General features: G+C 42.2%; 9 protein-coding genes across 21 annotated transcripts; 4 read left to right on the top strand and 5 right to left on the bottom strand.

Moving 5' to 3' along the window:
* Window positions 1-3370: 3370 nt before the first annotated feature.
* Window positions 3371-6304, bottom strand: KCNRG (potassium channel regulator). The gene is made up of 2 exons (XM_010126335.2): window positions 5726-6304; window positions 3371-3794 (listed from the first exon to the last, which is right to left on the bottom strand). Exons 1-2 carry the CDS (start codon window positions 6301-6303, stop codon window positions 3542-3544), a joined length of 831 nt encoding a protein of 276 aa, XP_010124637.2. The 5' UTR covers window position 6304; the 3' UTR covers window positions 3371-3541.
* Window positions 6305-7956: 1652 nt separating this feature from the next.
* TRIM13 (tripartite motif containing 13) lies at window positions 7957-13543 on the bottom strand. Of its 2 annotated transcripts, none has more exons than XM_086771884.1 (2): window positions 13448-13543; window positions 7957-9189 (listed from the first exon to the last, which is right to left on the bottom strand). In XM_086771884.1, the coding sequence occupies exon 2, from the start codon at window positions 9184-9186 to the stop codon at window positions 7957-7959; it is 1230 nt and encodes a 409-aa protein (XP_086628010.1). In that variant the 5' UTR covers window positions 9187-9189; window positions 13448-13543. The 2 variants fall into 2 exon arrangements, with proteins under 2 accessions (XP_086628010.1, XP_086628009.1); XM_086771883.1 differs by lacking the exon at window positions 13448-13543 and adding an exon at window positions 13253-13413.
* An 8378-nt stretch (window positions 13544-21921) lies between these two features.
* SPRYD7 (SPRY domain containing 7) lies at window positions 21922-33033 on the top strand. The gene is made up of 5 exons (XM_086741891.1): window positions 21922-22036; window positions 23302-23418; window positions 27660-27826; window positions 29456-29558; window positions 31805-33033. Exons 1-5 carry the CDS (start codon window positions 21931-21933, stop codon window positions 31900-31902), a joined length of 591 nt encoding a protein of 196 aa, XP_086598017.1. The 5' UTR covers window positions 21922-21930; the 3' UTR covers window positions 31903-33033.
* Window positions 33034-67138: 34105 nt separating this feature from the next.
* KPNA3 (karyopherin subunit alpha 3) lies at window positions 67139-121641 on the top strand. 2 transcript variants are annotated; one of them, XM_086771875.1, is made up of 17 exons: window positions 67139-67309; window positions 86719-86763; window positions 100557-100646; window positions 101909-101938; window positions 102032-102084; window positions 102174-102269; window positions 104451-104536; window positions 109141-109227; window positions 109624-109793; window positions 110945-110989; window positions 113522-113653; window positions 114817-114945; window positions 116665-116769; window positions 116903-116974; window positions 117075-117237; window positions 118198-118292; window positions 119914-120049. In XM_086771875.1, exons 1-17 carry the CDS (start codon window positions 67226-67228, stop codon window positions 119953-119955), a joined length of 1524 nt encoding a protein of 507 aa, XP_086628001.1. In that variant the 5' UTR covers window positions 67139-67225; the 3' UTR covers window positions 119956-120049. The 2 variants fall into 2 exon arrangements, with proteins under 2 accessions (XP_086628001.1, XP_086627999.1); XM_086771873.1 differs by lacking the exon at window positions 119914-120049 and adding an exon at window positions 120988-121641 and having other exon boundaries at window positions 67140-67309.
* A 13070-nt stretch (window positions 121642-134711) lies between these two features.
* Window positions 134712-136292, bottom strand: ARL11 (ARF like GTPase 11). The gene has a single exon (XM_010125652.2). It carries the CDS (start codon window positions 136068-136070, stop codon window positions 135483-135485), a length of 588 nt encoding a protein of 195 aa, XP_010123954.2. The 5' UTR covers window positions 136071-136292; the 3' UTR covers window positions 134712-135482.
* Window positions 136293-145346: 9054 nt separating this feature from the next.
* RCBTB1 (RCC1 and BTB domain containing protein 1) lies at window positions 145347-171025 on the top strand. Of its 3 annotated transcripts, none has more exons than XM_086771870.1 (12): window positions 145347-145557; window positions 152679-152849; window positions 153790-153940; window positions 154428-154594; window positions 156753-156911; window positions 158002-158109; window positions 159034-159176; window positions 162241-162431; window positions 165876-166002; window positions 166517-166668; window positions 167356-167486; window positions 170068-171025. In XM_086771870.1, exons 2-12 carry the CDS (start codon window positions 152706-152708, stop codon window positions 170206-170208), a joined length of 1614 nt encoding a protein of 537 aa, XP_086627996.1. In that variant the 5' UTR covers window positions 145347-145557; window positions 152679-152705; the 3' UTR covers window positions 170209-171025. The 3 variants fall into 3 exon arrangements, with proteins under 3 accessions (XP_086627996.1, XP_086627997.1, XP_086627998.1); XM_086771871.1 differs by lacking the exon at window positions 145347-145557 and adding an exon at window positions 145600-145715; XM_086771872.1 differs by lacking the exon at window positions 145347-145557 and adding an exon at window positions 148010-148037.
* Window positions 171026-171536: 511 nt separating this feature from the next.
* On the bottom strand, window positions 171537-194312 carry PHF11 (PHD finger protein 11). Of its 5 annotated transcripts, none has more exons than XM_086771887.1 (13): window positions 194248-194312; window positions 191399-191533; window positions 190963-191172; window positions 190701-190819; window positions 189678-189813; window positions 188018-188125; window positions 187125-187258; window positions 183864-183910; window positions 180576-180634; window positions 179017-179083; window positions 177876-177998; window positions 176470-176541; window positions 171537-172457 (listed from the first exon to the last, which is right to left on the bottom strand). In XM_086771887.1, exons 5-13 carry the CDS (start codon window positions 189783-189785, stop codon window positions 172318-172320), a joined length of 858 nt encoding a protein of 285 aa, XP_086628013.1. In that variant the 5' UTR covers window positions 189786-189813; window positions 190701-190819; window positions 190963-191172; window positions 191399-191533; window positions 194248-194312; the 3' UTR covers window positions 171537-172317. The 5 variants fall into 5 exon arrangements, with proteins under 5 accessions (XP_086628013.1, XP_086628012.1, XP_086628011.1 ...); XM_086771886.1 differs by having other exon boundaries at window positions 190988-191172; XM_086771885.1 differs by lacking the exon at window positions 190963-191172.
* Window positions 194313-198751: 4439 nt separating this feature from the next.
* On the bottom strand, window positions 198752-219541 carry SETDB2 (SET domain bifurcated histone lysine methyltransferase 2). Of its 2 annotated transcripts, XM_086771876.1 has the most exons (15): window positions 219487-219541; window positions 218833-219175; window positions 217760-217819; window positions 215137-215259; window positions 213636-213701; window positions 211725-211827; window positions 210430-210996; window positions 208806-208925; window positions 207414-207583; window positions 206756-206984; window positions 204658-204742; window positions 203576-203684; window positions 202468-202799; window positions 201205-201293; window positions 198752-199338 (listed from the first exon to the last, which is right to left on the bottom strand). In XM_086771876.1, exons 2-15 carry the CDS (start codon window positions 218864-218866, stop codon window positions 199221-199223), a joined length of 2205 nt encoding a protein of 734 aa, XP_086628002.1. In that variant the 5' UTR covers window positions 218867-219175; window positions 219487-219541; the 3' UTR covers window positions 198752-199220. The 2 variants fall into 2 exon arrangements, with proteins under 2 accessions (XP_086628002.1, XP_086628003.1); XM_086771877.1 differs by lacking the exons at window positions 211725-211827; window positions 217760-217819; window positions 218833-219175; window positions 219487-219541 and having other exon boundaries at window positions 215137-215212.
* A 308-nt stretch (window positions 219542-219849) lies between these two features.
* On the top strand, window positions 219850-285615 carry CAB39L (calcium binding protein 39 like). 4 transcript variants are annotated; one of them, XM_086771867.1, is made up of 10 exons: window positions 219850-219897; window positions 238236-238471; window positions 247191-247339; window positions 260161-260325; window positions 264856-264974; window positions 270549-270717; window positions 274217-274276; window positions 275638-275703; window positions 276379-276522; window positions 283771-285615. In XM_086771867.1, exons 3-10 carry the CDS (start codon window positions 247238-247240, stop codon window positions 283948-283950), a joined length of 1005 nt encoding a protein of 334 aa, XP_086627993.1. In that variant the 5' UTR covers window positions 219850-219897; window positions 238236-238471; window positions 247191-247237; the 3' UTR covers window positions 283951-285615. The 4 variants fall into 4 exon arrangements, with proteins under 4 accessions (XP_086627993.1, XP_086627992.1, XP_086627994.1 ...); XM_086771866.1 differs by lacking the exon at window positions 219850-219897 and having other exon boundaries at window positions 238102-238471; XM_086771868.1 differs by lacking the exon at window positions 219850-219897 and having other exon boundaries at window positions 238102-238516; window positions 247195-247339.
* The last annotated feature ends 206 nt before the right edge of the window (window positions 285616-285821 follow it).

Genomic DNA, 285821 nt, shown 5'->3' with positions numbered 1-285821 from the left:
CAGCAGATTCCTGAACAATTCAGACGGTAAATAAATGATGTGTCCCCAGAAGAGATAAGGACATATAAAAATTTCCTAGTATGTGATGAAGCAGACAAAAAGTTACTTAAAAGCACAAAGATGTAAAGAATTACTGTCAAAGGAAGTTAACACGGTGCAAGAATGGGGGGAAGGAAAAAGTGTGGTGCCTCTGTCCTCTTGGGATATCCAACAGACACCACAAGACTGTATTGATAAAGCCCTTGATAGTCTTGAATACTGAAATACAGGATACAATCCATCTATAAAGGAGGGAAAAGAGACTAAAATAAGAGAAAAAATATAAGACAAATAAGGTGTTGTCTTTCCAAATCATCTGCCTTTTGCAAATCTAACAGCAAGCTATGAAGACTATCAAGATATTTAGATGACCTACTTCTGTCATGTAAACTGCAGTCTGTGTAGGACAGAATGATGGCATTACCTTACCTTTTAGTTTCCTTTCCCTCTACTGATTTTACTGTTCTAAGAGTCCGTTTCTGTGTTAATAAGCAGAAGAGAGCTCACTGCTCACCATAAGTGAACAAAAGGGCTGCCTCCCAGCACTATGGCAGTCAATTTCTAGCATCTCAGGCAGTGGAAGGGTTTGCACATTTCTGCTGAATCCAAGGAAGAATAAAAAAGCAAATGATTAGTAAGTTTACCAAAATCAGCAAATTTTGCACCTCTTGAGAATGTTGGCAATGACCAGAAGAAGCGAATCATGTCAGTGATCACAAATTCCAACTTCACTGGAAAAAAAAAAAGTCTAAACGTTTCAAAATCCCATTCCTATTTAATCAAAAACAGCTAGATGGGAGCAATCAGAGCTCCTGGTTGTGTCATATGCAAAAGCAGGAACAAGTCACCAACAGGCTCCAGTTCAGCAGAGATCATATTGTGAGGTACTTGAGTTGACTCGCCTGCCAAGATTTGGGTGAAAGTACTCAGTTTAACACATAATCTGGTTTTGACTGGAAGGCTTTTAAAATCACACAGACTCATAGCTAATTTGGGCTCCCATCAGCCAAGTTCACTTCTTGTACAGCCATTATCTTCTGTGGAGATGCACCAGTGTGAACCACGCTGCTGCAGACCACAGTCTGCCCTCTGCCACATCCCTGCCTGTTCGAGACCTCGGAAGAGAAGGTGCAGTAAAAACATGGGCCCCTACTACTTCTAAATAACTGCCTCAGTGCCTGCGGGATACGCTGCGTACCACTCCAAAGAGGGGACAGAAAAGTTGTTATCCTGGTACAGCAACACTTTACAGCAACATAAATAAATTTGCAAGGTGGAGGGAGGAAGCTACCCAGGCTAGCTGAAGATCCTCCTAGTAAATTGATGCTATATTTATATTAATTTGTTTGCAAAGGAACATACTTTCACCCCCCCTCCTCCGTGACTACTGCCATTTAGTTGTAGCTTGAAGCTACAACGCCTGTAGCTCTAACATCACTGCTTCCACTTTCTGTACAAATAAATCCAGGAAGGTGCTTTCCTTTGAAGAAGGAAATTATCTTCAATTAAAAGTACTGGTTATCCTACTGGTCTCAGTCAGACACTCTCACCAAATTTCTGTCAGATTACTGACACACACACATGTTCTCTCAGTTTTATCCCCATTTGAGGAACGTTTTGGAAAGTACGTGGACCTCAAAATAAACTTAGAAAACAACACTGACAGCCATCCCACACAGCTCTGCTGTGCCATCCAAACGCTGCCATCAGCAGTCTGACCTCAAAGTCCACCATTATATGCCTTCTGACACAGGTCTTCACAGAATCACAGAATGACCCAGGCTGGAAGAAACTTCAAAAGACCATCTGGTCCAACCTTTCGTGGGAAAGGGAGCCGAGGTAAGATTATCTAGCACCCTGTCCAATCGGATCTTGAAAACCTCCAGCGAAGGAGACTCCACCACATCCCTGGGGAGGCTGTTCCACTGAACAACTGTAAATGGTTGTCACCTTAAAAAATGTCTCATATCAAGACAAATCTGAGCATATTGACATTATTGACCAAAAAATCCTGTTTGAACTGAGAGCATCCAGGCTTACCTTCCTCAACATTTACCATATTATATAACCTGTAAGCAGCTTACGAGATGTAGTCCCATAATTAAGTTATTCTCAACCCAGAAAGCTCTGCAGTAAGCGAAGATGACCTCATTGTTGCCACTGAACTTCTGAACTTGTGTCAAGCTAAAATGCACTGCAGTGGTAGCAAAACAAAAGGGATGTCCAATAGTGGCACCACCAGTCTGGAAAAAGATCCATTTAATTGAAACGTCTCAGGGCAAGAAACAGATGGATGATTCCCACCACCCACTCCCATTTTTAAGTGCTGCAAGTAAACTAATAAATTCATATTTTAAAGCTAACAAAAAGCCAGATCTAATTAGTCAGTCAAGAAAAGCCCAAACAAGCTTTACTTGGCTGTTTGTAACTTTGGAAAGACAGTATTTTATCAACAACAAAAGTCAGATTCAAATAATGAATCCTTAAAGTTACTGCCATCTTCTTTCTCTGCCTTGAAGAGAGAGGACAAAAGATTATTAATTTGCAAGACCTCATTAACTTGCCTCTCCTGGCACCTGAGCTAATTTTGGCATCTTTACAAAGCATTGTACAGGGTTAACATTGCAAGGCTTTTAAAGCCACTTCTGCCAAGCCTTCCTCCTACATCTGTTTTGTACTTAAGCATTACAAAATCTATGTACTATTTTGTTTAAAAGTGTACTAACGCTTTCATCTAAAGGACTGTTAATCACATTTTCATTCTTTTTATAGTTAAAGCTCTAAAAATTAACTGACCCTCTGTTCACAAAGACCTTTGTCATTTAATTCTCAGCACTGAAGAGCAGCTTAATGCCTTCAGAGTGGGAGGAGAGGACAGAAGAGGCTTCTGTAAGAGACAGTAACACATTATTTCATGGACACTACTGGTGGCTTCACAAAGCCACTTTCTCATGTCTGGAGCCACACAGCAATACAATTTGGGATGTCTCCATTAGATTGCTTTCAGCTAACAGCAGGAGAATCAGTGTATGCATATCTTTTGAAGGTAGAAGCAATATTCAGTTGTTGAGGTTTGCATTCCTCCTCCAGCCACTTCTCCAAATTGTTGGGACAACAGTTGTGTCAAGCTGTTATTTCTCCATGGAATCATCATGTATTTTAAAATCTACTTACAGATAAGCACAGAACATAGCAATGATTTTCTAGAAGGAATGGCTGATCTTAATATAAATTTTAGCCATAGAGAAAAATGAAAACAACCCTTGAAAATGCTGGAACCTATTGCACAAAACCAGTACTGAATCTGTGGCTCTTTTATTTAGAATTGAAGAGGGTGGAGCAGTAAGAGACAGGAAAGCAATTTTTTTTTCCTGAAGACTTGAAAAAAAAAATTGTTTGTTTGTTACTTCCCTCAATAGTTGCAGTTTCAAACAAACAACAAAAAAGGCCACTAGTGCTGACACACTCCTGTTCCACCTTTGAAAGATGAAAGGAAAAGGCATTATTTCCCTTTCTGCACTTGGCTTCTCTTTGCTTGTGCTACTCCAGAGCTCCGCGGGGCTTCGTTCACCGTGACAGTAAGGCCTGCTGGCCTCTTCATCCTTTCAAAACTGTAGCATTCGACTTTTTCTTCACTGGAGACTGTCCTGGTGCTTATGAGGCGAAATCCATCTTTGAGTAAAGTGTCAAGCAGCAGGCCTAGCACATTAGTACCATTAATCAGCTTTCTATTATCAGGCTTTATGGAAACATACCTAAAATAAGAAAAAAGCAGTTACAGCACACTTTATTTACTTCTTGAAAGATGGAATAAACTCTTTTTTTTTTAAAACAAACCAGGTCCTCAGATGGTGCAAGTCAGCACAACTGTGCAGGCTTAACAGCAACCAAGGTTCTGGGTATTTTTTTCCTCCTTTGAGGACAATTTCTTTCCCTCGTTTTAAGAATAATAATTCTCAGCTTGTCCAGTTACATGTTAGAGAGGAAGCATTTCTCTTTCAGCCCCACACCAAAATTTTCTTAAGAAACAGCTGTAATAACCTCCATTTCATTTCATTTCATGGAGGAGAGGTGAATGTCATATTCTATATAGTGCTGCAACAGTATTCCAGGTAAGAGTGAATGATGGAAGGGACTGAAGCCACGTTCACCCCAACAACACCACTTTTCATTACACGGAATCTCTCTCTACAAACAGTGACATTTATTGCAAAGTTACCTTGTACAGCAGGTCTCGTGGTAACAAGTATGAAAACCATTTTCACACCGCCCCAAATGATTTTACTTGATATAAAGTACAGTTTAAGAATCTATACAGACATTTTGAGCAACAGAAGTCAGGTAAAAATACCGTTAAAAAATACATAAGCTTACAGGGGTGAAACTGTTCCACAGTTCACAGAAAACACACCAAACATTAATGGAAAGCACAAAAAAGGTGAAAGAGCCATGTCACCACAAAGACTAAGATGATTGATAGAAATTCAGCAGGGAACATAATCAAACTTTACTTGTTTCACTGATCAAGATAAGCTTTTCTATTGATCTACAAAGGAAAATTTTTACCAAGTCTGAAGAAATAAAGGAAAGAATTTGGAATATTTTTCCCACTATTCAAGTTGCCATAATCTACTCAACCAATTGTTAGCCCATTAAAACTAGTAATGTGTTATAAAATTAAGGTTTGGTACATAAATGTATGGTGTTTCGCAAATACAAAGTAGTTTTTCTTCTACTTGCTTATCTAAAGAAAGCTAGAAGAAAGATGTTATTTTTTAAAAAATAATCAAAGGATTGCTGGATTGCAAATCCAAAGGATTGGATTCATATATTCAGAGAGAAAAACCCTTTTGGAAATACTTCAATGAAATTTTCATAAAATTCTAGATGTTCTAACAGCCACAGAGTAGAAATTAGATTACATTTTCTTATAGAATAAGAATGTGTCTCCATACAATAGAGACAGCAACAGCAAAAGCTTGTTTAAAAAATGTAAGTTGTCATTAGAATACAATACTGCTGTCACAAAAATCACTGATATACAGTAATTTTAATAAAAACAGAACCTGGCTCCGAATTCAAAGAAAACCCACAGTGTAGCATATAGTCAATAATGTACCCCTCCTCCCTCCCCCAGTAAAAGGCTCTACAAAGCTTTCCAGTCCCTGAATTGCAATCTTAGTTCTACTAGTGTTTTCAACTCAGTTTAGCCATTCTCTTTTTTCCTCTTTTTCCTCTTTTCCATATGAAAGTCTTTTGGACAGTGAGCTAGTGGAGATTTTAGGTTTCTCCAACAGTTCACTCCTCATCTATTTTCTTTCTTTTGCTTCATTTTACTCTTTTTCCAATCTTCTAGATGGTCACTGATGCCATGAAATTCTAAAGCCTGGGAAAACAAACGAGCAGGAAAGGGCAGAGAAAGACTCAACAGAACTCAAAAACAAGCATCAAGAACAGTATTTTAGAAAGTTGAAGAACAGGCAAATCAGTGTAACAGAAATTAAATGGTATTTCAGAACTAGGAAAACATAACACTAAACTAGCAGAAAGAAGGAAATGTGTTTCTTTTTTCTCAGCCAGCTGTCCGACAGTTTATTTAAAATGAGCTTTGCTACCAACGTAGCATGTACTTCATGAACTAGAAGTCACAAAGACCATAATGAGAAGTCACACTAGGGAAGTGTACCTGGCCACAAACTGGTCACCAGCAGAGTAGTCAGTACCACACTGAAAAACCAGGTCATGATGAGAAGGTCTTTCCAAAGGAAGTGGAACCAGTAGTTTCTGAGAAGGAAAAGGGCTGTTCCAGCTCTGTCCTGACTGCTGCCCTGTAAACACAGTGATCTGTTCAGCTAGTGTCTCAACAGTGGTACTGCAGGAACCAAAGATCCGGAAAAAAGCCTGCATCTCTTGGAGAGCAACACGCACTTCCAAGATCTCCAGCCTTGGCTTCAGCAAGTGTTCCTGGCTCAGGAGGTCGGCCAGAAGGTGGAACCCATAGAATTCTGCTTCTCTCTGCAACCTCTGGTAGTCTGAGAAATCAGGAGGTAAGGAGACCTGGAGAGTCCTCAAGAAGTCCATGATGTAACTAAATAAAGTTCCATCTCTGTCCACAAAAAACTCTCCATTCACCAGTTTAAATTCCCGGTCATCGTCGTTCAACATCCGTGCTAGCCTGGATTCAGGGAACTGCTGCAAGGTAGAAGCCCGGGTTACAAACCTCACACCTCCCACACTCAGAGTGACCACCTCTCGATTACTCATTGCTATCTCAGCCACTCAAGACTTGTAACTCTCTGATCTACGTGTTTGTGACTTGATCTTTCCTGAACTGCAAGGCATCTGCAGCTGCAAGAACCATTCAGTGCTTTCAGCAAGTGTTTGGAGTGAGGTGTGGAGCAGCGAAAGGACTCCCAGGCAACAAAGATGTAAATATCATGTACAATAGTTTTGTTTGCAGGGTTTGGTTGCTTGGAAACTTTGATTCTTGGAATCTAATGTTTTATTTCTGAAATGAACAGCTTGCAAGGACTACTGGAAGACAGTGAATTGACTGTCACAACTTACTAAACCTTGAGAGAGGCCAAGGAATATCCCCTAAGTATGGCACGCATTACATTTGTTTCCCAGAAATGTCGACTAAATGTTTTCATTCTATATATTCCTGTTCACAGGACCACTGCAAGAAGAGGTATGAGGTGCTTCAAGCAATATATGTCAGTATCGTATGCTCTTAAAGAAGGGCACTTCAGAGAACTCAAGCTTACAGTTCACTTAAAATTACTGTTATCCTATGGCCAAGGCAATACCCTCAGAAAATTCAGTTCACTCCTGAAACAAGGTACACGAAAATACAGTAATAGTAGCACAACCTATATATATATATGTTGCAGTGCTAAAGCACTTCCAAACCACCACAACATCCATACTCCTGTCAGAGTATGCGCTCTGTTCCAAGGAATCATCCCATCATTTTTCCTAGCTTTTGGAATTACAATCTGGAGAGACAGAGAGGGACAGGAGAGAAACTGCTCTACCTGCCACCTTTGCAGGGCTAGAGCGCAAGCTGCCTTCCAGTGCCTGACTCATCTGTGCCTTTTGCCGCACTAAACTGTATACATTAAGGCCACCTTTTTAAAAAGTGTGGCTTCAGAGAAACCGGGATCTAACAAGACAGCTCAGGTACCCCAACACTTTGATGTTGGCAAAGTATGTACTATCTGCAAAGTACATAATCTCTTGCAGCTTTTTCTTTCCTTATCAACTTCAACAGATTTCTTTTTACCCCTAGAATTTATGCTTGCCCTGAAGATAGATTTTTTTTAGAACATGTAAACAATAACCAGTATCTACAGTAATCTGAATGCACAGGATAATTACAACATTTGATTATACAAAAAAAAAAATACATATATCTAATTCAGTGAGAAGTAATATCCTCAGACAGAAAGTGGTTCCAGAACGCGAATGATTGCAGTGGAAGTGCAGTCCTCAACAAGCCTCTCAGTACAGCGCTCTTCTCAATCTCAAATGTTCTTCCTCTTTCCAAACCACCTCCCAGTTAGAAATTAACTACGATCTTTTAAGAAGTGACACTTTTTATCTTATTCTACAATTACATTAACATTAAACTAATTACACAGTTTGGCACTATATTTTGGTAAGGAAAATGACTTATAGTGAATAATATTCTGATAATCATCACTGAAAGAAGAATCCAGAAACAATGTGTTTTTCAAAGCTCCATTTCATCTTCCAGTTTATCAGTGCTCAAACTATGTTAACAGTATGAATGTTTTGGAAATATTTTGAATCTTTCAATGTTTTCACTGGAAGTCTTAAAAAACCAATTACTTTTAAGAAGTTCTATGTTTTCTTCACCAGATCTCTCTTAGTTCTTATATTTCAGCAGGGACTTCATAAAAGTTTATATTTGCACACAAACTGTGCTACATTATCCAGTACAACCAACGTATAGTTTTTACACTTCTCTCTTAGAAGTGAAGCTCCATCTGTCATCTGTTCCCAGTAGAAGACGGCATGATCTGCTATCTCCACTGTATCTGCCAAATAGGACAAGCTAACTGTAAAGAACTGAGATTTCCAGCACTGGAGATTGTCAACCACTGACTCCACGAAGGACATTCTGGTGACAGCAAGAATAAGCAAGCAAATAAGAGAGGTCACTACAAATCTGCGCGAAAAGACTGAGGGAATCCTAAATTTAAGAGTGTTGTTTTCCTGAGGCAAAGACAGTTTGTCCACATCAACTAGTTTTATTCCATTCCACTGGCTGGTATCAAAGCTCTTCATTGTAGGGCTGATGTCCACGCTGGAACAAGGTAAAGGGGTTTCTTTGAGCACCTTGATTTTTTCCCTGAACTCCTGCATCTGTTGCAGAAATATAATGGGTTCAGACACATCTTTGAAGGCCTCTGCGATGTTAAAAGCCATTCGTTGCTCCTGCAAAATTGTGTTCAGTTTATTGATTTCTGGATCATAGGCCTGCATCACTGCAAGCTTCATGGTCTCAAAGTCAGAGAGAATCTCATTTCGTTTCTGCTCCAGCGTGTGCTGCAGCTTCTCAAAGAACTCCTTCACTTTGTCAGAATCTTTGGTCAGCATCTGTAGAGCTTTCCTCTTACTGGTTTCTAAGGTATCCAGACGCGAGAGGGCATCTCCACAACGCCAAGTTTCGAAGCCCTGAAACAGGGTTTCAAAAGCCCGCTTCTCCTGGGAGTAAGCTTCTTCAATAGAACAGAACACGTGCTTTGTATGGTCACCGCGGGTGGCACAAACCCCACAGATCAGCTGCATGTCTGTCCGGCAAAAGATGTTAAGGGGTTGCCCGCTGTGCACTTTGCACACAGGCATTTTCGGAGTCACTTTGATTTTGTTATACTTCTCCACGATACCTTTCAGGGAGTAGTTGACTTGCAAGCTGTTGACTCCAGTAACGGGAGCTTCCTTTCTGCATGTGGGGCATTTAAAAGGCGACGGCCTCCAAAGCACATTCCGCACGTTTCCCTCAAGAATTCCTTCCAGACACTTTCTGCAGAAATTGTGTGAACAAGGCAGGACACGAGGGTCATCAAACAGGCTACAGCAAATGGGACAGGTGAGATCTTCCTCTAGGAGCTCCATCATATCCTAGGAAAGAGAAGAAAGACGGTAACAACTTATAAAATTTGTGTCTCCTCCAGGGAAACAATGCAAAAATTGATCACCAACGAGACATGGCTCATTGAGAAAAGGATCTACTGTTTTCTCCAGTATCCTTAAGACAGAGCCTCAGCTGGGTTCTTGCAACCAGCCCAGTTAGCTGTGGTATCTGGCCACCAGGTGGCAGGCACAAGAACGATTTGGTGTCCAGGCAGAACCATGTTTGGATTCTCAGCTAGAAATGCAGGAAAAGAAAGGCTTGCCAAACCCAGCAAGGACTCTGAATTAAAATAACTCATGCACTTGTAATAACAGTTCAAGACTTACAACCTTCTTCACTGATGCAATACCCAGAAACTGGATTTTCACAAAAGATACCCAGCTGATAAGACCTGCTAAGATTTGATTACTCTCTGCTTGCTCAACTCATCCAAAGCTTACAGTTTCAAACCTCATGCACCGCTACTGTGTAAGCAGGCCATATTAAAGGTGACTGAAAAAGCCCAGCCTCAGAATTTCTTCAGCTACAGAATATGTGATGTGGCTCTTTGCTCTACCTGCAAAGACAAAGGGGAATCACCACTCACTTAAAAGATCAGTTTTTCTCTTCCTCCTGCACTATTTTTAAATAACCAAGTGAATGTGTTATCGTTGAGCTACTCAACACAAAGTTAAAATACTTCAAAGAATAACTGCCTATAATCCTCAATAATTCATCATGAAACAAAACTGTTAGCTATTTTTACTCATCTGCAATCTCTATTCACAATGCCATTCTCACAGCATACATGCCTCAGCAATTTCTTTTTGTGGACAGGACCTGCAGGAAGAGGATTTACCATGTAGTCCGTTGTATGGGAAAGTCTCAGCGAAGGGACCCAGCACACTACCCTCCCAGAGCCTCTAACCAAAGCCAAATTCTCGGATGCAGACACCTTACCATTTACAGCATCCTCTAAGAAAACAAATAGCTAATAATGACCAAAATGGGTGATGGTTTTGTTAGCTAAAACTCTCAAACACTTAGTTTTGAGCTATAATTAGGAAGACGCTTCCCTTGTATAAATTCCTTCCATATTATACAGTATGTATACATACATATATGTAATAAAATTCCTTTTATAAATCAAAAGATGTATCACAAAACAAGAGCATCAAAGTAGTCCTGTGACAGTAAAGCTCTTAGGAGTAAGGCTCTTAAGACAGTAAGGATCTTAAGACAGTAAGAATAAGCTCTTTTAATTAGTTTTCCTGTTATTACTAAGGCTTGTGTCCCCTCAAAGAGATATAAAGAGGCAAACATGGAAGCCAAGGGGAGAGCTGCAAGGGAAGATCCATGCTGCACAGGACAAGAAGAGCAATAAAATCAACACCAAAGCAAAGATAACTACAGGGAAGAAAGGCAATGTCAGCTCTGAGTTTCTTTCACAAGAGGACAGACACAGTCCCAGCAAGACTTCACAGTAAAAGAGCCATCCTTGAGAGGTATAAGCAAACCTCCCATGCTTCGCCAGTGACGAGGAGGAAGGGTATTCCCTGTCCTTGTTTGGATAAGGAGAGTTTGAAAAAGTTGCCATCTTTTCTACCCATCTTCAGGACTAAGGTCATCAGGCAGAAGGTGGCCACCATTACAGCGAGGGACCCCAGACAAAAGGTCTAATGACTCCATTTGCCACCTAAGGTTTCCTGTAAGACTGCAGATCCTGTTCAGAAACTTCATTTTCTGTGACAAGAAAGTCATTTTGAAGCGCCTTTCACTGCTAGAACAATCAAGGTTTCTCTTCCGTTCTCTTCCTACTGCTAAAAAGAATGGGATGACAGGAAGAGGATGATTTTGCCCCCATACCCTTGAGTCTTCCTCTTTATTAATAGTTCCCCCTTTCCAACCTGTACTCACGGCTTTTCACCACGATAGCAGCACAAAGATCAGTTTTGCTCATGTGTTAAGAGGATAATAACTACAAAACTAAAATGACAATTCTCCATCTTTTAGTAAATGGAAATTCACAGTGCAGAAAATATTTGCTCTGGTCCGTCTCCTTTACCAGGGAGGATTTTACTTCTTAGTAAGCGAACTGGAAAAGCAGCTTTGCATGCCTGACAGCGAGGACTGCAAACCACTGCCGAAAATGCTTACTACAACACGTTCCACCAAAATTGCAGGACAAACATTGAAGGCTTTCATCCTCCTAAAAATACAAAAAACATACACAAAAAGGTTTCATGATCCAAATAAAACTGTCCTGGTGCATTCCAACCCCACTTACTCAATTAAATAATTATGCTTTATAAATATAACTGAATTTCAAAATCATTATATGACATCATTAAAAACCTAGGATTTTAAAAAAAGAAATGGGCGAGTCTATGAACTTTTTCCTCCCCCTCTTACAACACCAGTAACATCAAACCAAAAATGCTGAAAACTTGTGTGACTGGTTGGGACAGCTGAACTCCTGCCTCCTTTAGGACGTTCATTTCAGAGAGTAAGTTGCCTGTGGACTGAAACATTCCTTTGTATTAGGAACGTGGCATTTGTGTGAGGAACTACAGCAACATTTCAACTTCTCCATTGGGAATTTCTCTGTGTAACTTCTGATGCAGGTTTGGATGGCCCCAGAATTCCCCACTCGTGGCACACAGACCAAAAGGCACAGTGGTTTCTTCCTTCATCTGAGCTACATAAACTCTCTGGGTACAAACCCAGCAGATGTCACCCATCAGGAAGAGCAACTTGCACAGTTTGATCATTAGGAAGAAGAATAGCAAAACAAATCAAACCATAAACGCACAAACAACCACAGTAGCTTTTTCCCACGCTCCAGAAAGAAATTCATCTAGCATGCTTCTCAGCACAGAAGTTGGGTTTATCAGCCAGCAGCAGGCTGAAAGCAAAACCAACATTTCACCAAGCTTCAAACAAAACAAAAAGATAGCTCTTGAATTAGAAGTTTCCTGCAATGGCGTGTAAGCATTCTAAATAAAACTTGACCAAGTCAGGCCACATTTCCACAAGCAGTTGAGCTAGTCAGGAGAGGTCTCGTCTCCCTTCGCAAGGACCCCAGTCCTTGTCAGGACCTCCTATGAGCAAGTTCACCAGGCTTCTGTCAGACTGGTGTGTTGAATCACCCTAAAAAAAGGCTCCTGTACAGCTAAGGCAGGAGAAAGGGAGATGGGAGCTCCTTCCAGCAGCAACGATCTTAACTCTGCTCACCCCACTGAGAAGAACTGCAACCTAACGGAGGGTCAATATAGACATTTTAACACAGAACGATTGACCTCCAGATATCCAGGCAGCCGAAAGAGGGAAGTGGCCATGCTTTAAACCTGCTGTTTCATGGCCAAAGTTTTTTCGAGGAGTACCAGGTGGATCCAATACGTTCAGCCTCCAGAAAGCTCAAAAGGCCTGGAGAAACAAGCAATTCTGGTTCAGTGCAGTTACAGCCCCGTGAACACCGTTTCACCAACACGGTTTGCCAACCTGCTGAGCGCAGGAGGCAGGGGCAGTGCGCTCGCCTCCCCGTCCCTCTGCCCAAGCAGGGTTCACCTCACCGCTGCCGGTGACAACCCCGCTCCTGCGGGGGGGATCCCCGACACCCGCGTTCCCTGCCAGGCCCGGCCCCGCTCCCCAGCCGCCGGCCCTGCCCTCTCCGGGGGTCACAGCCGCTCTGCCGGCCACCGCTGCTCGGGGAAGGGCGGCCCCCGGGGTCCGCCTGCGCCTCGCAAAGAACAAACCGGTTGCGGGGCTTACGCGGGAGGAGGGCTGCGAGCGAAACCAACGGCGGCGGCCCCCCCGCGCCGCCGCCTCACAATGCCGCGGCCTGCACTCGCCCAGCCGGGCCTGCCCCTCCGCCGCCCGGCCCCCGCTACTCACCATCCCGGCCCGGGGCTCGCCGAGAGGCCGGGGGGAGGCGGAGGGAGCGGGCGGCCTAGGCTGCCCACACCGCCCGGTTGCCGCGGCCGGTCCGAGCCCCCGTCCCGCTCCCGGCCCGAGGCTGGCGGCCGCCGTCCCGCGCCCCCCCCCCCCCCCCCCCCGCCACCGCGGTCTCACCTCGGCCAGCCGCGGAGGCGCGGTCAGCGGCAGCGGGCGATGCCGAAGGCCGCCATCCGCCGGCCACCCCGCCGCACGCCTCTCCTCGCCGCCGCCGCCGCCGCTCGGCCCGGGAGCGGTGGGCAGGCCCCGGCCCACCGGAGCGATCGTCCGGGAGCTGCTGCCCGGCGGCCTGGCCGGGGTACGCCCACCCACCTTGGCCAGCGGCCGCCGATCCGGCCCCGGGGTAGAAGCTGCTGCGGCTCTTCCTCCTCCGCTCGCCCGTCAGCGGCAAGGAGAGGCCCTTCCGAGGTTGCCAGGCGGTTGGGTGACGCTTGTCCAAGCCGGTGGCCGAGGTCTGCAGCCCAACGCGGGCTGCCGGCTCCTCCACCGAGATATTTACGGGTTTCTGCTGTTTATGAACTCTGCGGCTCGCAGGCGTGTGTTGCGCAGCGTAAACAAGGAGTGCTGCTGGGTGGCAATCCCACTGAGCATCTTACTGAAAAAAAACCCATCATTTTAGCCAGATACCCTTATGTGCTTCGTAAATGGATGGAGACACATTCCTTTTTGCTTTAACGCACTGGCCGTACCATTTCCTACTGGTCAGTCTGTTGGAGAGTAAGGTGGCCTGTCAAACCTATGCAGGTCTCCCGCAATAACACCAGCTAGTCCCAGCGAGATGGAGCAGGAGGGATCCCGCATCTGCCTGGGAGGACCCTCTAGTTACAGGGCTGTGAAATTGGGGCTGGAAGTGCTGAGACTGTGGAGAACCTTTGTGATTTATATCTTTTTTTTTTGCAGTCCATCTGTTAGTTCTCAGCCAACGTTAACAAAGACAAACTGAACTTACTTTCAAGTTAGACTTTGTGCAATGCTACATCAAAAGCCATTCCAAAACGCACGTACTCTGCCTCCTGCATCCCTGCCGCTCCTCTACTCTTCACTCACCCACTGCAGTCACGTCACTCATCGGCACAGGGGAGACTGTTCACGTTCAGGACGTAACGTATTTCTTTCAAATGAAGCTCCCTCACACACCTGACATCTTTCTTCCAGTTGTTTAGGAATCTGAATTTTAAAAGCCATTCAATAACACGCCGAGGCTGTGGTTCCCCAATTTACCGCAGCCAGAAAAGGAAGAGCTCTCTCCTTCCTCGTCTTCCTTCCTTCAGCCTTCATTTGAGCTGGCCTGCCCTTTCAGCAGGACGCAACGGGAATAGCTTGATCAAGGACAAGTATTTTCAAAAATCCCCTTCAGAGTGCTCACACACTGGGGCGTTTCATCCACTGTCTCCTGGAGAACGGCCCCAGAAGGTAGAGTTGCTGCATAAAAGCAACCAAGACCTTCAGGTGCGCTTCAGCATCCTGCTTGTTTCTTAACTGTCCAACATATTATTTGTCATTTATTAATTCCAGGGTAGTTTTTGAAAAGTGATGGCTTAATCCATTCCTCAGCCACCCAAACTGCGTTCAAGTAATATCCCAATGCTTGCGCATTTATGTTTTCCAAGTACCCCTTGTCTAAGCTTTCCCAACAGCCATTTTTATATCAAGAATTTCCTGATTCTACTCATTTTCTCTTTAATTTTATGGTCAAAGATATTAACAACAACATGGCATTTTAGATTCCTCACTCATTATTAAGTTCATATCTTTCTCATCTAGCTTCTTTCCTGACATATTTTTAGAGTATATTTTATTCTCCATTAATTCTTTGGGCTGACCCTACTTTGTCTCTTTATAAATGAAGAAGGAGCTGTGCAGGCATAGGAGTGGATGCCTGCCTGCCCAGGATATCGCCTCTTCATTAGGACCATCTCAGAATGTTCTTGTCCCTCCTTACTTGGGCTTTCTTCTGTCAAAGATGAAAGCTTAATCTTCTCAGCAAACACAGCACAGGATTTCTGTGCTTGGTGCACAGAGACAATGCCCAGTCAGCACTGGTACTTAAGTGTACCATGGCTGTCCTAAGCATGATCGAACACAATTTGGGCATTCTACCTGACTGATACAATTGCTCACAACTGTTTTGCACACATATAAGTCCATCTTTCTACACTAGCTATCTATTTAAATGACCTCAGGTTGTGCCAGGGGAGGTTTACATTGGATATTAGGAATTTTTTTTTCACCAAAAGGGTTATCAGGCATTGGCACAGGCTGCCCAGGGAAGTGGTGGAGTCATCATCCCTGGAGGTATTTAGAAGACGTGTAGATGTGGCACTTAGGGACATGGTTTAGTGGTGGACTTGGTAGTGATAGGTTAATGGTTGGACGCGATGATCTTAAGGTCTTTTCCAACCTAAATGATTCTATATGAGTTTTGTAAGCACTTTGTTGTTTATAGAGGTTTTTCAATAGTGGTTTGCTGATGAGCTTGCATTCCTGCATCTGAGAGCACAGAGTGTCTTCCCAAAGCAGCATCAAGGGCCATTTGTTGTCCTTTGAAGCTTCAGAGAAAAATTCCGGCTGATGGAAAAGAGCGTTAGTAGATCTGTGGCAATATTTCCCTATCTAATAAGGAAATGAACCCAAGGGAAATCTGGGCTCAAAGGAGAGCCCCAGCTTGAAGGGAAGCTGGGAAGGGAACCCACGGGAGGGTTCGAAGTACAGGGGTAGGAGTTTGGAAGGAATTACAAAACAGTGACAACTTCCAGCTTTATGAGACAAACACCACGTTTTTTCTAAGACAATGAGATAGCACCTATTGTCATCTTTAAACTAGAGAGAACCCAGATCGTGGCTCTTCTACTAAGCTTTATGACAGGAGATTTTTGAGACTGAAGCTGTATGCTGCAGTTCAGTCAGCGACCTCAGACCTGACTGCTGCTGCCCTCTCCGCCTGTACCTGCTCTGCGACCCTCAGCAGATGCTTCACCGAGCTGATTCAACCCGCTAAGCCAGCAGAACGCTATTCCCTTTTCTTTGCCTGGGTTAGTTTTCTGCTGATTCAACAAGCTAAACCAGTTCAGTGCAAGATTAGACAGTCATCAGGTCTAACATCTGAGGAGTGAGGGAAAGAGGATCAAGATTTTCCCCTTTCTGTGGAAGTGAGCCATTAAAGTGACTCAAGCTGTAACAGGTAATTTTACCCTGAGAGGCAGATTCATGGGGGGTTAAGCCAAGCCAAGAGAGTGCTACTGGCAAAAGAGATAATTCCATCCTTTTCCCTTCCCTTAGTCATGCTTTCCTGAGGCCTCCTCTCCGCTGGCTCTGACATTCATGTGGCCACATGTTAGCCTAGATCTGCTTGCCAACAGAGCCGAAAGCTAATCCAGTTAAAAAAAAAAAAAAAAAAACCACAACTTTTCAGCAGGATCAATTCTGGCAGCCAGCTGATCCCATAGCCGAAAAAACACCAATGCCAGGATGAGCCAGCGAGAGGGCCTGTTTTGGTGGCAGTCTGCACGCACGTCAGCATAAACCAGAAGTGCCTCCACAGCCCGTAATTTCACAAATGCTTCCAGCCAGCTATTGCCAGCGCTGCTGCCAAAAGTAACACAGCCTTGCCCTTCGGCCACACCAACTGCTCATTCCGGGCCCCAGGCACCCCCTGTGCTGTGCTGGAGAAGATGTCTAACACAAAACTGATTGATAAATGTAGCTGGAGTTAAAAGCAGCTTTTTTTGTTGTTTTTCCACTCCCAGATTTGTATTCTGCATCAGTAAGGCTCCTCTGAAGCCACGCTACCAAACACCTGTCAGATTATTACTGTCTCCTAGGGTGAAACACCAAGGAAAAGAGGTGAATTGAGGGCATTTTACAGTTTTGTCCTTGGCTGCACGCCTGTCTTTTACTTCCCACTGAAGGAGGTTAAGGCTTCACGTCCTGTTGCAGAGGTGTCAGAGCACACACAGAATACAGTCCAGCATTGGGACAGTGACTTCCTGGAGCATGCCGCTTTATTCAGCTGTGCTGGTGTGAGCACACCCTCAAATGGAGAGCGACAATCTGAGATGTACAATGCAGTTGCCGTGGGGACCTAAATACGGAAATAAATCTGCAAGACCTTTGATGCTGATAGCCATTCAGTAAGAAGACTCTGTAAGATAATACTAATAGAGGAACTATTCAAAACAGCTCTGTGTATCAAACACCTTCCTCACGTATAAACATTTCACAACTATATCATATCTGACTACATTTCTTTTCAACAGATACATCTGGACTATATTAAACACTCCAGGGATCAGAGAAAGTAGTTTCTTGTTTTAGTTCCATGAAAGCTACTTTTAATATGCATTGTAGAAATTCCAGCCATTAAAAATCCATGAAGGATCATCAGCGATTGAAATGATCAACTGCTGTTTTGAGGTCTGAATTTCAGAGATTCCCTTGATATCCAGGGTCTTTGATGGCTATTTTAGCAGTACTGAAAAACTCTGTAGTTTTACATCCAGAACGTTGACCCATACAGTTAACTAATATTTAGCACTTTGCTAGATTTTACTGTGGTGGAGGCGGGGTGGGAATCAATGATGAATTCAGTTATCTCCTTTGTGTAATCCTATTTATTTACAAAGAACATACAGCCACGTCCCATTTCCTTGCATGCAGAGGAAGCAAATGGGAGGGAGCACTGTGTGGCAGTCCAAGTTTGCTGCTCTAGCCAGGATGCCTGCCCAGAAGAAGCTGTCCCTTGGCTTTTTCTCAGGGCCATGCACCACTGCTTCTCCCACTGTCTGCTGGCTCTCGCGTGGTGTTTCCGGTCCCGGACATGCACACAGGCAAACACAGCTGCAACCAATCTGTGCTCTTGCCGCCGCGTTCGCAAGCAGTCCCTAGAGAAATCTCTCTGACTTTCCCCAAATTAGTGCTTGCTCATACGAGTTAGCTCATCTTAGCGCTTGGCCATGTAGCCCTGTGCCGTGGGTAGCGGTTTCTAGTTTTTCGCTATCTTACGCTGTAGAAGAACTTAATTGCTCCTTCCTGAACAAAGCATGGCCAGCACGCCTGTCAGTTTTAATGAGGTTTGTGATTGCCTATAGATCAAAGCTCTGCTCCGGTGGGTTTTGCTTATAATGCATAAAGAGAAAAGGAGAAGTGACCTCCAAAGTAAATAGAACACTGAGGAACAAAATTGATTTTCATACACAATTTCTTCTATAACTTGGCAAGTGTCAGATTAACTGTATAAAACAGAAGACTTCCTACAGAATGTTAATCCTCACAAGAACACATTATAATGAAGATTTCAAAAGTACAAGCACAACCTGTTTTTCATCTGAGACCTTGTCTGTATCATCTTCCAAACCACAGGCCTGACCCTGGGAGTGGAAGGACTGCTTTCAATAAACAAACCTTGATTTTCCAGTCCTGCACCATCATTTACTTCTGTGCAAGTTGCATGGAGACGTTACTAAATAAATTCCAGCATATTTAATAACTACTTTTTTTCATTGGTTTTCACAGGTGCAAATGCCTCCATAAAGCTTGTGGCAGTGGAGAAGCAAGCCCCAGTGGTTTTTACTAGCAGGAGGAAGAGGAATTATTTTTCTGAGAACCGATTAGTCATGTTGTATTGCATGCTGTAACAACGGGAGAGAGTTCCCATCTCTCTCATTAATTTGACACTATCGGGGAGCCCTTCTGAAACACACTTGTCTGCAGGTAGCAGATCTACTTTGCAGGGCTAATGAGAGACAGTTGTATTTTGTGAATGAAGCTCTGAGCTAGAGAGCAGAACAAGTCAATGACCATCATTTTCCTTCAGCAGGACCTTCAAATACACCTGCATTTGTGAAATGGATGGGACTGGTCGTTTTCCTATTCTTCTAACATCATTCCCAGGCAAAATGTTTCTGCTGCTACTGTTCAAGGAAATAGAGTTAAAACCCTGGGAGCAACAAACATGTTTAAGCATGCTGAGCATAATTTTGCTTCCAGTGTGGGAGGGTCCTAAATATTTGGCCTCCCCAGTGAAAGAAATGCACATTCAAGAAAGACAGAAGCTGAATTAACCCTTCACTACCAAGCACAATTATACTCCTAAATACTGGAGCCCAGATCTTCACCTCTTTGAGGCAGTTCTTTGTGCACTGTAAAAATGTTGGTGCTCAAATATGCTCTGAACAGGCTGACAAGCACATTTACAAATATGGTACTATCCTGCTAGAATTGCTCACCTTGCTCTCCAAGAAAGGCATATGAATAAGCCATGTTTCTTACCAGCTGAACAGCTGACTTTTGCCTTACTTCCATGGGACCGGTGTTGTTATCTGCTTGATTTTTTCCAGCACCGGAGCGTTCTCTCAGGGCACATCTTTGCTGCTGTTCCTGCACGACCCACTGTGACACTGAGCTGTCACCAGCCGCTGTCAGGGTGCTCAGCAGCCGAGCTCTGCACCTGGAGGGAGACAGGATGGGCGCAGGAATGAGAGCTGCACTGACCTTGGTCCCCCGAGGCTTCCTGCCCACCGAACACATAGGGAGTCAATGCGCTCCAAAGCAGCACCGGCAACTTCACCGAGCTGCAACATGCACTTTACCCCACAAGTGCTGTAGTCTGCTGGCCTGTAAAACCAGCCTCTCAAGTTAAGCAAGCAGTGGAGTAAGAAACTGGCAGCAAGGCACAGCCATCCACTGCTCCCCGAAGCCCCATCCCCTTGACTCCGACTGACTTGGCAATGCTGACTTCGTGTGGCGAGATGCGTTTGCTTTCCCAGTGTTCATTTTGGGGAAGAAAGGACTTATTGGGGCACAGAGAAAAAAATGGGATGGGGAGTCACTTGGAGGTTGAGTATCTCCAAGTTTTTTTTTATTTTTAAAATATATTAACATTTGTCATTTAGTGTTTACTGTAACAAACCCGCACTGTGTGAGAGACAATAAAAATCCCGCAGTGACTTAAATGGGATTAATTATGTGAACAACAAGCTACCAATGAGAATCATGATGCCCTCCATACGAAATAAATAAACATCAGTTTCCACCTAATATTTACTTCTTAGAAGTTCAAGACTAATCCCATTTGGCATATTTTAAGGAAGTGAGCTCTTGACCTCAAATGTTTATGGGCTGTAACAGTAAGTCCAATAAAAGAAAGGAAGCGTATTTTAAAGCTGCTCTTAAAATCAGATTGGTTTTAGGCACAGTTTTGAGAAAGGCAGCGTTTCACCTCATGTTTCACGTAAAGGAGTGTGACTGATACAGCCCATCCAGACCAATAAGATATTTCTTGCTATGAAGATTTCTTTTAACAAGAGGTTTTGAATATCCACTTAAGCCCCTACGCCTCCCCCCCCCAAGACAGAAAGTGTTGTACCACATGGGTTACATTAGTTGCATCATATTATATACTGTAATAAAATGTTAAGGGAGCTTTCTAAATGAAATGCTACAAAATAAGACAGCAGCTGAAAATAATGAGAAATAAATATTTCATCCCAAATTGGTTCAGAGATTAAAAAAGCCTTTAAATATAAATATTTAAACTATCTGCTGCGTGCAAAACATTCTAGATCAGCAATTCCTGGCACAATGTTTATTGGATATTTTTCTGTGGATAAATAAAAATGTGAAGTAGGTACAGGTGGGCTTCTATAGCCATGTTATCACTATTTACTGTATTTGTTGGAGCCCAGTTGTGGCCCCTGTTCTGGATGCTGCGTGCTGTAGGGGCAGCTCCAGGACTTTTGCCAAAGAAACCCTTGTGCAACCTGAAGGCCACAAGTCAAGCTACAGCTTTTTAAATTATGTGGCATTCTGCTTCTATGAGAGGGACACAAAGCTGGTCCCAGAGTATGCTTTTCACCGTAGCGGTCTTTACAGCTGAGTTCAACTGGTCCTGAATAAATCAATAGAATCACAGAATCATAGAATGGTTTGGGTTGGAAGGGACCTTAAATCAGGAAAAACACCCTACCGAAGCTTTTGAACAGAGGAGAAAGTACTCTAGAGGCAAATGGCACCCAAAATGTTCAGAGTTAAGACTCAGTAGCTAGATAGGTCTGAAGATGAGGAGAAAGGGCAGCCTGCAGGCAGCAAACGCCATGGAGGCAGGCGGAGAACCTGGGCGGGAGAGGCCGCCAGGCCCGGCTGCACAAACCCTTCGCTTCAAGGAGTCCTGTCTCTTTTGAATTTTCCATGGAAGAATTTTTTTTAAAAAAAGAAGAGGAAGGGAAAAAAAAAATGGAAAGAAGATAAATGGGGTTGTTGTTACTTGGAGCCAGGAGTAACTGACCAGTAAATTTCCATGGAGTTCCTTCCCACTGTGAAGTTTGTTGACGTGATACCTACATTCTGCCCATCATGATCAGTGTCCTCTTTTATATATATATACACACACATTTTTTAAATTGCCCATTATATCTATATATTTGTATGAATTGCCCTTTAGGCAGCTGTGGCCACCCAGCTGAGCCCACCACCGCGCTCAGAGACAGTTCCTCAGCTGGGGAGAAGGAGCCAGGTTTCCGCCTGCGCTCGTTGTAATTTAAATTTTCACTTCCTGAGGAAAGTTGTGGTTTTAATTGGATTTTTTTTTTTTTAGGCCGTACTTGATTTCACGACACCCCCGGGCCGGGCTGCTCCCCACTGCCCGCCATCTCCCGCCGCCTCCCGCCATGTCGCGCCGGGGCGGGCGGCGGGAATGGCGCTCCTCCCCCGCTCCGCACCTCCCGCCCGCCAGAGGGCGCTGCGCCCGCCCCGCAGTCCACCGTCGCGTCTGCGCGGTTGCGGGGGGGGTGCGGCCAGTCATGGCCGCCTCCATCTTCTGCTGCTTCGCCTGGTGCAGGGATGGCGGCGCCGGGCACATCCCGCTGAAGGAGATGCCGGCGGTGCATCTGGACACGCAGCGCATGGGTATGCGGGGCGGGCCCGGGTCTCCCTTCTCCTCCCCGCCAATCGCCCGTGGTGGGCCGGGGCCGGGCCGGGGGGCCGGCGGGCGGGCGGAGGCTGCCGGGGAGGGGGGGCCGGTGTGGGCACCTCCCCGACGGGGAGGCCGCAGGGCCGGCGCACACCCCTCCCTGGGGCGAGATTGTTCTTTCTCCTCTCCGTGGGAAAGTCGCTTTTGGGCTACTTCGTTAGGAAGATTTGGCAGTTTTCAGGAAAAAAAAAAAAAAAAAAAAGTAAAAATCTCACTTTGGCTTAAATTCAGTTGAAGCTGATCAGCAGAATGAGTACATGGGGGTGTGCCTCGGTCTCAGAGGGGGTGTCTGAGAGGAGAAGGCTGAAGGTCTTGGTTAGGTTAGGCAAGGAACGGTGGCTCAGAGCAGAGGGGGCAAGTTACGGCGATGAAGACACAGAAGGAGCCAAGCCATATGGTGTTGTGTCCTTACCACTTTTTGAGTGTCATCCTTAGGATGAGCTATCCACAAGACCGTGCCTGGGCTTTGTGGAGGAGAGAAATCATCTGGATCAGCTGCAATGGAACTGGAGAAAGAGCTAGGAGGAAAGTGGTGTGGCTGATCCAGGGTCCAGTGCTCAAGCACAAATATTTGTCTGCTTTTATTCAGTTGTATCAGTGGACCTTGACTGCCTGCCATGTTCTTGATGGTGACAGCAGTGCCTAAAGATAAAGTCTTCTGCTGGAGAAGGAAAACTTAGCAGAAGACTTCTCAACTCTGTATTGGCAGACATGTTTCTTATCAAAGGGTTTTTTTTTTTTCAGAGAATAATTAAACACCTTGCAGTTCCATCAAACATTTCTACCCAATGTGCCTTTTCTTCTCTTTGCAGAATTTTTTTCTTCAATGTATAGAGACAGGGTACAGGGCTTTGGTCTCACAGTGAACCCTTTCTGACTGAATTGTAAGTTATGCTTCTGATGTGGCTGAGCAAAGGTTGTAATCAGCATGGTGCAATAAAACCCAAGAGGTGAAATGACAGCTGTGTATAGATTTTAAATAAATAAACCCTACTTGAAAGATGAACTAGCCTGTAAACAGCCTTCCTTTTCTTACTTCAAAGCATGACCCATTATCATAATTCTCATAGACTAATGAAGATCTTACTTGGGGCAGAAAGAACAAAAAAGATTCTTAATGTTTAGGGCTTTTAAGGGCTCCTTACAGACTTCTAAATATGACTTGAACTTTGCGGGTTTTTTGTGTTTTTTTTTCTTGCAGGAACAGACGTTGTCATTGTTAAAAATGGCAGAAGAATATGTGGCACAGGAGGCTGCTTAGCCAATGCACCTTTGCATCAGAACAAGAGCTATTTTGAGTTCAAAATCCAGTCCACAGGTTAGTCAGCAAAAATGTACAACTTTAAACTTGAAAGCTATGTCTGATTGCCTGCTGGTGGTCAAGTAGTGCAGTTTATCCAGCAATATTTGTAGCTATGTGTCTGCTGGTGGTCATGTCTCAAATACCAAGCACATGTATTTTTCTGATTGTGTCCTTGAGCTTGTGACCATTGGAGAGTTTTATAAGTTGTCATTGTGTAAACGGAAATTTCTTTTTTAAATTGTGACTCTGAAATATTAAAAACAATGGTAAGTATATTACTAAAGGAGTGCAAATACTAAAAGACCATGTTGTTTTCTATGCTGTTATATGCATATTTTTCAGTTAGCATATTTTAGCTTTTTTATTATAAATAAATGCTTATGATCACGTAAAACACTGTAGCTATGAAGTATTTTTTAAATAGTGCAGTTTATCCAGCAATATTTGTAGCTATTTGTCTGTCTTCATTTGCTTTTAACGTGCTCTCTGTTTACTCAAGCAAGGGTAATAACACTCCTTGTACTACATTTTGCTCTTCAAATCAAATGTCCAGCACTTATTCCAACACTGCCTTATCAAGAGGAGGCCTTCAGCACTCTATTTTTTTTAACTTGTTTTGCACAGATCTAATACAAGGCAGCTGAAAGTGAATGAAATTTGGAAGCACTATGCTTTTGCTAATATGATCAGCTTCACTAGTACAGAGTGTGCTCCAGGCTTGCCTGTAGTCTAACATTAAAAATCAGCGTGTAGTTTTAAAAACAGCAGATCTTGTGAAAATGAAGCTGTTCTTTCCCTAAGTGTGTGGGGGGAGGCAGGAAGAAGGGAAGGGTTAGTCCAGAGACAGGCCTTACAATACCAGTTGGAGCTTGAACCTGGTGCTTTTTGGGTAAGGGTTGTTTGTGTTCAGTTTGATTGGAGTACAGACAGCACGAACACAAATCTCTCCAAAACACCTTGCAGTCAAATCAGTTGTTTAGTTTTAAACTACATGTAAACCCCAACTCAGTCTTAACATGGCAATTTTAGTATCCTTTCTGTTGGGGAAGAATCCACTGCAGTTGTTGTTCGTATATGGTCATTATTCACACAGCCACATGTCCCTGTTCTTATACACAGGAAATAAACCCCTGGTCCCTCTGAGCTGTCTCATGTGTTCCTGTGCTCCAAGACAGGAGAATTGTAGGTCACCTAGCTTAAAACTTTGATTCCCAGAAGTGTCCCTGTGCAGTCTGTTAGGGGTCATCTATGGGATCACTTTAACTATTGGAAAGTTTTCTGAAGTCTAATCTGAATCTTGTTCACACTCTTGTTCTTTTCATTGTGGGCATGTAACTATTACAATAAATAAATTTTGTCTTTTGAAACTAATTTTCTTAGATTTTTGCCTCATTTTAGTGTTGTGTAGATTAAACAGTCCTTTTTTTTTCATTGTCTCCTTGTAGATGATGCTTTTACACTTCTTTTTGGTTTTGTAGTTTCTTCTAGAATATCTTAATTGACCTAATTTGTCTTGAGATACGATGCTTAAAATGGACACTGTTCTAGCTGCAGCAGCAGTAGACATCCTTCATCTGCTGTACATATAATATGTCTGCTTTATACATGCCATACATCCAGAAGTTTTTTACAACAGTAGAGCACAGACTCAAGCTCAGCATCTGGTCTGTGATAACCTCCAAATTATATTCTGTGAACTGGTTGCCAAGCCACTATTGTATTTGTGCCACTTACTATTCCTGCTTACTTGCTGTTCTTTGTAATTCAGAAAAAGCAAATGCGTTCTCCTTATTTCAGACCTCTTAACCAATTTGTCAGGATCATTTAAAACTTAGAATCATAGAATGGTTAGGGTTGGAAGGGACCTTCAAAGGTCATCTAGTCCAACCCCTCTGCAAGGAGCAGGGACATCCCTGACTAGATCAGGTTGCTCAGAGCCTCATCCAGCCTGGCCTTGAACGTTTCCAGAGATGGGGCCTCCGCCACCTTTCTGGGCAACCTGTTCCAGTGTTCTATAACTCGCATCGTAAAAAATTTTTTCCTAATTTCTAATCTAAATCTACCCCCCTCTATTTTAAAACCATTACCTCTCGTCCTATCGCAACAGGCCCTACTAAACAGCCTTTCCCCATCTTTCTTGTAGGCCCCCTTGAGGTACTGGAAGACCGCTATCAGGTCTCCCCGGAGCCTCCTCTTCTGCAGGCTGAACAGCCCCAACTCTCTCAGCCTGTCCTCATAAGAGAGGTGCTCCAGCCCTTTTATCATCTTCGTGGCCCTCCTCTGGACCTTCTCCAGCTGGTCCATGTCCTTCTTGTTTTGGGGGCTCCAGAACTGGACACAGTACTCCAGGTGGGGTCTCACCAGGGCAGAGTAGAGGGGGAGAATCACCTCCCTCGACCTGCTGGCCATGCTCCTCTTGATGCAGCCCAGGATGCGGTTAGCCTTCTGGGCCGCAAGGGCGCATTGCCTGCTCATGTTAAGCTTCTCATCCACCAGCACTCCCAAGTCCTTCTCCTCAGGGCTGCTCTCAATCCATTCCCCGCCCAGCCTGTATTTGTGCCTGGGATTGCCATGACCCAGGTGCAGGACCTTGCACTTGGCCTGGTTGAACTTCATGAGGTTGGCACGGGCCCACCTCTCCAGCCTGTCAAGGTCCCTCTGGATGGCATCCCTCCCTTCCAGCATGTCGACGGCACCACACAACTTGGTGTCGTCGGCGAACTTGCTGAGGGTGCACTCTATCCCACTGTCCATGTTGCCGACAAAGATGTTGAACAGGGCCGGGCCCAGCACAGACCCCTGAGGGACGCCACTCGTGACCGGTCTCCACATGGACATTGAGCCGTTGACCACCACTCTCTGAGTGCGGCCATCCAGCCAACTCCTTATCCACCGAGTGGTCTGTCCATCAAACCCATGTCTCTCTAGTTTAGAGAGAAGGATGTCATGCGGGACAGTGTCAAAAGCTTTGCACAAGTCCAGGTAGATGATGTCAGTTGCTTGTCCCTTGTCGAGCTTGAGGGGCCTCTGAAGAGCTTGCAGTCCTGTCAGGTTGGTATTGGCAGCACATTTAATAAGCACATTGTCATGTTACCCAAGTCATTGATGTGAATATGGAACAGTATCTGACCTTGGGCATTCAATGCAAAACCTCAGACCTCACTTGAGTCATCTTTTTGGGTTTGATAGGGTGCTACTGATGAGTAGTCCTGGGATACAGTTTTCTACCCTGTTGTGCATTCATATTGCTGTAACTGTCTAGACCACGTTTTCGTAATTTGACTATTGCAGTGTTGTATGAGGTTCAAAAACATTACCAAATCAAAATCTGTCATATTTACGGTTTCTTTTTTTTTCCCCTAAGACTAGTCTAACCAGATGAAAAAGGAAATCTGTGCTAGTTTGATTTGTTTTTTATGTCCTCCTATAGTCTTAGAGTTTGTGTTCAATATTTTTCTGGGAATAAAAGTTAAGCTAAGTGGTTACAATTCTCTAGATCCTTTTTTCTCCAGGATAGATGCTGTTTATCTTCAGTCTCTTGTGACTACTTGTACTGGCTCTGGCCAGGGTGGAGTTAATTTTTTTTCATAGCAGCTCCTATGGTGCTGTGTTTTAGATTTGTGACCAAAACAATACTGATAACACGCTAATGTTTTAGCTATGGCTGAGCAGTGTTTGCACAGCATCAAGGCCTTCTCTGTGTTTCATTCTGCCCCCTCAGTGAATAAGATTGAGGGTGCACAAGAGGTTGGCAGCGGACACAACCAGGCGGAAGACCAAAACTAACGAAAGAGATGTTCCGTGCCACATAATATCAGGCCCAGCAACAAAATGGAGAGGAGGGGATTTAGGGAGGTTAGCTGTCTTTTGCTTGGGAATTGGCTGGGCATCAGTCTACCTGTGGAAGGTGGTGAGTGATCACCATTGCATCAGTTTGTTTTTTCTTTCTTTCTTCCACTTCTCCTTTGCTTATTAAACAATTTTTCTCTTTACCTGCAAATTTTCTTGGTTTTACTCTTTCTTTTCTCTTTCTCCATCCCATTGGCGGCTTTGAGGGGAAGTGAGTGAGTGGCTAGGTGGTGCTTGGCTGCCTACCAGGGCTACTCCACAATAGTCCTAGTGTTTCTAAGAGATATTTACTGGTAGTATCACCATGGCACAAGGTAAAAACACATTCTCTGTGCTGTCCTGCTTCTGTCAGTCTTCAAAATAATGTTGGTGGTTTTTTTTTTTACCATGCTAATGTCACATTTTAGGGATTTGGGGTATTGGAGTTGCAACCCAGAAAGCAAACTTGAATCAAATTCCACTTGGTCAAGATGTCCATAGCCTGGTGATGAGGAATGATGGAGCTCTCTACTATAACAATGAGGAGAAAAATAGACTACCAGCAAACAGCCTTCCTCAGGAGGGCGATGTGGTGGTGAGTTTCTTAAGGCTTCTTTATCTTCCCCAGCTCTTCCCAGATTCCTGTTATTTACAGCTCTGTGGTCAGACTGACCATTTCAGTCAAATTGTTCGGTTTGCATCTCCCAGCATGGAAAGTGCTGATAAAAACTCCTGTTGTATTTGAATGGATCAGCAGCCTGGATACCAGTGAACTTCATTCTCAGCATTCATTTCAGTTTCTGAATGAGGGACAGACTTTACCAGTGTTTGAAAAGTCACCTCTAATGGTCTGTTGCAGTATCTACCTGACAGATAACTCTCATGACAATGATCCTACGTTGTTGGAGATGGGACCTTCCTAAACAAATAATGTTCTGGAATGTATTACATGCCCAGCTGAACTCAAGATCCCATAGCTAACTGGTTAATGAATAGAAAGGCAGAGCTGAGCAGAGATAGGTCCTGGATGATAAATGAATCGTAAATTTGGCCAAACTTTCGTAGATAAGGAGAGATACTAAGTGGGGAGATGATAATGCTCACAGGGAAAATGGTTAAGAATGAGAGCAAATGGAAAATCTTAAGATTTTTTGTACCTTACTGTTCCAGGTTTCTCAAAACATCTTTAAGTGTTTTATTGCCATTGTTTTCTCGATGTCCTGTTAGAGATATATTTTCAAAAATGCATGGGAGCAATGCAATGAAATTTAGATAATTTGTCACTACTACTTTTTCTTGCTGGGTAACCTTGCTTCTATATAGCAATGGTTAGACATTTCATCTTTAGAAGCCCCAGACAGCTAAGGTTGATGCCTCCATCCTTTACACTCAGATACCATATTATTCTTTCAATCCCCTTCTGAAATTGTTTTGGGTTGGTTTATTTTTTTTTTTTTGAGGGTTGCAGACTGTTTCAGGGTTTGGTCAACCCTGAAGAGATTCAATTAATCACAAAAAAGTACCTGATGTGTTGCTGTTAACTCCCTAGATTGCATAAATTTCAATTTATTTTGTCCTGTCACGAAAATAGATTTCTGAAGTACTGAATGGCAACACAAATTGTCACATTCAGCCATACCAAAACAGTGAGAAAAATAATTTAGCTAACAAATAAGTAATTTATTACCTTTTTAGTGCTTGCTCTCTGCTCTGTAGTCAGCATATTTATAGCGTGTATGAAACCATGGTCTGCTGCTGCTGGCAGAGTGAGCGAGCTGAGAGAGGTTTCTGTATGGAATTATGGACAGAAAAACTTAATTCATAGCATCGTTATTGATTGAAGTTATTTCCATGAGGTGATACAAACAAGAAGACTGCAAACTGTTTAATATTCAAAATCACTGAAAATTTTGTATTTCTTTAACATGGTGAAGAATAGTTCGGAAATTTGTTTTGTAAACTTAGTAAGATGCAGCATGCAGTACTGTGTTGCATCCAAATGGAATGACTGTGAAGGAATCCTGAGTATTTGAAAATACAAATCTTACTAGTAATTTATTAACTTCTAGTCCTTTGCAGGAATATTTCAAGTGAGGTTTTCTAGGATGCTGTGGTTTGCATAATAGTGTTAAAATTTGCCTGTGGCTAAGAAAGCTAAATTAAGTAGCAATCTTATGTGTATAAACTTGTGGATGCTTTTTTGTTAATTTTCTGTACTTTGCAGGGCATTACATATGACCATGTAGAATTAAATGTATATTTAAATGGGAAGAACATGCATTGTCCAGCTTCAGGAATCCGAGGGACTGTCTATCCAGTGGTCTATGGTAAGTCAGAGATATTTTCAAACTCTTTCACAGTATGGACAATATTTTTGTACCAATTCTGTCTTGTGAGCTATGTATTCTTCGTCTCACTTAAATGGAACACACAGCAATCATTTATTTTTGGCAACTACAGCAATAAATTGCATGAAAATACAAACCTAGGAAAATACAAAAGTGTATTTTCACTTCATTTTTAATGCTGCTTAATAGCTAGGGAAAAAAGCACCGCTTACTGACGACTTACAGTGACCACATCCAACAAGCTGGGGAGTTACTCCGCTTGGTGTAAAAATTGCGAGGTAAAACAACTGTAAAGCATATGAAAAAAAGAAAAACAACAAATTCAAACTAATGTAGACTAGTGGGGTAGTCTGATTTATCTCTGAAGCTTGGTATTTATGTCTATTAATTTCACGTACTTCATAAGTGCATTCAGTGTTAACGAATAGATACTGAATTGCTGTTTGTTTTCTTATGGAAGTAATAACTTTAATGTACTGGTACAGCTGCTTGCTGTGTAGTGGTACAAGTCTCTGCTGCTATACCAAATTGATGCTCGGTTTTGAAATCCAACAATTGGTGAGCAAATTGTGGTAGCTGTTTTGCCAGCAACCATCAATACAACACAGCAGTTTTGAACAAGAAACAAATAGCATAGCCAATTAATCCCCGCATAGGCAGTTTAAGAAAGAATTTATGAATTATGGAAGCTGGAATTTGGCCAAGACATGTGTTAACAATTTACTCTTCCAGAACTTGGCGGTGGTTTTGTAGTTCCCAAGTAGTCAGATTTCTGTTTAACATCTCATCTGAAAGGCAGCACTTCCCCTAGCTCAGTGCGTAATCAGCGCTACGCTTTGGGTTGGCTTGTAACTTGCAGCAAATTATAAACTGCTCACCAGATTCCCTGTATTACACCTACATTATCATCTCCAGTTTATCTCTATTCCTGTGAGAGCTTCATCTAAGTAGTACCCTCTTCCAAAATAATTTTGCTCTTGAGATACCATTAGCTATGTGATGTGGATTTTTTTTTAATTTCATGGTTGGTTCCTAATGAACTGTTGGCATGTTCCCGTGTATATCTTGATACATTTGTAATTTTGAATTTTATGAACAGGAAGAAAATACTCTAGATGTAGAGTATTTTGTAGAGCCTTTGGAGGCTATAAATGGAGCTGACAAATTATGTCTTTCCAAGCTGTTAGAGTGGAAATTGGTGTTTTATGGTCATTTTGTGATGTGTTCTTAAGCCACATGATGGCGCTGCTAAAATGCTGTGGCAGACAGCAGCTGCTCTGCAGCACGGCGGGATCTCTTTGTGCAAAAAGCTTGACAGGCGGCGGGAAGAGAGTTGCTGTGTGATAATTGATTGTTACATCTTCCCTGTATTTTGGAAGTGGTGTTAAATAGCATGGAGAATGCAGGTAGCTTTCAGAAAACATTCAGTGGCATGTTAGCCTGCTGTAAATCATCTTTTTCTCTAGCTAATGAAGTTCTGTGCCTGGTGAACGCAATGACCTTTTATTGCCGGGCTCTTATTATCATCTTCTACAAGTGGGCATAATTTCATTCTAATTACCATGTTTTATACATATACATATACAACTGAAGCCTGCAAACCGCTTTTGAATGGCACTTACTTGGTGTAAACTTTAAATATAAATGTCCTTAATTTAATGTGAACTTCTAGTTGCCTGAAAGGACTTGACCATAGAGAAAAGAGTTTCTTAAGCATTTACGCTATCTGTAATTCAGACTAGAACTGTAGATATCTTTTAAAAAGAAACATGATAGAGGAGGCAAACATGATGTCAAGTCTGAGAACGTAAAACAAAAAAGTGAACCTCAGGCACTTTTGCATAAGTGCTACAGAACTGTGCAGGTACACTAATAGGAGTTTTAACTGAGCCTAGGAGGGAGACATTCCTACCTTGGCTCCGAGTTAGCCTTGCTAACACCCCCAGTGAAGTCAGAGGTAGCATTCTCATTGACTTCACCAAGGACCGTTACTCACTAAAGTGAACCGCAGAAAATAAAGATGATTTGTTCTCCTTGGGTATGTGTGTAGGGCTTTAGCAAATTTTTTAAAATTTCTTTTAATTGTATCATATATATGTAATGAATGTATTGGAGAATATTCTTCAAGCTTTGAGCGCAGTATGTAATCTAGTAAGGTGGTGTAATAGGGGATCAAACTCTAAGTGTTCTTTCTCTAATTCTTTCTGCTTGGTTCTCTTCTACAGTTGATGACAGTGCCATTCTGGATTGCCAGTTCAGTGAATTTTATCATACACCTCCACCAGGGTTTGAAAAGATCCTCTTTGAGCAGCAAATCTTCTGAATGTCTTCATACTGAAAATCTGCACCCTGCACTGTTACAAAAGCTTTGTCATCTTAAATAAAGCTTCACGTTACTTTTAGGAAACGTATTTTAGTAAGCATTTGTGACTGTGACTGTTTTCTGCAGAGTTAATGTTAACTGCAGTGCCAGGTGACTGTGTTGCAAATATGAGATTTCTGGCAATGTTTTGTGGTTGGAAATTAGTGTTTTAGGGCAGGGTTTTTCTGATTTGTACTTGATACATAATGACACTAAGGGATATTATTGACATCAGTATTACGTTCAGTGTTTTGAATAAACTGGAGCTCTGTAAAGCCAATAGTTCTTAATATGATCGCTATGGAGATGGATAGGTCTCATGATTTTTTCACAACTTTTTTTCACACAGAAGTTATGTACTTTGTATAAAGGAAGCACTGTGTTTCTAGTCTGTGATTTGGAGTTGCAGTGTCCCAGTTGTGCACAATGACTAATAATATGATGGCATAACTAGATACTTTTTTTTTTTTTTTTGGAAGTGTGATTTAATCCATTCCTTCAACCTTAGACCGGCAAATACAACTTATCTATTTCTCCTAGCTTTTCATTTGTTTTTATTATGACAAATGATAGAACACTTTCTAGTAATACTTTTTTGTTGAACCTCAAAGAGTAAACGTGAACACTTTCTGTGTTTTTGAGGACCACCATGCTGTGTTACTCTGGCAGGAGACTAAGTAGAGATACTCAACTTGGGTATGCAAAGGCTCAGGTGAAGTGTAGGAGATGTTATGGTGAAGCCTTACATCTAAACTGTAAATTAGATTATTCTTTTATGGAATATCATATTTAATTTCTTTGTGAATCATTTATATATGATTAATGGCTAAGACATTGTTCTAAAATGTGATACCCTTGAATATAAATTGTGAAATGCTTTTTTCCCCTCTTGTTATATATTTAATATACTTACTAGAAGAATTTTTAGTGTAAAGAAAATCTTCATACTGGATGTGTTTGGTTTTTTTTTATTTTGGCTCTTTCTGGGTTAATGCATTTGCATAAATGAATTATTTTATTTAAATATTTTTAGAAATTATCTGATTCTGAAATTTTCAAATACAAACAGCTTTCTCAAACCCTTTCACCTTATGATTGCCTGCATCTGTCTTTTCATTCTAAGTGGCCCCTATTTTCTTTCCTTTTAGCCTTGCTGTTGCATGACAGCATTGGGTAGAACTTTTCAACCTGAAAGCAATGATGCCCTTGTCAGCATTATGGTATGAAGCTCGGGAGATTAGAATGCAGTTCTGTAGTTCCCCCTTAAAATCTGCTCTGCTTTGCTGTGGTCAGATACGAAACAATCATATGTTTTGTTTCAGTTCCCCCAGCAGATATTTCAAGCAGTGTCACTAGTAGACGTGGGAGCAGCTGTCCCTGCTAGGGCAGGGGCTTCCACACAGATTGAGCTTCAGATGGCTGACACAGCCCTCCACATCCCAGATTGCAGGGAGTGCCTGGGACCTCTCTGGAGGCTAAGAGAGATGGCCCTCTGTCCTTCAGGAGGTGTGCTGTCTTGGAAAAGCTGTGCTGCCGAATGGAGGTGTTACAGGAGGAAGCGAGCAGGCTGCACCACATCAGAGAAGATGAAAGGGAGATAGACAGGATCTTCTGTGAGACTTAACAGCTTGGAGAGCCTCAGACCCCATCTGCAGCAGGAACACAGGCAGTGTCTACCTCGCACCATCAAGAAAAACCTCTGGAGAAGGGGAAGGATGGAAGCTGATGACTTCTAGCACGAAGAGAAAGGTTCCTGCCCCACCTAAGGCCTTACAACAGCAAAATAAAACAACTTAAAACTGCACTATCCTTAAAGCTGAAGAGGAGCTAGATGTGCTTTCAAGCAAAGAGCCTGGTCCACCTAATCCTAAACCATGCAAGACTCCCAGGAATAAGTGGTGAGTCATTGCAATGAGTGACTCCCTGCTGCGGGAGATAGAGGCACCCATCTGTCAACCCAACCAATCATCTGAAGATATTTGCTGCCTTCTGAGGGCCACAATCTGAGACGTTGTGGAGGAACTACTGAAGCTTGTGCAGCCCTCTGACTACAACCCCCTGCTGTTATTCCATGTGAGTGCTACTGATCATGCCAGGGGAAACCTGGACAGCATCAACAATGACTACAGATCTCTGAGAGCAGTAGTATGGGCATGGTGGCCCAGGTGGTTTCAGTCGTGCTGGTGAGGGGAAAGGGAGTGAGAAGGAGGGGACTAATAGGACACGTCAGTAATCGGTTGCCGAACTGGTGCTGGCAACAGGATTTTGGATTCTGTGACTGTGGGACCCTGTTTGTATTTCAGCATCTGCTTGGGAGAGGTGGGATCCACCTCACTAAGTGCAGCAAATCTATTGTCACCAGTAGGATGGCTGACCTTATCAGGAGGGCTTTAAACCAAGAATGACAGAGGAGGGAGAGAGTGAGGGATTGTCAGACACGTTCACTGAGCAAAAGGCATGGGGTTGTGTGACGAGAAGTGATCGCAAAATCAACAAACTGGAGCTTAAGTAGGGTCACCTCCAGCACTTGCATGTAAGCAAGGAAGTGCTTACAAGACACCATTATGTAGAAATCCCCAAACTCTTCACAGGAAGTAAAAATGCTGGGGTGCCTCTCTGAAGTATCTGTACACTAACATACAGAAGGGGGAATAAACATGATGAGTTAGAGATCTGTGTGCACTTGCAGGGCTGCAATCTTACTGGGATCACGGAGACTGGGCAGGATGCTTCCCATGACTGGAGTGCTGTGATGGATACAGGATCTTTAGGAAGGATGGAATGGGAAGAGAAGGAGGGCGAGTTGCCCTTTACAGGACAGAGCAGCTGGGCATGGATGAAGAGTCAACTGAGAACAGTTTATGGGTTAGGAGTAAAGTAAGGATGGGTAAAGGTGCCCTTAAAGTGGATGGCTGCTGTAGGCCACCTGACCAGGAAGAACAAGTGGATCAGGCTCTCTGTAGACATACAGGAGCAGCCTCAAGTTTGTAGGCCATGGCCCTCATGGGGGACTTCAGCCTCTCCAGTACCTGATGGAGGGACAACACAGCAGGACAGAAGTAATCCAGGAGGTTCCTGGAGTGTATTGATGAGAACTTCTTTCTCCAAGTGATAGAAGAGCCAATGAGAAGAGGTGTTCTGCTGGAGCTTGTACTTAGCAGCAAGGAGGAGCTTGTTGGGGATATGAAGGTCAAAGGCAGCCATAGCTGCAGTGACCATGGGATGGTGGAGTTCAGGATCCTGAGAGCAGGGAAGAGGGTGAAAAGTAAGCTCACAAACCTGGACTTCAGGAGAGCTGACTTTGGCCTCTTCAAAGATCTGCTTGGAAGAGTTCCATGGGCTAAGGCCCTGAAAGGAAGAGTGGCCCAGGAAAGCTGGTTAGTATTCAAAGATCACCTCCTCCAAGCTCAAGAGAGTTTCATCCCAACACAGAGGAAGTCAGGCAAAAATGCCAGGAGGCCTGGGTGGATGAACAAAAGAGCTCCCAAGGAAGCATGCAGAGGGTAGAAGCAAAGACAGGTAGGCTGGGAGGAATACTGAAATGTTGTCTGAGCATTCAGGGACAAAGTTAGGGAAGTTGAAGCTCAAATGGAATCGAATCTGACTAGGCATGTCAAAGAATTCAAGAAGGAATTCTAAGAGTATATAGAAGACAAAATGAAGACTAGGGAAAATGTACGCCCATTGATCAATGAGATGGGAGACCAGTGACACAGGCCATGGAAGAGGCTGAGGTGCTGAATACCTTCTTTGCCTCAGTCTTTGCTAGCAAGATGAGCCTTCAGCAATCCCACAGACCATGGGGAAAGGTTAGAGCAAGGAAGATTCACCCTTGGTGGAAGAAGATCGCATCAGGGAAGACTTAAGCAAACTGAGCATGCATCAGTACAGACTGGGGGATGAAGGGATTGAGAGCAGCCCTGCCAAAATGTACTTGGGCATACTGGTGGTTGAAAAGCTCAACGTGAGCTGGCAATGTGCGCTTGCAGCCCAGAAAGCCAACGGCGTCCTGGGCTGCATCAAAAGAAGTGTGGCCAGCAGGTCAAGGGAGGCGATTCTGCCCCTCTGTTCTGCTCCGGTGAGACCCCACCTGGAGTACCGTGTCCAGTTCTGGAGCCCCCAACATAGGAAGGTCATGGAGCAGTTGGAGAGGGTCCAAAAGAGGGAATGAGGAAAGGCTTGCTTGAGAGAGTTGGGGTTGTTCAGCCTGAGAAGGCGCCAGGGAGACCTTATAGTGGCCTTCTAGTACCTAAAGGGAGCCTACAGGAAAGATGGGAAGAAACTCTTCAGTAGGGCCTGTTTCAATACGACAAGGGGCAATGGTTTTAAACTGAAAAAGGGTAGATTTAGATTGGAGATAAGGAGATCTTTTACAATGAGGGTGGTGGAGCACTGGAACAGGTTGCCCAGAAAGGTGGTGGATGCCCCATCCCTGGAAACATTCAAGGCCAGGTTGGACGGGGCTCTGAGCAACCTGATCTGGTTGGAGATGTCCCTGCTTCTTGCAGGGGGGTTGGACTAGATGACCTTTAAAGGTCCCTTCCAACTCAAACTATTATATGATTCTATGATATATACATACATAATTTTTTTATTTTTATAGATACAAAAGGAAAAGGAAGACGTGTGTCCTTTCTCCTTTCAATATCTTTCAACAGTGTTTTCAACAGTGGTTCTTTGCCATGACAGACTACTGAGATGAAAGTGCTTCTTGTGGAATTATATTTGTCATGTTCCTAGGGAAAGGAGGAAGTATTAAAATTCTTATCACTTCATCTAACTGCATCCAGCAAACAACTTTTTTGAAGACTGCTCTGTTTAAGTATATTTAACAGTAAAAGCTGCTACCTTGAGCTTAATGTAGACTTGCTTTAAAATACAGAAAATCTGTCTTCTTCAAAGCTGGTGTTTGAAATGGAAAACATTTTTGGTAAATACAAAATATTCAAAATAGCTGCTAAATTCACCAAAAGTATGAAAAGAGCCTACTTTTATAGCTCAGAGTTGCTCGTTTCTCATCTTAAACAGAGTAAGATGCATTTGTAATACCACACAATGTAACTACACCTCTTGTGTATGAAATCAGAAAACTTCTTGTTCTGTCACTGGTGACACAGGGAAACTGTATAAAATAAGGAAGGAGGGGGTGAATAAAAGATTATTACCGTCTATTTATCAAAATGTAAAGAGAGGAAAATTCTCATCTGAAAATAAGTTTTGTGGTGATAGTTCATAAGAGAAGCAAGTATGCAGTTAGCAGTTAGCTCCATTGCACAGGTAAGAAGATGGGCCACAGAAATAGAATGTGAGTTAACCTGTGTCTCAGCATGTCATTTCAGCATCTGGCAATAAACCCAGATGTTTTCCCAGATGTGTTCCCAGTCCCAACTTTCTCTGAGAAATAAGATGCAATACCTGCTCTTAAAAGTTGCACTAGAAAGTAATTCTCAGTTCAGACTTAGCAATATATTTACTCATAGCAAATTCATTTTAATAAGAATGAATCATGCTTCCCAGTGAAATGGTTGAGGTGTTTCCACTAATTGTTTGTATCCAAATGTTTTCTTAATCTTTGAATGTTGCAATTTGGACACCCTATCTCTTTGAGTGCAAAACTTCGTATTATCTAATCCTTTTCCGAGCCCATTTGAGATTATACTGTGGCAATAAGATAGGAAGTCTGAACCAGACTTTAATTGCGCATCCACAAATGAATAGAACTGACAGGGCACAGGTTGCATATAGATCAGTCGAGCTGTTATTTTTGTGATACTGGAACGGTTCATGGTGCTTCAGGGGTAAATGAAGTCAGGTAGTACTATTCTAGGAGCTTAAAATCCAAATTAGATACTATAAAGCTAGAAATATCTGTCAGTAATTGCCTGAAAAGGTCCTCTTCCACAAAAGAATCATGGCAGGATACGGTAATGTAGATGCTCTGCGAAGAGAAATTTTGTGAGGAGTATTGGTTCCCTTAAATGCCACTGACAGCAGTTCTACTCCCAGGCCTACAAAGAGCACTCAGAGATGGCAGGACGTGCTATTCAGGTGCAAATGTTCATGAGAATACAGACTTGCATGTGTATTCACGCTTTTTTTTCCTTTCTGCAGGCTTTCTTTGAAGTACACTGCTGTGCATAGAGCTATGTGCAAAAAAAAAATAGAAGAAACAGGGTCCTAGTAATTGATGTGAATTTCTTGGCCTTGTCTGAGTGAGTTCTTAGATTGTTTTTGCAGTACTTGCTCACATTTGTTATCAGTTTGTGTTGATGTTGCTGTGTATACTGACAACCAATCAAGCTCATGTCTGAGATAAGGTTTCGCAAGAGTCCACAAGCAAATCAGAGAAACAGATTCTTACGTGTCTCTCTGAAACCAGGCTGTAAGGCCCAAGGATTCAGCTCCCCCAGCATTCCTGGTGTGTGAAGAGCCAATGTTGCTTTTGGAAGTGGGGTTAACTATTACCTCTGGCTGTAGTGAGGGAACCTGGTTGCATAAATGTGTCCAAAACTATGCTGCCTAGGTATTTGCAGGAATCCTGTGACAGAAGATTTGGAAGGAAGCTAAGTGCCAAATGATTCTCTTCACAGTTCCTTCCCCTACCTAGTTCCACAACAAAGTACTTTTTATTGACGTCTTGGATACGGATTTCTAGACAAAAGCTCAAGGGGTTAGGGAGAGCTCTCATATGTGCAGTCGTAGATCTGTTCCTGAGTGCTTGATATAAGCTCTGTGTTGGGGCAAATCTTGGTGGCTTGAATGCTGAATTTTTGCAGGTAGAATATTTGCAACAACAAACAGTTAGTAGGACCAATTCCTTCCTAGCTTGTTTGAGAGCCCTTTAATTTTTTTTTCCCTCCTATCCAGACATTTTAGATTTTAGCTTTTTCCTAGCCCCTTTTCTAGCCCTGTGTGGGACCTAAGGAAGCCCACCTGATCTGACTGCCAAGATGAGTCAGCAGAAGAGCTCTTTATCTCCCAACGTGGTCCAAACGTCTGACACTTCCAGGGAAGAGAAATAGTTGCTTAGACACTGGAATTTCCTTTGCTGCAGTCAAGAGAGGTGGGCTGGGGATTAAATGAGATTGAAAGAACATTCTTGTAAGGAGTCATCTGCTAAAATGTCAGAAATTCAGTGTAAAGAGAAGTGCGTAAATTAAACTAATGTCACATTTCCCTAAATCCAGAAAATGTCAAGAAAACAAAATATATCTTCATGTATATGTATTTAAGTTGCATTGTGCCTGCAACCTAATTCAAGATAATACAGGGAGAGCAAAAATAGAAGCCAAGTCACATCCACGGAAAACTCTGGCACGTTTAGCAGACAAGACAGTTCCTAGCTTCAAGAAACTTGAAGACTTGAGTCATATTTCTTGGATGCGCTCATTATATTGGCAAGCAGTGCATGTTAAAGTCCCCATTGTTGAGAAATTTAAATTCCCTTTTGCCTTAAAATATCTGTACTCCGTATAAGACGGCTTATGACCTTTTCATAAGTGAAAAAGTATTAAACTGAATAATGATTGCAGTAGTTCGGTGAGGATTTTGTGTGGAAAAAGTGCAGCTGTTGGCCAAAGTAAACTCTGGTAAAATCGAGATAAGCTGGTGGAAGCGGCTTGTTTCATGCAAGTTGGTAGCATGCTCCAGACAAAGTCATCTTTTCCTGTGTGTAGCGTGGAAATGGTGCTTCCTGCTCCAGGGGGATGTTGGTAGAACACATCTAGGGAGCATGAGGCAGCCGGGGCCACGTTGAGACTGCTTGTACCCTAATGCCTGTCATAACTCCATCTCTCCATTGTCTGAGGAATCAAGTCTGGGTAGTCTGAATCACTGATGACTAATTTGAATGTAGTAGTTTATAACTTCTAAATTAAGCTCCTTGAGTAGGGGGTGTGAACACACCTTCAGACGTTACAGTAAAGGAAGGGCCATCTAATTATCTTAAGAGTCTGTATTTTGCCAGAGATTTCTTTAGGAGAGGATTGGGCTGCTTATAGCCCATTTCCTCATTTCTTGTATAATTCATCATCTTCTCTTCATCTGCTCTAAAGTCCCATTTTCCCACTAGTGTTAAAACAACTGATATGCCAGCCATTTATTTGCCACAGGCTGACAATTCCCAAATTCTGGGAAACTTTGTTGCTACTTAAAAAGCGATGGGCAAGATAATCCTGTCGGCTAGACCCCCTGTGGGAGACGCATGTCACGCAGCAAAAGAGCTCTGCTGATGCTGTTTGAATGATTTCCTCAAACAGAGTGAGCGGTAGTGACAGATGGCCTTTTTTTCCTTTTCTCCATGTATTGCTGGAGCTTTTCCTTGCAGAGCCATGCTGGTTAGGATAAGGAAGGAAACAGAGCTGCCTGGAGGCTTCTCAGCCACACTGGCATACTGAAAGTTCTGACTCCAGGGAAAGGAGCCAGAGCCGGACCGAATGGTGAGGGCAAAACCAAAATCCTCTGCATTTGCTGTGTTTGCTGCTGCTGCTGTCCTGGTGGGGTGGGAAGGGAAGAATCAGTGACTGTAACTGGTGGGAAAGCACACCTCTCCGAATCTAGCAGGGCTCTGGTAGAGCTCTACCCTAAATATTTTGTCCCAGGTCAGACAGAAAGTCTGAATCGGGTGAACCAAGCCAGCTCTATCAGTGAAGAGAGGCAAGGGCTGATCTCTCCAGCTAACACAGCTGCGCGAGTGGGAAGGAGCTTCTGGGCTAGTGAGTGTTAAACTGTCAAGAACATTGCTTGTAGCTGCATCACTTCTCACTGCATTCAGGAGGGTGTTACTCTGCTAAAAAAAAAAAAAAAAAAATTCCAGTTTCACTGAAATAGCTCTGTCCTCGCTAGACGAGCTTTGCAGGATAGCACGCTTCTATTCCAGTACCGATAAAGCTGTCCTGTTGTGCAGGTAGCCTTAATGGAGCTGCTATTTGTTCTCCTCTGTAGAAAGGCAATCATAATATTTCTGTTCCCTCACCCTTTGTCTTCACACTATGAGCCAGGGATGTCAGATCCATCCTGGGGAAATGGCCAGATCCCCCAGGTTCAGCTGTCATTTCGGCTCTGCATCCGTCGCTCCACAATGAGCCTCCCACTGAGGGCGGTTGTGGGGGAAGGTAGACTGTGACCTTGTGTAGCAATGAACTGCTTAGCCGTGCTGTATTGTTTAGTACCTTATTGTTGCTTTCAAGATTGCTCTGTAAGAAAGTTCGTTCCCTTTTAGGGCCATCTCTGTTTCTGTCCTTTGTTTCTCTTCCTTCCTTATTTTCCTGTCTGTGAATGTAGCGATGTGCATGATTTCTACCAGTGCAAACGCTGTTGCATTGACGTAGAAGGATCTGCAGCTGCTGGTGTTAGCCTGACTGATGAATTGCTCGGTGGCTTGGACTCCTCCTAGAGCCTGGAGTCATTTTGCACTACAGTAGTCACGCTGCAGTGGTGGCTGCCCTCTTCCTCTCTTGGTCTGTGTGATTTTGTCTGGAATTGTGCTGGCCTGCAGCCAGACTCCACTTCTTTGTGTCCATCTGCTCCAGAAAATACATCAAACACATTCTCCTAGTTAGCTCGATGCCCTACCTAGTCACAGTGCTTTCACTTGGTCCTGGTTTCCTTATCCTCTGAGGTGAGGAGTAAGCACAAGTCCTGATTTCTCAGCAAAACTGCTTTCACCATATACAAAGATGCTACCACTGCAATGACTGAGCAGAGCTACAAGCAGGGTAGCATCTAGGGGAGAACAAGCAGGAGGAGTCAAAACTTGCCTGCAAGAAGGTTGAAAACAAAGCCCTGATCCAGGTACAGCTGGCCTCCCAGCCAGTTAGCCTCTTGCCCAGTGTGAGCTTCCCTTCCCTGTGCCATTCACATGTTCCCAGTCAGGTTAAAACAAGGACAGCTTGCTCCAGAAACATGGTTACACAAATCCAGGCATGCCATGGCTGCGTTACAAAGCACGTGATGTATTCTTATCCCATGAAGAGCGCATTTAGACAGGAGTGTAAATCAGCAGTCCATAAAAATTCTAGACACAGTTTCTGTTCAGTATGTCTCATCAAGGCCTTTTGTTGTTGTTTTAATCAGGAGAACCTTAGCAAGACTTTTTATTTTCAGTCTGTATGAGCTTGAAAAAGGTGCCTTCTTTCAGCAACCTTTATCTGTGCTCTCTCCCAACCTGTTACCAAAACCCATACTGCGGCAATATACAACATCCTGAAAGCAACGCCCTGCACAGCACAATGTTCAGGCATTAAATATTAGCTTGAAAATTGCCTACAATACATTGCAAACCAGCATTAATGGCATAATGAACCATAATGAATGGTGCCATGAGGCAATGGTTGGTTGATGCCAGTTGGAGTCAGTAGCAAGCAACTCACAGCAAGACTGCCTTTTCCCTTTTCCCAAGGGGGAAAGGGACCTGGAGTGTCAGGGGCTGCTGCTCCCCCTGTAACATGTATTTGTTGTGTCGCTCTTAGCCTGCAGTGTTAAATTGCCTGCAAAAATTAAAGCACACTCATTGGCATATTGACATTGATGGTAGCCTGTGAATCATGCAAAGCTCTCCTACCAGGCCTCCAGCGGGGCAGGATTTGGCACACACTTGTCCACTCTTTATACCTTTTGCCCAGAGCGTTGGTGGTTCTCGCTTAGGACATGATGCCTGAAGGTGGCTCAGGGCATCCTGAATTGCTCCGACTTTCCTTTTAACTATGAGTACTCACCCTATGTTCTTTTAAGTGCCATGGAGAAGATATTTTTGAAAAAAATTAATTGTCCACATTGTGTGAAGCTGAAAGTCTACTCAGCCCAGCATACAGCCTCCAACACACTGTCCAACGGGAGCCATAAACACGACAGCCAAAAGTGGATTTGTAGGCAAGACCACAGAAGATGGCAGGCGTGTGACGATGCTGTCCTGAATACTCTGTAATTATCCAGCACTTGCGTAGTGCAAATCACGAAACAATTCTCAGCCCCTTACCCAGAGAAGGAGCCGTGTGGTTAATGGATTGTCCTGGAGGTAGGTGGTTTGGATCTCCGCAAGCAGAGGAAGAGCCTGGATACCCATGTCCTGGCCAAAAACTGTGAGTGCAAAGCCAAAGTATAAGTAAATAAATAGTGCAGGCAATGTAAAAGAGGCATCGCCACAGCATTTCCACCCCAAAGCAGGAGTGGTCAGCTATGACCCATGCAGTTTCCCAGAAAGTATCACTCACTCTGCAGCCCGTTCCCAAGGGAGTCTTTGGAAAAAGGTATTCAATAGCAGAGGGAACAAATATTTCAATCCCCATTCCTGGAAAGCAGGCAAAGGCGTATAGCACCTGTGCAGTAATTTCATGATCTTTGGAAAGACTCGAGAAATATTTGCATAATTGACTTAAAAGTCCACACTGGCACCAATAAGGGTGTCCATGCTCATCCTCTTCCTTGTGCTAGCACTGAACTTTGTAAAGTCTCATGTGCTATCCAGACCAGGAACAGATCCAGTCACAAAACACTGGGTAAAAAATCTGATCCAGTCACAAAATCTGGTAAAAAAAAAACGTTGGCTCTGAGGGGAATGAGGAAAGAAAAAAAAAAAAAAGTTTTGTTTTTTTTTTCTGGATAGAAACCTAAAGCTCAGTCTGTACACCATTTTTCTGTTTCTCAAGAAAAAGGCTACAGGGTTTGGGAGAGGGGTGGAATTTTCCTTCAAAACACTTACAGAGGTATAATTCAGGGTAGCACACACAGGTGCCTTGACATAATAATATATTTACCTCTTTTTGCTGTACGTAAGTTACACTGCTAATACTTTTTGGCCGGAATATCTGCTTCCATGCTTAGCGAGGAGAGAAAGAGGCGTCGGGATTATACAGTACCAGAAGAATGAAAGTGAAACAACTTTTGTGTTTGGACGGGGCCTGAGCATCTGTCGGGAGCAGCAGTACAATCTGTGAAGTGTTTTGCAGAGCCACAGGTTTCAGACTAATTCTAGGCTGTCAGTCCATCGCAGAGACAGCTTTTGTTACTTTTAGTAATTCCTTTTCTAGTGTGTTTTGATGGAGCAAGGTCCTACAATTGAAGGCATTTTCCTTTTCAGTCTATTGAGAAAGTAAAACGTTCCTAATTCCAGTTCCAGGAAGCCTGGCCATCCAACCACATCTTTCATCTCGAAAAGGAGCAGGGGCAAGCTGCCCGCCTTGCAGATTTGCAGAGCGACTGTGGTAGGACATGTAACGCATCCATCTGTCTTGTAATCCACATAAAACCATCTCTCCTTAACTGACAAGTACCTGGTTTTTTCAATGCATATGTGAAAACAAACAAAAAACCATGCAAAAAAGAGGGACTTAGATGTATCTTTTTAAAGACTTTCTTTATTTGTAGCTAAAAGCTTCTTAAAACTTGGAACCAAAACTGATAATCATTTTTTTTCAGTACAGTCTGAACACCGGGGCTGTGCAGGATTAGGGAGGATCCAGCTCTGTGGAGAACCCTCAGTCCTTTGACTAGGAGGGAGCTAATCTTGGTAATGAGTTTCTAGACCCAGCATAGAGAATGGTTCTTCTTCCCTCCTCAGGAATCTCCTGTACAACAACTCCAAGCCTTTGTCCTGCCATGCAAGCAGAGGCCAGCCTGGGAGTTAGCTGGAAGTACGAGTCCTCCTGCCAGCTTCACAAGAGGATGGCAAGTGACAGCAGCGAGCAGGGACTTGCTCTTTCTCCAACACTTTGCTCCTACATGAGGCTGCAGTGGCCAAATTGCATGAGGCCCTAGCTCCATCCGTTCCCTTGCTCCTCCCACACACCTCCCTCTGCTGTGTCTCCTTTTGGGGCCACAACAACATGCCCTACCGTGCATAAAGGCATCATTCTAAATAATATTTAATAGTCATAAAAGGTATTGTGTATAAATCCATGGTGCCACTTGATTACATTGCTGTTGAAATCTGATTTCTAATGCTGTTTGTGGTGTTAATGAAGAAGAAAAACTATTTTTTTTTAATTGCAGGAAACAAATAGCAGCCCTTTCTGCTTTCAGATAAGTTGTAAGATCTGGGAAAACAGCTACTAGCAACACTTTTTGCATTTGCCAGAAGCATTCCTGTTTTTTTCCAGTACATTCTAATGATTTTTTCGAATCATGGTAACCTCTTTGTAGATATCCCACAGTGTGGCAGCAGCATTTTAATCAGCAAGCTTTAGTGGAAGGTGAAATATTCAAATTAAGTGATAAGTTTGAGTACCAAGTGTTCTGGGGAATAGGCTGTTTTGGGACAGGGTGACCTTCACAACCACTTTTTGAGATGAGCCCCATAAAAGCCTTTTTTTAAAACCTCTGCAGATGAAATGAGCTAAGGTAGCAGTCTGCAGGAGGGACAGACTCGCAGTCAGATGGGAGCAAAGGTCACATGAGAGGAAATACAATTTAGCAGATGCTAATTCACACCTATAAACCACTGTGTGCAAAAGCAGCTGGGATTGAATTCCCCATTCCTTTTTGGCCATTAAAGACATGACAAAAAATTTGCAGCAATAATGGCTTAATCACCCTTCGAGAAAGGCTCTCAGGGGAAGAGAACAGGGGCAGGGAGAGACGAGGCGACCCAGGATTTAAGTCCAGCAGCAGCACCAAGAAGTCTGGCTACAGATGCCCAGAAAGGTGCTACTGCCTCTGCTTCTGCTCCCACCAATGTTATGGTAGAGCAGCTGCGTGGCAGAGCACGCTTCTGCTTCAGCAACGAAATGGCACGTCATCAGCGAGGAATCTTGCTAAAACCTCAGATGATGATGATTATGATTATTATTATTATTATAATTACTATTATTATTACTATTGTGATTGCTCTCTGATAAACCCATTTTAAGCACGCCAGCCTCTCCAGTGTGCGTGTCCAGTGAGTACACACGATGTTAATCTTAACCCACATTCCTGGGTTTGCTTCGAGTCCTCACATCACTTTTTTGCTTGGAAAGGAGCGAGACACTTGAGAGAGTCAAGCTGCAGCCTGCCCCAACCCTTCACAAAGTTCAGGAGGACTTGAGGTGACAAGTTTCTTACCTCTGACATGTAGGTTGGCTCACCGACACCTCTTTCCTCCTGAAATCTGGCTTATCTTGAGCAGCAATCAGTCTTTTCCATTTTTCCTTGCAAAATTCCCTGTAGCGGCTTCCGAGCTTGGATGCAAACACCTTTGTTCGAAATGCAAAACGACAGCAGCAGATGCCTTTATAGGCAGCGCAAGGCTTGAAGAAGGGCAGAGTAAATAAACAGCAAAAATTAAATATATAATATTGCCACACAGAGAGGAGCTTTCTCTCCAAAATGAAGCAATTAACATGTACGGACTCATTCTGCCGGGCTGGGAGGAAGCAGGAGGCACGTTATTTAAACAAATTGCCATGTAGCCCGTGATTATCATTAGGATTCATTCAAACCCAGGCATTCAGTAAAGCTTCTGCTCTGCGGCTGGCTCTGTGCTGCCTCTCTATCAGTACCTATTGTTTCATAATCTCGCCATACTCGACGCTTTTTTTATCCCAACCAAGTCTGCCTTGTTTATTACCCTCCCCAGTGACTAAGCCGAAGCGCGTTAACAATGCACGGTTTCATTCAGCCCTTTTTCTCGTGGTAGCTGAAAGAGAGATGTCCTCTCCCCTAATTGCAGAGGATCTCTTCAGCTTTGCCATTTGTGTATTGAAAGCTTGTTTAGGGGAAGGCACGGGGATATACATAAATCTGAGGACTCACTGACAGGGGAGATAATTGCTCTCTCTCCCTCCAAACATGGCAGAGCCCTCCTAAACAGCTCTGCACAGGCAAGTTTCCACACAGCGGCCAGGAACCTCACACGTGGCTCAGCAGCCGTGGGCTCTCTTCCTCCGTCCCAGCCAGATGGCTTCCCTCTGCCAACAGCAGCCCAGCTCAGGCGGTGTCTCCGGGGCCAGACCTGGCCATTCCCAGCCACGCTCTGCCCAGACAGCTCCCACGGACGGTCTGCAGTCAAGTGGGACAGGGATGTGCTGCCAAGGGCAGCACTTGCACCTTGCACAGGCACCACCACCGCGCACTTCCCGCAGGGAAGGAATCACTTTGGGATGATTCCTCCTGTCCCTTGCAAGAAGATGGATCTTGTCACAAATATTTCCAGATTTTTCATTTTTTTCTACCTCTGTTCTGATTTGGAACAAAACTGACATCTTTTTGTTGCTTTGGGAGCATTGGCCTGACTGAGGGACAATCTATCTTCCCAAATGTCAGGGGCAGCAGCCTGCTCATCTCCAAACAGCCCCAAAACCTTGCAAGGCCGCCTTCCCTGTGGCACCTCAGTGATGCCCTCTGTGCTTGCAGTGTCCTGTGAAAGGTGGGTTGCAGCACCAGGAATCTCATCCCTGCCCAAGCCCCAGCATGCTTAAAGCTCTCTCGATGTCTTCTCTTGCCTTTTCTGCTCTTCCATGAACGTCTGTGTCTCCCAGCATGGACCGAGCACATCCAGTGCCCGGGCCGCCCCACCGCATGGATACAGACTCGCCATCGCTCACCTCTCTCCTTCTGCCAGGAACACGCTGCAAAATCACCGTCCCTCTTGCAGAAAGCTGGCCTTGTCGTCTTCCAGGAAACCTCTGCATCTCTCCTATTGATACCTCAAAACGACGTTTTCAGGAGGAATTTGGAGCATCCCTCGGGGTGGATTAAACCAACTGGAGCTGGGTTGTGTTTTGCCTTTCTGCACACTGTGCTTCCAAGATGCACCGGGATGCACTCTTCACACTGTCAAAGCCTCTACACCCACGACTGAAAGGAAAGTGCAGCAGTAGGTATTTAAAATACAAAATGTAACATAAACAAATACATATTTCGTATGTCATCGGTCTATATAAACAAAAATTATAGATTATATAAATCTATATATACACATGTATTTATATATGAAACATATATTGATACCACATATTAACAAACACAAATCTATACTTCTACACTATGTTCATATATTTACATTTACAAAAATGTATTATGGCTATGCAATATACCTAAGTCACTCTTTTTCGTACAAATAAGACATTTTTCAGCCTAACCTTTTCCCACATGTTGGAGAAGAGAAGCCTGCACCCAGAGGCGGATGCCTGTGGTTCATGTACCACAGATGGGGATGGAGAGGGCGTCTTGGAAGAGCTTTGATGTGACGAGTGGGGAGACCTTTAGCAATTGCAGGCCCGGGGCTTTGCGATCGCGTCCCTTGCGTGAGGGGAGAAGGTGCTTCCTCAGTTCACCCCACTTGCTGGTGCCTGCAGGCTGCCCCAGGATGGGGACCAGGCAGGCTGCATCCTACCTGTGCCTGAGGGATCCCAAAGGGCTTCCTCCACCCATATCCAAGCACCATCTTGAGAACGGGAGACACGCTGAGGCTGTCTCCCAGCAGATTAGGGCAACCTTGTGGTAGCCCAGATCTGACCAAGGTAGGAGGATGATGATGTTCAGTGGGAGATGGAGCTGCGCTTGGCACAATGAACCATCACCCAAAGCAGATCTCAGTGCCCCAGCTCCTCCAGGGTGGGCTTGGTGGGGTTGCAGGTCTCTGTGTCTTGCTGTTTCTGCTTTCTGAGCATGAGGTGCATCAGTGCCATGTCCCCAAGTCTGAACCCTCTCCAAACTTCAGCAGCAGGTTAGGGAGGATTTTGAGGTTCACAACTCTGGATTTAGGCTCAGGAGCTGTGGGCTGAGCTAGCCACAGATACTAAATCCTCCTCTGGAGCAGGACCTCGGTGTGGTGCACCTCAAAAGGTACCTTCCACTGGAAAACAACCACTGGGTCCCCCAAAGGGCCCTGGGATTACGTGCGGCATGGCAGCTGGCCAGATGTGCTCACATGTGTTAAATCAGAAAAAATGCTGAGTCATGAAAATAAAAAATAAACCGAAGTATCTAAGAAGGGGTTTTACCTTCAGTTTGAGCCTTGAGAGCATGGCCAGCTGTGCTAACCCAGCCTTCCCATCCTAAGACTGCTTTAACAGTTAGCAGTTAATAGAAGCAGACAAAACCACCTAATAGAGAGTGAGAGAGGAAAACGTAAGGACCAAAATAGCAGCGTTTTGCAATTTCTTTTTTCTGAAGCATGCAGACATACTAACAAGGATGTCTTAAGTCTGTACTCCCTCCAGAAGGGGAAAGCCACAATAAAATACTAGCAAAAGTGTCTTATCTTCACTGATGTTGTTTTGCCCACTCCTCATTTTCTCATCTGTATCTCTTGTGAATTTTTAAGTTCATTTCCATATTTTCCAACGTTTCTATGCATCATCTGTAACTGAATTTCATAGCAATTAACTCCCCAGCAGATATCAATTGTGGAAGGGAAGCCCAAGAAATAAGCTCAGGGCATTCCTGAAGATGGACATTGTGCAGCTAATGATTAATCATCATATGCACAATAATAAGGATGGTGATGGCTATGTGAAGAGTAACACATGGCAAACGATAGTGTAAATATTCTTCACTCAGCCTTTTTGCTTTTTGTCTTGATACTCATTTGCTTTTTGAAACGTCAATATTGAGAAAGAATTAGCTAACAGATTCAATTACAAGTCCATCAGCATTAAAGTACTGTGTTCTGCAATTAGGATGTAAAAAAAAAAAAAACAACTTTCTAGGTAGTTATTTCAAAATATTTAAAGTAACATAGCAAATAGGCATTAGATCACACACTCCAGTGCTGGTTAATTGGTGTTAGCTTATCCAGGCTCGAAGAGATTTTTCTTCCTCGGATGAAATGAGCACTGTGATGTGGTGTTGCTGAAGTGGGGGCTGACTATGGTTTATTTCGCACAACTGTTGCCACCTGAGTTCAGCTTTCAGCTTCCCGAATTACTTGCAGAATCCCAGCTCCCATAAAGGATTAACCTGCCGCTCCACATCCCAATGTCTCGCTCAGGGCTGACTGGCTCTTGGTGCAAAATCCACAGCCCTACACACTGTGGCGATGCTCCTCGTACCTGCCCAAACCCATCGGAGCTCACCCGATCCAGCATCTTGCAACCTGGTGTGACCCAGCACATCAGCTCAGGGTATCCACATTTTCCCCTAAGATGTGAGCTCTCCCCGTTGTCTCCCTCTGCAATGGGCCACAGCAGCACCCTTTGGGGACGGGCATGTGGCACCTTGCAGCCAACAAGATGCATCCCAGGCCACCATGTTGGCCCAAAACTGGCCACCCTAGATGGTTGGTCCTCATCCCCGGCACACTGGAGAGGACAGACAGTACTGTAAATCCTTGGGGTGGAGGTGCCCAGCTCTGGGGCAATGCTCTATGGCATCCAAATAACTGTGAATGGGAGGGGACGGGGAAATCGGTCACAGGAACAAGCTGGGCAGCACAGAGCGGTAGCTGGCACCCCACTGAGCACTGGGAGGCCACCGTAAGCATCAGCTGGGCAGGGCTCCCTGTGATGGCAGAGGCTACGGAGACCCTCCTCCAGCTTAAATCAGACTCACCTTCTTCAGCACAAGCCTAATGGGGATGTAAAGAGTTGAATATCTGGGACTTTCTCAGACAGAGTGGGATTTTACACAGCCCTGCCCTCTCCTCCTGTTTTCTACCCTACAGCCTTAAGATCGTACAATTTTCTTTCATTTCAGATTGTGTTTATTCAAAAGAAAAACAATTACTCTCTAGCCAGTTTAAACAATTGTCAAATAACCTGCTCTGACCAGGCAGAGAGGAACAAGGTGGGGGAAAAAACCACCCTGCCCTCCCCTGCCAGCCTTCCAAAGCAATATCTGCTCCTCCAGCTGATTACAGGTGTCAGGTTGCCTCAGGATCCCTCGGTGATTTTATAGATGATCCATCCAGGAACCACATTACACAACTCTGAGCTCATAGGTTTGCCTGGGCTGCTGCCAGATACACACGTGCAGAGATCCAGCCAGGGGACACGGCCCCCATATCTCACGGTGGGGTGACATTGCTGGAGACCTGGGATGGGCTTCATGGTCCACATCCTGCCTGGAGACCCGTGTGGCCGCAGCATCTGCCCGGGCAGACATCCTGGCACTCACAAGGATAAAACCCCAGGGGTCACTTCAGTGGAGGAGGTGATGCTTTTCAGAGCAGCATCTAAGGGAAGATGTTAATGCACAGCAGTGTGGAAGTTCTGGAGGAACCTGGAGAAGTTCTTAGCATATAAGAGATAGCATATAGTTATGAGATTTCATTCTTTTGTGAGGGGGGGGATAAAACTCAAAATACTGTAAAACCATGTGATTTTTGTCTAACTTCCTTTTTTGTCACCCAGAAGAGGCACAAAAATGCAATAACTTTTCCCTACTTTCTTTCCTGGGCACACTGATGTTTGCCACGCACCAGAAACAACCCTGCTTCAGTTTCTTCCTTGTAAGCTCACCTCAAATCCGACAATGTCAGCAGTTTACCATGTCCATCACCAGGAGACAGACACCGAAACAGTCATGCTGTTGCAAAACCGCTTTGGCCCATAATTCAACAAGTGCTGCTGCTCGTTTGACCTTTTAATCCTGCATTGTTCCAAGAGCCATGAATGGCTTTAAGAGGGCGACTTGCATCCCTCAGCAATTTCCAAGGGCACCGTCTTCTCTTTAAAATAATGAATATGTGATTCATGGCCAATCATTTCATCATTTATATGTGCTTCTCTGCTGGGTTGAGGATATTTTAACAGCCTTTGGCCTTGAAGTGTGCACGTCTGTGTTAAGAGGCTGACGGTGATAGGCAGAGCCTGTACCACCCATGCTCCTTGCTCAGGCAGGCTGGTGTGTGGTGGCTAAAGGAGACAATCTAATCTTTAATCTTCTTGGTTTCTCCCCTGTTTAAATCAATACCAAAAGCAGAGGGGATTCTCTTGTGATTTGGCTTAAATCCACTTCTGATCTAGGTAAACTGAGTCAAGATCAGGTATTTTTACGCCATAGTGTGTGGTTTCTTACATGTGACCCCATCGTTTCAAGGACAAATTGGAGAAAGGAAGGTAAGGCAAGGGAAAAGCAACAGCCCTGCGGTGACAAAGCCATTCCCATGGGAATTTCCTAAGGAAACCTGCTAGGGAGGCCCATCAGAGTGGTCTAAAAAAAACCCACACCAGCCAAACTCGCCATGAAGAAACCCAAGTGCAACAAAACCGTCCACCAGTGCCCTTTACAGGACTTGTGCCTGCTAAATCTAGAGACAAAAGATGACGCTTGGAAAACAAATTACTTGAGCATTAATTGTGTTCTTCACTCTCCCTTATGTCGGCTCCTTTGCTGCTCAAGAAGAGATTTGTAGGACCAGGGCATGAGCTTTGCTAAATACTGTAGATGAGAACAGTGAGCGTGCGGGGCCTGCCAAGGTGACAAAGAAGGGTCCCTGGTGCCACCAAGTGCAGGGCAGGTCATGGAGCAGATCAGACATTATGTCTTCAGAGCCGAACTGTAGTTACAATTCAAGGGGCAGCGTTCAGAAAGGGACTACATGGCGTTACCCATTATTTTGAAGCGTACGTAGGAAGGGAAAGGTGGTGGCCAGTCTAGATGTGAAGTGGTCTGGCTTGTGGCCCCTGCTTCATTAGCAGCAGGCATCTGCTGTGGGTTTCTTCCCCATTTTTTGGCTTCTCAGAAGTGGGTTGAAAAGCTAGTTGCTGCTGGTGTTTCACATGTCCATCACCACGGCATCTTTCATCACCATGACTGGCCTTTGCACAGGTCTCCTGCCGATCTGCCAGAAATGCAACCTGGGCAGCAATTAAGGAGAACTGATGAAAGGCATCTGCCCTGTAATTCATTGTTTCCATTCTCGGCATCCTTTTGGGGGATGAACTGAAATGCAGATGCTAAATAATACTCACTATGAGGGATTTACTGCTATTTTAATGATATAAGTAACTTCCAAAAATTACAGCTCCAAATAACCCAGGTATATTGGTCAAATATATCTAAGAGGTGAAGTTTTAATAGCTGCATTCCCCTTCCTGAACTGCATTTCTACTAGATCTACAAAATGTAATCGTATTTCACTCTCTCCCTACCCATATGGTTTTCTAACTATCTGCACAAAAATCCTATCATTTCCGCCTTAACTGTTAAACACAGAAGTTAAATGTAAAGGGAAGGTGAAGAGTGAGTGGCCTTCTTCCCTCATAACCTACAAGGATTTCTCCTCTAGCTTTCAGGACCCCAATGTATATTCCCAGTGTTTGATACCACTCAAAAATGTAACTGTCATTATTAGCAAACCACCACCAGCACCCAGCGAGACTCTGAACGAAATGCCAAACGTATTAGCTATCAAACCAGGTATTTACATCTAACTGCATCTCAGTCTTTTGAGCCTCTGTAGTAAGCAGAGATGTTTATTCTGGCACTTTCCCTGTAGCAACCTACGAGGTTTCAGACAAAACATCCATCAGTCAATGCAGGTTGAGCATATTTGGAGCAGAGAGACCCCCTGCACTGCTGTCACGGCTGTAAGCTTAAATTAAAAAGCACAGTTATCTTTTGTAGCCTGGAGCACCATTATCTCTTCAAATACAAGGAAGCCCTATTCCTTTTACAATGATGGAGCAATGCCAGGGATTCACTGAGCATGCCTTATACAACATATTAAAAAAAATTTAAAATCTAAGGCACTGACATAATTATCTGAACTCTCACTTATTACCTGGAACGACAGATATCTGGCGGGAATTTTGGCAGAGTCAGTGCTGATTTTCTGCCAGGGAAGGAATTCCCCATAGCCAGGATGGTGGCTTTTGGTTTCTCCTCCACTTGGCCTCCCTCTTGTTTTAATACCAGCTTGCTGAGTGCTGACAAGGGACGTGGCTCTGGCGATGCGCAGAGCAGAGGGGGACGGCAGCGCAGCGTTTCACAAAGCCAGCAGCGCTCCCGCCGAGGGGCAAGAGGGAGCGCCTAGGTCTGCCGAGGGGCTCTCTGAAGGGGACCCACCCAGGAGTCCCTACAAATGGGGGCCACTGTCGCCATCATTTTTGAAAGTGGATGAAGAAGTCCCACAGGGTCTGGAGAGGGTTTTCGGCTGCTGTTTTTCCTCCCTGCTTGTATTTACTTTGGCAGCAGGGGAAATACTGAGTTGCATTGCTGCAGGTTTGCTGGAAGACTTTCCTGGCCAAGGGCAGGAAAAACAGCCTGGGAGAAGAAAAAAAAAAACAAAAAAACAAAAACAACCAACCAACAACCCATCCCTCCTTTTTCCTCTTTTCCCCCTGGATTAGCTCTCTGACCTGACTCACCACCAGCCTGCCAACCGCCCGTACTGGCTGGTGGTGGGAGCCCTCGGGGAGCAGAACCAGCCCTTGCAGCAGGGGAGATGCCACTCCAAGAGGCAGCACCCCTCTCCCCACCTAAATAAATTGGTATAAAATACCAATTTCAGCTAAACTTGAGTAGCCACATCAGGCTGGCTGACACCCAGTTCAACTCAGCCAGATTTTACAGGAACCATGTTGAATCATCATAAAACTATCTGCAAACAAACGCTTACAAAAAGCTTCCTCCCCTCTCAGTTACTCCACACTCATATTTTTTATTCATGTTATGTTGTCATCATCATGCTTTGGCTTAGATAGAGCATTGCCAGCATTTATGCTGTTTGGGGTTGCACTTTAAATCCACTGTAGCTTGAGACAAGCAGTGAAGTATGAATTACAGTGCTCCTTATTAGTTTTCTTTTGTCCTCTCCTCTCTGAACCTCTCCGAACGTCTCCTCTCCAAACCTCTCCTCTGTTGCCTATTTTCCTGCCTTTTCTTGCCTCTGCCTGCTTTTTGCTCTTTATCCCTTGCCTTGCCTTATTCTTGCCTTGCCTTGCCTTGACCCTTGCCTTGCCCATTTTCTCACACTGATGAAGAAAAGCTGAAAAAGCCCTCCTGGGCTCACCGTGAAGATAAAGCCAGACTCAGGACTGGCTTCATTCTACATGTGCTGCTGGGAACTAGCAGTTGGTGAGTCTATTTCACAAGCAGTTTAGATGTCCCTGCCCTGGGATGACAGCATCCATCAGTGGGTGCCAGGGACAGGAACAGCAGTCAGCTGCGGTGGTGCCGCTGGGATGCAGCTGGATACCCCACGCCAAGTTGATGGACCCCAATCTCCTCCAGCAAGGCCCCAGCAAGTCCAGCACGGTGTGTGGCATTGCTCCATCCTTGCTGGTGAGCCGTGGGGCCTTGGTCACCTCGGCTGAGTCCCACAGGGATGCACTGGGGTGCCCTTGTGCCAGCCAGCCTGCCAGAGCAGGGCAAGGAGCTGAAGATACTCACATTTAAGCAAGCTTGCTCACAGCTGGTGAGATGCCATTGTAGAAAGGGGTTGTCGTCACCCACTCTGCTGGTTGCAATAATAAAAAGAGACAATTTAGAGCTGCACAGCTCCGACTGGGAGCATTTCCCGGCTCCTGGCTCTGCGTGTGCTTCTCAGCCATGTCCTGGCTTTGCTCTGTGTCGTGCAGAGCCTTAAGTGCCTCAACCTGTGTGACATTAAGGGCACCTGTCTGCAGCTCCGCAGCCTCCTCACTGCTCCGTGTCTCCCCCACCATGCTTGTGGATTCTCTCCAGCCACTGGGTGGTGGTTTTCCCTTGTCAACTCATGTTGTTCTTGTCTTATTCTCAAGGCCCTGCACCTGCAAGTTCTGTTACGATGGGCTCCTGTGAAAAGTGATGGCCATCAGTGTGGGAATCACCTTCCTTTCCCACCTCTCTTCCTGTTCCTGGGCTCTTGGTTTATATTAGGGGACTCAACAAAATGCACGCACAAAGTTTCACAAGCAACCAGTGTGCCCCATCAGTGTGTGCTCCCATCAGCACTAACAGCTTTGTAAGCAGGAACAACCAACAGAAAGTTTGAAAAGGTAAAAAAAAAAAAAAAAAGGAAAAATTATATAGTTACTATGGGAAATCCATATGCAGGGAGGGCACCCACACCATCAGAGACAATGCGCAGGGGAGGACATTCTCCTGGGGATCTCCTGTTCCTTCTCCTCCCAGCTATCCACAGGGCGAGTTTTCCTTTCCCTTCTATTTCTCTCTTTTCATTTTTTCATCTTTCCTGAAAAGCGGCTATTACCTCTGCAGTCAATGCATGCCACCAGCTACAGACCCCATGAATGAATCTTTGCACAGGTCCAGCTGTCTTAACATCCTCTGCATGATGACCTGGGGGAGGCTGTGGGCAGCTGAGCGTCAGTCAGCAGGCAAGCAACGACAGCAAATGGTGCCCATCTTCCCATGGGACTTGGTGCCTGCCAGTCCCCAACAGTCCTGCATTGGGATCACACGGGGGGCAGGCTCCAGGAGTGATGCAAAGCTGGGCATCCAGGAGATTAGGTCCATGTGATACCTGGTGGCCTGCAGGAAGAGGTCCATCCAGTCACAGACCTGCTGGAGCACCCTCACAGGACCAAATCAAGGTCCACCAGAAAGGCAGCAAGCTGTGAGCAAAAAAACCTGTCTGTGTAGTTGATGGTTCCTTCATCATACATGATCTTCAAACACTTAAGGCAGCATCAAAGACGAAAACAATTTCCTACTCTTAACTGAAACAACTCACAAGGCTTCCTATTTCGACTAACAGCTCCAGTCCAAAGGAGGAATGCATGAATGTACAAACAGGGTCCAGAGGAGGGCCATGAAGATGATCAGAGGGCTGGAGCACCTCTCCTATGAGGACAGGCTGAGAGAGTTGGGGCTGTTCAGCCTGGAGAAGAGGAGGCTCCGGGGAGACCTTGTAGTGGCCTTGCAGTACCTAAAGGGGGCCTAGAGGAAAGATGAGGAGAAACTCTTTAGTAGGGCTTGTTGTGATAGGACAAGGGGCAATGGTTTCAAAATAGAGGGAGGTAGATTTAGCTTAGATATTAGGAAAAAAGGTCTTTTAAAGGTCCCTTTCAACTCCAATGATTCTATGGTGAAAACAAGGTTAGGATCCATTTTCCTGCCTCCCCTCTTTCATGGCACCATTTCAGCAATATTTCACTGGAAAGACCAATTCCTAACGGGCTCCCCGTGCACGTGAACCAGCCACACCAGGTATCATTAGAAAGCCATTCAAGAGGATGAATGCAGGCCTGATTTTAAAAGTAATAATGTAAAAATAGCACTCCCTCACTTGACACATCTGACCAAGTACAGCAGATCTCTCTGCAGGCTTGGAAAATAGGTATTTACTTTCGTAACCAAAATGAAACCCTCTCTCTGCAAGCATGCACCCATATGCTTAGCCTTATGCATGTGTGGCGTCTGGTTTATTCAGTCAAAATAGCTGCACACATTGTTATTTTCAGGGTTTGAGAAGCTATTGCCATGGGGACTGAAGATCCAAATAGATCCTGAGATCAGATCACAGGAGATTTTAAAATAAAATTGCCTTTTCTGCCAATAATCATGTGAAACCGGCTTCAATGTGCAAATGTGGGGACTCGTCGCTTTGGTGACTTCACACAAATTGAAGTTACTGAAACAAGAAGAATATTATATGTTGTTCATAACAGCCTGGTACCAAATGTGTAATTATTTGCAGGCTTTAAATATACAGAACATCTCAAATGAGCAGGAGATGGTGGTGGTAGCCAGCTGTAGTGGGTCTGTGTTGGTACCAGAAGCATAACTACCCTTGAATTCCATCAAGCACACAAAGGGAAATTGCTCCTGTTCCAGATTCACACAGCACCGCATCCGTGACTTTCTTATCTCTGCAGCAAGACAAGCTATTACACAGAGAGAGATATAAATAAAATAAATAAATAAATATATGTATCTATAAAAACTTACACCGGAGTAGGAACCAAAACTTGTTTTGCAGAACATAAGTTATTGGAATCTGCCTCTCCTTCTGCGTAATCTCTGCTGCGAAGTGATCTCAGGCTGTGCTATCAGCTCTGGCAAACGGAGTGATGTCAGGGCAGGTTAATACTCGGATATGGGAACACAAATGAAAAGCTGCCTTTCTGAGGACACTGTAATCAGAGCTGCATTAGCCAGGGATGGAGAAAGCCCGCTCTGGGTGGGTGCGGGGAAGCGCTGGTTGCACAACATGCACACAGCGTGGAAACGCACGTTGCGTTGCTGGGACCGAGAGGAGCGGGGGGACCCAGAAGCCCCCTAGATTCACCTCCGTGAATCTTTGCCTTGTCTGTCATAATCGGTTGCATTAAATGTCTTTGCTTATACAAAAAGTTCTTAATCTGAGTTAGTGGAATCAGATCAAACACAAATGAAGGCTGCTGATAACCTTTAACAACGCGAGCACTGAAGATACTTTGTCACTGCAATCCCTCTGTGAGATACCTCCCTAAAAAAAAATGCCTATTTTCTGCAGTGCTGGTGTAGGTCCTGCAGCTCTCAGTGACTGTGTTTAGGAGGAGAAGTGTACTGCTAACATGTGCCAAAATCTGAAACAAGTCATCGTGCTTTGCAATGGTGTGGTGGGTTGACCCTGGCTGGACACCAGGTGTTCACCAAGCCACGCTATCGCTCCCCCTCCTCAGTAGGACAGGAGAAGAAAAACACGATAAAAGGCTCATGGGTTGAGATAAGGACAGGGAGATCACTCACCGTTTACCATCAGACTCGACTCAGGGAAATTAATTTAATTTATTGCAAATCAAATCAGAGTAGGATAATGAGAAATAAAACCAAATCCTCAAACACCTTCCCCCCACCTCTCCCTTCTTCCTTGGCTTAAATTCACTCCTGATTTTCTCTACCTCCTCTGCCCAAGTGGCACAGGGGGATGGGGAATGGGGGTTGTGGTCAGTTCATCACACATTGTCTCTGCCACTCCTTCCTCCTTGGGGGAACCACTCCTCATGCTCTTCCCCTGCTCCAGTGTGGTGTCCCTCCCACAGGAGAAAGTCCTCCACAAACTTCTCCAATGTGAGTCCTTCCCATGGGCTGCAGTTCTTCATGAACTGCTCCAGCGTGGGTCCCTTCCATGGGATGCAGTCCCTCAGGAACAGACTGCTCCACCCTGGGTCTCCCAAGGGGTCACAGGTCTTGCCAGCAAATCTGCTCCAGTGTGAGCTCCTCTCTCTCCACAGGGCCACAGCCTCCTTCAGGCATCCACCTGCCCCGATGTGGGTCCTTCACGGGCTGCAGGTGGATCTCTGCTCTTCTGTGGGCCTCCATGGGCTGCAGGGGGACAGCCTAGCTCCACCATGGGCTGCACTGCGGGCTGCAGGGGAATCTCTGCTCTGGTGCCTGGAGCACCTCCTCCCCCTCCTTCTTCACTGACCTTGGTGTCTGCAGAGTTGTTTCTCTCTACATTTTTCTCACTCCTCTCTTCTGGCTGCTCTTGGCCAGCAGTTTTTTCTGCTTCTTAACTATGTTGTCCCAGAGGCACTACACTGCCACTGATGGGCTTGGCCTTGGCCAGCTGCAGATCCGTCTTGGAGCCAGCTGGCATTGGCTCTGTTGGACATGGGGGAAGTTTGTAGCAGCTTCTCACAGAAGCCACCCCTGTAGCCCTGCCTGCTATCAAAACCTTGCCAGGCAAACCCAATACATGTTGGCTATTGACATCTGTGCTAGCTAGACATCTGGCTATGGTAGATCAAACCACCATTTCTCCTTGCCTCCATGGACATTAACATGTGTCAGTTAATGTATATCACTCCATACCTGTTCAAAATAGCAGTGTCACAGCACCATGATGTTTAGGAAGCTGGCAATACGTGGGGCTTTCAGCCTGGCTTCGCATTATGCTTTGGAGGTGATGAAGGTCACTGCAACCACAGAGCTCCAAACCTGCAGTTTGGCTCTTCAGAGGTGATCCTCCAGTGCCACCAAATCAGAGTCTACAGGAGAAAAGCCATCTTCTTCCCTTGTGCTGCTGAAATACAAAGAATTGTCTGATGTGCATCAAAACTGCCATTGCTTGGGGCTGTCAGCACAAGGGAGTGTGAGATAAGGCCTGGGCTGGCAGACTACCAGTGCTCCAGAGACATTGTAAGTGTTCACTAAAATGAGGTTGTCCTGTCTGGATTGCCTTTTGGAGACCAACTAGAGCCAACCAGGTCTCTCCTGTGTTTCATAGCCCAACCATAGCCCCGAGCCAGGCATGTGGACTGATTTGCAGGAGCTTCAATACCTCCGGGGAGGACAGCCTGTGGACACGTGCCCTGCCAGCTGGCAGGAGTGGGTTGTGACAGCAGAGCTGCCCGTCCACTGCTGCTGAACCCCACCAACACCAGGCCTGGCCGGCACACTCAGCTCCTTGTTGTCCACCACACGCACACACTGTGACCACATGGAAACGTGCAGTACCATCACCCTGCTGCAAGCAATGCTGATGAGGTCTGACCACAGAGGATTGCCCCAAGCTCACACACAGTCTTCAAGGCGAGGCCAGATGGTTCGTAGCACATGGATCCTCCTCATGCTAGAGCTCAGAGGCTGAAATAGGCCCTGTGGCTAATGACAGTTGTCCCCATGGGCCCAGTGGCCATCTCCTCATAGATGGAGAGAAGCAACCTCCAACTGGGCCCATGACTCTTGCAGGATGGAGTACAGGGGGTTTTGGGGGGCTGACCCTGCATCCCAGGGCTCCAAAGACAGGCTTTCCCTTGCCCACTGTGACACTCTCTACCTCCCTGCAGTCTCCACAGCTTGCATGAGGGCTTCGAGGACTCCTTTTGCCTAGAGGATGCCCCAAGATGTTCCCCCAGTGGCAACAGCACAGCCTGGCACTGCCTTGGCTGATGGACCTGGTTCCTTGACCAAAACAGATATGTGAGAAGCCACCTGTGATCATACAGCTGGCACAGGGCTACGTGCACCGTGCCCCCGGAGATGTAACATGTGGGCTTGCAGCACTAAGGGTATCACCCAGGAGCATTGACTCTCCCCTCCTCTTTGCTATGACACAGAAGTAAACCTCTCCTGCTCCAGAGGGTGAGAAGCGTGGTACCCCATACCCTGTGGCTAGCACGTTTAAAGGAGATCTTTATTACCCCTGCAGTTTTCCAAGCAGGATGACATGACTCCCCTGGTTGCAGACTACTTCTGCTGTTAACTCCCTCCCAGATGTGGTTTCCTCTCGCTGTGTCTACTACCATATTCTGTGTATCCGTAATGAAGAGAAGAAAGAAAAATCCCAGTTATGCAAATTAAATTATCCACTTGGAAATATAAATTAAGAGAGCCGTCCTGCGGACAGTAACTCCCAAGTCCTCAGGGACCTTTCCTGTAAACTGCATCCCTTTGCTGTCTCCTTCAGGCACAGTGCAGTCTGTGTCAGGGCTTTCCTGGCCCTTTTTGGGTCTGGGTTTGGTCTTCAACTGGTGCATCTCTGGGCTGTCTGTGCCGCAGGCTTTGGGCCATAAAACAGACCACCTGGAGCTGCTCCTACCAGAAAAACCAGCAAGCCCATCATGTTTTGCTGTTTGTGGCACAGCCCAGCCTCCTGAGCACCTGCATCCCAAGGCCAAAGCGTAGGAGGACCGGTGGACCTATAGCTCTGCAATCTCAGGAGCTTTGCTTGGATCAAAGCTCTGGGCAGGATGGCATTCTGGCTTCTGATCATCATCTGCCTTAAATTTGGGAAAGCTGTCCAGGCCCTGGTGTAAAGTCTCCGTGACCTCTCTGGTTCTGCAGCAGCCTGGAGCTCAGACATCAGGAGAAAGGCATGTCTCCAGCTCCAGGTGGGTGCCCGGGCCCCGAGCACGTCCCCCTCCTCCTGGGACTTGGGCTGCCTGGGCCCAGGGCCAGCTTTGACAGTGCAGCTGCCTGGCCTTGAATCAAAGAACTGTTTGAGAACAAGCTGTGAGGAGCCTCGGTGGGGGCTTGCTTCCCTTATCTCGGGAACCGCTTTTAAGCAGGGCTCTTGCCCTTGGTCTCTGCCTAAGCTACACTGCAGCTATTGCGGTACTGGGCCATATAACTCACTGGTCTGGACCCTGACGTGATCTGAGACCTGCCTCATCATTATAGTCTTGTCTGGTGATTAGGCTTTTAACTGACCTCAGCTATCATCACCCTAACAAGCTCTTCTTGCTTAGGTACCGTGGCAGCAGGCCCTTGTCCATGAAGCCCCTACCCCATGTCCGCCTTGCTGTCACCCTCAACCCCAGGTCACCTTCTTGTGTGAACTCGCCTGACAGTCAGAAACAGCAGAATATGAGGAACCAGTGTGTACTTTGGGGTTTCTTGTGAGAATAATGCAGGAGGAGAGTGATGCTCGGTCCCAGGAGGAGCTTCCCTTAATTCTCCTCTCGGTCAAAGTGTGGACAAAGATGCTGAGACAGCAACTTCACTCAGACTGAACACAGAGGGCCTATGAATAACCAGAGGTTTTACAGTTCCTCCTTCACTAACAACATCCCCCAGATTCTCGAAACGCTAGCCAGCTGCTCCCTCAATGCTTCTGTTCCTAGTCTGCAGATAATGAGGCATTTTATAAATCCTGACCCTGGGCTGTTTGCTGGTTCTTCCAAAGCCAGCTCCTTCACCAGCTCTTTGTGTTGCCTCCAGAAGCAACTTCACCCAGCAGAGTGGGTGACTGGAGAACCAGGACCCTGCCACAAGAGGGGCAAAGCAGCAACAAGACAGCATGGTGACAGCCATAACCTAATGCTTTGAAACTGGAGGACCACACTGTACACTGAGAGTATTTGGGTGCCAAATTCACCGTGATATGGCTCACTGGGCACTAAATTTCTAATGTAAATATAAGGACTGTTCTGGGTTAAACCAGAAGACTCTTAGTCAATACTGCATGTCCAACAGTCTACTAGTAAATGGATGTCTTAAGAAAAGCGTAAGAACAGGAAAATATGTGATACTGTCCCCAACACTTCCCCAGCTTTCAACTATTTTCAAATTAGAGGGTTCCTGACCCAGGTGTGGATCTTTGTACACAACAACTTTCCACAGGCTTCTCTTTGGTGGACCTATGTTGTCCCTCCTTGAGTGCGTGTCACCTCTTAGCATCCACAGTATTTGACGGCAGCCTTTGACAAAGCTGGAGTCTTTAGCAGGATTTACCTCATATTCATTACTAAGCCTTAGTTACCATGAGGTGAGAACATAACTTTTTTCCTATGAAGACAAATCTTTACTTCAGTGACGGAGAGAACTGTAAACGTGCGTTAATAGTCTCACCAAAATGATACATGTGTCTTAAGGCAAAATGAGTGTCAGAGGCATTGTTTGGAGGGCACTTTGCCTTGGTTTACCTTATGCATTACTCATTCCTTTTTGTCAGAGAGCAACACTTGATGAGACGCTGCTCAGCCGGTTGCTGGAGAGCTGTACATATGGGGGGACAGCTGCAGATGACGCGTCTGGACCCCAGCTGTGCACGTGTCTGAACCTGCACCAGTCACGCTGCCTCTAACAGGCATGAGAAAGCAAGGCACGACAGTTAACGTCTGCTGCAAGTTAGAGAGCACACGAACAGCAGCAAATTTTTAGCGAAGAGCTTTCTCTTGCCCTGCCATGCCAATGGTAATACACAGTTACAGCTATCGTGCAACCCAGGTTAGAGATGTTTAGGTGTCCCATTTTGAGATGGGCAAGCAAGACGCGAGACTCATTAATGGTTTACAGCAACTTAAGGGCTTAAGTAACAGCCCTTGTACCTTTCTGTGACTACAAGTTGCAAGATTTTAGACTGTTCTTGGTGGTTGGTCTGCAGCCAAATCAGTGGCCGTGGTTTACGACTATACAACCTCTCCAGCTGCCTCACTCCTCTGCTGGGGTGGCATCCACACCTCCTTCACCCTACAGGCTGCTCATGGGCACGAACAGAGAGACTGAGGAGCTGACGCATGTTTTATTTGCCTCTCCTACCTCGCCTTCCAACATCCACTGGCAGGGTGGGACTGACAACAGGTAGCTCCTTAAAGCACTGCACCTAAATCTCCCTGATCCCTCTTCGAGGGACTGCCAGCAAGAGCATGACTCAGGTTCATTACATTTATTTTACATGCTGGTTTTCTTGCTGCTGTATTGTCTGGTGGATATAGACAAAATCACTGACAGCAAAAGAGCAAGTGACTGGCTACCACGAGGTCAGGGGCCTCTGACTCTGGAGCTGCAGGTGAGTTCCTGAGCTGATCACGCACACTTCCCAAAATATGGCAATATCACCTGCTGGGTTAATTTTGTGTTGCTCAAGCCAACAGGTCATCCCAGAAACAAGCACAGATCAACTCTGTTCAGTAATGGGTCACTCAAAGAGCTGTTATTGTCACACATCTTTGAATTACGAAAGATCTTTCCTCCCCAGAGCTCTTTAAGCTATGATGTTTATGTTGTCAGGCCACTAAAGGCACCCACAGACCTCACTGGCCCTAACCAGCCTCTTTTATTCCCTTTTACCCCTTCCTGTCACCCAGGAGCTCCATTTCAGCCCAGCCAGGACATCAGCCTGTGCATCAGGGCCAGGGCTGTGGTGGAGCCGGAGAGCAGCACCACTGCAGCATCATTGAGGCAGGGACTGACAGCCCTAGGGGGCTGAAACGGACTGTGGGGAGGCTGCCTGTGGCCAGGAAATTCTATTAGTCTGCTCATGGCCCTGACATATAGAATCATAGAATAGTTTGGGTTGGAAGGGACCTTTAAAGGCCATCTAGTCCAACCCCCCTGCAAGGAGCAGGGACATCTCCAACCAGGTCAGGTTGCTCAGAGCCCCGTCCAACCTGGCCTTGAATGTTTCCAGGGATGGGGCATCCACCACCTCTCTGGGCAACCCTATATCTTGGAAGTCTTGGTGACAATAACACGTTGATATGAAGTTCATATGGTGAGGAAGAATGACCACCTGAACCACATGGCTTGTTCAGTTTTCAAAGTAGGAAAGTACTCATTCCTTATATTTTAGTAGTGTCTATTAATTAGTATGGCAAAACGTAGTATTTGCTTAAATACATCAAAATGTTTTCTGAGTACATGCAAATTTAATTATCTAGTCAAGAGTTCCACCAAGAAGCTTTATTCAGGCAGTAAAACTAATCAAACTTCCATGTAGCTCTGTCTAAGAGGCATTCAATTCCTGAGTGTCTACTAAGACTAATGAAATGCATTATAGAAACTCTGGAAGGCTTCTATCATGGAGAGGAAAAAGATGGGAAATAAAAGATATTGTCACCATTGTATCTATAAATCCTGTCTAGTGGAATGGGTATAGATTTATGGATTGGTAAATTGAGTTGTCCCAGGCTGGAGACACTCCATTTTTTATTTGCAAGTTTTCCATTTTACTTCACAGATTGTGCTGGATGGAGCTGAAAAAAAGCTCTTTTGTTTGTGGTAATGATGAGCAACTCCTCCAGAGGATAACTGCAACGCCTCGCAGGGATGGGATCGGCATTGCTCTGGTGTCCTGCTGGGCCTCAGTAAGCCACAGATGGCAACTATGGCCACTTTTCTTCATGGGCAAAATAAACTTCTCAGCTATTGAATCTGCTTTAGAAGCTCTCTTGAAGACATGTGGACAGCTGGATCCAATTCCCCTTCAAAAGAGCAAGTGTCAAGCCACCTTGGACATTAGCAATCTTGACAGACCGTCACATTGGTCACACCATTTGGGCGTTGCCTGCTCCTGGCTCCTTCTTCTCTTCCATTGCTGGCAATAATGGTGCAGCACACCCAGACAAAGCCATTGGGAAAAGGCCCTGAGGAATGAGCATCGGGAGCCAAAACTACCTGGGTACGAGAGGGATGGAGATGCTACACTGATCTCTCAGATAGGAACATTTGGCATGCAGCTGAACAGCAGTGAAGAAGAGCATTAGTCTTCCAGATTTTTATTCATCTCCATCAGGCTGCAAGCCTTATTTTGCCAGAACTGTGAGATACAAGTTACAGTCATTTGAATGATACAAAGAGGGGCTGGGGGAAGGCAATTAAAAAGCTGAGCTGTCAATTAGAGGGAGAGATTCTGAAAGAGGTCTGTGAAAAGCTTATATATAGCTTTAAAGGTCTGTTGCAGAACCTGATGTGGTATAAGATGAGCTAGATATGAATGTTACATGTTTTTGTTATTTTGGGGTTTTGGTTTTCTCGGATACTTTTCTCCTAAAGAAATAATGCTCTGCTTTATGGAAGGCGTTAGATCACTGCTCACCACCATCTACAATTACCGTACATCACCCCCACACATCCTCTTTTCTAGCCTGGGAATACGAGGTGCAGCTTTGCGGCGCTGTATTCAACCCAACCTGCTGTGCCCAGGCTGCTGTCGCCCCGAACGTCCTGGGTCTGTTTGCAGCGTACACAACTACCGCCACGGCTACACTAACGGCTTGGGAAGGGGTTGCAGTAATTGTGACAATTTGGGGACAATTAGTTGGACTGGCAGAGGCTGTTTGTGCTCGGCGTTAGGTGTGACACCCTGAGGACGCCCGCAGCTGCTGAGTGCACGCGTGGTGATGAAGGGCGCGCTCGCAAAGGGCTGGATGTGCTTTCCAGGTAGGGCTCGCTTGCACGGCGTGGGAGCTGAAGGAGACTCAAGGCTTCCCAAAACATCTGGATTTGCCAGATGCTCGCTGCGCAGCATTCCCCAGGCCACCTACAGCGAGGTGCGTGCAGTTCCTGGGAGCAGGAGGTGCAGAGCGGACCGCTGGCACACCCCAGCCTGGCAGAGCCGCCCAAGGCTGGGTTTGCGGGTGAGCCATGCCAGGGAGGTCACCACAGGGTGCACTTTAGGGGACAAAACCGCACCTAACAAGGGCGCGGGGGCTCAGGGACTTGCTCGGAAACCCGGCCGGCCCTGAGTCCACCGCAGCCCCCCTGTCAGGGCTGTTTCCGACGGGGCAGGCGGGGCCCTGGGCCTCCTCAGCAGCACGATGCCACGGAGGAACGTTGTGCGCACCACCGCCAGGCCCTGCCTGCCGCCCTCCGCCTTTCCCGCGGCCCGGCAACGTTCAGCGTTGAGCTGAAAACCCGTCAGCCGGGCCCGCGCACACCCCGCGCCGAGGGGCGCGTCCCCGCCCGCCCTGCAGGGCGCGCTCCCGCCCGCTCCACGTGCGAGGCCGCCACCCGCCGGGACTACAACCCCCAGAACGCAGCGCGGGGGCGGCAGACGGGTGGAGCGCGCAGCCGCCGGCCCCGCCCCCGCCTCCCTCCTGTCGTTACGATTGGCGGAACCGGCGCGCCGCGTCACGTGCTCTTCCCGTCACTCAGCAACGGCGCGCGCGCTCCCTCCCCCCGCCTGGCGCTCGTCACGGAGCGTCCCGCTTCCCCCCGCCCCCCTCTCCTCCCCCCCCCGCCCTCCCCTCGCGCGAGCCGCCGGGAGCCGCCGCCGCCGGAGCCGCCTCGCAGGAGCTGGAAGCCGCCGCCGGGAGCAGCCGCCGCCGCCATGGCCGAGAACGCCGCCGCTGCCGCCGCCGGCCTGGAGAACCACCGCATCAAGAGCTTCAAGAACAAGGGCCGCGACGTGGAGGTAGGTGCGGGGCCGGCGGGGCCCCAGCCGGGCCCGGCCTCCGCCTCCGGCGGCCGAGAGAGGAGGGGCCGGGGCTGGGGCCGGGGCCTGGCCGCGCTTGCGGCGCCGCCGGCGGGCGGCGGGAAGGAGGCGGGGGAGCGGCCGCCTGGGGCTGGCGGCGGGGAAAACGCCCGCGGGGGTTTTTTCTTCTCCGTCATGCGGGCGCGGCCGGCGGGGGGCGGAGGAGGCGGCAGCGGCGGGGGGAAGGGTTGGCGCGGCCGGGCCGAGCGCGGCCCCGGCGTGCGGGCCCCACCGCTGCCTCCCCGGCGTGCCGGCGTGCGGGAGGGCCTGGCGGGCCCGGCGGCGGTGCGCGGGCAGGGCCGGCAGGCAGCGGGATACAGCATCACCCCCCCACCTCCCCGCCCCGCGTCCCCTCCGTCCGCAGCGCCCCTTTCCCCTGCCCCCCTCCCCGCGCTCCTTCCCCCGTGCTCGGCGGGATCGGGGCTCGGATGGGGCGGACAATGGTGCCGGCTGCCTTTTGTGCCGGCGCCTCTGGGCGGTGATAGCCCTTCCGCCGGGGCCAGGGGCTGCCCTGCCCGGCCTCCCCTGCCCCGCTCTGCCGCTGCCGCGCACGGAGGCCGGTGCTGGTGGCCGGAGCCGCTCCCACGCTCTGTTCCGCCTTTTTACGGTGATTTTGCTCCCTGTACTGCCTTAAATCAATCTTTTTCTTTTATTTTCTTTTTTTTTTTTTTTTTTTAAATCCTGCTAGGCACATAAGTAATCGTCTGCTGGGCGTCTCCATCTAAATCGGGAAGGAGTGTGTGGAGCTTACTAAGGCTCATGGGGCAGTAATTTATTCCCCCGAATTTGAGAGACGCTGGGTGATTAGAAGCTTATTCCCTGGAGGTATTCCGAAGGTCTTCTCAATCTGTGTGTCAGTACCGGGGACGTCTTCAATTCTAATGGCGATTGAAAAGGGAGGAAATCCCAAATTTTGTGTTTAAGTTTCTGTGATAGGAAAAGGAGGAGGAGGGAGTTGTTCTGAAATTAGGCTGAGATTGAAATCGGATTAGGATTGGCTAGAGTGAAAACCTAAATATGTGTCAGATTACTTTGACTTCACCTGAGGGTGTTTTCCATGTTTCTGTTGATTTTATCACTTAAATTCACTTCTGTAATCAATAGGGCTGGAATTTTAGTCCTTTGAAAGCACGTTTTATATTTTATCACAATTCACAGCTCTACTGCTATTGTTTGGGTGGAGACAATTTTATGCAGGTCAGGCTTAGCAGCAGCAGTGTCTTTAAGATGACATTCACGGTGTAAACTAATCTTTATCTTATTTTTTGTTTAACTGGGTGACAGTGAATCTTTCTCACAGAAAATATTGTATGTAAAGAGTATGATAACTTCAACACTTGTGGCTAACATTAGTAAATGTTAGAAAGTAACTAAAAATTGCCCATCCTTCTGTTTAGCAGTTGCTTTTCAGGGTAAGGAGGGGGCGTGGTGGGTTTCTTTTTTCCCCTTCTCATCCAGTGAGACTCTTCCTGCTGCTTCTCATTCATTTTGTCCTTGTCTCATCTCCCTGTATTGGTTACTGGCTTTGTTGCTGCTTTCCCAGTCACTGGCCTGAATCCATCAGAGCTCTAAACAGGGAAAGGTTAGGTATGTTGGTGCCTAGCGTGAACTGATCTGTCATCCATACTTGCTTACATTATAGCATGCCCGAGACTAGGGGAATTAAATATCTGCTGCTGTGGGGGAGAGAAGGGACTTGACTGCCTAAGCTTTACTGAAATTAGTTATACCAGACCAGCTAAGGTAGCTTAGCTCTCATTTCTTCCTGAAGGGGAGTAATTATTTTGGAATAGGGTATTTGCTGTTATGGAGGAATATATCCTCTAGGGTTATCTTCCACTGTGCTGACTGACTTCCTTTTGAGGCTGAGCCTAACTGTTTGGCAGATAGCTCCAACAATGTTAATGTGGTTAAAGCTTTTTGAAAACGGTTAAAATCTAAGAAGCATATTTCTTTTGGTGGCAAGAAACAGATGAAATGCAGAAGTATATAGAAGTTGTATACCCATGGAGATAGGCTAAAATGAAATTTAGATTCATTTAAAGGACTGCAAAAGATTGGAAATGTGTCAGCGTTTTTCAAAACAACTTAGTTTTTGTTAAATGTCTTAAATTTTCTACTACACCTCCTTTATGACTCTTTTCTGATCGTGGTACTTAATTAAAAGTTCATGTTGGAAGTATCCTTCCAAGTAAACTTTATCTAACTTAAGTCTCTAGAAGTGAAACAGTGTGAGTTAAGTTTATAGTGGAAAATGAAGGAGCACAGCAGTGCTATATAATTGCAGTTATGTATTGTACTTCTCTTGAGATACTGCTGCACAGACTGACCTGCTGATTGGACAGTTTGTCTGTATTTGATAAAAGTTATCAGTTCTTCACAAAATGTTTCTTTTCTAAATAAAAAATTACATGTAATTCCCAACTGTCAGCAATTAAATACACTTGTTTTAGTCCCTGTGCTGCAATAAGGAGTTTTACATAGAGATCCTGTACTTAACTTTGGAAACCAGGAGGCATCAGTGCTATTATTGGCATTGATCTACATCTGCACATTTTGTCAGATCCACCAGTGAGAAAAGAAGTGGTTAAGGTGGTGGAGTAATAAATCATTGGTCTGATATCTAGATGATATCTGCTGGAAAATCTAAAATACTCAAAGCTGAACACTCTCAAGTTCAATTTGAAAACAGTGGTGTTTGAGTCACCTTCTGCCTGGAGACAGTCACTGCCTTTGAACTCATCAGGCTTGAATACATTCTTTAGTCTTCCTTTGGCCTCTAATAAATACTGATGAGTTATTATTGATCCCCTCTGGGTCCAGACTCTTCTGGCAGACCAGAATACTTACTCCTTTAATTTGTAGTTAACTCATATTTTATTACTGCGTTTGCTAGGCCATATAGTTTGCTTTTTGTTAATTCAGCTTTAAGGGGAACAAAAGATGAGTAAGTACTTTTGGTTTATGTTAAGATAGACCTCAGTACCCCATGAACTTCTCGCTATGCCGTTGAGCAGAAGTCAAAGCTTCTGAATCCTTCACCTGCACAGGTTCAATCTACTTTTCCTAGTTTCAGGTTTGGGTGGAGTTTTCTTACCTTTTTGTTGTCTTCCTCTGTTAAGGAGGTAGAGTTGTATATATACAGGATTTTGAGGTATTAATACTTCTAAAAGTATTTAGCCGCCCAAAGGGTTAATAGCAAAATCAAATGCCAGAAACGAAGCATTACTCACTTAATATGAGTTTGTGTTCTTGCTTTTATTAGTGAGACTCTTCTATTTTTATAGGTACTGACATGTGATTAGCAGTGGACAGAGCTAACTTGAACCGGCAGAGCTAAGTGATAAGGAGCCAAGACACAGTGACTTCGTCTGGACAAATAGCTGCCAGAACAGTTTCTCCTCACAACCTTCTCAATATTATATTCTCCAGATATGTGAAAAGGCTTTTTAAATTGTCCCATATACTAGGAGAAAGCTTTCCTGTGTTGATCATAGGCATGCTGTCTTAAGTCTCAGTGGGTTTGTTCTAAATGTATGACATTGATTATTCCAATACAACTGAGGCTTTACAGGACAAGATTAAACAGTTGTAATCACTTAATTTGTAATACCCCTGGTAATGGCTGCGTTTATTTGTTTATATTGAGATCTAAGCTAACCTAGCTTTTAGAAAACCTAATTTGAACCTTCTGATTTTTCTGTTTGCAGTTCTTCAGCTTCATTCTTTGCCTAGTGACATCCTTCTTAGACTTTTTTTTTTTTTTAGTTTTGCACCTTACTAGACCAGAAGTGTTTCTTATTCTTTATTACAATAGCAGGCACCAATATGTTGGCTCACTCTTCTGATATTTAAGATGACAGATCAAACAATTCAGCCAATTTCTTTTTGTTGGGGTTAGTCAGCATCCCTGACTAAAACTGAGGAAAAATTCTTGATGACCGGAGATGTTATAATTTTTAGGGCCGTCTGCATGACTTTCTGTTACTTTTGTGTGTGGTGCAATGAGACTATATGGTCATGTAATTAGCAAAATGCATACAGCATCAAAAGTGAAGCTCCATGTGCACTCATTTAAAAAAAGAAAGCGAAAAAAAACCCCCACAACTAGTGAGGAGTTAGTGCGTTATAATCTAAGTAACTTTCTATAAAAACACTTTAATGACTGGGATTAAAATTTTTTTTGTGCATACTTGTCATATCCCTAATCACAAGTCAAAAGAACACAAGTCCTTGAACTTCTTTTGCTTAGGCCATAGGATTAACCTCCTGAAATTTGTTGAAGGTTATTTATCAAAAGGAGACATAGCCACTCTGTTATCTTTCACCTACTCCTGCTTTATTTGATTTTAAGCTTCAAAGGCCCTAGCCACTGATGTCTCTTTCCCAGGCACAGTTTTTTGGGACTAATTCTATCACCTTTTGGTCTGTGTCATCTTTGAGTCTAGGGACTTTGAAGGATCCATTTTTATTCTGTACCTTCAGCATCCCGACCCCAGATGAGGCAGAGGACAAAACTGGGCTTAGCCTGGATATCCATCGTCAACTCTGACAGTTTCAGTGTATTTACTGTTGCTGCTTTGCTAATAGTGTGGATCTGGTTCTTGAGGATGCTTGAATTTATTCACATTTTTCTGTTGTGTTGCCATGATTATTTTTTTTTTGCAAGCAGAGGAATATTGTTCTGGCGAGGCCAAATCTGTACAGTCTCTGGGCATCTAAAAAAGGTACAGATTGACTTAAAGCCGTGTTCCTGTCAAATGTCAAGGGCTTATTGCAGTGGAGGTACCATAGCTGTGCAGTGTTAACGAATGAGCCAACATGCTGCTACCAGCTCATTCTTGATGCTGTTCTGTGCACTGACTAGTGTTTTTGCTGTCTCCCTGTACTCCCCTCAAATACTATACGTGAAGCAAATAAGGCTTGTAGCAATCCCAGAAAGCCTGTTAGTCCCAGCTACTTTACAACAACCCAGTTTCTTTCTGGAGCTCACTTTTACAGGTTGATCAGCTTTCTGCCTTTCACTTTGCTGGCACAGGAACTGATGCTAGCAAAAGAAGAGATGGGAGGGAATAGAGATGTGACAGGTGATTTAGGTTGGTTTGAGGTACTGTGGACCTACTGTCATAATAGCCTCACTGACTCAGTAGTTTAAGTGAAAACACAGGTGTCAGGTAGCGTACTGTTGGGAGGTGGATTTGATATAAGATCCAGTACTCTCACACAGAGTTTCTAAGCTCTGACTCCTGCAGCTTCTTTATTACCCTTTCAGGCCAGTATACTCTTGGGAGAATAGAGGTGTGCATGTTTGTGCCTTGGAAAGAATTATGTGGGTAGGAAGTAAGAGGTAGATGTGGGAAGCCTCCTCGGTTGCTATTGCTACAGAATTCTCCAAACTTTAGTCTGCAAGTAAATAGTACAGTGCTGGGTAATTTTTATAACTCTTGGCAGAAAACAAACACCTAATAAGTCCACTCAGGTATACTGTCTTATATTTTCCTTGTGAGGTTCAAAATCAATTGGATGCATTGCGTTTTAAAATGTTTGAAGACACAGATAACTTAAGAAGTAATTGTTTATTTCAGAAATACCTGTGAAGAAAACAATCCGGAGATGGCATCTCATGATGACCATAATCTTCATAAGCTGACTGGGATCTGTGCTTGCTGTATTGAGGCCCAATTATTGCTGTTTGTTGTTGTGATATACGAAGGCTTCACTAATCTTCCTGTAATTACGGATTTTTTTTTTTCTTCATTCTTGTGTATTTCTAACCCTATAGTGGTTGCTCTGGTATCTCTAAAGCTTCTTCTCTTAAAGGATTGATTTTTAACTTGTAAACTGTCAAAGTTGGTAGCAGTGTAACTGTCATACTAGTTTTAAGAGCTCTTTAACTATTTTTACAGAAGTTCTTTGAGGCTTTCGTAATATTTGTGCAGTTCCAGCACAAATCCAAGCAGGATGTTTTGTCCTTTAAAACTGTGTTATCTGAAAAGACAATGACTGGGGGGATGTACCAGCTACAAGCGAGTGATCAGATTTGTATTTATTGTGGGGTTGGAAGTGGAGTGAGGCATCTCATTTATAAGATTAGGCTAGAAGAAGCAATGAACTGGTTGAAGCCAATGGGACGTGTCATCAAGTAGTACAGACAAATTGCCAAGTGAACTGACTTGAAATGAAAAAGAAGTGTAAAACCTATATATTTTCCAAGGATGCGGTCTGTCAGTTGTTTCCAAAATATCCAGCTCTGTGAAACTCTGATACTGAATCGGTATTCCTGGTTACTTCTGTAACAGCAGAAGCTGTGGGTTTTACATTGCATTTCACAAAATTTGACACGGGTAGTCAAAAGAGTAGTTTCTAGTTAGTCCTACATCAGAACTGGGTGTGAACTAGTTGCAAAGCTCTTCATGTTTCTTTAGTTTTCTGCTCCCTTAGCTTCCTGAGCCAGCCCTTCACATCTGGAGAAGACCACTGCTGGCTCAGAGGTCAGTGTGAAGTGGAGGAGGTCTACCTTGTCTAGTGATATTTAACTGTTCGATTGTTACCTCTTCACAGTCAGATTGACACCACTACATCTGCTGGGGAGGCTCCATATTGTTTCTTCTGGGTCAGCTGACAGTTGTCTTGTTTCTCAGGTTAAGCAAATGTTACAGTCCGTCTCAAACTTGATTTGGTGTGTATGTTTAATAAATACAGCAAGTACCAAATAGGAATATATACTATAGGAATGGCTGCAGAACAGGAAACAAAATTAAATATCTTCCACATTCAAACACCTGTTACTGAATTAGTCTCCCTCATATTCTGTCATGTCTGGCCAGCTGAGGATCTCTTCTTGTGCATTTTTAACCTTGCTTATTGTCAGATTCAGTAACAGGTGGACTTTGGAGGTAGTGATGGAATAGGTGAATTGCAAAATCAACTTGGAGAGATGGCTTCATCATAGTTTGACTTGTTAGCCTTAATGGACATGTATTTTAATGAGTGCTCAAGCCTCATGGCAAACTTGATAATATGGAACATAGTCAAAGCTTTCTTGCATGAGGAGAAGGTGATTAGAAGGTGGTCAGACAGGGTGCTAGGATGACTTGTGGCCAGGTTTTCAGAGATGCGGTAGGGGATTTCTGGCCAGGTGCGGTATGAGATTTCAGGTTTGCAGTTCTCAGAATGTCTTAGTCCTTGCCTTAGTCAACTACGGTGTAAATCAGCAAGTTGATGGAGTTATGCAGAGAGACATTGTGGAGATATCCCTTCCAAGTAGGCTAAGGTCACCCTAACCAGCAGATACTGGCTTTGCATGCAGCTTTTTGACATCATGATTTCTTGCTTGTTTTCTTGCACATGAATGTTAGATGCAAAGTCAGGGTTGTGATTACTCTGCACCAAAAATCTGACTTGCAGCCAGATATAGAAGGCTTTCCACATCAAGAGAGAATCCTGAAATGAGAGCACCCTGCTAAGAGACAGCAGGATCCTGTTAACCACTGTTTGTCAGGCATGCAAGAAGAACGTAGGCTGGTAATGGGCAGTGTTCATAACGTTGAACAAACAGTAATGAAAAGCAACCTTCCAAACAAGAAGAGACGTTTAAGGAGCTCTAACAGAGGCAATCAATATGGCAGCGGCTTTGGGCATGATGAGCTTCAGTAGCAGTTCAGAATCTGCCAGTACCCTCTTCCCATACTCCTTCTTGCCAGTAGGAGTATGACTCCGTATGCCTTTGTGCTCAGTGTAACTTGTGTTTTACTGGGCCCTACAGCTGTGAGATTTGAAAGAGTTTTGTGTTGGTTCTTGTCTATCAAAACCAGGCCTCTTCTGGTGGTCTAAGTGACTTCTTAGGGCTAGCTGATACCCCTTTTGTTGGAGGATGTTTAAATTGGAATTTCAAGAAACTGAAGGCATCCTCAAGGAGAGAAATACAGTGCCCAAAATGTTCAAATGGCAGAAACATGGAATCAAGGCTTATGCCGTGTTAAAAAGTGAGGTAGAAGCATCTGGAATTTGTGATGCTGAAATGATTACATCAGAAGGATTGCTGACAGGATTCGTAAAAGATTGTGGGATATTGCTGGAGTGTATTTTGTAATTCGTAACGCTCCATCTTTTTCCTGGTTTGTCAGCTGGGTTTGTTGTTTTCTCTTACATCTTGAGCAGAATGATCTCTTCATAGATTTAATTAGGCAGCTAGCACATGTTTAATCTTTTTTTTTGGCTTTTGATTGTGCCTCTCAAAAAATAGAGAAAAAAATCTGATTTCATTTGAGCCATGTAATATTATACCAGTAAAGCTTGCTGTGGTTGAATATAGACTAGCTCTCTAGGGACTTGATTTGTTGGTTGTTTTTTTTTTTTTGTGGCACTCTGTGAATGTATGCAAATTGCAATTATTTTTTCCCATTTTATAGATTGAATAATACGACTTTTTTTTTCCCCACTTCACAGGGTGGTGCTTATAAATACATCATAGAATCATAGAATGATTGTCTGAGGTACTTTGCTGTTACAGTTGAATACTGTTCAAGTGTCTGGAGAGGGAGTGTCTTTGTTCAAACAGATTGCACAAGAAGGTATCTGGCTAGTATTTAACCTAGTAGGTTTTCTTTTTTCTTTTCTCTTTTTTTTTTTTTTTTTTTTTTTTTTTTCCCTAGGGGAAACTAGTATAAATATTTGGCAAGCTTAAGAATGTCTGGTCTTCTGGGGCAAATGCCGCAGAAGTCTGTGAGGTCTTTCTAACCAAACACTTCATTTTATAATTAGATTTTTTGGAAGTGGTTATCTACAATTTTATAATACAAAGCTTGTACATTTAAAAGAATTTCAGTCTTTATGCTGATCTAAAGATCAAAATTGTAGTCTGATGTTTGCACCTAGTTACCATGAACAATCATTTTAATTTTGCTCTGTCGTTTTCATGTCCTGTACACAAGCAAAGATGGTATTTTGGCTGTGAAATATGGCTTTAAAAGTGGTGGATTTGGTTTCTAGTAACATCTGTTAGGAAAAAAAAGTGAACCTATACCTCTGAGTTGGGATCTTCTAGTCTATAAAAGAGCAAAGGGACTCCTGCTCTTTTGCAATGGCAATCAACTGTTCTGCTTAAATAGACAGGCTGGTGTACTTTCCCTCCTCGGCAAGAGAACGGAAGGGATGCTTGCTTAGAAATCCTAGGAGAGGACAGGGGTAGTGTCATGTCTTGGGAGAGACCAAGGAGTCATGTAGGTGCTTTGCTTATTCTCCCTCAAGGACTGGATAAACTTTTGTTTCTAGGAGATCCTAAAGCATCTGCTACACTGTTCATGCAATACAGGAAAATAACAAATGTGTTTTTAACGTTCACACATCTGAATACAAATTTTTGTACTGGCAAAAGCAGATTCCTGTAACATAAAACTATACCAAATTTCAAATCCTTGTACATACTTAGAGTGTGCCAAGAAACCTTAATCTTCTAACTTTTTTAAAAAGTGTGAATAAGAACCACTTGTAATTAGGCTATCTTGGTTATCCACTGTTCTTGGTGCTTATTTGGCATATCACTGTATTCAAATAAAGCAAAGCTCGTATCATTATAAAATTCAGTATGCCCTTCTGTTTCCAAAAAGTACAGAAAAAATAAGACAGACTTGATACCTATATCCTTCAGACCAGTAGTTTCTTTTGGGCTGTAGCATAAATGATAAAACTCCACAGTTAAGTTCGTCAAGGTGGGCCTTTGTCGAAGTGGAGATAGTAGCGGCTGCATTGCCACTGCTCTTTGGAACACTATGTGGACAGTTTCCTTGCCCTGTTAGGACCACAGGACAAAACAAATATTTGGAATTAGTTGGTGATCCTTGCTGCCTGCCTGTTGATCTGCGCAGGCCAACTGTTGCAGGGTGATGAGTTAGCTTAGGGTGCTGTGGGATTACCTGGAAACTTCAGTCTGGCTTAAGGTGGAGGCCATATGGCTGTGTTATGGTCTTTGATCTGATGTCAGGAAAGGTGTCATTAACAGCGTTAGGGTCTACATCTGAATGGAAATGCTGTAAAACTTTTTACTAGATGTGATGTCCTTGATTCTCACAGCAGCAGTATCTGGGAATCTACAAGATTCTGCCTTCCTTCAGTTGAGTTTTGATGTTGAATAGAGAGCTCCAGCTGCTCTTTTATTCTATATTGAAGCAGCAGGTAATGTGTTGGTTGTGTTCTGGACTATTTTAGGTCCTTCAGTATTGGTGCAATTTGTGTTGAATGCAGCCAACTAAATTGCTTCAGGTCCAGACTCCTAAGGATTATTTGATATGTCTGTACTTGTAAACTGGGTAGTTGGTATATGGAAATTAAAACATGAGTGCTCACATCTCACTTCTTTACTGGTAGTAGCTCACTATGCAAGTGAAACAAATGCAGAGAGGATGTCTGTACCTCGAAGAACAGAAGAGCCAGTAAGAAATAAACTTAGCAGTTGCTTTTTTTGCCAAGATCTGTTGGAGCAGTAGGAATGGATAATGTGGATAGGCAGCTTTTTCTGCTTCCATAGGGCTTTCAGGTGAGTCAGCACCATGAGCAACAATAATTGGAGGCTTGTGGCTTTCCATATTGACATGCATGTCTGACTTCAGTGAGTCATGACCAATAACTAAGTAAGAGTCACAGTGGATATCTGATGCATCCAATTTGCTGAGACTAGCCAGGTTCAAATACTTGAATTATCTTGCCACAGACTGGGTAACAAAAAGCAGCTGGTATTCATTTTAGGGGCCCCAAACTGGGGATTAAAAAAAAAAAAGTATGTCAGCTCCAACTGCAAAAGAACTAGTTTTCCTTCAGTGACCTTTATTAACCCTGAGGAACACAAGTCTCGGACAGATTATGGCATAAAATACAGTAATGTAAATACTGCACTCTGCTCCTAATGTATCTTGTACCGCATTAAAGGTTACAACCCAAAAGGAACTATACTATTAAGGTTATTATACTATTAAGTTTGTGCGGTGCCCAGAGAATCTGAATCAAGTTCTAATACTCTTTGCAAAATAATAGAATGTTTCCCTAAAAGAGGAGCAGATACCTTTTGGGTCAAACAGTTATCAAATGAAATAAAACTCTCTTGGAATCTCAGATCAGGGTACAGGCACACTGTAAACGTATTTGGCTGCTTTGGTAGATCTGTTGCTTGTACTGTGGAATCCATGCCCCCTGCCTGCATTTCTAACTGGGTCAGCATAATTTAATACGGAGCTATGATAACAAAGCCAGAGGTAAAGTTGTTCTAACTTCGTCGTCTATACGACTAAGAAAAACAATGATGTTTTTTCAGAAGGACAATTTGGAACTTTATGGGAGTACTTGGTAATGAGGTAAATCTCAAAATTGGGTGTGGAGAAGAAGAATCTGCCTAGAACATAAACTGGTGGAGGGGGAAAGGCTGAATAATAATCCATGATGCTTGTAACTAAAGGAATAAACCTAGCAGGAAGGGTTAATTTTGACTACATTTTTGGTTTAGTTTGGCATGGATGTAAAATCTTTTTTGCATGCCCAAAAGAATTAGAGGGGACAGTGTGCACAGCATCATTGGTTTTAGTTTTTTCAGCTGTGATTAAGTAGCTGTATTCAGACCATCATGATTCTGTCCCAGAATTTCTATTTAGTAGTCCCAGAGCTTTTCCTTCACGTGTTGTGATGTGCTTGCAATTCTTGGAGTAAGCTGTATGCACTTTGAAAGTGTGAACAGGTAGAACAGCAGTATCACCTTCTATCGGGTGTCACTTTGTCTCTTTGGCTGAAGCCAGCTGTACCAGAACAAGTAGAACAGTATCTAAGTCTCAACTTTGCACAAATTATATTCCTATGCAAATATGGAATATTTAACTTCTAATGTTAACCAAAGATAGGCAGCTGACAACCTTAATCATCTCAACTATTGTATACAGACAAGCAGTTGATTTTTTTTTTTTCTGCCCAAACCAGCCCAGCTCCCGAAGCTTCTGCATTTTCATGTGCATTGCAGTATTTCATGCTTGTTAAAAAGTGTCAGAGAAGGAATAAGGAAAAAAGGCTAGTAAAGCGATTTCTGGGGAAGAACAATGTTTACTTCGTCAATGCAAACACCTTCTCCTTTCACTGCATTGCACCCACACCTACATCGTGAAGTATTTAAACTGTACTCTAGGGTATGCTCATATGCAAGAGGGGAGGTATTAGTTAAATCCAATCCAGCTGTTGGAACTAGGCCAGTTTTTTGTGGGTTGGTTTTTTTTTTTTTCTTTCAGTTAGGCAGGTGGAAGTAGTCTGGAATTGACTTGCAAATGCTAAGCTCTCTGGCTACCCTGTATGTTTAATCAAGCTGTTCTACTGTCCCAGCTATGTATTCAGGGTAGCTCTTTCCTGTAAGCGTGTGTCTTCTGTTTTTCTGAGACTGGTTCCTGTAATGTTGAGAGGCAAGAGCAGAAATAAAGAATTTAAATGAGCAGTTATCTTTTAATTAAGTTTGTAGATGCAGATAAATTAGTCAGTGAGTTTGTTCTCTATTTTCCACTTAATAGCTGAGCTTTCAAAAGCAACTAAATGGACATCTTACAAAACAAGTTTTCAGAAACTTTGATATCCACAGAATAGCGAAAAGTGACATTAGTGTGTATTGTTCATCTCATCAAGGTGAACCTGGTTTTCCCACTTCTGTGGACTAGCTGGAGGCTGATGCACGCTGGTTGGCTTGCAGGAGAGCAGGGGTGGCCAGCTAACTACTTGTGGGGCAGCTGGCAGGCCAGCTGCAGTGGCCATACTGATGTGCTGGCTGGCATAAAAACATCTGTTTCCTGCCTCTCCATCTCATGTTTTCTGGACTTGCTCCTGTTGCAATGGAAGTGGTGTAAATGTGTTGATTAAAAGATGACGCTGCTCAGGTATCCCGCTTAATGAAATGGCTAGTCTGGGTGAGCACCACACTGAGCTCTGGTTCTCCTTGTTACAATGATAGGTAGATTTTTAGTCATTAAATGATTGTTATGCTTTAATTTTCCCTCTGGCACAATTCATATAGCTAAAAATAGTTAAGATGTTTAAAATTCATACTACTTACTGTTGCAACGTTTGATTTTTTTTTCTGTAGAGAGAATATGTGTTATTAAATAAACATCTTGTACGTTAAACTTAATTCATAATTTCGTTTAAGAAATCTTTATCCTAGCATAACAAAGGGAATGTAGTGACTTGAGCTTCTCACGAGTTGTATCATTCACACATTTAAATAGTTCTGATTTTCTAATTTGTACTGTAACAGAGGATGCAGTAATCTTATCAGGTATCCAGAATTTCTTATCTCTGAAAGTTTATATATGTAAGGGATTTTAAAGTGCTTATAATCAATTAAGATTGATTTTTAGATACAAAGTAGAAATTTCAAATTAACAGAAACCCTAAGACTAGTTCCAGTATTTCATTGTGAATGAGATATAACTAGCATAAAATAGTACTAATGTTTTAAATTTTTATTTCATAAATAGAAGGACTGTTCTGGCTGCTATGTCTCAGGTGTAGTTTTCTTATTTTGAATTAGCCTGAATTTTCTTCTGTAACTTTGGTAGAGTTTTCTTTTGTTTTTTCCAAGAAAAGCGCACTGCATTAGGTATTTGCTACAGGGGGATTTGGAAAATGTGTTACCTTTTTCTGATGTAACTTAGACCGGTACAGCTGATTGGTTTGGGGATTCCTTGATTTTTATCTTTAGATTACAGAAGCTGTATGAGTTGCCTTTTCAGGTAGTTTAATGTATTACACAGTTAAACATATTCTGTGTTAAACAGAGACTCAAGAAGCCAGAGAAGCTTGCTAGACTTAATTCTCTCCTCTACAATCTCAATACTATTCAAAACTTCAAAGTAATTTTTTTTTGTTTGCCAGGAAGATGTGGATGAGCCATCTTAAGACATCAAGTGGTAGCGTTACAGCAATGATACTTGCTATTTTATACGTAGTGGGCATCTTGCGCACCTTTGTACTTGTGAAGTAAGTGTGGTTGAGCCAGAGGGTATCAAATGTTTAGTCACTTAAAAATAGTTCTTTGAATGTGCTGATGGTAAGAGTTACTGTATTGCTGATAATTCAAAGTTTCACAGGGTTATCTTTAGACATTGCTTATTGATATCAAGAGTTTTGTGTACAGCTTTATCTTCTGTTGTAAACCAAATACCAGCTTAAAAATCAGGAAGACGTTTCCAGTCTCCACGTGTTGCTCTGAAATTGAGCTTTGAGTTTTTTGTCATCTTCTTGTTGGAAGAGAGATACCAGAGCTGAAATGTAGATCTGATGAGGATGGCTGTGTTCTGTGTTGCTTCTGCCCATTGAGTGTGTCAAAGGCAGTTTTACAGGGACTGAGGCATTCTTTGAAGCCTTACTTTGGGCATTGACTTGGGGCTTGCTTTATTTTCAAGGTCTAGTGTCTCTTAAATCTCTTGTCTTTTGTCAGCTTAGCATTTTTATGTTTTGTATCAGCCTGAAACAAGGTTCCCTTGCAGCCCTTAACACAACAACTCTAATGTGTGTAGTGATTTTTCTTTATCACATATAAAATCAATTTTCATATTTTGATGGAATTAAAGATGATTTTTATTCTAAGTGGAAGGTGTTAGGGGGAGATTCTTGGTATGTAACACTTTATATCTGGCTTTGGAAGAGTTCAGAAATTCAGGGCAGAAGTGAGAACACTGATTTATCTAACAATATCTAGTAGATGGGGTTTTTTTTCTGGTTTATTTTATAAAATAACAAAATGCTGAGGAACATAATGCTAGAAATACTGCTGAACATCTACTTTTAACTTGTAACAAGACTTACAGTACTTGGTGCATTAGTGTGGTTATGTCAGCCTGTGAAGTACACTAAGTAATTCTTCTTCACAGATGGTGGACCGGGGAGAAGAAATCTCCTGCTACAAAAGCCTTATGAACTTGTCTGACTTGAGTAATGTGTAATGATTGATATGTAATGTTGTAGCATGCCTTGGTAAGTGTTGTATGTTCTTATTTCTTAATGGTACGTGCTGACTGATAGTTATTTTTACTTTCTGCACCTTGCATATGGTCCATTAATACCCCTATGTTTAGGAGCGGTCTCACAGTTTAGATTCTGCAGGAATAAACTGTCATCATTTTTTTTGCCTATACAGAGTTTTCCCTTTCTGAGATTTGGAATCTGATTTTATTCAGTAAAACAGTTCAGATTTATCTTGGGGGTAGTTTTGAGATGTACTGTTTCAATGTGACATGAAGTTACTTGTTTGAGTACTTTAAGCTGAGAAGTGACTGTAGTCAGATTCTGTGGATGTCACTGTGTTAGATCCATTGGTAACATCTCGCTCAGCTTCCGACTGGTGTTGCATATAGAGACTTTAGTAGATGGTTGTCCTCCCAGTCTGAAAGCTGGTAATGAATCTGTGGGGTTAAGTTGCAGAATAATTTTGTCTTTTCCCTGTTTTAGCAGGGGAAAATGTTTAACCTTTCTACTACTGTATAAATCTCTTGTAAATGCTTATCAGTTCCCTATGTGTTTGGACTTGCAGGTAGTTTAAAAGTGATATTCTGCTTACAGTGGTAATGCTTCCTTAAAGGGAGGCTTGCAGTGGTACTTAAGACTGCCGTTGGATTATAGTATGTGTACTTCTTCTGAGGCTGTAGGAAGGTGCTGATAACCTGCTGCATTTCTAAAATGCTTCATCTGAAACACAAGTTTTAAATACCTACCTTTTAAGAAATGCCAAATCCAGACAACAAATGAAGTGAATCGCTTAAGTCTGTTTTTTAGGGAATAAAGTTTGAGCTTTGCCAACCCTTCACCAACAGCTAAGATTAGAAGTTGTGCCTGTCAGTCTGCAAGTTTTAAAATAAAACTTTCAAAAGCCCAGCAGGAGAGTCCAGCATCCAGCATGGTGCTGTATGCATACCTGCATTTCCTGTAATCAGCTGAGGTTGAAGCATGTTTTCGGTCTTAAGACGATGGTCTCTCAAGGCAAGGAGAACCAACTGGCAGACATTCAGTGGTCTACCATGGAGTGGTCCATCACTAGTGTGTCAGCTCCTGTGGTAAAAAGGAGAAAATCAAGATGTGTAACAGTCTGAACAAATCCCAGTTAAGCAACAATCATAAAACTAAGAAACTGGGCCAATGTCAAGTGCATACATGTGTTTCTCATGTACAGTCTAGAATTCCAGTATTTGCCATGTATGAAGTGGAATCCATGGTCTTAAATATATTGGTATACAATGATCATCTCTTATGTTGGGGACATTAAGTGGAACACTAGTATGACCAAGTTAGAAATAATGTTGACATGCATCAAAGTGAGAGCACTGACCATGGTCCAACCATGGCAGCCAAGTTTAACTGCCAGAATGCACCGTAGACTCTTTGGGAACTTCGGTCCCATATACTTGTAGGAAGACTCTAGCCCTAACACTGTGCTACTGATTCTTGGATGATCCTAGTGACCTTGACGTGCTGAATTTTTGAAGATGCCATGCTAGCAGGAGACTAGCAGCCTGGGACCCCTTAGTTCAGTGGGAGCCAGATAGCCTTAACTTCACAGAACTGATGAAGGTTAAGTGATATATCCAATTATCAACCTGTTTGCTCTGTGAATGGAGAAGAAGCTCTTAACTTAGTGGTGAGTACTGCCTGTTCTGCCTTTTGAAGGAGGAAGGGAAAAAAAAAAATGTACCAGAGCTGCTTAGAAAGAGAAACTAGATATAGTAAGTTTTAAAGGAAATACAGAAGAACAGCTGAAAGGGTAAAACCCAGGTAATACGGAGATTGCCTTAAGAAGAGTATTAAAAGCTCAGAAAATGTATGCTACTGGTCAGCAAAGATGTCTGTGGTTGATAACCTTTTTTTGAAGAATCTTTCTAAAGAGTGGTAGCTCTCTAAATGAGGAAAAAATGGGCAATTCTTGCACGTTAAATGTAAAACCATAATGCAGTAGTCAAATATTTTGACGATCAGTTTGATATAAGAAAAAAACTAGTAACAAAAAATTGAGGCAGAATTGCAATAGGGTAGGATCAGTGGGGCTGAAATAATGGAAGTATGAAACAAAGGTAAAAACCTAAATGAAAAGCTGAGTGATTTATTTGCCTTTAGAAAGAAGCTTAGAGTCTTCCCAGTAGAGCCTTTATGGATGGATGACTCTGAGTAACTGTTTTTAGTCAGAGCATTGTTAGAGGAAGCTTTAGAGTAAATTGATGAAATGAATAGTAATGCCTTGCCTGGGACTGTGTTGTTGGTTTGTTTTGTTGGCTTTTTTTTTTCCCTAAACCAAAAATATTAAGCTGATGACTTGTTGAACACAGCATATAGTCTTTCTTAGATCTGCCTTTCTTCCAGAAGAATGGTAGGTGGCAAATGTTATGGTTGTCTCCTTAAGAGCTTCAGATTTGTTCTGATGTTTCTGCTCAACAGGAAATGTTCTAGAGTATTATCACATAGATAAATGAAAAAGTGTGGGAGTAAATTGTAATTAGGGAGCAAATTTAAAAGTGAATTGTGCCTTGCATCAATTAAATTGCTGAGATTTCAAATCTGGCACATAGAATACTGGATTTGGGGGAGAAAACGCTAGTGGACACTCAACTGATTTGTCATGTGATGGGGTATCCCTTAAAATTTAAGTTAAGTAGGAATAAAAGATTAGATTTTAGGGGGAATTGGGGTGATGTTACTAGTAGGAAGTTCTGTAAGGGACTTTGTGTCTAGCATGTCCAGAATGATCAAGGAAAGGAGATTTTGTAGCAAAAATATGATAGCCTTGTTTATTTAGTGCCCTTACATTTCACAGTTTTAAAGACAATTCAAATATAAAATTCTAATCCAAATGAGAAACTTGAGTGACTGATCCAACTAGGTACATCCAGTGAGTTTTCAGGTTCTTCATTTGTCCATTCGCTGCCTACCCAATGTTCTCCCATTCCTCAGCAATCCAGTCCTATCATACTGAGCTTTCACAGCAGGGTTAGATGGTCAAAAGAATCAAACGGTTTAGCAAAATAATGAGGGAAGAGGAAAAGTGTCATTCTGGTAGGTGCTCTAGTACTAGTGTCCTCTTACTGTAATGAAGGCTTGCTTTGTTTAAAGTGGTATAGTAGTATAGCTTGTTGATGTAAAAGAATTGTGTCTGTGCTTACTTGAGCGAGTTGATTAATGAAGTGATGGACAGGAAGACAAGCCTTTCTTGCTCTGAAATCAACCTAAAATAATTAAATGAACACTGCTATGCAAACTGATTGAGAACATTGAAGCTAAGATAATGTTCTAAGCACTGAAACTATGTCCTATAACTATGTATAGATTCAAGGTGTGAAGTCTGCTCATTTCATTTACCTGTGTTTGAGCTTTAGCATGTCCCGTGTTTCCTTAGATGTGTGATGGGGAGTGCTGGTATTTTCTCTGTACTGCTGATCTTAACTTCCCTGAGCTAAAAGATATCAGTGATTTGCCCGAACTCAGAAGGAACATGATAGTGACAGTGAAGGTCAGTAGCAAGGACAGGACACAAAGTATTTTAAAAGGCTAATTTTAGTTAGTGTGGGTGATCTTTCTAGGCTGCCAGCAGTCATCCAGTCCTGACTTTCTCTGAATTGCATTTTGATGGTACATGTCTTTTCCGCTGATTGTAAAATGAACCTAGGGAGATTGCCTTTACTAGGCTAAAATTGCTCTTTCTCAATCTTGTGATCTCTTTTAGCCAGGAGGTATAACTGCATCATAGGGAATGTGTCCTGAGTGCCCAGTATCATTAAGGAGCTGAGATCTTTATGGGATGATTTTTCTTTACAGTGTTTAGGCTATAGATCCTAAGTAGACTCAGTGTCACTGTACTACTTTGTTTCCTTTTGCCACAAGCTTAACCTCTCTTGTTTGCATTGAGCTCAGGCATCTTCTTGTCACTCATGGTTGATTTTGCCTAGGTGACTGGCATAGGTTATGTGTGTAGGTTGTGAATGTGACCATATGTGAAATTGAGACTGTCTGACTTATATTTACTGCTTCTTTTTCGTGTGCAAATGCAAACACCTGGAGAGTCATTCCAGTGAAATTCCGTAGAGAAGTCAATGTTTTCTGCCTTTGGGATACATATTGTGGTTTATGACAGAGCTTTCTGTAAGGTGTATAATCTTTAAAAAACAAAACGAAACAAAAAACAACACCCACAAAAAGCAACCTATGCATCTTGCTAGAAAAAATTGAATTATAAATTATGCACACCGTTTTCCTTATCTTTTAATGAATAACTGCACTTTTGACCTAGAAACAACTGACTCCAAAACAAAGTACTACTTTTTTACATACAAATAATTTTTATTTATTTACAGACTATGAGAAGACACAGAAATGAAGTTACAATTGAATTGCGGAAGGTAAGTCTGCTTTTATTTATCAACTGTGTTACTCTGCTAATAATGCTCTGATGTCTTAGCTAAATATTTTGCCATAAGCTTTGCTTTATGGCCCCAAACTTACATAGAAAAGTTGTAAATTTGTAGATTATTAACTGTGCGTTCTAATACTCTCCGACTCCTTAAGCTCAGTACAGCAGAACAGTACTGCTTTACTCCAGTGTATCACTTGGAAATAATTCATATTTCGTTTCTGTACTCATATTCTCATATTATTACAGTGAAGCTGTCAGCTGTTCAGATGTTTAAAGTCTCCGAATGGGAAAAGGGAGAGTTTTAGTGTTTAGAAAGGCTGGATGTTCTTTTACTTTGTTTTCTGGAAATTACTGCTTCTGTGCTGTAGAGGGGGTTAATTTTAGGGTCAGATTTTGGTTGTATTGGGTAAATGCCAATGTATCTGGTAAGGTCATTACCATGAGGGGTGATCTAGTTCAGTGCTCTGCCTAAATACAGGATTTGTTACATACTTGTCATTCATAACACTTCCAACAGCCTTTCTAGGCGCTTTGAAGGCTTGCTTGCTTTCACAAGCTAAACTACTCTTGGTCTATGTCTGTAAAGAGAAGGAGTAAACTTTTATCTGCATTTGGGGTACCTTCAGTATATCTGAGAACTGATATTGACCTCTTTACTTTTATCCTGTTGAGACAATTTCAGTTCTTCACCCTTTTATTGAACATTGTTTCCTAGATTTGACTTGTTGCTGTTCCTCAGATCCAGATTGCCTGTATCTTTCTGGAAGTGTGCAAGTCTGGAAGGATGCAGGCCACTGCTGAGGTTCAAATAGGACAGTGAAAAACAATTATTAACACAGTATTCCTCTTTATATTGAGTATGTTGTTGACTTACACCCAGTCTGTGATCTGTTATATCCTTTGGACACTTCCTACAGTACTGCAAAATAGAGGTAGTTGTTTGTTCTCTATTTGCATAGTTAAGTAAATACAGAAATTTTAAGCATTATTGTTTCTTGTCTTTTGAATTGCATCTGTTTTTTCCAGACTTTCTTAACTTGAATTCCCATTCTGCTCCCCAGTATGCTTCAGGGCCTCCCCACCTTGGTACCACCCATGTTTTCTAATATATTCATTAAAGGCTTGATTGAAGTGTGTGCTTTCAATACTGTAGATGTAGGCCAAGCTCCTTTTGGTCTCCCATTTGATGCATATCTCTAGTTTGTCAGTTAAAGTCTGGCTGGGACTTACTTAGGAGTGCACACTCACCCAATTTCATCTATTTTTTTTTTTTTTCACTATTTGCAAACAGAGAAGACAAAAGCCTTGCTAAATCATGGTGAAGGATTTGTAAGTAGAAGTTACATTGACATAAATTACCTTGACTTGTTTTTGAGAAATTTTGTCTGTGCACCTGATTGTGTCAGAGCTACCAGAAAATCTTGTGCAAGTATTTTCCTGGGATCCTCCTGCTCTTCTTTAAAAAATAGGCTTTTTTTTTTTTAGGTCTTACAGAAAAACAGCTGTATCTTATTACAATATTAAAAAAAATATTTGTAAGATTTATCGTGATACTGTAAGAATTACTTGAAGAAGCCTAAATGGACCCAGATGACTGGGAAAAAAAAAATCTTCATACTTAGATGAGCATGATGTGTCATCTAAAAATTGTTTAATGCTTTCATGTTTTTCTAATCAAACTGACAGGTGACTGAGGTATGGAGAAAGCTACTTTTTACGTACAGTGGCAGGTTCCAAGTGAAAAATAAAATTAGCCAGTTTTTGCTTAAAATGAGATTCAAGTCATTCATTTTGAGATCTGAATTATCAGCAGTTAAAGTTTATGCTGACATGTTAGAGGCCCTCTCTGCTCAGAGCTAGCATGTTCACTCAGTGTAAAACTCACTGTATAACTGAAATCTGCACTGGGAAGGGTCGTTCATAGCACTTGGGCAGCCTATGCCCACTAGCAATGCTGTGAAAGATGGCTTAGCTAATGCAGCGTATCCTCGTACATCTTGTTAAACTGAGACTGCATGTGAGCATTCCAGTACAGTCTTTGGAGAGACCTTCTCACCAAAGTGAGAATTTTAGTTTTAATTTAATTCTCATAATTGTTTTTTTTTGTAATAGGTCACAATTTCAAGGCCATTGTATTACAGAAGCATGGTGGGAAGCAGGTGACACAGTTAAGGCAATGGATTGTTCTGTGTGAAAGGAATCTTATATGTGCCAGTAATATGTGAATGAAAATGAGGAAGACTGAGCTCCTAGTGACTTTTTTGCTGAAAAAAAAGCTTCGCATGCACATGCGAAGATCAGTTACAGAAGCTTAAGCACTGGATGTAGGTCAGACTGTAAATCAAGAGTGAAGAGCAGCTGCAGAACTCTTAAACGCAGGAAGTTGTGTTCTTCTGGAGTGTTTGCTGAACATCTTCCACTGCAGAGAGCAGAAGAAATCTGCTTTAATAAGAGATTCAGCATGTGTCCAAGTTGTTGGTTTGCAGCAACTGAACTGATGCTGGTGGGCAACTGGTTTGCTGTGGGAGTTCTGTGACAGATTTGAGGACATTGCTTCTGGTACGGGATTTGGATTGAAAAGTGAAGGGATATATTTTATTAACCTCCAGCAGTGGAAAGGTTAAGCTGCGGTCTTCATCTTTACGGCTAACACTGCTTCCCTAGTATGAATATGCCCAATTCAGGAAATGTCTGTGTTGGCATGACATTAGTAATCCACCAGTGCCTTTTCAAAACAAAGGGGTATCTTACCTTAATCCCAGCTATCCAAATGCTGAGTGTACACCTGGTTTTTGAAGAAAACAGGCAATTTGAGCATATTCTTGATCTGTACAGTTGAAGCACTGCATAGTCATGAGTTTGGCTTTTGAATCAATGTGTGTATAAATATTAAATGAATGAATCTGATAAAGTTGCTTACATCTCTCTCTTGTAAGATGGAATAAAAAAATCGCAGCTTTGAACAGTAGTAAACAATTTCTGCATGCGCTAGTGAGGTGTGTATTTTTTTGCGATGACAGACATCAAGGTGCATTTGCAACACATTCTGTGTTTCAAAATATATTTATTTCTTTCTGAATGAGAGCTGCAGTGTGAAGACAGTAAGTTTACTTTTTTCCTTTTTTTTTTTCCCCTCGATCACTTATTATTTGATTAGGAATTCAGCTAACAAAGTTATCTCTGACATAAAAGGGTAGCAGTTGTCTGACAGAATCCTGGCCGAGGCATGGATTGGCACTGTGAGCCAGTCAGATGACACTCCTGATGGTCAGGTGCCCTTTTCTGATTCCATATTGGCCTTGCTGAACATGTGTTTTATGCATTTTGGGAATGGACCCACTACACTCCTGGAAAAGTGGTCTTGGTCTCTGGCTATATTATTAGTGCAGCAGTGGGCCAAAGAGCTGAAAAAGTAGCTATTTCTTTCCAGACAGCCAAGATCACAATATCAGTTTTGGTGATGGAGACTGTCTCAGGATTTAGAATTTAAACTTCTCCGTGTAGTGTCTTGGCATTTAAAATGCTGTCGTGGTTTTGTTTAGTGAGGGGGGGCCTAAGGTGGTAGCTTCTGTAGGAAACTGCTGGAAGTCGCTCCCCTTTGTCCAGTGGACTCGGCCGGGCCTAGGGCGGACCCACTGCTGGCCAAGGCCGAGCCGATTGGTAGCAGAATGTCTCGTGATAACGCCTCTGCGATAACATATTTAAGAATGGGAAAGCAGAAAAAAAAGAGAGAGAGAAGAGAAGATGTGAAGCAGCTGAGCGGGGGCAGAGGCACAGAGGGGGAGGCGCAGGCCTCATGGGCCTTGCAGGCCTCACCCTCTGGCCTCTCGCCGGGCAGCTGACTAGGCCCAACTCGGCCCGGCCCGGCTGCAAGAAGTGGAGAGGAGATGAGAAGTGAATAAGATGTAAAAAGGATCCTGAGAGGCGTCTGCCAGCCTGTTGTGAGGAACGGCTGCAGACGCCAAGGTCAGTGAAGAAGGAGGGGGAGGAGTAATATGGCTCCTGGCCAAGATTCCTCTGCAATTCGTGGTGAAGACCATGGTGGAGCGGGTTGTCCCCCTGCAGCCCATGGAGGTCCACGGAGGGGCAGAGATGCCCCTGCAGCTCGTGGAGGACCCCACGCCAGAGCAGGTGGATGCCTGAAGGAGGCTGTGGCCCGTGGAGGGCCCACTGGGACAGCTGTTCTAGAGGGACTGCACCCCGTGGAAAAGATGACCCACGCCGGAGCATTTTCACGAAGGACTGTGGCCCGTGGGAGGGACCCCACGCTGGAGCAGAGGAGGAATGCGAGGAGTTCTTCCCCCGACGATGATACAGCGGCATAAAACAACGCGTGATGAACTGACCGCGACCCCCATTCCCTTTTCCCCCCCCGTGCCGCTCGGGGGGGAAGGTAGTAGAGCTAATGTTAAGCTTGGGAAGAGGGAGGGGTGGATGGAGGTTATCTTGTTCTCTGTCTCATTATCCTGCTGTTTGTAGTAATAAATGAATAGTTTTCCCCAAGTCGAGTCTGTTTTGCCCGTGACGGTAACTTTAAGGATTTCTCCCTGTCCTTATCTCAAACCTTGAGCCGTTTTTCCTTATATTTTCTCTCCCTATTCTCTCGGAGTGTGGGGGGAGTGAGAGAGAGACTGCGTAGTCTGGTCCGATCGGGGCTGAACTACGACAAATGTTTATCACTTAATTTCAGCATCACAGAAACCTGAAGGTTGCTCTGTTAGCAACAGGGACTCTGGAATTCATTGGCTAACCTGTAGGGGAGTGAGGTGGGTGAATAACGGTTAGGATTCTGTTCAGGGTGCCATACCTAAATGAAGCCTGTAACTCCATTGCTATGAGAGATTCTTTGGTTCTGGGCACGTGGCTTTCTGTGAGGATGAAGCTTAACTTGGGCCATTCATGTGCTGTAAGGAAGGTAGTTCTGAGTCAGGTCAGTGCTGTGGTCATTGAGTTAGATGCCACCCTTCAAAGGAAGCCTTAACACTCCTAACCTCAGCAGAAACAGAGAATCCTGTCTTCCTTTAAGTCCTGCTAACTAACTGGAGTTCTAAGAACTTCAAGGATCTCTCACAAGGTTTATTTTTTACTTTCTTGGCAAACTCAGCTGCCTGTGAGAGCTCATAGACATGAGCTCATGAAAGCTCTAATAGCCAATTAAGTTTGATGCAAGGTAAAGCAATTATTTGAGAAACAAGTGGTGGATTAAGGAGCCATGGGCATATGTTTTTTGCCTGTTTCTCTGACATACTGTACTTGTTGTCCCTACTCTGATCTTTTTTAAAAAAGAATGCTTATGTCCTCCATAGCTCCTAAATAAAATATTAAGCCTTGAGTAAAGAAGTGTGTCTTCATCTTGCTGGGAGACTTAGAGTGGGAAAAATCTTTCTCTGATTCTCAGGAAGTCTGAGAATGGAAAAGAAAAAAAAAAATCCCCATTTTAAGGTTCAGGATAGTAAAACTTGCTTTGGTTATGCATCTTTTCCAGTTCAATGTGAATGTATAGCTTTTAATTCACTGTAAAGTACATTTTTTAGGTGTAAGTCTACCAACTTAAAAGAAACAGCAGAGAGACTGAAGCACTGTTCTTTTGGAGGTTTCTCTGTCCATTGTCAGTAGCACAAATTCTTGGGAGGGAACTTGCATCTACTCTGCCTTGAGTGATTCCTCAAAAAAAAAAAAACCCACCTAGGAGGAAAACCGTAATCTCAGTGTATTCTTCTTTGAATCCATTTGAGTAAGAGCATACTTTTGCCGAACTTAACAGGCCTCTATCTTTGCAGTCTGTGCTTGGGGCTCTTGGGCCACATGCTAGTGTACACATATGTGTCTACTTATTTTTAGTCGACCTGCTCCATCTTCTGAGAAAGATGTGCACTAGCCAACAGGAATATTGTGACTACTGTCTGTTCTCACAAAGGTGAGTTAGCAGGACTCAAATGTAGAAAAGTTCTCGTCTTCTAACCACATATCAGTAGCTGTACTCCTTATCTGAAGAACAGTCTTGGAATCTGTTTGACTGCCTTTGGATGCAAGGGACCTAGTTCACTAAGCATATAGGATATAATTTTGATATCCATGGATTGTAGGATCATCAGATTGACCTGTTCAGCCTTTTTAGAGATTTACGTTTTTTTTTTAAATCTCTCTAGGTGTTAATGAGTTCTAAGACAGTGAGTAGGGCCAACTAATGGTCCTTTCCCAACCATTAAAGAAATTGAATCTTTTTCCAGGTTCATATCCAAGAGCTGTTCCTAGAAATTCACTGAGGCTAGGTAGCATACCTAAGAAAACGTTAATTCAGAGGATATTTAGTAGAGGTTTTCAGAGCATCCCTTTACCATGATGAGGTTGGAGTGGGTAGGCTTTTGTCCCTTCATGATGGACTGTGGCAGGTGCTCTCAGCCCCCAAAACTAAAATTGGAGATTACGTGTAAGTGAAACCTAGAAGTTCCGCTCAGTCTGTCACAACAGTGGTAGCTTGAAAGGGATGTCCACACAACCTGAATCTACCCCCATCACTGGCCTGATCCTTTAGTCTTTCCTAGTGACATAGTTTAGCCCCACTTGGGACCAAGCTATGCCGTGTCTCTATTACTCCCTCCCACCCTCCAAAGGGATAGGGAGAGAGAATATAAGGAAAAAGGCTCAAGGTTTGAGATAAGGATCTCTTCACTCCCTGTCCTTAAAGTTACTGTTACAGGCAAAACAGACTTGACTCGGAGAAAAACTATTTGTTTGTTATTAAAACCAATGCAGGATAGTAAGAAAGAGAACAAGATAACTTCTCCCCACCCCTCCTTTTTCCCAGCCTTAACTTTATTTTCAATTATCTCTACCTCCCTGAGTGGCATGAGGGGAAGAGGGAATGGAGGTTATGGTCAGTTCATCACTTGTTGCTTTCTGCCACTCCTTCCTCCTTGGAGGAAGAACTCATCACATTCCTCCCCTGCTGCACTGTGGGGTCCCACCCACGGCCTACAGTCCTTCATGAACTGCTCTGGCATGAGTCCTTTTCCCCAGGGTGCAGTCCCTCTGGAACGACTGCCCCAGCGTGGGACCTCCATGGGCTTACAGCCTCCTTCAGGCATCCACCTGCCCTGGCGTGGGGTCCTCCCTGGGCTGCAGGTGGATCTCTGCTCCTCCATGGGCTGCTGGGGGACAGCCAGCCTCACCATGGGCTGCACCGTGGGCTGCAGGAGAATCTTGGCCAGAAGCAGCATTACTCCTCCCCCTCTTTCTTCACTGACCTCGGTGTCCGCAGCCGTTCCTCTCACAAAAAAATTTCTTCACAATCGGCTCAGGCAGATGCCTCTCAGCTTCTCTTCACATCTCCTCTCCACTTCCTGCAGCTGAGCTGGACTGAGTTGGCCGCCCAGCAGGAGGCCAGAAGGTGAGGCCTGCAAGACCCACAAGGCTCATGCCTCCCCCTTTATGCCCCCACATCAGCTTCTTCACATCTTTTTTTTGTTGTTGGTGGTGGTTTTCTGGTTGTCTTTTTGTTGGATTTTTTTTTTTTATTATTTTCTCCCTTCTTAAATATGTTATCGCAGAGGCGTTATCAGGGAACATTCTGCCACCAATCTGCTCAGCCCTGGCCGGCAGCAGGTCTGCCCTAGGCACGGCCGTATTCACTAGACAAAGGAGAAACTTCTAGCAGCTTCTTGCAGAAGCTGCCACCTTAGCTTCCCCTCACTAAACAAAACCAACACACCTAGGATGTAAGAGCAAAGGAAAGAGCTGCTTGTTGTCGTCTGTGATTAGAGCTAGTGCTGGCTAGCACTCCCATTCCTAATGTTGAGATGTTCTTGAAGTTCTGCTCTTTGTCCACAAAGGACTCAAACATCTTAACTTTTGTGCCAAAATAGCTTCTTACTACTAGTCACTGAGTTCCTGAAGAAGCATTTTATAATGGTGTTTGTTACCTGGGGGCAAATATTTTCTTGCTTATTTCTTTTCACTTTTGATCATGAAGCTTTCCAACAGAGTTGAGACTTTTCGTAGAGTTTTCCCATGTGTCAAATGCCAAAGAGCACATATAAAGTTGTATTTAACACCTTTTGCAACTCTATTAGAGCATCCTATTAGCCGTGTCCTATAGTACTACGTGAAACGCAGCACATAGCTTGATGGACATCCTCTTTCCATCAAGATTGTTTCTTCTGTTAATCATGTTGTCTTTGAAACTTGTTTGTATTGACACGCATTTTTAAAAATCCTGTAGCCATCTCCCAAGGGGGTAAACAAGAAGTACTAGGATCTGCAGGATTTGCATATTTGCTCTTCATGCAGCCTGACCTTCCCACTGTTAGTGAAGCAAACAAGATGGGTATCTGTCATCACAAACTTAACAGATCATTACTGGACAAGAAAGTGCACTCATGATATCATTACTGTTGTTTCTAACCGTTTGGCATTTTTGCCTGGCATATATGCCCACAAACCTTTTGTTCATATGGAAATCCTTGTATACTGTTGTAGTGTGATCTCTACCAGAATCTTGACAAGCTCCTAACCAGCAGTCAGTTTATAAACTTCCAGACTTTACTGTGCATAGCAGGTGTGATTCGGGCAGTGGTTGAGGATCTTCGCTTTTGAAGGAGAGCTGCTTAGTTGATGGCAAGGTCTTACCCCTCATCAGTGATTCCAGTCTGATGTCTCTCACCAGTCTTTGAGGAGAGCAGCTGTGTCCAGGTCTGCTTGTTTGTCTTCAGCTTCATCACAGGAGCCTTCAGAAGAAGGTGGTGCTATGATTTAGGCAAAAACTTTTGAGTTTGTCACAGTATGACAAAATGCGAGCATTTTAAGGTCATGCTGAGGTGCAAATCATGTTCTTTACCTTATGCAGGGGAGTGATTGGTCTATCAAATTACTATATGCAGTGGTTTAGCTGTCCAGGAATTGGACACCTTTGCAAATGGACAAATAGCCTTAGAGCCACCTTTTAGGATGGGAAGATTCCATGAACACTTTGACTTCCTAAGAAATGCGCTAATAAGAATAGCTTTTCCTTAGTACTTATTTAGAAGCACTTACTAGCCTCTCTGCTTCAGGCTGCTGTGGAAGCTCCTCTGTACATGTTTTTGACTTATTTTTCAGCCTAGCCATCTACAAATAGTGGGTAGCTACAGGAACATTCTTGCTTGCTCTTCCTTTCCCTGGCTAAGGTCATTTTTTCTGGACCCTGTTACACCGTGTGACTGACAGCCTGAAGACATTGCCTGCATTCACAGAAATTCCAGCATCAGCCTGTGGTCAGTTACATCCTATTAAGTTCAGTTCTTTCTCTTAAGGAGGATAAAATATCTTGGCATTAGAATACACATGCTTACTCATTTTGGTTAACATTACCATTAGGAAGCGTTCTCTTAGGCATACTCATCTTGCCAAAGGAATTGGATAGTTGTGTATGCAGGTATAAAAGGCCCTCTAAGGAGCTATTAACTTGCTTGCTGGAACGGGTGAGAACTAGGCTCTTGCTCAACTCAGTTATGGTCTATCTTATGGCCGTCTTTAACATGCAACATACAAATGGAAGGCTTTTATGTTACTCAGTCTTAACGGTGCTACGATTTCGAATTAATCTGATGCAGTTTTCCTCTTGTCAAGAGACCCTGTCCCATAGTGAATTTAAATCTATATTATGTCCATTTGATGGGCCAGAGTTTGAAATGTTGTTCCTTTGTTACCATCTTCACCATTGGTGACCTCCCAGCGGAATGTCTGCATTCCTGATAGCTGCAGAACAGTTAGCTGAAGCTCCATTTTCTTTCACCTCTCAGCCTACTGCGGCCTAGGAGAACAGCCTTCAGTGTGTGTTCATCTAGGGATTCATTGGACTCTTCTCCAGGTAAATGGAATTTTTTTGAGAACTATGTACTGTTTGGAGATACTTCAGTGCGTCAATGTACGCATGGACAATTGCTTGAAGGAGAGAGACGAGTTATTTATTTGTTATTGTTCTTTTATAACTGTGTTCATTCACAACCTGCCTTTCTTTCCTCTTTGTCCAAGGCCCTGAGAGATTTCTGGAGAGCTTGAAGAACTTAAAAAAAAAAACATGTTCACCACCCATTTTATGGGCACAAGGAGAGAGAATTTGTGCATGTCCCTCTAAATACTATTCAAGAAAATTATTTCAGCTAATGGTACTTCTGTAGAAGTGCCCTCACTGTGAATAAATGTGAAGTGTGTGTTGAATAATGGTTACAGGCAGGTAGTCTTTCTGAAGTTCTTCAGGTGAAGTGGCATTGAATAATCCAGTGCTTTGTACACTGGCATGCTCTAGACTTACTGCCTAGCGTGTGTGGAAGGTGATTTTTGAGCTGTTTGTCTGCTGAAGACAATGCAGCTCTTTTTTGCCATTCTGTGAGGACACTGTTCAGTACCCACAGTGGGGCTCTTGCTTTGTTCTAGCTGTATTGTCTGCATTCCAGCTGCTTCCATCCTGGTATTTGAGAGAGGATCTCAGGATACATCTTCATTCTGGCTTTCTGGAGTAACTGGATACCATAGCCCTTATGTTACACTCTAGTAGAGGCACAACTCTGACAAACGCTGATCACTCAGAATGATGTATCTCTGTATATTGAAGAGATACATCTGTAGAGGGATACATATTCATATTCAGTACCACAGTTGTTGGAGTGTGACTTTGCTTTTTGCATCCAAAAACTTCTATATCTTTCAAGGCAGAAAATGCAAGACCTAGTTTTAACTGTTTCTGGGTATTTCTTTCTGGGAGGACTATTGAGGGTGAAACTAATGTGCATGATAGATGCGGCCTACATGTATGTGAATATCAAATATTTTTTTCCATTTTAAGAACGTGATCTTCATTCCGAATGATTGCTGTCTATTTAATGTCAACACAATTGGAAAGGCTTGGGTGTTATTTAAGTTTCCACTTAGAATAACAGTGAAGTTATATGACTTTAAATGGCCTTTGCGTACCCTCTGCGTTTTGGAGGGATTTCAGTTGAACCTCTGTGAGATGCATCCATTCTATGCCAGAATAGATGCTTTTGTGGGGAGCAACGTGAAATGGTGGTGTACCAGTTTCTCTCCCGAAATACAGGCACAGTTCCTTAAGGTCAGAGGACTCAGTGGTGGGGGAATCTGCTAATACAGTGATGTAAAACACCTCAATTGGACAATCTACTGTTTGAGCTCTCAAAAGCTTTATCTTTTTTTTACTTACAGAAGAAATAGGAAAATAACAAATGAGGTAATGTGACATTTCCTAACTAGAATTTTGTTTTCAGTAAGTTCAATAAAAATAGTTTGTTTACTAAAGTTCTTGGCTATTCTACATATTTAATTGTCTTTTGAATCAAATAATCTACAGGAGGCCTGCATCTAAAAGGTGTTTTTACAGAAATTTAAAAGTAAAGATGACCTGCCATTTATTTGCAAGATCTTGCAAAACATGTAGTTGAGCGCTGCTGATACAGTATAATTTGTTTGAAAAACAAGTAGATATCACCAACTGAATCTGTGAATAACAATTCTTACAACAAGCATATTTTCCAAAAACTTTGCAAAGCTCTTCCCCTGAATTTTATGAGCATGAGATGTAGAAAATCCAACCAAATACTTTAGGTAGAACAGAATTGGAAAACCCTGCCTTGTACCACTGTAGTTTACTGCTAATGACAAAGAAACTCAGCCCTTCCCAGTAAATCACTTAATATGAATCATTTAACTTGCTCCAGCAGACAGTTCGTGACAGTTCTGCACTAAGACCCAAATTGTTTCAGGCTGCACCTTTTCAGTAGACAGGGAGCATCTGCTGGTCCGGTCTTCACACACGTGTTGACTTGCTCACCACTGTGAACTGCAATGATGCCTCTGGGTGGGAAGAGAAAGACCTGACTGAAGACATCAGGATATTCCTCCAGCTCCAGTCCCTTCTTTCAGGATTGGCTTGTTTTACCATATCAGCACACCTGATCCTGTCGGAGCCGTTCATCCAAGGCATCTGTGGAGAGATGCGTGCAGTAGCTGTGCACTGAAGAGAGCTGACCTGCGCATGGAGAGGGCGTCAGGAAATTGGGTCCGATCCCTGCGGTTGTCGAAGTATAGACTGTGGTTTAGACAAATGGTAGGAGAGGGAATTGCACTTGAGCAAAACCAGATTGGCTGGGGTTGAATGATGTTTGCTTATTGGTTAAAATGGCAGTGCCAAGTACTTGGTGTGGAAAAATGAGAGAATTATATTGTAGATCTTTATGGTGAATGCATTCTTTAGTGTGTACCTACCTGATGCTGTTTGTCTGCATAATGCTATTTTCTTGGCATTTTACTGCCTGCTCATATCCATCTTCCTTCTCTCCAAAAACACTTGACAACAAAATACCTTTAGTGCTTGTCAGTATGGATGCACTCTGAGTACGCTGCCGTTGCTGTACAGCTCTGGAGAGACTGCCATAGCTTGTCTGGATGGTCTTGTGCACTCTTTGGGGTTTTAGTTTCTGTACTTAGGCTTGACAAAAATTAAACTGTGCTAAGTTTGTGGGATGTTGTCTTCTGCATCAAAGGGCTATTTAAGTATGATGCTTGTTGGTTATTTTAGCATTGTGTTATCTGAAAAAAATTCCTAATATGTTGCTTTTGAGCCTTTCAAACTGAGACTGGAAGAGTTGTTTTAAATTCTTTTTAAAAATGCCTAAAAAGTCAGCAAGTCTCAGAAATTTTGGTCCTGAGGTGTTTGTTTTTTCTAACGTTCTATAAGGTAAAATATTCAAAACATTAATATGTTTAGAGGCTTTTTTAATATATTACAAACAAAGCATGATATAATACAATCTCTGCAGTCAGTACTGTTTGGTTATCAGATAATTGTTTGGAGACTGAAAAGCCTGCCGTTCCTTGCTAATATAATAGATTTGTTTTAGGTATTATAGCTGTTTGTTACACCTTTTCAATGTTTTGCTTCATTAGAGATTGAAATCTTAATGCGCTTATTAAAAGGAAAAAAACAAACCTAAAAAGGTGTTCAGATATACATGGTGCATCATCTTCCGTTGCCCTTTCTATCTTTGATTGTACCTCTAGATACACCAAACAAAAGATACTCTAAAATTTAGAAAAGATTGCGTCATACTTCTGGAATAATACTTTAAAGACGTTTTAAATTTGTAAGAAAGTGCATTTGGATACAGTTACAATTGATTATTTTATTATTTTCTTTTTAAATTGAGGCTTTAGGTGTTCAAATATTCTAATTAAGCAAGCTAGAAATGCTAAGTGGGTACTTTACCATCAAAAAGGTAATTTTTTCTTCAGTAATTCCTATAAGGAGCTAAGGCCGGAGGGTGGAGGCTTTGTTTTAAGTCAGAAATTAGGCTAACAATGTGAGTGAGAAATACAAGTGTCAGTGTACATGGAGCATGCTGCTTTACACACAAGATGAAAATACGTGTAACCAGGGAACTTCGAAGTCGGTTTAACTGAAAACTAATACTGGAAAATAATTTCTGTTATGTGTGACTAAATGTTAATGTCATGCAGATTTGTGTGTATTGTAAATAAATGTTAGAAAACTGATTCCCAAACTGTAAGTTTTAATTCATTCAAATGTCATGGATTGACATAATTCTGTCTGTGATTAGCAAGCTGCTAGATTCTTACAATTGAAATACTGCAAATTATATTTGCAATTACAAATGCCTTTTAAAAAACCCCAATCTTATCTAAACTTTTATTTTCAAAGGACACATTATATCGTCACCGTGTACTAATAAGCATTAAGTGTCTTTATTTTTCGTCATTCCTTTACAGAACAAAAGAGATGAACATCTTTTGAAAAAAAGAAATGTTCCGCAAGAAGAAAGTTTAGAAGATTCTGATGTTGATGCTGACTTCAAAGCAGTAAGTTCCTTGATTCTGGAATTACTTTTAAAACTTTGGTGGTGTCTCAAAACAATATATTCTGGTTTTATTTTAACACCAGTAGTCTTGGAGTTATTTGAAAGCAACCTGCAGTTATTTGATTGCACTCAAAGAATAGTGGTCAACAGCTTGATATCCAAGTGGAGAGCAGTGATGACTGACATTCCTTGTGAGTCTGTATTGAGACTGGCCCTGTTTAACATCTTTGTCGGTGACATGGACAGTGGGATAGAGTGCACCCTCGGCAAGTTCGCCGATGACACCAAGCTGTGTGGTGCCGTTGACACACTGGAGGGGAGGGATGCCATCCACAGGGACCTTGACAGGCTGGGGAGGTGGGCCCATGAGAACCTCATGAAGTTCAACCACGCCAAGTGCAAGGTCCTGCACGTAGGTTGGTGCAATCCCAAGCACAAATACAGACTGGGTGCAGCCAGTCTGTAGATCAAGAGCAGATCAAGAGCAGCCCTGAGAAGAAGGACGTGGGAGTACTGGTGGACAAGAAGCTCAACATGAGCAGGCAATGTGCTCTTGCAGCCCAGAAAGCCAACTGCATCCTGGACTGCATCAAAAGAAGCATGGCCAGCAGGTCAAGGCAGGTGATTCTGCCCCTCTACTCTGCTCTGGTGAGACCCCACCTGGAGTACTGCATCCAGATCTGAAGCCCTCAACATAAGGACATGGATCTGTTGGAGCGAGTCCAGAGGAGAGCTACGAAGATGGTGAGAGGGCTGGAGCACCTCTCCTATGAGGACAGGCTGAGAGAGTTGGGGCTGTTCAGCCTGGAAAAGAGGAGGCTCTGGGGAAAACTTATAGCAGTCTTCCAGTACCTAAAAGGGGCTCATAGGAAAGATGGGGAGAAACTCTTTAGCAGGACCTGTTGTGACAGGACAAGGGGTAACGGTTTTAAACTAAAAGATAGTAGATTGGATGATTTGGCATAAGGAAGAAATTGTTTATGATGAGGGTGGTGGAACACTGGAACAGGTTGCCCAGAGAGGTGGTGGATGCCCCATACCAGGAAACGTTCAAGGCCAAGTTCAACAGGGCTCTGAGCAACCTGATCTGTTTGGAGATGTCCCTGCTCCTTGCAGAGGGGGGTTGGACTAGATGGCCTTTAAAGGTCCCTTCCAACCCATATGATTCTATATGCTGTTAAAATTACTTTGATTATATTAAATTATTAAAAAAATATAATTTAGCAACAATTTTACTGAATCATTTTCTTTTTTCTTTTCAAGCAAAATGTAACACTAGAAGCTATACTGCAGGTATGTTAAATTTAACTTTTTTTTTTTAATTAGAAGTGTGTGTTCTGTGCATTTTTAGTTTTTACTGTTTTTTGGTTTTGCTTTTTTTTTCAGAACGCCACAAGTGACAACCCAGTAATCCAACTGAGTGCTGTCCAAGCTGCCAGGTAAAAATAAATAAAGGCACAGAAATATATTTTCTGCACATTTTTCATTATGTAAGTTATTTATTTTACTTTTACATTTAATTTCACAGAAAACTCCTATCCAGTGACAGAAATCCACCTATTGATGACTTAATAAAATCAGGAATTTTACCAATTCTGGTAAAATGCCTAGAAAGGGATGATAAGTAAGTATACTTTTTGAAATGTTCACCTTTACTGAAAATCTGCATCTAAAAAACCATCTCATTATTTTAAATGAAACTGAGGATTCCTAGCATCATATAATCTGGCACAGTGGATCACATTCCATGATGATAAACCATAAATTCTCTAGGAGTATTATCCTTCTGCTGAAATGTAATTTTTTTTTTTTGAGCTTGAATGAGCATATCCGGCTAATGGAGAAAACCTTACTGAATTTCTTATTGGTTTTGAATATTCCAGACTTTTTTGTTAACTGTCTCAGACTTACTGTGTATTTATGTGAAGGCAGAGAACATGCCTGGTTGTGAACAGGGGTCTTCTATTTGGCAGAATACACTTGACGTCTTTTTCATTAAGGTTATTGGCTTAAGTTTCTAGCTTCTTTCGTTCTCACTCCAAGGTGAGTTTCCTTCTGGCTCTGTGCTGCTCCCGCATGTGATGGTACAACACAGTGAGCATGCTCTCTGTTACGATTCTGTGTTGGAAAACAGGAGCTTCAGTAAAGCAGGTAGAGAACCTTGAGCTTGTAGTTGCAAGAATTTAATGGCATAGAAGAGAAATGCCATATTCCACAATTCATGAGCCCCTTATTCAGATAGATGGAGATTAACAGGTAAATGTTTTAGCCTGTCTTTGGTCTCAGGCAGCCATAAATGTATTTACAGTATTTTTCATTTTTAAGGTTATTTCTGCAGCCACGAGGGCTAGAAACTTCAAAAATGAAAATAGGTATTTTGAGTATAATTTGGTGGTTGCAAAAAAATGAAGCATGAGTAGCTTTGTTTCTAGCTTGTTTAACAAAACAGTTGCCTAGAAGGTAACTGTCAATAATGTTCAAATCATGATAGTGCTTTAAAAATGAGGCATGTGCCTGTCTCCTCTAGAAGTAGATGGTTCAGTGCTGTAGACATTCTTTTAATTTGACTTTTCTGTCTAGTTTTTGTATTATTTACCTTTGTAAATGTTTAATAAGTCTTTTGAAATTGAACTCAACATTTTCTTAAGCAGTCCTTTTAATTGTGTTTGCTATATAATACTTAGTAGAGGCAAATTCTGCAAAGACTTTTTATACCAGATTGTTAAAGCTGTTGTTCGTGTTATATAAAGCTTATAACAAGAGGAAGAAAAGAAGGACCAATTTAGAACTAGAATTTTAGTGCATTTCATCCTAGAATGTAAAGGTTTATAAATAGCTGCTGATAGGTTCAATTTGTTTTTACAAATCCTTACTTACACATCTTGGGCCATCCTGTCTAATTCTTTTCCAGTCCCATTTCCAATAAACCCTTAAAATGCTTTGGAAACGAATGTACAGAAAAAGTTTAAAGGAAGCAGGTGCTATGGCTATATGTGAAACATAATTGATAAAGACCCAAAAAAGAATGGAAATGAGAAATAGTCACCTAACAGTAGATATTCTCTGCTCCTTCTGAAGCCAGATGCCTTATCGTTATGCTGATCACCATAAGCTGTAAATTTTTATGGCTTTTAGAACTCCTAACCTTTGGAATTTGCTTGAACAACAGTTTTCTGTGAACTGTTTTACTAAACTGCTGTTGGCCTAGACAACAGTTGAGTTTACAGGCATCTTGGAAGAGATGTTCCCCGATTTCATAATACGTGTAACTAATTTTGTCTGCAATCTAGTATGTCAGTTTTAATACAGGTATGATGCTGTCTTTTGATAGTGATGCTAGATCTTTCCCCCATCTGTGATGGACCAGAAAAATGTGTTTAATCCCAGTATACCAGCTTACACTTATCTGGGATGTAATGTTAAGAGGGCCAAGTTTCTATCAGTTGTGGTCAGACATGGTTCATTTATTGAGAACTACTAATGGCAGCAAGACATTTGCACTTTCTTCACTAAATATGAATGGTGTTTGGATAATCTGTTGTGAAGAGGTCTCTGTTACCCATTAGAGAGGCATAATTAAATTTTATGATGAGAGATGCTAGAAGTCTTTCATACAGCAGATAATTAGTTGTCTAGAGTAGCGGTCAGCGTGACTGGTTGGAGTGTGCTTCGACAAGTATTACTGCTTGTATTTTATTAAATGTAGCGTGTCTCAGAGCGCATGCAGCTAGTGGTGCTGAAATGAACCATAAAGTAATCTGCAAATCATGTTTCAACTTATTACTATAAAAATATTTAATTACAGCCCTTCATTACAATTTGAAGCTGCATGGGCATTGACTAACATAGCGTCAGGCACTTCTGCACAGACTCAAGCTGTCGTACAGTCTAGTAAGTATTACGGTCTGGTTTTTGGAGGGTGGTGGATATGGTGGGTAAATGGGGAAAGGGGATATTTGGATAACAAATGCCATTTGTTATCAAAACCATTACAATAATAAATGCATGACTGTCATCTTTCTTAGAAGATTTCTACATTTGCTCTTAAACATTACTCTGTCTGTCACTAACAATTAATATTAAGGATCCCAGACCTGGTTTTCCCATAAAGAAGGTAGAGAATGACAGATGATATGATGAGTATGACAAAAAGTATTAGTCCTTTCTATTTCTTGGGTTGATTTCTGAAATCATGTACTATTAATTCCCCTATGGATGAAACTTATGTTAAGAAGTAATTCTTTCTACCTCAAAGGTATGTTCATAAATCTTATAAAGTTGTTAAATACATATAGTTATGTAAGGGTGCCCGTTTAAATACAGAGTTAAGAAAATTACCATCCTTTCTTTCACCTTTTGATTAGTATCTCCTATACACACCATGTTTGTTGTGCTGCCTTTGTTTCTTACTGAACCAGCTATTAAGACTTACATTATGAAGAGAGATAGGAAATAAACGCTGAAGTAATTGAAAATAAATTATTAAAATTATTTTTTTGGGATTATATATACGATCTTTATGTGTTAGCACGCTTATCTTAAAGCAGTCACCTTTATGCTAGATACAGCATTTTGTCATTAAACAGGAGACTATAGATAAGCAATTCTATAATAAATTGTCTTGGCTTATTGATATTCCGTGTTTTTATATGGGAAAATGGTGAATTAGTTATTTGATTTCTTTTTGTAAAGTACATGAACCTACCTTTCAAATCAAATGCTGGTTTGTACGTTTTAATAGCTAATGAAGTATCTCATTAATTGTTAGATCCTACATTGATAAGGTATTGGATCAATAGAATGAGAATGCTTATCAAAATGAGCTTTGTAAAAAGAAAAAAAAAAATCCAAAGCCTTTAAAAAAAAAATAAACACCTTGAATTTGTTTCAAAAAATCCCGACGTCCTGATTTGGACACCTCTGTATTTAGATTGCTTTTCTGATGTCTAAATATCTTTGAAAATCTATTCCCAAGTTTTTTCATCTTTCCCCACTTTTTCATTGTTTAGTCATTGTTTTCTTCCTTTTTCAAGTCCCACAATGTTATCATATTTGAATGAATGAATCTAATGAAAAAGCTGTTTATAGTATTAGCTTTGCAGAAAAAAATCCTAAAGTAAAAATTAAAATTAGAATGAAAATATGAACAGCACAGCCAAAAGCATTGCTGTTACATGAACAATTTCTGGAAGCTCAGGCTGGGATATGTCTCTCACAAAGTCTGTTTAGCTAATGCTTGAAAAGAAGAAAATGTGATAAAATGGTTTTAAAGAAGCAAAAAGCATTTTCCAGGCTGTAGTCCTGATGAGAAAATGGAAGAAGTTTAGTCTAACAGTCGTGCTGCTTTGGCTGGGAGATGGCTAAAGGAAAACTGCCTCCAACTCTACTCCCTTTAGATAAGGGATGTTTTGAGAAAACAAAGCGATAAGTCCTTGCAGCTATAGAAGAGGATGGTGCAGCCTAAATACAAAAGAAGGCGGCCTCCTGCAATCAGGAGGGACAGATGGCAGTTGGAAGGCCCAGCAAAAGAGAAGAAGTACTATACACACAGAATAGATCTTGGCAGGAGCCAATTTGGAGTAGAAGTAATTAATTTTTTGAAAGCAATAGATAAGATAACCTGCAACTTGCACTTCCTCAGACTGTCCTCCTGCCTGAATGCTGATATGAAATAATTTCATTCATGCTTTTGAAAGCATACCAGGATTGCAATCTAATGTAAACTACATACTTGACCCTCCTGTCTGAAATATGTATACATTTATGGCTGAAGTGTCATCTCAGTTATCACTGAGAAGGAGGCTAGAATATTCCACTTGAGCTAATGGAAATGGGATGATTGTTGCAAAAAACGGCGAGAATGTTCTTAAGCAAGGGTATGTTGCTGTCCCTTTGTCGTGGTCATCCCTGTGAAATGACTGTAAAATGTCCATAAATGTCCACAAAATATCAGTTGAGTTCATTTAGTCCGTGACTTCAAGCTCCATCTGTTATGGTGGTCACTCAGGACAGGAAAGGTGGTGCGATGAGTGGAGTTAACTGGGCACCAGAGCCAGCTCAGGTTGGGTCACTGCTGCACTTGCACTGCTTCTTATAAGGCTTGTCCTCCGCTGGTTCAGGTGGTTACTGCTATAGTAATTCCTGTAACATGCAACTCAAATCTAAAACAATTTAAAGGTATTTCCATTTCAGTCTCCACCCCGGTCCCTTTGGACCAGACTATAGGGTTTAACTTTGCAATTAACTCTTCCCTTTGCCCCTGCTCTGGCTTGGACTTACGCACAGACTGAATTCTCTTAGGGGTGTACCTGCTCCAAGTGGAGCCTTATCCCTGGCTACACGCTTTGAGGTGCCTCATCATGACCACTAGCCACTTATGCTGCAGCATGTACCTGCTGCAGCATGGACTTATCCATAGCCACAGATGCTTTGAGGTGTACCTTCTCCAGCATGGACTTATCTTTGGGCCACAGTCCCTTCAGAGGTATACCTGCTACAGCATAGAAATAACCATGGTCACAAGTGCTTTGAGAGGTACCTGCTCTGGCATGGGCCTATCCACAGCCACAGATGCTTCGGGCTGTCCTTCTCCCACATGGACTTATCCACATGTCATAGTCCCTTCGACTTGAGTTTACGCTGGAGTTCCAGCCTGTCCAGTATGGCAGCACAGAAGCAGCAGCAATGCCCTGGCCATCTGCCAGCCCAGGTACATTGCCACTGCTGTTATCAAAATGTTCCCAGGCACGGCAGAGTAAGATGATAAGCAGTACAGCAAGCAGTGGAAGCAAAAAGCAGCCACTAACGAGCACTAGACTTACACAGTAAGGCAAGCAAGCCCCATGGCAAGCACAGAAGCCTGCTCATTAGTAGCTAAACAGCAATAACAGCTATAAGTTCTATCTAACACATTCCAATAAAATCTGTCGTTATCTCGAACCCTTCAAGCCCAACGTTGGGCACCAAAAAGGACTGTCATGATTTAACCCCAGCCGGCAATTCGGCACCACACAGCTGCTTACTCACTCCCCAGCTAGGATGGGGGAGAGAATCAGAAGGGTAAAAGTAAGAAAACTCGTGGGTTGAGATAAAGGTAGTTTAATAGGTAAAGCAAAAGCTGTGCACACAAGCAAAGCAAGGAATTAATTCACTACTTCTGTAGGCAGGCAGGTGTTCAGCCATCTCCAGGAAAGCAGGGCTCCTTCACACATAACAGTTACTTGGGAAGACAAGCACCATCACTCCAAACATCCCCCCCGCCTGCTTCTTCTTCCCCCGGCTGTATATGCTGAACATGATGCCATATGGTGTGGAATGTCCCTTTGGACCCTTGGTGTCCCCTCCTAACTTCTTGTGCGCCCTCAGCCTACTCACTGGTGAGGCAGTATGAGAGGCAGAAAAGGCCTTGACTCTGTGTAAGCACTGCTTAGCAGTAACTGAAACATCCCTGTGTTATCAACACTGTTTTCAGCCTCATACTAGCTACTATGAGGAGAGTTAACTCTATACCAGCCAAAACTAGCACACCCTCATAATTGTCAGTTGTAGGCAATTGCTGAATTATTCATCTAGGGCAGGGAAGGAATTTTAGGTTGTCTTTACTCTTCATTGCTCTGTATTTTTTAGGAAAATACATCAGAGGTTTTTGGCTCATTATCACATGTTAAATTATTAACAGAATATTGATTCACAGTTGCCCACAAATTGTGTTGCAATTTTAAAACATTTCTGGAGCTATTTCTACAAGAAGAAATACTCTTTCCTTCAAGAGTATATAAATGGATCTATTTTACTTTGCTCAGAAAGACTATAGGACAAGTATGATCACATACAGATTTAAGAAATTGCTGCAAGAATTACTATCTTTCAAACAGTATGGGTTGTCCAAAGGGTAGTAGTGCATGATAATAGTAGAGGGATGGTTTCTTAGCTCTATTAAATTTATTTAATTCAGCAGAGACTGATATCTAAAATCAGTACCGCTTCCTTAATCTGGTATGTTGCCTGTGTTATATAAGAGCAAATTAAAACGTGTCTTAAGACTGGCAGATGGATGTAAATCTTCACTGCATATGGAAACTAACTATAGCCACCTCTTGGGAGGAAGCTATTTTCTTAAAGACAAGATTTGAGGCACGTTTGCACAATTAGGTATGTCATTCTGCTAGGGATGTGTTGTGATCTTTGATAACTGGAAAATCTGAATTGCCAGGACATTAAAGCTAGCACCTGCATACTTGAGGCTCTTGCAAATCACTTTGAGAAAGATGGGGAAATGTTTAAATGTGGGGAGGATTGTTGTTTAATAGTTGCTTGTTCTCCAATCTATTTTTCCCCTCTCTACATATATATAGAAATGTTTAACCGAGGTTTTGCATGCTCTTCATAGTAGAAACATGTATCTTAATATAAGGCATGGTTTTATATTAATCAATGAAAGTATTGTGCATATACCATGTTCCAGTAAAAACAAATATGATCTTTGCGTTCTGTAGGTGCAGTACCCCTCTTCTTGAGACTACTTCATTCACCACACCAGAATGTTTGTGAGCAAGCTGTCTGGGCTCTCGGAAATATTATAGGTAACTTTTGTTGTTACTATAATGATTTGAATTCAGGGAGTGTTTCATTTTAGAATTTGACTTTTTGAACATTGACATTATCATATGAGACTATGTTTCCTCTAAATGCTGTGGCTTAATACAGTTTTTCATGTGGCCAGAATTACATAAGTACATCCTGTTTTCTTCTAAAGAATAGTATCACTTGCTGGACAAAATATTAACAGGATAAATTTTGTGCCTCATAAAATATACATACGTATCTGTACGTATGTATATTTAATTGAACATGAACTGTTAGTAGTAGGCTATTGGTGAGGAAACATAGAATTTCAGTATCCCACCATGTCATTGCATACATTTCAGGATTTTCCATTTTTAATGTAATTTCTTTTACAACAATTTTCATTTCTGTAGGTGATGGTCCTCAGTGTAGAGATTATGTCATATCACTGGGAGTTGTCAAACCTCTTCTGTCCTTCATCAATCCCTCCATTCCCATCACCTTCCTTCGGAACGTCACATGGGTCATTGTAAATCTCTGCAGGAATAAGGACCCCCCACCGCCTATGGAGACAGTTCAGGAGGTAAATAAAGAATTATGAGACAGATAATTTTTTTTTATACTCTGGGCTAGAAGCCAAATGGTTTACATTGTCATACTATGAATTTATGCATGTTTTTTGCCACTGTCTTGTGCCACTTACCAGTTGTTAAGTGAAGTAATTTGACCAGTTTGATGCTTCTTACTATGGCTGCAATAAAGGTATTTGTAACATCTGAAACTGAGTAAGACTGAAGACTGATGAGCCATATATTAAAATGGACCCAACAAAAAATTAGCATGCTAGAAAGTGTTAACATACTCAGCATTTCATGGTTTTATCAAAAAAGGCTATGAACGCGATTCTGTATATAGAAGTATTTAAATGTAATTATTTTCAATAAAAGGAAATGTAAGTAAACTAGTGAATGTAGTGTAGTTTGTGTTTCGACTAACTGTGATCATGCAGTCAAGTCCCCACTTGAGAAGAGGAGCATCTAAAAATCCCTTTAAACTGGTGAACAGAGCAAATGTGGTGTTTATAGAGTAGGCACAGCTAGTAAAGTGATGCTATTTGACTAGTACTATAGTTGTAATGTATACAAATTTCTTTATTTTAAGATAAATTCCAAAGTGGAGATACAGTTTTTGAAGCCTTGTCAATTATAATATTGTTAGCAACTAAACTTTAGTGGAATTTTAAAAATGAAGCAGAGAACAGGGAAACTTTTACAAGTAATATTTTACCAAATAAAAAACCCTCTTCTAAGCAGTCTTGTAATCGCTCAATTTTATATTTTCTCCATACATGAATACAAAAATAAAAGTTTGCTTTAATCTGAGATAGTTTTATATCTTGATATGAGGCAAATGATTTTTACTATATTGTGTGATAACAAAGCTTTCAAGATAGCAGGAGGATGTCTTATCTCCGTCGATAGCTTGCTTTCCCTCAAAATACAGTCTGTTCTCTGTGTGTCTTTGAAATATAGAACTGTCTTATATTTTTACAATTTTTAAATATTTTATATATATATAAATACACATATTTTGAGGCAATGACCACCGGCTGGAAAGTATGTGAATGCAATATGCTAATGCAGTGTCAAGCTAAGCTTTGTGACTGCAGTACTTGGATTCATGATTGTACAGCTAATTTTATTCTGCTGTAATGACTGATGAACTTCTTTTCAGATTTTGCCAGCATTGTGTGTTCTCATTTACCATACAGATATAAACGTAAGTAATTTCTAAAGTTTTAGATATTTAGATTCTTTGTTTTCTCTAGAGAGAAAATGCTGCAAGATTGTGTTTATGTGGCAAACTTGGTTTTGTGTGTTAATTTATATATAATTAAGTAGTAAATGCACAATTAAATATGAAGAGTAATATAATTGTAGTCATTCAGAGGATGAAAAGAAAGTGCAAACACCATTTCTGAAATCTCTTCTCTAGAAGTATTTTTTATCCTTTACATTAGAAACTACAATTTAAAAAATCCTATCTTGCGGAATTGAGCCTTGGAAGTTTAAAGTGCCAGCTTTACCATCAGCTTCACTTCAATTCTGCCCTAATTTATAATTTTGCATAGATGATATATAATGCACATGTAGAAAAAAAATGTAATTCTATATATCATTTCAATCAAATATTGTGATCATATGGGTAAACCTGACTTTTGTAACCTGTTCGGTGCCTGACTTTGCAACCTGCTTAACTAAGAAAGTCACATACAAAAATATGCTTAAATAAACAGCAAAATCCATTGTTTTGTGGCACCTTTGTCAACTTTTCTTCAGTTTTTTAATACTAACCCTTCAGTATTTCCCACCTTCCTAATCTATGAATTTACATATATTTTCTGAGTAAAGTGCTAGAGGGGTGGACTTCCTTCCTGAAGTCTTATATTGGGACTTCAGGAATAAAGATCTGTGTTAAGTAAGGGATACTGAGCTGCTCTTCTCCTGTCAGGACTTTGTAATGTCTTTGGCTCTTGCTCCCTATAGTGATCCTTCAATTCAGGGAAGCAGGAATTGAACCCTTGTGGTAGGTTTGGGTATAGAGCATAAGACTGGTGGAACTGTCTTTCGTTACTTCCACGCTGTGGTAGTGGTGTTTCTGCTGCTCTTTTAATAATGAAGTGGGCTTGGCTCCACGAAATATTTGTAAACAGTTTAATTTGGGATTTTGCCAGGGTTTTCCCAGTGTAATATGAGTGGGAGACAGTACATGGTGGCTTTCCAATTTGTAAGTTGGACAAACCTGAATGGAAATTCATAGCAAAACCAAACACACTTCTGACCTATAGGCTTTTTTTCCCTGCCAAATTTGAAAGCTTTTGCAAGCAACAATTGTCTGAGAGCTTCTTGAAGTAGATGAGACTGTGATGCCAGGTTTTGACTGATCTCAATTAGGGCACCTGTCTTTTTGATTCTGAGAGTCAGGTGCTAGTTTGGAGGTACCAGTCTGGTCCCAGCCTCTCTGTACTGGAACAGCAAACCTATCTTTGGAGATGAGTCAGTGATGCAGGTAGGTCAGCCAACAGTCCTGTGAGCACTTCTGGCAGCTGCTGCTCTAGTCACCAACAGGGCTGTGGGGCAGCAAACTGGTGAGGCACCATTTCACTGCTTCTCCTGTGATACTGGCTCCACTGCAGCACATTCTACTGTCCCTGTGGGGTTAGCTGGTGAGGGCAGCAGCAGGCTGTTGTGAGAAATCACTAGGTCTGTGCTGTCTGGTGGCTGGAGCTGAGTGGAGGCAGCCTGTGGCTCAGGACTTGTGTTTCAATGCTGTGGTATTTAGCTATCTTAATAGCTGGAAATTTTAAATGGTTATCTGTTTTAAAAGTAGAGTAGATTTAGGTAGCTCAACAGATCATATCCTCAGTGGGGTCCAGATTTCTCTTTCTGCAGTTCCTAACGCCTCTAAGCAATAGGATATATCTCTTTCTGCTGGCTTTGTTTCTGCTTCAGATACTACCTTTCAATGACTGTAACTTTTGTACCTTTCTTTTTTTGAGGGCTCTCAAATCAACCTTATCAAGTCTTCGGTGACTTAGTCTTTATTTTCTTTAAGATACTAAGGTTGTCCTGTATGACAGTAATTTCTCTGCGGGTTTTCGCTTTTCTCAACAGTTGCCAACTTACAATAGTTGCTGGTGCTTCAGTTGGTATAAGAACTCCTTTCCTTTGCTGTGGATTTTAATCTTAATATGAAGGCAAAAAAAGGCATACATTCAGAATACTTCTGCAGTTTCACTTCAGAACTGCGCTATGGATGAGAAATGCTAAGGTGTAGACAGATGGATTAGTGACTAAGGAGACTTAGGTATTCCATAATCAAAAGATAGCACAGCTAACAAATCGTAGGAGTGGTAGGAGTCGTTATTTTCTGCAGAAAGTTACTAGCACAACTACTTACCTGAGCTGGTTGTCTTTGACATGCAAATCAAGCCCAACAGTTTACCTTTGTGAGATGCTGTATGTTGTCACTGTATGCACCAAAATGTGGTATCTAATTAAAAGATTTTTGAGAGAGAACATACAGAAATTATTATTATTATGGAACAAATGGCCCCAGTTTTCATAGCTGTACATAATAATCTAACATTTTACTAATTAGGTCTCATCGTAATATTTTCATTTTTCCTGTAGCTATATTGCATGCTCTTTTTTTTCCTCCCAGACATGTGGAATGTTAATCATTAAATTAAGACTCCATTATATGGATTTTACTGTTCAATGTGTAAACCATGCTCTTTCCAATTTGTAGATTCTTGTGGACACTGTTTGGGCTTTGTCCTACTTAACAGACGGTGGGAATGAACAGATACAAATGGTGATTGATTCAGGAGTTGTACCTTTTCTAGTTCCCCTTCTGAGTCATCAGGAGGTTAAAGTTCAAGTAAGTCTGGTTCAGTTGCTATTGAATAGTTCTTTGTAAGCTATTTTCTAAAAAAGGTACCTTTAGAGTATTTATTAGTGGAGTACTGAGATGAGCATTTATAGCTACGTTTGTTGCAGGTATACCTGAACAAAAAAGTCTTACCAACACTGGGGAAAAAATAGTATTAAAATGAAAGAAAACTCAAACAAAACAGTTCTAATATAGTTTTAAGTAAAGTGACAGGTTAACCATTAACTTCCATTCTGTGATTTCCAAGGGTGCTTTCCTTTTGTAGTCCTAAAATATTTAATGACAACAGATTTTACATTTTCCAGAATTCAAGTTATATACACTCTTTTCTGTTGCTGCATACATGATTGTGCATATTCTGTCTGAATAGCTCTTGGAAATCAATTAATATTTGGGGACCTTTTGAATGCTAAAATATTTGTAGATGCTGAGTCCTTTTCGTAAAGTCAATTTCTAATTAGCTACAAAAGGAAGGTTAACTGAGCTTGTTTGATTAATCTTGAAGGTAAAGGGAAACTAAAAGTTACTTAATGTGTACCTGATTTTTATAAACCAGCCTTTGTAACTGGGAGCTTTTTTATGTATGTGTGCATTTGTCATGTTTGTTTAGTTTGTACTTTGAGACGTGGCTGTCTTGAAATTTGTAAGACTAGTTGACTTGATGAAAAGGAGTCTCTCCAGTATTCTGCCACTTGTAAAGCATTTACTAACCAATACATAAAGTCCATTTCTGAAAATTAACTGTGAGTCAATTAGAAAAAAAATAGTTGCGGGTTTTTTAATTCTGTAGTGGAAGGCTGAACAGAGAAGCAAGCAACCTTGGCAGACATAGTCAAAGCCTAGAAACAGTTAATGTAATTGATCAGATACATGAGGAATTAACTCTTCTATTGTTTTACTATTTTTTTAATTTCTAATCTTTACACTTTTTGAGTTGAGCTGTGGTGCATCTATTCAGTAAAATGCTGTACTGTGTGGTATTGTTTTGATGAAACAGTACTCATTTTTAGGATGTAGCTCAGAGGATGAAGTGCTGAACTGTATTTTGCAAAGTGCTTTTATAAAGAGATGTCTTAAAATGATCTCTGTTTTAGCATAAGTAACAGCAATGTCTTTAACATGCAATTTTTGTTTCCATTTTCAATACTCAGACAGCAGCACTGAGAGCAGTAGGCAACATAGTAACTGGTACTGATGAACAGACACAAGTTGTTCTCAACTGTGATGTTTTGTCTTATTTCCCGAATCTCCTGACACATCCAAAAGAGAAAATAAATAAGGTATGATTTGTTTCTCCCTAACTTAATGGGTTTTTAAAAGAAATAAAATAGTAGTCTGTAGCATATTGCACAGAAGAGCTTCTTACAGTTATTATTTCCAGCAGGTAAGCAATTTTGTAAAAAGACACAGCCTTTGAGGCTGATGCTTACTTAGGGCTAAAGCCAAACAGACATAGGGAGGATCCATGCATTGGTGTTGATGCCTAGTGCTTTTTGGGAGAACTGATGGTTTTTGCTTTGGAGTGTGATACTTCTTCTTAATTTGCAAAGTGAGTAACTGGCTAACTTGCATTACAGCTTTTCATAACTAGAGAGTTACTTTTGTTTGGGTCCAGTGAGCTGAGTAAGATTGATTCAGTTTTTCCACTCCACCTTTTCATAGTGGAGTTTGTTCTCTTATCCATCTTCACCTTGGTGAAAAGGACGTAGGGAGTACCACTGTCCTTTTCTGAAAACTGTCCTACTTCCTTTTGGCAGAGGTAACTTCACTGCTGCAAGGACTAGATGAAATTAGGAGGAGTTAGATGAAATAAAGTTATCAGTGCCCTCTTTTCCAGAGCTGTATTTCATGTTATTTGCATTTTTTTTTAATCATTGTGCCATCTCCCACTGCAAAGATGGAGCTGGCTGAGGAGGAGGCTCTTTTGTTTAGCTTATGTGATTCCCCCACTTAGTGTACCAGTGAGGGGAATCTGTTTGTGAGGATTCTCTGTTTCTTCAGGCCCCGTCAACTGTCAAGAGCTCTGAAGAAGTTATCTTTGACAGTTCAGACTGCTGTGATTTGTTCCTGCCTGCCTTTCTAGCTGTCACACAAGAATGATGAAGAGCTCTTTTGGAATGCCAAGAAAGGAATTATTTTTGTATACGAGGAGTCTAGAAATGCTTTGAGTTTTGTTTTAAGTGTATGTTGTGAGGGGCAAATAGAAATAAAAGCAAGATACATATCCCTAAAAAATGGAAGCCATTATGTTTTCCCCTGCAATATTTATAACTGGCTGTTTGTCCCATCTATTTGTCTTTTACTTAAGATAGGAGCCTTTTTAAGATATTCTGGATTGCCTTGACAAGGATCCCCCTCTGTAACCATGAATTTGTAACTGCCATTAGATAGATGTTAGGTATGCCGATGAACCATCTGAAGGAGATAACTGCTGAGTAAAGTCTTGGGACTGAGAGTCCTGTCTGATACTTGAATGAGCTTTGTGAGCTCCACTTCGTGTTTCAGGAAGAAAACGGGAACCGGAGTTGATCTTCCTTGTACCGGGACAGAAACCTATGACTGAGCTGTCAGTAGTAGGATTACAGGATAAGTCCTTTTTTATATGAGATTTTACCAGTTTTCTATTTCTTTGCAAAACTAATTGAAAGATTAAAACATGGCTGTGACTCCAGCAGTGCAAAGTGGCTAAAAGGTTCGAGTCAGTATTGTTCCTGATGTATGAAAACACTCCTTGTGTAAGCAGTAATCTGGCCTTGTGAATTAATCATATCGATTTTATATTGATCCCCTGGATGTTTGGCTTTCACAGTGCAATAAAAGTTTTTGTGCTAGAAGTGCTATTGGGAAGAAAACCTGGAGATTCTGTTTAGTGATTGGTCATGGTATGATTTTAGGTTTTGAGGTTGGGTTTCGTTTTTTGTTTTTTGTTTTTTGTTTTTTTTTTAATCTATTGAATAGTTTTTAAAAGTGTTTTGCTTTTTTGTTTTGTCCAATTGTAGGAAGCAGTTTGGTTCCTTTCCAATATCACAGCAGGAAACCAGCAACAAGTTCAGGCTGTAATAGATGCTGGGCTAATCCCTATGATCATACACCAGCTGGCTAAGGTCAGTCAAACCATCAGCTATGAAAGCTGTCATCCTCTTTTTATAAATCTGACATGAGGACACTGATTTTTAATAATAAGCTTGACAGATGTTTCCATGCTGATTTTAATGAGCTATTAATTTTATTTTTCAGGGGGACTTTGGAACACAAAAGGAAGCTGCTTGGGCAATTAGCAATTTGACAATAAGTGGGAGAAAAGATCAGGTATGTGTAGTGGGATTTCAAATTGTCACTAAAACGTTGCACATGCAGCCATTTTAAGAAGCATGATGTTGAAAGCACTTTTTTTTTTAAAATTATTTAGGTTGAATACCTTGTACAGCAAAATGTAATCCCACCATTCTGCAATCTACTCTCAGTAAAGGATTCTCAAGTGGTACAGGTGGTGCTGGATGGTCTGAAAAACATCCTGATAATGGCTGGTGATGAGGCTAGCACAATAGCTGAAATTATAGAAGAGTGTGGAGGTAAGTGCTTATTAGACTTCAAAAAAAAATAATTTGCTGGATATTACTCTCTCTTCCACTCACTGCTATTGATGTTTAGTACAGCATTTTTTTTACTATAGGCTATTTGAATAAGCAAGTGAGACTTTTTTAATGAGATAAATGACTTTTTTTCTGTTTAGTTTAGTTTAGGGATTGTCATGTTGGAGGCAATTGTTGAAGGATCTTTCTGTAGCTTAGGTATTTTCTAGGTTTAAATGAGAATTGTACTACTTTTTATTTGATTATTTGATCTACTTCATTCTGTGATAAAACACACAATTCTTGCTTTAGTTTATTGTCTTGGAAACAGTTGTTAGGATCGTAATTTCATTACAGACTAAAGCAAGATGAAAAGTCAGGCTTTTGGATATTGCAGTCCAAGTTTTAACACATGCTAATTAATGTATTATAGTAAGAAACAGTAAAGGGATATTTAAGAAGTTACTGTGCTGGAAATTTTTCCCTTGTATTATGCCATATTCAGATTGAAAATGGAACTAGGGTTTTAAGCTGCTCTCGGTGTGAGGCTGTGTCGCCTTGTTGTTTTAAACTCTTATGCAACACACAAATTAAGCCACTTCCTTTTGGTGATACACAGAAAGCACAATGGCTGGAACAAAAACTATGTAGTAGCTTATGTATGTAGTACATACAATGTATGTATGTACTATGTTTTCTAAAAACAGAGAAGGTTCTGTTATTCCTTCTTCATAAAATCTGATACTCCATGGCATGCAAAGGTTCACAAACTACTTTTTTTCTGTCTTAGAGACAAAGATAGCTGTTGTGTTAGACAATATTTGCAAATGTAGCTACATCTTTCCTAGTGTCTTTCAATAGTAATGGTTTTTTTTTTTCTTAGTTTAGTTTTTTTCAAAATAGTCAGTAATTCACTTCAGTTTAAACTTTTAAAACTCTTCTCCATTTTCTTTTATCCAGGGTTAGAGAAAATTGAAGCCTTGCAACAGCATGAGAATGAAGACATTTATAAACTAGCATTTGAAATCATAGATCAGTATTTCTCTGGCGATGATGTAAGTATGCCAAAGATTGAAGAGTGTATGCGCTGTGCTGTTAGCCTAGTTAAGTACATTGCCATTGTTTCTCACTTCCAATGAACATAGGTTATCTGGGAAGTCAGTTTTCACGCTCCTTTTTCAGCATAGCTTCTCTTAATTGAAAGTCTTTGAAGAATTTCTCAATACCAAGAATTTTCTTTAGTAACATCAAGATGACTACTCTGGTTTTGTCTAATAAATTGATTCACGCTGACGTAATTCTGTCACACTGACGTGTAAATTGACTTGTGATTAGAATCTAAACAGTTCTCTGGCTCTCCTTTTTACTTTCTCATACATCAGTCTTTGGAGTGGGGGGTGGATCCTTACTTTCAGATAGATTACTGTATTTTGAGCTCTGTAGTTGCTCAGTCTGGGTTCTGCCTTGAAAAGAGTCATCAAAACTGTAACACTTTCTGCAACTGATTGATCTAGACCATCTGATATTTTGTTGTATCCTGATTAGGTGTTTTGACCCTTTGGGTTCTAGCTCTTTCTGCTACTGGCTGCTTGTGAGTGCCTCAGAAGCACTTCAACAAGCAATTTGAAGACAAATAATAATTACCTTTTCTAGGCCATCCAGGGTGTCTGTAGTTCTGCAGCCTAGCAGAACTGTGTCATCAGTTCTTGTCTTAAATCAAACTATCCATATAGGAGCTCTAACTTTAAGGCTGATTAATTTTCAATTCATGAGTCCATCATGTGATTGCAAAGTTAGTCACCAGAAGTTAAGATAGATGGAAAGTTCCCTATGCGTGTAATGATTCTGTCAGTAGTTTCTAATAGTCCCCATATTGGCTCTGAGACTCCTGTAGCTAACAACAGTCTAGTTGATGTGGGTGGAAGAATATCCCTTTGGAGGTCAGTACTCCCTTCTATGCATTTAATTTTTACATAAACTAATGCAATTTAATCTATGCTTGATTTGCTGAATTTATCTTCTTTACTCACGAGCAAAATTTTACTTTAGATTATTATTTATGCTGTTACCATGCTTTCTGGGGCTTCTGAAACTCAAATTGTAGAAATTCCATGATTGGGAGATAGGAGTTAAAACATAAAACCAGACAAATTTTCAGGCAGTAACTATAAGTAGGAAAAGAACCCTTGTTGTTTGAGGACTGGTACAAAAAAAAAAACTAGGGGGGGGGAAAAATCCAAATTGCCCTAGGGAGACAGGAGACTGGTTATGTTAGCCTGCTTGGCAGTGTTAGGATTGACTGCTCAGGAGTATTCCTGCCTTCTGTCACTTCAGGATCTTCTGTATTCTCCTGAGATATTGCTGGCTATCAGATATCTCTTCATTGTTAATCCCATCTGCTCCTTTGCTAAGCCCTGAAAAGTGCACTGGCATGTACTCTAGGACCAGTATTAATGGCTTCCTGACTTAAATTTATTGTGTTAAAGGTGTGTGAACTTAGGTAACTTTACTTTGTAGTACCCCTGCAGAAGGCAGAAGTGCTGATTTGTCAACTCACAAATATTTTGCAAAGCATTCTGAAACCAGATTCAATCTTCATTTGGGCATGACATGCCCATTCTTCTTCCTGAGGATTGCTGCTGTCACCAAAGGCCTTAATCTCTCCCTCCAATTTAGGTATTGTCACCCAAAGTAAAGAGAAACAAAGATTTTAGGTGAGTCAGTTCTGATGTCCACACTACTCCAAGGCCAGATCTCAGAAAGCTATTTAGACCCCCCACACAAGGGCTCTTACCTGCTTCAGAATGATGCATGGTTTGAAATGAGGCACATTTGTAGAGGTAGGGTGTTCAGAGGATAGATTTGGAGGAGGGACAGGTAGGGTATGAAGTTGTGCGTGTTGATGCTACGTGACGATGTTATTTGCTGTTCCTAGAGGCAGTAAATACCTGCCTTCTGACAGCTCCGAGGAAGTTGGGTGAAGTTGGATACTGATGCCTTTTACAATGAGGGTTGTAGAGCACTGGAACAGGTTGCCCAGAGAGGTGGTGGATGCCCCATCCCTCGAAACGTTCAAGGCCACGTTGGATGAGGCTCTGAGCAACCTGATCTGGTTGGGGATGTCCCTGCTCCTTGCAGAGGGGTTGGACTAGATGACCTTTGAAGGTCCCTTCCAATCCAAACCCTTCTATGATTCTCTATCTACAGAGTAACAAAGTACTTTTGGTTTAAAAAAAAATTCAAATTGTGCTTATGAGAACTATTTAAAATGCCTCTGAAATGAGTAATTCTAAATCCTTCAGATTCTGATAGGAGATACCGAATACTCTTTTAAGCTTTATATAAGTATTTCTATCAGCGGCTGATAAAAATTATTTTCATGTTGAAAGAAAATGGGAGAAAGTATGAAACTAATTTTGGAATTCACAACTAGTGATTAGCCAGCTCCAGAAGTACTAAAAATTTGCACTGAAAATTAAATTGCACAGCTAAAATAGCAACTGCTTTGACCAAGCAGCAACCCAGTCTCTAACCAGTTCAGTTCTCTGTTTCCCTAATGGTATTAGAGCAGACTTGAGGTCTTGTTCTTTTTAAACATATTTGAAGAATTGAATTGGAAAAACTGATCTAATTTCATTGCACTAATATTTAAGGACAGAAGAAAAGGTGAACGTTTGTGAATCTCCGCTGTGTGTACTGAATGGTGCAGGGAATTGGCCTCTCATGTATTTTTGTTGTTGTATTTTATAGATCGATGAAGATCCCAGTCTCATTCCTGAAGCCACTCAAGGAGGTACTTACAACTTTGACCCAACGGCCAACCTTCAAACGAAAGAATTTAATTTTTGAGTTCAAAAAAAGTGCAGCTTCTCTGTCCCACACCAGTATGAAGCACCACCAGATGGCTACCAAGTGAAGAAACAAAAGGCTCCAAGACACACATGCCTCTTCGTTTTGATGCTTCTAAAGCAAGCCATGTATCGGTCACTTTGCAGTTGCCAAACGTCACTATCACATGGACTGTAAATGCATATGCATGATCTCTTAAACTGATTCAGAATTCTTTTTAACAGTCCCAACTACCTTTTTTTTGCCTTTTTCCTGGTGCCACATGCTGACAACCGCAATCTGCAGTTTTGTTAAGAATATTCCATAGTGGTGGCACATTGGCTTTCCACGGAAAAGTAGCTTCTTTGGAAAATGGTGCGCTGTGGATCAAGACACTTTGGTATGATGCGTACATTTTGGAAGACTTTACAGGGGCCCAGTTTGCTCTGAGCCTCCATCATCGTCCTCCACAAACATATTTTCATATACTTTATGTGGAAGAATAGATTCAAAAATGCAAGCCAAATGAAATTCATTGGTGAAACTGAAATAAAAGTAACTTAAAAAAAAAAAAAACTTGGCAATTGATTAAACACTTAAGTTTAAAACAAACAAAAAAAACTACTTCAGCTATCAGTAATTGATGTGTGTTCATTAACTGCCTCAGAAACCAGGGTTGGAGAATGAACTATAGATTTGGACTGGTAAAGCTTTTGCCATTATACCTAATTTTTGAGAACAGCGAGCCCTATTTGACCACTCACTTCAGCCTGTGTGTTCCTGCTGTTTTGAAGTAATCAAATGCTGTGCATGGTATTTTACCTGAGCTACAACCTGTTATGGACTTGAACTTCTGTTTAAGCTGAAAGCAAGAGTCCCAGACTGTAGGAAAAAAAAAAAAACAGAAAAAACCTGTCCAAAAATGTATTAGTTAAAAAGAATCTTGCTTTCAACTTTCAGTAGTCAATATATTTTGTTTTAAATTGATAATTGGATATGGTTGATTTATATTGGGTTTAAACTGTGGAGCTTTCATGTTTACTGTAATTTAGTCTTAAACTATTTTTTACTTAGTAACCAGTGCTTATGATGATGTGGTTGGCAACAAACCAGCAACTACTTAGAAGCGTCATAAAAGCTTCATTCTTGGAGTATTGGAAGAGTAATTCAGAAAATTAGTCTCAAATCTTATTCACATGAAAAAAAAGATGGAAACTGGTTGATGTGTGAGGCTGTATGGAAGCTGCCGTTACTCAGCATAAACCTGATGTGCAGCGCACATTAAATAACTTTACGTGAGGGATGTGAGGTCATTGCTTTTGGAAAATCGTCTGACCCAGTCATTTTCAAAGGGATTTTGGTATTGCTGGGGTGAGGATCGATAATTTTGAAATTCTGTAAGCTATCACACAAACTGGTTTTGTTGCTGTTGTTTACTGGGTGTAATTTCCCAATGCATTGATGTGAAGGGATAGAAAAATCTAAACTAATTTAGTTATTGGATGTGGGTTGTATTTACTGTGATGAAGAAAAGGACAGATGCCATCAGAGCTTTGTGGATCAGCTGTTTTTCCACTGATGAACAACGCATAGCAGGTGTGCATTCATTAAATATATATCTGCCAAGGTGGAGCCACTTTAAAGAGTGAGTTGTCTTGTATCTCAGCTGGATACAAGCGTATGTTTAAACTGCAAGATTTTTACTTGCTAGATAATCTGTTTTAATATAGTGGTTTGGCCTCTGATTATTTATAGGTTTTATAAATTTTAGAATCAATTTCTCTTTAAGGTGGCTCAGATTTTTCAACTCTTGTGCACATAAAATTGAGTTGAAGTTCATTGTGCCTTTTTTCTTTTCCCAAAAGTTGAGTTGAAGCTTCATATGGTAACTGCATCCTATTCACACACTATAGTCTAAAATCTTGAAACTGTGTGGTGTTCGCTAAAAAACTAAACAATAAAAAGTCAAAGTTAGGTAAGGTCACAAAGTTTTTGTGAAATTAGAGTTCCAGCAGATGTTATTGTGAACAAATATTTCCCCCCTTCTAATGCAATTTAGTCTCCCTCTATGCCATATAGACTGACGGTTACCCTGTTCAGCCTGCGCTCACTATTATCCTAGAGATTACATACAAATTGGTATTGAAACAACAGTTTTCCAGTACTGTGAAGATTTGATCCTTTTCTTGCACTCAATGCATTACATTAAAAGTGAACATCGGAGAACTGAGTAAGGCAGGACAAAGCGTTTGCTCAGTTCTTTCTGTTGTGACCTTATCAGCTTTTGATTGGGATTGCACCATTTCATAGTTAATAAAGGAAACAAAGTATATTGCTGCACTTTTACGTTTTCAGAACAGTGTTTAAAATTGCATTGTTTTTATTATTTTTTTAAACTATCAGTTAAAATAGACTAAAACGTTCTTTCAAAGAGGCATCTAAATGTGTTCCTAATTTTGTATATGGGCTTAGGTTTTGTAACCAATAAAAAGCTGCTATCAAATACTATAAAAAATTCAAGAACTTATTTTGAAGATATGAAACTGCTTAGTCTTCATGGATTGAGTTAGGGGTTTTTGTCTTTGACTAGGTATTAGTTAGCAGAACTCTGCATCAAAGTTTGAAGTATGTTACAAAAAATGAATAAAGGAAGCTGTTGCAGTCATCTCTGAAACTTTGGATACTATTGCAGTACAGAGTTCTATAATTTTTAAGGAGATGTTTCCCAAACGTGTACAGGAGGCTGTGGACTGCAGCTGTTCCACGTAGCTATTAAATAGTGACTTCACTTTAAAGCCTTGAAGGTGCGCCATAGAGTCCAGGAACTTTCACAGTCTTTTTCTGCCTCTAGGAATGTCCTTCCCAGGCTCCCAGTGCTAGGCTGATTCCTGGTTGAGCACTAATTTTAAGCTTGTGATGCTGTACAAGCAGGCCCAACTCCTTCTGCCCGGCGTGCCTTGGGATGGGCTGTGCACCAAGACCAGCTTTAGGCAAGAGACTGGCCTTCCATGGCTCACCGCAGCCGGGAGGGATGGCCAGCGTCCCTCACCTCGGGCATCAGTGACCCCATTGGGGTGATGTCTGGGGACAGACTGGAGCTGTCAGAGACTTGCATTGTCCAGCAGCCCCCTAATTAGTACAGCCCTGCTTTAATGACGTGGCAGGACCAGTGTAGGAAAACCTCTTGAACTGTTGGAAGGGTGTCTGTGACTCGGCAGCTGTGGCTTTGCCATGCTTGCTCCCTGTCACTCGGGCGAGTCACCTGGAGGAGCCCCTCTCTCTCCATGGGTAGGCTGATGACAGAGCTGAGCTTCCAGTGCCATATTTAAATCTTTGCAAATGCTTTTCTGTGGAGATACAAAGGATGAAGATTTCAAAAGAACCCACTCCCATTTCCGAAAGCAGTTTAATCTCTTTGGTTCCCTCACCTTTCAGCTGACAAAAATAAACTACTGAATTGTGTTGGGTTTTTTTTCAGCCTGTTAATTGTCCAGCACGTCTTACCTAGATGACTTGAGAGACACTACATTGGAATAAAGGATGCGTTATTTTAAGGGACGTCTTATTTAGGAAGATTTTTTTTTTTTTTTAGAAAAATCTCAGTGGACTGAATTATAGTTCAGGCCCATTTTGTTGTTCTAATCTGATCTATAATGTCCTCTGGATTCTGAGTGTGTTTCAAACTAGTCATTTCTACCAAAGCAGCCTCGTTGTGTTGTGTTCCTTCTCTTTTCTTGCATTAAAAATACTCCTTTTTGTGGCATAATTATGCTTCTATTCAAACATATGTAGGACAACAAATTACGCCAAGCCATTAGAAAGCACTTCTCAGGAAGAAAAGGAAAAAAACATTAGAAAAGGAAAAAGGCAAAGCCTTGGGAGATTTTGCCGCAGGGGTTTGTCATGATTGCCACTGTCACCAGGGTGAGCTGGAACTGCCCGAGCTGCTCAGGGTGGTACGTTAGACTTCAGGTGCCTGCAGACTGCTCAGGAAAATTGCCTCGTGTTAAGAGTTACAAACTAGAGCAGCTTCGCACTTCCCTGATTCTGGTTTGTGTGTACGTTATCCTGCCGCAGAGGCGGTAATGGGTGGTCTGATCTGTGCTGCTGGCTTGGACCCAGAGATCTCCAGCTGCTGCTGCAACAGCGTGAGCAGCTTCCTTTTCAAAGGCGTTCATACATAACACAGCTTTCTTGAGCAGCCTACAAGTTTATAAAGGAACCTAGGAGCTTTTTTTTTTCCAACTGTAGTTATAAATATGTTGAGGACATTGGAGCCTTGTGTATCACACCTAAGAATATTAAAACCATTATTCTTGTGTTTTAAAATGAAGGCTGATGTCTTTACCATCAGCAGTCAAATAGGGTGAATGTCACCCTGCAACCTCAGAGAAAAAAAATTGTGAAGGATTTAGATCCTGTGCAGGAAGGCTCTTCCCTGAACACAGTGAGGGAACTGCAGGAGGAGGTTAGTTTTTAGTTTGCTCAATGTAGATTAAGTAGGGCCCAGGAACACACGAAGAGGTGGAAGATGGATTAACCATCCTCCTCACTAAATGGGGTCCTGCAGAAGACAGTGGTGGTTGGTGTGCTGAGATGAAGCATAAGGGAGCTCATGTACTGTGTCCTAATTATTTGCAAGCGGATCATCTTTAATAGCTTTTTTTTATTTCTTTTTTTTTTTTTAACCCTACCTCATGAAGCCAGATGATCTCCCATGCAAATTCTCTGTACATGAAAAGGGAGGATGAAATTGAAGTATTTTGCCAGTGGCTTCAGCAAGTTCAATTCTAGGTTTGTGCAGGGAGATGCTTAGGGAAGCTGCACCTCTTGCCCTGGGATTAGACCCATCACTGCTCCTTTCTGTTTCGTGTAGTTTACAGCTGCTTTCCCCTGCATTTTGTGCTGCTACATCCTGGTAGGGCTCCCTGGAATCTAGATACTGCCTGGATTTTATAATAGTGAAGATTAAAGGATAAAGTCCTGTTCTCCTTGCCATGGTGACCCAAGCTTATGGGAGAAACAACCGCAGTGTCGTCTGGCCCCGTCCCCGTAAGTGTGAGAGTATTTGACATTGGTTCTCTGGGAGTGGTTTGTGTGATCTTGGTTTTGTTGTGTTAAGCAGGGCAGCACACGGGAAATCTCAGGGATTAAATGTGTGTGTAGGGAGCATCTTGGGACTTGTCAAACTCTGATGTTGAAATCAAACGCACAGAAACTTTTCTGAAAATGTGTAGCTTTGTCAAAAAAAGGTGGTCCTCTGGTTTTGGCATCCCTTGATCCCTGTCATGTTTCACTTCTCTGAGCCTTTACTGGTTTAGAACAAATTTTAAAAATTGAAAAAATAAGAGGTTAAAACCACATATTTTTTTTTCTGCATATTTGGAAGTGAACAAAAATGAGTGAACTGCTGCTAAAACACATGCTGATGTCTGCGTCTCCCATGGAAAAATTTCCATCCAAAGGACTCATTTGAGAACACTTAACAGGAGCGGGATGTGCAGACACTGTCGGACACGCAGTGACAACACTCACTTCTAGCTCTGTCTGTAATCTCAGCGTTTCAGGGCTCCTTTGCAGAGAAAGGGGCACAGTCCATTTAGCAAGGTGGCATCTTGCTTCTGCAGCAGGAGCATGTTCCTACGCTCCCTGCTGTGAAACCCCCGGGGTTTAAATCCCACCTCGCTGTCAGCAGCATGGAGCCAAGTGTCTGCGCGGAGCTTTGCACGGCTGTTGATATCCAGGGAGGTATTTTTAGGGGAGCTCAACCAGAGGTCTGTGGTTGAAATATTACAAACTGATGGAAAGGGGAGAAATCATTGCTTGTAGTGCTCACAGTTTTTCCTGGTTTTGGCATTTCCGTCAACACCTGAGCTCTTAAAATCCTCCAGAAGTTTTACTGACCTAAGCAGTTGCCTATTACCCTAAATGTAAAAGGTGAAAGATCTGACCCTTAAAGACGGGGGAAAAAAATTGAAATGTGAATCCTACAGGCTTGGAAGTGGAAGTTTATTAAACTGCATGATTCTTCTTGGTGTAACCTAGGGATTGCTTCTCATGCTTCCAGTTGCAGTAATACTGCTACAAGTACTCCTTGGAGCCCTTGAGCCCATCAGTTTGTTGCTCTTACCCCAGCCCCAATTGCCTTCCTCAAAGAGAGACACTGCAAGCGTTGAAGTGTTAACACTGAGGACTTGGGGGCTCTTTTCTTCTTCCCTCTCAATTAGAAATCATCAAAAGAAAAGGTTGCTGCACTGCATCAATGTTCCTCCAAAGCTAAGTTTGTGTGAGAGATAAAAGTGGTGGCAAAGAGGCAAAAGCTCCTCGCTGGGCAGGTTCACTGCTGGCTGTGGGCTCCATGGCCAGGGTTTGACCTCCCAGGTCAGGCTATTCCCCTCCATTACACCCGAGAAACTCCGCATGCGCCTAACTTGCTCCTGACTTGCTGTGTAGTTGCTTGGAGTTGCGAAGCAGACGGCTGCGTGGTCGGCTCACTGCTTTGGCTCGCTGCTTGTCCCTGGGAACCAAACACCTGACTCGAGGCGGTTTGCTGCTTACGAGGCTTTCGGTGGCAGTTTGCACCTTGGAGAAGGTGATGGGTAACTTGTAAGAGGTTAAAAACTGCCCCTTTGTGAATTCTTACCTGGGCATATTGCTGCATCAGTTGCAGCAACTGGCTCCTCGGTTTCTGCTAAAAACCAAGGAATAAACTGTTTCATCTTTGCCGGGGGTAAAGGTGGCCACTGGACAGCCAGGGACTGTAAATTGAAATCTAGCTTCCCTTTTCGTAACCTGCTGCCTGCTAATCACTGGGGTTGGAGCAGGGCACCTCGCCCCTGGGGTGGTGTCTCAGAAATTGTGGTCTCCATGTGGCAGCCTGAGCAGATCAGGGGAAAACTCACTCCTCAGTGTACTTTATTTGAGGACATTTGGGTTTGTTTCTCATGCTCCGAGCAGAAGGGAGCTGGAGAAAGCACTTGGGGAAGCTTTATACAGTCAGGCTTTGGATTTGAAGGTCACAGGTGAGGTTTGGAGATTCCTCACTAGGCGAAGCCTCCTGGTGGCATCTCCATGTACATGTTTGAGAGACTGCCTGTCCTGGTGGCATGTGGCTTTGTGACACATGCTCCCCCATGGGACAACAGCAGCTCGGGACACTTGCCAATGAAGTCTTTGATCTCAGACTTTGTGTGGTGCAGTGCATTGCCCAGCACCAAGGACTTGCCACCTTCTAAAGAGCTCAGGAGTCTACCTAATGGCACAACAGCTTTCCTCCAGCTCTGCAGGGATCATCGTGGTTATCAAAGCAGCTTCTGGAGGGCATCTCCAGCTTTCCAGCACCACCAGCTCCACTGGAAAGCATCTTTCCCATCAGCTAGGTGAAGAGATTGGAGCAAACTCCCACAAGCCATGTCCTAGCCTAGACATCACCTTCTAAAACTCAGGGTTTAAAGCCTCCTTAAGTACAGTGCCAGAAGAAAATGCGGAGGGGAGGCTTAATATTTTTAGACATGTGAAAGGCCGCTGCAAAGCTCAAAGGAATAGACTGGTCTCCATGCCCACTGGGAATAAAACAGGAAAACACTGGTCAGCAAAGGAGTCTAGGAGGGATGCTAGAAAATCTTCTACGGATAGGGAGAGAGGCACCAGAGAAATACACAACCTTAATCTTCCACCTTGTTTAAGGACAAGTCAGTGAAGTCCCATGGGAGGGAGTAAGGGAGTGGGGGAGTGACGAGCAGACCTGGGTAGTGCTGCGTCTTCTTGGTGTCTCCTCTTGCCTGGTAGGTACCAGAAGTTGTATTTCTCTGCATTTCCCGATTGTGGCTGCAGACAAACCAATACGCGCTTCTGCAGCAATTTCTGTAGCGAGGGAATCTCAGCATCTTCAAGGTTTTCTGGAAGTTTGCTACCCACATGGGTCCCTCAGCTCAAGAGCACCTTGTTCCCGGTCCTTCCTGCTTGCCAAGGATGTTTGCCCAGGTGAGAGTGGGTGTTAGGCAGAATGCTGCTGCCAAGGAACTTGGATAGGACAGCAGGGGAAAAACACATTCTTTTGCTTCCAGCTGATTCAGAAAAAAAAAAAAAAACAGAGGTCCTCTTTACACAAAGCCTGCCGTGGCTGTAATCCACCAAGTGCTGAACCAGCTGGAAGGCACAGCGAGATTCCCACCAACCGTTCCTGCAGCTGCCTGAGGTGAGCATCACTCATACATCACCAAACCTGGCATGACAAAGTCTCCTAGAAAAATTACTGATGCTTTTAAGAAAAATTATTTTCATTTCACTGCTTCTAAATCTTTAAAAAATAAAATTAAACTTTTGTGGAGCACTGATAGTTTCTGTTTCTGGGAAGATCTTTGTCCCGAAGCTACAGTGTGGAGCACGTACTGCAGTATCGGCTGCAGCTTATTCCCTTGGACTGAAAGTGCTGGGTTCGGTCGCTGAATACAGAGATGCGCAGTGCTGGGAATACACAATGCTGTGGCCCAAACTAAGTATCAATAAACCAAAATCCAGCAACACATGACAAAACCAAACAGTGTGGCCTCAGCTTCTTAATTTTTTTGACTCTGTAGTTGATGACTTTAATGAGGCAGCCTGAGGTATAGATCAAAGTTCCTGCACTGTCCCTGGTTTATAGGGTTTGGGGGTTTGTTTGCCTTTTTTTTTTTTTTTTTTTTAGCAGATGTATTATCTACACTGCTACTTTATATTTTTTTTTCCTTTTTAAAAGGTTGACATGACTTTTAGTGCAGTACTTGTACTAGCATCATGGGTATAACACGCAGTCTTAAAATTCACAGCAAGTGTGTTCTCAAAAGCTCTTTCCTTGCACCTATTTTCTTTCCTGGGGCACATCACCGTCAAGAAAAATGACAAGAGTCTCCATTACATTCCAGCACCAAAATGTGACTGGAATAGTTTAATTAGGATGCACTTCCCATGAGGAAGACAGCAGAGACCGTGAGATGCTCCCGTGGAGCACTTGTGGCCGTGAGCCGGGCGGTTGGGGAACCACATCTCAGCAGACCTGCTGCTTGCTGGTGACAAGACCAAAGTGACAGGCAAAAGCAGGGCAAGCCGGGGCCAGCCCCGAGGACGCAGTAAGGCACAGCCTGCCATAAGCCAGTCTGTGGCATTTTCGGCTTCTTCGTCTGACTGAGGCCCTGATCATTCCCAGAGTGTGAACGCTCACTGGAGCACCTGCCATGTTTTGCAAAGGACCGCCTGTTCTCCTGCAATTTTCCTGCATTAGTGCTCTCCTGTCAGCAGTGGCGCGTGAGCTCCCATGGAGTGGTGGAGGCGGCTAATGGGGTCTTCAGCCCTGCAAGGGGAGGGAACAGCAAGGTCATTGGTTTCCTTTGCTGACGGTGCTGGGGAGATAGATGGCAATGTGAGTGATTTTTTTACATGGAATGAAGACAGGGTGCAGAAAGGAACAACAGAAATATTGAGGCTGTTTTCTTTATCAAAGACAGAGCGGCATCTGATCAAATTAAGTCACAAGTGCTTCCTTCTTCTCAGGGAGAAAATATGGGAGAATAAAGGTCTCTCTAAGGGAGAAAGTCCAGGGGGAACTAAGGGGCTGAACCAGCACCTCCCTGTCAGACCCTGTTGCCCACGTCACCCAAGGCCCTGGGGTTGCCTGCAGCCACCTCCGTCAGGACACGTCCCCCACCCTCCCGGTCGTTCCCATCTTTGAAGAGCTGCTTTTTCTCAGGGGCACAGTGGACATTGTCCCCATCCCTCCTGGGGCAGCTCTGGAGGCTCAGGACCACTTTATCTTTCTTTTTTTTTTTCCTTTTTGCAGGAATTTTATGCAAAATGGATTGTGTGAAGTACAAGGTGGGGGGATGACACACTCCCAGCCATGGATGCATCACTGAGATCCTAAGCCAAATGCCAGCCTTTACCTGGCATTTGTAACAATGCCCAGACAACCAGCTCAGGGCTGTGACTCAAGTGTGATATTCAAATGTATCACAAAAATCAAGTGTTGGAAAGTTTAGATGAAGGCCAGTGAATTAATCCTTTGAAGGCTCTAATGTCTTGAACTGTAGTTTGTCATTTGTTGTAGTCGTAATTTCATGATTAGTTTTTAATACCATTTGGCAATAGTATTAATTTTTTTAAGAGGTGGTATCACATATGGTTTTGCTCCTTGTTTTTTTCTTGGTGAGCTACATGTGGTAAATCTTTATATGTGGTATTTCAGAGTTTCTTTAAGAGGAGGAAATTAATTTATGGCCATTAGGTGTGTTCAAGTGATAAATAAGACATTCCTCTGCATTACACAGCCTGTCTCCTAACAAAATAGGGTTTTTGCAATCTTTTGCTTCATGTTGTATTTGAAAAGAAAGCTCTTCTTAGCTTTTAAAAAAAAAATTCTTATTGACTTTTCTTCCCCCATGCCTTTCCTGGGTTTCTGGCTGCTGCCCTAAGACTCTTCCCCCAGCGTTACAGCTGGTCACAGCTCCCTCTCACACACCCCATGCCTGAAATACGAAAGTTGTGAAGAGACCGGGGAAAAGGTGAATCGTCCTTCCTGTGCTGGTGAAGAGAATGGAAAAAGGTGAACTTCCTTCCTGTACTGGTTTTAATGTTGGTTGTTTTATTTTCAGCTTGCTGCTTTCCTTCTCTCTGGGAGCAGATGAAAACCTTCTTGCAGAAATTAAAAAATAAATCCATGCTGGGTTCATAGTCATGAAAAGGGTTTGTTGAAGCTGCTTTAAAAACCAGTCCAACAGAAAGGTTAGTAAATCAGTGGGTAATTAGCTGTGCCCTTTCATAAGAAATGTGAAAGATGACTGAAGTGTCTCAGGGTCCTCGAAAGAGGCAGCAGGACATGGAGGCAGCTCCCACTGCAGCAATCCCTGCAAAGCAGAGAAGGGATGGGAGGTCCCAGGGTGGAGGAGCTGATGGCCTTGGGCAAGGAGGCTGCTCTGACATCTCCAAGCACGGGCAGATACTTACCAGTATGGCTCTTGTCAGTGGAGTGGTGTTCTGGTTTTGTTAGTGAGGGGGGAGTGACTGGGAAGATTAATGCACAATTATGGATTCGGGTTATGTTACTGTAAAGGTTGGTACATACTAGAGCGACTCTAAAGTTGTTGAGTTGTTGAACCTCCATCCTTGGAGACATTCAAGACATTAAATCCTGAGCAACCTGATTTAAGCAGGGGTTTGGACTGGATGTCCTTTCCAAAACTTGCTATTCTATGAGTTGGCCACTTTTACCAATACATTTAGCTGATAGCCACCAGATTCAAGATCACAGAAACGCAGACCACATTAACAACGAAACATTGACCAGGCCAGTTAAAGAGAGCTGATAATGATGTAGAAAGCTGCTAGCAGAGTCTGGAGGTGGGATGCAAGTTATAACAAGGGTGGTGGGGGAAAAAAAACATCATTGAAACTATTCCCAAGCAATACTTTTCCTTTATAAAGAGAGCCAAATAAATACTTGTTGCTGAAAAAAAAAAAAACAACAAACAAACAAACAAAAAGAAAATAAAAGAGAAACACCCTACTGTTCCAAACTTCTCCTTTTGGCTTTGAGATAGCCAATGTCAGGGATAGCAAGGGGATGGACTTAGCACCCAGAAAAGCTGCTAAAAAGGGACCCTGAGAAACCAGAGTTGGCTCTGGGGCCCATAACTCAAAGGATACTTCAAATCTGTGAGGAACCTGAAACAAAGAAGTGTCCTAAGGATTTTTCTTTTGCCTGTTACTAAGAGAGAAGCTGTGTTGTTTTAGAAGTTGGCACAGATGGAAACTGTAAGTTTGCGGGTGCCTTCCTTGCGGAGTCTGTAAATGCAGACGTGTAAGGGATTAATACCACCGCTCTGTGTGGCGGCAGGTCTCCTGCAGAATTACCAAGAAAAAGAGGTAACAAACCTCCCTCCCCAGAGCTGGCTTCTTCTTGCAAGCCTCCACGCTTCTCCCTTTGAAAGGAGCAGGAGTTTTGACAATGAAGCATTTAAGTGCTGATGGGTGAGCATCCTGCAAGCATTTGATCAGAACGGACTGATTTGTTGTAACATGCTTTCCAACACAGGAGAAAAGAGAAAATAATTAGAAGTAAACTCTGTGTGGCTGTTTCAAACATTATGACCCAGCATCATTTTGACAGTCTCTAACAATGGTATAAATGAGCTGAGTAATGTGACCGAGCATCTAGAAAAGTCTTATTCCAGAAAACAAGGATGGAAATCACATGATGCCCCATGAGATGGGGTATTTTGCCAGATTACTGCTTCAGGGGAAGTGAGAACACTTTCTGGAACTGGGATGTTTCTTCCCTATTTTCAGGCATTCAGGGTGCCTACTGCCAAGAACAACCCCTTCTCCTCACCTCCTACCTTGCTATTTTAATTTTTAATTGGTAGTATCTACCAAAGGCTGGTGTTACCTCTATTTGCTGCCAGAGGAGCCTATTTTTTTCTCTTTAAAGGGCTTAAAAAACACTAATGGGGGAATGGGAAACCTTTAGTGCCTTTTTTAATCACCAGCAGACAATCCCGCAGAGTAAAATGCATGCATCAAGAGCCAATTAAGAGTAAAACATCATCAGGACAACCCTTCAGTCTGTGTTGAGTTTAAACTATTGCTGATCCCTCACCCATTAGTGGAGGACAGTAGCACGTGTGCTGTCTCACAGGAACTGCTTGGTCCACCTCCGACAGTCAAATACCAACACGTGCATTGGAGACTTGTGTGTTAGAAGCAAACAATGACCACCCACAACAGCCCCAAGGCAGATCAACCCGCTTATGTTACCTGCAAAGATTTAAAGACAGGATTTTGTCCTCCTTACTGTGCACACAGCTTTGTCATATAATTCATTATACAATTCAGTGCTGTTTAAGTACGCTCATAACCACAATACTCAGGCCAGATCAACACAGAGCACTATTTTATAGCATATAACAGTTCTTCTGCACTAACACAGCTAAAAAAAAAAAAAAGGTGACTTTTTCCATTGGGAAGGATTTATTTTATTGAGACCATCCTATAAACACAATATTCTGTTTCTTCATGACTGTTTCTTGTTTTCCAGCTCCTGCCTTCTTTGAAACGAGACTACTAACAGCACCAGTAACAGCTGGATGTTTAATTCCTAACGACTGTAAAATGCTCTGGTATGAACAGAAGAGGATTTCACTGTGTATTTCTCCTTGGTGTTTCTAGGCTGAATAAGTTCCTCCTTGAAAGCAGCTGACTTCTGCTGCCTGAAAATTTAGTGTTATCTCTCTTCCCTTCCCCCACCACTTTCATTCATTTAATAATAAAGTAGAGATTATATAAAATTTATTAATTTTAACCCCAAATAACAACATTTTGGGTACAGGGGGCCCTCAGGCACACATTTTATAGGTCTTTCCAAAAGTAGGTTCAGCAGGATCAGACAAAGACAAGGAACTCATCATAAGCTGCCAGGGGTATTTCATCTGCCCTGGATGCAGCTGAGTGCGGAGTCCTTTCCTTACCAATCTGCCTGTCCCCTTGGTTACCAGCCACTGCCTGTAGAATGGACTGAGTCTGAGAGATGAGGCTTCGTCTTGGCTGTTCAGACCACCATGAGGATATTTAGAGGCTGACTGGCCATGCAGACATCGTTGAAAGCATCTAGAAGTCAGGTTTGATTTCTTTATATCTAAATACAATCCAAGGAAAATGAGGTACCATTTTCATGAAAGCAGTATTTGATAAAAACAACAAATGGAAAAGAAAGACTCAAAACAAGAAATGCAGAAATGAATATATATACATCCTTGAAGCGCATTACACCAGCCAAATCCTGACTAACGTCCATGGCTCGAACATTATACCTGTAGATGCTGTGTTAAAACCAACTAGCTGTCGGCTGTTTGAAGTCCTGTGCTTACGCTGCTCCAGTTCAGCCATTCCCTTTTAGCAGCTGCTACTTTCCCAATTGATCAATGTGTGATTCAAGCTGAGTAAGAAGTGGCACAGGGCACATTCAAATGCCCCACCGTGGGGATCACTCCATCAGGACAGTTGCATCAGGGCTGGGAGCTGCAGAAAGAAAACAACCTCCTCTGTCTCTTGTGTGCATCTCTGGTATAATTTATATTGCTCTGGCAAAAAGCATCCCCACTGAAGCACTGGACACGCATGCAATGGATAACAGAGCCTGGCGACAGCAGGACAAGCCGCAGCTGGTGATAAGAGTCCAAAAGGTGGGGCCAAAAATGCTCCATGATGGGAATTGTGCTCGGAGATCTTCCTGGTGAGTTTCGGTGGTGAGCATCTGGGTGCTTCGCAGTGTGTGCCAGCTGTGTCTGCTCTTTTTAGGGGGTAGCTGGAGGCTGGGATCCTCTGTGACAAACCTGCTTGGCAGTGATGAGTGTGGAGGGTCAGTTTGAGGTTCAGGTTTGCACCAGGGTTTACCTCCTCCCTGCCGGCCCTGCAAGGGGTTGCTCTTGGGATGGGGAGCTCTGCTCCAGACCCCGCAGCAGCTCTCCCAGGACAGCCAGGGCTTCCTGCAGGCCCTGGCCAGTGTGGGCGCTGCAGCCCTGGAGCACCCAGCGGCGCCCCGCCAGCTGCCCCCGCTGTAGCCTCTCCTCCAGCTCAGTGGCAGCCAGCGCTCCTGGTACCTCTTGCTTGTTGGCCAGGAGGAGGACGGGGACACCAGCCATGCTGGGGTGGCTCAAGGCTTCCTCTAGCGCTGCCACCGCTTCGGGCAGCCGGGCCACGTCTGTGCTGTCAAGCACAAAGATGAGGATGTTGGTGTCCTCCAGGTAATCAGGCCAGCTTGCCCGCAGGCTGTCTTGTCCACCGACGTCCCAGAGGTTGAAGGATATGCGGCAGGGTGTTTGCAGAGACTCCACATTGAAGCCCACCGTTGGGCAGGTCTCCACAGCCCGGCCACTCTTCAGTTTGTACAGAAGGGTGGATTTGCCAGCGAAGTCGAGCCCCAGCATGACAACTCGAGCATCTCTTTTGCGTTGGCCTTTGGAGATCAGCTTCCCCATCAAGATGCTGTCGTAATTGTGGCAAAAAAAAATTGCAGCTAAAAAAAGAAAGCAAGCGTATTTCCTTGATATTATCAGTTAATAACAGAGTGCTCAGTTCTGCCTCTCCAAGACAGCACCTTAGGCTTGCTGAAGAAAGACACAGGCAGCTTGCTTTTACTTCCCTTTGTAGCTAAAATGAGGTGAGAGCTATTATTTACGAGGCGTGGAGCAGAGCCAGAGGGTTCCGTTCAAAACAACAGTTTCTATACCCCAGCTCTGCTGCCACTCACTTCCATTTTCATTCGCGACCTGAAGTGATCAGTGCAGAAGAGAGCCAACACTTTCCAGGAAGAGGTGGGGAGATGGTGGAGCAAGTTTCCTCCTCATCACATACAGAAATAAATGAGCTTTTGTTCATTGGCTTCTCTAGGGGAAATCCACCCCCAGCAGGACAGGACGAGGAGGAACCCAGGTTTCAGACCAGAGTTACTCTGAGAATTTGCTGAATCACAGCTCAAGGGTGTGGATTTAAACATGAACAACAAGACAACTGACAATTTTTCTGCCAGTCTTACAGTAGAAAGTGCAAAACACATTTCCGCAGCATCAGCTTTCACTACCTGTTGTGCAGACGGTAACAACAGCAATTTAAAAAAAAACACACACAAGCATGGGTTTTTTTTAACATCTCATTGAAATACGACCAGTCAGAACGCCTCCCCTGGGGGGAAAATCCACAAAATTCTTTACATCAAAGTATTTACTACATTTTAACTTTTTTAAGTGAAGCAAAGTCAGTTCTCTGTGGCTGAGGGGGTAAAAAAATCCTTTTAAAGAAGGGAAAAATATTTAACAAGACAGCAGCACTTGATCTTTACAAGCCAGAGGCAAAAATGTGCTGCTGAAACAGTTCCCAGAGTTGCTTGTGCAAGAGCAGCTGATGGCCGCCACGCAGAGACCCAGTAAAGCTGTTATTTGCCTTCTTTATCGGTTGGATTTTGCTCCTAAAAGGCTACCCAGAGGCATGCAGAACTGAAAGCGGCTGTAAATCTCACATTGTGATGTTAACGCAGAGCTGCTCTCCAGCCACCTTTATTTGAGGATGAGGAAGGAAATGTGATTCATCTGTGCTTCCATGAGACCACAGGGGACTTCCATGTGTCTGTGGGAGACGCAGTTTTCGCAGCGACAACTCCACATGATGCCTCCATGTCACAAACCACCATTGTTGGGAATGAAGTTCGGCACATGGAAGGTACTGTCTGGTCAGTGACCAGGTCACAAGTGGCCAACCAGAGGCCTATTTCTCACTCTGGGGGCAAAGTGTGTCAGTTTTCCATCTTTTAAAGACATGAAGATAAACGAGAAACAAAACAAAACAAGGAGTCCGGCCCAGATAGGCTGCATGGGATTGCAAGGGCTCCTAGAGACCATGTTTTGCAAGAGATTTCTGTGATACGTCTCTGCCGTAGTTAACCCACAGAGCTGGTTGGCACCAAGAGCCTCCAGGATCTTTGTGCCACTGGTGGGTATGTAAGATGTGTCGCTATGGTTAGGCTTTAGGTTAATCCAAAAGCTAATGCTTCTTTACTGCAGTTGTTGCAGAGTTAATCTAACAGTATAAATGCACCACCATGCATGTGATAAATCATGCAGTATATGTTCATGTGTGATCTTTTCTGAAACAAGTGTATAAACGGAAAAAGGGCAGGAAGCTTTCTAGATGGGAATAAAAAAAAGAACTATAATGTCAAGCAGATCCAAATCCTTCAGGGAACTGTTTGCATACTCTGCAGTACATGCTGCTGCCTGAGGGTTACCCATTTGTCCAAGTTCTTCATTTTTAAAATAAGTTGTCTGGCTCCTTAATCTGTTTGTTCTCCATTTTGGGAAAACCCTCCTCCTCATATTGCATTGTACTGTAAGATGGTAAGTGGTATTTTTTTTGATGCACCAGTGGGTTGTGTGAATTATCTCTTGATCTTTTCATGTTTCTCCTGCCTTTGCTATTGCTCTTCTCCTCTGAGGCTCGATAGGAGGCTGTGGTACACATCTGTTTCATCTGACCAGACATCTACGGCACTGAAATTTCTTTTAAGTAAACTCAAATATAGATACAGGAAGCAAGGGTGGAGATTCTACCATCCAGTGACTAACTGAGTATTTAAAACATGATGTGACAGAGTCTTTATTGCATCACTCTCTAACATGCTACAGAATTAGGCTGCTCCTGTAAAAAAAAAAAAAAAAAAAAAAAAAAAAAAAAAAAAGCCAGAATAGAGAATGCAAATAGGGTACAGTTTTATTGAAGATTGCTTTAGATTTTCTATGGCACATAATAGAGTAATTAATGGGCAACTCTATTTTTTTTTTAACATTCTCATATCCTATGTATTCAACTGCAGCCTACTTTATTTCTTCCTGACAATTATTCCAAATATGGGGTGCAAACTGTGCTTGTGAGTTCCACCCACAACTGTATTATAAAAGCATAGTATTTCTAATAAATAATATATGTGAGCAGTTGCAAGTCTGTTTAAGAAAGAATGAAAGAAAAGACAGTCAAAGCCGACGAGATGAGGTCTGAGTGAGTCTACTGCCAGAACAGAAAGGCCATATGCTAAGTAATTTAGAAATGGTGTTCAGAGATGAGGTCAAGCCCTGCCTCACCTACATCTTACATGGGCAAAACAAATGTTCTTGCCTCATGTTTCATGTCTCTGAATTGTGAGGAGCAAAGCCAGTGGTCACTAATTCAATTTATAATTTAACGGAATTTCAGTCAATTTATTTGTTGGCTGTTTGTTAGGCATGCACTCCCCTGTTTCCTAGATATTCATCACACAGAGCAATAATCAGGACTAGTACTATAGGAGAGAATCCCCTCTGCTCCCCATGCACTAAATATTCCAGTAACTGGCATTGTGTCCCAATTGCTATATTCACTGTCAAAGCATTTTGTCCTCTTTCCATCGGGTGCAAACAGGAGGAAGAATGAGACTTCAAACTGAAAGAGAGTAGATTTAGATTGGACATAAGGAGGAAATTTTTTACAATAAGGGTGGTGAGACACTGGCACAGGTTGTGCAGAGAAGTTGTGGATGCCTCATCATTGGATGTGTTCAAGGTGAAGTTGGATGGGGCTTTGAGCAGCCTGATCTTGTGAAAGATGTCCTTGCCCATGGCAGAAGGGTTGGACTAGATGATCTTTAAAGGTCCCTTCCAACCCAAACCATTCTACAATTCTGTGACCTGCAGTAGGACATTGGACATAGTCTTGGAAGAGCAAGTCAATAGTTGACGGTTCCCTGGGGAGACCACGTCATCTCAGGATTAGACCACAACGCTCTTAGCACAGCTGTCAAGATAGTCTTCATGGCCGTGATGCCACATAACAAACCAGGGTGAGCTCTGAAGCAGGTAGGTCTAAACCTAACCAACTCACTGGAAATCAGTGTTAATCACGTAGCAAAGGTGCGACTGAGTCCATCAGAAATGCTTCTCCAGAAGGCAGTGCCCCTTATTACACATTACCAAACTGCCAGAAGTATTCTGAAAAGCAAAGCAGAAACTTTCAAGCAAACTGCACGTCAATCTTTCCCTTTTATTAGTGCAAAACTCTTCCCAGTAACGGCCTCACACGCATTACGCAGCCACTGCTGCTCTGATTCTTCCATTAGACATGCAGTGACCTTTGAGAGGCATGTGAAAGCTTAGCCCCGCTTGCCACCGAAACCAAAAGATTGTCTTCATTAAAACTATAAATAGTTTTTCATCCTAAATAGTTCTTCATCCAAAATGGAATTTCTTTGTAGATAATATGGGTATAATATGAGCCATTTCTAAATGACCTCAAAAATCTCACCCAAATAATATTCACGATATCCATGTGAGTGTCAGAGCAACAAGGGCACTGATGGTCCTCACCGGCCCTGACCAGCCTCCCTGGGGGTGTCCCCAGGCAGCGTCCCCAGCAGTGATGCCATGGAGCTCAGAAGACAGGTGCTTTCCCCCCAGCACACCCCTCTGACAGGCACGACCCAGACAGTATGTCCTTGCCCAGTGGTGGAAGGAGCTGGGGTGGTGGTTTAGTCCAGCCCATGTCACCTCTTTGGAAGGCAGGTCCAGGGGACACAACCCTCAGCAGAGCCAGGAGTAACAGGACTAATCTGGTCCTTACCATGAGTGTTCTTCCTAATAGCATCTGCTTGGAGCAACAAGTAGATCTCAGCCCAGTGAGGGCAGAGTGTACCTCCCCATCCAAACTTGCTCGTGTTTCTGAGGAAAGCCACCAAAGCTGCCATTCACCCAGTCCTGCCACTGCTTCCTCCAAGATCTCCTCACTATCTCATACGTGGAAGGACCACTGATGGAGGGGATGTTTAGATTTGCAACTCTCGAGAAAGCCTGCTGGGAGCTGAAGGAGGCCCTGGACACAGCTGGATGTGTTAACCTGGAGAGTTGACCTGTCTGCCTGCTGGCAATCATCTCGAAGGGAAATTCTGTCTTCCAAGTCTGGGTTGTGAGAGCTCCTTGCAGAGCTGCAGGGGACCACTAGGTTTGACCTAGCCAGGACCCCAAGCTAAAGCCACAACAAAGCCAAATGCAATGGTTTAAGCTTAGGGAAGTTTGGCCTTTTTCTTTTCTGTATCCTGGTCCATTCCTCTTGTTCTGCCCTGATTCCTGGTCTGCCCACAGGAAACTCTCCTCACACTCTTCCCCAGTGCTCTCTCCCTAACAAACTAATGCTGGTTTGCTTGGCACGTAGCCAAGGAGCTGCCTGTCCCATCAGGGTTGATGGGTAGCTGTGAGAGCTGGCAGATGAAGGCAAGCTGATTCCTTTTGAGACAGAGTCCCAGAGACTTGAAAGCTGACTCAGCATACTCTGAAAGCCACACAATATAGCCACAGGTGTTGACGTGCCTTAGAAAAGCCTGCCTGTGGTGACATCTCTTGACAACATATGATTGCTCAAAGTTGTTGACCAACTCCCCAAAGTTCAGCGTGACAAGATTCACACAACAAATCACACAGCAGATGTGCTCATCAAGCACTCTGAGAGAGGTGCTGGTACCTCCAGGGCATTCCTGATGGGGCTGGAAATAGGACGTTGTTCTGTCAGCCCAGCTTATCTCGTGGTCTCTGTCTTGCCCCTGCTCCTTGGGACAAACCTTTGATGAAGGAAAATGCTTTTTGGTAGCATAACTGGCAGTGGATATGCTACTGGCTTTGCACTTGCCTTACAACAGTTAACTCTGCTCAGAAGTGTGTGACTAGCTGGAGAGCACAAAAAGTCACCCGCTATGCCCTCACTGATGCTATGTCACAGTTTTCAAAGGAGAAAGCCCTATATGTGGCTATACCCTCCAGCAACCTCCTGCTTGTGATGAGTTCACCACAGAAGCACAGCTGCTTCTGTGGCTGGGCTCAGTATTCACAGCAAGTTGAATGGACACGACAAATTGGTCTTCGTACCTGGAAACGTCATGAGTGCACAGGACAGGTCCAAATAGAGTATCCGTTTGAACTTCCAATGTTCTCCTCGGTGTGACTGACCAGCACCGCCTGAAAGTGTCAACCATGACATGGTGTTGCCACACAAACATGTTTGTTGGCCCTCAGTCCTCCCGAAAAGACATGGTATATGCTCCACAGTATCTGGGAAAGGTTTGAAGCTTTTTTTTTGGTGGTGTTTAGTAAACATTTCTCTGCTGTTCCATTTCTGTATGCCTCATACAGCTGGAACAGAAAGTTGTTGAGAAGATGTCAGAAGACCCCAATTTAAGTCATTACATTTGCCTGCTGCATACATGCTGTTTTCACCTTCAAAACTAGTTAAAATATAGCTCTGACTCTCTTGAAATGCCTTAATTTCAATTCTTCCATTATTCTTAACATTTCCAGTTGAAAACAAAAAAAAAAAAGAGAGAAAAAAATGTGTACATGTACAAAAATATCAATCTTCTGTGTGCCAAAAAATGCTCTTACTCTGACTTCACACACATCCTAGTATTTGCTCCTCCATCTGTTGAATGTAAAAGCTACGAAGCAAGGACTGGTTTTATTACTACTCCATCAGTTGCTGTCAAGAGGAACCCCTACAGAGGCTATCTAATGATGCTTAACCACCCTGCCTACTTGCACTACTACAGGGAATATCTTACCTGAACCTGCTACTTCTATGGGGAGTAAAATTACAGCTTGCAGGTACATTGATGACGCTCAGCCCTTCAGGTTAGTCCGAAGGACAAACAGATCTTTTCTACTTTTCTGCCTGGTAAAATGGATGAAAGCCAAGAAAACCTGTGGAAACTCAGAAATTGCATTTTATGTGGCTGGCCACGGAGTGTCACTGTTATCCCACACATTTATCAACACAGAGCTTGTCTGCAGAGGAATCAACTCCTGCCAAACTGCAGATGTCAGAGCTCCTGCTTTGGTTAGGGGAGGACTTCTATCTGTAGAGCCCTCAGGCCTCTGGCACTCTTTTGCAGAAGAATCATTTTGAAACAGGTTTTGCTGAACCACAGCTGTACGTGTATTTTGTGTACCGGTTCTTTCACATCCATAGAAAGCTGATGGCGAGGACTGCAGAACCGATTTGGAATAAGATACTGGCTAAGTGCAGGTGACATTTAGCTCCAGATTGTTTTCATATCAGATTTAGCTGGCATTGTATCTCTGCAGTTTGAATGAAAGCAGTTAACTGACTGATGGAAAAAATAACACTGAATGACCAAGAGAGAAACACTTTGAAGAATTTTCTTCTTTCAGTATCCTTTAACAGGTCACTGACAGTTGCTGTCATGACTCGTCACTGTGGTCACTTATTGAGCCGCAGATATAGAATGGACTTTTTAACCCTCAACTGGTAAGATTATAAGTTCTCATAAACTTGGATTTATCTATGACTACGCAGACCTTTGTGATCTCCAGTTTTGACAACATATACTTAGGAATGAAACTGCTGGTTCAGGTTGCATTAGCGTTTGGAGTGTAATTCCATGCCATGCTATTGTCCATTTCAAATCTCAAATGCTTGCTCACTTGAGGAAAGCACTTCACAGTCACCTGCTGTGGTTATCAAAAGAGATGTAAGCTGAGATTATCGGTGCAAGAGAGAGGGATCAGCATCTCAGCCAACCCGCCAAAGTCAGCAATGAGTTACACACGTTACCTGTACACTGCCTTAAGCGGCAATTCCTTTCATTCTACAAAACTTGTCTCTGAATATCATTGCTTCGCCTGGCTGACCTATTTAATGCTTTCATAACATTTCTACTCTGTCATAACTTTTTCAAGACGGAGATAAGGTTTCATATCCCTTTTCCTTCTTGAAAAAAAAGGACAGGGGAAGGCTGCTTTTTGTTATTGTTGGCTTTTACAAAAAGTCAAACAGAAAGAAAAAAGAACAGTAACTAGTTATTTTTGAGATTATAAAATTACTTCTGCTCCACACAGAGCACTTTTTTAGCTGTTTCAGCTGATTGTAAAGCTCAGATACAGTATAAACTGCCTGCAACTACTCTTTAAGGACTTAATGCACACAGTAAAAACTAATTAGTGATAACTAATAACAAGAAACTTAAGCCCATGTGAATTAAAAAAACCTGACTAGGGGCTTGTGTTCCAGTACTTGTTAAAGCAACTGTTTTTCTGTATATTGTAACTGAGCAGGTCTGTTCTACACTACTAAATAGGATCAAAGTTCTGTTTACACAGCTCCACCTTCGCACCATTTCCTAGCAATGTCAGGAAAGGCAGCTGTTCTTGACAGACGATTCCTCTGTGGAGCCACAAACATGAGCAGAAAATAAGTGTTGTGTATGTCCCCTTTCCGTCTCTTTTAGGGCTTCCCACGGAGGTTCTGATGACACTTTTTCACATATCTTCTTATTTATGCCTTCTCTTTTTGTTGCTCCAGAATTTGCACAACCTATTCAGCGGTGCCTTCCTGATGCCAGCTAAAGTCACTCAACACCACAGTAAGCAGGAGCTTGGCAGGGAAAATCCTTTTTTACCCTGGACCTACTGCTGTGTTTTCCTCGCTTCGTATTCCAGGACAGAATTTCTTCAGCATCACTGATTCCCTCTCAGAGCAACCCATCCACACTTGATTCCTGGGTACTGAAATTGAGTTTTCTTTTCTTTTCCCTTTCTAAAATTATAATTTTTTCTTTAAACAAGTTTCTCCTAAATTGACCACCACCAAAGATAGATACTTCCAGCGGGCTCTACACTACCGCTTTATGTTTCAGATTGATCTGCTCCCCACTCACTGCAAACCCCAGATGCCTTCTTATCCTGTGCACGGTCAGGAAAATAAGTAAATTTAAAAGAAAAGCGGAAGCCACTTCCTGTTAACAATTTTGTGTAACAAAAGAGCTCTCTTGGGAGGCCTGGTCTCCAGTCTTCCCTTTCCTGGATCCTCCCCCATAGCTCTGTCTCCTACGTGATCTGCAGGTATAAACACAGAGAGCTGTAAAGAGACAAGATTACGTCAATATTAAGTTTTAACAGATACTTAAAAACCGGCTAAAAATCTTCAAAGGGAGAGAAGTCTTTACGCGACTGTGTCAGAAGACTGTTAGCACCATCTCTAGCAACCAGCTGGTTTCAGACATCACAGGCGCCAGCCTTAAGTGTAACCAGCACAGATTCTGCCACAGCCTGCGCGATTCTGCTTGACTGCGGCCGGGCCGGGAAGCGTGGGCCGGCTGCATCCCCACTGCGCCTTCCCCTCGGCTTCAAGCGAGGACGCGGGGGCTGAAGGGTGCCATCCCCCACCGCGGGGAGCGACGGCCGTGCCCGCCAGCCCGCCCCTGCCGCGACCCCGCCGAGCGAAACCAGCCCGCGGTGCCGCTCGCTGGGCCCGGTCGGCCACGCAGCCTCGCCCGGAGGCCTCACACGAGCCCGCGGCGCGACGGGGCGAGCTCCCGGGGGCCATCTGAGCGCCCTTAGGGGGATGCCTGGGGGGATGCCCACCAGGGCAGGGGGCTGTGCCGGAACAGGAGCCGCAGCTCGGGAGCAGGCAGGGGCCTGTGAGCTCCCGGGGCCAGCCCGGGCGCCGCCCGCTCCCCCCCCTCACGGCGAGGCCCGCGACCACCCCACCGGCGGCTCCCCACTTCAGGACAGTCAGCGCCCGGCGGCCGGAGGCGGGGCGTCACGTGGTCACGCTAACAGCAGCCAATAGGTGGCGAGTAACGGGGGTGGGGAGCCACCTACCGCCGGCCACGTGACGGCACGCGCGAACGGTCAACTGGGAGATTGCCCTCCCTCCGTTCCCCCCCCCCCGCCCGCCGCGGGGCTTGGCGTCACGTGACGCGCGTCTCTGAGCGGGGCCGTTGGGCTACTTGGCGCGCGGCAGGGCACGCGCCGGCCAGCCGTTAACGGCTCTAACGGACAGCAGCGAGCGGCCAGCAGCACCTTGGTAGGCGGCGGGAGCGCCCAGCCCGGCGGGCGGAGGGGCCGCAGGGAGCCTGTCGGGGGATGTCGCAGGGGCCGGGTGAGGAGCGCTTGGCGCGGTAGCGTCCGTCGTGGCGCCGGGCCGGACTGGGTGTCCCCTGCGTGGGGCTGCGGGCTCCTCCCGCCCCTGGCGCTGCTGTCAGGGCGCTGTGGGGAGCGGCGGGGAGCGGCTGGGTGGAGGTCAGCGCGAAGACCCCGGTGAGTGTCCGTGAGGCTTGCGATACCCGTCCGGTGGAGGAAAGGGTCCTCCTCTCCTAAACGGGGTTCCAACCAAGGGTTGAGGGTCGTCGTTCGAATGACTCGGCGAAGTGTCCTCTTGGTCCACCGATGAATTTCTCCCACACAGTTCTCTGAAAGTCTCTCTTCCTGCCTGGCGTAGCTCACAGTATGTTCTTACAGGTTTTTGGTTTTGCTTTTGGTATTTTTTTTTTTTTCTGATTCACGGTGTTTCAGTTTATCCTTCCCTTTTGTTGCCTGCTTCCTGAAGGCTGAGATCTAGCTTACTGAAACAGCAGGGCTCAACAATTTTTTTTTTCCTCACTGGGCTTTATATGAATAGTGTTTCTTTAGTTTTTAATACATTTCTTCTAAATTAACTATTAAAAGAATATTTACTTTCCTAAATGAACTTTCAGAGTTCTAATTTAGGTGCTTTAAGTGACCCCTTTTGGAAAGCCTGTTGTCATCTAGTGACCAAAGGTAAAATGGACTTGAATCGTTTAAACTAGAGGTGGGGGTTATAAGAAAAAGATGCTAAATATCGTAAATGGAAATGTGTTTGGAACACGAAGTTTTCTAGAAAAAGCTATTTAGAAGACACAGTTATTCTTTAGAGCCTTCGTATGAATGTTTTCCTTTGGATGCTTATCTCTGTATGCATCCGATTGACATACAAGTGTTGCTTTAGAAGATGTCTTGTCCTCAGTGAATGGCTTCAGTAAGTTGCAGTAATGGCTCAGCTTAAAAAAAAAAAAAGAAAAAGAAGGCATACTGTGATTGTAATTACAGTCTTGTTATGGTGAGTGGATGGCTGTCATCCTACTAAGGGTTTTTTTCTATGGCTAAAACAGTCTTATGTTCAATAGTATTCATATGTGTGGTGTTTTTTGTTTGCTTATATCTCTCTTAGCTGGTTACTCAAAGCAAATAGAAGGTCTAGTTGTCAGTTCTTAGATCAGCAGGTTTTTCTTTCCTGTATTGCTCATAAAAGGCATCCAAAAATAAATCACGCAGAGGTTTGAACACAGATTTGTCATAGAAATCTTGCCTTATGTAAGGTCTAAGGAAAGTAAGTTAAGGCATGTGATTTCAGGGAATGCAATATCATTTTGTTGGCAGGGAGAAAGCTGCAATAAAATCACTTGGTTCATGCATCTGATTAGTGTTGATGGTATGTCTGGTTTCCCTGTTCTTTCTCAATATTGAAATACGAGATTAAAAAAACCAAAAATAAAATAGAGAAAACATGGGGAAGATTACTGTTATGTCTAGGATTTGACTCTTTCTTGGTTGAGGTGTACTTAAAATTAAAAAAGGATCGAGTGTGTCAGTCACTTTGTGTTGTTCTAAAGCCACATGTCCCAGGTTTTGTGTTCTCACTTCTGTTTGTAATTCCCATAGAAACTAGGTGAAATGAAGGCCTGAGCCTGCAGTTTCCTTCTGTGCTGGAGTAAGTCTGCCCAGCTAGAATAAATTGCAATATTGGGGCCTGAGGAAAGAGTGAAACAAACATTCAGTTGTGTTCAAACACTCTTTACAAATAAGGGGATGAATTTGGTTTGCCTGGCAAGGTTTTGGAGCGGAGCAGGGGGGGCTACAAGGGTGGCTTCTGTGAGAAGCTGCTAGAAGCTTCCCCCATGTCCAACAGAGCCAAGCCAGCCAGCTCCAAGACAAACCTGTCACTGGCCAAGGCCAAGCCCGTCAGCGATGGTGGTAGTGCCTCTGGGATAACATAGTTAAGAAGAGGAAAAGAAAACCAAACTAGGCAAGAGAAAAACTTCAGCTGGAGGAGTGAGAACATGTGAGAGGGACACCTCTGCAGACACCCAGGTCAGTGAAGAAGGAGGGGGAGGAGGTGCTTTAGGCACCGGAGCAGAGGTTCCCATGCAGCCCATGGTGAGGCACGTTGTCTCCCTGAGGCCCATGGAGGAGCAGAGATCCACCTGCAGCCCGTGGAGGATCTCATGCTGGATGGAGCAGGCCGATGCCTGAAGGATGCTATGACCCTGTGGAGAGCCCATGCTGGAGCAGGCTCCTGGCAGGAACTGTGACTGTGGAGAGAGGAGTGCAAGCTGGAGCAGGTTTGCTGCAGGACTTGTGAGCCTGCAGGGGACTTGTTCTGGTAGCAGTCTATTCCTGAAGGACTGCACCCCATGGAAGAGACCCACACTGCAGCCCGTGGGAAGGATTCAAGTTGGAGAAGTTTGTGGAGGACTGTCTCCTGTGGGAGGGACCCCACGCTGCAGCAGGGGAAGAGTGTGAGGAGTCCTCCCCCTGAGGAGGAGCGGCAGCAGAGACAAGGTACGATGAACTGACTGCAACCCCCATTCCCGATCCCCCTATGCTGCTCAGGGGGAGGAGGTAGAGAAAATTTGAAGTAAAGTTGAGCGAAGGAAGAAGAGAGGGGTGGGTAGGGAGGAGGTGTTTTTAAGATTTGATTTTATTTTCTCATTACCCTACTCTGATTTGCTTGGTAATAAACTAAACTAAATTCCCCAAGATGAGTCTGTTTTACCTGTGACAGTAATTGGCGAGTGATCTCTCCCTGTCCTTATCTTGACCCATGAACCTTTTGGTGTATTTTCTGTCTCCTGTCCAGCTGAGGAGAGGAGTGATAGAGCAGCTTTGGTGGGCACCTGGCATCCAGCCAGGCTCAACCAACCACAGGGGATAATCTTTGAGGAGTTTAACTGTAGTTTTTTGTTGTGATGACAATTGGTACTGTTTTCCTGGTAGATGTAGTATTTAGGCTATTGTTCTCTCCAGCGTGGATTTGTTCAGCTGAGCTGTAAACTCTGTAAAACTTGATCTAAAATTATTTAACAAAACACTTTGTAAACACTGTCTTTTTTTTTCTTTTTTCTTTTTTTTTTTTTTTTTGAGGCAGGGGTTCATGTTTGCCTACATGTATCACTGTGAAGCAGTCTGCACACTGTTTCTTTAGAAAGCAAATTAGTGAAAAGTTGAATGCAAAGGCAGCAGTTTAGCATAGAATTTTTGAAGTGCTTCTGTCTCTGAAAACATGTGGCTTTTAAAAGTTTTGAATGGATCTAGATTTATTTCCCTAATGTTAGTGAGTGCTTTGAGTTCAATTTTTGTTTATCACAATATATGGCCAGTTCAGTTTCCTTCTCTACAAGTCATCCTTTCTTGCTTATTTTTAGCTTCACTGAAATTCAAACAATCATTTTTGTTTCTGTTCCTGTTTGTATACTGATATTGTTGAATAATTTCAACAGTGTCAAAGCAGTTAGAAGAGGTATTGTTGATATAAGCTCCCTCTGCTGGTTACTTCTGCAGTAGAAATAAAACTGCATGGTATATAGTTGTTTATCACTGGATCATGCAGCAGAAATGAAAAGAGAATTAAAAGCAGTGACATAAAATGTTTCTAAAAACAACTGTCTACCAGAGCACCAAGTTTAAGTTTGACTTTTATACTTATAAGATTTTTAGTTGCAATTAACTTAAAATCTTGATGTTGATACGTAAGTGACAGACACTCCTTAGAACTGCTGCTGCCATGTTGCATACAGAATCTAAACAATAGCTTGAGAGCTAGTATACTGAGACAACTATTTGTGTACAGATCAAAATAACCTCATTACTTTGGACTCCATCTGGTACATTTGCTGCAACATTGCACTTAAAAACTCAGTTAAGGTGCAGTCGTTGCATAGTATGTAATGTAGTGGAGTCCAGTCCTCTGGATTATCAGGAGAAGTAAACAATAAATTTGGCTCTCTTATTGATGCAGTGCAGGAAGGGTGAATGAAGGACACTGTGTTTCTTTGTGCAACTGCTTGCAGTGACGTGACTGAAGTCTCCTAAATCAGTCTTTCATAGCGAGAATTTACCCAGAAGAAACTCGGCGTATACCTTGCCCTCCATGTTCAGACAAATATTGTGCAAGGATGAAGTCTGAGGTATTACAGAGTGTCTACCCTTTCGGAAAGTGTGCAGTATGTCTTAGAGGATGCTAAAATTACTTGGGTTTCTGTTCTGATAACACTGAGTTACTTTACTGACGTCTCAATTTACAGAACTATATATAAATATAGTTTCCCCAAATACTTCTTTTTCCCCACTATAGACCTTCCCCTCCTGCCTCCTGTGGCAACTAGAACATTTATTGGAAAACCACGGATGTGGCTAGGGTTATTAAGGAATTAATCTTTAGAGAGGAAGAAGATGGTGCTTTTGCCTAGGTTGAGCCTTTATTTTCTGAGGAAAGTGGAAAAGAAGTAGTTAAAACATCTTTCTATGCACAGTTAAAGCTAAAAACAGTAGTCTGTGTAGTCCAAACTCCAGAACTTTCAGGTTTGTCTGTTATTTCACTCATTTAGCTATAAGCATAAACAAAAATAGCTGCTGTTGATACTGTAAAAATGTTGCAGCTAAATGATTATAGGTACTCCAGCAAATGGCAGCATCTAAAGACAGTAGTTAATATTTGTAGAGGACGGGGAAAGGTTGTGTGTTTGAGGAGGAAGAGTACATATTCTATAAAAGGCAAGAGGTACTTTCTATTTGTTTGATTTTGGTTTTAAGGATTTTTTTAAACTTTTATTGGTTGCTAAACCTGGAGAGACTTTAGGATTTGTTGAAGAAACCTGCCAGTGGCTGATGAGTTTAAAATCTTTTAGGGAAAAACCCTTGAAATAATTTTGTAGGATTGTAGTAACAGTTGAAGTTGGAAATATATAGCATTGTTTTAGATGAAGCAGTGTTACACCTTTCAAAAACTGTGAAGTTCTTCACCTGTGGATGGAGTTCATTGCTCATGTCTTCAATCTGGAAAGTCTTGTGTGCTTGAAAGCTTTTATTTTGTTTAGTGGTATTAGTTTGTCTGACAAGATATCCAATTAAGCTTTGAAATATGGGAAATGCAGTGTAACTCACATAGGTTTTGTTGAAGAGAAGTGGTTAACTGAGTCATACAGTAGTGGAAAACATGCCAAGTGGGTTAAGGACCAAGCACAGAGATCAGAAAGGGATAAAGTAGAACATTTTAAACTGGCTACCTTTAGAGCAGAATAGGTTCTCAGGGTGCTGTAAAACTTGTTAATGTTTTTACTAGGACATTCTCTATCAAAATAACATTTTGTCTTCATGCCTTAAATTGACAATATGTGTTGAAAAGAACTTCAATGAAGAAAATATTTTTCTTAATTTACAGTTTGACTTGTTTGTGCCCTGCCAATTGTATATTATATGGGGCAAATTAAACAAGTGAAGTCAGAAATAACTGCAATTACTTGATCTGCTCAAAACAACAAGTCATTGCTGCCTCCTTTTAACTGATTGATGGTGTCAGACATTAAAAGATTTGCCAAAATGAGGTAACAAGTCATAGCAGCTAACCAGCCTCAGTTTGTAACTGGACTAGAAATTAAGAAGGCTTAAATGCATTCAGATCTGTTTAGCTGTGTAGAACGTGCTGTGTTCTCGGACTCAGGTAGACTTCCAAAAGATGTTCTACAAATACATCTATTGTGAACGTGCCATCTGGAGACATCGGGTGTTTTCAAGACCTGCTTCAAATGTGAAACGTAGAGTGAATTCAGGCTCTTAGTGAGTGAGGTGCCTGTAGAGGAGAGCTGGGTTTGTTGGAGCAAGGTTACAAAATTTGATAGAGACAAGTCTGGGTTTTGTTTGTGTTGTTTTGTTTGGTTTTTTTTTTTTTGTACACATACTTCCACTGTGACCTCAGTTTTTCTCAAATTTTTCAAATATAGTAGTAATAAACCCCTTCTTTCCAAAAAACATCTGGACTGAACAACCTATATTTCAGGATTCACTGCTGATCTTGAGTAGCTTTCTGAAGCTATGTCGTGGCTGTCAGTACAGTTTTGAGAACCAGGCATCAGGAGCAAAGGAAAGAGGCTCTCTTGTGTTCTCATTGTTCTCCATACCTAATGCCTAGCCATCATCAAGAAGAAGCCTGACTTGAAGGCAACAAAGCAAAGAATAGGGGGATGGGATAATGCTGGAGCAATAAAATGACAGAAATAAATGTTGATGAGAGGATGGCATCTGGATAGAAACTACATTTCTTACGCATTGAATGTTTCCTTAGCTGCCTGCCTTTTTTTTTTTTTTTAATGACTTATTGTGATTTTTATCATGTTACTGATGTTCTGTGTAATTCTCCACCCCTAGTGCTTTTCAGATTTCATGAAGCTTTCTGATACCCCTGAGCATGGATCATAGATTGTCAGTGGCAGAATCCCTTCAGGTTATCAGTGATGGTACAATTTTTATGTGAAGGACTGAAGCCCTAAATAAGCTCCGTAGGTTTGTGTTGACTGTCAGCTTTGTTCTTGAGCTGGTGCAATTGCCCTGAGGAAACTGGGAAGAAGCAGCATTGTGGAAGGATGGATTGTATACATCTGTGTTCACTGACAGATTATGTCTATACTCAGTAGTGTTTCCAGCTTTTGATGTGCTCCAGCTTGTTTTTAAGTAACAGATTATGACAATTTCGCTTAATAGCTTTTTGTTTATGTGTTTCACTGCTTAATTGGACAAACTCATGAGTTTATCTCATGCTTTTATAGTCTCACAAGTAGTTTTTGACTGTAATAACAGCTTTTGATTAGGCAAGACATGGCAGATTTGGGTCATATGCTCAATAGCCCCACTTTTTTTTATTTGCAGGATTCACGTGTACATCAACAGCTTGCTTGCATGGCATGTACAAAAAATTTTCAGTTTACTTAAATATCCTGTTAAGAAAAGATCTGTTCTTCCATTGTCCTACCAGTGACTTGCTACTTGTTCACCTTAATACATGGAAATATAATTGCATATTTCATGTAGAAGAGAATGTTATACTTTCAGAAACACAACACATATATTTTGTTTTAAGGAAGTTATCTTTATTGCCTTTTTGTGAAAGTGCAAAATACTTCTTTTAATAAGCTTTTTTTTTAATTACAGCAATGCCATCTTACTTGTAGAAACGTCATGACACACAGCAGCATCATGGTGGATGTAGGAAAGTGGCCAATATTTACGTTACTGTCACCTCAAGAAATAGCATCTATTCGGAAAGCATGTGTGTTTGGTACATCAGCCAATGAAGCTATATACATAACACGAAATGATGAGGTAAGGCTGTAATAAAGTGGAGCGTATACTCTACAGCTAGTTGGTTTCAGAGTCCTCTGAATACTTGTAGATTAATATCTGCTCAAAAGCATTGTGTGAAATTTGTGTACTTCAAAACATGTTGTAAGTAATTTGTAGGTTTTTTTTTCAGTTTTACATGGGGACAATACAGATGGAGTATTTATAGAACCATAGAATCATAGAATGGTTTGGGTTGGAAGGGACCTTTAAAGGTCGTCTAGTCCAACCCCCCTCCAAGGACCAGGAACATTTAGAAAGCTTATAAATGACAAAGGCCAGGATGGATTACATGCACTTTTAAAGACAGTCAAAATTAAAAAGACATTGTGGTAGCTTGAAATTAAGTACAAGCAGTCCAGGTATGAAGTTATAAAATGAAGTTATGGCTTGCAAAGTAAAATAAAGATTATCTGTGGATTTTAATGATTCAGAAACTCAATGCGCGTTAGCGTTGTGCTGCTGAAAGAAAACAAGCCAGCTGTTCTGGGATGTATTAATGGGAGGGTTTCTCGTGAGACTGGGTAGAGTAGGATGTGTTGGTTTTTTTTCCACTCTAAGTCCTATTAAAGCTGCCTGTAGGATTAGTCTCCCAGCTGTGGCTACTCTTTAAAAACTACTTTTAAAAGAACATGGTGTCTGTCTTCCACTTTCACAGTTTAATACTTTTTAGAATACAGTTCCTGCAAGTATGAAGTCTAGCTTCTGGGCTTGAACGGATCTGAAGAATTCAGACCCATCAGTTAACTTCTGAAGTGTCCCCATGCTGACTCTGGGGCTTATCTACTTCCATGAGGGAAGTTTCTGGCCCTCAAGAGTCAATGGCAAAACTCTGTCCTAACTTTATGAAGACCTGGATATTACCACATCTGTGCACAACTGAGTATAAATCACTTGAAATGAGTATTTGTCTGTTTTTCAGGTATTTGTTTTTGGACTGAATTGCAGTAATTGTTTGGGAACTGGAGATAATCAGAGCACAATAGTACCAAAGAAACTAGAAGCCTTATGTGGAAAGAAAATTTCCAGTCTCAGTTATGGAAGTGGACCCCATGTTGTACTTTGCACTGAAGGTAGAAAATGAACATCTAGTATAGAAACATCAGTTGCAAATTTTAAGTTCTACTTGGATGTAACAAGAATGGATTAAGGTGTAATTGTATTAACTTGTTAAGTGGGTAGTGTACACTAAGGGGTTCTCATTGGTCTTAAGTGGAACTGACTGTATTCTGTAACAAGTAAAGTAAGTTTCTGCTACATTTCCGTGGTCTTGCAACTGTAGAGTTTCACTCTGTCATTTATGACATACTCAGTCTTACCTATGCATTTTCATGTATTTCCACAATAAATCTAGGAGTTATGCTGTGGTACATGGATATAAAATAGTTGTATAAAAGGATAAATTTTTTTTAGTATACAGATGATTCTTGTAATGGTTTCACTATTTGTTAATGTCCTTTCACTTTCATGTTATCATTTTCTAATTTCTTAGAATTCTGTCTATCTTCACTTCCTAGGATTTTTTGGTGGTTTTTATCACAAACTTAAATATTTTTGCAGATGGTGATGTGTATGCTTGGGGACATAATGGTTACAGCCAACTTGGGAATGGCACAACCAATCAGGGCATTACTCCTGTTCAAGTTTGCACAAATCTGTTAATAAAGAAAGTGGTGGAAGTAGCTTGTGGCTCTCATCATTCCATGGCGCTGTCATTTGATGGGGATGTAAGTTGAAACCTGTTCACACCTCTTAATCTCTTTCTTGAAGTGAGTAGTGCAGGTGTTCTTGTAGTCTGAAGTTCTCTCTTTCTCTACAATGTAGTTAAACATAACCTTTTATTCTACTGCCTCAAACTGGGGTGTCCTTTTCTTCACAGCAGACCTGAAAAAACCTCAAAATATCCCCCAACCACAAAAACAAGGGAATAAAAAAGGCTAGTAAACTTTTGTCTGTCGTTTGTTGTATGTCTCACAGGGATGAGACCAGAAAGCTGTACCACTTGCAGGTGAAAGAATGGTTTGTAAGGTGCAAAATCTAACACTGATATTTGTTTGCAGTTCTGTTATTTAAGGGGCATATGTAGTTGTTAATATTCACTGGTTAGCTTTTAGCCTGTTTCTTGTAGTCTTCATGATTTCCATACTAGTGGTACCAGCTGTTGTGTGGTAGCTGCTTGTGATGGCCATGCTGTCTCTTTTAATAAATGTAACGTGCTTGAAATCTCAGTGGAAGAGGGGAAGTTTCTTTGTATTTACCATGGAGTTGATATTGACAGCTCACTTGCCGTTGTGGCCAGTTAATGTACTGTAAATCCATCCCTAGCGTACCTGGCAGTAGCTTAGTGTGTTTGTGCTCTGAGGTTTTATCTGTACCAAAATTGATTATACTGAAAGCAATGGAATGTGTTAAGTGGAGCTTTACTTACAGAAAGATTTGGCGGCAAAAACCCTTGTGACTTGATGTGCCTGAAGTTTTAGAGATGCATTGAAGTTGGAAGTATTTGTGGAAATACTTGGCATAATTGATTTGTACTGGTGGTTCAGTGCAATTTTAGTGCAGTGCAAAATTTTTGAAAAGAGTATCTTAATGGTAGACTTAAAGGACTGCAGATACGTGCTTCTTTGAGAGAGGAAACTGATTAGCTCTTTGGCATTTTGATCTGCTTTTGAGATACTCTTCCTTAATTTATTTGTGTTACTGAAATTAAGATATCTTACAGATCATCTTCAGACATTCAGTAGGAATCAAATATCTAGCAAATACAAGTAACAAAAAGCAAAGGACTAATGCTTTCTTTTGTTCATATTAGATGTGGTAAATAAGTTGTATTAGTGGGAGGTTTTTGTTCTTGTCTTTGGTGTTTGGGCTTTTTTGTTGTTGTGGGGCTTTTGGTTTTTTTTTTGTTTGTTTGTTTTGTTTGGTTGGTTTGTTTTTTTTTTTTTGTGGCAGAGGAAGTGTTTGTTTTTAATGACTGACTTTTGGTTTGATGTTGCAATAAACAGGCAGCTTTTGGCACCAAAGGATGTGCAGACTTCACATTAGGGTATCTATCAGTGTGCTTTTACCAGCTGGACTCTTTGTGGCTGGGTATTTCCAAGAGGACAAACTTCTTAACTGGGTGAACCACCAGAAAATGGACTATGAGAAATAGTTCTATGCCAAGCTATAGATGTGTATGCACATAATAAAAATTGAAGGAATTGAAAATACAAAGTTATAAGTACTGTTTTAATAGCAAACTACTTCCCTGTCTTCTGGACTTTTAGATGAAAGTAACCAATTTTTGGGGGGTTTATTATTATTAATTTGCCACTGGCAAACTTTGGATTGTCAGAGATGGTGCTTTTTGATAATGTCATTGTGTAAGAGAGTTTTGCTACTGTGAAACATGAGCTGACAAAACCATCTGCTTTCACAGCTCTTGAAAGATATAAAAGTATGATGAGTGTCCGGCAATAACCTGGTTTGAAGTTATGTGAAGAAAACTAAACAGCTGGGGAGTTCAGCTTGTCTGGGAAACAGATAATTCAAGCCAAAATGTTCCCTTTTCCAACATCATGAAAGTATAGGCGGTCCACTCACTATGCTCTTTGTCTTATAGTCTGGCTTATATTTAGTACAGAAATATTTTCCTTTTGTTTCCTCTTGTAGTCAGATGCTCCGGTTCTGTAGCAAGAAGCTGAAAAAAGTACAGTGTTCGTATTTGCTAGATCAGTCCTGTTGCTGTTTATTACTTTCGGGTGTTGAAAATTAATTTTAAGCATTTTAGCTTGTTAAGGTAGTTTACCTAGTGCTGACTACAGTAAGATTATAATTTATTACTATTGTTACTGTTATTAAGACTTAAACTGCAGGGTTTTGTTTGTTTGTTTTTCTGGACAGCTGTACGCTTGGGGCTATAATAACTGTGGTCAAGTTGGATCTGGATCTACAGCAAACCAGCCAACTCCTCGTAGAGTTTCAAACTGTTTACAGGGTAAAATGGTAGTTGGCATTGCTTGTGGTCAGACCTCCTCCATGGCCGTAGTGAACAACGGTGAGGTAAGCATTGCTGCATTCTCATGTTCTCTCTGTTACCTGAACTTACGAGGTTAATGTCTGAGCATGGAGAAATGCTGAGATGATGTGCTCAAGTTATAGAGTTGTATTGATAGAGTTATATAGAGTTATACTGATAACTTCTGTGAGACCAATTTAAAGAAAACTCTGCAATTAACTGGAGATGCTGTCTTTACACTAAACACTCTTTATGATAGAGACTATAGTGGAGCATAATTCTTACTGAGTCTGCAACTGCAAGAATTTGAATGCTTATGTTAAGCATGTCTATCTTCCTTATTTCAATAGATTGTTTAACATATATGTCTTAGAGTTTTTGAAAGCGTGCACAATTAAATAGTTACTCTTTCTGCAAGAATACCCTAACTGATCCTGATTCTTAAAGACATTGCTTAATTGCCAGCATCAAAACCAAGCTTTTGAACATCACCCTAGTATTGTGCAACTGTTCTGTTTCACATAAGTTTATGGTGCTATCTTGCTTCTAGGTATGAACTGTAACCTCAGTTTTACTACACTTCACCAAACTTGGAGCATAACGTTTCTTTATGACTAGAGGGTAAAAGTCCCTGAGGTTGAGATGAGCTTTCACTGAACATACTTCTGTCTTGATGTGTCCACCATAACAAAACTAAAGCAAAAATTAGAGCTAAACTGAGGACTTTGATTTAAACTAATCTAATAGATAATCTGTTGATCAGAATAATGAGTTTCTTGTTTTCTTTAAAAAAGAAAAATGTAATAAGGAGAAAGGACATGTAAAAGTCAACAAAACTGTTGACACTGTGGGAGAGATTTTGGTATATTGTAAGTTTATTGCAAAATTCCTAGTACTTCAAAGACAAATCTATTTTTGAAAGCTTCTTTAAAAGGTAAATGCAGGATTGAAAAGTTGAATACAGTCAGTCATTGCAGTCTGTTTAGTATCTTTCAGCCTTCTCTATATTGCTCTTGAAATAGTGTACAGTTTTTCAGTAAGAGGTACTTTTTTGACTTGTGCTTGATACTAAGTCTTAAAGGCTCTATACTTCTACAGAGGAGTGGCTTAGTTTTGTTTTCCTTTTGCAATTAGGTTTATGGCTGGGGTTACAATGGCAATGGTCAGCTAGGTCTTGGAAACAATGGCAATCAACTAACACCATGCAGAGTTGCAGCATTACATGGTGTGTGTATACTCCAGGTATGTCTAACATGGAAATGAAAATACATTCATATTTCTAGCATCTGCTAAAACAGTATCTTAAGCATCTTATCCTGTTTCTAGATTTCACAGTTCAAATGCTGAAATTTTTTAGCCCCTATAAATTGTATTAGGCTTATAAAAAGCACAAGTAAGCTGTAAAATACTGGCTCTTGTAAATGTCCTGAATGACTTAAAGGTAGCTAGTATAACTAAGTAAATTATGCTATAGATACAAATTGCATCTTTGTTATAAAGCTGAATGAATGAAATGCACTTGGCAAAGACAAGAAATGAAGGGGAACAAGATGTTCAAATCAGACTCTACATTAATATTCTAATTCACCCTTCAGAAGTGAGGGGAAAGGGAAAATGAGAGTCATGAGTGTAGATTTGGTTGTTTGGTGGTTGGGGTATTCTTTGTTTTTTGTTTTTATTTTTTCCAGCTAAAGAATAAAACTGAAAATTGGGATTTTCTGGATTTTAATAAGGTTCTGTGGAGTTTCCTGTGATAACTGGGGTGGAATGGTTGTTGGCTGTTGAACTGCAGCTCTCTTAGTTTGTATAAAGTTCAAAGTATCAAATTCTGAAACTATTTTAGAATTGCAAAATGTGATGATGAAGTTCACTATTCTTTATGTGAAGGGTCTGCAACTAAAAACTAGTAAAGGCTAGGGTGGCTTTGCAAGAGTGTAGTAAATTATTTGTGAGTAACCAATGAACACTAAATGAATCTGGGACTTTTCCAGTACGTACAGTTAACGTATTTTGTGTTGGCTCTAAGTACTGAGAAATAATGCATTGTAATTCTAAATGAAGAATGCCTGAGGTATTTAACATCAGCTAGGCTAAGGTAACGTGTGCAATAATTTTGTTTCTCATCTCTGTTTTGTTTAGTAGTAATGCTTATACATTTACTTACAGATTGCCTGTGGCTATGCACACACATTAGCACTAACAGATGAGGGTTTGCTCTATGCCTGGGGAGCTAACACTTATGGGCAGCTGGGAACTGGCAATAAAAGTAACCTGCTAAGCCCGGTGCAGATCATGATGGAAAAAGAAAGGTAATCTTGCTGAAGCTATTTCTGGATTTGTAAATCTGGGCATATGTTATGCAGTCTCTAGCACTGGAAGCATGCATGTGTAGGGCTTGGTGGATTTTTTTTTTCTATTGCTGATGTTAAAAGCATAGGAAAAGGTGGCAACTTACTATTACCTATCGATTGAATGCTTTTTGCTGTCTGTGATTATTACCTAATACTGAAAGATAATTAATGGCTAAGTGTTAGGCTATTCAAAATGTGGTTCCTTTGGTTAAAAATTTAGAGCTATGAAATTGATAAGCCAAGCTTTTTAGCTGTATTGAGGCCTACATTAAAAACAAACAAACAAAACTGACAAAAAACTATCAACTAAACAAAAAAAAAAACCAAAAAGGAGGGGGAGAACAAAGTGCCACCTTTGTAAGAAGTGACATGTGAGGAAAAAAACAATTTTCTGAAAGGCTGGCAATAGCCAACCACAAAAACAGAACTCGATTTGCAGGGTTGCTAGAGCTGAGGGCAGATAATACCACTTTGATTTGTGGTATCACTTAGTAGTTTGTAGTTTCTTAGTTTCCTAGACCCATAAAAGAATAACCCTAACCCTTGTCTACCTTCTTTCAGTACGCTTGTCATCCTCGTATTTGGGATGGCTCTTCTGCTGTTCACCTACAAACTTGGACCTCAGTCTTATTCCCTAGGCCCATGTGTATACCTATAGAGTAATGTACCTTGCTTTGGAAATATCTTAGTCTATAAATCACTTCACCTGTAAATCTCTTAACTTCTAATCTCCTCTTAATTAGGAAACACTTGTGGTTGGTTTTTCTCCTCTATTTCTGAACTATCTTTCTGGGAAGTAATTCCTATTTTTTCTGTTTCTCACACTTAACGTTAAATTAAAAGCTGGACAGTACTGAGATTATTTAAGAGCTTAAAAAGCGGAGTGGACGGGGGGAGAAGAAAGGAACCATCACAGTAGAAACCACTGACATGAGACTGGCTTGTCTGTGAAGGAACTGACACTAGCGAAGCAAAATGAAATGTTCTTTAAAGAAGCACTGGAAGAGAAATGTGTATGTTTGCAAATAGATCAACCTTGTTTTCTAAGTAATTTGTTTCTTGAGTGAACTAAGGGGAACTATTGCATTTAGAATTGTATGTGAACACAAGCATGGGATTATAATAAAACTGGCATTTGTTCAATGACTAAAGGAGGGAGAAAATATTGTAGCACTTCTGCTTAGGATCTAAGGGAGACATAAGTCACTTGAATTTACTCATCTTGCTTGACTTGGCTCCCTTGGAAACAGTGCTATATGTGGGTGAGCTGTCATTTCCCATGACGCACACTAATGCTGCTTCTCCTGGTCTTTTTCGTTTATATAACTGTTTTGTCATTTATATGTAATGCTAATGATGATTCCTTAGGAGGTGGCATTTGATGCTATCTTGAAGAATATTTTACATATAGCTTGTAAAGAGCTTTTAGACTTTTTGTGTTAGCTTGGGGAAACAGTTATTAAGGTCAGCTTATTGAATTTTTATGTTAAGTATGTGCTTAACATGTTATCCTGTACATGTACTGTAAATGTACTATACATATGTTATAGTACGTGTTCTACTATGCTTCTTAAGTATAGTATGGTTACTCTAAACATAATAATTTGTTCTCTTAAAGAAAGAAAGTTTGGGGAAGGAATCACTTTAGGTGTATAACTATAATGGACACTAAGTTGTCCCTAAAATAATTTATGATGTCTCATGCAAAGATGCTGAAAGATCTCAATGTTGCATAGAGGTTCATAAGTTGATGATGATGTAAAACAACCCATTAGGCTTTTATCTGCCAGAAATTAGTGATACAAATACTGAAAGTGATTGTAGATTCTTTCCATGTTTTATCTTGAAATAATTTTTGCACTTAAAAATTGGACATTGTGCTAAAAAAGCTTTTTGCCTAAAAAGCTAGCTCTTCCTAGATATTGTTCTGTAAAGGAATAAACATTTTGATATCTGTATTCTTAGACTGCTTGGAAAGACTTTTTTTTTCTTTTTTTGTCCCAGTTAATGTGTTTCTGGCACAAAAGCATGAAATATTCTGATGCATGGAGAACATTGTTAGCAATGGAGAAAAAATAGGAAAGTGTAGCTTTTATTTTTAAGTAATGCTGAACTTCTCCTGGTTTTTGCTTATTATGTCAACAGAGACACTGGCAATGTCCTTGCGTTCCTTTTAATGGAAGGGTGATTCTTCCCAGTTCTTGTAATGTTTCAGATAGTAAGCTAGGAATTGTGTGAGCAATGGGAGTACAGAATAGTTAAGTGTGCATCAACAACTCTAATATTTTAAGGAAATGTAGGACTTTACTTTAAAAACAGCCATAGCTTTTCAAGAATGTGGGCTTAAGTGCATTTATTCACCTCTCCTCGAATGAAGCACTATCCACGTTTCATGCTGAATCTCAGTGTTGCGGAAAGGAAACTAAGAGCAAAATAAGAAGTCAGAAATACAGGCAGCAGGTCAGATCTCTGTGTACACACAAAAAGCAGATAAAAGGCAGGGTAGGAGGATTTCGAAGGATTTATTGAAAACTACATAGATTCTAAATCTCAAAATGAGAGAATTTTTGACATCTGTTTGAAAGAAGTTCTGAAAAATGCTCCACAAAAATCTTAGTAGTATGTCTTTCCTGCCTGTTCCCTAACTGGAAGTTTTATAAGCTCCAAAAGCATTTCTTCTTGAGAATAAGTGTTTGATGTGCATTGGTTTTAAAGGGGAAAACCGAAACTTTGTTTTGCTTCCTCCCTGTCCCATGGTTGTGGAAGAAAAGGAGGAATGTGAACTGGTGAGAATGATGTAATTAAAGCAATATTTGATTACTATAAAATCTACAAGCAATCTGAAAATGGCATTGCAGTTAAGTATGAATCCATTCAAACAGTGTCATATTCATGCAGGACAAAAAAAAGAAGTACAAGAGTGTAGATGCATAGTTTGATTGGCTGTTATTTTGGTGAGGCATTTGGGAAGTCACTTGATTCCATACCTGTAAGTATCTCACAAGGTTTTTTCTGTTTGCAGGGTTGTGGAGATTGCAGCCTGCCACTCTGCTCACACGTCGGCTGCCAAGACCCAGAGCGGCCAGGTGTACATGTGGGGCCAGTGCCGTGGGCAGTCAGTGATCCTTCCCCACCTCACTCACTTTGCCTGCACTGACGATGTCTTTGCTTGCTTTGCTACCCCTGCTGTTATGTGGCGTCTTCTATCAGTAGGTGAGAACAAGCTCTGGTATGGCAGCCAATGCTATAATTTCTTGGTGTGTTTGTAGTGATTAGTTTACAATACCACTTCTGTGGCAGGATGGTTCCTGCTTTAAGGAGAACTGGCAATTAAAACTAGCTCCTTTAGCTAGGTTTTTTTACTTCTGAAGAAAACAGTCTACTTCAGTAACTAAGAATCTAGAATAGGGTTAAGATTCTTTGTTTGCCAGTAACATCTGGAGAGAACCTTGTTTTACTGTTGCACTACGAATATTCTGTATTTCCTATGTTTGTATTGTTTGAGCTCCAGCTCAGGACTGAGAAGGACTCCCGGATCATTAAATGAAGCTTTTTTTTCCTCTTAAAACTATTTCTGTTTGGAAGACTGCTCCTGATGCTTGTTACTTTGGTGTCTAACAACTTCAGTTATAAGTGTCATCTCTAGCTTTCCCTCCTTAGTGTTTACCCTTCCAATATGAATATGAAGGAGCAAATCTCTCTCCTATGTTTCATGTTAGAAAAGTAAAGTAATGGCTTTCTAGGTTTCCATTTTGTGAGATTATTTATCTCAATTTGATTTATTTTGACTTTCCCCAAAGATAGGCAGACTTGTAAATAATAGTCCCTGTATAACAAGACCCTAATGTAATTGTTTTCTGTGTTAGAACTCTCTTCTTACGCTGTCTTGGATTATACTTTGGGATGTGATCTGTGTGACCAGAAAATAAGCCCAAACCTTTCTTCTTTATTATCTTTGATTCTCATGCTACTAATTCTTATTTTGACCCCAAATATGCTATAAAGTGCTTAGCTTGCACTTCCTTGAAAACAGGAAGGTGTTTTCATGTTCAAAACATGAAGGTGTTTTTATCTTAGATCTGCTGCTTCACTTCTCAAGATCATTCAGGAGATCTGATCTGTTTTCATATTGACAATGGATCCTAATTTTGTTAGTCTCTGTACAAAATTGGCTTTGTGGAGGGTTCACATCGTAAGTAATCTTTCTCCAGACTCACGCTTTATCTTTGCATGTGGCTTGTCCTAACCCAGCTTCTCCATCTTAACTTCTCATTTAGCATGTTATGACATTTATAGAGGTCCAGATAACAGCATCTCATCTATAGAGGAAGACTGAATAGTTTTACTAAAGAGAGAGAAGATTAGCTTGGAGTGATCTGCTTCTGGGTAAATCCAAGTCTTGTTTTATCCCACTTCTCACTTTCTCCATTCTCTAATCCTCTGGGATATATGTTACTCTTGCCTTCTGCAGAGGTCTAATGGTTGTCCAGATCTCTTGCCTTTTGCTAATGGTGAAGGCTGTTTAAATGACATCTCCCCACTTTCAGTACCTTTCAAGTTCCTAATTTTTATGAAGTATTCCCAGACTGAGTATAATAAGATACTTAGTTTTTGTTCCTGTATTTTAATTCCTCTTAGCCTTTGGGTGTTCTTCCCCTCTTATTGTAATAATCCTACTTACTGAATATTTAAATCAAAAGCATTAATTCTGAGGTCATTTTTAATCTCAATTTTTCCATATGCATTTTTTCCTTCCCCACCTTTTTTTAAATTCGTATAGGTTTAAAAAAAAAAAAACAATTTTTTTCTTTATGCTTATTTTGCTGGTGGTTTGCTGTTTTGTGGGTGTTTTGTTTTGTTTTTAATTGAGAGCTAACTCTGCATAAAGATTATTGTTCCACTTCCAGTTTTGATGGCTCTGCCAAAAAAAAAAGAATGAGTCACTCAGCATTGGCTGTGGTGAAGTACAAATCTGCAGCTTTTTTTGAGGAGTGAACTTAAGGTATTTGGAGGGAAAGTTGATCCACTGCATAGCTTAAGCTAATCTGATGGCCTAGAAAAAAAGTCACATGAGCAAATGGAGGGGGATTGGAGCATGGTTTTGTTAACCCTGATGAGATGCAGGTTCTGTGAATGATCAATGTAAATCAGAGTGTATGATGTTTTGTGGCATGAACACAATTTGTCTGTTATAGCAGTATTTCTTTTTAAATAATGTGTGAGCTGGCACGGGCAGGACACAGGAACAACCACAAAACCACAGATTAAATGCAAAGAGTAAATTTATTTTCGTTACCTTGACAACCAGGGGATCCCTGAAGCAGCACCTGGGTAGAGGAATACAAGCTGGGGATACAGGCACAGCAGAGCTGGGTGCTTGATAGCAGATCACCGAACCTGCTGTTTTCACCTGTGTTTTAGGGATCTGTGCGGGTGTAATTTATCACTGTGCTTTGATCTTTCCCACAGCAGGGCAGGAATTTCAAGCATGTTTGATAGAGTGCCTCTGTCTACCACAGGCCTCTGTTTTCTAAACACAGATGTTCTACTTGTCCAACACACAAGGCTAAACAACAGTTAATATGATACATGTGTTTTTCAACACACCAGCTGCAAATCACTTGAGTGTGTTTACAGTCCTCCTCACCAGTCTTCTGTTATTTTCCCACAAATTCCAACTAATTTAGCTGTCCCTAACGGTGAAGAGTAATTTGTGGATTGTATATGGATAAACAATGCACAGTCCTCTGGGACACAGGAGACAGACCACATCTCCTTGTAATGGAAATCCACTTACTGTTTCATACTTTGCTTCTTAGAAGCCACATGTTTTGAAACACACTTTTAAGATGCCTCAACAGAAGCTTCAAATAGTGAATTAAATCAAGTTTTTTAAAAACTTCAGAGTTATTACTTTACCACAAGCGTTAGACAACTTGGTTGTACCAAGAACATGTTATCTACTGTCTCCCTTCTTCAACAGCACTACTGTTAGATTTTCTGTTGTCATAACTGATGAATGAACCAAGTATAATGGTGTCAGTGATAGTTCATGTTAGTGAGGCCTTAACAGACAACCTGCAGGCCATATCCAATCTGCCAGCACAAAGAAGTGTCCAACTGGTGACGTGTTTTCTTGCTCTTCAGGCGCAGATCACATTGTGTCAGTGTGGCTGAAGCACTGTATGCTGTGTCTCAAGTGAGATGCAGGTGATGCTGTAGATGCCTGTTACCAGCAGTTTGCAGGTTAGCTGCAGAGGCTGGTTTGCAGTTTGCAGAGCTGAGCTGACCCAGCACTAGCACTGAGCTGCCAGGAGGCTGGCAATTTCATGGGTGGTGCCCAGGCAGAGAATGGGAAAGGAAGTTCTTCAAGTACATTCCTTGATGCTGTGCTACCTCTGTGTAGTGAACTGGAATGGGAACTGCTGACCACTGCAGCCTGTAGCTGTTGTGGAGCAATCCTTGCCCATGGGAAATGGTATTGGATTAATTAATTCTTCCCATTTCACCCCTTAAGCCAATGGAGCTCTGATACTGACCTATTTTCCTTGACATGCTTAGTTGAGCTGCTAGCTTTAATTAGTGACGTGTGTGTGCCATTTAAGGTGCTTAGCATGGTTTTTTTTGCTTGTTTGTTTTAATTTTTTTTTTCTGTAGAACATGAAGACTTTTTAACAGTAGCAGAATCTCTGAAGAGAGAGTTTGACAGCCTAGAGACCTCAGACCTAAAGTTTCGTGTGGATGGAAAGTACATCTACGTCCACAAAGCTGTTCTGAAAATCAGGTAGTGGTCATGTTTCACAGCTCTTATTTATACAGTATAACCTATTAGTATCACATCTAAGGGTGGGGGGAAGTAAGGAGTAGGGAGGGACCACTCAACCTGTAATACGTAACATCTGTGTATCTCTAATCACTTTAAATTAAGTGATTGTAAAAAGAGTTGAATAAGATGATGATCTTAAAATGGTCCATATTCAGCTCTGTTGTAAAATGGTCCATATTCAGTTTTCACTAAGCCTATTTGTTGCTCCCAGGACAGTAAATTAAGATGGTCTGATTGCAATGTATACACAGATGTTTCTGTAGCATAGATCAAATAAGAGTTTTATCTTGGTGCTTAAGTATAACAATGCCCACAGAATTAGGAACCAAGATGTGGACTACTGGCTGTGATGGGATATGGTAAAATGTTTGTCAGCATTGCAGAGTGGACCAAATACATATTTCAGAGGGACTGTAATGTAGTGTTCATGTGTTCTTATGATAGTGTTCCAAATGATGTCTTTGTCTCTTAGGTGTGAACACTTCAGAACCATGTTCCAGTCGTACTGGAATGAGGATATGAAGGAAGTGATAGAAATAGACCAGTTTTCTTATCCTGTGTATCGTGCCTTCCTTGAGTACTTGTATACAGACAGTGTTGACCTTCCGCCTGAAGATGCAATAGGTATTGCTTATGGTCCAATTATGTTAGAAAGCAACATCCAGAAAAACTGAGACAGGGGATGCAGAATAAATGTATTAATATAGGCTTCTTGTATAGCCTGCAGTGCATTTTACTGGTGATTAATTAAGCTGTCTTTAAAATACAGATGGAGGAAACTTACTGCAGCAAAAGTGGCACATATTTAGAAATAAACTGTGAGCAATTTTTTCAAGGTTGGGAGAGAACCTATTTCCTTGGGTTAAAATACTTGCGTATTTTACTAAATTGAGTCAATTATTGTTTAGGATAGTATGAAAGAATCTCAGTAGATCTAATAAGGGGAAACCTGGACAGCAGAGCAAAGAGCAAGCATAATTCAAGCACAGACTTTTTTTTTTTTTAATGGTAGCTTTTTGCTTGTGTTGTGGTGCCTGTTTTGTGACTGTTCCACTCTTGCAAGCTGTTAGGTATGCAAATTGGTGGGACAGCTTGTGTATTTACAGAGATTAACAGGATTGCAGCATGAGGTAATAAAAGGCCTTTCTTCATGTGTAATGGTAAAATACCTTTTTCTGAGTAGTGACCTACTTGCAAAAAGCATGTTGTAGACATACGGAACATTGCCTACAGATGCAGCAGGAGCATAAACTGTTGTTGAAAGAGCAGAGATTGTTACAACTGACTAATACAATGGTGTTTTAATTGCAGGGCTTTTGGATTTGGCTACTTCGTACTGTGAAAATAGATTGAAAAAACTGTGTCAGCACATTATCAAGAGAGGGATTACTGTGGAAAATGCATTTTCACTGCTCTCTGCTGCTGTCAGATATGATGCAGAGGTAAATTTCTAAACTTTAATCTCTTAAACAGGTGAATAGGTGGCTGCTTTCTGACTGAAACAGTGGAGAAAAGCAGCCAGTTATATTTTTCATATAAACTCTCTCACTTAGTGTCAGATTTTGCCATTTTCAAAATTTGAGAACATTGGACTTATAAAAACTGTATTTTTCCCATAAACTGGTACTGGGAGGGTGAACTAGTACACAGATATTGAAAGGTTACTTAAGTCTCAGGCTGAGACTCAGTATCTGTAAATGCTTGTATTGCTTAATCTCATGGTAAAAGGTTATGGTGCTGTGCCAAGCTTCGTGAATTACTGTTTCTTTGGGGGTGGGGGCTTGCTTTGGCTCTTTGTGTTCAGCATAGTATCTGTGCATCGCGTTTGCAGCTTCGTAACTGGTTTTTAACTTACTACTTATGCTTGTAAGGCAGTTTTGGTACTCAGTAAATCAACTCATTGCTTTTTCTTGAACTTAATATCCAGCAATTGGCATGTGGATGCCCTAACTTATTTCAGAGCCTTGAAGTGTGTTGCTTTTTTGATATACCTTACCCAAAGGCTAAGCTGAATTGTGGCTTCAGCTCTACTGGGAATAATTATTTCTTTGGTGGCAGCTCATGGAAAGTAAAGATTTCCATATTTTAGCCTTAGTTTGCAGGATGAGTGTTCAGTATGTGATTGATTCTGCTTGTAAAGGGTAGAAGAAATCCAGTTGCTGTGCCTTTGCCGTACTTCACTAGCTAAATGAAGTTAGAACGGTAGGCTTAAGTCCTACTCAAGGAGTGAATGGGTGACACTGAGGGGTTGGGTTTCAGTAAAAAGTAGAGTTTACATGCAGTGATGCTAGATGGGGGCTTGAAACTGCTTGGGTGCTGTAGTTTAAGGGACTGTGTGTCTGGAAGACAACAGTTAAAAAAAGCTGCTTCACTAATTTAAAATACCCCCATGACATAAAACTCCCCTATACTTACTTTCTTTGACTGAATTTGAGTGACTAGAATTAGGTTAGATCTGGTTTCCTGTTGTAGCTTTAAAAATAATCATTGGATGTACCTTGTGCCTTTATTCACTTAAGTCTATATTAAGTACAGTTTGTTGGGAGTGCATCCATCTGCAAATGAAATTCAGTCTTTTTTATTACAGAACTTTACTTACTAAAAGTACAGTCTTTTTATTTATTTGTATGCTTCTATTGCATTGACTTGGAATATGATTTTTTTTTAATAAAGCAGTGCAAAATGTGGTAATGTGTATGACGTAATTTTGTTTAAAATGCTAGTTCATTCTGTTATGTAAAAAAAGAAAGCACTCATTGTTCAGTTCTAATAAGTTTGTCTTTTTTCGTTGCACAGATGCCACACAAGTCAAGATCTGCAACTTCAGAATGCCTGGTTTTAGGCCAGGACATATTTTTATATTATTGTAGTGTCATGAACTTGCTGGCACACAGTTGCTCTAGCTTTCAGTGTTTACTTTAAGTGAAAACATGAATATTAATCAGTTTTTCATACCTCTGCAAATTTTTTATGCCTTACTGCAGCACCAGATCTGCTGAGCAGCTAAGGAAGGGTGTGTTCTTACATATAAAACACTAGTTCTGCAAACTTATAAAGAAATAAAGACATTAGAACAGGGTGGAGGAGTTGCTGTTTTGTAAGGGCTGCAGCATCCTCCTTAGAGCAACTTAGATCTGCACCACAAAGTGTAGATTTCCTCCTCAAAAGCAGAGTTGAAACAAATAATCTGAGTGGGAAGTGTCCTGTGGTCAACCTTATATTGACAACAACTGTCTCTTGGTTTTTCAGACACCCTTTCTCTCTGACATCATGTGAGTGCAACGATCGTTGTCTGAGGCTTTTCTAATCCTTAAAGGGAAGGCACTTCCAAGTACACTCAAATATCCAGAGCCCATTTTCTGCAAGAATTGCTATGCTGTATTTTGCCACAGTACTTCTTTTGATTCATTTTTGGGACATCTGTGAAATAGTTTGTAACATGAGTCTGTTTCTAATGCACAGAAAGGCCTTCTGCCTAAACTGTGTTTTCAAATGATCCAGTTAGGACACCCTGGCGTTTAGCCTGGTGACATGCAACTTCAAGGCTTTAGTTGAGCCTTTAACTAAGCAGTGAGCCAAGCAACTTTATGCATAGACTTGAGTTTATATTATGGAACAAAAGAGCTGAATTTTTTTAATCCACTCTCTTGGTTATATATTGGTACCCCAAGATCTCCTATTTGTATTGGGTTTTAGTAGCTGTCAGTGAATGCAGATGAAACTCTTCAAGTGGGAAAACTTTTACAACATACATTGTTCAGAACAGCTGATTTTTGTGACTGCAGCAATATAGTGTGAATCACATTCTGGTTACTTTTCCCTTTATAACCAGGTTATATGGGTAGAATTCTGTTTTCTGTGTGAGGAAAAAACATTGAGAGCCACTGAGTTAATGTGTTTGTCTAATTCTCTGCAAAAATAAAGTATATACAGGCGTTTGTGCCTGAGTGTAACTTTCTGTGATGGAAGCAAAAATAATATATTTTTTTTTTCTTTCCTTTTTTTTTTTTTCTTCCTGTTTAGGACTTAGAGGAATTCTGCTTTAAGTTTTGTGTCAATCATTTGACGGAAGTGACACAAACTACTTCATTTTGGCAAATGGATGGTCCTCTGCTAAAGGAGTTCATTTCTAAAGCCAGTAAATGTGGAGCCTTTAAGAACTGAAATGAGGCTGTAAGTTAGGGGTGTTTGTAGGGGTTTTTTTCAGATTTAACAGGATGTCCTAACTGTACAGGTAAAAGCAAGTGTTACCTGGTCTCTTGTACCAGAAGACATGAAAGGCCACAGTAAAAACAAATGTTTTCCATGCTCAAGAGTGAACTGTTGTGAAAATGTCAAGCAAAATATTCACTTGCATTTAGCAAACCTGGATGATGGAACCTGCTCAAGATTTCAGAGGGAGAGAGGAAGCACTGTAGTGTGCAGAGGATAGCAGCTGAGGTTAAGGACTTTTACCTTTTTAGCTTAGGAAATCTCAACTCTAGCACCACCTGTTTGTATTTTCAATTTACTTTTGAGGGTTGGAGAATAGTCTGACCTGAGCTGCTGAATCATGTCACTTAAATCATTAACTCCTTTTGATTATAGAGAAGCAAATGGCATGGGTATCTCTTACCGCATTTGCATGATTGTGAATGAATTTGCCATTTGCTGTGTGCAATTAACCACGTGTATCCGGTGCTTAGAGAAGTGGGCAAAAATAATGTATCCTCAAAGCGTACCCAAGTGACTGAAGAAAAGGGTAACTAGCAAATCTAATGGGAAGTAAATCTCTATATTTGAGTATACCTTAATATAATGTGTACTTTGTGTAATCTGTTCAAACAATATTTATAATGGTTAATGGAATAAATTCCTTCTTTGCTGACTTCAGATGACATTGGTTCCCTTGGAGGGGAAGGGATACATTGTTCTGAAAGTGGGGGATTTGCATTTAAGTGTTGTTGAAATTTAAACTACATTTAATAAAATTCACTTTTTTGTACCTGTTCAGTAGCAAACTTCTTTGGACTTGAAGAAAATGGCAAGGTTTTTGTGTTACAATACAGCACAAGCTGATTTAAAAAAAAAAAAAAAAGCCAAAATGAAACCCACACTACAGACTATGTATTACTGAATCCTACTGATTTCACAGTGGTTGACAAATGCCTGTGATCTCAATTTCAGAAAATGGCAAATTTTGCTTGAAGGCACTAATTTAGTGATTACTATCACCTATGGATCTGGTCTTTTTCACTAAAAGCCCATATGTGACTAATCTTAGAGCATGAATGTAAGGAAGTACACACCTATTATTTTTATTGACTGCCTTTAAGGTGTTAGAAGTACAGGGTAGAGTAGAGAGCCTAGAACTTCAGATTTTAAGTTTAGGTTAACTACAGGTCTAATTTTGGGTTTATGGCTTTGCTAAGTTTTGCAAACTATGGTGTGATAGCATGTGCCCTCTACCCCCCCAACAGTGGGGCTAGTGAGCATGACTTAAACATACAGCATTCTTAAAAACAGTTTATTTCATTAACTTACCCTTTTGTAGCTAAACAATGCTTTTTTTTTGTATTCAAACAATTTAAGAGAAGACACATAGAAGTTGTATCCTTTCTTAATGGAGAAAGGAAGATACAGTCCATTGTTTGAGCCATTTTACATTGTACATGTTGTTTAGAGTACGACACCCAAACATTTCTGGTCTGCCTGCAAACACTGTTTCACCACTGCCATCACAGCAGAACTAGTTATATATAGATAGTCAATCAAGAATTACTTAATTTAAAAAAAAAAAAAAAAAACAAACAAACTCCTGTTTATAATTCAGAAGGCTTATCTGAGTGCAAGTTCTGCTAATTTATCTTCTTTGGAAAGCCGAAGCAGCAATGTGATCCTTAAAACATCACTGTCTAGATGCAGACAGTGAAGCAGCTACCACACACAGTCAGAAGAGGGCTGCCACAGTTGAAGTGACTTTAACAAGTGCTCAGTGGCAGCTGATGCTCCCTTATCTTTGAGAAAAAAAGTCTTCATTAGAGGGCTGAGTTTTTAAAAAAGGGAAAGTTGGTGTGTAACACTCATTGATCAACGGTAAAATTTAAAGAAAGGGACAACTTAATTATTGCAACAGTGAGGTATAAAAATGAGTAAGCACCCAGTTCTTGCCTGTGCCCCTATCTTGGGGAGGGGAAGCGGGGAATACTTAGACACTGACCAGACGTGCTCTATGGTTTCTATCAATCATTAGAAAATCCTAAATATTGACACCATTACAGACAGACTTAGGGGTTATTCAGACATGGTACTGGAGGTACTAGCGGTGTTCTCTTGAGTAGGAAGAACAACTTCTTTTAGGTCCTGCAGTAACTCAATCTTGTTATCCAGTCTTTTCCTGCTTTCTAGAAGTTCCTGGATTTTTTCCTCTGTTCCTATTATAAAAAAGGGAAAAAGCTTTTATTCATATATAACTAGCATTAATTTTAAATACATGTTATATATGCATTAACACTGCAGAGGCTACCACTGTTTAGTTTAACCTACAATGAAACCTCTGCCTTTCTGAAGCAAAGTCTTCAGCCCAACACCCTGAACACTTGCTCTCCTCATTAAGAGGGGGACTGGGTGGTGGATGAAAGAGGGTAGCTGAAGCATCAACGTGTCAAATGAAAACACCAAGGAGTAGAATTACATACTTTGTCATCCATGTACAGTAATCTCTTAAACTATCACAGCAAATATAAAAATTCTTGGTTTAGTTACTAACCCAATGTTACTGGCATATGAGCTTTAACAGTTCCATTTTCAGAATCCATTTGTATGGGGACTCCTCCAATAAAGATGCATTGTAAATCTTTAGAGATAACATCTCTGAGTTACACACTTAAAGTAAATTTACAAGCCTAATGGATTTTAGCCAACATCAACAAGATTAAACCTAAAAAGAGATGGTTTGGACATCTATGTTCAACAGCTAGGTTCTCAAAAACACAACTCAAGAGTGTTTAATGTTCCTGCTTCTGGCAAAATAGTTATTGCCAGTATGCTGATGGGATTGACCACGTTCTTTCTTTACCTTATTTGCAAAGTCCTGCCTGACTGGGTTTTTACTGCTCCCATTTTCCTAATATTAAAGACTATGGAAATCAGTTGAAGCTCAGTAACAGACCTCACTAGAGTTCAGAAGCATTACCATAACCTTCTATTGTTAACTGTAAGTTTTAAATGAGGCACTTGCTTTGTTCAGTAACAAAACACGCAGAGGTGTTGGTGACCTCGGAGCAGCAAAGTTATTGAACAACAAACAAGTTTTCTTCACAGTGCATGAGAATGCTAGAGTTAAAAGATTTTAGTGAAAAGTAAGTTGTGTTGTATAGAAGCCTGAATATATTTTTCTCTTTTTTTTTCTTTTTCTTTTTTTTTTTTTTTTTTGGGGGGGTGGAGTCATTGAAGGTGACTTCAACTCTCCAAAGTTGTAATGGTTGGAATGGGGAAAGTAGCTTCAGACGTTTACCCATGTTCATTCTGAATTACGGAGCCTGAACCATCCTGAACTGTGATTTTTTTTTTTTTTAACTTAAAAAAAAAAAAGCCGCCTGCCTTCCCCTTACTGCTTCCTTTTCAGAAAGTCCATCCCTGCCGCTGTGTGGGTGTGTACATGGAAGATAGTTTATGTCTGCGCACACACTTTTATAATGCGTTTCTAAATACACTACCCCCTGAGGCTGAGGGTGGATGTTGAAAACAGGCAGCCAGAACAATGGTGGGGTCCGCTGCCTGCTGAAAATTCTGGGGAGCGGTTCACTGAAGAGGAACTTGACGCCTTACCCTAGCCCTGACTGAAAAAGAGCAGATGACTCCTCTCTGCTTTCCTCTGCAGTCAAGTGTCACTTACAGTTCACCACACATCCCATCAGTGTCTCACCACAGTCTGTGCCCGCTGTTTCACAGTGTCAGCTCAACAGCTGACAAGGCTGCAATGGAAATCGCCATCTTCACTGCTTGCCACAGGCAGCCTTTATGGTGTTTCCATTTGGTATCAAACAGAACTTCTTATTTTTTTGGAAGAAAAAGCTGGACATGTACAAGTGGGAGCTGGAGAGAAAACTCTTAGAGAGTATTTGGATATGAATTAATAAATTATCAGAAATAAACAAAAAGAGTAAACATGATGACTGTGTTACTTCAGCATAAAGGTGACCTACAAATGGAAGACCTACAGCTTCATTTCTCTCCTTCCAAAAGGATGTGGCAGAAATAGAAACAGCCCAGAGAAAGATGTCAGTGATGGCAATGACTCGCCTATGGGAACGCTTCCATAGGAAGGCAGGTAACAGATTGGGAAGCTTCCACCTCATGCAAGAGATGACCTAAAAGGAAAGAGTATGTATTTCTGTAAAATCAGGAATGGCCCGAGGAGTGCGGACCTGAGACGACTGCCCTCGCTTTTCCGTAAGACAAGTGCTAAAGGGCCCTTGGCGAAGGTACTGCACAACAGTTTTAAAACAAAGTATCACCTTCTTTCTCTGCACAGCCGAACTGCAGAATACACTGCCACAGATCCTCTGAAAACAAATGCACCAAGGAGCTCAAAAGCTACTATGCTGACAGCTGACCAGAAAAAGAGGAGATAAGAGATGACTGGTGTTATCGCCCTAGGCAGGACACATAGCAACAACAGAAAGCAAAACTAAAGGAATTCGCTTTTCCCTTGAGGAGAGAATGATAATCTCCAACGTAGCATTTTTAAATCACTGATGAGGCAATAGCAGGTCCCATATGAGAAGTTTTAAATGCAGTCAAGCTTGCAGTAAAGCTGCATGCTGCAAAAGAACTGTTTATACATAAAAGTGGTTTTAAAAAGCAGTATCAATGGTTGCAGTTCAGAGTAACCTTGCTGTGCTGATGCGTAAGGCTTTAGAAGAGGCTTTGCATTATGATCCAAGAAGTCAAAAAAAGATAAAATGAAAAACTGGACTGAAGATAAAGCATGTCAGATGACCCAAAATCATCAGTTCCAGGAAAAAGATCAAAGAAAACAGTATTGATACTAGTCCTTCATACACCAGAGAGAACTAGTAGCTAGAGCCTGGAAGACAGATTGGGACATCAAAAAAAAAAAAGAAAAAAAAAAAAAAAAGCTATTTCCTTCCATCCCTACAGTTACACTTGTAATTAACACGATTAGCATTCCTTTCTGACTTGTTCATTTTAAGAGCTCCTCTTGGATCAGTTCTGGAAACAACTTTGATGTGTGTTTTCATTATTGACCTTGAAAAGAAAGTAGGCTGATGGTATCAGGCAAGGAGAGTGTGTGGTACAGGAAGAACTGAGCTGCTCAAGTTGTGGGGAACTGGAGAGGGCACAACTGTTACACATGAGAAGCACACAGTTGTGTGTACGTAGGTGCTAATATAAAGAATTTCTCCTGTAAGCCGAGAAGAGGATTAAACAATTGATGCAGCTGTGAAAGAAACAAGTGCAATCCAAGGTTGTGTCACATGAGGAATTATAAGCAGAGATGTTTTAATGCCCTCAGATGAGGCACTGGCGGAACCTTGTCTTGGATAACTCTGTAACACCAGTCACTCCCATTTCCAAAAGAAGAATTTAAATGCGAGAACAGAAGACTAAAGAGAGGAGCCTGGCTTTTTCAGTCAAGTGAAGGTGGAACGGGGAAAATGCCAAACATCACCTTCACGCACTGAACCTCAGTGTTAGCTAATTAAAATCCTTTTCCCTTTTCACAGCAGTAAATTAAAGCAGAAGTTAGAACAAGGCTACTAACTGATAGAAAGGGAAATGGGAGCAAGAGACTTGCCTAGCTGAAAAAACAGTTCTAACCTTGTGGCTTACAATAGCTGAGACTGGAGTCCAAACCCCGGAGTTTCCTTCCACACCGGTGGTCCCAAGCGACTGCTCCTGCCCTTGTTTTCATTTCACTCTCTGAGCACTCTCAGCTTGTTCTTCAAGGCACGTTACAGTTGCCATCAGATCCAGGTAAGTTCTGCTCATAGCATTTAATGCTCTTAACCGAAACACAACAGCCAGTCTGAACAGTATTCACCAGACAGGAGCAGGGCTGTAATGCAGGCGAGCTGCTGAAGGGAGGCTGCGGAGAAGGGAGGGCAGGGTAGTAACCTGCAGAAAGAGGACACGAGTGCACCTCGCAGGAGAGGGAAGCTCCTCTGGGGCGAAGACCCTTTGGGCTTTTAAAGCTGCGGAACTGTGACTTGCCTCCACCTTCACGCCAGCCAGCCAGATTTGGCATACTGTATTTCTAAAGATTCCGGTAGCAATGGCTTTTATTTGATTATTTACATATTGTTGAGAAAAAAGTTCCTTGGAGTTTTCATTTCAAATGATGTTATCAAAATGCTCAGAATAACCTCAGTGCCAAAAACCATACCAACTGCTACTGCTGTGACAGCTTTTTTCACGTACCTGAATGAATATTTGTCAGTATATTTTCAAACAGTCCACAGTCAAAGAGTGACATCACTGTCTCTTCATACTCTGGCGAAAGAGATAATTTAATTTAATATTACAGGGTAAAGGTTTACAGAGCGCTCCATTAGAAGCAGCACAAAACAGTAACTACTTATTTTATATCATACTGATTGCTTGAGGTTTTGAGATGTCTTCTTTCTCAAATAATTTATATTGAGAAAGAAGGATCAATTTGTCAATTCTACTTTTTTTTTTTTTCAGTTTCATACAGAAAATAGGAAAGGGGATCTACCTGTAATCCCCTTTCTCGGCCTGCACTATGTAAACAGTCCATTTAAAAAGGAGCAATATACTTAAGTCATATTTCATTCCATCGTGTTAGGATTCTACGTGTAATGGCAGGGCTGATCATACCAATTCCTCTTGATAGCTCATGTGACAGGTGGGACAGCGCTATCACTATTTGATGTTAAAAGCCAGCCCAGAATTATGTCTCAATTTCATAACTGAGGCTTTCATTGCAACAGAATACACAATGCCTACAGAGTTTGCGTGACCGTTAAGAGGTTTGCTCAATGGTGAAGACCTGTGAACCCCTAATGTGTCCTGGACTTCACTACCGCTTCTAGCAGCTGCTGTCATGTTACACGCAAGTCCTTCCTGAGGAAGATTCAGCCAGGTGGGACATTTCACTTTCCATGCAGTTGCTGCAGTTACTTTGCATGAATTAGCATTCTTCACCCAAAGGAAGTATTCGTAACTTTGTAAAGCTGGGAGGACAATAGGGGAGGAAAGTTTGAAGTTTTCTTTTTTAACTGTGTTGTGGACAAATTAACATTAGGGTGGAATCCTCCAAGAACAAGTGTCATATAAGCTGATACTTAAACCAATGAAACCCCCAAATATACATTAATCATTGACAATAAAGTTCTAACTAATCATCCAAAGACTTAAAATGTACATACTCGGGGATTTTTCCTTGAAAAGAGAGTGCTGTTATTAACAGATAGCTGGTCCCCCTGTGACGCTGTAAGAGCAACACAGACTTATGCTCCAAATAAAACCTTCCAGTTCTCTTCAGGATCTCTCTTCTTCGGTGCCCCGGAGAAGAGGTCTGGCTGAATCTACCTATGCTTACACCAGCGGGTAAAAGGTGGCTTCAAAGATTCAAAGTCAGAAGGCCTTACTAGAGCATGCTGAGTTGGCAGCTCTTCACCTCTACTGATATGGGTATATCAAAAAATACTCACTCTCCACCTGCTGTGCAGCTGCAGAAATAAGACAGGACCCAGTTATTTAGCACTACAGAAGCGTCCTCAGGAAGGTGACCCAGGGGTGAGTGCCTGGCACTCAGATCAGCACTTCTGCTCTGAGAGCTGAATCCCCCGGGGTCTCCATACCTGTTTCTGAAGTGTTGTCATCCATTAGTTTTTCCTGCGCCAGGTGAAGTGTGTCCAGCATTTCTTCAAATATGTCATCCAGAAGCCCAGCTTGCTTGCATTTCCTAAGAAAGTCTATTCGGACTGTTAAAACAGAAAAACACGCCCTTATATACAGAAGTGATCTGTAAAGTGGGTTTTACTCACTCACTTCAGAAACAAGAACTTTGGCTGAAGTCCCCCTTTCAGTAACAAATACTTTTGCAAATCTCTGGCTCCTCCAGCTGCCCACTCGGCCCTTTTCAGTGGGAACAGAAACACAGTCAGGCAAACGTAAGGACAAACGCACCATTCCTAAAGCCTCCTGATACCCCCAGTACAGGCAAGCAAATGATTTGTCTTGCTTTTTTTTCCTTCCAGTCCTCAGGACCACACTGTGGTCACACTGAAGGATAGAAAACAGCGCAAGAAGTGAATCGGTATCGTATTTGGTAAGAAGATTAAGGCTACTTTTACTCCAAGTGATCCAGGCATTAAACTCATTTATTACAGCCTATTTTATACACCTACTTCAGATTTGGATTGCTAGGGAGATAACTACCGATTTTTTTCTTCATCTCAGAGCAGCAGGTCAGTGACAAGTTTCAGTAAGATCAATTCAATGGGCTGTTCCAAAGGAAAGAGCTATTAGACAGCTCACAAAAGTCTGCCAGTCTCTATTAAAAACAATGTTACTTTTTACTGAAGAAATTAGTGAGAAAAGAAACATCATTTCACTGACACTAGATGTCCTACAAGTAGTCCAGGATTCTCTACTGGAAGTAAAAAATCAGGAAAAACATCTGGCAGCTACCTACTGTTACAATACCATGCCCATATACTAAGCATAGCCACGGGAAGGTGGGAATCACCACTAATACCTTCTAAACTTCCAAGTGACAGCATAATCCTGACAAGCAATTACAGCAGGACTTTTGGGGTAACATGAAAGCTGCATTCTGCAAATCAGACTTCTACTCCCTTGCCAGAGCTTGGAGAGTCACTTGTCTTGGGAGGACAATAGATACGTTCGCAGCATCACTGCTACCAACCATCTCCAAGCTCTGAACTGCAACATAACAGACCACAGTATCTCCTAGTTGTTCTAGAAAGCGACTCGCACCTTTATGCCTGTTGTTTTTTCTTTTTAGTATTTGTAAACTGTTTTCTTCTGCTGTCTCTTCTGCACTCTGTAAGAAAATCAAAACAACACATTTTAATATCATGCTGACATTTACTGCTTTGTTTTCATCATCTTACCTTTCTATTAGCAGAAAGATAAAAAGCAGCCCGTACTTCTGTGAATACACTCAGCTTCTCTGCACAGCTAACGATACTCCTCTCCAGACATTCCGTTTTTAAAAAGGGAAGCAAAAACTGCTTCAAAGCAAAAACTCTTTAAGAAAAGCCCAACACCTGGGACACCATTCTCCTTAATTATGACATTTGCAAATAGCACAGATGTTAACAAATGCTGACTGCTAACTCCCCGTGCAAATGATGTTTAGTTCCCTACACCTGATGTAATACTAGAAAGGATCTGAGAGGAGAGGGGGAATATTTTTCTTTTCCTCTGGACAAGATGCAGTCATTCTCTGCTGTTGCATGTCATACCCCAGTACTACAAATAATTCTTTTGTGACTGTTTTTCGTCACAAAACTCCACCAGTGTAAAAATGCATTGCTCACACAATGGTAAACAATCTATCCTGCAGCAGTAAATCCTGGAGCCGCTCAGCTTCTTATTTGCAGCGTTTGTATTGACTTCAGAGAGCGCTGTCACTGGAGAGCAGCAGAAACAGGTCACAGGAATTGCAGCTGTAATACCATGAACGTAAGTGGATTTACAGCTGAGAAGTTCTTGGAGACAAATAACCTGCCCTTATGAGAGTACTACATAAAAGCTGCAAAGATCACTCATGTCCCCTCACGCAACTTCCCCTTAACCTCAAGACCTGAGAACAGAAGAAGTTTTTCCCAAGGAAAGCTAGATGCTAATTCCTCTAGAAAGGAGAAATCCCAACCCTCCAAAGAGTAAATGGGAGCTCCCAGCATACTTCTGTGGAGCCAAGAGAATCACCTCAAAACTTAAAATAAGCTGTATCTAGAGTTTTCCGACAAAAGCCCCTAAACCAGCTCCTCCTGCAACCACAGAGATGCTCTGCTTGATAGTTCCCGAACCTTTGGGAAGGCCATCTTCAGCTGAGAACTGCCTGATCTGCAATGAAAATCCGCGACATTTACCATGAGCGCAGGCTCACAAACGAGTAAGTGCTAGTTTAAAAGGCCAAGTGAGTCATCAAAAATTGTTTTTCTTGGAAACTGTGTCAAGCCCTGAGCAAATCTGGGGGAAATAACACTTCCAAAGAGAAGGAGCCCCCCAGAGGGAAGCTCCTTCTGTTCTTGTCAAGATCACAGACACTGAGTCAGCCTGGTTTGGAGGTTCCTATCGCATTTGTGCCACGTTACCCGAGGGCAGCGTTGGCTCTGCCTGAAGTAGCTCCAAATGCAGTTTTGTTTTGACAGAATGACAAGATCAAAACAAGCCAGCTGTAAAGGTAAAATTACTGCTTCTGGGAGGAAACCTCTTCCCGAATACACGGTCAAAATACTTCAGTAAAGAACTCTTTTGCTGCAGCAGATGTGTGTTCCTGTTTTAGAACTACTTAAATTCAGAATTACCATTTGTTCTGCGATGGTGGAAGATTTCAATGTATGTCTTCTCCTCTTATTAGCTGCACCTAGAAATCAAGAAACAACAAAGTAACAAATGTGTCAACCTCAGATTGACCATTTTATTCAAATTCTGTCTTTTACCAAAAAGCTACAAAAGTGAGGCACTTTGGGTTGCAAGACAAGAGTATGTTTCAGCTTCCCCAGATACCTGACATTTCAGTGGAATTCATATTATTTCCATGTAAGAAAAATTACAAGCCTGAACCATTAGGAAGAAGTGCCAACCACTATAGCATTAGGATATCACTTTGCCTTTTAAACTCAGTATAAAACAAATCCCAGTTTTTAACACAAGATTTTTGATTGTGGCAGAGTGAACTGACTCACCCTGGCAGCAACACTACCTCTAGGTGGTAAAAACTTCAGGAAAATGTATGAAAGACGACTGTTTGTTTTCAGTCAATCCTTGTTTGTGTTAATACACCCTCAAAACTAAGACTACATAAAGAATTATTCTAGGTGTCCCAAAGACATACAAACGCCATTCGTTTTTTCATCAACATAATGACCTTCTAGAGAGCCTCCGGAAGCAATTTGACTTCTAAGTTTAATATTAATTTACTTTACAAAGTGTTTTTAGTGACGTGGTATGAGATCTCTGTAGAATCATCTGTTTTCACTCTGTCCTTTCTGTCATGCACCAGCCTCTCTTCAACATAACTGGCAGCTGCTGAAAACAGCTCCAGCATCACAAGCAGAGAAGGGCAACTCTGGCAAGGAAGGCACGGCAGGAGCAGAGAAAGCTAGAGACGAGCTCAACCAAAACCTGAGGGTTTTAAATGCAGTAGGGTTACACGCCCCTTTCCCATTTAATTCTACATTTATTGGGTAGCACTTAGTAAGGTTTTTCCTATGGAGGAAATGCGGAGTTACTGTTGGTACAGGAAAGCTGTTGAAAGGTGTTTGGGTTTTGGGAACTCTTCTTCGAGTCTGGTGCTGTACACCTGCATTTTTCATGGCCTGAAAGGAAATCATAGCCTCTCACTTCATCCACAATAAAGCTGGATGGCCTAATTTGGATCGGTCTCAGAGATGCTGGTGTGGGCACAAACTGTTGCTTGCTGTCTAGCAGGACGTCTTTGATCTGTGATAGGATTTCCTCAGCTCTTCCTGACTTATACCTTCTTTATAAGGCTTTAAGGATGCCTTATAAAATACGAGGAACACAGTCCAAAGAGCAGCCCAACTCTTCCTCCTCCCCAGTGTTCTCTGCTCTTCTAGGTTTATCAGCCTTTACTCTGGGCACATCCAACATTTCCACTTAAACAGAGGCTGGAGCCTGTTTCCCAGTCCAAACTGCCTTCCCATCCCTGCTGCACAGAGCTGCGAGAAGACCTCTTGGCCCCTAAGGAACCCTATCCCCTTCCAATCACACATTTCAGCCCTGACATTTCAGCAAAGGAATGTCGTCTGGACCAAGAACAAGGTCACGTTCCTTGACCTCATTTTCTCCAAGCTACTGGGGAAAACAAGCCTGGAGAGTACCAGCTCCTGCTTGCACACAGCCCAGCACTGGCTCAGCCTGTCCCAGTTGGATCCTGAAAGTCAAAACTTTACCATGGAGCCATAACACTTCCATTCCAGCCTGCCTCACTCCCTGCCCTGTGTGGACTTGGAAACACACTCAGCACAGACATCCTCTGCATGCTCAGATGGGCCAGGAGCGGGGCAGACAGCCTACCTGCTACTTCATCTAAGTCACCAGCAGATACCCTGGCCTATTCTGACTGCCACACATGCATCTGAGAGCTGCTCAGAGGCAGGAGGCATTAGGCTTGGGGAACCAAGTGTCATTTACCCAACTCTCACAGTTGCTCCCAACCTCCTGGGGTACAGCTATTCTCTCAGACAGAGGTGGGAGAAGCTCCTTGAGGAAGCACAGCAGGCACTGCCAGCAGAATCCATTTACTCCTCATAAAGAGAAGATCTCCAAATTGAAGTGCCTCTGGAAGATCTCCTCTAGAAGAAAACTCTCTTCTCAGGGAACAGGCCATACATTGTATATGCAGCACCTGAAGATACTAAGACCTTCAACCTCCTAAGATTTAAGCCTTCCTTATGAAGGAGGATGTCTACAGCGCTAGGCCTAGTGCCTGAATCTCCTGCCATGCTGGAAATGAAGCATCCTGGCCCTTTCTAGTACTTGGGCAGGAGACCACCTGGGACCCTGGACAGACCCAACAGATTGACAACCATTAGACCACAGAAATCAAATTAGTTTAAAAAAGGGAGGGAATGTCAAAACTATGGAGAAGTAAAAAGCGAAACTACTAAGTGAAATAAGAAGCTGCATTTGGTTAGTGAACCACAGCAATATTGAGTATGAAACGGACCGTATGTCTGGCTAAAAAGCCCCACATCCTATGACTGAAAGGTTCAATGACAGTCATCTACCCTGCCCCTTGAGTGGCATCGGGGTGGAGCCAGACTTTGTCAAGAAGCTTGGCCAAAGTTTGCTAGACTTCAGTGGGAGCACACCACTCTTAGCATTAGTGCTCACAGTTTGATCGAGCTTAACTTCAAAGCGAAGGCGAGTCTAGGACCCACTCCCTTTTGAGCAGGATCGTATGTTTTAGGTTAACAAAGTCAGGGCTTTGGTTAATTCAGTGAGATTCCTGACTACCTGTTAGTCAGCAAGGACCAGGACTGCCAAATTAAGCTGCATTTCTGTAGCAAAGGAAGCAATCCTTAAACTGGGATTGTATAACGCTTTTGCTATGCTTAAAAAGCTCTTTGGGATCCTTCAGAATGAAAGGCCCTATTTAAAAAACTCTCAGTGAATACAGAAGATGCAAACGTGAACGTTTTAACGTAACTACAGATAGAAATCCCAAGGTGACCACTCCTGTAACAGCCCTCTCTTTGCTAAGCAAGCACAAGCTTGTGCATCCCTCGTTAGTGTGGCTCTCATTTCTCATATGGATTTTACAAACTGCTTGAGCCTACCTGCCCACACATAGTCAGAATAATTCCATGAAGGATCAGGTCCACAGTGTTTTAAGTCAGTTTTCAGGGAGATTTGGGGAAGATCAAATATAAACATATCCTACTTTGAAAAACTTTCTTGATTTTTGTGCATATGCATGGATCTCAACCAAACCACTCCTGCAAGATTAGAAATCCACCCCTCAATATAAAGGTGGAGTAACATTTATTTTGTCCAAATAAGTTATTGACTGTAGGATGCAAACTTTTAAAACAAATTAAATCAATGAAGCCATTAAAGAAACTCACCATAGTGATTGGTCGTATTGCCTGGGTCATGTTTTGGGCAGAACACTCTAAAATTTAAGTTCAATTTTAAGAAAAAGAGAAAAAGTATTAATAAATACATAAACAGAGTTATGCTGACTGATTTTAACAGATATTTCCCCTCGTCATTGAATATAAACTGAAAGACGCTTAACAGTATCAGGATTTTTGTTCAGCATTACCCACCTAGAAAAGCACCTGCTGTAAAGTCACAGACATGCGCAAGCTTTATTTGTACTTTTAGAACCCCAGTGGACTCTGAACGCTGAAGCTCTGAATTATCAGTTCCATTACCCCGCCCATTTTGGACTTGCTCACTGTTCACATCCCCAGTCAGACACATTTCATCTGGTGTGGCGATCACTGTGGCCAAGGCACTCTTACTGAAATGCCTTACTGAAATGAGACGAATGCTGTCAAGATGAAATACCGCAGTACTAATATTGCTTGACCGGAGCTACTGCTGTTCTGCCCCCTTGTCCTGTACCAGTCAGGCCAGGCCCAGAACCTCTTTAGATGCACCTGCTTACCAGTCAGCTTGAACTTATAAGCCCTGCCTGACGCCACGCACAGTACCAGTTACTTGTTTGGAGATCTCTGTGCCCCTCCCTTTCCGCCGCCCAGTGCTGACGAGATGGTCCCCAAATCCTGAGGAAGGAGGGCATCCTGTTTGACACCCACTAGCTGAAAGCTGCTCAATCTATTCATTCCTTAAAGACTCGAGTAATACGTGAGATGGGAATATTTTCTCCGGTTCTAGGAGAGCAACATGAACTCCTTGGAAGAGGCAAAATGCAACAAATACAGCTGGAAATATTTCTTATCTTCTGCATACAATAATGTGTAGAGAACGTGAACCAGCTTCTATAACACGCCTTTCTTACAGAAGGATCCCAAATCACTTTTTAAGAAAAACTGCCTCGTCAAGGGTATGGTTTAACTGATCTCTTCATCATGAATCTGTTTGCCAAGACTAGTGCTCAAGTGCCTGGAAGCAATTTTTAAAGGGAACTGCATTTACTAGGCCATTTTCTAATTATTGTCATTCTCTTATTTTAACAAAATAGAAGCACTGACTTTAGAAACACAATCCGTTCCTTAACGAGCTAACTTTTTTTTTTTGCATGAAATTCATTTTGATGCACAAAACCTCCCAGATTTATGCAAGCCTAACAATTCAATCGGAAAGCTAAGTACTGGAGGCACCTTATTTACATCCTTGAATTTCTAATATTGCCCTTTGGAGCTGTTTTTTACCTCCCCTCCCTTTAACTCTATTCCCTCCCAGCTAAAAACAACCTTCCTCAGTACATTAACATCTTATAAAGAACAGACAGTACCTTTTATTACTCAAGGCACCTTACCTGGAAGCACTTCCCTACTACCATTTTTGCAAGGTGGCAATACAAATTACACTTATTTCCCTACCTCTACTCTTACTAGCCACTTCCACAGCACTGCATACCTTCTCTTTTTTGTTCTGCTTTATTTGTTTTGATAGTCACTGCTCACAACAACGGCAATTCAGAATTTAAAAGCACCAGCTCTCTCCCTCTTGAAGGAATTTTCTCTGTTGATATGCTTATCAGTATATTTCACCATTAAAAAGTGCAGGGGGCTGTCAATCCACATCCACTGTTGTTCAAGTCTTGCTCCTCTTCTCTCCAATAATGTCAGGCTAGCAACAGATTTTGTGCTTTATTTATGCCATTAATACTGTGCAAAAGCCTTTGGGTTCAAATCCCTGAAACCTGCCTCACTACCTGGAAACATTCAAGGCCAGGTTGGACGGGGCTCTGTGCAACCTGACCTGGTTGGAGATGTCCCTGCTTCTTGCAGGAGGGTTGGACTAGATGACCCTTAAAGGTCCCTTGCAACCCTAACCATTCTATCATTCTATCTTTCTCTAACCCAGTCCTTTTTCATCTCTTCAATACAGGTTGCTACATCCTAGTTTCCTATACTTCTATAGAGGACAAGCAACTAGTCACACAATGACCTAACATAAGGCATTTTTAAGGGTCCTTTTTCCAAATATCCAAGGTCATCAGCTCAGAAAACCACCAAATCAAACTATATATTCAACTACTCCTCTACCAGTTTGTATCTAGACTGTTATCAGTCCCGTTCATTTTTCAACATCTTGAGTTCAGTCATCTTCAGCCTGAGCTCTCCTTTCTAAAGCTATATGAGAGCCGTTTATTCTGTGATCAGGGAAAGTTTTCATCTTCCCAGCTACGCTCTTCCAAGAGCTTTGCAGAATCCTGAAGACTTTATAAGTATAAACTAAACAAATCATCTTCCTCATAGAGCTGGGCTTACAGTCTTGCAGAAGGACATAATTATTTTGGACTGAAAGCTGTAGCGAAGCAGCCAGGAGTGCAAGTCTTTTGACACAAAAGGACTCAGCTTCTACTACTACTACTACTAAGGATTGCACTAATCCACCTCTTCCTAAAATAAGCAGTGATTAGATGGTCCGCCAGATTAATCTAAGACTAACATGTCCTGTGATGTCTCTGGCCTTGCACAGAAACGGACGCTGGGGGTTTTATGCATCTCAGACTTTACTATAACTTCAGCACTCCAGAAAGTCCCTGAAGTCCCAATTTCTCAACCTCTTCATCTGCATCCTCCAAACAAGTCATTCCAGCTAACGGCAATGCAGGCAGCCCGAGGGTAGCAGACACCAGGACTAACATGATCAGGACAGAAAATTTACCTAGAGTCTGTTTAATTGTGTTAATGCTAGCAACTTACTTGAAACAGAACAAGGTCTTTGGTAGGAATACAAAGTTCTTCACTAGCATGTGGAAGGAAAATTACCAGAATTTGCCCAATGTGAACACACCTGGAAGTGCTATAGCCTGCTCTGTGCTCGGACCACTTTTACTGAAACTTCTGAACCAACAAAAATTGAGAATTTGAGTGACATTAATAAAAATCTTGGTCCTTGAATACTACCTAGATAGCCAGTAAGGACTGACTTCCTCATTTTCGGTCTTTCAGGTGTGTTCCAGGCTCAAATATGAATAGGCTCCTTCCCACTGCTGTGATGTTTTCCTGTGAAAGGAAAACATTTCCCCTATTGCTTGTGAACAGAGGATCAAGCGTCACTTTAAGAAAGGAGAACATATCTCCTTTTCATAAAACTTTAAGAACAACACAATTCTTCAGTCTCTCTTCCTGACACCACCACCAAAATCTCAACAATAATTAGGTAGAAAATACTTGGTTAAATACCGGTAGACGCCATTTACTTCATCTGTTTCTATTGCTGCATCATCGCAGAGTGCACAGAAGTAGTGATAACTTCTGCGACAGGCTCTTTCCTCGCATCCCACAGTGGCTCCTTTCTTGCGACAGAAGTTGCACACCTAGGACAAGACGAGGTTTAGCAGGTAAGCATTACAAACAGCTACTGAAAATCTTGCCACACAAAGCAAATACTAGCCACTGTGGGAAAATAAAATCTTTCATCGCAAGTCACCTCTGTGTAAGTCATCAGGCAAGTTCCTGCAAACCCCTGCAAACTCCTACCCTGGTCATTATTTCAGCCATCTTTTTGCTACCTTACCTCTATTTCTTACTGATGAATTTGTAAAACGATACAAAGAGCCATGCGAGGGCACTGGGCAACTTCCTTCCCCTCCCCTAAATCTTGCCCAAGTTATTTCAGTACCTATTGGTATTAGTGCCTGTGCTTATGTTTTCTAAGCTAACTTTGTGATGAAAAGTGTTCCACCCAGGATGTAAGGGAGGATGGCAGCTGAAGATACAGTCAATAAGAAAACCTCATATAAATAAACTTCCTTACACCAGAAGGTGTTTCCCTTTATACCTACGGATTGCATAATTTTGTTTCAGGCACTGGCTTAGTCCTTTACCAAAGTCTCTTAGGAAACTAAGAGACTTCAAGGCCACAAAAAACATACATTTTAATACAAAATTAACTAGATTTCACCAAACATAATGTCAAAACAATATTTCTAACTCTAAATCTGTAATTTCCCTAATCTTAGTAGATCAGAAAGACCAAGCCCTTCTCTGCATTTATTTTTTCCAGCATAAAACAGGCCAGCCAGCCTTCAGTGCTATGAGACAGAACTAAGCAGATTCAGAAAGAAAGTCCTTACCAGCCGCTTTCCTCTCCTGAGTTCTTTCAATACTGATGCCACATCAAACCTTATATCCAGATTATCTGGGTTATACTCTTCAGATTCCACAAATCCTGAGGAAAATAACTAAAGACAAGAGAGGATATTAAGAATTAACAGAGGACTCAGTCACCAGTGCATTCCAGAGAAAACAGAGGAAGGGTACATCTTTTCTTCTTGCACTTATGTTGGACAGGCAGCTGTGCTTAAACCTTTTCCCAGTCAAAAGAAGTTCCTCTGTCTATATAGGAGATTTCACATGACCTGATGGCGAACTAAGGAAAGATAAGGTCAGAAAGTGAACTTTGTAAGAAGTGTGAGTGAAAGAAGTCTGGAAGTCCAAATTGCCCAGAGTAAGGAGGATAAGCTCTTCAGCGGACAGACTTCCACACCTTGAACATCTTGTTATCTGCCCAGTTATTCGGGGTTACAGCTGGATGCAACATTTATTTGTAATAAAACATCCATACAGTCCAATACTGACAACGGCTGACTGCTTGAGAAACACAGGAACACTGTACAAAGCCTGGGAGAAAAAACAAAAACAGTATACATGCACACTTGGGGCTCTTCAGTTCCACAGAAGGGCTGAGCCATGACAGTAAATGATGAAGGGGAAGTTCTTTGCAACTTTTTTCTAATCATTATATAGAGCAAATTCCAAACAAAAGTGAGCTACCCTTACGTCAACTGGCAGGCAGTTTGTCTGCTCAGAAGGTGATAGCTAACTGCAAAAAAGCCAACCAGCGCACAGAAGCGTAGGGCAGACTAATTACTAAGTTATCGGAGAGAGAGAGAATGTTTCGAAATTGAAGCAACATTGTAGCCCTAACAAAAACTGTCTCAAACAAAACATCCAAGTAACACTGTAAAACTGGTATCAGAGGTTTCTGAAACATTCTGGGGAAAAAAAAAAAGGTAGTAGAAAAATAAAGATGCAAATATAAAACCTGTGAGAATAAGAAAGCTCAAACACTGAAAGCCAGAAAGCTGTTCCAGCAGTAGATGTGTCTCCTGCACTAAGCGACCCTCACTGAAGGGAGAATATGGCATCTGTAATCAATTCTGCACACCAAGAACCAGCTCCACTAAGATCCCAGAAAAAAGGGGAGGCATTCTGACAGCAAGAAGGGTAAATACATTCTAGGATCACAGCAATCTTAGAGGTTCACAGATATTTTTATACAACCAGCTTCTGATATTTTTATTCCTTATTTTACACAAGGCACAAACTGGGAAGTTTTTTTACCTTGATAAATCAAGGGATGTGAACATTTCCTGCAAAGGTTTCAGTCAGTACACAACTTTCTGTGGTCTGAGAGGCCCCATTCAATGTAGTGTCTCAAGAACATCTATTCCTACCAACAGGCTGTACATGCGTCTAGAACCGTTGACCAGGAACAGACATGCATGAAAACAGCACAAATCAACATGTCCAGCTGTGCAGCCATGTCTTCCCCCTCTCCAGAATTCTGGCCAAGCCCTGTTGCTTTTCATGGCTTTTCAATCTAATATCAGCTTTCTGGTCTGAGCAACCAACCTTTTAATTCAGATACCACTGCAGAATCAAAAATAGACTTCCCTTCTAGCCTTTCCTCTCCCATCCCTCTTAGGCACTGACCAACTAAAAGTCACTCACCAGACAATCCTGATGAGCTGCAATATTTCGCTCTTTGGCAATATACATTACAGAACCAGCCTCCCCTTCTGAACAAAAGGCACACGTCCTTCTCACCATCTTCGCCATTATCCAGAAAACACCTAGAGCAGGAAAACTGGGACAAAACACAAAACAATTGATGCAACTATCATACACCAAGCAGGAAGAACAGCAGAGCTTGCTAGCACTTGCCCTCTAACTGCTCCTTCACCTACATCCCCTGAACCTTGATGCCTTGTTCCTCCAGCAACAACTACAAGTAGAATAGGCAAAGCCCGCTCTTGGGACAGCAGCAGGATGAAAACCAGCTCCCAGGATCTCCAGCAGTTAAAGCAGGAGGAAAAATGGTTTATTTCCTCTTGGAAAACCACTAACAAGTCATGGGGGGTGATAGAAGAGCTTTCAAGCTTGCTTGGCAATATCTGCTCCAACAACAGGCCCAAGAGCAGGTCAGCAAGCCATGCTCTAGACGTGAAACCCCTTTTATTTGGAGGAGGTAAATCATTCATAGCAGTGCTTTCCTTAAACTAGTTACACCACATGTGGGTCTGCAACTCAACCAAGGAAAGGAAAATAGCTGTCACCAAACTTCTCCAGTGCCTTCCAGGAGTTCACAGAAAACAAGGAAGAAACACAAATTCCTTACTGTAAAAAGCATGTAGCAAAGCAGCATGAAAAGGCTTGCAGTTAAAAAGGGGCAGAAGATCGATACAGAAACAAGAGATTTTAACTGTCTCTCTTAATGGAGTGCTAACATGAGTGACATAATTTTCTCTATATCCTGGAATTTGCCCCATGGACATCTGTTCTCTTTTTCTGGTCACATCCGCTCAAGTCATAACTGTTCTTCACACAGTCTCTCTTTTGCCCCAGCAGCTGCCAATTTTTAAAGCCAGCTACTTATTTCACAAAACAGTGTAAATGCTTCTGGATAAGCCTTTACCCACATCCTCCACCAGTAACTTAGAGCACCATGCCGCACATTAGTAGCAGAAGTTTTACTTTGTCTGTGGTTTCTGTGCAAGTCCACTGGAGAAATCTTCAACAATTTCCCACTCCTACTAGGTGTGATAATCCAAACTGCCCTTTGCTGGAGACGTCACCTCTGACAGCACAAACTCCTGTAGGATAAGGGTAAGAAAAGTCTGCTTTTACTTTCAAGAACCAGGAAGATTCAAAGTTCAATTATTCTAGTGAGAGAGAGGCAGTAAGGTCCAAGTACAAAACACGCAGGAAATCCCACAGTCCAGCAAATCTCGCACACCTTTCTGTGGCTTTCAACAGCTAACCTCTCTTTTTACTGGTTTCCAATCTCTCTTCCATAAAGTGGAGGGGGTAGTCTCAAACAAGAAGAACACCAGAGTAGAAGGTTGTTTGTTTGTTTGTTTGTTTGTTCTTCCCTCTGGCCACTGAGAATGTACTTAATGACAGCAAGTCACTTCGCCTCCACACACATCTGGGTTTTCTTCTCTCTCTGGTAAGAAAGGTAGGGTAGGGACTGATTTCCAATATCCATCTATACAGTGACCATCACAACAGTCTCAGAAGTTAAGCATTAAATAAATAAGACAGAAACAAACAGAAATGTATAGAAATAGAAAGAATAGAAATAGCACAGAAAACAAAGATGGAAAGAAATTAAAAAGCAGAACAAGCTAGAGTTTGAATGCTCTAGAAAGTTCTCTGCAGCAAGCTAATACCTGGAATCGATGCAGATACATAGGCCCTGCTCAGGCCCAGTCAGAGGATCCAGCTCTGGGAACTCTGTGAGGAAGAGGCTAAAGGTGGAGTCTGCAGTCTCTGGTGTTCTTACAGGCTCAGGAGAAATCCTGGTGCTGCAGGAGAACAGAGGACACTCAGTCAAGCCTTAGGGTTACCCCAGCGCCTTTGCAAGAACCTTGACGTGGTAGAAGGACAGCTCTTGGCCATTTTCCACTGCAGAAGCAGCCAGCCTGCACCCACTGCCCTGTTTAGCTCAGTATCCCATCTCCCACAGGAGCGTTGCTTCGGCCCCGTGCTCTTCCCTAGCCTTCTGCTACAGATTACTGCCAGGGAGAAGATACTGAGCTAAACAGGGCAATGGACACGGCTGGCTGCTCTCAAGCGAGAAGGGAAAGGCTGAGGGCATGGTTCCAGTTCCACAGTTTAAGTACATTTTGCCTAAACCAGCCCTTGCTTTCGCAGGTCTTAAGCCTGCCTCGCACGGATTCCATTTGACACCCCAGGATCTGTCTGAAAAGGCAAGAAATCGTTGTTCCTTACTCAGCTCCTTCAGTACGCACATTCCTGACAGCATAGATCTGATATTCTTTCTCCTACTGTCTCTTTTTCAAGTTGAAGAATCTGAAAATATTTAGTTGTTCCTTGTAGAGAAGCTGCACCACATCTTTGATCATCCCTGTTACTCTTAGTGTCTTCTCTACTCCTGCTACATTCCAAGAGGAGCAAACAGCCTTCAAAAGGGTGGGCTACCATTTACAATACAAAGTCACAATGGCGTTCTGTATTTTTATCTTATTTTCTAATAATTCTTAATATTTCAACCACATTTTAGACTGCTTCTAAGCGTGGAGCTGCCACTTTCATAGAACTATGTATTACAGTCCCCAACATCTCTTTCCTAAGTGGTATCAGTACGGAGGGCTTCAGTGTTACGATTGTTGCTCTGACGTGATTCATTTTCCACTTATCAATGCTGGATTTTCACCTGCTATTTTATAGTCAAATCCCTCACTGCCAAAAAGTCCTTCTGCAACTCTTCACTGCCAGCTTTCACTTTGACTGCCACAGAAGCAGACTGTGGGAGCCTAAGGTGACTAAATCATCTGCAAGAGCTGGAGGCCCTTCCACGGTGCTCCAGCAACGACAGAACAAATGAAGCTGCAGAACAGAAGACAGAGGAGAAGCGTCTGAGGGAAAGAAACAGTCACGTGCCTCTGGCTGCTTCTCTGGTACTTGTGCTGTTTCCTAGAAGCAAGAGGGGTTTTTTGCAACAGTGAAAAAACAGAAGAGAATAAGAAACGAAACCAAAACTAAGAAGGTACGAGACCATTGTTGGCAAGCGCACAGGGATTGTGCCACTTCGAAACACACCTTGCTGAAACATTACCAGTTTGTCTGTTTCATCTCCACAACCAATTCTGAAAGCATCCTTGCATGTAAATACACACATTTTACACAGGAGGAAACTAAGGCACAGAATGTCACTTGGCATATCTGTAGGGGAGTAAGGAAAAGAACCCAAGTCCCCTGACTTCCAGCACGCTACCAAAACCCACTGCCTGAGCTCCTGCTCACCTCTCCTCTTCACCCCAGTATAGTGATCTACCAATGGAGGGAGAAAGAAGAAAATTACACAACTATTACCCCACACTCACTGCATTCTCCATTTGCACTTTGTGGGGAAAGAAGCCCTGCTGCTCATCTATTATCTGGGCACGACCTACACAAGCTCCCTCCCCATTCTCCTCCAAGTCATTAGCAGCATAAACATACCCAACCCTTGCAAGGCTTTTAGAACAAAAACAAAGAAATCCATTTTTCTGATCACCATTCACTTGCTACAGGGAAGTATTTTTAAGAACATTTAAAAAAAAAATTTTCTTCAGAACATATCTGATCCAAGTGACAGGGGTGACTGGAGGGTTCCTTATTCGATCTAAACTCTCACCTATTCACAACATCACAGAATCACAGAACAGTTTGGGTTGGAAGGGACCTTAAAGATCATCTAGTCCAACATCCCTGCCATGGGCAGGGACATCTTCCACTAGACCAGGTTGCTCAAAGCCCTTTCCAACCCAACCTTGAACACTTCCAGGGATGGGACATTCACCACTTCTCCAGTAAACCTGTGCCAGGGTCTTACCACCCTCAACAAAAAAAAAAGTCTTCCTTATGTTCAGTCTAAATCAATCTTCTTTCAATCGTTTAAAACTGCTGCCCCTTGTCCTGTCACAACAGGGCCTGAGAAGAAGTCCCAGCCTTTCTTGTAACCCCTGTTTACATACTGAAATGACACAAAAGGTCTCCCCGGAGCCTTCCCTTCTCCAGGCTGAACAGCCCCAAATCTCTCAGCCTCTCCTCACAGCGGAAGTGCTCCAGCCCTCTGATCATTTTTGTGGCCCTCCTCTGGACCTGCTCTAACAGGTCCATGTCTGTCTTGTGCTGGAGACCCCAGAGCTGGGCACAGTACTCCAAGTGGGAGATGTCAGAGGCAGAGCTTGGAGGAAGAAGGAGGCGCAGATCGACCCTCCACCGATGCAGACATCGGGGCGCTGAGGCAGGGCTGGGATGGGGCCTGCTGAGGCGATGTCTTCCCTCGCTTCCCGGTGCTTCGAGGCCTAACGGGAGGGATTGTCAACGCGTAGGGGCTGCCTCGGCCCGGCCGTTGGGCCTCCAGGCCACCGCAGCTGAGGGAACCCTGGGTCCAACCGGGCGCATTCATTAAGACTCCGGGGGGGAGACGGTGGAGAAGCCCGGGCACTGAGGAGTCGCCGAACACCAAGTGATCCCCGTTTCCCTTCCCCCGTTTACTGCCGAGTCTTACCTGGAGTCATCAACCCCCGTCCTCACCGCCCGGCCCGCACCGGTCCCCGCTTCCGCTCCCGCTCGCAGTCCGTTCCCCCCCTCCCCACCCCGCAGCCGCCCACCCCGGCTTCCCAACTCTCCCGCGCGGAAGTGGGAGGGCCCAGCTGCGGCACGGAGCACGCTCAGTAGGCGCCAGCCGGGCATAGGGGGCGGGAGGTTCGGCGTGGTACTCTCCCCTCCAGCGCTGATTGGCTGCAGCTCCGCCGGTTACGTCAAGAGGGAGCGGGGCTCGGCCCTTCCCCCTCGCGCCTTTGGGCGTGCCGGCTCTGGGGACCCGGGTTCGATACCCGCGCCCGGCACCCCCAGCGGCTGCCGTCGGGTGGCCATTTCCCAAGGGATTTCTCCAGGAGGAAAGGAACATCCTGCATCTTCCCATAGCCCCGCGTTCATTTTTGCACGTCCCTTAACCAGGACAGGCAGGGCAGGGGGACAGAGGGTGAGGGGCCTGATGTGATGGGGAGGCTGCAGTGGATGCGCAGGGTGAGGCTGGCAGCAGCAGATTCAAGTGACGAGCAAGAAAGGCCGGGACAAGGCAGCATGCCTCCTGCGGCCACCAGGCCCTTTGTTCAGTCCACGATGGAGGTGTGCTGGCTTCATACCCAGCCATCGCGTCGGTGTTCACGCAGTGCATGGAGGACCAGACTGTCCCAGTGCTGCTGGTCAGCACTTTGCTCGGTCAGGAGGTCAAAGACAGGCTTGTCCTCGGGCGACCGGGGATATCGGACTTCCTACCGTGCCAGCTCCTTGCTGTGGGGCTTTGTGGGTGCTTCCTTGCTCGTGAGCCTGACGGTTCATACACAAGCTGATCCCCTCCCACTGCCTGCGTAAACAGACAACGAGTGTGCACCAGCTCACCGCAAAGCGTAAGCAACGCTGTGAGAAGCTCGTTGCTTTGCAGGTCTCAACACAACACGCACCACCAAGAGATTTTCTCTTCCTGCTCCATATAGGGGCAACGTTTCTGCAAGCGCTTTGAACATCAGCAGCTCAAGGTTTAAGGCAAAATCATGACAGTGAGACGAAGGTTTAGGTCTACAAGTTCCTCTGTGTCACGTGGGATAATTAAACAAACCCTAGATTCCCACACCCATACAGCTCACCAGCCACGTCACAGGCACGTTCTGGCCCATTGGGACGCCACACCGAACACAACACTGAGTATTTCTCCATCAGTTCCCCTTACCAGCTAGAACAGCTTTGGCTTTTCAGCACTGCTGGCACGACTCCAGCTGGTTTCCCAAATCCCTTTGCATCTGCCCAGATGCAGCGATTCAGAGCGAAGGTCAGCGCGTGTCCAGGCTTGCAACTAGATTACATCTATTAGCCAGATGCTGCTACACACCACCAGTTCCCCAATCTATTATGGCTCTCTATTGAGACAACTGGATTCAAGCACCCTCACAGGTGCACTAACCTCAAACTAGGAAAACTTTCCTAACACAAGTCTGTTCTTCAACATAGAAAAAAAAAAATGGAAGAAAACCCACTGCAAATCCCTTCTGATCCCTTCTTCCAAACCCACGCTTTACAGAGCTATATAGCTCGGCTGAAATAGGTGGAGCTGGAAATAAATGCTCAGTAATTTTTTTTGGGGAAAAAAAAAAAAAGAAAAAAAAGCAATGTGCTGCAGTTCAGCTTCTTTTAGACCTATGCCCTAGTCCCAAATGTGTAATTCCACAGGTGCTTTCAAGTGTTTCACTTGGAACATTTCCACCTATTGTTCCATCAGTGCTTGGGCTTGGTGCTTTTACACGAGGCTCTGCTAAAGCACGAGTGGCAGAAGGGGCTGTGCTCAGAAACACACCCATCTCTGAGCTGCATAAGGGCAAGCAGAGGAACCGATAGCTGAGCAGACAGCAAGTTCCGATCAGCACTCTTGCAATGTCTTCTGAACTTGCCAGCCACCTTCAGCAGAACCTGTTCTAAACAAAATTACAAAAACAGGCAGAAAACGCACCTTGTAAGCTAAGTGTGCAAGAGGACAGGCTATGATCTCTGGTCTGGTATGTCAGATTCACAAGCAGTGAAAGCACAAGACCGCGAGGGGACCAGAAGCAGGGTTGTATCCTCACATGGAGGAGGAGAACAAAGAAGCACCAGCCCGAGAGAGACCTTATAAACACAGCCAGCCAAAAAGCTCCATCTCATATGTGTATTTGCTGTGAAATCCATGCTGACAGCAGGCTCTCGAATACATGCAAACCACACAGAGCAAGTAAGCGCTTTATCTTTGAAACATCAGATCTGTTTTCTGCAGCAAGAAACAACAGCTTTTCCTCACCAGCTCAGTACTGTGACTCCTGACCTGGGAATCAACACCAGTAAAACGAACTTGTTCCCCGCTTGATGCTGTAATGACATTCCCATCTACTTTTCCACATTCAGGCTGAGCTTGGAGACAAATATTTTCTGCATCCTCACTTCTTTAAAGTGTTGGGTTACCAGTGGGCTGGTCATGCAGTTTGGCATGTCTCTGGAGGTTGTTACATCATACGATTTTATCCTGAGACAGATCTTTAACAAAGCAAGAAGCAACTGAGCTGAATGCTGACTGCTGCTAAGATGGTGGTGCTCCTTAGTGATGGAGGAGTGGAAGGGGACTGATCAGGACAAGAGTGGGTGGCTCTGACCCTTTGAAGGGGTACTGCACCAATGCTGGGGGTAACCTCACTCTTCTGCGTTTAGCCCTGAAGATGCATGATGAACCCACACACAAGCCGGCAGCACGACAACTGGGACAAAAACTGAGGAGTTTGCTTGATGGATATGCCAAGCTCACAAACAGGGCTGTGGGAGAGAAGAGCTGAGGTTTCATTGTGAGCAGAATGGTTCACACGTCTGGTATCTCTGTTAAAGGCCCATTTTGAACAGGCTTAAACTCCTCATGCATGCAGAGACTGGTGAGAAATTTGAGAAGACAATGTGTTGCAGCACAACCTCATGTTTTTTAAGCTTTAAGCATTCAAAACAAACTAAAAAAACCAGCTTAGGGCAACAGGTACGACATTTGTCCGCAGTTACACAGCAGAGATGCAACTCAATTAAAATAAGACTAACCCTGAGCCATGTGGCCATAGGCCATCCATTGCCTCTTGACCTCAGGGCCGAGAACTGGTTCCTGCTTATCTTTCATTTTGCAGTATAACTGTAGGCTTCAAATCTCTACTTTGTGGCCATGGCAGTGTCTCACACGCACATTTCATTCCCATATACAACTGCCAAAATCATCACTAACTCTTGCAAACAGTACTTCTCTGTAAAACAGGAAATCCAGTGACAAAATCTGCTCATGGCCAAGCAGATACTGACAGACAGTTCTGCATGATCTGCCATGCACGACCTCCCACAAATCCAGGAAGTGAAGGCAAGGTGAACAGCAGGGCCAGCTTTAAATCCACCTGCAACAGATGCACTCAACTCCTTGACCAAACCCGTGATAGTTTGGTTCAGTCTCCAAATGATGCAAAGGCCTCAGCCATAACTTGGCCAAAACCTTCTCTAGTTCCAACCCATTCTCTGAAAACCCACAAAGGAACAGGGTGACACGGTGAGCATCGATGCATATGGGCTTGGAAACTGCAACACCAATCATGTGATTAACACAGGAACAGCAGGTGGTTCTTCCAAGACTCATTTCAAGGAACAAAGAAACCCAAGGGTACAAGGAGTTCCATGCTTACCTTTTCCATCACAGGTAATCTGACTATGAGCCAAGCACTTTATTCCATAAATACGACAGCCTGAGTGAGCTGCCTTTGAGCTCTCCCTGCTAAGTAGCTGTCTGCACAGCGGTGATCTCCCCTTGAGCTGGGATGCCTCTCAAGGTTACTCCTCGAGGCTGAGAGACCTCTTACCAACTGCAGATCTTTGGTAAGTGATATCATACACAACCTTGAATTATAGTGCACTAAGATTTTGTATTGGTAGCTTTGAATCATTATTATATCCTCTGCAGTAAGTTAGAGAGTGAACCTTGCCATCGAACTTTGTTAAGTCTCACTTTTACAACATCTTACTTCAATAAAACCACTTTTACTGATAACTTTGGTGGTAGTTCTTCGAGCAGTCTAAATTGCTCATCCGCAACACCACTTTCTTTGCACAACGCTCTAACGTATTCACAAGCCACACATCTGCACACCCATCCCTTGCTCCATTTCAGAGCTGCCTCCTGCATTTGTACTCAGTGTCACCTAATGTAGCTCGTTGCTCTTGTACCAACAAATGGGAGGGACTTTTGTGGCCCATCTGTCCCACACTACACAACACAGCACTGAAATGAGGTGCACTGGATTTCTCTGTGTGTCACAAACATGGAGAGGGATGCAACCCAACAAAAAACAGTTACTTGTCTCCAGCAGCAGCTGGACTTGCCCAGCTCATTCTGTAGCATGAGCGCAGCTCTGCAAAACTCTTCTGATTAATCTCATCTCTGTTCAAGACTATCTGTTCCACTGAATCCATCAGGTTTAGGTATATTTTAATAGTTCTTAGCCCCTCTACAGGCAGACTTGCATTCATAACGAGTTTCAGAAAACGGAGTTTTCAGCGTTGTGGAAGGGCACAACAAAACATCAAGTAACCATTGCTCTGCATCAGTCATGTCTCTGCTGCAGATGGCACAGAAACATGAGTTCTTTCAGTGCACTGTGAACTTTGCTTGCAAACGAAAAGGCGGGCGTGGAGAGGAAGACTAGGAGCACAGAAATTATCTAGGAAAAGTTTGATGACTGTTCTTATGACAAACAGTTCTAATTCTGTAAACTACAAAAGTGACATTTAAATGTAAATTTAAAAAACAATCGGGTGAAAGGCATTTTAGATTAATGTAACCAGCACCACAGACTTCAAGTGTACAGTTTGCTGTGTAGTAGTCCCTTCCAGCATATAAATCTCCAGGTACGTGATGTGTTGACAGTAGGAAAGCCTTGCCTATAAGGTTTTTTTCCTGCACTTCTGAACTCCACACTGACAGGAAATCTCTGTCTCTGGCATGCTTCCAGCTTCATAACCATAATCCCACGTGAGTTCGGTTCCAGCTTTCACATGCCTAAGAAATAAAACACTTGGTCAATTTGTTTGAACAGTACCATGCTTACAATTTGTCACCATGCAAACCCCAAAACCGTAGGGGCCAGGGAGCACCACACAGGCAGCTTGCTGAGAGAGAACCAAGAGATATAAGGAGTCTGGCACACACATGCTGCTTTGCCTAGTAGAGCTACAGAGAGTGTAAATACCCACATCTAGGAGAAAAGAATTTCTCAAGCAGTGTGATAGGGTCAGAGTCTAAACAACCTGCTCTAACTTCAGGCAAAATTCTCGGAAACAAAAATCAAATTAAAAAAAAAAAAAAAAAAAGGAAAACACGCCTAAGCAAATACATCTAAATGAGAACATAGATAGTTTGGACAGATGTCTAGACACACTGGTGATGAAGACGATCATCTTTGGTTTGACAAGCTATGTTCTAATGTAAGTGCACTATCTATGTGCACAAAGCAGAAGACTCAGAATTAAACACGTGCTCCTCATGAACCAGCCACTCTAACAGTACAGAAGAGAGAAGAAATTTCTAAGGTAGGAAATTCACTGCCCAAAATGAATACCAAATTAAACACCTGAGACTGAGATGCTGAGGAACAACTGAGGGAAAATATGATAAAATTTTACATTACAAAGAAGAGAGTAATTATCTGATATTTCTAACTGGATACGATATAAGTGGCATCCAGTGAATTACTAGGCAGCAGGCTGAGAACAAACAAAATGAGGACTTTTCAAACAGCACATAACTACAACCTGGCCCTGGCCACCTTAGGATGCTTTGGAGGCCAGATATGTAAAACAAATAAAAAGGCAACTGGGCAAGTTCATGGAAGATATACAGCTAAGCTTGATGATCCAGATGCAGTCCTTAATGTAGAAAAGTTGTAAAAAGGTGACTGCCAGAAAGCACGGCCAGCCAGGGAACTGGTGAAGAAGAAGATTCCTCAGATGCCCGAGCAAGAAAGACTCTAGCTAGAATAAAATATTTTTCCTGACATATTTCAAAACATTTTTTTCCACAGTTCTTGCGAGCCCTCCTCACAGAGCAATCCACCGCACTTGTGTCACTAAGGACCAGGGTTGCAAGGTTCTACAGAGGATGAGTGTTCCCTGGGGTTGGTTTGTCTGGAACGAGTCCCCTCCTCTCTACTGTAAGTTCTCACCTAGTACTCCTGCTGTCACATGTGTCAGCTAGCTTCATTCATACAATTAATCCTTCCCCTCCTGGGTTTAGCTGTCATCTTCTTGTGTCTCACTGGCACCACCTCTTTGTACCTCCCTTTTTGTCACCCAGTAAGGGAAGACCCACATCTTTTGCTTTCAGAGGAAGTTTTCACCTCTGAGTGATATCTTACTGCCACCTCCCCAGGACATGTTGGGCTACACAAAGTCCTGCGTCTCTTGGTAGCTGTGAGCAGAAGGCCTGGAGCTAGCTTATTTAAATGGGCCAGAAAGAGTCTCAGCCTTAAGACCCTGTATAGTCCAACCCTGCCCTATGGGATCCAGATCTACTGGCCGTTCCTTCAGACACAACACTGGGATCAGTGCATCCTGCCTTTGAAAATGACCATGCTGAGTTAAACTTATTTTTCCACTGGAGAAGATTATCACTGAAATGGACACATTAAAATTAAGCTTCCTCACTTTAAATTTCAGTGCAAAACTGAAGAAAAACTCATTAGTGACAATGAACAGCTGTATTTCTTCAGTCTTTAGTGCACAGTAAGAAGTCATCAATACGAAGGTAGTTTTACAGTTTTATGATCTAAGCATCTGCCCCCCTTAGCATGATTATTTCCTAATAACTAGAGCACTGCTTTTTGACCTAGTGCCTTGAATGAACAACATTAAACTTCCAAAAATTCACCTGTTTGTGAAGAATGCCACCCATGGGAAACTTCTGTTGTGAGTCTCTACAAACACACTCTGTGCAAAGAGATTTGGACAGCAGCTGTGCTGTAAAATAAAATATTTTAATTAGAAACCGTGAAACACCTCATCACTGGCTGAAGAACCTATTTTGTGTCAATTACCTGTCACTAGTAAAGATAGTTTCTTCTTTCTCTCCTCCAGCTCACACAGAATCTTTACTCAATGCTACTGCTACTTATTTTTGCAGTAACTATATATTTTCAAAGTATTATGGCCATTGTATTATTGAAGTACTTTCGCTTAGGAAAACCAAGTTCTTTTATCAAGCTGTCCTCCCGTAATTCATGGTGAGAATTGATCTTAGATATCAGATGCACCACAAATGATCAGTAGGTGACAGCTGTACCTCACTGCCAGCCAGGGGAGCAGTGGTAGGGAACAAGCAATAGATTAAATGATTGTGTACGCTGGCAAAAAGATACGAGATGTGAAACGTCATTCAGGAGCACGTAGGAACACATGTATGCTCATGGATGCAGAAGAAAGCTTTCAGCAAGATTCACTACTAATCTTAACACCGTATTACCTCTGCAAGGAAGAGCAGCTTAAATATACGTAAGGATTTTACTCTAAGACACATATTCATGCCAATGAAGAGAAGTAAGTTACTGCAGATGTGTCTATGAACCATTCGTCTTAACTGAAGGTACTTGGTAGGTCATTACTATTTCTTGGCAAGTCAAAATTGAGAGACTTATTTCGCAGATACGTACACAGTATGACAGACCACTTCCTTAATCTATGATCGAATGGCAGAGAAGTTTCGTACAATATTCCAACACTTACCCTAAATCAGAACAAGCTAGAATTTACAATGGTTAGGGAACAAAAAAAATGAGGCTGGAAGAAGGCCTCTGGTTCAACAAATGTGCCATTTGCTCTCTGGACCCCCAAAAAAGGCTGTTCAAAAATTCAGGAGAAAGATGTCACTAAGTATTTGTGAATATTTCACTCAGGAACCTAATGGTGCCAAAAACAACTAGTATGCAGCATGCATCACCTTATGCAGGCACTTACAGCCAGTGTGACCCAACCTGCTGTTCCGTCACTTCAGAGTGCAGGGAGCACCGAACAGCCTGCCTTGTCATGACCTACCACAGGTGTGGTTTATGAGCAAAAGCTTTCTGGTTTATGCAAATACATAATTTATTTATTTAAGCTAAGCCAACTAAGAGAACACACACAACTTTTTACTTACGTTAAGAAAACGACCCACATTTCCTTCTTTTGTGGCATCCAGTACATAAATATTTTCTTCATTAGCATTCTTCAGAGGTGTCCTGTCACCATCAGCCTCCTCATAAAATGTGTCTTGTTTTGACCGCCTGTGATTTTCCTCTTTGCAGTCAGCTTTCAGTGGTATGTTTTTGGGTGGCCTCACAACACCCGTGTCATCCAGCACACCTGACTTGCCACAATCAACACCCTGCAGAGACAGATTCTTTCTTTTGCATTCTGCACTGTCCCCACGAGCAGACTCAGTCTGTCCAATTTTCATCGGATGTTCCTCCTGCTGCTGCTGCGCGGATTCTGTCAATGGGCACGTACGTTATTTTTCAGTGCCAGTGTAAGGCCAAAGCCTTTCCCTTGTTTGGCCCTGAAGTCTTATCCACCCCCCCTTCTTTGAAAGTTCTCCAAAATGTACACAGATTCCTTGCTATTACAAGTCCACTACACAACTGTCCTTTGTCATGCCTCTCAACAATCCTTCTGCAAATGACTATGCTTCCTGCTGCAGTGCCTAAAGCCCTTGCTCAACTCTCCTGTGAGTGATCCAGTCTCTCCCTTCTTCTCAAATCCCACTCCAAATGGATTTCTTCCACATAGCATTTTATCATCATTCTCCACCTTAAATTCCGAGAGAATCACAAACTGTAACTAAGACAGAAACGAGACGCACGTGCAAACAGCATCAGTTTCACACTGCCTCTTCAGCTTGAGCCTCCTCCACCCCCGCATTAGATCGTGTTCAGATTTTGTTGACTGGAACATGTATTGGGTGTGACACAATAAGATTTGCAAGACTGACTTTCCCACAACTGCACTGTATTTGAGAAGCTGCTGTCGAGATTGTTCAACATGTCCCAAGATCAACTTTGCAGGCAAAAGATTGCCCCTGTACCAGTTACTGCACTGTAATATGCAAGGCAGCAATGATTTCTGTACTGCTGAGCTCTCTTAAGACAGCCCAGGCACTACACAGACAACATCACTCTACTCTGAGAACAGGCCTGCAGGCATCCAAAGATCACTTTCTACATTCCAAGTCTATCACCTGATTGGGCACAAGCGTACTGCAAACCTACTTTCTTTTCCTTTCTTTGTTCCACTGGTTAGTTTTGTTTTGCTTGACTGATGAATCTGAGAACTCTTCTCCTCATCTGAGCTGGCTTTGTGCACCAGTGTATCCATTTCCTTTAAACAGAACAAAAGATAATGAAAAGGCTGCGATGTATTGTTGCTGTATGCAACTCTGGGTCAACAAAGGGTAGCAAGTGGCTTTTAGGACTCTAGGGTTGACGTTTCAAACCTACTGCAATGCATGGCTACAGTTGGAATGCACCACTTATCTTAATTTCAAACTACCTTTCAGAATAACCTGGAAGGAGCTCCTGACTCAAGAAAACATTTAAATAAGTGCTTAAGTCTCAACAATTTCATCAGAATTTAAACATGTTTGTGTAAGTTGCTGAACGAAAGCCCAAATGTACTTTTTACACAGTTTCAATTAAAAGAACAGATGTGGTAGGATTTTTCCTCTCCCACCACAAAAAGGCAATTAGTTAGCAGAGCTCCAGAATGGACAACACTGCCAAATGTTAGCATGAAAATCCCGCATGCACTTCTTAAGTGCAATGAAACCAATGAAACCTACACAGCAAGTTTACTCAACTTTCCCTCCTTTGCACGTATTTGCAAGCAACATTTCACACCTAGGTCACATCAAATTCTCCCAACTGTGCCACCGCATGAGAAAACTGCATCCAACTCCTGAGATTTTCTTCTTTCCCTGCTATGTCATTCTTTGGGGAGACATCACAAAAATATTATTATCACTCTGACCCCCTAACCCTGCAGTTAGTTACAGCTGGGGGTGGAGAGGGAGAATGACTTCTTAAGGCTCTGCAGGCTGGAGTGTAAGTGAAGGGCAGAGAAGGGAAGGCTGTGAAAATAGTTAGTGCTGGTCTCAGGGAACGTGTTGAGGGACGGATAATGGAGAAGGGATAGGGTATAGCTTCCAGCACGCCAGCTTAGCTCACAGTGTGACACAATCCCACAAAGAAAGATCATTAGAACTATTTGAATGTATAACAGGAAAAGGTCAAAATTAACCTACATATTCAGCATAGTGAAAAATTAATCTATTAAAGCCACTTATTATTATTACCATTTTTAGGTGGTGTTTATGAAAAACAACTGTTCTCGTTTCAGGCCTTCTCGCAGTTCCAATACTTAAATACCTTGGACGAACCCTGTACAGAGAAGTCAAAGGAAATTATAAAAGACAAAAAGACCCATAAGTAACTCTCAGAACACACATTTTTCTAACAGTCCCTTGTTCATAAAGAACAGACTACACCAGAGACTAAAGTCTGGCCTCGCGCCAAGTTCTGTGACTATTTTGCCTTTAAGAACTGAGGACCTAGGTTAGGTTCTAAATAGTACTTGTAAAAAGCAGTTGTTCACTTTTTTGAGAGATCAGCAGCTGCTTTTACATCCTTTCCCAGGTCTCCTGCTGAGAACCAAATTCTCTATTGTTTTATGATTATTATATCAGATCATCTCAAAATAGAGCACCCACAGACAGAGTTTTGCCTTTTTCCTGCTACCACGCTCAACAGTTTTGACAGTGCAGCTTTCAAACAGGAAAGCAAAGATGTTGCAGGGACAAGAGATAGAGAGGGAGACAGAGGGAGAGGCAGACAATACATGGCAGATATGGGAAGCACTCTCCCACAAAAGAACTTCACTCCTTCACATTAGGAGAAGGTTGAGGAAGGATAGGAAGCAGTATTTGGCACACACATTTAAAACATCTTAAACCTCATTAATTTGGATTACGTTCAGAGTGCAGTAGAAAACAAGAGTTTCAAAACTATACTTAACATCTGTACAATGTCTAGCAAAAAGTAACAGCTCTTATCCAAGACATTTTTCAATGTAAAACATTCATATGCGTTTTCTTGCCACAAAAAACCATTATGGTACTTCTCTGGGCTACTGATAATGGCAACAAATGCTACTCTACGGCTTTCTTAAGATTTAAACCCCTTTGTAAATTCAGAAGGTGCAGAAGCCACAAAAAGTTGGGACATGACTACATTGTTTGTCTTTTTAAAGGCAATCTGTTTGGGTGAATGATTTGTCAAGCTTAGCACACTGATGTTCTCTCAAAGGCTTCTCAGTTCAGCCAGATTCTCATTTCTTAGGAGGCAGAATAACAGGGTCTTTCTGTCTGTCGTATGTTTTTACACAGCCCACATGCAAAGTATTTTTATTCTTAGAAAAGGAAATTCATGAGATTTAAGGTAGCAGCACAGTAAAAGCAACTTTAAAAATCTGCTTCCCTGCAATTTTTAGTAACAGCACTCAGCAGAAGTAAAATCTAACTGATTGCTGATAATGATATAATTTACAAGATCACAAATTCATTAGGTTTCCAAGATACTGAAATGCATCTGAGAATATACTGGCAGGTATTTTTTAAAATTTCCATTTGCAATTTCATGGCGCTTCTGAAAGATTCACAATAATCTTCTACTATGAAATGAAAAACAATTTGCAATCATTTATGAGTAGTACAAAGAAAGCTTTTACAAAACAGCGTGGCAAGGCAAGGAATAAAGTTTAAGAAAACAAGCTCCCTACTTCCTTCTGAAAAGACTACAGAATGCTATTGACAAAACCACATGGTTATTTCACAGTAATTTTATTTTAGGAATCCTGATAGGCTATGAGACCTTGACTGTAGAATGAAAATAGGACCAGAACTTTTGAATAATTCAGTGCGAAAGTCAGGTGCTGTCAGACTCCTAATGGGAAAGGTTAAGACTTCTAGCAGGAAAGGTTATCTTGCAAAGAAGAAGAGGTTTAGACACTGGGAGCAAAGGACAGGACAGACACTGGCCAATTTGTCACCATATCCTTCAGTGCCATCAAGTATGTTTAAATCATTTATCTCAAGCATCTTTCATTAATTCTTTCAAATCAGCATAATGATTAATGCCCTGAAGAGATCAAGTACACCCAGGAGATGAACTGGATTTCTAGAAAATACCAAGTGGTACACATGGTAAGTAAAATTAATATAGAGGAAAAACTCTGTCCCACTAGAAGCAATAATCAGGAATTTTTTTAAAAGTTGAGAAAGCAAAACAAAACACCTCAGCTGAGGACATTCCATTCTACTCTAAGTTTTACAAAGGACTTTCTAGAATAGCAGAATATTAGTTTTGTTATGCTTAGGTTTGCTTTGGTAAACTTACAAAGTTGATTTATTTTCATTATCCACAGTCTGAGACAAAGATTCCTGCTTCTCAAGAATGTTATTTTTGCCAGTCTGCACCAGTTCAATCACAGAGTCTGAACAATCTGTGTCAATTTTTCTTTTTTTGGAAAAAAAGCCATGGCCTCTGTTATTCACAGCACTCTTCTCCTTCAGCTCTTGACCAGCATCTCCCAATACCTGAACTTCAGCTCTGCTCATTAACCTGCCTGGAAGAAAAAGAATTTTTTTTTTTTTTAAATAATTTGTTTGCTAAGATGGGTCACACACACTACCGCAGCTCAAACTTACATTAAAAAAAAACAACAAGAACATTATTTGGGAATACAAAATATACATGCATTTATACCGAAGGAAAACAATCCCTGGTGCAGGATGCACAGACCTGTGAGGGAAAAAACAACAGTCTGAGATAGGCTTTGCTCCAGAATGGTTTGATTGTTTGTCTGGCCCCATTGCATTGCAGAGTCATTCCAGGTTGTTCTGTCCATTTGATCATCTCACAAGTTAAGATTACATTAACTCACTTCTCTTCCAAGCCCCAATTTTCCTGTTTATTTCTCAAATAAATTCCAGAGCACAGGCCACAGGAGAGGGAGAATTATGCTATACATCTTCCACAGGTCACTTTCTGTTACCTGAGTAAGTACAAACAAACGTCCCCTTGTCGATATCATCCAGGCAGCGGACGCCCCAGCCTTTCTTCTCTGTGTTGAACACTTGCAACCTGACTTGAATGCCATGCTGTACAACTCTGTTTTGACACATCATCTTGTCACACGTGCACAACACACTACACTCATAAATTCTGCCAAGAAGCAAAACAAAACACAATATAAAATAATGCATTATCAAAACACATTTGCTATTATTAATTTCCCTCCTGAGCATTAATCAGGCAGCTGACTGAAAAGATAGACTGTGCCTAAAACCGATTGTGCAGCAGTGCTCTGAAGCTCATGACTTTCTTGATTGCCAATTGATCAATTTTAAGAGTCTGTCAGCTAGATTTTGGTACAAGTAGACTAAAAAAAAAAGAAATGTGGCCTTTTTTATTTTATAGGAGTCTATCATACAGAAGCAGAAACCCCTATGAAGCACCTCATTCTATACTGGAACTGATTTTAGCAGAGACAACCTGTTTACCTCAACCTCACTATAGCTGTCATGAGCTTTAGGATTTAATGAAATATTTCTAAGAGAATTCACAGTTGTGGGTTTTTTTTTTTTTTTTTTTTCATTTCTTTCTGGGTTTACTGGCAGCTTTAACACTACATGCCAACAATAAACTAACATCACACAGCAACAAAGGACTGAAAGGGGCTCCACAAGCCTCTGGGTTCAGCTCTTGGCTACTGCAGAAAACCACCTTGCATAATTCCTCTCCTAAACATCTGACGTTACTGGCACCCTCCCCAGGCCACATATTAATCCAGAGGAGCTGAATAAGAAAAAGGGCAAATACTTGCAAGCACTAGGACAGCTTTGGAGACTCTTGGAAGAGTCACACATAACCAGGTCCAGCAACAGCAGCGGGCTGGTATTTCTTTAGGACTCTGGTCCTACAGAGCAAATGGGTGGATAAGATACAGGGCAAAACTCAAGGGTGTCTACTGTCTCACTTCTTCAGCTGATATATGCTGTGATGGTGTGGTGATAGACGTCCTTCCCCTGTGGCAGGTTTCATTCACCTCTCCCTTCTCCCCTTGGCATGCCTGAATGAACCAGCACATGGGCCTGAGTTCCTGGACCAGCTAAGACTATGTTACTCTTCATACTCTTCTTCGACCTTGAAGAAGTAAGCTGTGAAAATTTCAGTATCTGCAGTATAAAAAGTGGCTTTTTCCTCCCATTACTCAACTCACATTAATTATTTTTTATCATCCTGATCTGTCAGTAAAATTGTGACAAGAATGGAAGGTTTCAGTAAAGCAGAAACTGCAGTTATTTTAGTCCTGTACCACTTATGCTACAGGAGTAGAAGAAGAGCATACAAACAAAATAACAGTTGATAGTTTGTTCTTTCTTACCCACTAGGAACAGGTCCCTCCAGTCTTTTGTAATTGTATCCACAAGATGTTTTACTACTTGGAGATAAAGAAATTTTACTACAGCCTCTTGCAGTTAGCTGTAGGCATGCACATTTTGACCTAAAAAAACCCAAACCACAACAGTAAAACATCTCAGAATGTATTTGGGGCAGCATAAATCAAACACAAATCTAGGTCATTTAAAATGTACTTGACTACAGAGTTTTATATATACTTACATTTTTTCCCCTCACTTTTACTCTACAAGGCCATTTCAGGCACTCTCTCTTTATCTCTTGCCTGGTTATGCGTGCTTTACAATAACAATTTTCTCTTCACCCCAACCCCATTCTTCTGGTAAACTCTGTAAAAGGCACATGCCAACAGCTCAGGTACAGCAGAGATTTATCATAAACAGGACACTGTCAAATGGATTGAATGAATGAATGAAAATCAGCTGTTCTGGCACAGCACCCCAGTCCATTAGCCACTACTTCATTACTTTCCTGCCACCCTGACCCCCAGGAAGTTAAGAATTTCACACTGTAGACTGCAGAATTCAAGCAATAATACTGGTCTTCATCATCTTATGTAATGAAAACTCCAACGACCCACAGCATTGGTGCTAACAGCACGGACCATATCCTGATCACAAAACCACACATCAAAAGCATCTCAACTCCTGTGGGAGTTCAGTATAAAGAAGCAGCATGCTATGTACTTGCTGTTCCACACCGCTCAGCTGAAACTATGTAACTTTAATTCCTGAAGCTCCATTATACTAGGCTGTGATTTCAAGCTTTTGTTGGACCATGAGCCATGACACTGCACATGTAACTGACCTACCTATCAATAACACAAAATGGATTCAAAACCAAGTAACACCCACAGGAAGAGATCAGGTCAAAGATACGCAGACAAAACTATCACCACTCTTAGATATGCTAACTGTGGCAGGTTCCCACAAAGTAATATGTAGCCCAGAGCTACTGGGCTTTAGAAAAAGACAGCAATGAGCAACACCACTTGAATTGCTCAGAACATAAACGTGTTCTGTGACCACCGGGTTTCATAGTTTCTGTTTAGAAAAGGGAAGGATGGGATGTAGAGTGTGAATGGGGATGTTTCTTCCTCTGCCCTCAGTAACCTTCTATGCCCCAAATTATCTGATCTGTCCAGGCTGTCTGACTCCACCTCTAGGACACCATCTCACAGCAGAAGCTGCTGCAGAAGTTGTCATGCAGGATCCTTCCCTGCCTGCCAGGAAAACGAGCCTTCCTCTGCTGGCACAAGACCCTGCCTTCCCCACTCTTTTCCCAAAGCCGAGAGATCTGCTTGCCAGCTCGACTTGGACGAGACACACTGCCAATTGGGGGAGAAAGGGAAAGGAACACAAATAATCCACTTGTTAATCACTTCCTTCCCTGCAACAGAGCCTGGATGGGTAGGAGCACTCAAGTTTTGGAGAAGACAAAGACACAGTGGTGTCAGTCAAAACACAGCACGGTACAAGACAGATACCACAGATATTCCAGCAGAATTGGTCTTTCATTATTTGGCACACCACGACCCCACTATTGAGGCATCATGCACCACTTGTCTGGGGTTAGATTCTTCTACCTACCTATCAATACAGCCATCTGTGCAGTTACATGAATCAACAAATGTGCTGGAGAAATTGTTGAGATAATATCCACGTGGCCACGACGCCCTCCGATATTTGAAATAAGGTAGTCTTGCGCGGTCAAGATCATTACAGAAGGAAATGGGCACAGACTCGGCTCCATTGCTAATATCAAAATCAAACACAAGGGGTTCGGGATGTATAGTGTTCCTGCCCAACAGTACATACGTGTTGAAAGAGAAGTGATCAACAAATAAGAAATTGCACTCTGTTTCAAACAGATAATTTTGCACATCTTGGAAGCTTCTCAGACTTCGTCCACAAGGAGCTTTATAGTTCACATCCAGTGATTTCGAAAGGCAGTCTGCTTTTGCATGGCGTCTTTGAAAGTGAAACAGGATTGGTATCTTAAGAGGATTTTCACCCTTGTAGGAGCCCGCTGCTCTGTTGGCAAGACATGCACTACAGCACTTGTGGTTCCGATACGGCACGTTTAACGGTAAATCTTGACTTTTACTAGATGCTTCTTTACTCCCTGAATTTGTTTTTTCCATCTCCTCCGTCTTGCTATTTGTAATAAAATAAAAAAAAAAAAAAAATAAGAGAAAAAGAGCAGCACCTTAGACAACCAGTAAAACGCTCAGTTTTTTAGTGGTTCAATATTATTAACACAGGAAAGAAACAGCCCATTGCTAGAAGGCCAAGGATTTCACCAAATCACTGTTTGCGTTGTGTTACTGTCCTAAAATCATAAGAAGATGTGTTCAGTGGCATTTGGAAAAAAAAAAAAAAAAAAGGCAACAGCTTCTTCCCAGAAAGAACTTACATGGTAAAACACAGAAAGGACATTAAAAAAAAAAAAAAAAGAAAAAAAATAAAGAAAGGAATGATATATCTTTGCTCCCATCTTCCAAATCAGTACCAGAGGCTAAATACAGAGAGACTAAGTCATGTGTCTGACAATTTGCACAGTCTGTGAAAGACTGAGAACTGAACTAAAAAATTTTTAAGTCCTAACCCTGATAATCCTGGTAATACTCACGGCTCTTTAGCCACAACCAAGTGTCCTGTTTCATTCTGCAACGTTCTGATGTGGTAAATTAGACAAATCTACTCAAATTTCAGGTTTTCCATGCAGGTCATGTTAAAAATATTTTCACTTTGAAAGCTGCCAGGACTCAAAACTGGGTTAAAATGTTGAATTTAGGAATATAAGAGAGAGATTTAAATCTCTCTCAAATGCACTAAAGATTACATCAAATAAGTAACTGGAATAAATTATTTAATACACTGACCTGTGAGAACTTTCTACAGAGTTTGCAGTGCTGTCATCTGTAAGAGGAGGCTGAAATTTGGGTTTGGTTTCCTGTATGCCATCTCCATCAGACCCATCATTTACTGAAAAAAATTGAATGCAAGCCAAAACTTCAGCAATCCACATTTCAATTTATAATCAAACTTACTTCAGTTACTAAAGAGCTAATTGCCAAAATACATTAAAAACAATGCATTGCTATGAACTACAGCTAACATAGAGTATGCTAGCAAGTGCCCTTCTAAAAAAAAGAAGCTGCTTTTTATAACTTACACAAAAGTCTTGTGTTTGCACATAGGAGTGCAAGTGAGTGACTAGCTAACACACATTCTCACACTTTCTCTCCTGCTCTTCCTTTCCCTTTCTCTCTCTCCTTCCCTTTTCCCAAAGAGTAAAAACTTAGGTGTACATGGATGAACTGGAGGCCGAAATACCCTTTTTCACAGACCATCAGGTGATTTGCAGATTAAAACCTTCCATTCAGCTTTCAAAGCACATCGAGACAACATACGTATGAAGTACGCGTACAGATTTATCTGTGCTACTTGAGGTCAAAGGATGCCAGGGTATCACAGCTAGTGGAGCCATGCACAAGATGACTCTGCTTGCAGCCAGCTCAGGCTCATCAGGGCTTACTAGTTCAAACTCTCCCCACTTGGTACAAGCCATATACACATGCATACAAACCGCAAAAGAACAAACCCAGGCAAGGGTCCACAGTCCTCCACCTGAGAACGCTAATAATTACGGTCTGCTATCAAAGCGGGGACTAGTGATGAGTGGAGTTCCTCAAGGGTCAGTGTTAGGACTGGCCCTGTTTAACATCTTTGTTGGTGACATGAGCATCGGGATAGGGTGCACTCTCAGCAAATTCACTGACGACACCAAGCTGTGTTGTGCAGTTGACACACTGGAGGGGAGGGATGCCAGCCAGAGAGACTTTGGCACGCTGGAGAGGTGGGCCCATAAGAACCTCATGAAGTACAACACCGGCAAATGCAAGGTCCTGTACATAGGTTGGGGCAATCCGAAGCACAAATACAGGCCGGGCAGAGAATGGAGTGACAGCAGCCCTGAGGAGAAGGACTTGGGGGTGCTGGTGGATGAAAAGCTCAACATGAGCCCGCAATGTGCACTTGCAGCACACAAAGCCAACCGCATCCTGGGCTGCACCAAGAGAAGTGTGGCCAGCAGGTCAAGAGAGGTGATTCTCCCCCTGTACTTGACTTTTGTGAGACCCTACCCGCAGTACTGCATCCAGCTCTGGAGCCCCCAACGTAAGAAGGACATGGACCTGTTGGAGTGAGTCCAGAGGAGGCCACAAAGATCAGAGGGCTGAAGCACCTCTCCTGTGAGAGAGGCTGAGGGAGTTGGGGGCTGTTCAGCCTGGAGAAGAGAAGGCTCCGGGGAGACCTTATAGCGGTTTTCCCGTACCTAAAGGTGACTTACAGGAAAGACGGGGAGAAACTCTTCAGCATGGCCTGTTGTGATAGGACAAGGGGTAATGGTTTTAAAATAGAGTGAGGCAGATTCAGAGTGGACATAAGGAAAACATTTTTACAATGACAGTGGTGGAACACTGGAATGGGTTGCCCAGAGAGATGGTGGATGCCCCATCCCTGCAAACATACAAGGCCAGGTTGGACGGGGCTCTGAACAACCTGATCTGGTTGGAAATGTCCCTGCTCCCTGCAGGTGGGTTGGACTAGATGGCCTTTAAAGGTCCCTTCCAACCTAAACTATTCTATGATTCTACATTTTTTCCCTTGTAATGCTGATACACTTCTCAGATTTATTTTACTGATTTCAACAAAGGGAAATAAGCTCCTGGGGAGTAAACCAAGACAAATTAAATCCACATACCAAATAAAAACAATTTGGATGCACATACCATTTTTCATGGTTAAGAGATCACCTAGATTAGCTTCATTCACCAGTGTCCAGGCCTGCCAGCATTCTATGCAAGAAACCAAGACAAAACAGACATGGAGTGTAATTTAAGTAATGATAATAGGGACTACTAAAAGGGAAAACAAAGTGTAAGTCCTCCAAAGACACTTGTTTCCCTGGTATGCTAATCTAGAGCATTGCAAGACTCGTACTGCTAGAAACCTCTTGCACCACAGTCCTTAATAGACACATCTACAAATTACAGTAAGATTACGGCTCATGTCAATAGTTGTGAATCAGCACCAAACATTCTCTGGCTTTTGGAAAGCTGCTGGAATATTTCCAAACACACACAAACCAGTAGCCTCCGGTGTCAGTAACACATGTAAACACAATTTAGTGTAAGTTTCTCTCCTTACATTGTCATCAGACTAGTCATCTTCCAGCTGAAAAGGGTTTGATCTTGGCAGACCAAATTAATGCTACTCCTAAATTGGTGGAAATGGCCTTCAGATAGTCAGAACACAAAGGAGAGACCAGTTCTGTCTCAACCTCTTACCTCATGCAATAAATATTACAAGGCGACAGACAAGTGTCAGCAAAATCCATGTTAACATTTTAGTTTGAAATCCTTATAGAATAAAGCACAGAAAAATTAAAATTTAACTGTCACAGATTCATTGCATCATCTGGGGATTGAAGTTCAACTTTTATCTATGCATTGCTGTAATATTTTCTCATAAAAATCAAGATGTGGGAGCTCAAGTACACAAAAAATTGCACTACCGACTTAGAGCAAGCAGTACAATGCAGAGGGTGTGGCTATACCAGTTCAGAAGCATCATACACTACTGTACATTTTCTTGCACAAAAAAAAAAAAGCAGTAAGATCCACAGATTACATTTACATGGGTGACTTAATAAAAAAAAAAGTAATTTTTCTGAATTAAATTAATAAGTAAAAAGAAACCTGTATAACTGCTCCAGGCTTATCAGACTTTCGATTTTGATGTAGATAAAATAAACTTATCTCCATTAAAATCAGGGAACAATCTTAAATGCATTGCTATCACAGTTTTCTACCAATGTTTCAAGTTATAATGGGGTCTCCAACATGAAATAATACTTACGTAATTACAATTCAACCCCAAAACCATTCAGTTCACTGAGATCAGCTTGAAAGGCTAAAACTTCCGATGATAAATAAAATACAAGGGACTGCAGATATTTCACTACTTCTCAAGAATAAACATTTCATGTGCTTAAGAGCCACACGTTTGAAAAAGTATACAAGCAAAACAAGAAAATGGCAAAATGCACCTGAAATTATTAGTCTTTTTTTTTTTTAAAAGCAGATATATTTTCAGAAGTGCTCAAAACCACTAATTACTAAGTAATTTAAACTGAGAGGTATCTGAATTGTGGCAGATACCACACAGCCATACACAAAGCAGGCCACAGCTCCCCTGCAGTCCAGCTTAACTGTTACGAGGATCTCAAACCTTGGTTGGTGGCAGTTCCATTCTTGATCTTTTGCTTTAGCAACTGCAGCACATTTTGCACCTGCTCAAATATGACGTCCACTCTTCTACCTCCCAATTGTGTCCAAAACGACTTCAAATCACCTGAAATGCAAATTTCAATTTACAAGCTTGTACAGCTCCCAAGAAGTTTAAAACCACAAGTAGCTCCTAGTGGACTTTCCGAAGGTTCCCGCTCATTTCATCGGGAGCCACTTCTGAAAAACCAGCCAGCACACCTGTCTTCTTTTGTAGGCTTAAACCTTCAGAAGTCTATTCCTAAACCTGATCACGAAAGTGAAACAGAAATTGAGTGATGAACTGGAGTGGCTTCTGACGGTCCATTATGCTCCCTTCAAGTAACTTTTCAAGCATGTCTACGCAGAGGGCTGTGAAAGCCTTTCTCCAAACACCAGCAAATTAGCCCCACTGTAAATCAATCACCACTGAAACTCATAGAAGCAACATAGAAGAACATTTTCAATTGAATGAACTGAATATATTATTAAACAAAAGACATTTGGAATTTTTTTTTTATAGGTGTAGCCTCCCTTAGCTACACAAGCTGACTATTTTGTCCCATCAGTATTTTTGGTATTTTTTTCTAGGGAAAAAATGTTTAAAATATTTTCAGATAAAAGCAGTTTGATAAACTTTGTTCACCAAGTGATATCAGTTGCGATAATTAATACACCTCTTATATCGTGCCTCCTTCCTTCACTAGAAATATTTGTAAGAATATTTTGTTTAAAGAAATGTTTTTTAAGCTATTGGTTCAGAACCTCTTCTCTTCCAAGTGTATGAACCTTTGATGTACTAAGCCTACTCACAAAAGTGCTTGTTAAAACATTAGCAGCACACCTTTGGCAAGGACTCTGAAAAGGGAATATGGTTCAGTGTGCCACAGACAATGCCAGAAAAGAGAAAATGCTCTCTCCCATGCTTAACGTTTCTCTTCTTCAATGATCAAGCACAAAAGAGTAAGTAAATCTGTTTTCCTATTCCATTTCTTGAGGTACAAGCCCACTGTCACCATTCCAGGTTTACATTTCACTTTCAGACAGTAAATCTTGGTTGGCAAATGTGCTAGAGCAACATCTCCTCAGCAGTCATGAAATTCTGTGTTCTTGTAAGGCTAGTAAAAAGTATTTCCTTATTTTTTTTCCTTACCAGAGAATGACTTCTGTTGCCCAAGATAACAGAAGCTAAGCAATGCCATGGCAGTACAGAGTTTATGGTTACCCTCAAAAGCGTCACGTGAAGGCATGACAGTGAAGAATGAAACAATCTTCTGTCACCACAACACCACCTGCTTATGTCACCAGCAGCTAAGAGCATAATATTTCATAGAATCATAGAATCATAGAATGGTTAGGGTTGGAAGGGACCTTCAAAGGTCATCTAGTCCAACCCCCCTGCAAGGAGCAGGGACATCCCTGACTAGGTCAGGTTGCAAGCAATGTTGAAAGTACTTTATATTTTAAACTAACTGATTTGGCACCAACTCTTAACATAATTTGATGAGCTTTTATACTCACAGAAATTAAAAAAAAAAATGTGGAAAGGTCAAAGTCCAGTTACAAAAAATGTCCACCACACTCTTGGAACCTTATACTACTGCTCCAGGAGACATCATTTGCCCTGGGCCATTCCCACCCTTCTGCTGTGCATGACAGTATCACAAACTTAAAATACCAAGAAATAAGTATATTTAATATCTGTGTTTAAAAATATATTTCAGAAATTCTAGTAAGAATTTCCACCACTGCAGATTAAAACTGCTGTCCTTATCTACACTCGTTTTCAGATATTTCAATCAATTTACTAAGTCTGGATAGCATTGGGGGGTAGATTGCTTCAGAGGATGCATGACAGAACACAGTTTTTAATTTCTGGGTCATCAGTTACGGTCTTGTGTATGCTAAAGGGAAATAAAATGCATTCTGCTGCATGTAGTGTTCAAATCACTCACTCGCCTTGGAAATGCTTCCCCAGTTCTCACGCCGGAGTGCCCCAAAACTCCAGTAGCAAAAACTGGGTTTGGCATGAAGAAGCAAAGATTGCCTGTGAAGTTCATAGCATAATGTTCATTTCAAAAAAGATGGATGTCCACATCACTAATCTCCTCTCTAAGTTTAATGCTGCTATTGTCAAACCCAGCCAGGAGGACACTGAATGAACAGACACAGGATGCATCTACCTTGTCAGCATTCAAAACGATTGTACCAGCTGACGACTCGGGGTGTGGACTGGCATCCGGTGGCAATAGTTCTAAACCTGGCTGAGGCCATTATCTCTGGAGAGATTTTCTTTTCCCTCTATAGGATCCTTGAGGCCATATAACTTTTTTTTTCAGCACTGTGCAGAGTAATCATGCTCGAGCAAGAAACAAGCAGCCAAGGCCGGGGCTACTTATGCCAGCTGCCGGAAAAAATACTTGGGTGCGTTTTTTTTTTTTTTAAAAGACCTGTATTACTGCTGACTAACATCTTACATGCACACCATAAGGCAAAACCATTGTCTTCTGGTTATCATTTCCACATCAGAAGAGGTGCCCAATATATACTACCTTCCCCGTTCCCTCCATAAACCCAAATTATAGCACCTTCAGTCATCTCCTCCCTGGAACTGGTAAGGTTCTCCACTTCAAAGCAGTCATACGGCACTGTAAGAGACACAGAATGGACAAGAGATCAGATGAGAAATTAAAATGCTTGTAGTTACTTGGTTTTTCAAAATTTATACAAGTAAATACTACAGCAGGTATCAGTGAGCACTGTGCGAGAAAGCATTGTGGTGAAATAGTCACCCCACTTTCAAATAGTCACCCCATGTCTTGTCAAGACCTAGCTCAAGAACACGCAAATAAAATAAGCTGTGGGAGGGATTTTTTTTTTTAACATAGGTCACTTCTTAATATCCACCAAGCATGAAGCTCTGAGATGACCCATACTTTCCAGCATATTCAGCTGAGTCTACATAATACCCCCTTCCTATTAGCTCACATTTCTCTCTTATCTTTTTTAAATTAATGCTGTCAGTAGAACAGTACTGCAACTAAATTAATTTAGAAAAGAATGAAGGCTTTTTTAGGTAAAAAAAAAAAAATTACTGACTCTCTTTCTCAACAGATGCAAGATAAAGCAAGATATCTCCACCGCAATAACACTAAGAAGTAAGGCAGCATTCTTCAACCACATTGAAGATATAAAATTTCTGACTATCACCACTAATGACACAGAGAACATAGAACACACCTTACTTATAAGTCAGCTACTTCGTCTTTTCTACGCTGTAATAAAAAAAACATTTCCATTTACTCTGGCACAGAAATTTCATTTGGTTCACTGGGAAAAGAGGCTAAGTGAAGACTGCTGATTCCTAGAAAAGTTTACTCCTGACAAGGAGAATGGTTTTAAAATAGAGGGAGGCAGATTCAGACTGGACATAAGGAAAACATTTTTTACAATGACGGTGGTGGAACACTGGAACAGGTTCCCAGAGAGGTGGTGGATGCCCCATCCCTGGAAACATTCAAGGCCAGGTTGGACGGGGCTCTGAACAACCTGATCTGGTTGGAGATGTCCCTGCTCCAACTAGATGACCTTTAAAGGTCTCTTTGAACCCAAACTATTCTATGATTCTCATAAGATCTGCTTAAACATATTTAAGACTTACTTTTTTTCTCTTCCATCTTCCAGGGCAGCTGCATGGAGGGCTGTTACACTCGTTGGGGTATCACCAGTGCCAAGCCCAGCTCAGGTAGGAGAGTGATGCGTTGATCCTGCTGTCCTCTGACACCACTGCAGGGTCAGCGGACAGGAGTCGGGCTGCCCGTCATGCTGGGAGCGCTGTGCCAGCATTTGCCAATGGCGGACATAGGGCAAACCTGTGGCGGGGGCAAACCTCTCGTGGGGGCAAGACTCTGGTCAGGGGACACCCTGGTCCGGCTCTGAGACACACACTCACAGCCTCACCCCAGCACCTTCCACCTTCCCCTGGCCAACATCTCTCAGCTCATCTAGAGATTAAGAGAGAAAAGGATTAAAGGGACACGCCACCACGCTGAGGTGCGGAGGTTACCCAGAACCCCCGTATTCCTTCCCCAATGTGCGGGGAGCAATAGGCCGCAGCCCAGGAGCGGCCAGGCGATGCCCCCCGTCGGCTGACAGGCCCCACACGGAGCACCCAGCGTTATTTACAGTCCCCACAGAGCCCAGGCCCCCCAGGGCTTTGCTGAGGGACGGCGCTGCCCCAGCAGAGCCACGGGCCAGGCCCGGGCCAGGTCCCCCACCCGCCACCGTCCCTAAGTCTGCCCCCGCTTAACGGTACCTGCGGGCAGCACTCGGCGGCGCACGGCCGGGCCGGGCCGGGCCGGGCCGAGCCGAGCCGAGCCGAGCCGAGCCGAGCCGCTCTCCGCCACCGACAGCGCGCACTGCCCCCCCCACCGCCGCCCGCCAGGGGGCGCTGCCTCCACACCAGCAAGACCCTCTCCCCACCCCTACGGCGGAGACTGCGCCTGCGCACTAACGCCACACCGCCCCGCCCTCCGCCGGGATGGGGCGAGAGCGCATGCGCCAAGCCCATGGCACCTCCCGCTCCCGTGCGGCGCAGGGTGGGGTTGGACGCCGAACCTTCCGGGTTTTGGCTTTGCGCCAGCGCCTCCTGGCTGCTACTACGCGTGCGCAAGGCGGGGCCGGGCCGCACGAGCGAATAGCGGCGCGCAGGAGGTGGGCCGCTCACGTATGGACGCGGCGCTTTTCTTTGTTGCGATTGGCTGCGGCGGGGGGCGCCGGTGCGCGCGGCGCTGGCCAATGGGGTGGGGGAGGAGGGGCGTGTGGCCGCAGAGAAGCAGCAGAGGCGGGGGGAGAGGCGGGAGAGGGGAGGTGCGTCCGCCATTTTGGGGCGGGGATAGCGAGGGGGCGGGGCGTTCCCGGGGTGGGGGCGGGGCCGGCGCTGTTGGGGCGTCGCAGGCGCTGTGGGGGCGTCGCCATCTTGGCACAGGGCCACCCATCCGGGTAGGGAGATGGGAGGAAAAAGCCGGGTTAGGCAGCTGGTCTGCTTGGCTGACTCTTGGCCTGCCAGGGTGGCCCTGGCTACTGCTTTGGGCCTGGTGGGGCTCACCTGGCCTGAGGAGCTGGGGGATGTGTTGCCACTGTCAGCAAGTGGTGTGGGCCTGCTGTGGGGTGAGGTGGCATGCTGTGTCTCCCCACGCCTGTGGGGCTTCCCACGGCTGGCGGGGAGTCTGGGCAGTCGCTAGGCCCCTGTGGGAAGTCGTCTTGGCCAAAGGGGTCCTGGCAGTTGGCTGAGGTCAGTGGGGCTGCAGGCCTGTGGATGGGGAGCAGGAGAGAATAGAAGCAAATTGTTGGGGGGTGTTTGGGCCTTTGGTTCTAGTCCACCAAATTAAAATATTTGGTAAGTGAATGAGTTGCTTCACTCCACTGCTGGTCCCTGCCATTTGCCTTTGCTAGTTGCAGCTGTAGCCTATGAAGTGCTAAGTTACTACTGCTTTTTTGATCCAAACTGTGAAAATAAAAGAAGTTTACATTGCCCTTGAAATTTTCAGCAGCATTACTTCACAAGTTTTTGTGTTATGGCTACGTAAAGGGATATTTCATAAAGACAGAAATTAACCCACTCTTAAAAGGTGGAGAGGGTGGTTTGTCATCACTTTTTTTGTCAATTCTGTTTTAAACACTTCTAATTTAAACTGTAGCGATAAACATAATATGCTTAAATAATTTTCAAAGCCTTTGCAATCTTGTGGATATTATTACAACTATTTCTTGGAGAGGGAGGATAGAAATCTAATTTCTCTGTGAAGGAATGCTATGTTTACATGACTTGAAGCTCTGGTCAGACCCAGGATCCTCCAGAAGATTTTGATGTCCAGCGTCTGCTTTGTACTTTTACAAAACCTTCTAAATGTTTACATAGGCATGCCTACATCTGTGCCTGTGTTTGACGTTCACTGATTAGCCCATCAGTACTGCCTAACTCTACAGAGAGAAAAGAGACAACTAGCAATAACATTGTTGGGAAGACGGTGGCTCAGCATTACTAATGCACTGACAAATCTCCCAATAAAAATAGTGGTTTATGTTTTAAACAGAGAGGTTTCTCTCCTGTAATTGTTCATTTTAAAATAAAGTACAAGCTTTTCTTGCTCTTGGAATATACTGCATTATGAGATGATGATTGCCGTTTAAGTAGTTTTGTTTTACTGAATTATTAATGTAGGTGCACGTGCAAGTGAGCACTGAGTGTTATGAAACACTTGTGGTGTTACAAATTGTATATGAGGAATATACCAAATACAGAGAAGGTGGAGCCCAGCATCATAATGATTGTATTAATTAGAAGTTATTTTAAAAGATAATTTCCTTATAAAGTTTTCCTTCCTTAAATGCCTCCTAAATGGCCTCCTCTGTTCGCATGCATCCCTTGAAACGATGTTAGTCATTAATATGGAGATGGTACAGCAATCTCGTAAGCAATGAGTTGTTAAATAATCATACTTACGATTGGATAATAAGATTGTATATATCTGCTTGCCTGATAACGATTAGGAAACGATTGGTGTTTGTGATGCTAAAGTTGCCATATGCTTCATGATCACGAGCGGCAAATGAGCTCCAGCCTTTTTCCAGCAATAACTCACTGAAATGAAAGTATTAGGAATCTGACAGCGTTACTCGGGAGTGGCGTTATTGTGCAGCACTGAGGGAAGCAGCTCCTTTGGCCTGAGCAAGCTGCTGGAGCCTGTTCCATCTGCCGCAGCAGAGTCGTTTTGCCTGGCACTTGTCGGTGAACACACGCCGTGCTAGTCACTCATCGTGAGGCCTAGCTCCAGAGCAAGGAGATGCTGAGGCTGACCCTGGAGACTATGCAAAGTATTGACTAAAATGGAACTTAACACTGATTGAAATCAGACTTACGCATTATTCATGCATGTATAAATGTCAGTGTGGCTGGAAATGCAGTTTTCTGTATTTTAGGAAGTGATTGCAGAGGACGTGTAGTGAAGAGGTAACACTGATGTAATCCGTGTTATTCCCTATAAAGTGTTAGTAGCACTCAAAAGCTTTTATTAGCAACTGGGAGCAATGGAAGAGCTGGAAGCACATGATTGCGTGACTCTCAGATGAAACAGGAATTAGTAATTTGCTTGTTATTTGAAGAAAAATAAATGGGAAATATGTCTTTCTTGAAACAAAGATTAATGACTCTGAGTCAGTTTTGAAACATACCTGAGTTTTCTTGGTTTTGCTTCTATCTAGAACTGTAAGATAGGCTTTCTGCAACATAGCAGCAAATTCTGCCAGTGAGCCAGTAAGATCAGTTCTTCCCAAACTTGTTAGGTGGCAGAAGCTCACAAGCGATGCTGATCTGACATGCCAGTAACCTGCCGGCAGCACTCCTCTAGCAGCGATGTGAGCTTCTTGGGGCTCGCCCACCAGCTTCTACAGCGTAGACCTGGCCTGACTAACCGCATCTAGAGGTGAGGATGGCGGGTTCCACGTGCTTACGCATTTGCGAGCACCTTTGTTCGAGTGATAATGAAAGGGCTGACTGTCCTGGTGAATGGTGCTGTTGATTGAGTTGCTGAATTACGCTTTTGTGTTACATAGTTCTGGTCGTATTGAGAGACTTCAGATGAATGATTGCATAGGCAGGGAGACTGCAAATGGCTCCTTTGAGTGGGTGGAGATGAAGCTGGTCTAAAAGGAACTATCTCATCCACTTCTCTTCTTTGGGGATGTTTTTATCATCTTTAATGCGGTGGGGATTTAGGTGTATCCTCATATGGCCAGATAGGCTTGGGTGGGATACAGAAGCATCGGACTCCAGAAAACAGTGAAGCAGTCAAAGCCATGGACCTTGGAAAGCCATTGGCATCCGGAGAATGTTTCATAACTCTCATTTACCTTTTTGTCCTTTTCTGACTGGATTGACTCTTTGTTTTAATCTCTCTCTTCTTCTGAAAGTATCTTTATCTTCTTCATTTAAGAATTGTGAGTACCTTTACCTGCTCCTTCTCTGCCACATCCTCCCAGTTGCCCTTTTTGGTGATTTAACTTTATCCCTTATTGATAAGTGTCCACACCTCATTATTTCAAAGTGCAAGTTTAACACAATGTTTTATTACATTGTTTAGTTGTAAGTAGAGTTTATAAGTAGTCTAGTGGGGCATCCTTTGGTTTATCGTAGAAGTTTTGCTGTAACCCATCATTATTTGTGAAGATACAGACTAATATTTATTCCCTGTAGGTACCTTGCTTGCTAATTGGACTTGTCACAGGCTGTTTACAGGCCCTCAGTGCTGTGTGTTGTAATTCTGTTGCTATTGTAGAGATGTTAGGTTTTAGGTATTAGGTTATTTGGATACTAATTTTTCCAGCTGTTAAATCAAAGAAGGGGGAGATTTGGGATCTCTGAGAGGCCGCTCAGCCTGTAAAATGATTTTGTGATGCAAGCACGTTTGCATTCCTGGCAACTGAAAGTCAAACAAATTGTCTGTTTGAGAAGTGGAGCTTCTAAAATCATACACTATTATGGTCCTAAGGGAATCTTAAAACACAGGCAGAGACTGGCTATGAAAAGGAAAGGAAAAATTTGTGTCACTGTTTAAACAATAGACTTCTTTCATGTGGAGGACCTAGATGTCTGTTAATTACCAACTGGCTTGAGGGTTTTGGAGTCTGGCCCAATATGCAGCAACTCTTAACCATCCACTAGCTGGCATAGCCTTCAAGGTCTGCCTTTGGAGACTGGTAATGTAATGGATTTCATCTTTATAGACTGTTTATGTAGTAGAAACGTTTTCATTTTTAGCTATATTTCTGTCTTACAGCCTCAGTGTTCATTGCCAGCGTGAATTCCAGACAGTTCCATGAACACAGAAAGAAAGGACTGGTTTAAATGTTAGATAATACTGGTCTAGGTTGAGCAGCCTGCATTTTCTTTGCTGTGCCGCAGACCCACCACAATACACTGATCAAGACCTAAAACTGTGTCCTCTAATTTTGGGTGACTCGGATGACTTAACAAGATCTGAAAGCCTGTGATTACAGTTGCGCTTGAAAAGGCCTGAGATCTCTGGAAACCAGGCGGTAGATGTATATGATGAAAGGAACCAAAAATAAATGGAGGCCTAGAAACCTTTTTATCTTCATTTCTCTGTGTGAACGTAACTATATATTTATCTGAAATAAATTTTCACTGGTATTTTCTGAAGCAAAGCTAGTGGTTCTGAAGTATTCTGACCCTTTTGATGGGGTCTGTTTGTGGGTTTGCATGCAGATTAAAGTATGTGCACAAAGTATTTTCATTGAATGAAGATTTAGCAGACAAAAATTTCTAAGCAATCTTCAAGATTTAGTGAATTTGCGGTGTCCCCACTCTTACGAGATGTTCTGTGGAATGCTCCACAACTTCTTTTTACTTTGCCTTTTGTTTTTTAAATCAAAGTGTAGAGGAAGCTGTCCTTGTGATGCCAGCTGACGTAAGGCTGTTCGGTTGGTGCTGGTCTTGGCAGCAGCTGTACAAAGGCGAAGGAGTGAGTGCCCGGCATAGAACTGGACCTAACCTAATAAAAGCCATCAAAAGGAGGCATATGGCAAGAAGTTGAAGTCATTATTGTGTGTAGATGGAATAACCACTTTCAAATAAAACTGAAACCTGTAAGGTTTCAAATATACTGAAAGGAATTTGACTGCAAACAAAGAAAACAGGGTAAATACATGTCACAGTGTACAGACTCAACAATAAGGCTCTGAAGAAGAACATTCTGGACTAAATAGTTCTTAGTTGCAGCCTCCTGTGGGAAAACTAATTTAGCTGAAGAAAACCCTATTTTTAGTTGATTTTTTTTTCCTGATCCAGTTCAATGTGCTGCATCAGCAGGTTTGGCTTAACTTTGTAGAGGTGTGGAAACTGGCAGTAGGGTGTGGAGAATAAGAGGAACAAGGATGGGAAGCAGCCCTGTCCTATTAATATTCATTGTATTTGGTTTTGTTAATGAGCATTATGAAGGGTCAGGGAAGCCACAGTCCCTTGAACAGTTTAAATTGGCACTGGCAAGGAAAGAAAACAGTTCAGTTCTCCCTGCCCTTCTCAGCCTTCTGCTGTTCGCTTGTGTCATTGCTCAGGGAACTGGTTGGGGTTTAAAAAAAAAAGTTACTTATTTGGCTCATCTAATTTTATCTGAATAACTATCCCCATCTGATTTGCTGTGCAGCCACTTGGTATTTCTGCTTCTATCAGGGAAAGGAGGGTGGCCTAGGGGCAAAATGAGCATCTGGAGACAGATGGATTGCTTTCTGACTTTGCTGTCGGTGTCATTTATCCCAGTTTAAAGTGTTTGTGCAACTGCTTCTTTAGTATGAGCAGAGTGGTGGTATGGGCAGAACACTTAGCATATCCAGGTTATTGGGGATGGTCTTCATCGCAGAGCAGAGCTGTCCTAAGCCTGGACCTCTCTGCGTTCTTGGTTGTGCTATACCATAAACCCCTCCTGATGGGGTTCATGAATGGGCTTCTTTTGGGGGTGACAGAATTTGACTTCGTTATTATGTTTTTCTGTAAAATTCTCAAATGACTGGAACCAAAGAAGCTATGTTGAAAATGTGTGAGGCATCCTTTCAGTAGCACTGAATAAGCAAGGTGAACTGTGGGCCCAAACCTTTCTAACCCTTTTTCATCAGAAATTATACTTAACTGTCTTTGGCACTTAAGTGGATGCATATGCTATTTGTTACAAAGTAATATCAAAACCAATTTAGATTACACGCAGACTGACAAAAAAAAAAAAAAAAGCTTTAGTAAGATTGAGTGCTGCTCTGTTTCTGTCAAATTTGTGATGAACCAGTTAAGTGAGTTGTAGTTTGGTAGCATAAGTTTTAAGTGAAGAATTATTTTTAAGATGAATTGGTTTTGTTAATAAATTCATAGCAAGGTGCTACAACGCTTGCATTAGCAGATCAAGATGTGTGGTTGCAGCCTGGGTACAGAAATAGGGAAGAAGGGACAACATTTTTTTTTTTTAACTGTTTTTGCCATCACATATTGTAGAAATATCTTAAGATTGCATCCCCCCTCCTCCAAAAAAGTGTTTATGGGTGGAGGGATTTTTTGCTTTTCTTTTATTCTTTTAGTATTGTAGCCCCGATTGTCTATTTTAGAAATGACTGATAAACATAGTTCCAAAAATTTCACACAAATTACATTTAGTAAGTCCCTCCACAGTTCCTCTCACTTCTGCACAAGCTGCATTTTTAGGGGAAGTAAGAGGGGTTTTGTTTTTTCCAGCTGTCAAATTTTCAGGGTGCCCGGCCGGCTGATCTGTCTCCCTCTGCAGTCGTGCCATTTCTAGAACGGATGCAAGGGAGGTGATGGCAGTAAGGGCTAGACTTCCCTTTTTGGCAGCAGTGTAATCTTAGAGCAACTTAATCGATTGTGAAACGACACCTTTAAATTATTTTACAGCATGAGTTTGAAAGGGACATCTGATACCTCAGTAATGTTTGTGCCTTGTGTTCCCTGTTGCAAGAGACGATAATTAAGATGGAAGAAAATACTGCTGCGTAAATGGACTTCTAAATGTGAGGTCAGTTGAGTGACAACTATTGGACTGGATAATCTTTGTTAAAGACCCCTGTCCGTCTAGCACAAAGACACTTGCACAAATTTAGACTTACAAATTCAGACAAACTGCAAAGAATGCAGTTCACATGCTGTTAAGTGTGAGAAGGAAGTTGTGTCGGGATTTTTAAGTAAAGGCACTGGAGATTACTGAATATGGAGAGATTAAAATTATGTGGGAAGAGAGTTCACTTCCAGCAGCTGTGGTTTTCTGAGCAACACGTAACATTTATTTCTTTGTTACGCCTTTTTTTATATTTCAGCAGGGAGGCCCGGCTGTATCAGCTTTCCCTCCTCACGTGTACCTTTTAATTGTGCACTCTCACTTTCTGCAGCTCATTGCCAGTCAGGCAGCTGTCTTTCACTTCTGTGAATGAGCAAAAGACTACCAGTTCACGGTGGTCATTGACTCCCTGTTGCTTTTGAATACAGGAGAAGCTGTCTGCAATATGTGATTTATTTGTTATTAGAAGTAAAGCACCAAATTGAACTTTATACTGTGAGGGCAGGATTGCAGGGTGGTTGTAGATCTCTGTTAAGGTAAATATTGTGTATATCTCATAATCTCTGTGAAAAATCTGTGTGTGTGTGTGGGAAGAGTGTTTAATTATTTTTGTTAGGTTTGGTTTTGAGGGGTTTTTTGACAAATTGGTTTAAGCAAGTGAGCTAAGTAAGGCTGACCCTTCTAAACACAAGCTTACTACATACTTGTGTTGACCTTTGGTCCTACTCTTCCTCATCTGCAGGCCATTAATAGATCTTGTCTTTTACATTACAATCCACGTAACTGCCTGCAACATCTGCACTCTTCTGTTGCAAGCATCGTGCACAGCCTTGGGCAAAATAACAGAAGTAAAAGCCAAAGTGCTTTTGGTCAAAGGCAGTTTGAATGAAGACAGGTTTGAATTAACTCTGAGGTCAGATTGGCTTGGTAGTCTTTAGGTTGTGTGTTGTTTGGAAAAGTTTTTTCCATTCAAAAAACCAATGTTAATATAAGCAGATAACATGCCTCTACAATTCATCTGCATTCCACCCTTTTGTCAGCGAAAGGAAGATGTTGCCGGAGGATTTCCTGAGATATCCTCATGCTATTCTAGTTTCTTGGGCAGCAGTTAAATACTAAGAAAACATGCACAGAGATGTTACCCATTGTTTTTCCTCTCTCACTGGACTTTCTCCACCCTGTAAACATCTCATTGTGGTTCATAATGTCTCATCATAGTTCATCAGGTCATGGGAGAAGATGACTGGAAAACTGTATGACATTCTCATATTTGAGGAGGGAAAACACGAGGGACTAAGCAAATCTTCTGTTCTGCGTAATGTGATGTGCTGTTACATCACTAATATACTTCTAACATGGCTTACAAGAGCATGTTTCAAAATTGGGTGTAGGGGGAAATGCGAGAATATCTGGCTATCTAGAATGTGCAGCATCGAATATGAGAAGATAGTTTAAGCAAAGGAAGAGTCCCGTCTTGATTTAGAAGTTGTCCAAGAGCAGCAGTCAATATACAGGAATAAGTAATTTTTTATAAAGATGATTGAAGAAAACTCTCCAGATTTTCTTTAGGATCTAGGCTAGTAAGGAGAAGTTCTAAAAATACTAGGAACAAAAAGAACAGAGACATGTGTCTGATGGCTGTGCTCAAGTTGTCAACAACAATGCTGAACAAACAGAACTGTTAGGTACATCTGTAGTGAGAGCAAAGCTGAATATTACAAAGGATCATATAACGTTGTACAAATCCATGATATTACAGCAGTAAATAAAGACTGAAAGAACACTTTTGAAAATTTGTGTGACAAATTTATGGAGACTGAGGATTTTTTTTTTTTTAATGACTAATGTAAAACTGTCCAAAATTTTAAGGATTGTCATGTAGCAGATGCTATTCAAGAGGATTAATAGAAAACAGGTATTGTAAAATGTCTAATATAGCAGTTAGATTAAGGGTCTAGTCTGTCTAAGAAACTCTCTCGGGAAAATGTTACATTCAATGAAGAATCATTGAATGAAGATATAATTTTGTGGTGTTCAGTTGTTGGATGTCTGTTTGCAAAAAAAAAAAAAGCAAACCCAACCCCAAATGAACACATAGTTGGAAGAAAATGCAAAATTCTTCCTGACAGTTTTATCTAGGCCATGTAGGGTAGAAAACATGACAAATGATGGCATAGCCTCATGTATTTGATTGAATTAAAGAGCACATTAGCTTTTGAAAGATGAATTCAAAGCTTTAGGAAGTTAATCACCATGAAAAAAAAGGATGGATGCACCTTAACGATGAGGAACAGTATCTGAAAAAACAGTACTGCAAAGTATTGAGGCTCCTGGGCAACAGACGGTGGACAAGACACTCCCTGTAGATAAGTGGTAGCCATGAGCTGATAATAGTTGAATACACTGAACGCAGAATGGGAGATTTCCTTTCCAATATTATTGACCTCACTTCTGGAATATCATCAGGTTTGATGGATTCACTTCAAGACGTATTTTAAAATCAAAGTCAGTACTGGTTGTAGATGTTGGAAAAAAGTATCTCTACACTTAGTGTAGACAGCGATGAAGAAGTAAATTCTGAGTTTGTTGAAGTGATTTGATCATGTACCTGTGCATGAACGAAATGGAGATGCTTCACATTTGCAGGAGTACAGGAGTCACAGCGCCAGGAAGCAGAAAGTAAAAAAGAATATGAACTTGCATAAAAGGAAAAAATATTTAAAGTGGTAACTCGTTAACTATTGCACTAGCTTATTGATGGACTTCGTAGATTCTCCAGCACTTGAAATTAATGTCAAGATCCAAGATCTTTCAAAAAGCTGCTCTTGTTCAAGAAGCTGTTGAGCTACATCAGACAACAATTCATGCTTTGTGAGAACCAGGGTAGATCTTTGTGATTTTTAAATTCCTTTGTTGGTAGTAACAACATTCACTACTTGTTTTGAGAAGAGGAAAAAAATCTGTTTCAAACTTTTTTTCCCAAATAGGGTCTTCCTTTGTAAGTCTATAGGAAGCATATAGAACCTCTCTTCAGTTTTGAAAGAAAAGCCAGTTCTGTGTAAATTGTCACAGACTCTTATTACTTTTAAACTTCCTAACCATGTACTTATGTTTTTTTTAAATGGAAAAATGTAAAAATAGGTAGTTTAGTTCTTGGGTTAAACAACGAGGTATTAAATAGCTTAGGTTTATGTCTTTAGTTACTTGTCTGATATGCAGCTGTTTGGATACAGGTCTTTGTGTGCTGAGGTCTTTCAATGGAAGTTCTTATGCTAGGGAAAGCAATTTCATCCTGTGATGACAGCTAGTAGAGACTATCTTGCTGTGGTCATGGAAAGTTGGACTGGTACGACTCTCGCTAGGTGACCTTCTCACAGGATTCTGCCTGCTCTCAGAAAACAGGCCATTTCTTTTCACTGGTTCTTGGGTGGGCACTCCAGACTCCAAAATTGGCAATAATGCCAGACATAATTTTATGTCCTTATGAGTACTGCTGTTTTGAAAGAAGTGGTTTTGGGACTTTTCTCTCTCAGTTCCACTATCAGGCCTGTAGCTCTGACTCCTTGGATTTGGGAATTTCTGCTTGATTTAGTAGATAACAAATTTTTGTTGTGCAGTGTTAGACTTGGACATGACATTGAGGAATGTCATGTTAGAGAGAATTGAGGTCCTGCATGCATATGTGATATTAGAAAATGTGTTCTGCAGGTGTTCAGAATCAAATAGCTTCTTATTATGATACAAGCAGTTTGCTTTCGCAAAGATACTCGATAACTTCTCACGTCTGGGCTGATACAGCTTGAGACTCGTTTTTTATTAGTGAAGAATCACAGAATCTTTAAGGTTGGAAAAGACCTCTAAGATGATCAAGTCCAACCATCATTATGCTACAGGATAAATATTTTCTCTCTTGTCTGCTGATCTTGTAATTTTTATTTTGTCTGAACCTCTTCAGTCTTCTTGACCTTACTTTCTGAGTACTTCCCAACGTACTTCCTTGCTTTCAAGGGGGAAAAACCCCCAAACCTTTAAAAGAAATTATTCACAAGGGAAAAACAATAACAAAATCACACATCTTTACTTTCATTATTAGAAGTAAATGAAACAGTTTCTCTGCCTGACCCTCACTCCTAGCCATTTGCTTCATGTTCCTCTTGCTCTCTAACAGATCATTCATCTATTCAGACAACACCTTACTCACTTTCAGTGCTAATCCTGAACTTTTTTTTTTTTTTGTATTGGACAGTAGTGGTCTTTCACCCTTGAGAAGTGTAGATTTTGATGGCAGATAAAGTTATTTTGTGAATACACACTGCAAAAACACACACAAGGGATAAAAATTAATCAGTTGCTTCTGTAGGAAGAGAGCAGGTACGTAAACTACCATTAGCATGAAAAAACTGTCATTTCTTGAACTATTTCCAGAGGACGTGACAATGTTTGTCAGTAGAGATCTGTATGCTGTATAATAAAGGAGCTGTCAGATTTAATTGAGAGATGTATAGAGGAGTGATGTTTGCCAAGAACACTTCCATCAGTACATCTGACCTGATACAGCCTCTTTATCTAGAGCTTGCCGTTTATGTGACATGGCAAGTTATTTTCTTCCAGGTCTCCCGAGCCTGTAAGAGATCTTCACTGTTGAGACTACCCAGGAGGAGATGTGAATCGAAGCACACCTGGGTGCCTCCGCTGTGCTCCCTCTAGAACAGAGATCGTCCTGAAGACAAGCACACTGCTGCATGTTGGTCCTTGTTCAAGACAGGCTTCCTGTGCTAAAAAATGGCAGCCTGCACTCTGCCTGCTGCCATTTAAGGAATTCAAGGAATGACCCTGGTTTATTAATTAAAACAAAAGGAACTCAGCCCTTAATTGGACACTTTGTGTTTGTTTGTGTCTGACAATAATTAATTTGTAATGTTGGTTGTTGGGCAACACAGATGGGGAGAACAGTGGATGGCTTTTTAGTAGGGTGGGAATGTACATGGTTAGGTTTTCCCCAGTGGGGAGTAACAGTATTGAGTTTCACAGAACACCATACTGGTTAATTGGCTCAATATAGTTAACTTCTGGTGAAGATGGACACATAGCTCCTTAGAGGGGCACTGGAGGCTCCATCCTGGGACCAGAAGAATATGTGACTAAAGTCTGTGATAGGGGATTTGTGAAAACTGGGACCGTTAATCACCTAACAAGTAGGATGATACCATTATAGTCGTGTTACGATCCTTATTGGGGGACAGAAAGCGCAAGCATCCAGTGTTGCATGACTGACGGTGCATCTGTCATGTGAAGGCAAATATATTTCCAGTCTGACAAGTGATGAATATACTTAATTGTTTGTCAGGAGGAATTACTTTGGTGTACTTCTGAAGACAATGTCTCTGTGTGCAACTTAGGCTCGATGAATTCTCAAGGTTCCCTATCCTGATCCAATATTTTAAACTAACATTGTTGCAGGACAAAAATTGATAAAGAGCGAAATGGGAGAAGACCTGGGCTCTCCTTCTCCAGGGGAACAATGTCGACTACCAAAGATTTTCCCGTGTGACTTCGGGCAAGTCAGTGTAGAACAACACTTGCTTAAAAATAACAGCCATTTTTCATGAACTATAGTAATGCTTACGTTTCATTATTTGACACTGGAAAAAAAAGTAATTCTTCATCTGAAAGCAGCAGTTTAGACTATTTTAGCCTAATATTATTCTGATTTTGGTTCAACTGCTCTGCTTGAGTAGGATTCTTAATTTGCATGAGAAGGGACTCAGAAGTTTGTTCTGTCTGTGGGTATGGTTCCTGGAGACGTACGTCACACAAACTGCAAGATTGTTATCCAAATCTGCAAGAAAAGGACACAGCAAGCTGGGTACTGCCTAGCATGTTTACTTGGGTTCCATCAGTACAGTGTCAAAGCACCGTATGGTCTTGAATGCATTCGTTTTCCCACAGGAGACTAAGTGGCTTTTCCAACATCATGTAGAAACGTGTGGCACAAATAGGAACTGACTCTTGGTTTCTTTGGTCTGAACTAATTTCTTCATCTGTACAACACCCTACCTCTGTATGGGACTTTCTGGTAGTAGTTGTTCTCTTGTCTGGGGCAATCACTTGAAAAATACAATGGTTCTGCAGGTAAATCCTGGCCTTTGCTGCCATGAAGAAGTAACTAACTGGAATGCAGTAAATGATGTTGATTTCTTGGTTGATCCCTCATCTAGAGAAAATAGCAGTCGCTGAGCTCTCTTGGCTGCTCAGTCTTGAGAGTCAGAAGCAATCTGGAGCAATCTGTTATATCTAAGTATTGCAGATATGATTTCAAAGTCCCCCAAGAGGAAGAATAGTTGCTCTTTTAGATCTTTAAAGCGAAAGGCTGTGGAGCCCTTTGTAGCTGTTTAGCATGGTGATTTTGGGTGATGCTTCAGGAAACCTCTAAGGTACTAATTGCCAGAAGCTGAAGAAGAGTAGAGTGGTCTTTCTTCTGGTATATATTTCTTTTTCTACTTTGCACTTGATGTCAGCTGCTCTTGGAGATGGGATTTCATGAAGCTTTGTCTGATACAGAATCATAATTCCTATCTACTGATATTCTTTAACAGTACATTTTGGAGTGTATGTCTTTCGGTGTTTGCTTGGTTGGGACACAGTAGGTAAGGGATGCAATTAACATTTTGGAAGTGACTCTTTAGAGCAGGCATAAAATTGTTATCTGTTTTATTTTTCAGCTTTTGGGCTTTAGTAACCTCCTGTTTAGACATAATTCCTTCTTAAAGTGGGAACATGCAGGGAAAGGGATTCATTTTATCTGACTTTCTCTAAGGATGGAGCTGATGGATGTCTTTACAATGAGTAAAATTTTAAAATATGCTGACCTGTATGTTAAGTATTTCATACCTAAAGGTTTCTAGTAGAAAGACCAGTGTCAGAGCAGGATTGCTGGAGTGACATACATGTAAATAATATGTTCAGTAAAAACTCCTGAGCAGTTTATAACTGCTTAGCATCTGTTTGTATTTGCATTAAATAAAACAGGAAGGAAAAGACAGTATGTGCTTTAAAGCACTAGAGGGAGCCAGGAGGAAGAAGAGGGGAAAACCAGAGAAGACATGTTGGCATTTTTAGGAATAGCTTATACAAAGCATCTGTTTAAATCCTCCTGCTTAGTTCAGCTAAAATGCAGCTACAGGTTGGCCCTTGCCTCTAACCGTTCTCTGTTCCCCCACACTTCACTAAAGAAATTTCAATTTTCTAGTCCTGAGAGAGGCCAGGAGCTTTTTAAACAGCTGTAGGGAAAACCTATACCTACACCTACACCTGCCCCTCTGTAGACCATGCCCCTTTTTGGGGGGCTTGTTTTGTATTTGGATGAGCAGCCGAAGGTTAATTTGCCTTTCAGTGCCAGTGGCTTTTTTTTGGGAAGGATCTGTATATAGGCCTAGTTCTGAGTTTGTCTCTCTCAGAGATTGTATGGGGGCGAAGGGAAGCGGGGGTGTTTGTACTGGGGATTGATGAGATGAGGAAGAGTTTCAATGGCATTAATTTGGAGTGGCCACGTTACTCTTGTAGAGTGTCAGAGGAAAATTAGTATCTGTGAGCTTGCAGAATAACATACAGGCATGAAGTTTCTGTAAAGACTGTCTTCTTATTTTATGAAGTTTTAGAAGTGTTGTTGGGTGCACTTTTTATATTGCTTTGTCATGAAGCTAAATGCCTTGAGTTAAAGTGTAACAGCTTTCCGAGGTAGATAATATAAATAATCTGGTTTTAGTTCCCCCCACCCTAATAAACTGCCAAAATGTTGATATCTTGGATCTGTACGAGCAGGATGAAATCCCAGGGTGAGGGGTGTCTTGAGTTTTCCAGTTTTTAGAGGTGAGGGAATCTTTTTTAATCTTCTAATGTTTCTCCTCTTGATATCCAGTATTACACAACTAAACCTGTCACTGTGGAGAACTGAATTTTGATAGCCTGGGGCCTTGGCATTGAGCAATTTTGGGGGAATGGAAGGATGGATTTTATTAATATTATCATAATTATTATTATTTGAGGCTGCTTAGGGCTTTGGGATGCTGGAAGTCATCTCAGAGGAGGCAGACAGACTGGAAGTGGGTGATTAAATGAGCAGAATTAATCTATGTGTACTGCGTGTTTATCATCCGCCTCTGTAATTTGTTGCTACTGCACTCATTGTTCAAGCTCCCTAATTTCTCTTTTCCCCTTTAGAAAATAAAAGGAAAGGGCAGGAATAATGGACTGGGGTTTTCTTCCTTTGGTCTGTTTAGGTGGCTTGATTTTAAGTTACAAAAACAAGGACAAACATTGCTCAGAAGTACTCTAACCATGCTTTAGCCTGAGGACTCTGCTCACTTTAAAGGAAACAAATATAATGGAATTTAAATATGCGGAGGCTGCAGTCCTTTAGCAATGCACAGACATTTTTTTCTCAGTGTACTTTGAAACTATAAAGAATTGTTGGCTGTTCATAATTACATCATTCCACATTTGAGATGGCTACAAATTATGAATTGAAGAAAGCATTTCTTTTGAAATATTTAATAACCTCTTGGCAACACAAAAAAAAAAAACCAACAGGTAAGAGCAATAAGTAATTACAGCTTAATTCTGTTGGATGGTTCAGGGCCTTTTCCTCTCATCTGAGAATTAAGTGCAATGAAGATGAAACAGAGTATTGGAAAAACAGAATTTTTTTTTCCCTTTAGCTACTCAGCTTTGCACTGTTTCTCCTGCTGCAATGCAGGGATGGGGGCAGGCGTGTTTCTTGCTCTCCTCGTGTGTAGAGGGCTCCTGTTAAAGCCCAAAAGTATTTCCTCAGGTAGAAGACTGGCAGAGTTGAACTGTAAATTGAGTGCATATTCAATTTACTCTTCAGAACCAGGAAAATGGACATTTTTAGTCCAAAACAGAGGATAATACTTTTCTAGATAATGTTCTTATGCTTCTAGAGCACTGCTTACTGCGATCTGTGAATACTTCAGGGAACTCAGTGATATATAGATTATCCAGTGGGGCTCCTTAAAGTGCAACTGAACCAGCTTTTTTTGGTGATTATTCAATCTTTTTTGTAATTATTCAACTGCAGGGTAGTGCCTGCCAACACTGAACTCCACGGGGCAACGGAGTGGTGTCTTTTTACCCATTGAAGTGCTGGTGGAGGCACGATAGAAAGGATATAGTTTCCCTCAGGAGAGTTAGAGGAAAAAAAATTATTCTTTTAAAAATACACAGCGGAAATCAATGACATGGCATACTTAGACTTTTTTGTTGCCTTAGGAAAAGCCGATACCTTCAGTAGCAGCCCAAGGGCAGAGTTTTTATCATTTGACTTTCGCAATGATGTTTACCCAAAGGCTGTGGTATCCGATAAAAAAAGAAAGGGCCAACAACAGGGCTTACAACCCCAGAGTGGGTGTAAGGTGCCAGGGTGCTGCAGGGCTCAGCACCCCTTCCATCTCCCCGCTGAGCTGGGGCAGAGTGAGGCACCCAAGAAATGGTGCCCACAGCCGGTTCTTCCCCTGAGTCCTTGCTGTCACAAAACATCAGCCTGTGCTGGTCACTCACGTGCCCTCTGAGCTTTGTGGAGAAAGATGCCGCTTCAGAGGGTGGCTCGTCCTGCTCCAGGCTTGGCATCTGCAGCATCCCTTGCTGAGGTCTCTCTAGAGGTGGCCTGGAGAGGAAACCTGGTCCGGATGTCTAACGTGAAGCCTTTAATTCTGTGTTGGAGGAACATCTCATTATGGGTTTGGAGCAGAAATTGCCATTTGCTGTCACTTGTTGCAGCGCTACAGTGCCTGTTCCCAGTTCTGTTCAGGGCAGTCCAAAAACATGGGGCTGAGGTATCTCGGTGATCTGTTAGGTAAAGCGTAAGCGCAAACAGCGGTGTGCTTTACAGATAAGTCGAGAGCACAGATCTGCTGATCTGAGGTCGGCTCGGCACCTCCTGTGCAAACGCAGGGAGGTTAAGGGAGCAGGGACTGCTTCTCCCTTCCCTGAGCCTGGGAGGGACAGGGAGCAACCGAAGCCGGGCAGGCTGCTGATTCCTGGCTCTTCCAAGTGAGGATCTGGGATAGTCCTCTTTGCCTTGGCTAGGGTCGCTAGCAAAGGATGTTAGCCCTTTAAAAGGTGGCTGTTTCATCTGCGTTCCTCAGAAATGAGGTTTTTAATGCTTTTTTTGGTTGCCTCTAATGTAGGGCTGTGCATAGCTATTGCAGGTGAGCCCTAAATTAAGATCTGGTGGGACCGTAGTGCTGGTATGTGGTGGGGGCTGAGATTAGCTCCCCAAGCAAACTTTGTAATGTACAGAATTATTTTAATAATGTAAGACTTTGGCTGGGCTTTGCCTTAAGGAAGAGGGGATGGGAAATCTCCCCCCGAGCTGGTGAGCTCAGCATAAATACATGCTGGGCTCTCATCCTTGCTGGGGCTTGGCCGAGATCTGTGTGAGGATGGGATTTAAATCCCATCCTGCAGTGCCTGTGGTGGCTGGTAAAGCATCCTCCTTTTGCTCTAAATGCTTGTTAGACAGCTGGGGAGGGGGACTATGGGGGGAGGCACTCACAGTTCCCTTTGGAAATATGTGATGCTGAGCAGTAGCTGCTGAGAGAGAAGAGAGAAGCATTAAAAATTCCCTTAATTGCATTTTGCTGTATTTGTGTGCTTGATAATAGCTGGTAGCACTTGTTTCAGAGTATTTTAATTGTATGATTCCCCCCCCTTCACATTAGCCTTTGAAAAAATACTTTATGCTAATGCATTTCTTCAGTGCAGTTTAAATTTTGCTTAAGTATACTGCAGATTCCACCCCACCCCCCCCCCCATATTGTGAAAAAGTATTATCTTTATGTTATAATATATAGTCAGGCAGGAAGGAGCTTAACTTCGGCTTCTCTGGGCAGGACTCCACTGGAAGATGTGGTGCATGAACATGTTGATTTTATTATTGTCTTGTAACAGCAGCTTGCAGTCGGGCTCCCTTATTTGCATTCTCAGCAGGATGGCAAGGTGAATAATTTAATTCCAGCAGCCTCCGCCACGTGATGGTGCGAGGACCTGTCAGCGATGCCTCCCCTACGCCGAGAGACTTCGGAGGGGAATGGAAACTTACAGAAGTGATGCGAAATCCTCACATCTCCTCCCTTAACCCTGGAGAAACCTCTTGGCGGAGCGATCGCTTCTTCCTTTGCTTTTCCACGCGTTCCTCTGACGTGGAGTTTAGGGAGGGGGGTAGTGTGAGCCTGCAAGAGGAGCGAGGGAGTGGGAAGCGGGGAGGGCAGTGGGGAAAAATGCACACCCAGCCACGGAGCTAGTTGGAGCAGGAACGGCGAGGAGCCGGAGCGAGGGCAGTGGGGAGTGGAAATTTACAGCCGCTTGTGAGCGCCTGAGCGTGTTCAAGCGATCCTTTCTGCTAACGCTTTTCCAGAGGCTGACAGTCGCTCGGCAGACGAAGAAGAGCGGGAGGCCGAGTCGCGGGATCGATCCCTTGTCCCTGCCACGCATCGGTCATCGGCGGAGGCGAATGAAGCGGAATTCTGTGGAAGATAACTGAAGGCGGCTGCTGGAGGCGTGGGCTGCAGGGAAGGTGGCAGAGCTGTCTTTAGCACCTGGCCATGGGGCTGTGTGGGGCTGCCTAGGCGAGCCCCCACCTTTCCGCACGCAGTAAGTGTCAGCCAAGAGGATGTCCTCCCGGTGACAGAAAGTTAAGTGATTTAGTAAAACTTTTCTTTTTTTTCCACTTAGCACCAGCCTTTTTGTAATAAACCGCTTGCCTGCTTGTGCTTGATAGTTACGCTGTTAGCTTTTTATAGCTTTGTAAACCGCGTTACCAGGAGTGGCTTTTTAAAGCAGACAACCCTAAACAATACTCCTCCTGTTACATAAGGCGCTGGCTCCGCGACCGAGTGCTCCGTGTCCATGGAATATCTCTGGAAATGGCTTTATTTACAGTGTGGTTTCCAAAAATAAAATATCTGCAATATATCATTTCTCTTGCTCCCCTCTGCTGACTGCCTGCAGCTGTGGACTGGCTCTTGAGATGCAGAGGAATGAGAGCGTAGCCACTTGCATAAGCCAGCGGGAAGCGGTTAGAGATGAAGGGAAGATGAGCAAGCCTGTGAGCTGTCACAAGAAACGGCGTATGTAAATTAACCGTCTCATTATTTATAGTCAATAGGTCTTGTCAACCTGAAATGCTAATTCTGTGCAATGGGCTATTCCTGAAGTCATTTTCAGGCAGAACTTTCATTGAGCTTAAGGGAAGTTTTTGTTCCTGAGCAAAGACTCTTTCTTGGGCAAATATTAGTAGTAAAGTGGAATTACTGCTATAGAAAATTATTTTAATGTGTTATGAAGCTATTGAAAGTAACACAGCAGGCTTACTAAGGACACGGTCAAGTGAATGATGTGTAGAGAGGTAACTTTCAGTAATATTGAACCAAAAGCAAAAATAGTATTAATGTTCCTCACTAATGGGTTTAGAGGAAGTCTTATTCCCTCTTGGCTGCTGCCTATGTTATTTAAATTATATTACCAGTTTCCATTATTTCTACAGTCATTATTGCTACTAGAAATGGAAATTTAACTTAGTTTCCCTTTTACTTAAGTATGTGAAAAGCTGTTAAGGGCTGTTACCTTAGAATTGTGTGTACTTCAGAGACATTAGTTAAGAGACCTCTTTGTGCATGACTGAGCCCATGGAAGTTTTGCTATGGACTATAGTTAGGCGTGGAATTGAATTCTTAATTTTTTAAATTGACAAACAGAAGTAAGCATCCCAAATATTCTTGACTTATCAATCCTGCATATTTGGTGACTGTAAAATCTGCTGGTTTCTTATCTTTCTAGTCTTATTTAGCATAAAGTAATAACCTACTACTTCTATTTAGTTTGTTAGCATGAGCGGGAGCATCTCTGTGTCATGGATAATCCTGTCGTAAAGAGATGATTGATGCAGGTGCTACAGGTTGCCACTTCTGCCTGGCTTTAGAACCTGAATGTTACCTGGCACTGTAGTGTGCAAATGCTAGTTTGTAATAAATATTTTATAATAATAATAGACATGGTAACACAGACCTTGCTGCGATAAAAAGGACACTAGGCAGCAAAGCCGAACACTCAAAGAGTTCCTAACTTGAAGTCTGGTATTTACCTGTGCCATTGTAGTCTGTTCTCTGTACCCTACTCAGGATACTTAAATTAAGGTTGTATCATCACACATTTACACCCCCGTTCCCATCATCACTGCCTCATTCTGGGTTTGGCTGGTCAACACCTGAGCTGTAGCATCTGCTCCAGTAGCCCTGTCTCTCTCCCCTCCTTTCATCCCCTTCTTCCCCTCTTGTGCTGGTACAGCTCTTTGTAAGACTGGGGGGAGAACCGAACTGGAAACCTGTGTGACCTTTTTGCCCCACCAGGCTATTTTTTGTTAACCTGGGTCGATTCCCAGACCTATCTCACCCCATGGCCCTGCAACCAGCTGTACCACTCCAACAGAGACTGCAGGGATGTGAACATATGTTGATCAGGGTGGCACCATCACAGAACAAAGGTATCAAAGGGTGGCCCCAGTGACCAGATAGCCATCAATGTTTAATTTTATCCCCTGTGTTTGCTGAGAGACTATATAGGCTTTTTATTTTTTTTATTGAATAGGCATTCAAGCACTCAATGAAAAACAGAATTATTAATTTCTTTGAGTGCTTCCATAGAGCTACACCACAGTGCTTGAGTGGAGCATCACCATGAATGCCTTCAGTTTTGTAACAGTATTGAACAACTATGTGATATTATTATTCTCATTCTGGAGAGGTGATCAGATTAAGGGCAGAACTGCCTACTTATTTTCCATGTGAGATCTTCAGGATGCATGCCATCTGCTAAAAAAAAGAGACATTTGTGCTGATGGTAGGCATTACTGCAATGTTTTGTGTGTTCAGGTGAAGTTCCAGCCAATTTTCACCTTCATTCCATGTAATGCAACAAGCAGCCAACAACAAAGCTTATGATGAGCAAATTCTTGAGTTTCTGGAATAATTTTGTTGCCAAGCAGAGATGGCATTCATTCACCCTAACCATAAAACTGTCCTCTCTTCTGTTTATCTCATTTGCAATGTACCTTCCAAAATCTGCAAGTCATTGACAATTTGCAGAGAAGTTACTTGTGTAGCCGTGATTCCCTCTGCATATCAAATAAAACGTGGGTCACATGAGGGGACTGCATGGAGGAGGATGGATTGGACTTCTCCAGGCGATCATCACACATGGGGGCTTCCATCCTCTGGAATTACAGAGTATGTGATTCTGTAATTGCAACAACTTTCCTACATATGGCAGGATGTAAAAATGAGGAAGGAATATAGCATCTCTTCCATTATGCAGAGACTGAATTAGGCAAAATTATGAAGGAAGTGTGCTAATTCAGGCCCCAAATATATGGGTCTTAGGCACACTGGGGTGAATGGAAGATGAATGTCTCTTTTTTTCCCAAGAGTTATTGAAATGTTTTGATTCTGATCAGTAAGTCAGTGAAGGTTAGGAACTAAGACAAGATGGATGTCTGATACTTGAAGGGAAGGAAATTTTTTTCGCTCATTCATTTTTGAAGACCCACTGGCTTGTCTGGAGGAACGTCTGAGAAGAGTGTATGGATGGGCTCACGTGCTCTCTCCCACTCTTGCCTTTGTGGGCAGGAGGAACCATTTGTTACTGAGCTGCTTGACTGAATCAGTTTATAGTGGGATGGATCAGTGAGTAGAGTGATGTTGCTGTCTGCATTTTTCCTTTATTGTGCTTACAAGCTCAGCTGCACTGTAATCTTTTGAGAAAGTATATGATTAAGAGGAAAGAAACTGAGGAGAGTGCCTATACACAGAATGCCTAGATCTCTTACTGTACTTTATAGCTGTATTAAAGAGCTCAAGTTGCACTATTTTTTTTTTTAGTGCATTTAGTGGTAAACTGACAGAAGAGATATTTTGAAGACTGTTAAAGCATAGGCTTTGGTGTCAAATGATCTAGGTTTCATTCCTGACACAGCTACTGATTTTTTTTTTAATATGGCCTTGGATAAGTCTTCTAATCTTTCTATGCTCCAGCTTCTCCTTTTGCAGAGGGGACAAAGTAACAGGAAGTTTTTTTGGAAGTGTGTTTTCCATCTTGATTCAACGTTTGCAGAGTTGGAGGCCTCTGAGGGAAGGTATGCCCTGAGTATGAAGGGATGGTATGTTACTTTTGACAAGATACTAAATACCCTAAAACTCATGTCTTGTAAACCTTCTCCACCTCTGGATTGAACTCACTGCTTTAGTCTGTGCAACTTTTTTTTTTTTTTTCTGACTGGAACAGAAACAGTCACACGTTTAGAAAGTGGCGCTTTAAAATTACCTTTTGGTGTTTCTGTCACTTACCTAAAGTAAAATCAATGCCATTTTTTTCTCTCCCAATCAAACACAGAATTATATTCCCTGAAAGTATATTTGTAAAAGTAGAGCTCGTAAAATGCACTGAACTCTCCAGCTCTGGTGGCTGAAACGTCCCGTTCATACTGATGGCGAGAGCAGGCTTTGGAAACCACCGTTCCTCCTGCAGCGCTGCAAGGGGATTTTCCCCGTGACTGGGAGAGACAACCTCTAAGGCCAGGAGAGTTGGTCTGGTGAGACACAACTGTTTGTTTTCTTGGTCTCCTAACTGCTCACAAGAACACCGGTGAAATAATATCATCACAACTAAATGTTTCAGAAGTTGGCTGGCCCCCTGTGATGAATTCAGGCGTGTCCACAATGCATTTCTGATGTTATAAAAACATATGTTGAATAACCATTAGATGGAAAAAGTTTTCCTAGAAAGTAGGAAAGAAAGGGGCTCATTCAGCCCTCTCTGTTGCTGCCAGACAGCAGTGTCAAAAATTTATGAACAGATGCTCTGTAGTATGCCTAGCAGAGTAGTAATTTCAGAATCTCAGAGCTCTAATGATTGGAAACCTTTACATTTTCAGCTTAAGTTTATTCATTGACAGTTTACAGCCATTTGCTTCTGCATAAAGAAAGTGTTATTGTTATTTGAACTGAAATAACTTCTTCAGCTTCCCTGTATTTTTATTCTGAGCTTACCAAGGCAAGCACTTTTAGCCTCCTAGACATGCTAGTCTTCCCATTTTTCTGACCAGCCTAGGGTCCTTCTCTGCATGCACTCTAATCTCTGTTGATTTTACTTGACTATGGGTGTTGAGGATTGTGTACAATGTTCCATATGAAGTTCCATCAAGACTTTGTACAAAGACATGAACACCTTCGTATTTCTACTGGCAATTGCTTTCTTAATTCATCACATATTTCTGTCTGTCTTCTCCTGTCTGTAAAATATGAGTGTAGTTACCAGGTGTCTGTGTCACTTCTCATGGTAAGTCCTCAGCTTAAGCAGATATTCATGGAATGGTTTGGGTTGGAAGGGACCTTTAAAGGTCATGTAGTCCAACTCCCTGCCATGGACAGGGACGTTTTCAACTAGATCAGGCTAGTCAGAGCCCCATCCAGCCTAGCCTTGAATGTTTCCAGGGATGGGGTATCTACAAACTCTCTGTCTCTTCTGCCATTCAGCATTATCTGGTACTTTCTACTCTTAATTTTTATCCCATTTTTATTATCTCAGTCCTTGAAGCAATCCAGTTTCTCAGGTAATGATATTTCAGTCCTCTTCTGTGTTAATAATATCTTCCTATTTTGAGTCACCACAGCTTTTGGGTAGGCTCTTAATTCCTATGCCTCTCTAAATATGATCCTGTCCCCAAACTGCTCTTAGGGTCTCAGACAATCAGTCTCTCTTGACATGATAATTTTTCTTCAGCTAGTTTATTTTCTACTATATTCAATCTAGTGTATTTCCATGTTAGATGCATGGGGCTTACTGTGTTTTCTCTGTCTAAAAATATATTCATAAGGAATTGTAGTATGAGCTACCTTTGGTAAGCCCATGTTGCATTCTTTTCAGTTGTCATTCATCTTTGTATTTCAGTTATTTTTAGACTGGTTTCTTGAGAAAATGAAGCTTATGTGGTCATACTGTCCATTTTTCATCCTGCTTCTCTTCCATGGTAACTTTTGACTGGGCAGTTTCAAGCAACCTTGACAGAGGGCTAGATGCCTGGAAATACCGAGTTCCAAAAAATGGACTGAAAATAAATGATGACAGGAATAGGGATTTTAAACCAAATTAGTGCCTCTACTGAAGAGAAGACCTTCCAAGTAAAGCTTGGAGAGCAGAGAGCTGATATAAAGAGGACAGGGCAGAAATGTCCAGCTGTGTTAAGGGCTTTAGCAAGAGCTCCTGCTTTCCTTGATGCTGGAGAATCCTGTCATGAGGTGCAAAGCTGGAGGAGTCCTTGTTTTGCCATGTGCCTTATGGAATAGCCAGCCATAAGAGTAAGGAGTACAGCTCCCAAATCTCAGTAAAGTGACTTTACCCCTGTTTCCTTCTGCCTGTAATTGTGAATAGCATGTGCCCCCTAGGAGATTCCTGCATGGAGGAGTAAAAGGGACCATAACCTGCAGCTGCCAGTATGTGTTTTCTGAAGTGATGGATCATCTTTTGCCAGATGCTGATGTGTTAAAAACTGTGTCCTGAAAATGGGTAAATCCAAAAATGATATTTGATGCACATCTTCCCCTTTTTGTTTCTGTCTCCCTCCACTTGCATACAGCGAATGCTTTGCTTTCTATGTAAGACTGATAAATGAAGTGAAGCAGAGACTTGGCTCTGTTCAGTGGAGGGATGAACTAAACAATCTCCTGAGTCCCTTCCTGTCCTATTATCGGTGATTTCGTGGTTATGATTAGAACACTGGTAGGGTGTGAAGTGAAGAGAAATGTTTTTTTATCCCTGAGCCGTGGTGACTTGGTGGTGAGACTGGAAGCATACAGTGGAAAAGTGCTAGCCTGGCTGCTGGAGATTTATGGCAAAATTAATGATTATTTAAATATAGAAACCATACTCTAGATACCTATGCAAGTTAGTTTTGGGAATGAAAATGTATTTATAATTTATAGTCAACATTTCAGTTAATAATGTGTACTTCAGTTTTTTAAAATCTCAGAACCTCTAGCTTGTGAGTACTTCAATTTAAAAATAAAATTTTCTCCCCTTTTGCTTTTCCTTGTCTGGAGACTTCTAAAAGGGGAAGATGAAGGCATACCTACCCCACCTTGGATGAAAATACTTCTTTTCTGAGATGCAACATGCCTGTTAAGCTCCTGCTCTCAGACTCTCTCTCTCTTGCATCTTCACATCCTCATGCCATGCTTCACAGATAATAAAAACATGCAGAATCAGGTCCTTCTCGAAGTGTATTGTGAATTATTAATGTTCTGATTGCAGCGCATGCGGGATTACGGGGTGCTTGGCGCTTGCTAGCAGCATTTAAACAAATTTATTGTACAATACCGACATCCCAGTCTTTTCTAGTGCTTATATGTAGCTGAACGTGCCCACATGAGTTAGTTGTTAGAATACCCAGTCTTCAGTCTTGCGTGTTGTCAGGTTGAGGTGTGACTCTGCGCTGTTGCTAGTCGGATGGTGCTGCCAAAGCTCGCAGCTGTGAGCTTCATGGGAGCAGGACTCCACAGTTGAGAGCTCAGCCAAGTAGTGAAGGTGATGTAGCCAAAACTGCAAAAATAAAAATGAGTTTTGAACTGAAGCGTGAGGAGCTTGAAAATGGAAATCCGAAAGTGGTGAGCTTTCAAACATTGAATATGAAAATATTCCTGTAAAACTGACCTAGCAACAAATGAGAAGGTTTATACAAATTCACCTACTCTGGACACTATAAAGGAACTTTTGGTTTAAATAAGGCATTTAAAAATACTTCCTGCGTGTCATAGAAACTGCTCTTGTAAAGATAATCTGTAAAAATATTTTGAAATGTTTTTAATAGATATTAGGACAGAGTCTGTATAGATTTTTTTTTTAAAAGTGCTCCTCTATGGTTTGAATCTTGTACTTGACTGTTTTATATGGTTACTATTTATAGTTGTAATAGAATGTATATATAATCTGGGTATTAATTCCATAGGATATTTGGGGATTAGTAACTCATGGATGTATGGCACAAATGGGGTCATGCTTCCTGGTGGACTCTGTAGTGTTGTCAGTAGTAACAACGAAGCATGAGGGGAGTGGGTTCTTTGGGACCACTGGGAAAATGCTACACCATTCTGTTTTCTTCTTTATACTGTGTGTATTGTGCTCATTTAAAACTTCTTGTATAAAATTTTTTTTTAATTGTAAAAGTTGAAGAAGAATAAGGAGATTGAAGTGGTTTTTTGCATATATTTACGTTTTCACAACAATCTTGCAGCTTTGTGTGGGGAGTGTTGGCAATGGTTCTCTTTTATTGTGAAAAAAGATAAAAGTTTGACATTATTTTTGCTTTTTTTTTTTTTTTAACCTCTTCTTTGTTAGTGTACAAACTGGAATGCAGTCCAGAATGGTGCTGTGCTCTCTCTTGAAAGTGGTACTGCCTTAACCAGAACATATTCCCATCTGCAGTCTGTCCATTGACTTCAGTAGATCTTTGTATCAGACCCTCAGCAAAACCCATAGGAATTCACAGCTTAATGCTGTGTAGGATCAGAAACTAAGTTACTTGGCTTCTTTCATGTATAAATACAGTGATGTGGTATTTGCCTTTCTAACCATTTAGAGGAAGAATGTTTCAAATTAAACAAACAAACTCATTTTCGTTAAAATGCTCAGTCTTTCATTTAAATGTCATGAAAATATTTGTGTCCGTATTTGGGCCTGATCCTCTGTTCCTTATTTAATTTAGGCAATATGTTTGACACAACTGAGATCTGATCCACAGATTCTTGAAGTCTGTTAGACTTAGGGGGTAGCTTCAACTGCTTCTTCTCGAGAAGCTTTAGGCTGAAAAAGAAAAGCAGCTGAAGAAGAAGGAGTGATGGCGTAAAAGCTGGGACCTTGTCTTGCAATGCTCTAAACAAAGGATGCTTTGGGTATGCTGGCATCTACAGTTAGTTACCTGCATCGTGATGAAGCCGGTGAAGTTTGGCAGAAACCCTCATCAGAAATCTCATGGAGCCTGCCAGATATACAGTGTCCAAAAAATGTTGGACATGGGCATAGACTTACTGGAGCTCTGACCTGTAGGTCAGGGGCTTTAGGAAGCATCCAGCTCCTGCACAGGTGCTGAGTAGTGGCTTTGCATGTGCTAATGGTGGCTTGTGACTGTACATGAGAACTTTTACTGCTCTGCTGAGTAGCTGAAGCAAAACACAGTGCCTAAGGCATAACCTTTTCTTGTTCATAATGTCTTTCTGTGTTTTCATTGCATTTTCACAAGCTATTTTTGTTTCTTGTTTGATTTTAGGAAGTCCTCATCTATCGTGAAGGAAGAAATCCAGGTGAAGAAAAACCATGCCTTTGTTTAGTAAATCACACAAAAATCCTGCTGAGATTGTGAAAATTCTGAAAGAAAACATGGCCATATTGGAAAAACAAGAAAAAAAGACAGACAAGGTATGAGGTAATGTTTCAAAAGACCAGTAAGGTTTTTATGCTGGGGAAACAGTAGAATAAGGGGAATAAAATTTTGTTCCCTCACTGCTCTGATTCTGCAAGCGCTTGCACATGTAAGTAGCTTTGTGTTTGAACGGTCCTGCTGAAATCAGGGGGCTTTTGCATAAGTAAAGTACAACAGATCTGGGGGTCACACAGAAAGTGTTGAGATCCAGGAGCCTTGGCCAAAATGAAGAGTGATCTCCTACTACTTCAAATAGTAATGCTTCTGAAAAACCAGCTTGGAAGACTATTTGAAAACTATTCCAGTGTTAATTGGTTTATCAGGATAACAAATGAGACTGCAAATTAATGTGTAGATACCCACAGAGCTACACTTCCTTCTGATGAACACTGTTTGCATAAAACCGCAAACCTGTACGTATTCAGATGTATGTAAAAGAGATCTCACTCTGTCGATCCTTTCCAAACTTCTGGGTGCTAGTGCTTCCTAAATGAGCTGCACTACTCGTATTATAATTATAGTGCTAGAGTTTTGCTAATACTATTGCTGTCCTCTCACTTGGTGACACAGACCTGAGTTATTTTTGCCACTCTTACAGTGACCAATTGAGAAGATGCATACAAAATGCTCCCAATTAGGAATTTGTGCTTTCATAAAAGCAAACAATTTAATTTTTTTTTTTTTTTGCATCTGAGATTCTGACCCTCTCTATTATTACTGTAGTAGAAGTATATGATTTTAGTTAACCACAAACTAATTTTAGGTTAAAGCTGAATGTCAGTGGAAACAGAAATAGCTGATAAGTGACACCAACACAGATTTTGTGCAGCTGATGTTTGTGTGTGCATGTTGTGCTTCCCCATCTTGTGCAGGAGCCTCTATTAGAACAAACCCAACCCAAAAGGCAAGCACATAGCCCTTTGCACCCTTAGTGAAATCCTCTTGAAACTTTTCAGTTCAAAGCAAGTAGCTCAGAGTGTTTTAATTATGTAAGATCAGTCACAGAGATTTCAGGGAGGCCTCTGGTATTTGATGTCTCATGCTGAAATACCTTCAGTTAACTGAAAAGCACTGAGAGAATTTGACTCTGAACTAAAACTTAAAATAAGTAACTAAATAAACGAACAGAGTCTGCCCTCCCCTGCTGAATTCATCCTTCGGAGCCTGATTAAAGAAGACATTAAAAGCAGAAGCTCTAGACTCGGGTTTCTTTTTGATTTGCTTTGCAGCATGACTCTTCTGGGTTGTGGTTTTGAGGATTTTTGGCTTTGAGCTGGTTTGTTTATTTGGGTGTCAGTGACAAAGGAGGAGAAATTCAGACTTCTTAGAAAATCGAGAACTCAATGTAAATTTTTCATAAAAGTCAGAACAGCTTGTGTGTGTTTTGCTCACAAAGCAAAAGATACAAGAATGTTCCCCGGGTGTATTAGGAAGGAAACAGCTTGTGAATTTAATGACGATGCTTATTTGACATGAGGAGGTTGGTTTTCAGTATTTTCTGCCTACGTTATTGCTATGGGAAGGAGGTTGGTCCTGGGGTGAATGTAGGTGATTAGGGGAGAGGAGGAAGTGGGGACAAAGCAGTTGCTTCAGCAGCAAGGCAGAAAGTGAAGAAAGCAGCCTTTTTTTTGGACAGTATTTACACATACGCTTTACACAGTGTGCTTGTTGACTCAGGACTTTGTGCTCTGATGTAGAGGAAGCACATAGGGTCCTTCTCCTTTCAGAAGGGAAGACGTGAGACTCTTCAGTGACGCTTTCATCTAAAGTGTTGCACTGAGCTGTCCTGAAATAAATACCTATTAAAGAAAATAGCTAGATTTGTGGTACTGAGTTTAGGGAAGTAAACAATAAGGAATATCTTTAGTACTGTGACAATGGTGAACTTTAAAAAATGGCAGGAGAAATAACTCTTGCAAAAACAATCACCCCATCACATCTCTTACAGGTTTGTGGGCTTAGTAAAACCATTTAAAGTGTTGTTTGCATTTTGAATTGGAGAAGAAAAGATGGTGGGGAGACTTTCAATGGCACACAGATTTTCAAAACTTACTTAGTAATACTAATGAATAATATCTTGTCTTTTCATGAGTAGGATTAGAGAAATCTAACTGAAAACAAAAGCAAAGAAAAATAAAGCACAGTGCTGCACTCTGTGCTGTTCAAAACCTGGCAAGGTTTTTAAATTTACCTCCAATTTTATTTCCAAACAGAGATGAAATATGTCAAACTTTCATAAATTGGGCCTGAGGTCTGGCTCCTGCAAAAGCCATGGACCCTGGATATCTCAGAGCTGGTTTTGGACCCTGTGGGCCTATGAATGCAGAAGTTTGGGAATTAGGGTTCTCTGATTTTTTTTTATTTCTAACTCTGTCTGCAAGAACTGGAGGGGTACCGTTGTGCCTCACCATAAAACGGAGGTTCCAGGACTTATAGGGTACGACTCCACAGCATCCCTGATTTTGCTCACGTGCAGGATAGCTTCCAACTAGGACTTGCCTCAGATGCTTAAACAAGAAGATTTATCCTGTGACAATGGAGCTGTTATTGTAGTACAGCCAATGTGGTATGTGGGCTGAGACAGCTAAAAGCTGCTAATACAGCCAGAATTGGCAGAGAAGCCTGACAAAGCCTGAATTAACTGCAGGGCTAGCAGAGAACCTCCTTGTTTCCTTTCCCAGTTGAGAAATCATAAGTACAAGGTGAAGATGCCTTGGGCAGCTGGGTGGGCGCGAGGTCGGACAGGGAGAGGCTTGATGCTTCTAATACAACTTTGTGCAACTTTCAGCAGGAACCAGGAGGGTTCAGCAGTCCTCAAAGGGACTGTTTTTAAATAATGCAGAAACGATCATTCCTACCAAGCTATGCAGTATGCAGGTAGAGGGGGCCTTACAGCAGATCGGTTAAGACTTTCAGAGTAATGGGAAGAGGGAGGAGGAAACAGGATGCATAGAAGCCACTTGTAACTATAATATACGGAAGTTTGCACTCTTTCTTAATGATGCTTTTTGTTGTTAGTAATAGAACAGGACCCATTCAGACTTTGACTGAACTCTATTGACTGCGCTAGCATCTGTCTTCTTAGATAAGGATTGAATTTGACCCAGTTCCTCCATGTGTCTTTTTTTTTTTTTAATGTGTGCAGTGTGGCCGTTATGCTTTTTAAACACTCTCAATTGAAAAATAGGCTAAGTTTGAATATTTGTTTCTTACTTTTATTTTATGGGTGGGTGGGTTAGTTGGTTTGCTTGCATGGATGTATGTATGCTTTGCCATTTTCTCAGCTACATTCTGATGGGGTTGATAGACCACAGGTTGAGAAGTGCCACCACAAGTGGCTCCTCTTCTTCTTAAGTGCTCTTTCTAATACCTTATTTTAATTTTTTTTTTTTAAATAACCTCTATTTTAAAGAAGATATTGCAGCACTGGCAAATTAAGTGTAACAATTAGGGGATTAAGTATAGTAAGACAGAGCTGGAAAAGTGGACTAAAGCCTTCTTTATCAAGCATCCTTCTCTCTTCCAACATCTGAAATAAAGAGGGTGTTCTTATGAAATGTACAATAGCTGACATCCTTTTCAGGCTTTGATGCAGTGAAGAACAATTAATGATGTTTTATTACAGAATTCTACAAATGCCATAAAAAGTTAATCTTGGCAATGTAGAACCAAACTGTCCTTGGATTTAATGAGAAATACCTATTCTGGAATTAACTGGAAAAGCAGAGAAGTATTTAAATACCTAGGAAATGAAGCCTTCAGAGCTTAGATTCTCTTCCTCCTTTCTGGCACAAACTCCTTGTAGTGTTCAGAGGATACACATAAATAGGGAGAAAGAGGGGAGAAACCCTGATATCAAGTGGACAGACCTGTTGAACGTGAGGAAGAATGGACAACATGTGACATGCTGGTCATACAGCTTCATTTATTACTGATATGTCACCATGTCTTTTGTTGATGGATGTTGTAAAAGAACATTAATAGAAAGGATACCTGGCATATCTTACAAAAAAAAAGAAGGGTGTCATCTCAACTTCTTGAACTCTTGTGTTCAGTCCAGTCAGCACAAAGCAGTGCAGGTGGCATCCAGTATGTCACTGAAGGATGTCCTTGAACACATCACCCTCTTGCTGCTAACCAAACACCTTCGGGTGCGGCACCCGTGACTCAGTGCCATCTGCGGTGCCTACAGGTTTGGTAACATTTTCTGAACCTGCCCTGCAGCAAAAGCCTTCACAGTGTCACACGCTTTTAATTGAAAATAGCAAATGGATCTGGGGTTGGTTGAAACTTGGCCTAGTCTTCGCGCTTGGCCTAGATGGGCTGAAAGATTTGCCGTTTCTAGCAGAGCTGATCCAAGACGTGGGTTTGCTGTGGAAGCTGTTCAGGGCGCTGTGCTGAGTGTTTTCTTGGCAGGCAGAACCGCAGGCTGCAGTGCCCTTAGTCGGTGTGCAGAAACATCGTGAAGCTAGATGTAAAATAACCTGAAGTGTCTAGCTCCTGCCCCTTTCACTTAAATATGTCTAATGAGACTGCTTGTTCAGGTAGGTCACTGTAATCCATCCTCTGTTTCATCTCTGTGCACTCTAACAATTTGGTACTATTCAGAAGGGTCAGGAGAGCAGCCTTTAAATAAACCTACAGTTAAAAAAAGTTAAGATTTCCAGAACAAATATTTCTATCAATAAATCCTGCTTTTAAATAGCACCAATGAAGCCATTTTTAGCTCCTGTTCACCTTGCTCGCTCCTGTGCCGACAAAGCGACCAGGGACCTGTGTGTGAAATGCGGTGCATGCGGATGATGTGATGTGCATTTGCATGGAAGAACGGTTGCGTGACTACTGTGAACGCGAATACCCATGGATGTGATTCTGCAGCTGCCAGAGTCAGTTGCAGAATTGCCTCTGACTTCACTGCCATACACTGAAACCGAGGGAGTGAGATAAGAAGGGCTTGGCGCCCCTTTCTTCTAGCTTTCCATGTCCTGGGGTTTTGTGGACCGTTTCGTGTTTCAGCTTCCCCGTTCTGCTAAGGCCTGTTACTGCTCTAGAAATGGGAGAAACTCCAGATACTATCAGATGCTGGTGCCAAGAGTTTAAAACCTGTCTCTTCTGGTTGAGGTTTTTTTTTTTTTTTTCTTTTTAAAGACCTTACAACCTTCAGTTTGGTCTTAAGTGCAGGATTAAAGGTGGGAAAGGAATTTATGTCCAGGTGGGGCAAACATGTCTCTTCCATTTAATCATATGGCCTCTTCAAAGGCGTTTCCCTGTTGTGCCTGCTTGGCCAAATTGTCTTTGCCAGCTTCCTTGAGTACTAGGCCATAATATTTTGCTAAATGACAGAGTTCATGCCTCCTGATCCAAAATGTCCGCAATTTATTCCTATATGTCCGTTTAGTGTGAAATTGTACCAACGATAAGCCAGTTGGGATGATCCTGAAGCTAAACAGATGTTGGATTCAGATTCTGCTAATAGCTCTTCTTGGGAGTCCTTACAGCTGGATGCAGAGAGAGTTGCATCGGTACTGTTCTTTTAGGAGAAAAATTGGTTTGAATCACACAGTGCAAACATTTTCAAGCAGGACTATAAGCTAAAACAAGACAAAGCCAAACCAAGGAGTCTTATGGTTTTGGTTGTAATGTTAGCATGGAGTACTGGCAGTTCATTGAATCACACATTGGAGTATTTACATCATGCTGACAGGCATCTGTTTGTGTTACTGTCTGCTGCTGTGCAAGATAGCAACAGTTTAGAAAGATATTTTTGCCCTGGAAATGTACTAGGTACATGAACAGAAGCTGTATAATCCTATTGTCCTTATTCTTATGAATGACTGAGGATTTCCTGATTGCTATGCAGATGCCAGATGTCAGGCATCCTGTATTTTTCTTATGTATATTTGGTATCTGAGTTGGAAAAGTGGAAAATGTTCCTGCAGTCTGTTTTTTTCTTCACTGTTATGGTTGGTCATAAATGTTTTATTAAGTCCTCGGATGAACAAAAGTAAGAATAAGCCTCTCTGACTTGTAACATATGTACATATGTGTGAAGCCTCTGACCTGTTGGTGAAACAGAGGTAAAACTGAGACAACCCACTGAAAGCTTTGAAAAGTTGCAGTTCAGGTGTAGGAGTTCAGACTGTTGATTTTTCGAGGCCTGATACCTTTCCCCTTATGGCTTTTGTAATTTTCCTTGGAGGGGACTAAGAAGGTGCAATGAATCTACATTGCATAGCAGGAGATCCATCTCTGTCTCTCTGGCAAGCATAATAGGTCTGGATCATAAGCACTTAATATTGGTACTTAAAAAATGTGAAATTGCTGTAAGTGTCTTAGGAGAGGAGAGGGGATGGGCAAGGTTTGTAAGTAGAGATAACTTTTATTAAGCCGGTGGGAATAGGTAGAAATTTAAGTTGCTGAAATAGGGGGCTCTTGGTAGAGTATATCTGTGGTGTGCTAACAGAGTTTTTTAAAAACTGCCTTTCTGAAGTTTTGATTTCTGAAGCAGATCATCTGCTTTGTTTATTTTGCTATATCATGCACAAGCAGTGTTGGAGATAAAACAGCTTAGCTTTTGAGTATAGCAAGTCCCAACTCATGTAATTATGGAAATAAAAATTCAGCTTTCTGCGTAAACAATAGATAAGACCTTTGTTTTAGGCTTCCATGCCACTCTTTAAAATCTCTGGAAGATTTTAGAAGAATAGAAAATATTTAAGACTTGGAAGATTTATTTGTAATCTCTTAATGAAAAAAAACCCAAGAAACTCCTTATTGAACTGTCTTGTATAATTGTGGGATATAGAGAAAAAATTGTTTTGCAGCATTCCTTAATTATGCTAAATTACTGCCTTAAAAACATTGTCATGCTCTTTGGCTGTCCTGTAGAGATCAATTAAAGAAAAAAAGATAAAACTCAAAAATTGTTCTGGACTTTTGCAGCAAAATCGCCTGGGTCTTCACATGTGTTTTGCTGTGGAGCGAGTCTTGAGGTCTTTCAGGGAAGATTTTTTTTTTTGTCATGTAGAATTTCAGGGAATAATGTCTCCATAAGCTCCTTTCTTTGTGTTATGATCCCAATAAGTCAACAATGACAAGACTTTGATCTATGAGGAAAACAAGCTTGAAACCAAGTATCTTCAATTCCTAAAGTTTCCAGCTCTCGTTGCTGAAGCTGTTGGTAGGTTTGGAGAGACACATTAATGCTGACAAACTCCCAGCTTTGTAAGCAGAGGTGATTGAACACATTTATAATTTAACTTAGAGAAGTTATATAAGCTTACCTATGCTGCCACTTCTCAAACTCCAAGGCTATTGTATGTCATATAGTCTAGCAGAGTTAGCAAAGTAATCCAAGAATTATTAGACTTCAACATTTACACAAAATGTTATATTTCAAAATAGACCCAGAAACCTCTTGTGAGTTGGTGGTCATTATAAACTATGCCCTCTGGATAGAGTTATTTCTTGTTAGAAATAACTTGTTAGTGCTGCGTTGGGCTAAAGTGGAGAAGAAATGGCCATCATTGAAAAAACTGCCTTCACAACACAGGTTGGTACAGGTTGTGGTCTCCTTCACTCCACTTACACAGCTATTGCAAATCAACCTTGTAACTCATTTGTGACTTAGCCATGTATCCACCCTGAATTTGAGTGTTCTGTGGTGGACTGGATCCTCCCAAATTTGGATGTTGTGAACTGAGATGCCTGTAGTCTAGAAATCTGTGAGTTGCTTTAAGAGGTCAAGATCCTGACATCTGAGGGGTGACAACACCACAAACGTTAAATTGGTACGTGTGCTGGGATTTCATCTTGTGCTTTGTTGTCCCCTTCTGCAACTTTAATTGCCCGAAGTTCAGCATATCCCACTTTTGACATTTGGATGTAATATCCAAATAAGCTGTTCTGTTTAGGATTCTGTGTTCAGTTATCTCCTCTCCCTCTTTTTTTTCCCTCTGCTCACACCGACTTCTCCAAAGATAATGGCATAAATTCTGTCATGATGTAAAGGACTCATAGCTAGAGGACAGAAGGAAAATCTTCTGGAAAGAAGGTTGTGATTAATTGCAAGGACAAGACAAATGGCTTAAAGTGCCTAGATATTTCATGGAACTTTTACGTCTGCTCTATAACTTCTGCTGAAGTGAAAGTTGCAGGACTTTGCTATTGTTGCTATTGCCACTGATGGAGAATAAATAGTAATACAGAAGTAATAATAGACTCTGGACTTTCTATCAAATCTCTTTTTTTTTTTTTTTTTTTTTTGTCACTGAAATTCTGTTTGTGGCATCCTGGGAGGAAGGGTGTCTTGCTGCTGTTTTTGTTGGTTTTTCCAAATGTTCCTAAAGGGAGTCAGAACCAGTCTAACTTCTTACGACAAAGTGTTCTGAAGCTATGTTTCTGTTATCTCTTATTCTCCATGTATTTGAGTAAATGTATTTGCTTTGTTGTTTGTTTTGAACAGATCTTAGATCTTTGGATCTTGCAATGTCTTTTTTTTTTTTTTTTTCCCCTGACTCTTGAGCAATTTTCCATCTGAGAAGCAGTGCTTATGTACTTAAGGTATTATTCTAAAACTGCTGTAAGATTAAGTGGAAATGTCAAAGGGGAGGCTAGAAGTGGCTGTTAATTTAAGAATCTGTGTTCAGGATTATGTTTTTTCCTCCAGATGGATTATGAGGGATAGGCACAGAACAGCGGTCCTTAGATTTGACCGGGAATAGCTTTTGGTGATGGGTTGAATGTCAAACCACAGACCACCCAGAGGATATGAAAGAGGAGGAAGTTAAACATGAAATGTAAATTGCATGTAGAGAAGCTGATGTCCTGGCTTTGTCTGGGACAGAGTTAATTTTCTTCCTAGTAGCTGGTATAGTGCTGTATTTTGGATTTAGGATGAGAATAATGTTAATAACACAACTTTTAGTTGTTGTAAGCACTGAGCAGTGCTTACACTATCAAGGACTTTTCAGCTTCTCATACTGCCTTGCCAGAGAGAAGGCTGGAGGTACACAAGAAGCTGGGAGGGGGCACGGCCAGGACAGCTGACCCAGACTGGCCGAAGGGATATTCCATACCATATGACGTCGTGCTCAGCATATAAAATGGGGGGAGTTGGCCGGGGAGTGATGATTGCTGCTTGGGAACTAGCTGGGCATCAGTCAGTGGGTGGTGAGCAATTGCACTGTGCATCACTTGTTTTATATATCTATATAAAAATTATTATTATTATTTTCACTTCCTTTTCTGTCCTATTAAACTGCCTTTATCTCAACCCATGAGTTTTACCTTCTTTTCCGATTCTCTCCCTCATCCCGCTGGGGGAGAGTGAGTGAACTGTGTGGTGTTTAGCTGCCTGCCAGGTTAAACCAGGTTAAACAGCAGCCAAGAAGATGAGCAGCTCGGATGGCAGACAATTAGAGAAATTGTGCAAAGCTTTTGACACTGTCCCACACAACATCCTTCTCTCTAAACTAGAGAGACATGGGTTTGATGGAGGGACCACTCGGTGGATAAGGAGTTGGCTGGATGGCCGCACTCAGAGAGTGGTGGTTAACGGCTCAATGTCCATGTTGAGACCGGTCACGAGTGGCGTCCCTCAAGGGTCCGTGTTGGGCCCGGCCCTGTTCAACATCTTTGTCGGCAACATGGACAGTGGGATAGAGTGCACCCTCAGCAAGTTCGCCAATGACACCAAGCTGTGTGGTGCCGTCGACACGCTGGAAGGGAGGGATGCCATCCAGAGGGACCTTGACAGGCTGGAGAGGTGGGCCCGTGCCAACCTCATGAAGTTCAACCAGGCCAAGTGCAAGGTCCTGCACCTGGGTCATGGCAATCCCAGGCACAAATACAGGCTGGGCGGGGAATGGATTGAGAGCAGCCCTGAGGAGAAGGGCTTGGGAATGCTGGTGGACAAGAAGCTCAACATGAGCCGGCAATGCTCCCTTGCGGCCCAGAAGGCCAACCGCATCCTGGGCTGCATCAAGAGAAGCGTGGCCAGCAGGTTGAGGGAGATGATTCTCCCCGTCTACTCTGCCCTGGTGAAACCCCTCCTGGAGTACTGTGTCCAGTTCTGGAGCCCCCAACACAAGAAGGACATGGACCAGTTGGAGAAGGTCCAGAGGAGGGCCATGAAGATGATCAGAGGGCTGGAGCACCTCTCTTATGAGGACAGGCTGAGAGAGTTGGGGCTGTTCCGCCTGGAGAAGAGGAGGCTCCGGGGAGACCTGATAGCGGTCTTCCAGTACCTCAAGGGGGCCTACAAGAAAGATGGGGAGAGGTTGTAGGGCCTGTTGCAATAGGACAAGGAGTAATGATTTTAAAATCGAGGGGGGTAGATTTAGATTAGATATTAGGAAAATTTTTTTTACACTGAGGATTGTAGAACACTGGCCCAGGTTGCCCAGAGAGGTTGTGGAAGCCCCATCCCTGGAAACGTTCAAGACCAGGTTGGATGGAGCTCTTAGCAACCTGATCTGGCTGGAGATGTCCCTGCTTCTTGCAGGGGGGTTGGACTAGATGACCTTTGAAGGTCCCTTCCAACCCTAACCATTCTATGATTCTATGATTCTATGAAATACAGCTGTGGTGCCCAGTTGTGCCCATCAACACCGCAGTGTTCTGTACTTTCTCTTTCTCCTGCAGCACTTTACTTTTTGGCCTCCTTTTTGAGAATTAAACCTAAAGCTGTGTCTTGCAGATATTTTTCTACATATCAGAAAGGACTACTTATACTTGAAAGGAAAGGTTTGTTTTTTTTTTAGCTACCGAAAGGCAGAGATATTCACAGCCTGCCCAGCAGAATGGGTGAAAAGCCAAAAATGTATGGGTTTTCCTTTTTGATATGAAAATATTTGCACAGTTCTTATAAAGATTTAGAGCTTTAGTTTCCAAGATAGCACCCCTGTTGTTAATCCCATCTGTGCTCTGTGGGATATCTCTAGTGACATAGCACTAACATTTGAGGTAAAAATAGGGTCTTTTGCTGAGTGACGGTAAGGAACAACAAGACTTCTGCTGTGGTTAAAGTTATCACATAGTCACATTCATTTACACGCCGTTCCTGCTGACCTATCTCAACTAGCAGAAAACTGGGAGTAGGTACAAACAGATTGGGGGAGAACATTTCTTTATGTGGTGCTAAATCAATGCTTGACTCTTCCAGGTAGATGCAATGTGAAAGTGGCTTTCTTAGGATTTCTAAGCTTTTTCAAGGATTTTTATTCAGTAATGTGAATAAAATCTGTGACTTAAGTCGATATTAAAGTGCTGGGAGATCAGCAGCAGTTAAGAGCCCTGTGGGATTATTTTATGCAGATTAACAGGGTGGTATTTGAAAGCTTGAAATTTTTCCTTTCAGTTTATGTGAGAAATGTATTAACATTATTGATCTGTCTTTGAACATTCATTAATGTCCAGTTAGCTTTTACAAATGACTCTTGGGTTTTCTCTGTGTGCCTTGATTCTTTTTTTTCCCCCTGCTAAGCTAATGAAACTCTCATTTCAAATAAACGTTTTGCAATATAGATGTGAAATGCTGTCCTGTCTTCAGCATCTTTAACCACCGTGCCTGGCACTTTCCTGTCATTCTCAGCTTTGCTTTCAAACCTCTCCCTTACTTCCTTCCCACTCCCTGCCAAAAAATCCAACCAGCCTTGCTGTGGGTCATGAATATATTAAATATACCCTGACCCAGAAAGAGCCATTGCCTCCATCGCCCCATGGCTAGAGCAGGTGGGACTTAAAGCACACACACACACACACACACACACGTGAAAAAAACACCGCCTTTGCTCCATAGAGTCTTTATTTATAAGAACTGGAGCAAACGTGGGAGGAGAGCGTGAGCCAGAGTTGCTACGCTGTGGCCAGCGGTGGTTTCCCTTGGGAAGCAGGACGTTATCGTTCACATCTGATTTAAACCTGCTGACTGCCACGAATGCCAAGCCATTATGTGTTTATACGCACTTCTCTTTCTTTTCCCTCTTGCAACCTTTCTGGTTAAGATATTTTGTAAGGTCACTCCTGATTTGTCCTCTGTATTAGGTATCTGAAACATTGCACGGAATTAGTAGGTGGGAGCAAAAGATGAAAGGCTTATTTTATTTTGCTTGGTGGCAGCTGTGGAGCTTCACTAAAGCAAATTCTTTAATTTAATTAATTTCCCAACCTAAGACTGAAGTGGCTGTGTGCTTGGTAGGCAAATCCCTTGTGGAAGCTGCTGGCTTAAAGCACCCATGATGAGGAGAAATAGGCGGTGGCAGCGCAAAGCTGGCAGGGTTACAGTAATTTATTTGGGTTACCAGTAGAGGAGCCGGGACAGTCCATCAGCAAGCAGTTGATAGGGAGGCAGCACAGTGGCCACCCTGCCTGTGGGAGAAGCCAGCCAGTTCGGTACCTCCATGTGGCACCTCTCGTCCCACGTGTGTCAATGGACCCCACTGGGGAGGCCAGGGGGAAGTGATAGTGAAAGTGCTGCCACTTCTGCGGGGCAGCACCTCTCTCCAAACCTGTAAAGGATCTTGCTGATGCCAGTTGGTAATTGCACTCCTGCCCCTGTTTTGTGCTCATGGTCTGTAAATGATGGCATGCCGTATTTAAATTGAATATATCTGTGTGCTTGTGTAGGACCTGCAGGATCCAGTGGGAATGCTCCAGCCTCAGTGATTGCATAAAATTATTAAACCATTTCACAATAGATAATGATAATTGTAAGAATGATTAGAAGCTTTTATTTTGAACTTGTCTTTTAAAATAAAACACTTTTTTTTCTTTTTCTTTTTTTTTTTAAACAAAACCCTTATCTGCTGGCGAACAGGCATCAGAGGAAGTGTCAAAAGCTCTGCAAGCAATGAAGGAAATTCTGTGTGGGACCACAGACAAGGAGCCACCTACAGAAATCGTGGCTCAGCTGGCACAAGAGCTATACAACAGTGGCCTTCTAGTGACGCTTATTGCCAACCTGCAGTTGATAGATTTTGAGGTAGGTCAGCGTCCACAAACCTTTTTGCCTCCTTGGGCTCAGTGTTGTCAATGAGTATAGCTGTATTTTTCTGAAGTCTAAATAATTTTATTGTATTCAAAACTGGTTTATTTAAAACTGCTATAGGTTGGTCATGCATAGATGTCTTGTATACTGGAAGTAAATGCAATGCATCCAATTTAAATCTCTTGATTTTTTTAAAACAAAACCAAGAAAGAAATATTGCCATGTATATCCAAACAAAACAGAATGCTGAGAATACTGTCTGTGACCCATCTTGTAAGCTGCAGTGATTAACCTCTTACTTTGGGATAGTACAACTAGAGTCAGCCACTGTCTCTGAAGAGTGTGTCTGATTTAGAAGGGATCCAGGGACATGGAATAAAAATAATTGCAAGCATGGAAAAAACCCATGCAAAAAAGACTGAAAAAAATGTGGATGCTTTATTTGAGAGGACAGGAGTTGAAAAAGGTGTTAAAAACTGACAGTGGGTGGCAAGGTAAATTGGGTTATCCTTACTTAGTTCTTTGGATTAAAGGAAGAAAGGAATATAACTTTTTTTTTGCCAGCAGATAGATTAATATGGAAAAAATACATATATATGTATATATATAAATAATTCTATATTCCATGGAACTCCTTGCTAGTTTTGTTGTTAAAGCCAAGACCTTAGTAGATAACTAGTAAGACAACGAACTTACTTGTAACTAATAAGAAGAGTGATGGTAGAAAAGATTGCAATAATTCAGGATAAATATAAACCCTTTTAATTGACCTTTGACTGGCAGGGACTGGGAAGAAACTTCGTCACTGGCAGGTCATTATAGTATTCCTGTGGTCTACGAACAGCCAGAATAATGGTTCCCAGGAACTGCTGTTATGAGTCCTGTGGTTTCTATGGTTCCTGGACACTGGTGAATTGTTACAAGTGTCTGAGCACCTCTGAACAGTGAGACATCTCCAGCTCCCAGAAACCAAACCTCCGCCACCGAGGTCTGATGAAGGGGCAGTACTCAATGTGTAGGGCAAGGCGGCTGCTGAATTTAAAAATCAGTTCCCCAGAGAGATCACCAGATGCCCTCAGAACCACCTTTTTTGGGAGTTACGTTCTGGTGGAAGGTTTTTCATTATATTGAAGTCATTTGTTGTTACTTTACTTTTCTTTCCATTTTGTAAATGAATGAAAGAGAGGAATGATGGGAGATATATGTTTTCTCCCCCACCTCCCCTCCACTTCCTCCCACCCTCAGTAAAGCCAGGATTCAAAGGACTGTTTTATTTATTTTATATTAATTTTTGAAAATGTTGTTAGTGGAGTTCTCTTACTCTTCTTCAGGTCTTAATTTCAGGGCATTTTTTTTTAATGCTAGAATTTCTTCAGGTACTTTATTTTGTCTTCTCCCTGCCACCCCTGGTTAAATGTCTTAATTACAAGGAAAAAAAAAAAAAAGAACCAAAAAGCAAAATCCAACAACCTTAAACCCTAAAAATCCAGTAATTTATTTATTTGTTTTTAAGAAAAAAGAAGAGAGGACGAGAAGATATAGATAGCAAATACACCACAGAAGGGAAACTATTGCATTATTTTAGTTGCCTGACAGTCTGTACTGCTTTTGTCAGACAAAAAATTCTGTCTGGGCATATTGAACCCACAGTCTTCAAATGTAAGCACTGAGTGATATATCACATTTGTTACTGAATTACTGTTATTACAAACAATTCTAATAACTTTTATTGCAAAACAAAATTTTCCATGATAAAACCTTTTCAATAATTTAGGAAAACTGTTATACATACTCTTTTTAGCAAAACAGTACAAATGTGATTGAACAAGAGGATATAAGAGCATGTGCTTCTTTGTCTTGATATTCCCATTGGCTTTTTGAGTTTATCATCAGCTTTTTAATTTCCATTTTATTATATTGCTGTCCACAGTTGGCATTTAGGTTTCTTTGTTGAACAAGCAATTTTGTGACTTTGTAACATATGAATTATTTCTTTGATCTATATGTAATCGTAGAAAGCAAAATCATAAATTACTTGAAAATCTGATTTCTGCAGGGAATAATGTTTATGTAGGTTACTTCATTTTGTCCTGCCTGTGTCTCCTCCTCACCAGCCCTGCTGCCCACTTTGATCCCAGCTTTGCAGAGCTGTAATTAACTTTTGAAGATGTGTGTTGAAAGACTAATGCCCCCACCAAGAAAAAGGCAGAAGCAGAGACTCGAGTCCAATCTCATTTGTGTTTCATCTACCAGTATGCTTACAGCACGTGTGGCTGGGGGCAGGCGTGCATGTAGGGGAGAGTGTGATGTCTTGCGTATGTCCATCACACATCTATAGGAAACACAGGTTTATTGCTTCTGCCACTCAAGAAACAGGATATAATTTGGCTGGTGATACTGTTATGAAACACTAAAGTTGGGTTTGGGCAGGAGCCCAGAATCAAGATCAGACTTGATTTTTTGAAATTTAAAATATGAAATATATTGTTGGACTTTGAAAAACTGAGGAAAGTGTGCATAGAGGAAGAGTCAATTAAAATAAATGATATTACTAAGTACGTGTAAGGCTAAAAATTCACAAACTGTAAAGCCACTCAAAGAGGCAGTAAATAGCCACAGGCCCAGGACTAGTGACGTTAAAAGCCTTCCCTTACTTTGTCTTGAAATAGGAGCTAAATCATGGTATAGGTTTATTTATATAATATCATCCTTTGCAGGTTTTTTTGTTCTTGTCTAGCCACTTTCTCTCCACGCTGCTTTATCTTGTGCTTCGGTGGCCATATGTGTTTCATTGTAAGGCAAAATCGAATTGCCGATCCAAGTGAGAAGCGTTGCAAAAATATTCCTGCGATTTTTATAGATGTCTGGTGGTGAGGGAAGTCTGCCCTGGTTCCATCCTATCTGCCTTCATTCCCTCCAGGAGAACCCAGAGAGACCAACTTCTTTGGCTTTCACCATCTCTGGTCTCTAGAAAATTGGATATAATTGGAGATATATATATCTCCTCTCTGATATATATATATATATATAGCTATATGTATCTCCTCTCTGCTATTGGATACAATAGTTGCAATGCACCTAATATTAAGTAACTAATGTAAAATTTGGCATAGCAGAGAGGATCACTTAATTTTTTTTTCATTTTCACCTCGCCCTTTGAACAGCTCTTCTCTGTCTGGATTGTTTTTGTCTTGGAGCAACTGCTGAAGCCGCTGGGGATTGAGGGATTCCAAACATACATTACGGGTGTTGTAAAAAGAGAATGGAATGACTTTATAAAGAATTAGCTTAATTAAGAGAATGTCCAAAGGTCGAAAGTGTTGCAGACAAAGGCAGATGGACTGGCCTGCTCTGATTTGATTCTCCCATTTGATTCCCCGGGTCCCTGAGTCTCCAAGCCAGCTGCGTTGGAACAAGGAGGAAAGCAGAATATTTTTTGTTTCTCAGCAGTGATTTATTTGCAGAGGTGAAACCAGGGAATTTCTCTCTGTGTGAAACTATCTGCTCCTTGGCTTCAAACATTCAATAAGCTCTCCACCAAGGAATGTTTGTCCTCTCAAGACAGATCAATGAGCATGTACAGATTATAAGTAACCTTTTGCTTTAGCTTGCCCTGTGCATAGCGACCTGCTGTTGACTCAGTGCCTTGGTTACTGGTCATTAGTGCAGAAGTCTCCCCCCTCCATTAATTTGACACATCAATTTGTCTCCTGTGGTCAGGGAAGAAAGCAGTGGGGGAGGAAGAGGACTTCTAATGCAAGATGTATTGGCAGACCCTGTGGTTGAATAGAACATAATTTGGAAGGACCTTCTGAAAAGTTGTTTGCACAGGGAAGCATTTGAAGACAAAACATGATTGTGCAGATGTGTGCATATAGGAGAAAATTAGGACAAAGTGAAGGGTACTTCCCATCGTAGTTGTGACTGAAGCAGAGATGTGTATGTGATGCAGCCTTTAGATTAGTACTAATTACGTCATTCTTCATGGTGAAATAATGGGTGCAGTTTTAAATTTAACCCTGATTTTCAAAAATGCAGCCACACTTGGCGTTGATTGCATTTGAATAATGAAAAGCTTCAGCTTTGTAAGTCTAGGCTGTGGCACGATGTACTTGGTACTAGCTTGACAACTTAATTTTAGAGGCTGTGGGAGCAATAGAATACACTGCAAAAGCATGTTTGGCTTAGGGTGGTGGTGACTTGCTTTTTTGGTACTTTAATGTTCCTATTTAAGATAGCCAGGGGCTTGCTTGACAGAATAAAGGAGTTGCACATCTTCATTCCGAAAAAGAAAGATGCAGATTGATGTGGGGGAATCGGTAGTCTTCAGAGCCATCCCATGGAGGAAGCCTTCTTCTGACATGAAGAAACAGCAAGTATGAGATGGTGGGACTGTGGAGAGCCCAAAAAAAGAGACTGACTTGTTTTGTTTTCCATTTCATTTCCTCTCTAAGTAGAGATTATAGTGAATGGTAATTTGTTCATGGTTTTTCCTGTTGAAGATATATTTTGCTTCTTTAACAGGGCAAAAAGGACGTTTCCCAGATATTTAACAACATCTTGAGAAGACAAATTGGCACACGCAGCCCTACTGTGGAATACATTAGTGCCCATCCACATATCCTATTCATGCTTCTAAAAGGGTGGGTGCTTCAATTTGATTTTCATTAAAGAGCATTGCCTGGAACATGCTGGCATTGCGGTTGATCTACTTTCTCACTTTTAGTTAAAAAAAAAAAATCAGATCTTGTTCCAGATTTCTTATTTTGTTTCTTTCATATTCACTTTCTTTCTACTTAACTGTATACTTTTTAATGACTGGATTATTTTATTTGGCCATTATTTCTTCACCAAAGTTTATGTTGGAGTAATTATATGCTGACTGTTTTTGAGTGCTCCCCACGTGACATGAACTTCAGTTCCTGCCCTAAACTCTTGTGTAGCTTTGTTGATGACTGTTGAGCTTCATTTAGACATTTCTGCATTGCAGGAGTGACTTACAGTGCTGTCTGTAAATAACTGGAGTGAAATGCTGGACTACTATGTGGTAGAAAAGGGAGAAGGAAAAATGCATACAAAGAACAGTTGTGTCTCTGGGGTAGACTTCTACAATGCTTGTAGCCACATGTGGGCAACTTTAAATAGATTCTGTAATGAACTCCACAACTCACAGCATTAAATGATTTTTTTTTGTTGTTATCTTTTAACCTTTGAGGGAGTCACTGCTCAGCTGTCACCTGGTGGTTCCCAAGGTAAGTTGGCTAAGGAAGGGGAGTAGAATTCTGTGTGGAGAGTACATCAGCTGTAGTTGCATTCAGGAGTGCACAAGTGTTGGCCTAAAGCTCTTGAGATTTCTGTCCTCTTTACTTTTGGCCAAAAGACTCTGAGCAGCCTGATCTAGTTGAAGATGTCCCTGCTTCTTGCAGGGGGTTGGACTAGATGGCCTTTAAAGGTCCTTTCCAACCAAAACTATTCTATGATTCTCTGATTCTATAAAAGCACCTTCTGTTCAGCAAGATTCTTTACTTTTCCAGCCCTTGAAATCTACTGTTTTCTGCTCAGTTTTCTGTGGTTTTCTAAACCACAGAAGCCAAAACTTTAGGATTTTGTTTATTTTTCCCTAAAGAAAGGAGAATATATGTGATTAGTATTAAAGAACCGATGTAGAAATAAATGCATTTATTAGGTGATCAGTATGAAACAACATGGACTCTCATAGTAGTTGTATGGTGACACTAGTAACAGCCATTCAAAACCATGACACAGACCTTTTAAACTAACGGTACTTAAGAGAATTAATTTCGTTACATGTCTCTTTTGCTCTTGAAGCTTAAGATTTGCATTTTTACCATTTGCTCCATGGCAAGGAGGACAAGATTGCAGCCCCAAGGGTAAAATTCCCTTCAGCCTCCCCCCTCTCCCAGGGGCAGACCTGAGCTAGGAGAGGGATAGGCGCGGGAGTCCTCCAAAATAGTTATTTCCTTCAAAATTGGCCACATTCCAGCACAGCTGAGTAGGGAAAAAAGTAACCGAGAGAACTGGTCAGTACCAGGGATTTCAAGAGCTGTGAGCGTGCGGTTGAACGTGGTAGCAAAGCTCTTGGTTGCTGCAAGAGGAGGAGGTGTGGACCCACTGCCTTCCTGGCAGTCAGGGTGGTGAGGAGCCCGGGCAGGCAGCTGGGCTGAGCTAGGTCTTGTTCTTACAAGTATAATGATTTGCTGTGATTTAGCTTTAATTCTGAAACTCTTGACTTGTTGTGTGTTACTAAAAGCCAGCCTCCGCAGAAAGGAAACCAGTATGGTAGTTAAATTGATTTTGGTTTCATTTGTTCATTAAAATTCACCATTTATATAAACCTCAAACTAGTTGTTTCAGGACAGTGGTGATAACTCTCTCAGTTGTCATTAAGTTGTACAACTGTTTTCAGTTTCATATATGGATACAATAATTTTCTTCCCTCTTCTCTGTCTTTGCTTTTGTGATCTCCTCCTCACTCTTTCACTCATTTTGGTTTTGCATTTTGTGCATATATCGCTACCATATGTCTGGGCTTTATTTAAAGTTAAAAAGTATTTTTGGATTATGTCCCAGATATTCTTTGGCATCTGTAATACCCAAGAATATTAAGATGATAGTAAAGATTTTGTTATGCATATATGCTGCTGAGAGACATTTTACTGTAGGTGACCCGATGCAGTGGATGTATTTAAATGGCATCACTTAGGTGCTTCTTGGAGACTGCTGCTTTGTGCAGCAGCGTGTCTGTGTTTGGTCCTCAGGCTCCTTGTTCTTGGTTTCTTGACTATCTCTCCTCAGCACTACACTGTATCAGAATTGTCATTTCTGGAGTTTCTCATTAGAAAGTGCTGTTGAATTCATCAGCAGTAGTCCAGAAGACAGTCCTAGCCAGCCCTGATGGTATCTGAGCAGCTGCTGCAGAACAGCGTAATGATGTCAAACGTGATGCTGTCTTACCTGCCTGTGTCGTGCTGCTGCCACTGTCTAAAAACCATACTTAAAAGATGTGCCTAAAGCAAGGGCAGGGCCCTGAACATGCAGCTTGCTGCATGCAGGCAGCATGTGCAATCACTTATGAGACTGGGAACCACGCATTTCGTGTTAGACACCACCACTTGAAAATGTGACCTGAGGACATGTTGTCGTATTTACTTAATGCTAAATGAAATATAGGAAATAAAAATCTGCTTAAAGGAAAGAAAAGGAAAGTGCATTTGGCTGGCTTGTACCATTCAATGTTTGATATATTACATTATCTGGAGAGAAAAAAAAAATAAATTTACCCTGACTATAAAAGAAACAGCCCGGGACTATTGTGAAGGCTTGTCATTGTTTTACTTGTATTGGATGCAAAGCTTCCTCTGTCCCCTGACAGTCAGTTCCCAACAGCATCAACAAAAGGTTGCTTTCTCATTGCATAATGTGAGCTCTGTCGAGTGGGAAGGATCCTGAATCAGAGCTCCCGCCCAGTGTTTCCTGCCTAATACACTCCAGCGGCACTGCCAGCTTGAGATAACTGTTCTTACCTTCTAGGCTTCGTTTTACTTGTTGGTTGCTTCCTTCCAGCTTCTCAGCTTCAGAAAAAAATACAGCACATAGTTCACTACATTTTTTTTCCTTTTCTTTCTTTTTTTTTTTTTTTTTTGTAGCTTAATTGACCTTCCTGCTGCATGAGGACTTGCTTTAATAGTATCTTATTTTCTGTATGTGCAGGCTTTGTGTATGAATAGGATTTCAGATGAATACAATGTTTGGTGTGTATAGAGTACTGGATATATCTGGGCCAATTTTTTCTCCAGTGTCAGCATATTGCATTAGCCCAGAAATAACTTTGGTCCTTTGTAATTTAAAATATTTTCCCTCTGCTACTGTGACTGTGGAGGACTTGAAGTTTGTGGCATTTGCATTGTTTCTCACAAATGACAAATTTATAAGCTCCTTTGTGAATATATGTCATGCCACATGCTAGCTAATGTTCTCAGTCACTGCCCCAATCTGTTTTGTGATGATCTGTTCATATCACAGTGCAGTTAAAGCTTTAATGGTATATTGGCTACAGTTGCAGATTTCTCCTTGAGTTTATCCAAGGATAAACTCCTTATCCAAGGATAAACCCAAGCTATAGAAGTTAGCATAAAATCAGATCAGAATATAGCTGTTTGTCAAGACCTTGTGTCTCCCAGGCTCGATACCTTCCTAATCTCCTGCCTGTGCTCCTTACCTTGTACTGTCTTCTGCGCTAGCCACACAGGTATGATTCCCTTTGCACTGAGATGCATCTCTGCTCGTATAATGTAATAATACAGTAAGTATTTTGAAATATTTCAAGTTCATTATTTCCTTTTCTGGTTGCCCCAGTATGTGGGGGTTTCTTGAGGCTGTAAGTTCATCCAAACCGAGAAGAACTCTTCATTTATTTCTGCTGCAGCAGTATGTTAGCATAAAGCACTAATTGCTCATTAGAAGTCATTTTGAAGCACATCTCTATCATTCCTGCCTGGTGGCTTTGCATGTAAGTGTGAGTGCAGAGAACATGCCAGTTATGACCAGGCAGCCTGTGAACTACTTGCAGGCATATTCCAGGAGCCAAACCCAACTTCCATCACTTATGTGAACAGCCAAAGGTCCATAACCCACTTCCAGATAATGGAGCATTTGACTAAGAATCATTCTGTTGATACTTGTGTTTTTAAAAGTTATTGTGCTGGAAACAATGTAATTTGCTTTTATTCCAAACAAAATATTCCATAGCCAACTATTAAATATTTTCCTGGCTGCACTCCTAGGAGCAACTCCGCCTCTTTTCGCTTGAAAATTAGTATTCCTGTTAATGGAGTCGAGGAGAGGTACACCTCAATGGAAAAAAAAATCAGCGATTCTCCGTTGTCTAAAGAGTTATAAATTCACATTTGCAAATGTTTCCCAAAAGGAAACAAATAGGGGCTTGAGTGCCTGCATTTCCTTGAGGGTGGGAAGTTTCATTTGCCTGTTTGGAATAGTAGTTCATTTTTCATTAAGCCAACTATTGTTGACATCAGGTTGAAGTATGCAGCTCTGGTATGCTCACAAAACACGACCATTCTTTTAAATTGCAAGCTGGTGGTAAATTTGAGGGCCCACTCACTTACAGCACAGATGGCATTTTGAGGCTTTTTTTCTTTTTCTTTCTCTTTTGGCCTAGTGATAGGAATTAATTGTGCAAAGGAAAAACGATGCTGATAAGCTCTGGGTGATAATACACAGTTCTGATATAGTATAACCAGCTTATTGAAACAGAGCGTGCTTTCCATCCCCTTGGACTTCACCACTTTCACATGACTGAAGAATGCTGGAAGAAGTTCATTTAAGGTCCTTCTTGACTGTTGAATTTCATATTTTTTAAATTTTATTTCTAACAGTTTTGTTTCAGATTAATTTCAGCTTTAAAGAAATCAAGACTCTATAGAAACAGAAGGTGATCTGAATTGCCTCCCCCCTCCCTCCCCCTCCAAGATCGAGAAGTGTGCTGGCTCCTGGCTATTGCAATGCTGGTGGCATAACAGAGTTGTAACTTGAGGAACAAATACTTATCTCCTATTGTAGCCTCTGCAGAGGAGGGATTGAGCAGAATTCCTCCTAACCTGCAAAAAAAGATCTTCAGAGCTACAGAAAGCTTAATCCTGTGCAAACTGCCTGGATAGACTCTTCCTACCTTCCTCCTTAGACTTTAATATTCTAGAGTGACATTTTCTAGAAGAGGAGTGGGAGGTGATGGATGGTCATGAGGTGTTATATTTTTCGTGCATAAACTGAGGAGCTCAGAATTAAATCTGAAAGGGGAGACTGTTATATTGTACGAGCTTTGCTTTCTCATCAATCCAAAAGGGTGAAGGAGCTCTGTAGAAACGTTATACGCTCCCCACAGTCTTTCCACAGAGAGGAGGTGCGATACACATTGACACTGAAATGTGTTTTGGCTTGTGAAGGCAGAGGTTTGTGATGGAAAACGCCGGCAGCCTGATCTGGGTGTCTGCTCCTTAGCTTTGGGCTGAGGTCCTGAAGCTGGGTAACGCACTGTGGCTGGGAGCTGCTATCCGTGTGTTATGTCACCCCTGGCACACCCATTCCCTAGGCTACAAAGTTCTCTGTTGCTAGAAAAGTGCCCATTTATCTTTGTTCTTCTAGGTTCTCATTCTTTTCTGTTTCTTTTCATTCTTCAGATATGAATCCCCAAATATTGCCTTACGCTGTGGAATTATGCTGAGAGAGTGTATCCGGCATGAACCCTTGGCCAAAATCATACTTTTTTCAGAACAGTTCAGAGACTTTTTTAAATATGTGGAAATGTCAACATTTGATATAGCTTCTGATGCCTTTGCTACATTCAAGGTAAATTATTCAATACCTGCATCATAGCATTGTGTCAAAAATGTCAGTCCATCAGTAGTCATCACTGAATGTTGCGTTGCCTTTAAACTGTGTGGTTTTTTTATTGTTCAGTAAAGGATATAATTAATCCTTGGTCTGTTTGTCACAACAGTGACAGGATTCACAGCAGTGATCGAGTCTGCAAAGAGCCTTTAATTCAATACAGATTTACATTTCACTAATGTTCTTCATCTTGATAACCAAAGGTCTTTTACGCAACCATTTAAAACTAAGATTAATCATATATTATCTACCATTCTTCTAAAATGCATAACCTTTTTCTCTCCCTACCTTCTCCCAGAGACAAAACCACTACGCATCATAACCACAACCAGTAAATAGAAAGAATAATTTAAAATTAACTTTTAAAATCCTTTAATTTTTGCTGACCGTTCTGAGTTTGGCAGTCAAGTTTAGACTAATGCCGTGCCTGCTGATTATTTTACAGCTTATTTGTATGCTTAATTTTGGAACCCATGGTTGAGTGTAAGGACCATACTGCTATGAGCTAAGTAGGTGAAAGCACCATGAAAACTCTCTATAGTCTGTGTTGTATTAAAAAATGATCTTGGGTGAAGCTTGCCAAATTTACTGGAGTTTGTATGTGACCATCATCTTTCCTGCAAGGTGCTAGTATAGTTTTTGAGCAAAGTTTGGTGCCTATGAGTTTTATGTGCAGGGAGGATTACTTTATTTCTGAAAAATAAGAAAGATGGGCAAAATTCTTTTCAGGTAAGGACTGTTCTAAATATAGACATAACTCGTTTTTAATTCTATCGTCGGGTTCCTTGCTGTCATAGAAACAAGTTGTTCATTCTTTCTTCTCAAAGCTAATTAGAAACATGATTAGATAGACCTTAGGAATAACTGTAAGGAATGTTAGAGTTCAGCTCAGCAATTCAAGACATACTGAAACACAACCTAACCTACTGAATGGGGCTAAGATTTGCATAATGGCAATAACATTGGATTCATCAGTAATGAGGTGAGCAGGATTACCAATTCAAACACCCGTTAATGAATAGCAGCATCTTGCAGTTATTTTAAGTTGCACTGTCATGGTGTTCATTAGGTAAATGTTATGAAAGTGGAAGTAGCACAGAAATACAGACAAATAAAAGTACAGTATAGGACTGTACAAAAATGCAAAATAATAGAGATGCTTACATATTCTGTCTCTGCCATTTTACCCTATGCTCAGAAAAGTGTTTGTCTCTGGTCAGAAAAAGTACTCCTGGACACTGTTCATAGCTTGACAGAAGAGATTTGCATCTTTTCCCCAGGTCCTGCTTTGAGCACGACAGCAGAGTGTGTTGTTGCTGATGGACAGTCTTCACCCCAACCAGGAGGCAGGATGGGGACACAGATCACTTAAGCTGCGGCAAGGACCGCAGACGGCTGCAACCCTCACAAAAAAAAAAAAAGAGGGATTGATGTCCTTCATGGATCTACAGCTGTAGAACTTACTTCTGCCCCCTGTGAACTGAGTGTATTTTTAGCCATATTTAAAAATAGGATTCTACATCCTCACGTGCACTGGAAAGAGAGGAGTATGAGGGCAGTTCTTACTCACTCATAGGTCAGAAATCACCGTTTAAAATGTTTGGGAAAAATCTATAAACTGCATATTTTTCTTTAAAATTCCCTCTTAGCACCTGATCAGTTCTGGGAATAAACCAGCTGCTCATCTCATCTCCTATTTATGTATTACTCTGAGTAGCTGCAACAGCAAGAAGTGATGTGGAAGCGATTGAATTGTGAAATATGGAGCTACCTCATTTCTAATACTGTAAAAATAAGTGCTATGATTGCTCGCTGGCTGGATTACTGAACTCATGGGTTTGGTTCTGTTGCCCCCATGTTTGGTTTGTAGCGTTGCCACCAAGGTGTCTGGTTCAGAGTTTAAAGCCTCAGATAGTCTACGCACCAGAGGAGGGCTTACCTAAATATGCATTAAAGTCTGAAGATATTTATAGTAGGGAAATATTGGGATTTTTGATGATCTGGAGACATACTTCCTAATTAAATTCAGCCAGGTGCACTGCAGAGAGGAAACAGAGCTGCTAAAAATGCAGAGGAAAATGCCTTGTATTTAGAGATATAGTTGCCTGTGGAGGGTATGAGCAGCAGCAGAAAGAGTGCTGATTGAATGCTGCTGCTCCATGCCCTCTCATGTTTTTCTATGAAAAATTCATTTTGGATTATATTCCATTTGTGCCCCCTATTGAAAAATGTTTTACTTGCCTCCTAAGTGCCCTGCATAAAAGCTGGTGAATCACATTTGTTGCACTCTGCCTTTTAAACTGCTATCATTGCAGTCCTGCTACACAAAGGAATGTTTTAAAAACACGTACAGGATTTTATAATTGACAGTAAAAAATAAATTGAAGGATTAGTATGTAAAGGATTTCTTTTATTTGTGATGCTGTAGAGGATGTGTCTGTGCATCTGCTTCAGCTGCTCATCAGCTTCAGTCTTCTCTGACTGAGCAGGGAAACCAAGGAAAGGATGACGGAAAAGATAGCAGAAACTGATTCACCAAAAAAAAATATCGATTTGAATGGCCTTCATCAGGCCTTTATTATGATTAATGTTATGTTTTAAAAGAGGCAATAAAAATTAAACTTGAATGCCTCAAACTGGCCGCTTGATTTCCTAGCTATTCATCGAGTAAAGAGACTTTATTTCTTCTGGAGCTGAACATTTGCATCTCTGTCACTGAGCACCAGCATTCCTGTTCTGTGGGAGAGGTTGCTTTAATTTAAATATGAAGTAACTGGCCTTTTAGCATGGGAGGCATCCCATCCAGCTGTCTGAAAGGTCTGGTACTGCTTGTGTCAGTAAGCCCACCTTGGGCAGAAAAAGAGCTACAGAAGGAGCAGCACCTACCTGAGACCCCTTTCTGGGGACGGAGTGGCTGTGGAGGGAGCCTGGATGGCTAGTTTCGATTGGTGCCTAACTTTTAGGCTTTAAATAAATAAATGTATATATACAGTGGTTGAATTTGAGTCTGCCTTGTATTGATTTGAGATAAGCAATAGCAATAGATCAAACTCAGCATAATTTTCCAGCTCTGGGGTAGCATGTAGATCACTTTTGGCTTTGGGGACATAGCTGACCCCTCCATAAAGCATTAATTTACTGTCTGTCTTTCCCTCACCCCAGTTTGTTTTAAGTACTGTGCAGGGTAACATTAAGAAAAGGTGGGAGTGTAAGGGACTATAAAGAATGAGTGTTTGAATAGATTTATATTGATTCTGTGAGCATTCACTGAATTCTCCTTAAAATCCTAATAAATGTGCAATGCAGTTTTGGTTTCAAATGCTTTCTGTCTATAGAAATTATTTTGTAAATACCTTCTAAAAGATGACCTGGTAAAAAATGCTAAAATACATTTGAGAATCAAGGGACAATCAAATGAGCACACTTTCTCAGGTAACCTGCCTCTGTTCTTCCCCAGGACCTGTTAACGCGACACAAATTGTTGGTAGCAGAATTTCTGGAACAAAATTATGATACGGTGAGTGTAAATGATAGAACAATTTGTGTCACAATGTGACTGGAACTGTCAACTTTGTATGTAAACAGATAATGGGGAAAAAAGCATACATATTTTTGAAGAGTTTTGTGATGTTCCAGCACTGATAGGGCCATACCCATGTCATATATAAAACTTTGGGAGAGAGGAGAAGAGTTACTGGAAGAAGTTTTAGCAGAAGTTAGTTTAGAAGTTTTAGTTCAGTTAGTTAGTTGTAGTTTAGAAGTTTTACCTATCGGGGGACTGAGGTGTGAGTATTCATCTTACCATCCTAAGGCAATTAGTCCCTTGGTTTCCTGCCATTTTTCATTTTGATTTTTTTTTGTCTCAGTTTTGAACCAAATGTGGGTCAGAAAAATTCCATTGGAATCAACTAAAATTGAACTGATATGGATCATGGAATTAGACTATGGGTTATATTCTGATGTTACCCGAGGTATTTGTTATTTCATTGCCAAAGTGAAAAGGCCAAAGACTATTTCTTTCATTTTAGAGTTACTCAGAAGGTTAAATGAAGATCAGGTTTATTATTGCTGAGTCACAAATGCAGCTTAACTGGAGCAAAATTAGTGTTTCTGCTAATCTGTGCTCGTAGTACTGAAGCACTGGCATTGGAACAGTCCCCATTCTACCTTTATTTAACATTTAAAATGTTAAGTATAAATTGTGAAAGTGAGCAATTTTTTTTTTTACAACTCTTGGACAGCAGTGTTGGGTTTTTTGCTTGTTTGGTAGATGGTGTGAACATATCGGAGCCCTGTCACTTGGTCTTCTTGACCACAAGATTCCTTTGGCCTGATCCCACAAAAGCTAGCACACTCTCAACTCCTAATGAACCTTGTTGGGCAAACAGCTTTAATGAGTGAGGGTGCTGAAGGCAGGCGGCACCTCACAAAAGGACTTTTTGGCATACGCTAGTATGAGATACACTGTCACCAGTTTGGGGTATTGCGTTAAATCACAAAGCACGTCATGACCACGATATGAGTGAGTGGACGTTACGTCCTGGACCCGTGTGTCCTGGCAGCAGATTCACCCTCTTGTAAAAGAAAGCTGTACAGGCGCTGGCTTACTTCTGTCCTAGTTGGCTTGCACGAGCTCCTGTTACATCCAGTCCATATCTGGTATCCCTCTCTGCAGTATTTGGAAGAAGAGTGTTTCTGGGCATTAATTCACTGCGTGATAACCAGCCAAGAAAAAAGGCCATGCGAGCTGGGCCTGGCAGTGCAGTGAAGTGTTAGAGGGGGGCACGGCGGCCTCTGCTGCTCCTCTGGGGTGGGAAGGACCTGGAGGAGGAAGGATCGACATGAATCTGATGCATTTGTGTTTTCTTGTCACTCTAGATCTTTGAGGATTATGAAAAACTCCTTCATTCTGAGAATTATGTAACAAAGAGACAATCTTTGAAGGTAAAGTTAAGTTTCTCGGCACTTTCCTTCTAAATTTGCACTCCATGTTATGCAGAATATCAAGATACATGTATGGCAACAGAGCAGCCACGCACTTTCTAACAAAAAAGAAATAAGTCCTTGGGGGATGCTGCTCTTACAGTGCACAAGAGCTTGCTGTAATTTTTCTTTCCTGGATCTCTGGTGAAGTACTGGGTCGTTTCTATGGAACAAGCACTATCATTTTTCCTCTGACCTCAAATCTGTACTTTGGTTTGGAATGTAGGTTAAAATGAACTGGAGAGTAATATGATAGTCTCTGTCTGGTGGTGCTTGCTGCTGCAGCACCAAGTCTGACATGACCTGCGGATGGGACCAGATAGGCGTGTTAATGTAACATCTGAAGGAAATGAAGGTATCTTTGTGGGACAGCTGTACTACACTTGCTTCTGTTCTAGCTATCTCACACCAGCTCCTATTACACCCAGCCCATATGTGGGATCCCACTCTGTAGTATTTAGAAGATGAGTATTACTGGGCATTAAGTAATAACAAGTCTAGTTACTTTTTTTTTTTTAAGGCAGTGACACTGAAACCTCTTAGGCAAGCATTAAAATATGTTGCTGCTTTCTTTGCATTCAGAAATAATGTTGTAAACTGAAAAACTTGGGGGTTTTTTTGTAATTGTCTTTATAGCTGCTGGGTGAATTGATTCTGGACCGACACAACTTTACCATCATGACAAAATACATCAGCAAACCAGAAAATCTGAAGCTGATGATGAACTTGCTGAGAGATAAAAGCCCCAACATTCAGTTTGAAGCATTCCATGTGTTCAAGGTGAGCTAGTATGAACTGTAGAGATGGCAGACTTTCTCTTCTCCTCATAAAAGTGTTTTTCAAGGTGGGCAAGAGAAAGTCTAGAAAAATAAGGCTAAAGGTTGGAGTTTACAGTCACTTCCAGGGTTTGAGAATGTCTTAATTGAAAACATTTCTACCACTGTACCTCTGATTTCTGTTTGCCTTCCTTTAGGTGAGATCTAAAGCAGTATTATTTTGGTTTGGGCTGAGGATAGTCACTCAAGTAGTGATGAGGTGGATGCTACAGGTAATAAAATACACAGCTTTTAGGTAGTAGCCAGGGTACCTTCCCCCAACTCTTAGGTCATTTTACCATATGATTCTGGGTAAAGATTACAAAAAAAAAAGTCTTAAAACTCTACATTAAAACTAAAAGTAGACGGTACTAGAACTGTGCATCAGTGTGAACACAATTTGCTTTTCAAAGTATTAAAAAGATTTGGTAAATCTGAGCTTCAAATTAGTTTAATCCTTCCGTCCTTTTGCAGTGATCACTAATGTAGTGTTCAACTATTACCAAGCCCAACCAGTGTCCCTTTTTTCATGATGACTAATGTTCATAAGTGAAAATTTTTCCATTTTCCTATGGAAAAAGTTCTCTGCTCTGGGACAGAGGGTGAGTTGGATTGTTATTCTGCAAAACTACCTTTAATTTGGAATGAACACATTAATTTCAAACTATGTAAATAGAGTTGTTAATGATTTTCAGGAGAGGAATGCTGAGCCTGTACAGCTATCCTTCCCCACGATGGCCAAGAAAGATACCAGATCACACCAAGAGGCATGCTGTTACAAAAAGGTTACATCACCCTCCATAAATTCAGGTTGACTTGTTAAGTTTTGTACTTTTGCCATTTCTGATTTGGAAAAAAGCTTTCAGATCTTCAGTGAGGAGGCTTAGAGGATGTACAGCTTCTCCAAAAAGCTTTTCATTTCAGAAAAAAAAAAAAAAAAGGCTTCAAGGGGGATAAGAAAAAAATCCCTCCCTGAAATAAGCAGCTTGGTAAGCTGTTCCCTTGCTGACTTCCTCCATAGTCAGCTGAACCACTGTGAGTAATTTCTACTCCTCCTCCTTATCAGGAAGTATGTGGCTCCAAGATAAGAGAGCAGCCAGGCTCCAAACACTTGCAGCCTTTGAGATGCCTATAGAGGGAAGGGATCAGAGAGGATTGGGCTATCTTAGCTACTCTGTGAATAAATGCCAGATTTTTATGTATGAAACACATGAGTTGATGTTCCTGAATTAATGATAGGCATGGCTCAGGCCTTGGGAACAGCTGATTTTGCCTATTTTAAGAGGCATTTGAAAGGATTTGGAATAACTTGAAAGGATTCCAGTGTGCAACTATGTCATGCATTGCTGTTTCTCCCATTCTGCCTTCCCATTTCACCTTTCCTTTCCTTTTCCAGTATATTGTGTCCTGTTTCCAGTTAGAGTGGAGATATTGTAGGCTCGGCCTTGCTCGACCACTTGCAATTGCTACCAGGTGGACATAATGCTGAGGCCTTTGGGTGCCCAGCAAAACAAACAGTGTGTGGTGGTAATGTGTCTCTTTGGTTCAAAGGGCCAAACCCTGTCCTCAGATAGTAACGTTCATGGGATGTTGTTGTTTTTTTCCAGCGGTTCCCACCAGCAACATTTAAGCATTGCCATGGTGTGCCCCATGCTATCGCACAGGCATAGTTCTTGTTGTGGGGAAGTTGCAGAACCTGATCAGCTGGAAATCGCTCATTTATAACCATCAGTAGCACACTACAGTAACTCCAGAGGTGCAGCAGAGCTCCTGTTTTAGGTCCTCACTGAGGATCTGGGCTAGCTGGATGTAGAAGCACTCAGCTTCTCCCTGGTGGGCAGAGTAGTTATAGGGTACGTTACAGAAAATGGCATTGTGAATTAGCTTTGTAGAGCGGGTCAGAGAAGAGCATTTTCCTCTGATTTCACTTCTTAAACTGAATTCTAACTTCTTGAGAACTACTAAAGTAAATCCTTAAATATGTAAGAGAATGGAGGAAAACACTGCTGGCTGGTTGTGCCCTGTTCTGCAGCGTCCCCGCCTCCTGTTTCTGGGTTAGTGTCCTTCAGCCTGGTTCTCTTGTCAGCTCTAATAATTCAGTGCTAATGTAACTGAGAGAGGAATCTTGTCCTCAGCTTTTAATCTCATAAATTTCAAACTGTGCCTGCATTTTTTAATTGTTCTTGCAAAATACCTGTGCAGACCTGGTTGAAATTACAGTAGACTAACCACTGTGATTTGAAATCAAAGGTCTGCTGAGAAGCGGATACTTGCTGCTCTGTCTCAGCTGCCAAAAGATTTGGGTTTTAATTACCTGATTTAGATGTTTCACCAGTTAGACACATCTGAAATGAAAAAGTGCTTGTTTTGAAAGCATCCAGATTCCAACACTCCCATGCCCCAGCTGACCCCCAAAAAAGGCGTGTAACTCTTACCTCCCTGAGGCAATGTCTAATTATTGAAGATTCAAGGAGATTAAAATGATGAGCACCTCTAGTGCAAAGATATTTTGCAGTAACATTTCGTGGCTGAAAATGCCAGTACCCCTTCAAGCTCAGAGAACATTTAACTCATCCGGGATGCTTTGGATGGGAAATTGAAGACAAACAAAGCACCAAGTTGCAGCACCTTCTTCCATTCTCCATTGAGGAGATGCTTGATCTTCCTCCTAGCTTCTGCTTCTTCTCTTCCTTTTGCCTGAGCAAAATGGAGCTTCTCTCTTGCAGCATTATCCTAAAGGCCTGCAGCTGCTTTGTAAAGCTGGATGTCCCTGACAATGTGTGCATGAGGATTAGCCAGTATTTAATCACTGGGAACAGCTAACAAACCTCACTGCTTTCCTGCTCCTCCATAAATAATCCAGCGGGGTCATCTACAGTTGTAGGCTTTGAGAGTCATCGGTTCTTCTCTGCATTGATTTCAGTGGAGAGGTGCCAGTCTTGAGCATCCATACTTTGAGGGCCAAATGCTGGGAAGAGCTTTCCTGCTCCTGTGATGGATTTGTGAGAGTTATTAGTGGAGGCTGCTTTGAGTTTGCCTGTCGGGGAGAGCAAAGCTTTCAGACGTATGTGAACATGGTGCAGGTATTCCTTTGACCTTATGCATTTACAAATAAAGGCAAAGAACAAGCTCTCTTGGCTTTTCCACATAAACAATTAGATTATTTTGAGGAAAACACCCTGTAGCAGCGAATTGGGATTATGCAACTTTCTTGTTCTTAAGGAGACATTTAGCAAGATACATTTTACTATTTAAATCTAAAAATAGAATGGGTACACTGTGTTTTGTGACCTCAGTTTCATTTTTTTCATTCTCTTTCATTACAGAGCTGCCTCCTGCAGCTTGCTCTGCAAATGGTCTCACATAATTTGACCATACTGACAGTTTCCTCTTGGTACGAAGCTGAAACCATGTCTGTGGGAATGTGCCCTCTCTGTTTCTTAGCTGGAGAGTTTAGAGGGCAAGAAATGTTGCATGAAGCACTACAGTAGAAGCAAAATGAACCATAAGCTCTTCTGTGTGCAGTTTCCTGTCACAGTAAGACTGTGTGTCACCCAGAGTAAGTCTTAAAGTACCCAGTCCAGGGTATCCAGCCTCTGTAATCGCTTTTGCTCTGCTGTAGTCCCAGAGGATGGTGATGCCTGGTTATTAATTGTAAGGAAACAAGGTCAGATTCTCTAATCAAGTGATTTTTGGTATTTATTTGAAGAAATCCAGTCTATGACTTTTAATGGAGAAGAGAGCAGCAGTTCCACTTTGGACAACTTTTGAAGCTTCAAGGTTGATTTTCCTTCCAGGCCTTTTGCAAATACTCACAAAATGGAACTGTGCTGAAATGGTTATTTTTAGAGTCGGAATTTTAATACGAGTACTCTATTTTGGTCTCTACCTCTCTCAAATATCTGAATTAAGTGCTCTAGAACACACAGCTTTTTATAATAAAACCATAGGTGAAGCAAAGTTTTCTGTGAAGTGTTTTAGCTTCAGTTGTACTTCATTTTAGTAGAAATGTTCCAGATAGCATTAATAATGATTTCTGTTTTCAGGGATTTATGTCCTCTGTGACAATACTGAATGTGGGGGGCTCTTTTAAAAGTAAAGTCTCATGGTGGTCCTAATCCTGGCCTTTGTGAAGCTGATTAGTTGACACTGACAGAATTGTTTGCTTAGACAAAGTATTGAATAACATTGCAGGAATTTTCTGGTCCTTCAGCATTCTCTCTTTACAAGTCCCTGTTGACACTGAGCAAGACTGGCACTCAGGATGATCTTTGAGTGTTCAGTTTGACAGTTTTTGCAAGTGGAAGATTATAATCTATAAATAATCGAGCAGGAAGATAAACAGGATGGGATGTCTTCTATTAAACTAAGTTCTTGAATTATTTGCTATGGTAATATAATTGTAGGACCAATATGAAGTGCTGGTATTTACTAGGTTTACCACTAAAACCTTCCAGTTCTGTTTGCAGAGCAGATAGCTTTTACAAAAAAAAAATATTTAGATTTCTTTGTTTTGAGAGTCAGCCTTCAGTTATCTTAGTGAGCAGGCATAATATTCATTGAAGAAAGATGTTCAGCACTTCAAGGTCAGGGCGTAATCAGATTATTTCTAAAAATGTGGGTCTTGTCAGTGTACTTGCTTATTTTCTTGTCCTGGTCACAAAGGGGGAACCGAACTCCAAAGTTAAAAACTTCTATTGAAGATCTTTCCTGTTACTTTCCTCATCCCTGCCTGCAGGCTTATGTAATGTTTTTCTCAAAGGAAGCTCATCCAGACAACCTGGGACTTACCAGAGTCCAAATCCTGGAAGTGCCCTCCATCAGCGTGGTGACCTGCTGTAGGTCAGCACGTGGGGAGCTGCATCATGGGGCTACTGGAACTGAGAGCAGGAACTGCCGCAGTCTCAGCCAGAGCCAAACATTCATACCCATGAGGTTTCAGGATTTGTATTCCCTTGATAAGGCACAGACTAGAAAGCTGTAAAGTACATTCAGCAGTGATTTACATCCCCAAAACCTTTATTTCTCGTATGGGGAACGGATGCATCAATAGCAGCATATCAAAATTATTTGCAAGGGAAGGGATATTGCTTTCAAGTGTTGCAAGGCAGCGACAGAATAATCAACTATCGACAATCCATTAAGTGTAGTGAGAGCTGTGAACTGCCTGTCCAACGCGCTGATAGATGTGTCCCTGGTAAGATGTTGTGCATTGAGTGCTTGGAGCATTATGCAGGAAAGCTGTTATTTTAGGGTGGCTGCTCTGAAGAGATCCTTGGAAGTTGGGGCTGTTGGTGCTACTCTTGGAAAGTTTTAGGTGGCAAGTAGGCATAAAAAGAAGTTATTTGAAATTATAGCTGAAGATATTCCAAGAAAGGTGACATGGAGTCCTGTGCAAAGAAGGCATGAATAACTGTAGATGTTATACTGTCACAGGGACCACAGCTTGGGCACTAGATTAAGGAAAACTTTGTAAAACACTTGGGGTCTGGAAGCCTTCACCCAGCGTGGCAGAGGTTGCAGCTCTTTCCCCAGAGGGAAAAGTACCTTGAAGCAGGGACTCCTAGGAGCCACCTGAGGAGGAAGGATCCAGAGGAGACAAAAGCATAGGCAGGGATTAGGGCTCTTGTGGCATCAGGATGTCAGGCTTTAAGAATAGATACTATCCTTCACCTTTGTGGAATAAAAAAAAATAGTCTTACCTCCCTGTCTCGGCAGAAGTACTTAGTGTGGAGCTGTTTATGTGTGCTGAGCCCTACTCCTTCCACACGTGTGGCATTTTCCACACCACTCATATAAAATCCCCTATTTGGGGGGCACAAAGCCTAGGGGTGGGTCCATTCTGAATCCTCTCCCAGGCTTTACCAGGGGTTGTCTCTGGGGGCAAGGGGCTGTAATGCAGCCCTCTCACCCCCCGACGGTGTGCGCGTGTTCCCCTCAGATAACATGGCCGCCAGCACCACCGCTCACCCAGCCCCTGCGCAGCTGGATGTGGCCCAGGTTTTCACGTGGGCACAATCTCAGCAGAGATAAATGAACCTGCAGAAGAGCCCCACGTCTGGAGCCAGCAGCTCCGGGGCTGGGTGAGTGGTGGTGCCGCCTGCTCTTGGCCGGACAACATGCCATTCTGTACTCTCTGCAGATGTTTATTTTCATTCTGGTTTGAACAGGCTCAGAGGGAAACTGGATGTTTTCCAGTCCTGTCCATCCTTAATTTTTTCTCGTTGGGTAGAGAATAACTCAAGTTATTTATGTCATTGCACAAGCGCTTGGGTGGTGTTTTGTTGACCAGCCATGGTAACCTTGGTGCAAGCCAGATGTGGGAGCTCCTCCCAGAGTGGCCGGGGGTGTGTAATGCGCGTGTTCCCACTGCCGACCCCCCGCCCCGTCTGCCCCTCCTGACCGACATCCGCAGAGCCCACATCTCCGTGGCATCCTGGGGTCCCTGGGAAGAGCTTGTCATTGCTGGCCTTTAAAACTGGCCTTAAGTTTCCTGTCGTCAGCCAGTGCGTAAGGCAGAGAAATGTTAAAGAAACAGAGTCACCGCATAGAGGGTCGCGTTCAGAGCTGGAAAACTCTGCAACTTTAGGCATTACAGGAGAAAAAAACAGAGCATGGCTAGGTTTGTTCTTAAAAAGTACTGTTTGAGAAAACCACTAAGCTCACAGCACTGGGCTGGCTGTGCCAGGTGAGTATTTGTGTGTCGCATCTCCTCCCTGCATTACCATCCTGCTCTGCTCAGCAAGGGCAGCGAAGGTGCTGGGGGCACCACAACCCTCCTGCTCCGGCTCCTGCTCCAGCTCCCACTCTGACTCCGTCTCCAGCTCCTGGTCCTGCTTCTCCTGCTGGAAATTTCCACATTCCCATTAATGGATTAGGCAGAGGGAAGTGGAGCCTCTGATATATTTTTCCAAACCAAAACAAAGCTGGCAAATCTAATTTTAGGCCTGGATTAGTATGGAAATGATATCAATACTGACATAAAGCTTTTCCGTTCTCCTGATAATTAATTTCTGTGTATTTAAGTCTTGCATGTGGAAGAGGTTGAGAATTGATAGCTTGCTCTCAACAGCTGGGTTTACAGTCAAATGCTTTATCAACAAGGAGTAAAATTGTTAGAAAATAACTTACAGCAATGACTGATGTTCATCTCTCTCCCCCCACCCCTTTCTCTCTCTGTGTCTCTCTGTGCCTGGTTTTGTTTGCATGTTAGGTTTTTGTGGCCAGTCCAAACAAAACACAGCCTATTGTGGAGATCCTGTTGAAAAACCAACCCAAGCTAATTGAGTTTCTGAGCAATTTCCAGAAAGAGAGGACGGATGACGAACAGTTCACTGATGAGAAGAACTACCTGATTAAGCAAATCCGAGACTTGAAAAAGCCAACGGCATGAAGAACTCCTCTTGTTTTCCACTGTAGGCATTAATCTTATTTGTTAAGTTCCTCTGTGTCCCTTAAACACCACAATAGTGCTTGAGAAGGCACAGCAAGTGCCTGGTTTTTATTTTGTCTTTGTTCCTAGATGTCAAGAGTATCGGGGTTTTACATGAAAACTAAAAAAACAAAAATCTAGAATAATATATTCTTTTTAATCGACTATAATTATTTATGTTGGTTTAGAATCTCTCCGTAATAGAAGCTGGTTTGACAGATTTTCATTTGTGCTTAAGAAGAATGCTCAAGAACCTCTTTGCTTAACTTTATCAGCAAACTCAAGCTGTTGGTGAGTGCACAGAGTAGGTCTTCCAAGGACTGAAATGTCGTTCCTCTGCACCTGTAGTTGTGACTTTGTTTTAGTGCTGCACACACACAAGACTGTGAAAGAGTACCTTTGTCTCTGGAGTTAGCTGCACTTATAGATCAGGTTCTTTAGTCAAAACAGTGGGAAATTAAAAAGTAGTCAAGGTCATGTTTTCGCTTTATTTTTGTATCCTTTCATCTTTAAGTTTTCTTTCCCCCTAGACCAGTGGTCTTCTATTCAGGGAATGGATGAAGAAATCAGCCAGATGAGCTGTTTCTGCCTGCTTCCCATTTTTCTGTATGTGATCTGTGCTAGAGCACAGGCTACTCCCACCAGCTCCCAAGCAGAATGATGAGGAGCAGCCCCAGATACGTGGTGCCCATGTACCTCCCAATAGGAAGAAGGCAAAGCCCATGCTGTATTGCTAACAAAGTCATCCTGCACCTACTAAAATCAGCGAAAAGCCTGTCCCCGGTTTCAGTGGGAATAATTTTGGGCAGTGGCCAGAGCTACGTGGCAGAGTCATACCAAGTACTGAGCCCTGACACGAGTGGGAGAGGAGGGTCCTCAGCATCTTCCCATCTGGATTCAAATGGATGCTGAAATAGCCTCAGCCTGATCCGCTGAGTGGCCCGGCGTCCCTGAGTCACTTGGGCGCTGCGGGTGCTCTCAAAGCTGAGAGCATTTAGTGGATACCTAAATCACGTGCAGGAGACCATTAGCAGCCCCAGGTTCCAAAGGCTACTTGTTGTCAGGTGCTTTCCATCCTTGTTCATCCCGATGTGAATTCAGGTTCTGCGTTGAAGTTGTAGAAGGGGAAACACTTGCACTCTTAACATTTTCAGTTGAATAAGCTCTGTGGTCCGAACAGTGTTTCCCAAGTGTGTCTGAAGAGTTTTGGGGGTCTTTTGTTTTCTAGTGGGAAATGAAACTGTTACTCTGATGCTTTATTAGGAAGTGGAGTTTGAGAGCTGAGAGTGGAAATTTCTTGAAATTTCTGGACAGCCTAAGTTCTGAGTTTTCCTATTTGTTGTAGGACAGTTGTCTAGCTGAAATTCTGGCTAATGCTTCAGACAAAAAGGTGACACTGAATTGTAAAAACAGAACAAGACCTTTTCTTTTATTAAACTGTTGTATATTGGGGTGACTGATACTTTAATTTATGTGCTTTAGAAAAGGGGTGAAATGGAGCAGATTGTGGACTCATGGTTTTTCAGATGTCAGATATACACAGCAAATGTACATCTTAGTTGCCTGGAATTAAAAAAAAATATATATTTACAAGCTATTAAAGGCATGATTACTGATCACCCTTTATTTTTATCTCTGTTTTTTTTTTTTTTTCCTCTTGCCTTTCTGGATAGCCAGACTCGCGCAGTGCTAAATTATTTCTCTCCTTTGCCAACCAGTTTCAGCAGATGGAGAGAGAGAGAGAGAGATGAGCACTTTCTTCAGAGCTAATGCGCTCTGCAAGGATCCCATCTGCAGCCCTGGCTGGCAGGGGGCCTGGCAACCCAGGCTGC

This window comes from Chlamydotis macqueenii, chromosome 1, assembly GCF_036417535.1.
Source record: "Chlamydotis macqueenii isolate bChlMac1 chromosome 1, bChlMac1.mat, whole genome shotgun sequence".
Taxonomy (NCBI): Eukaryota; Metazoa; Chordata; class Aves; order Otidiformes; family Otididae; genus Chlamydotis; species Chlamydotis macqueenii.
Note: the sequence above shows the minus strand (reverse complement) of the source record. Positions and strands in the feature narration are given on the sequence as shown.

Coding starts and splice junctions, on each gene's coding strand:
- KCNRG (XM_010126335.2), bottom strand. CDS start 6,303: ATGAGTAATCGAGAGGTGGTCACTCTGAGTGTGGGAGGTGTGAGGTTT. Junction 3,795..5,725: donor GGTGACCAGTTTGTGGCCAG/GTACACTTCCCT, acceptor TTCTTATTTTAG/GTATGTTTCCATAAAGCCTG.
- TRIM13 (XM_086771884.1), bottom strand. CDS start 9,186: ATGATGGAGCTCCTAGAGGAAGATCTCACCTGTCCCATTTGCTGTAGC.
- SPRYD7 (XM_086741891.1), top strand. CDS start 21,931: ATGGCCGCCTCCATCTTCTGCTGCTTCGCCTGGTGCAGGGATGGCGGC. Junction 23,419..27,659: donor GTTCAAAATCCAGTCCACAG/GTTAGTCAGCAA, acceptor GTCACATTTTAG/GGATTTGGGGTATTGGAGTT. Junction 29,559..31,804: donor TGTCTATCCAGTGGTCTATG/GTAAGTCAGAGA, acceptor TCTCTTCTACAG/TTGATGACAGTGCCATTCTG.
- KPNA3 (XM_086771873.1), top strand. CDS start 67,226: ATGGCCGAGAACGCCGCCGCTGCCGCCGCCGGCCTGGAGAACCACCGC. Junction 102,085..102,173: donor AGTGCTGTCCAAGCTGCCAG/GTAAAAATAAAT, acceptor TTAATTTCACAG/AAAACTCCTATCCAGTGACA. Junction 110,990..113,521: donor TTTACCATACAGATATAAAC/GTAAGTAATTTC, acceptor TCCAATTTGTAG/ATTCTTGTGGACACTGTTTG.
- ARL11 (XM_010125652.2), bottom strand. CDS start 136,070: ATGGGGAAGCTGATCTCCAAAGGCCAACGCAAAAGAGATGCTCGAGTT.
- RCBTB1 (XM_086771870.1), top strand. CDS start 152,706: ATGACACACAGCAGCATCATGGTGGATGTAGGAAAGTGGCCAATATTT. Junction 156,912..158,001: donor CCGTAGTGAACAACGGTGAG/GTAAGCATTGCT, acceptor TTTTGCAATTAG/GTTTATGGCTGGGGTTACAA. Junction 159,177..162,240: donor ATCATGATGGAAAAAGAAAG/GTAATCTTGCTG, acceptor TTCTGTTTGCAG/GGTTGTGGAGATTGCAGCCT.
- PHF11 (XM_086771887.1), bottom strand. CDS start 189,785: ATGGCGAAGATGGTGAGAAGGACGTGTGCCTTTTGTTCAGAAGGGGAG. Junction 187,259..188,017: donor TCAGGAGAGGAAAGCGGCTG/GTAAGGACTTTC, acceptor GTCTTGTCCTAG/GTGTGCAACTTCTGTCGCAA. Junction 183,911..187,124: donor GAAGTAAATGGCGTCTACCG/GTATTTAACCAA, acceptor CTTAAATTTTAG/AGTGTTCTGCCCAAAACATG.
- SETDB2 (XM_086771876.1), bottom strand. CDS start 218,866: ATGCAGCTGCCCTGGAAGATGGAAGAGAAAAAAA. Junction 204,743..206,755: donor AATGAAAATAAATCAACTTT/GTAAGTTTACCA, acceptor TTCTCTGTACAG/GGTTCGTCCAAGGTATTTAA. Junction 203,685..204,657: donor ATAAACACCACCTAAAAATG/GTAATAATAATA, acceptor TTCTGTTTAAAG/GAAATGGATACACTGGTGCA.
- CAB39L (XM_086771867.1), top strand. CDS start 247,238: ATGCCTTTGTTTAGTAAATCACACAAAAATCCTGCTGAGATTGTGAAA. Junction 264,975..270,548: donor CTATTCATGCTTCTAAAAGG/GTGGGTGCTTCA, acceptor TTCATTCTTCAG/ATATGAATCCCCAAATATTG. Junction 270,718..274,216: donor ATGCCTTTGCTACATTCAAG/GTAAATTATTCA, acceptor GTTCTTCCCCAG/GACCTGTTAACGCGACACAA.